This window comes from Xiphophorus maculatus, chromosome 9 (genome assembly GCF_002775205.1).
Source record: "Xiphophorus maculatus strain JP 163 A chromosome 9, X_maculatus-5.0-male, whole genome shotgun sequence".
In the NCBI taxonomy this organism is placed as follows: Eukaryota; Metazoa; Chordata; class Actinopteri; order Cyprinodontiformes; family Poeciliidae; genus Xiphophorus; species Xiphophorus maculatus.
Window position 1 is genome coordinate 25625840 of NC_036451.1, and position 288358 is coordinate 25914197.

A 288358-nucleotide genomic window follows, 5' to 3' on the forward strand; every position below is an offset into this window, starting at 1 on the left:
GAATCAATTTTGAAGTGAGGAGAAGGAATGGCAAGTCTTTACAGTTTGCCCTGCTACATCACAAATGGGTTGCAAATATTCTTCAAAAATCTAAAATGAAGAAACAGGAATTGGCAAATCATTCAAAGCTGCCTTTAAACTCAAACTGGTTGTTCGCTGTCTTGTCAAACGTCAAAGACAATAAGTCAATATAAGAGCATAAATCTGGCTTTCGTGTGATTTTCTGTCATGTGTTCAAACACGACAGCTCTTTTAGCTTTTCTGGACTCTATAGGCTGAAAGGTTCGTCCTGTTCGGCGCCAAAGTTCTTTCAGTAACAGAATTTCTAAAACCTGCTGTTTCTTTGGCAAGTCCTCAAATTATGCAAATACCACATCATTCAAATCAAGTCCTGAGGAACCAGGTAACATGCTAAACAAGCAGGACACCGGCCATTGCAGACAGATTCTAGACCAACTAAATGCGTCTGTCAACATACACAACCAGGTACTAAATATTGGGTACAATGGGACAGATACAAGTAAAAGTAGTTTGGCCTATAAGTACACATTTAGGAATGAGTATGGAGATGTTTCATAAGTGGAACTGATCACTCCTATCGTTTTGTTACCATAAAGACTCCACTAAGATGAACTGTAGGGATTTTTTTTTCCTCTCATTGCACCGCAGTCTCCAGTGATGACGTCAAAGAATGAACAGCTGTCCAGTTCATCAGAGACCATCTTCTACAATCATGAATGGCTCCTTTAATGGTAAAAACACACAGAGCTGGTGGTTAGACAGTGTTTAGGGGCATGGTTAATTTTAAAGGCACATGACACCTAAAATGCGCCACTCGTTAAGGGAATTTCTTGGTGGAAATAGTAACTCTAATTTTAGGGGGAGGAGGGATGTCATTCCTCGGCTCTTGAATTCTTCACTGTTTGTTTATGGACGTCCATCCTGCTGACAGATACCAGCAGGATGAGGATACTCCAGAACAATCAGCTGTGTGAAGAAAACTGAAACAAGGTTAACTGTGAAAATAAGGAGTCAGGCACCAGCAAGAAGCTGGACGGTTTGGAAACAGAGCAGAAGAAACACGTCCATCGTGTCCGCTGAATTTGCGCTAACCACATCCTTTTCGCAATATCAGGGATATGTAATGTCATTTTTTTAAAATGAAAACAAACATTAAGAATTGTATTAATTATGCTAGCTGAGTACAGTTGAAACCAGACATGCATAAATAGACTTCTCAAATTCAACCCAAGTCATGCATTTTAAAAAGATACTGACCAAATCTATGTAAACGTTTGAACTTGAGGAAAGTCACAAATCTCTAAAAAAAAAAAAAAAAAAAAAAAAAAAGTAAATGGTTGAGCCACGTTTTCTGGCATTTAGCAAATAGAAATCATTTTGTGAATTTGTACTACGCTAAAACAAGAAATGTTTGGCCTGATTTTACATCAAGTGGGGAGAGAAAAAAATATGTGCGTCTTTTTATTCAGTGTATGTTAATATCTGGCATCAAGTGTATCTTAATTTTCTTGCCAACATAATTACTTATTTTATGAGCTTAAAGGAAGTAGTGTTAGCAAACCTAGCCCGGCTGTTTAATGCTTCTGGTTAAATTAGCGCTTCATTTGTCTTGTGGTTCGCCGGGCCTCGTCTTTATTTGGCTCAGAACCAACCTGATGGAGTATGTAATGTAGTATGTAATATGTAATATAATATAATATGTAATTCTCAGGAACAACCCAGACACCACAAAAACCCAACCCCGATACAAGCCGAGAAGTCCACTCTGAGAGGTTTTACATCAACGTGGACGGAAACAAAGACGACCTTGTTCCGAAAGACAAAGACGAACCCATTTGGCCGCAATGACCAGAAGTATGTTTAGAGGCTCTCTGAGGTAAGAACATAGTTTTAGCTGTGAGCCATATTTGCACTGAAGGTCTGTTTTATTGCTGCAGATAGACGTATTGTACAGTGGACATGAGGTACGATGAGAAAGTGTTTTGCCTTATTTGACCCTGTCGCATTTAAGTATTTCTAATCAAACAAACTTGAATTCAAAGTTCATTTAAAAAGCAGTTTGCAAACTGTAGGGAGAAGCTGTTCTAACCAACCTGGCTCTACTGTATGTAAAAGCTTAATTCCCCACCTGCTGAATCATGAGTTAAGTGAGATTAACTGTTTGTTTCATTTTCACTTCCCACACACCTACGTTTTATCATAGCCAGGCCTCTAGAATTAAATCACTTAAACTGTCAAACATGAAGCAAGATAAAAGGTAAATCAGCAAAAGGTCCGGCCCTGATTTGAAGACATCAAACTAAATCAAACTCTCAGTCTGGGGAAAACTCTAAAGCAATTTTCACAGTGCAAGACATCTTTCACACAGAGAAAACACAGACAGTGGCTTACCACAATGATCCCAAGAGCCTGTCAATGAGTCATGCATCAACAATATTTGATTTCCCTTTTTGACCAATAAATTTTTTCTAAATCTGTGGAAGGAGTTTAAAAACCAAAAAAACAAGAAATAAAAAATCATTTCCAGCCAAAAAAAAAAAACACCAAAGCCCATCTCAAATTTGACAAAAAAAAAAAAAAAAAAAAAGATTCTCATGACTTCAAGATTCTGTGGCATAAAGCAAAGAGAAAAACTTAGAAAAATAAAAGCCTCGCCAAAGTCAAACCTGGTGATATTACCGTCATGGTGTGGGCTTGTTTTCCTACAGCTTCACCTGGAAAACACACTTTTGTTGATGGAATCATAAGCTGGAAATCCTGAAAGAGATCCTTCATCCTTCAGTTTGTGAACCTGCATTTTGGTTAAGCACAACAGCAGGTTTACCTCTAATCAGTGTTTCTCAATTCCAGTCGTCAGTAACCACCTGATTCTAATGACTGCATGACCTCCTCTGCATGCCATGAAGTGCTGCAGAACCCTGTTAATGACCCACTTATACAAGTCAGAAGGAAAAGAGATTGAGGTCTTAAAACAGACTTATAAGAAATTGTAAAAAAAAAAAAAAAAAAAAGAAAGAAACGACATCCTGAGGTTTTTAATCAGACATATATTAGAATTTTTTTATTTATTTATTATTGTGAAATGTTAAGGCATACATCCAAATGTTTCCTTTACAAAAGTTCACAGCAACATCAAATGGGTTCAACCAGCTGAAGCAAGGCTCTTTACTTGGCCCTTTGTTTTTCTCCCCGTTTTCTTTCCCATTAATTATAACTTAAACACAGAATACATCTTTGGCACCAAGACAGAAAATAGTTACATGTATATTATATATATATATATATATATATATATATATATATATATATATATATATTACGAGGACAAGAAACAGACGTAATATATTAACTCTTCTCACTTCAAATTGCCTTTCGTGTAAACAACTTTCCAAAATAAGAGGACAGCAACAACAACAAACTGAGACATGGCATTGACCTGCAAATGCACCATGATGGGAAATATGAAATTAGCAGAGAGAAAGAGAAAAAGAAAACACATTTAAATGTGAGGTTTTGTTTGCTATTTGTGCTCTTCAGAATATACTTTTAAATCGTTGCTGTTCACACAATAAACATCAGAGATAAAACTGCATAATAAATAGACGATGACTTTTTCATGTGATAAACACCTTAAGTTGGATTTTAGTGGCTCTTAGCACTAAATAGTGAATTGTGGCCCATTTCAGTTACATATATATAAACATAACCCAAAATCCTCGACAACAGTAGTCTTCATACAACAGTGTTCAGTAATCCTACACTAAGCAGGAGAAATAAATAGAAGATTCCTTGTTAAGCATATAAGCAACTCTGTTATGGGAACTGTGGCAAAAACAACAATTTTTTTTAAAATACTGATGTATTTCACACAGTGATGGAGACAGCAAATAGAAGAGCAGATGCAGGACAATTATAGTCGAAAACCTCTTCCAGCACGGCAGGACCGGCCGCCGGCACTGGGAGGAAATAAACGGGCCGAGAAAAGCATGCGTCCAAGCACACAAAAGAATGCGTGCCATTTTAACAAGGCCGAGGGGTCAGACTTTAGATAGCCTTTTTCTTTAACTGGAGCATTCCCTCAGCGAGGAATGCGAGAAGATTAGCTCCAGCGTGTCATTGGACGAGGGGAACGAAACAGTGGCCGGCCGCCATCTGAGGCCCCCCAACCCTGCAAGCCAACGCCGGGGAATCTGGGAAAAAATAAATAAAATTGGACCCCAGTGAAGTGCCGTCAATCCTCGGGAAGCTTTTTTAGGAGCGAAACGAGCGGGCGTCTCATGAGCTCTGGCATTCAGGGGGAAGCTTTTGAATCCTCCACTGAGGGTCCGGGTCGTGGTTTAAAAGAGAGGAAGCATCTGCTCATTTAAAGGTGGAGCCGTTTCTCAAAACACAGCTTCCGAATGGAGGCCATCGTTTTTCTGAGTAGATGTTACTGGCGGAGGGCGTGGTTACAGGGGATGCTACAGTAAAGTCAAGATAAGACCAAAAAACAGAATAATGAAAAAACAACTAAATAACAGTCACATGACAAAAAGGAGCAGCATTTACATATATAAACACAATTCACAACTCATGACAAACACCATGCACTATGAGCAGCCCAGTTCCTTTTGCGTCGCTAAAATACTTTCCAGGTACCTCGTGCAACATCGCCCGTCACCCGTTCACTCGTGAAATGTGCAGAAGCAGCCGAACGGAAAACTCCGCTCTCCTCTTGAATCACACTTCCACGCTCTGGACTGCACACGCTCGGCAGAGCTCACATCCACTGAGAACTTTGTTTCTTTTACCTCATGAAAACGTTTCGGACAGGGTTCGGTCTTGTTGAGAGGCAAGTCGCGGCTCATATGAGGATTTCGATCGCCTCGGCGTCTGAACTCTTGAACATCTTGAGCGGGACCTTCGGCTCCTCTGAGGCGCCTAAAACCAGTAGAAAGCAGGGAGAATTAGAAAATTAAGTTGCCAACAAACCAATAGAGGGTAGTTGAAATTTAAACAGAAGATGGACATGGAACCAGACTGAATAGTGGTCATTAGTTGTCAAAATGTATTAGGGTGATCGGCAATGAATCAATTTTAGCAATAAATCAAATTTTAGTTTTTTGATGATAAAAGTTTTGGAAATTTGGGGTTTTTTTTCCACCATCGCACTCCTTTCAGAGTGATGTCAGCCTGCCTAAGCCCACCATCTTGTTTGACAAGCGTGTTTCACAGCTTCTGTTTGAATTTACGTCAGTTAGGCAACAAAGCATAAGAGCATGGCCAAGACTTGTTTTATTTTAATTACGAGAATAAAGTCATAATATTACAAGAATAAAGTTGTAATTTTGTGAGAACTCCTACACAACTTAAATGAGTAATTTTAGAATCTCGAAAACTTTGGTGGCGGTTTTACGTATAAGAAAAAAACAAATCTTTTAACGCGTCAGCATCAAATTATTATCAGTAGCAGGACTTTTGAAACGACTATGCAAACTATTATGTCTATTATTTAAAAGAAAGAATCACAGACCTGAAAGATGGTCAGGTCAGATCTCAATGATGCTTTTTCCCCCCTCATTTAAATGACTTTTTCTCTTGTAATTTTAAGATGTTCTTCAGGCAAAACTGAATTTTTATTCTGCTGATATGAGTATATTCTTGTAAGAAAAACAAATATTCTCGTATCGTATAGAAGGAATGACTGAAACAAAAGCCACATTTTGAAAATATTTTCTGTCATTTGTAATTTTGTTTTTAGACTGATTCAGATACCGATCTGGTATGATTATATAATTGTACCAAACATTAAAAACTCACCGGTCGTAGCTGCTGGAATCCCTTCATTGACCTGTGACCTGTCCCTCTCTGCTGTGACGTCCAGCCCCGGCGTGACCTCATCACTCTGGGTGCTGGAGTCTTGGGTCGCCGCCTTGCCCACGACGAAGGACAGGGGTTTCAAGATGGCAGCACCTGTCTGGTCATCCGAGAGGCTCTTTCCTGAAAAACGTAGACAAAGAGAAGAGACCGTTTAATCAGCCGCTTCCATCCACAATGACAACCCCCTCCGCCTGGGAACATCTGCCCTCTGCCAGTTCTTCCTATGACTATTCCTGATCGGGCTATTCTGGAGCGAGAGACGATATGCATTCCAGTATTAAAACGTGTCTCCACGAAAAGGTCGCCTCCTCCTCCCTATTTTTATATATTTGTTTTAGCTTGCGTGCATTCTGTCTGGCACCAGCAGCTGCCACATAGAATCTCACTAAAGATTGTCTCGAAGGCGTAAATGGTAGGAACGAGAACTCACCTTTAGTTAAAGCGCCACACGTCAGGGTGTTGATGGAGGGGACGGACCTGGCCTGACGGAGCGCCTGATTCTGTTGCCGGCCTTGTTCCCATCTGGAGCGCTGCTGCAGGACTTTGATCACGGCGTCCTTTTCCAGCAGCCAAGCGTGAAGTTCACGGATCCTGGATGCACGACAAACACAACGTGAGTTTAGGGTTCCCTGGAAACCAACACGGTCAAGTTAGTCGCGGTAGGGTTAGTTACCTGTTCTCCATCTCCTGGTGTCTGTGGCTCGATAAAGTTAGGTCTTCGTTGAAGCTGCTGTTTGGTGAATTCCTGGGCGAATGGTTGATGATCGTTGTATCCCTGGAAGTAATAAAACTCATTGTTGGCGATATGTTGATACACAAACTATTTCTGGTTGATCTGATACATTGTTTTTATATATATATATATATATATATACAGTATTTCCTTATCATCTTAAGTTTTAATCACAACTCATGACAACAAGCTTTTCAGAAACAAGCTTTTGTTTTCAGAAACAAGCTTTTGTGTGATTAGTATGGCATGATCCAACCCAGAAGCTGCTACTGAACCCATGAAGAGTGTCATCATACCTCTGTGCTGCAGCCGTGGCCGCTGCGTCCATGGCAAACTGCCTCATGGTGCTCTCCTCCAGGTACTTCTGCTCCCATTTGGTGATGTCGGCCTCCAGAGCCAGGATGCGCTCCTCTTTTTCCCTCAGCTCCTGCTGCAGCGTGGATGAGCTCAGCTCTGATGCTGTGAGGTTGGTTGTCTGGTTATGGTACAGACGCAAAAGAGACAATAGTCTTTTTAACTAACAGTTACTCCAATATTTGACTTCTCTTTTTTGTTTGTTTCTGATGGTGTTTTCACTCCTGATAGTCTGGTAGACTCTGTTTGTTTGGGAACCACAACTGCAACATTTCAGATGGTGCAGTTTGCTTTCACACTACTCTGTGTCAAACGATACAAACCCTTAGAATAATCTGTTCACCTCCTTGCCTGTGGTGGCGCTGCACCAAAAACTACCAAAGGGAAATTTTTCTTTACAAATTGTAAACAAAAACAGAGTCGTTTCAGATTGTAGCAGTGGTAGGATTTCTCTTTAGTTGCTGTTATAAGACAACAAGCCATTTCTCCAGCTAGCGCTAAATTCACAGGTTTGTTTTGGTTGTATTTACCCAGAATGCCCTGCACTACAGGAGCAGTCTCTGGTCCGTTGCATTCATATGTGAAGTCGAACAGAGCCAGAGTTGATTTTGACTGAACCAAAGCCTAGAGTCCAAGTATGCATTCACACCTCCCCAAATGAACCGAACATTGTAGGCAAATGAACTAAAGTTCGACTAAAGCGGACTAAGCAGCTAAGATGCACATGTTGATGACTTTTTTCTTTGTTTTCGCTAACCTGTTGTGCCCTGAGGCTCTTCAGCTCCTGCTCCAGCCGGGTGCGAAGCCGCAGCTCCAGGACCTCCCTCTTCTCGCATGCCGCCTGCAGCTGAGCGAGGGAGCTCTGCAGCCCCTCCACTTTCTTCATGTAGGCCGTCTTGCGGTGCAGCTCCTCCTCCAGCTGCCGGTTGCGGCTCTGCGCTGAGGTCAGCGCCTGCTCCAGCCGCTCGCTTCTCCGCTGGCACTCTTCGCCAGACACATTCAGGTGCTCAATCTGCTTTTCCAGTTGTTCGCGCTCCCGCTGCTGCTCTTCGTCTGAGATAAAGAGGGATTTAAAAAGAAAACTGGTGATGTGAGGAGAGCGTGTCGGGGAAATTTTCTCTTTAAAAAAAATGCTAAGGTGTCTAGGGTCCACTGTGAACTCCGTCCAATGACTCACTCGAACTCTGAGCTGCATTCTTTGAAATGTGACCCAACGAGACACATTTATACTCACAGATATCAAAGCATGTGGCTCAAAAACATAATTAGCACTTTGTTCTCTAAGCTAGCAGCAAATGGAATTTAGCTTGTGCATGAAAACATGAAATAAGCAATAAAAGAAACAAAACTCTCCTTTATTAATCGTAAACCTTCTTCACATTTTATTGGGTATTTTAGAAAGGAGAGCAAGTTTTATGGCTCCCCTGTGCCACTTTAAAACGGGGGCTGATTACACAACACAAGTGCATGCCTGTGGAGGGAATGCAGACTTCCTCTGATCCACTTACGCACACAAGCATAGCTTTGTACTGGCAAAAGCTCTGGAATGCTTCTAAGGACGAGAAGTAAACAAGCGGCTCAAAATATTCCTCAAACAGTCCTTGTTAAAAAAAATAATAAAAATACATGTACAACACCTCCTATGACCGTGTTTTTATTTGTGGTTAAAGCTGGTGTGGCCCCCGGGGGAAATTTTACGGCGAAAACATTTCAGACTTGATGTCTCAGAACTGGTGAAGGCCTAACTTGGTCCATGAAAATGATGCCAACAATATGCCAGCAAACTCTTAAGGTAGCTCAGTAAATTTGAAGCAAGGTTCTGTTAAAACGTAGCAGTTAATATTTTACTGGCAGTAGATAACTTCTCGTGTCGTCGTTTTAGTATAAGTTTCAGATCAGTTGCTCTTGGCTGCTAACGCTAACGGCTAGTGCAAAACAAGACCAAACACTTGTGCATCATACGAGTTTAGGGGGAATACCTTTTTATTAACCTTTAAACTTAATCACATTTGCTTTGACATAGGAAGATTACAGACACTGCACACCTCCAGCCTCAATTTCCAGTGTGGATAATTGTCAGTTTTCTTTAAAAAAAAAAACAACAAAAAAAACACCCAGTACAAATCGGAAAGTCCTCAAAATAGGATTAGAATAGAATCCTACAACATTTTGAAGATGAAGTTAATTTAAAAGCACAGAAGTCCACTTTGGTCCTGACTCCTCTCTCACTAGCCGTTAGCTTGATAACTGGCTGTTATCAAGCTGGATTGGATTTAAACTGAATGCTCCAAGATAGATATCACTTACAGTTAAAATATTATAACTGTAAGTTAGACTATTACCACTGCTTAATATTTGGAATGGCAGAAGTTTGTTTTAATTTAAACTCCTGTCTCACTAGACGTTAGCTAGTGAGAGCTAATTACGTAGCTATTAGGTAATTACCTAGGTAATTAAAATGACAGAACTGGCTGAAATACTATGAAAGTCCAAGAATTCAGGTCACCTTTATTGCAGCTCTGACAAAAAGGTCAGTGTCTATGCTGACAGCTGAGATGTAGACGTGTGTAAGTAATGGGGAGGACATCAGTTCCTGCTTGGCTAATGTTCCTGCTATTGTTGAATGAATCACAGAGAGGTCCGCTATGACAAATCACATCAATTACCATCTGTCTTGGACAAGCACGTGAAAGGACCAACAAGACTAATGCGATTACTCACTTTGCTCCAGGAGTTTAACGAAGATGTGCTGCCTTGGGTCTGAGCACTCGGCATCACCAGCCGCTCTGTGCTTGTTAGCTGCTCCAAGTTGCTCTGTGCAAAGGAAAACATTAACACACCGGCTATACACATTGTGTCACTTCAACAAGCAGGTGCGTCAACGAATGAACGGACCAAGTACCTCTGAGGTCTCTGTTAAAATCATGCATCCTCTTAATCTCCGCCTCCAGTTTATTCCTCAGAGTTTTCTCCAAGGCTTCCCGCTTAGCAGAGCCTCTCATCAGGGTCTCGTACGCCTCTGATATCTGTTGGATCTCAAGCTCCAACTAGGGAGGAAACACAATGACGATCAGCGTCTGGGCGCATCAGAGAGACTAATGAGTCATTCTCGCAATTTGCATTTACAGACAGACGGCTTTTACACACTATGCTGAGGAAAGCAGTTAAAATTCTTGAATGAACACTTATGGAGCTCCAGGTTAAGCAGTGGCACGCTGTCCTTTTACAAGACAAAAGAGTTTAGATGCTTTGTTGGAATTCCAGAGTCTGGAATGGTGAGAATACACTTCACACTTGCCCCATAACATGAACCATTCACAAAAACCTCTTCAATGGGACCACACGTCCAGAAAATTCAAAATCTGATCAGTGACTACGTATACCTAAGCACTATAACAAGTCTCTTCAGTGTCAAAGTTGTTTTCCATCAGAGGTGAAAAAGTTGTAGGATTGAATATAAATGAAACTTTTGTTGCTCCTTTAGGTTTTGACGGGCCATCTTGTTCCATTTTTACTTGCTTTATACCTCGCTTCTTCCAGGTACAGAAAGGTGTCGTCTGCCACAGGAAGTCATGCATGCCTTGGAGACGTATTACCAAACTGAGGAAGGAGCTAATTAAGCTCTAGATGTCACTAGCAGATAACAGGAAGGCCAACAGTGTACAGCAAAGTTTCTCTTTTCTTTCCTTCACTGATTGCAACCTCTTGATCATGGAACATTCTAGATTTGTAAATACTGGCAGTTTTTTTTAATTTTTTTTTTTAGAAAATGTCCAAGCTTAGGTACGTCTGAGTGTGACATGGTTATAGTTAGAATTGCTGAACAAGTTAAACCCTTACTCTGATTAACTTTTTTCTACATTTATACTCCTAATATGAAGGTTTATTGTAAACTAATGGCTGGGAGGCTATGAAGTATTTTAAATGATAGTATCTATAGTTTTCCAAAAGAAATTGACATCAGCAGATTGGAGTATTACTAAGACCAGAAACTGGAAAAAATAAAATAACAAAAACGGCAATTGTTTGGCAACATTTTGGGTTCAGCAAGGATGTTAGAAGTAAAGTTATTTTAGACTTCGAAACTTATTCACTTGTGCTCATTTGTTCATTAACTCTTAACTAAAAGGACACATTTTCTTCACTTACTTGCAGATGTCTTAGTCCATTAAGTGGCAATAAAAATAAATAGCAAAAACAGTCCGGGGGTCTCAGACCATCAACTAGCTGTGAGGTATTTATGCTGGTTTATTACATTCTTTATTTCCGGGGCACAGTCCTTTTATTGTTATTGAGGTGAACTACTCAATATACTGTATTATGATATTGATTTAAGGCCATGTCACAAAATCCTAATCTCCATGTTAACACCAAAAAGTTTGATCGTCCCTTTAGATTTTCAATGCCGTTCAAAAAGGTTGTCAGAGCACACACCCTACAAAAAGCTGCGTGCGCTTCTGTAGGGAGATGATGATTGCGAGAGCAGAAATAGTGAGTCTGAGAGTTTGGTCTAAGGGGAAACTATTGTCTCCATGGTTCGGGGCGGTCTTGCTCACCTTCTGCAGCCTGGCAGCCTTCTGGATGTACACCTGCAGCTCTCTCCTGAGCTGCTCGTTCTCCCTCGTCAACACGTCATTGCTGTTGGAAGATGCGTGGATGCTGTTCTGAGACACCTGGGCTTGGGCAGACACATACCTGCAAAGGGCAGACATGAGTGATTCACCACAACACACCTGAGAACCACAGAAATTATGAAAGAATGCTTTGTCAGGAGTTCTTCGCTTGCTCCCGTTTCATTGTCGGGTAATCCTCATGGGAGAATGAATCGATTATATAGTTGTGTGGCTTACCTGTGGTGCTGTGAGTAAAATGGGGGAGGAGGGTCTTTGTGGTACTGTACATGCTCCTGTGAGTAGCTGAGCATGTACTCAGGAACTCGGGCACATAGAGGATAGTCTGGAGGAGGGCCGCGCTGGTCCGCGCCCTGTTGGGTCTCCTGTCCGTCATGCACCACGGCATTTAAAACAAGATTCCTATAAAGCTGCGGATAGCTGTGGGAAGAGGTCAGAGCCGAAGCGTCTCTGTGTCCATTCCTCTCCAGAGAGAGCTGCATGAGCCTCTCGCTCAGGGAGCGAGCGTGCTCCCGCTTCAGATCCCACTGTCCCTCACTTTGAACTCCCACCGCATCCGCGCCGGGGCCGTCCTGCTCCAACTTTTCCCTCCGAGAGATCAGGTACTGCGAGTGCGCTTTGGCCTCCTCGTAGGTCGGCAGCTCCTCCCTGTGGAGCTGGTACAGATGACACATGGGGCTCTCGGAGGGCAGGCAGTCCCCTTGGTGCTCCTGTCCTTGGGGCTCCTGCCGCGTCGACATCTGCATGTACTGGGTTTCCTCTTGAGTGAGGCTCTCCAAGGAGGAGCGGGGACTGCCCGTGCCCCCGCCGCTGCTCCCTCCACGTAGGGCCTGCTGCTGGATGGCCAGGAGAGTGCGAGTGTCAGTCAGGTTCCCATAGCGGAGCTGCTCCTGGATGAGGCGGTGCAAGACTGTTCCTGAGGAGTCCTCGGCTGTCCTCATGTCAGTCAATAAGAAATCAGTGCACAACTTAAATAAAAACCAAGCTTGATGTTGACACCTCAACAATCTGAAAAGGAAAACATAAGAGTCTTGATCAGTCTTCAACAAGCAAGAGCTGGCCATTTCATCCTCCGCATTCTGTATTTTTGTAGTTTGGTCTTTTGTTTCCCCCCCCGGAAGACATTTCATATCCACACAAATGACTAATGAATAAAAGTAATTTACTATAGTCTAGTAATTGTCTTCTGTACGTAAAAGTGGTTTTGTTGATGATTGTCGTTTCAGACCTTCGGGTTCAGGTCTGTCTGCATAGGGAGTAATATAGTCTCCTGAAAATAATGAGGTTTTTTTTAAACTTGTGGTGAGATTTGATCATTATATCTACAAAATTCATTTAAAAAATCTATTTCAAAGAGATGCAAAATGATGAACATTGGTAAGTAAATGAGAAGAAAGAAGTTTGGTTTAAGGTGTTAAAGACAGAAGAATGGGGAGAGCAAGGCAAAATTACCAGGTATCATCTGATACAATCCGGACCTGCCAAACAGCATTACTGACAACTACAGTTATACGTTTCATTATTTTAACATGCATCCATTAATCTGTTGTCTATATATCTGCTTAGTTGGGCAACATCGCTGGTGCCTAGTTCAAGTCCATTTCCTATTTCATTGGGTGATAAGAGTGGTACAGCATGGACAGGTCACCAGTGATTAAATATGCTTCTTTTTTTTTCTTTTTTTTTTTTTTTACAATAGTTGCACAATACCTAATGCCGTCTGACATGAACTGTTACTGGAAATACCCTGGAGAGTGATGTCAGTAGTACAAACTGAATTTTCGTGCCCACACACTCCAGATACACGGAAATAAGAATTATATTAAAACAAATGAACACTCGAATAAAAACAACAAACTCTACCTAGAGTTAGCGCTACTAAATAACGCTAGTTATTTAGTAGCGCTACTAAATAAATAGAGTAGAAATATTATGCTGTTTGTATATAATTTAAAACAAATATGGCTAGTTTTACAGGTGCCACATATAGGTGTTTCACCAGGATTCTCCATATGGAGTCTACACATGTAAGGAAGTCCTTTCGCTGGACGAAAACCATAAATTATTAAAAACAAAACAAGCAGCTTACCTCGCCTCATTCCACCGCGAACACCGATAAGAGTATCTCTTTTAATAAATAATCTGCCCCTGGTTTCAAAAACGCCAACTATCGCTGTTTTCCGGGAGCTCGTGGACATGTGCGCGCGCTGACTGGGTAGAAGCACAACTGAGCGCGTGAAGCTTCGAGCTGCGTGGATAAATAACTGAGAGGCGATTGTTCCCTGAGGCTGGAATGGGAGGAATGCAAGCTCCGAGCCCCTGTGGGATCAAAAGCAGGAGCACAGGGAGAGGAGGAGGAGGAGCATGGAGGGAGGCGGGACCCCAGGGGGGTTGAAAATGATTTCAGAGCTGCAGCAGCAGCAGCAGCAGCAGTCCCTCAGCTGGCTGCTGGTGTCATGTAAAAAAAAGTTGGATTTCTTTTTCTTTGTGAGAGTATTTTAAATCCTTGCAACTTTTAAGATTAAAGCATATATAAACCTATACATTTAAGTATATAAAGACAAGCTAACATTTTTTTATGGAAGAGCCTTGGTAGGCATTCACAGAAACATTCGAGGAATGCGACATGCTTAAAGGAAATATGATTCATAAGAAGGTCAAAGACCGTTAAAAAATGTGGGAGTGGAAAATAGGGATGTTTCTTGCAGTTATCGCGACCTGGACCAGCCTCCACCACACCCTCTTTTAAAGGAAAAACAAACACATTGTTACCTTATGTCACACTCACTTACTGACATATTATGGAGAGTATCCTGTAAAATAATGTACTTTAGTGTTTCATATATCTAAAACTAGGTAATGAAGACATCTGGCGTTTCATTTTACGTCCAAATCAACACATAACCACTTCATGCACAACAACGACCTTTAAAAAATAATTATTTTCTTGTAAGTTAGAGGAACCCGCAAGGCCATGCTGCCCTGGGAAGAAGTGGTTTAAATTCACAAAATAATGACATATATGATGTTTTGATGAAAAAATCGGCACTTTTCTCTTCGCCGCTTTGTGTTTGTTCAATGAAATATCTTCAAATCTCGGAAATTGTATGCCTTAAAACCATCTGCTTTTTTGGAATCCAGTATAGATGCAGAGGAAAAGCCCTCTGTGTGCACAACTTAGCTTTATAAAGGCTTCAGTTGATGTAACAATTGACTATGTTTGAACTCATACGATGCACCGTCTGTACGCAGATAATGAAAATCTCATGTTTTCAGATGCTTTAAGCTGCACTGGGTTGCAAGCTGGATTGTACTTCACGACAGAAACCACACACACACTGGGTTATGGTTTGTTTATGGGTTACAGCTGACCATAGCACTGGTAAGTGCTAATATATAATTGAGAATTAATGTTTTTCGTTTCTTGAAAAGTTTTTTTTGTTTTGTTTTGTTTTGTTTGCGTGGGTCTGGTAAACATTTAAGCCGTGGCCCGTGCCAGTTAATTGCAGAGTGTGTGTTCCTGTGTGTGTGAACACGGCGGGACAGGGGAGGTGGGGGTGTGCCGGGAGCGAGGCATGCTGCCTGCCAGCTGTCCGTCGACTCAAATCCCCGTCCCCTGCTTTAATAAGAGCTCTGAGAGATGCATTGTTCTCCCCAAAAAGCAGACATGACGGGGGCAGCCCTGCCATCTGCCGCACCTCGCCGCCCCTCCATCGCCAGCACCGCCAGAGCTTCATTCACAATCACAGCCATGCATGAAGATGGAGACACTGGGATCAGCTGGTGTTGGGGGGTGGGGTGGGGGGGGTGGGGGTCGTTGGGGGTCCAACAATGAGCGGAGGCTTTCTGCAAGAAAACAAAAAAAAAAGCATCGTCCTAATTTACCGGCTGGAGTTTATGGAGGAAGTGAACAGGCCCCTGTTTAATAATGCAGCCCAGGTCGACAAACTGAAGGCTCACTCCTCTCAAACGGAGGCAAGCGTGTTGATTTGCATGGCAGTTGAAGTCCAACAGTTGCTGAAGAATGCTGAGCAAGTGATAACGATCCAGTTCTGCAGTGTTATGATTCAACTGGAAAGACGAGATAAGCCCAGGGCTTAATGCCTCACATTGTGTCGTTTCTCTGAAGAATTTATGGTTTACTGTTCAGTGTCAAACATCCTCATATCTGCAGGTTGAAAATTAATTCCGGGCAATAACGCAGGCAAAAGTATTTATACCCTTTGAACAGTTCCACAATGTGTGACAGACCAACACAAAGCAGCTGCTTATCTGTGAATAATATACGCCAGTGTTATGTAGAATTGACTTTTTTTTAGCTTTACTCCGTGCTATTATGTTATTATCTCATCAAAAACACACCTGGAGTGTTGCCTTCATTCTTTCATGCATGTCTGAGAAATCCTTGAAGCTCCCATGCAAAACGTGGGAACGGACCTAGCAACACCTTAGAGACGAGGCTCCTCCTCTGAGCTGCAGTTTCCAAACTTCTGAGCTTCTGCCTCACAGTGAAGGCCTTAACCAAGACTCCCCAGCTCAGCTCCTTCAGACTAGCCAGTAACAATTAGCAAACATCTGGTGGAACTGTGCATTAGATGAGCTCATTATACGCGCTACTTCTCAGTGCAACACTGGTCAAGATGTTGAAGGGTTAATAGAGGAGCCATGTTGTGATGAGTTCCTGAAGGCGGAGTTTCAGAAAGAGATTTTAAAGAGACAGAGGCCCAATTTCAAGGCATTAAATTGTGAAGTCAAAATTCCTCTAAGTCTTATATTTATACAGAATTTTTTCAACTGAAGTTAACAGTTTCTTGACTGCTGTACAATGGTATCATGCACCTGGAAAACATATGACTGCCCCTTTAATATTTAAATTTCTTTAAATCACCCTTACTCTGACAGCACTAAATAAAACTATTTCTGTGGAACCAAAAGCCTTCAGAATTCACCTAATCATTAAAGACCACCTTTGTTTCTGTGTAAACACAAATGTGATGTGAAAACAGATGTTTGTCAAACATCACTTTAGTTAACAGTTGCTGTTCACGCATGGTCTCCGTCCAGTCTGAATGAGTTTGATCTATTTCGCAAAGAAGAAGGTGGGGGCGGAAATTTTGATTCTAGATGTGCAAATCAATATTTGTAAACATTGTACTTATGCAGACCGAAAACAGTGGACATTTTGCGAAAACTCTAAACAGACCTGGACTTCTAATGTCTCTCGGTTATCCTGCAGTCATTGTGTTTGTTTCGGTCGTGCAAAGTAATAAAACGTCTGAGAGGCTTGGCTGGGAACAATCGCTATATGGAGTCTTGTTTCCGCGGTAAAGGCCAACTAACAGATTCCATGTCGCAGTGCATCGACTCTTTATGAGGACATGGCTTCAAGCTTCTGTCTGCTTTGCAGGCTTTTCTCACATGTTTGCAATAAGTACATGTACTTCGTATTTGTACAACTCAAACATAAATGTCAGCATTTGTTGTGTTAAATCAGATTACAGCTTTTAGCTTTCATCTTCAGTAGCAAATGAAAGCTTTAGAAAAACAAGACTCAAGATAGGAATAGTCAATGAAAAAGCATGGTAGTTTTATTTATATAGCACATTTTCAGCAACAAGGCTGTTCAAAGTGCTTTACATGAATTAGAAGGAAATACAAACAAGACAACAAACCAAAACAAAGACAAAAGGGTAAAAGTATAAAACTACATATTGGTTCCCCATGTTTAATAAGAATAAGTAGTCCATAATTTGTGAACTAGTCGCAGTTTCTCTGGATTCTTGTTCGGATAAAACTACATGTTGGTTCTTCAAGTTTAGTAAGATTAGTGAGGTATAAAACCAGATGTTGGTTTAAAGAAATGTAAAAAACAAAATACATTAGTTTAAAGTAACACACTAAAATATTGTCCACTAAATTCTGTAACTTCCCCGTTACGTCCCATCATGTTTCCAGCAGGTCCATTTCACAATGTCGCTGTGTAGTTGATTACCCTGGTTATCAGCAAATCAGTACAATTTGGTGATTTTCTGACTGGACATGCCAACGACTGTGTACCGTCCTCAGCCGAACGGATGTCTGACTCGCTTTAATGTAGTACTGAACGGACTCTTCAGACAGCACAAGCTACTCAGTAGCCATGGAGAATTGTGGTTATGCTTCATAGCTATCAGGGTATCCGCCGTGCGACAAATGAGAGGCCCTCTTTCAACTTCCTCAGAGGAACGCCAGTGCAGACTAAATTGGATCTACAGAATGACCACATCAGTGCAAATGTTGATAAAATGTCAGCAACTAATGCATACAGTCACACATTCCACCCTGGAAAAGTGAGACACAAACCCCAAAGTGGACAAGAAGACCGTCATGAAATGAGGTCAGAGGTAAAAAATACGCCGTCATGGTAATCTGTGAAACAAAAATGTGAATTTGATTTGAAGCGTTTCATTTCAGTTATGACTGCCATAGTGTTTGAGTCTTAATTACAATCGTTGCCAGTGTTTGCTCCAAACATAACCCAGCAAGAATGAGCAGATATAGACAGAAAATGGACGGATGGAGTGATTTTTTTGTCATTTAATCAAGAAGTTTATTTCTTATAGGAAATACAAGAAGAGTATGAATTTATATCAGTTTTGAAGTATCAGTGTTTATGTAGATTTTAGCAAATAAAACAAAAGCATGTCAAAAACAAATCTGCCTCAGTAATCATTGAGGAAATCTTTATTACAGTCATCAAACTCTTCATATAATTACTGACCAGCCCTCTGTATGCCAATACTGCTATTTTGATGATTTATCTTTCATGATAAGCTGTAAGACTTTGACATTGGAAAGAATCTTTGCTGTCATCCCAATCTTTTTCCGTCTTGACCCTTAATTTTTTGATGTAGGTAAAACTTAAAGGATTTCTTGCAGCCTTACCACGACACACATGAAGAGCGCAGCAGACGACACAGTCGGACAACGGAAAAGCAATGAGGGCGTCCCGTCAGACCGTCAGTTCCCGTAATGACGGTAAAAAAAAAACGTTGTAAAAGCACAAGCGGGGTCAGTGACACTCTGCCTGGACTGTGCACAGGATAAAAGGCTCACGCAGGGTCCATAGGATTTCATGTTAGGACTACAGCAGGGAAAAGGTACATTTTAGCTTCAACTGCACTCAAATATAAAAATATAGCTTGCTGCATTTGATTAGCTACCAGAACACACCACTTTACTGTAAAGATTACGACTCCTCTGTGTCGCAGACAAAAAGCCTTTATATACACACAGTACTTGCTCAACCATCACACCAAGCGCCACACCATCAAGCTGTTTTAACATTTACTCAAAAAAAGCAGCTCATCTCCAATTCCCACTCGATTTGTCGACGTCTAAAATACATTTTTCTTCTAGTAAAAATTCAGGCATCCACAATGTTCATTTGACATAGGACATTGTGGATAGACTCTGCTGAAGCTATACTGATGCAAAATGAAGATTTAAAAGTGTTTAGGTTACAGAAATGTCTGTAAATTTTATGTACAGGAGGCGTCACTTCCTCTCTTTGGTTCCCTGGATAATTTGTTTGCTTTCCCACAGTAAGTGATCAGCATTAGGGATCACTTTTCCCTCAGGCAGACCAGACTTCACTTGTCTGGCTCAAACCGGAGTTCAGATAAGCCGCATTCCCAACTCACCAATTCATTTCTTTCCTCCAAATGGGCGTTTCAAATAGAATCAGATACATCGCTCAGAAGCATCGTTGCAGAAAAAATGTTTCTCTGATCCTTTATTTTCCTCACATTCCAGATGTATCAACCCACAGTTCAGTGAGTAAAGTGGGATAATCTGTCGCTCTATTCACTGAGCGTATATGACGTATTTCATTATGTCTAATGACTGTTAGTGTTACGATACAATTGCTTATTACATAACCATGATTCAAGTTTAATGGAAAGATTCATTTCGCACACCCTTCACTACTACTTATGTCTGCCTTTTGCACACAAAAAAGTAAAGCCGGTATGAATAAGTGTTTGACTTGCTTGAACATGCAGCAATTATTTTTTTCCCCCCACGACTACACCCAACATCAACACGAGCAGCTTCAGAGACAAGCGAGTTATGAGTTATTGTGTCATTCCATTCCTCGGAAATCGTATAAATCTGTCACTCCGTGGATTTACCGTCTCATTTTTTCCAGTGTAAATAGGAGGCAAAAATGCGTAGGTAAACAAAGTAAATGAGATCATATTTATACGTTTCATACAAACCAAAGCCTGCTGATACTGCCCTTTTTTTTAAGGTAAGCTCTGAAGCAGCATTTAGTGTTTTACTTTGTTTCTGTTCAGAAGAAGACGGACAGCTGGTTGGCGTTTCCACTCAATGACCCTCCAATAGCACATTTTCTCTCGTTTATTTAACACTCAGGTACGGTTACTGTCAGGCGGAGCTTTAAAGGCTGGCCTCTTGAAGGCCGTTAATGGCCCGGCTTACTGGGTTAACACAATACAGACACTGATCTGAGAGCAACAGCCTTGTTACGTGAGGTATGAAAGGCTTGGCGCTGGAACAACTCCCTTTGTTTCCTGCAAAAGGAGGAAATGGCCACATTCCTCGCATTACCATGTGCATGGTGTTCTTACCGAGCCTCCCTTGAGTGGGCTTCAAACGGGAGCAGAGTGGCGGCTCTCTAATGACACTCTTGTAACTTCAAACCCTTTTTTTTACTACTAAAAGTGAAGAAAAAAATTAGTGTGTGATGGCTGGTGGTCTTGCTCATTTGCTCATGGCGTTTACTTACGAGTTGGAAATAGGCTAAGTATTTTGTATTTTCTGGGCAAGTAGTGCTATTTTATAGCACAATTATGTAATTATGTTAACTTCAAGTGTTTTATATATATATAAAAACATGACTTAAGAATATTTAACTTCATAATTTAGCACCTTTGAAATTGGGTCTCTGTCGCCTTAAAAACTCCTGCTCTTTCTGAAACTCCGCCAGCAGGAACTCATCACAAATTCTTTTACCAGTGTTCAATTTTAGCTTGTCGCAGGACCAGACATGTTTCCAAAAATAAAGCCTTGGTTTGAGTGAATTTTAGAACTAGAATTTGGGATTTTCTGTTGCTTTTGGAGGAATTACTCCTTCGTCCCTGCGTGGCTCTTCAGCCCATGTTTGTGCAGGACTGGTTTCTGAAAATGACGCTGGACAGCATCTTCTGATTTTATCCTGGTCAGGTCCATGCTCACATTTGGTCCTGAAACATTTCCATGCCACCGTTTAGGAAGTCAAAAATTCTCTTCTGGACATCTTGTCAGATTTCTTTGTTTTTTTCCGCTATTTCACACTATGAAGCAGCATGTTGTCTCCAGTTAACTTAGATGTTGCAAATTAACCAGAAGCTTACAAAACCATGACATCGTGGCATAATTCTCTTAGCTTATGGTAAGATTTGACTCTAAAGAAAGTAATGAAAACCTTTTTTCTTTGCCATTAAGAAAGTGGAAATGATTTTGCTATTGCTAACTGACCTAAAAAAGGAGCCTTTAATTTGATTTAATGTCAGATAGAAAGAACTAAAAAAGAAGCATCCATCTTTTTTTTTTTTTTAAGTGTGAAATGAACTGTAGGCTTGTGCTTTAGTGAAGAATAAAAAGCAGCCAACCAAATGCCAGCAGCCATATTGGAGGGCCGTAAGACAAAAACATTTACACAAGTGTGACTTGTTCCAGGTCCAGCAGTCATTGGGCCTCTTGCACTTGGTGACAAGAAATTTCTCACATTAACAAAAAAGTAAACAAATGACACCGAGCTGGGGAGGAACTGTAAACAGGACTACACCTACGGGAGACGCCTTTTACAGATAAGTCACATATTTTCGTTTGTGTCCCGTGGGCTCATTCCTGCTACGTCTTTCGTTCTGCATAATTTCAGAATAACCGTAACAAGATAAGGACGGCATACATCTGGGTCTCGTTTTATTCAAAGCATCGCATTTGTCCCATCAGGCCGCCAGTCTTTGCATCCCTGTTCCATTCAGCTGCTCTTAAGAAAGAGGGGAAAAAAGAAGGTGAAATCAAGGACACGATGCTTTCTGTTAGTTTTTTCAGGAGTGTTCCTATTTTATACCCAATTTTCTTTTTTTTAAAATCAGGACTGGATTAAATTTCTTCTAGGGTCTTGTTGGTTCCTTTTGGAGCAAAATCACAGCATTAAGTTCAGATTGACGAGATGAAAACAAATGACCCTGAAACAAGAACCATCTACTGAGTCTAGGCTGGAAATCAGATTTGTTTCACTTAGTCGTTTTTAACCACTAATTAAATATGACTGCAATGAGAGACTTCTGTGTGAACGGTTTACGTCCCCAAAGCGACCCGGATGCTAAGAAGGATGCAGACGTCACACAGCAGCGCCCTGTTTACCGAAGTAATAATGGACGGAGGAATTTTAAAGATTATTCAGCAGCAGAAGCTGACAATATCGTCACAACATCATAACAAGGCAGAGGAAGCTGATAAAAAGAAAAGCACAATAAATAGCGATGCTCTTTTGTGAAGCATTGTTTGCAACTTCTGTAATGACGCCTGTTTAGATGTGCAGTCAGAGCTAAGGGAGGAGGGACTGTGATGTGCTTCCAGTACAAAGCTGCACAAAACATTGTCAATGTTCCGCTAATGTCAAAATAAATAAAAAATTCGCAATTGCAGGGTTTTCCATTGAATAAGAAATACAGTTCAAATCACGTGAATAAGTTTGTTCACAAAAGGTAAAAAACATCATCCTCTTACCACTTCGTGTTGTCTTCTTCGTCTGTTTCGCCAGTAGTAACATCCGGCTGTTGATCATGTGACTCGATATGCGTTTCAGCCGTATCAAAATACACTTTTGATACGCCTGAAAGATCACCTCATGATATCTCAAGGACTTTACTGAAAAACTGGAGGGTTTTTTTCCCCCTTAATTTGTGTTTCCATTAAGTAAATTTATCTTCGCACTTTCAATTTGCGGAGTTTTATGGTTAATGAAAACGCAGCTGGTGACACAGACTTCTTTCATACGTTCGTAATCATCATCTTCAGCCTTTTTCGCGTCAGTTTTCTCCTAGCACAGAATTATGTCGCACTACGTCTCACAACGACCACGTAAAGGCCGGATAAAATGATGACCGTTGAGACTGAAGACTCATACGAATTAGTTCAGCATGTTGACTTTTTGTTTTGTTTTGTTGTTTTTTTGGGGTGAAAAGATCGGTATTGGGCCGTTCAGAGTGCCGTGAAAAAGTTGGATGTAGTTCGAATACAGGCAAACGGAGCGGGTTCTGGGTCACGTTTCTTTCTGTGTGAACAGCCGCAACCGTCACTGAGATGGAAATGTATTCACTGGACGTCTGATGCATGGAAACACTCCTCAAAGCAAACCCAGACATCCCTTGTTCCCAGTGTTCCTGAAACCTTTGGAAGACGCTGAGGTAAATCTGACTGCTTCAGGGAAACAAGCCCCGGGTGTTGGTCTCACAACAAGGGCGCTGCTGTGTGTCATAACACAACAGGAGCATTCTCTGGAATGCTTGTGCTGCCAAATACCTTAAAAAAAGAAAAAGAAAAAAAACGGCACCTGAAGGAAGATAAAAATACAATTAGCTAGCATTTTATAGGTATATTGTCCATTCATTGCCTAGATTGAGCAACCGTCAGAAGGACAAAGGTGAGTTTTGTTGAAAGATGAATGACGTACTAGCTTTCTAAAAACAAAGAGGATGGAATTTCATGGGATGTCACAGGGCTGCGGGGCTAAAAGGCAGATGTTTGTGGGGAGACAAAGCGCCGAGTATCTCCTGCCCTCCAGCTCGGAGGCAGAAGCACCTGTCGTCTCCCACCATATGGACACGCAGCCACACACAAACACACCATGCAGTGTGTACCATACACACAGACTGCTCGCACAGCCAACGACGCAAAATATGTAAGGAGACCTCCGTTTAAATTTTACTTAATAATAAGAGTGAAATAATATTAGCACCACTTGAAGTTTTCCTCATTTTCCACATAACAGAATGTGTTTTATAGGGCTTTTACATGACAGACCAACACCAACGACACAAGGTTTACAAGTTTCCAAAAAACTAGTGTAGTTTAATGTAGTCTAGTTGTTTTTTTTTATTATTTTAAAGTAGTAGTTCTACCGGCAGATTATTTCACTTATAACATGGGGAAAATTTCTTTTTTTAAATGAAAATCTACTGGAACTAGTACTTTTTTATGTCACTATTAAGAAACTGACTTACAACAAGCTCCTGAATCTTTCTGAAAATTTTGTAGCAAGTTAGTTTTGTCTTCGTTCAAGTGCCCCAAGATATGTTCACTAGAAACTAGACAGAAATACTCAGTAAGATTGTGTTTTTGCAGCGTAAGCATACACCCAGAGCAACAGTAGAACGGCTTAGAAACAATGTTTTGCATGTGCTTTACTCACTGAGCTTTTCAAAATTTTATACATAAAACATTTGAATAAAAGTATCATTTTCCTTCCACCTCACAGATGTGCACCACGTTACGTCAGTCTGTCAGGTGAAACTCAAATAAAATTCATGAAGGTTTGTGGTTCAGTAGAAATCCTGTTGTAGGGAGTTCTGACGGTGCAAAAAATTCCTACAACAACTGGCTGCACATCTTATTTAGTTGAAGTCAGCTGTTGATAGTGTTTTTTTGTTTTCCATGCTACATTTCTTTCAGTCTTTCTGCTTTGTGCTGAACATGTGTATGGACACGCATACACCTGCCTCCCCAGCCCCCATCTGTGCAGATCCGATCCGTTTGGAAACAGATGGCCGAGCAGAGGCTGGGCTTCCAGGTCAGACCCGGATGAGTGTAGTCCTCCATCGGCCCATTGGCCAGTGTGCAGAGATTGATGGCTCTGTGCTTGAGACCCAGAGAGGGGCTGGTGTCACACAGAGAGCAGGTGGTGGACCTCTGAGACACAAGCTAAACAGCTCACTGCCCCGACACCAACAGAGGGCAAAGGTTAAACACCAGGGGAGAGCGACTAATAATGACTGTCGGGACGACCAGCACAAGAAGAAGACAGAGGGTTCTCAGGGATCATAGTAATGTTACCGTTTCATTTTGTTGAAATTCACCATAGAAGTAAAATACTTTTGTTCAGTTCAAATGTTCCAGCATAAATCGACTCTCAGAAAGTTTTATGCTGAATTTATGTCGCATTCGGACTTGTTATTAATCTATGACAGAAAGTTAGGGTCACTCTAATAAAAAAGAATTACAAGACGTAATAGTAATCACAAGAATAAAATTATGTCATAAAGTCAAAATAACAGGATAAAGTCACTAACTGACAAGAAAAAAAAGTCAAAATTATGACAATAAAGTCAAAATACAACCAGAATAAAGTCGAAATAATACAATAATAGTACTAATATTTTCAGAATAGTCAGAATATTATGAGAAGTCAAAATAAAGTAAAAAATATGACAATAAAGTCATAAAATGAGATTAAAGAAAAAAAGAGATAAGTAAAATTAAAGTCAAACACTAGAATAAAGTCATGTTATTTACAGAATAGTCATAATATTACAAGAATAAAATCAAAATGTAAAAAAAGAGACAGTAAAGTCATGATGACATGATAATCACGTTGAAATAATATGAGAAAAAAGTTGCAAAAGTAATTTTATCATTTTACTCTGATAATATATATATATTTAAATTTCCCTAGCGTGGTTCTTATACGTCGTCATGCTAATGAAACCAAACATTATTAGCAGTCAGGGTTGACCTACTGACAGGCTGCTCTGGGAAAACCTGCCTCCTAGCATTCACATGGATGTTATTTCACCACCTAGCTAAACATCACCCGTCCCCTCTCACCTCCACCTCCTGCATGATGGGAAAAGCTGTCCAGTACGGGGATGGGAAACACTCACCACACACCTGCTGGGTTCATACTGGTACAGCAATTAACAACCAGCAACCAAGATAACTACTGCTAGCCGTACAGGCTAATAACAAAGCATTATGTAGTAGCTCTGGTGCTAATTTCCACCTGCAGCCCCAGATCAGCTGGAAACGTTTAAAAAAGAATGCATAAAAAAATGGATGTATGCTGTTAAATAAATGTAATTCATAACTAAAACACCAGCAGACATACAATTCAACCCAAGAGCTCACTATACACAGGACTCACTCATATTTACTTACATTTAAAATCAAAAGAAACATGAATCAAAACAAAATACACTGTAAATCCAGCTTGTTTTGTTCTCGTTTTTTAAGTTTGTTATTACTAAGTTTTGTAGGCGGCTACATCTGGTTCAGGCTGGTGAAAAAACTTGGGCCCTAACTGTATTTACATTTAGAGATTTGAACTGTCAACTAAAAAAATAAAACTAATTCCATAACATAACTTTAGGGATTTTTTTTTTCTTTTTTACACTTTTTGCTTTCCATACTCGGTGTGTTCCATGTGCATTTTGGTAGCTACTAAAGCTGCACTTTAGTAGCTAGCATGTTCCTGCTTTCTTTATTTCCCTGGTTTGTTGCTGTGTGTTGATTCTGCTAATTGCCACAATCTGCAGATTTCTTTGTGTTCCTGGGTTTTCTACCCGACTAGACAGTGGGTAATTTGATGAAAATGATAATAAAGCAAGAACTTACAAAACAATAAGGCGGCGACAAGAAGCAAGACCGTCGAGATAACAGAGTATATAACCAGAGGAAGCAGCGAGGAGTGAGAGACAGAGAGGCGGTTAAATACTGGCAGGTTGATTTGATTTCTGGACCAATGGAAAGGTACGAAATAGGAAACAAAATGCAGGTGTGAAGAGAGAACAGAAGACAAGCTGTGGGAAACAGAGAGAGAGAGAGAGAGATGAACAGGGGAGCTAGGAAACATAAATCTAAGTGAGACAAACAATAACGAAACACAAGAAATTAATAACATGAACCAACTACAATAACTAAGATCTGAACTAGTAAAACAGTAAACAAGAAAAAACGCTGACCTAAACCCGACAAAACTACAAACCCAGAAAAAGCAACAACTCAAGATCCTGACAAGTAGTTCAATTCTACTTTTTTAAATATAATTCATCAAAAACTACCATCAGAAATGAATGAATATGAAATGGTTATGATGTATATAAGTCCTAAACAGTCATTTACAAGTATAAAATGAAGTGAGGAGGGATGAAATACCAAAACACAAGCATGAAACATCTAACTTGGTGAAAGTCCAAACTGACCTGATGCTATTAGAGCCTTAATCCAGATTTTGGGTTGAAAATCTAACCCAGCTGGTTAAAACTCATACCGCAGCGGTGCTATGTTTAGCTAACTGAGGCTGGGTTTGGTCGGTGTTTGATCCAGGACCTAATTAGTAAAATAACCCAACCACAGTTGTTTTTGACCCTTCAGATTTTCATGTGCAAAGTCTTGCTCCTTCCATTTAAAGCTGCAGAGTGTCACTTTTATCAAAAAAAATATAGATGTTTTTTAAAACTGTCACCAGATAATCTGTGAAAAGATCGTATTGCCATTTAAAGAAACAAAAACAATCAATCAGAGCCAGTAGGAGGGTCTTATCGCTGTCAATCAATTCATGTACTCACTGCTAAATGTGCTAATTGCAAAGAAACATCTTACTGTTCCAGGATTATCTGCAGTCGTCGGTGGCTATGCTAACTAGCCTTAGCATTCACAGCAGGCTCTGTGTGTGCTAAGTGCAGCGCCACACAGAGGGGTGATTAACAGCGCTAAGACCTGACTCCTGGCTCTAATTGGTTGTTTCTAGTTAGCACTGGGAGGACTGGGAGAAGGCGGAGGAGCTGGGTGTTTTCATAGATTATCTGGCCCATATCACATTGTCACAACATAGTGACAGTTTCAACAGATATGTATGTATACGTTAAAAAAAAAAATTTAAGTTACATACTAGAGCTTTGAAGCTCAAAAACTGTTTGCTAACATCAGATGTTGACTGTGTTCAGTGTTGGCCCAATCAGCGTACGACTATTTTAGAAACATATAACCATTTGCTGAAAAACTACAGTTTAAAATAAGAACTTTATTTATTATGCTAAAAAATTATGTCCACTGCACATTTTCATAACTAATTCTCTGCTCAAAGTCGATGGGAATCTGTCGCTACACTTTGTTTAGATTTGGCCCCTCATGGCGCTTTGACCAGTCATTTAACGTCTGACCTGAGAGCTGAGCTGCTTCCGATGGTTTAACCTGTTCATGGAGTCGTTTTGGTTTACCCGTTGATTTATTTGTTGTTGGATTTAAACGGATTGTTGTGTGAAAGCCGACCCAGTTTCCTCCGCCCGCCCCCACCTTGTTTGCAAAAGTTTGACTTTGTGTTTCTGGCAATTTGCTCCTATTGTGAATCGCTTCCTGATAGGAGGCGCTCTGGGAGACCGGCTCAGTCAACTGCAAAGGAATGCGACATTCCACTCTAATCTTACGGATGTTTCTTTGGATTTCAGAGACCGATTTCGGCCATTTTCCCTGTTGTGTCTGGAGAAAGTGTTTCCTGACTGACACCCGCGCCGTGCTCTGCTTTATCCACAACTGACTGTTTTTACACATGGTTTTCTTGTCACTAGTAAACCACTTGTCATTATGTTGGATTTCATCACAAATATTTTGACGTTTTATATTTATATCTTCACTTATTTATGGTTCAAGTTTTCAAGTCTTAATATCTATAAACTTTTATATTTGCTTCTTGTTTCCTGAGTTTTACATCCTCTAAAATTGTTTATTTTCTGAGTTTCAATTGTTTTCTATATCAATCATTTGTGAATTTTCTGTGGTTTTTTTTATCAGTTTGTTCCTGTTTTAAACCCATGGGAAGCAAAGTATGCCACTGATTTGAATGAAAGGCAGTCTGTGTATAATTAATCGTGAACAACATTTGTGTACCTAATATTTCAATTGATTTTCTCTGTTTACAGGATTTTTTCTGTAGAGAGCCTGAAGTCTCGTGATGATGAGGATGAGCTGATTTAAAGGAAATACAGACATTTACCAAAGGACTGAATCAGCACTGAAGGATTCAGTCTCACCAGCAAGAGCTTCACAAGACCCAGCTTTTATTTTGATAGTCCATACAACTTTGATAGTGAATTTGCATAGCAGTTAAACATCTAGCTCTGAGCTAGCTACATATTTAGTTAGCAAGCTAACTATTTAGCTCCAAACTAAATATTTAGTTCTGAGGTAGCTAAATTTTTAGGTTAGCTAGTGCAGAGCTAAATATTTAGTTTGAAGCTAAATAGTTAGCTCGCAACTGTGCTGTTTACAAATGAAGAACATGGTGAAAATATAACTCAGTTTTTTCTCGTGACTTTTTTAAAAATAATCCAAACTACTGCTGTTCATTTTTGACTGTGTAACTTTACCACTGTGCTGTCTTCCATTATTTCCCAACACCGGTGTTATGAAAACAATCCGTGTAGCACGTTCAACGAATATCCTTTATCTTTTTATTTATAGCCTCTTAACGTTTTTATTCCTTTGTATTGAAAAGCTTCCGTTGTGTGTTAGGATTCCTTCTTGTTTGTGTAACTAGCATCTACATGCATGTCTCCAAATAGCAACAGAAACTGTTTATGCTGGCCGAGTTGTACCATGTCAGGGGAAAGCTTCGGTAAATACACAGCTCGCTAAACAAACACTGTCTTGCTGTGATAACCTCTCTGACCAGATGGGAAACGCAGAGTTAAAGGGAAAAGAGGGTCAGGGGAGCAGAGGGGTCAGACACCAGGAATGAGGAAATCCCACCCTCGCCCCAGCACATAGAGGACAGGAAGGAAAGGCCATTTGCATACAAATTGTTCTTCAGTGGTGCAACATATGCATTAGCGTGAGGGTGGGTTGCCAGCAGAGCAATAATGTAAATCACCAGGTGGGTATAGATGGGATCCACATCTCCGCAGTGGAGATGTGGCTCAGAAAAAAAACGAACTCTTAGAATAAGCTAACAAAATATGCATTCTTAAAAGTATTTAATCTATATTATCGATGCAGAGGCTTCTCTATCACAACAGACAGCTGTGACTTTTCACTGTTTCTTTCATGAAGTCATCTGGTTTAGTCATTTAGAAAGCAGAACTGATTTATGGTTAATGCACTGCAAAAACACAAAATCTTACCAAGTATTTTTGGCCTAGTTTCTGGCACAAATATGTTCGTGCATTTGAAATAAGACAAAACTGACTTACAAGTTAACTTTTCATTGGGAGCGTGTTTAAAGTCAAACACTCCTTAATGCTGACGAAAAAGTGCCAGTTCCACTGGCAGATTGTTTTACTTACGTTACAAGCTACTTCTAAGTTAGTTTTGTCTCTTTTCAAATGTACAAAGATATTTGCATGAGAAACTAGAGTACAAGAGCTTTTGTGATTTTGCAGTGTAGATAAAATGTTACTGAACTAGTAATAAACTTTTCAAGTCTGTTGTAGCAAAGCGGGAGTCAAACCTCGTTCCTGAAGCCTGCAGCTGTTCACATCAACGTCCTCAGGGTTAAAGAAGCTCAGCTTGGAAGGAAACAAAAGTAACATTTTGTTACAACCCAGAATGATAAGTTGACAGAAAACAAAAAAATTTATAAGTCTTATTGTAATTCTCAACTTCTAACAAGTGGATACAATAATTGTTAAAACATATTAGCAGGGTTGCACATTCCTGTATGGGATTCTTTTAGTGCCAAACATGTTCTGTGTCTATGTACAGTTACATGTCTGAGCTGCAGCTAACGTGGTGTTCTGACCCGCAGGTTTACACACATGCTCTAAACTTTATAACTTTATGTCAATGTTTAAGAGGAAGTTCAAATGAATCTCTTTGTGCCTATACAACTGATTTTTTTTAACATTTATTTTACTTCCCTCCTATCATCCCTTCCTTCCCTATCTTATTGATCTAGAGGGATCAATAAGATATTTTTGAACTGAATTAAAAGTTGTTTGTTTTTGGCTATGTGGTAAAAAAAACAAACAAACCAAAAAACACCCCTGTACAATATTTATGAATAATCCTCATCTAGAAGCAATATTCACAACCACGTCTAGCACACGGGAAAAACGGGTTCAGGTGAGGCTGCATGGCGGCACAGTTAGTGGCACAACAGCTGCGTTTCCATTACAAATGTGAGCAAAGGATTGTCAATATTTTGTTGATGTTGAAAAAGCACAATTTTGCATTTGCTGTGCTTCCATTAAATAAGAAATGCAATTAAAATCACACATGAATAAGTTTGTTCATGCAATAAGTCATTAAAAAACAAGCCGCACCGTCATCCTCCTACTACTTCCTGTCGTCTTGTTCTTTGTGGTTTGTGCCAGTGGCAACATCCTGCTGTTGATTGCGTAACTAGTGTGATTAAAAATAGAAAAAGTGTGTTCACTTTGGTTTTGCGAAATAAACTAATTTTGATACGGTCAAAACCATCCTAGCACCAAAACTTTTTATCAAAAAAAAGTGTTTTTTGGCTTTTCCCCAAAATTAAGCAATTTTATTTCAAAAATGTCAAATTGCTCAATTACATGATCAGTGGAAACGCAGCTCCTATTGAAATGTTCAGCCGGTAAAAAACGAACACAATTTATTTGAACTTGTCTGAACTGAATTTAAAAGTCTAGTTTGTGTTAAAGGAGACCTTGTGCGACCTGCTCTCTCTTTGGTGAAATTGAAAATGTTCAAATCCGTCACGTTTTGTTAACTTACGTTATAATTGTGAAAAACTACGGAGCAGATTTTAAACCTGTGGAGAAAGCCCTGTGGAAACCTGACGGTCTGTGACGCTGTGGCCCCGTCGGAGCCATCACCCCGGGTGATGACAAGCTTTTCTGTGATCTCCTGAAACACTGACGGGTTTATGGTTCATGTAATTAAAGACATAAACACGCGGAATCAGTCAGGCAGAATGTGGCATGAAAGGGGAGCGAGGTGAAGAAGGTCAATGATGTTTTGATTCTGGTTCAGGAGGCGGTTAGATTCTCAGATTTTAGACAATGAGGAAAGGCGTTCCAGTTGCTGCATGCTCATGTAAACCTTGAATTTTGTAAAATGATGACAAACCTTTGAGTTTCTTGATAAGAACATTTGGTTTTTTTGTGTGTGTTTTTTTTTTAAAAAAGGCCATTAAATAGCTGTAGCATTGAGGGGTAGCATGTTGCGTAATGATTTCAGCGTCCTTCGCGTTCGGAGCTGAACGGGACGGGGAGCAGGGTGTTCCTGGAATGGGAACAAGGTCCGATTCCGAGAACAAATGTTCCTGACAACACCATCACCTACCCCCCGGACTGCAGCGGCCTCAAAGTAACGGAGCGTGGAAAAGAAAAGAGGAAAAAAAGGAAGGAGGGGAAAAAAAGAAGAGTGAACATGGCGTCGGCTTCTAAAGAACTGAGATCTCTGAATCTCAGTGCGATTTTACTGTCAACTGTTCTCAGTTATTGGGAATAAAAACATAAAACATTTCAAGTAATCAGAACTAAACAGGTCTTGGTGGCACATATTATAAGAACATAACAGATATTTACAAAACAAAAGAAGATATAGATCATTTATATGTTCTATATAAAGAAGGATCGTTGATAACGATAACACTTAATTTGATCTTACGCACTTCTATTTCATCGGCATGTATTTCTCAAATTTCCCTCCTAGCATAGACGCACTTTGATTTCACTAACTTTTTAAAATCATACCCTGTTTAACAATGAAGAACTGATTTTTAAAACATTAGTTCACAAGTACAAAGACTGTTTTTACACCCTTAACAAATAACTTGGGTCCCAGTACTAAGCCTTGAGGAACACTTCAAGATATTTTACTCAACTGAGACTGAATTTTTTTTTACTTGCTTTTAAATAATCTGTCAGCTTGTGATCTGTAACATCTCTTGTTCCACATCGTTCCCATTTTTGAAAGAGTAGCGTAACGTCTAAAATCAATAAAATTGCCATAAACATGCCCGCCATAATCATTTTCACCTTCTTTTCCTAAAATGTGTTCTTAAAGTCTGTCGACATGCGACACCCTTTGACTTGCTAGAAAACATTTTGGCTTTCCTTTAGGAAGCTTCTCACAGCGCTTTGCTGCAGTTTTGGTCCATTCCTCCTGACGGAAGAGGTGTAACTGGGTCAGGTTTGAAGGAAATGGAACCCAAGGATGAACCAGACTTTTGGAGGCCAGACGATTCTTTCCTGACCTTTCCGTGAAGTCACTCCATCCACTGACGCGCCTCTAGTTGAGTCAAATGTGGGTTAGCCAATCCCAAGATGAACCATGACACAGTCATTTAGGATTCGCTCCCACACTGCTCACAGACATGGCGATCTTACTACGCAAACGTCTCGGTTAAAAGAACGCAATGAGGAATTCTAGAAAAAAGCCCATCTTGCTCATTATTCTGGAATTTAGCGAGTCATTTTGGTAACCCTAGCTGACCTAAACCAGGAAAGTTTAGTTGGATTTAATGCCAGATGGTGACATTACACCACAAATCTCTAATCTGTACCTTTTCTGCGTACATTTCGTCCGTACAGTACTGGGGAAAGAGGTCAAGTTTCTTTCCAATTAAATTGGAGGAAGGGCGTCATTTCCTCAGGCGTTCCAGTTGAAAAGATGTACAAATCAAAACATACTGAGCTGTTTATGTCACCACGGCTGGAAGAATGTAAACTGGCTCTTCCCCACTCCTATTCATCAATGAATGCCGGGATACTTGAAATGTTTCGGGTTTTTTGTGCCTTTTCCACTTTATTCATTTCTGCAGTCACAGCCCGGCTCTGTCAGACTGACTGGAACCCGTTTGGTACTGTAGATTAGCAAGCTAAGGACTGGAGATGGTCCAAATTGATGGCCCCATTAGCTGTAAATGAACAGGCAATGTCCTGAATAGTTTCTGCATAAGGCAATCCAACATCAAAGCTCACTCTGTAGCCCAGATTCCCAGTTCTGACTGGGCTGAATGTCATGAACAATGTGCTCTAATTTCCAAGAATTCTTATTATTTTTCCTTTAATTAGGGTCTGCATGGGACGGCCGTGGGGGTTTTAGGATTGTTGTGGTTCGTTCCAGTGGAGGATGAGACAGACGAAGATGTTTGCATTCCACCCCCTTTTTTTCATGGAGCGTTCAGGACATTGCTGTGGATAAAGTAAAGACAGAGGTTTTGACTTTACGTGACAGATTTCCCTCGAGTGTTCAAGAATGACTTAAAGTATGTTTGCTACAGCCTCTCTTTTTCCATGAAATGTATGAGGTTTTTTTGGGGGGGTGATTTGTGGATAACAATAGCGTTGGGGTTTTGCTTTGGTTTTGATAGTATTGATATTGATGCAATTATGTTTATATATATTAGTAAACTGTAAGATTTTCATTTAGATTTTTTTTGGTGTTTCAATATCAAAAACCCCTCAAAAACACGAAGAGATTGTTCCTAAAGAGGGCAAATGCTAAAAACATATTGGAAATGTGTTTCATCCGTTAGATAAAAGGGAATATTATGTCTTTTACAGACACATTGTGGCATTTCTTGCACATTCCATTGTTACAAAATGCTATATATGTATCTATATGAAATATGACTTAAAAGAAATCTGAGGCTTTGAAGTTGGGCCTCTGTCTCTTTAAGAAGCTGCTGCTCTTTCCGACACTCCGCCTTCAGGAAGTCACGACAACGGTGTTCGCCCATTATGCCGTTTACAAACGTTCCTCTGAGATTTGGGCTGAGACTCGCAATTCTAATTGTGGCGTTTGCTAATTGCTGCTGTCCCTGCAACATATCCTGTCCCCCATTTACAAAATTTAAAAATCTTCTTAAGGCCCTGCAGACTGCTGGGTTACATGGCAACTTCTGAATGGAGATGTATTGTGGGGGGAAAAGCTCAGGGTTTCCCTCAGAAAACCTGCTAAGCCTGGTGGTAGTAGCAGTCCACCAGCTGCCCAATGTGCTTTGTGTTCGTTTTTTTTTTTAAATTCAGAAGTGCATGAACAGTCATCATAATTTGGAGATATTATCATGCGGCCAACGGGCAGGTGCAGCGACGGCGCAACTGGTGCGCATCCCCTCACTCCCAGTTCAATGTGTCAGCTATAAACCTAGCTTCATTCGTCTTTACTGTCGCTGTTACCCATTTAATAAACAAACATCGCTTAGTCTGGTGGGAGGCAACTAAAGCCTGGTGGCCCGCCAGGCTTATATTACACTGGAGAAAACCCAGAATTTGGCAAATGTAAAAGTTCCAAAAACATGTTTAGGGGGACTATTGTGTTACAGCTGGAAACTCCATCATTTTGTATCAACCAGCAGAGCAGCTGATGGCAAGGCTCACCATTTAACAGTCTCAGGCTGCTTACATGAAACTATCCAACCCATTATTCTCTTTACCTGCACGTCAATAGCCAAAGAAGTGTCAAAGTTGGGTTGTGGCACCATTTCTCTTCCCCTGTACAGGCCAGTACAGTAAAGTGTGTGCTGTAAGTCGGGGGGAAACAACACTGCACATGTAAATGCACTCATTGTGTGCTGGAATGCATTCTTTTCCTGGCTCCTTCGCTCAGCGTTCTCTAGGCACCGAGCGTCGAACGCGCCTTCCAGTCTGCAGAGACTTCAAACGCGACCCGAAGCGACTCGACGTCGCACGAGTCGCGTACATCAGCGACTTGCGCCCACCGCCCGCGACCTCCCACCGTCCCAAAGCGTGCGCGCGGCCCGGAGAACAATGAGACGCTCCCCTCACCATAAAGGACATTGTTGGAGGCAGAAGTAGGACAGACGCACGCGAGGCACGTCGGGCACGTTCTCTGAGGCCCCACCATGGAATGTGCGACAAAGAGTGCATGCAGACCGCAACGATTCTGGGGGGAGGGGGGGGGGGAAATAAGTAAATTGACTTATCTGGTGACAGAAGTTTTAACAACTTGTTTCAGCGCGAACCGTTTGCCCCATGCAACGCTTTTACAGCGACCAGCTCCGGGGCTTAACTCCATCTTTTACGTTATAAAGGCATTTTGAGCATCTGTGAGTTTGACAACTCGTTTCCAGTTATCTCACAGAATCAAGGTTGCGCCTTCATGCTGACTGTTTTCCTGGCAAGCTGACCCGTCTGTTTAGGAAAAGAAAGAAAGAAAAAAAAATCCCCTCCAACCTGCACCAACCTGGAGCGATTCAGCAGAGATAAGTCAACCATTTACACAAACAATCCATCTTCACTTTTTCCCACGACAAGTTATGATCTTTATGAAGATAAGGAAAGTTCCCTAAATACCTCAGACATCTCAATTTATCAAGATGGATTGATAACGTGACCCGATATTTCCACCAACACCCTCCTTTATTGATTTTATGAGAGGGTTGGATGGGACACGCATTCCTGCTTTATAACGGCAACACACCTAAATCCTGATACGAGCCGGGAAAAACAAAAACAAACAAAAGAAAAAAACCCTGCAAACATGACCTGGTTGCTTCATTGCTTTTGGCTGGATGAGAGTAGTTTACAGCTCCCTCTGCTGCTGGAATGTGGCCCTGCATATAAAACCCATATAAAACATTTTCGCCTCATATATCCCATCTTCCATGGCAGAAATAGATATTTTTGCCTCATGCAGTCAACCATTTAAATAAAACATTATGCAACGTGTTATGTTACTTTAAGAAATGGGTTTTCAAACTTCAGTTAAATCGAATCTGGTTCATCGATTTTATCTCGGCATTTTATGGTACTAACAAAGGAATTTATTCTCCTTTCCTAAACTTTTGTCTCTGGATGTTGAATTCTCTGGAAGAAACTGCAGTCAGTCTACATTGGGAAAAAAAAAAACTCTCCACCTACACCACACTGGAGTTCTTCTGGAGTTCCTCAAGGTTGTGTACTCAGTACACTCCTGTTCACACTAACAAATACAAACAAGAAGGGTTGACTGATAAATTCATTTAATCATTTAATCAAATTTCATTGGTTTGATTTGAAGTAGCCTTTATAGAGTATGACATAAACATTAGAACTCGGGGTTCAATGACCCCTTACTGTGAAGCAAAGTCTAATGTTTTTGCTAATTAGCCCACATGCTAGTTAGCATGTAGTGCTCAAGTTCCACATTTAGCACCTCTGAACCAGAGGAATACCTGCATCGCCAGCCTTAGTGCTGTTTGTTGGTGTGTGTGTGTGTGTGTGTGTGTGTGTGTGTGTGTGTGTGTGTGTGTGTGTGTGTGTATGAGACGGGGTGGGGGGGGTGTTCACAGAACAAGCATGACCACATATCAAAGTGAAAAGTCAGAGGTCTGGCAAGCAGCCGACCACCACTTCTCTGTAATACAAAAATGCAAAACACATTTTTTTTTTTCCCTTTCTTTTGTTTGTTTTTTTCCCTCCTCAGTTTATTTCCATTCTTCCAATGTGTCTCTGATTTAAAACAAAGCTATAAAAATGCATCTGGATACGGCTCCGCTGGCCTCTCAGCCGTCCACATGGTCGACATTAACATTCCACCAGGTTTCTAATGATGAGGACGGAGCGGGCTGCAGGGGGAGGCTTTATGTCAGCGCTGGCATGGCGCGCACATTCCTGCGCTGGACGAGCTGCAGAGTGGGCGGCTGTGACGCCGGTTGGACCTGGGGACAGCAACTGTCCTCGAAACACAAGATAGACCTGGCAAAAAGATTGGCTTTTCCCAAAGATGACACCGAACGCGTTCTCAAGAAATCTGATTGACGTACTGTAGAAATCTCGATCGTTTTACACGTGCACAGCGGGATTTTGATTTATGAAAACTTGAACTGATGGTCTGAAATGAAGATCCTGACCAGAGGGATTTCTACAAAGAGGGCAAATCAGGAGAGTTCAAAGTCTCAGAAATGAGAAGCGAGTAAATCCCATCATCTTAGCAACATCGCACATCAATACATCTACGCCAATATTAGCATTTGTCATACTAATATTGAACATTTGCAATACAATATATGATATCCCAGTGCAATGTTTTCACAGTAATATTACTGGTTGATTAAATGCCATTTGATGCCCATATTTACTCACCTCAGCATGCTCAGTGCTTAAAGTGGCTCCAAGTGCCAGCAGCATGGCCTACTTTCTGATTCGTTTAGGTAACAATTATTCAACAACTCGAAGGCTCTCAGAGAGCAGTGAGAGTTCATCACAAGGTGGTCAGCTGATCCTTAAATACGAATTCAAAGAAAAGAGACAGGACGAGAGGACGTCACGGCAACGTATCCTGCCAAGACCACGCCGTTCATCGCAAACAGACAAGCTGTCCAAAGTCAGAAGTGACGCACGCTTCCGTCATGTGACGCAAATGTCAGCAATCTTGTGATTTTCAATACGCCAAAATGTGTAGTAAATTAGGAAACGGTGCGTTCAACACTCGTGAAACCATGAGCAGGTGATGAGTAACGAATCAGCAGAGTCACAAACACCTGTTTGGTACCGTTTATCAGCTATGTTAAGGCAGAAGGGCGGAGTCACGGCGCAGAGCCGGAGCGCGCTCCCGAGCCGCTCGCCAGGAACCTGGACACCGTCCTGAAGTTGTTCTCCTTCATGCCGCGGATGTGGCTGTCTAGTTTCAGTCGCAGCTCGTTGGACCACAGGCTCTCCTCCGCCAGGAAACGAGACACTGCGCTGCGTGTAGGGGACAGCGCCTCCTGGTGGAGAGGAGCACAAACACCTACAGTCATGGTTCAAGTACTTATAGAGCAGTTCAAGGTGAGTTTTCAAACTTTCGGAATCCCACTTTTGGAAACGAAAACAACACAAATGAGCCAAAGAAAGCAAGCTTCAATTCACTATTACATGAGATCACTTATTACAGTTAATAATGTCTCCTGAAAGTAGTCGACATTTTACAGAAGGGTCAAACTAAGCTAAAATTATAACAACTTTTTATTTTGCTTTTTTCCATGTGTTTCTTAACATAACATTACACACACAAAATAAAATAGAATAAAAAATAGGAGGTCTGGCGAACAGATGTCACATTTAAATAACAAATTCCAATAAAACTAGTACAGAGTCACAAATTCTGGACATTTTACCTCAATAAATGTATTTATAATCCATATTTGATCTGCTGCCAGTCATGAAGGGATGGAACGTTTTTGCTTTAACTGCCGTATTTCTTTGTGATGGTTTTTTGGGTCGCTAAACTTAACATACCAAAAAATCGTTTATAGACTCTGAGTCCACTGAATACAGAAGTCCAAATAAAAACTCACCCCACTTAAAAGCAATTTAAAATTAGATTTTGGTGAAAAATGGCCTTTTAATCAGGTGTAGAAAAATATCTGGTTCCAACTGTAAATAACGTTTTCCAAATTTAAGCTTTAATTCAAAAGCTAGATTGCACTTTATTACAAAACTGGGCAGCTTGAATATCAAACACGTTCAAGGACTTTACACAGAAATCAAGAACTTTCCAAACCTTGAAAACATCGAATTGAAATTCAAGTGTTTTCAAGGATTTCAGGCAGACAGACGTACGAACCCTGTGGCCCCTGAGTGCAGCTCGGTCATGGAAGAAAACTCACCTCTGGACCTCTGGACCTGGAGGTCAGACAGTTTTCAGGGCCAGAGTTTTGGCCCTCAGCAGCAAGTCTGTGTGGAGTGAGGGCTGTGGCTGAGCTTCCTCTGCTCAGTCCAGGGCTGCTGGTGGAAGAGGAGGAAGATGAAGAGGAGTGCAGCTGGCTGTCTTTGTGCTCTCTGCCAGGCGGCTCGTTGGAAGACTTTGGAAAGTCCTGAAGCTCTTTAAAGAGCCTCTGAATCTTCTGGATCTTTCTGTCATAGCTAGCGGGCTGAGTCCTGCAACGACAGCCGTTCAGAGCGTTTCGCCGTGGAGGTGCTTCTGTTCCCATGCGGACGCACCACCTACCGTTCCGGACCAGGATCCACCTGCGCCGTCATCGTGGTGTGGCTGAGCTCGACGTGTTGGTTCCTCTCCGGACCCGTTTCATCCTGAGCGTCCAGCTGCACGTGGTGCTTGGCGAGCGCCTGCCTCAGCTGCCGGTTCTCCTCTTCCAGGCTGCTTATGGAGGTCAAGTAGCGCTGCTGCAGTAACGCAGCAGAGGATTCATCCCCCTGGGGAGAGACGGGCGGATCGACGGATGAGCAACACAACCAAGAAAGCGCAGAACTGACTTTAAGGAGAAGGATCTGACAGGTTTTCTGCAGGTTTCACTGACTTAAATTTGAGACTTTTTAAGACCATTAATGAAATTTAATCTCTGCATCGCGACAGAAATGTACAAAAGAAAATCACATATTATATATAATAGTATCTTTTTTTGCACAGAACGCACCAGGCCTCGTATGGGTGGCAACTGAAGATACATTTTCACTTACCAATGAAACTTTCATAGTGTAAGTGTAAATAGTTAGCTAGCTAGCAAGAGTATAATAGCTAAAAGGGTATGATAGCTAGATAGCTAGATAAGTAGGCTAGAATTTTGTCTCGGACATCATGCGCTAAATAAAGGTGCTACCACAATTAAATACATTACAAACAATAAAAACACAATATTAGCAGGTAATTAGCGCTAGCCTCAACGACTTCAAGCCACAAGACGGAATGAAGATGTCTGTGTGCGACTCAAATATTTGCCTGAAAATAAACTACACGGAATATGCAAGAGATAACAGTCCTGCCCCAACAAGATTTAAGACCGCACTTAAACGTATTTAAGGCCAATCAAGATTTTTAAAAGAAATTTAAAAACACTTTCAGATCTTGATTTTAGATGCAGAAATTTAAGACTTTTTAAGGATGTGCGGTCACCCTGTCTTAGTTGCTGTTGGGTGATGAATCCTAAGAGACAAACCTTGGGAGAGTGGGACTGGAGCGTCTGCAGCAGACCTTTCAGCTGCTTGTTCTCGGCCTGCAGAGTCTCCAGCTGCGCCTGAGTCATCTGAGTAACGGGAGAGGAAAGAATCCGGGTGGTTTCACTAAACCCAGCAGAAAGGTTAAACATTTGGTCTTGAAAAACGTGAGAGCCTCTCACATCTGGTCCTCTTTAACAGAAGAAATCTGTAAAGTGTGGCATTCATTTGCATTGAGCCCCATATACTCTGATGCCCATTTAATCCCTCATCTGACCAGTGACGTGCGGTGAGGTTCATAGCTGGTGAGGCACTGATTTAATCATAATCAGATTTTCAAATATAGACCCCCTGCTTGTTATTGTTTACATAAGGAAATTTCGCGCATGCGGTCAACGCTGGAGGGCAAAAACTATTCTGACCGCACGTCACTGCTTCTGACAGCAGGATGAAAATGTCAATAAAGCAAACCTACCAAGACTGGATAATGACTTTTATAGAGAACATTTTCAGACGTAGATAATGAACGATTTTTCAGGTAAGTATTGGCCATTCTCCATTATAGAGATAGCTAGCTAGAATAGATAGACACTCACTGACCGACTGACCTGTCGGTTGGTTGGACAGACAGATAAACTGGTAAAATGAAGGATGGAGTCCTGATAAAAAGCTCCATTATCAGTTGGGTGAAACAGGAGACAAGTAGAAACGTTGTCAAAGAACGTTCTCTGTTCTGGTCGGATGAAGCCAAAATTTTGTGGCCTAGCAGAAAAAGCCTTCGTCACCCTGAACACAACATTCCAAATGTGACACCTGGTGGTGGCAGCATCATGTTGTGGGGATGATTTTCTTCACCAGGCATGAGGAAGCTGGTCAGAGTGGGGAGATGGGTTTAGTTAAAGTTAGAGGCTGCAAAAGACTTGAGACTGGAATGGAGGTTCACCGTCCAGCAGGACAGTGAGAATAAACACCCTGGCCAGATCCAGATCGAACAACACTCATGTATTTCAACGGTCCAGTCAAAGTTGAACTAACTCCTTTTGATAATCGAGGGCATCACTTGAAAACAGTTGCTATCTGGGATTGTGTTTTAAGAGACGAACGAGGAAATATCGTCCATCTACGGGTGTGGAAAGCTGAGGCTGAATACAAAAACCCGCCACACTTTTCAGATATTTGTAACAGAAAAAAAAAAAAAAAAAAAAAAGTTCCTCCAGGTTCTTTTCTTTTCTCTTCACGCACGTTTCCGAACCACATGGTCCCAAACTGACCTTGAGCTGCGTGGCTGCCTCCGCCGCCCGCTGCACCTCGCCGCGAAGCTGCTGCTGGATGCTGGCCGAGGAGCCGCTGAGCGCCGAGATGGACACGTCGCGCTGGTGCAGCTCGCCGGTCAGCTTCGACACCTCCCTCCTCACGCCCTCCACCTCGGCGCTGTGGGTCTGCCGCGCCGTCTCCAGCTCCTCCCGGAGCTGCGGGGGGGGAGGGCGACTCCGGACATGTGAGGGGCGACTCCACACGGAGGCGGTGGGGAAAAAAAGGAAAACAAAGCAGAACGAACGAACGCTCACCTTTTTGCTTTCAGCGACCGAGTTGTCAAAGTCTGCCGCTACGTTTCTCAGCTCTTTCTCCACCTTTGTTTGATCCTTTAGCTGTCGGCTCATGCTCTCCATTCTGCGTTCAGGCGAGAGGAAGCACAGGGAAGTTTAGCTTAATTTGCACAATTATAACACAAATCAAAGATATTAAGAAAATAAATTGATTATAGGGCAGGAAGAGGTAAAAGCCTGATGGATTTATATTAATAGTGGAGAAAAAAACGATAATATGTATACAATACAATCCTTCATCAGCTGATCATAAATTTATGAAATACAGTCATCGCCAAAAGTATTTGTGGGAATTTAAAAAGTGTACATCATAATGAAAAAAGTACGGACGTTGCAGAAGCTCGCTTTTTTCTCTCGATATAGAATAAATCTAGAGACAACCATCGGGAAATTAACTCGTTATCTCAACACAAACCATCGTGAAAGAGCATTGGCGGAAAACCAAAGTTTTATGCAAAGTTGTGGGAAAAACTATAAGTATATATAATAAAGTGTTTGTCCACTTTCAGCTGTAATCAACAACAATTCCAATTGTTGCTGATGATACTTGTCGTACTTATCGTGATGCGTTCTTGTTTTCCTTTAACATGACGCCAGCAGTCACCCACCTCTGTTTCAGACATGTCACCTCCGCCCTGAGGTTCGCCTCGCCGGCCCGAGCACCCTGCAGCTTGTCGGCCATCTTCTCCAGGTCCTTCCTGATGACCTCCACGCCGGTGCAGCCCTGAGCGGCCAGGCAGTCCTCCAGAGAGCTGCAGAACGACAACGACACCAAGCAGCCCACAGTGAGGTCAGAGCGCCCCCTTGTGCGGAAGGCACAGCGTTGCATCCAGCAGAGGAGAGAGCTTTTAAAACGTCCGCCCACCGGATGACTTGGTCTTTAGCGTGGAGCAACTGTCTGAGTCTGACGGCTTCATTTCCACGTCTTTGCTGATCCTGGTCAGGTCCCCTTGAGGCGTCCGGTTCGTCTGACCGCAGCTGCAGGACAGAGAGGTCACGTCTGTTAACACGGGACTTCAATGAGTTCAACTGATGCAACTTTAACAGCAATAAATGAAACACTGACCAACATATTTGATGTTTGTGGATGATGCCACTTGACAAAATGCTATGAAGTGATGTGTTTATGACATAGAGCACTTTGAGCTGCCTTGTTGCTGAAATGTACTACTTAAATAAACTTGACTGGTTGATATAAAATCCCAATAAAACATGATTTTATGTAGGTTTGGGTTTGTGATGTGACGGTCTGACTACTGTTGGCGACGATTATTTTTACTACGCTGCACTTTTTACTTTTTGAACAATTTTATCATGAAGTATTTTTACTCTTTCTTGACTAAAATTTCTGGACTTTCCACAGAATGGAAAACAAAATTTCACCAAAGTTTCATAAGTTTAATAATGAAAGAAACTGATTTGGAAACATTATTTTTTGTTACTAATATGAATTATTGTCATTTTGGTCCTTAAAAAAAACAACTATTTTCCATTTCACTTTATATTTTGGTTCGTCTGATGATGTCATTTGTAAATATTAAACGATGGATAATTTGATCCGTTACTCAATCACTGAGTAAACATTTTACCAATTGCTTGAATAATTTCTTTTTACTTTTACTTGAGTAAAAATATTTAAAAATATTTGAAAGTAGTGCTACTCTTACACGAGTATAATCTTTGGCTCTCTGCCCACCTCTGTGTACAAGCGGCTGAATGTGCCCCCTCTCCCCCCCATGCTGACCTGCTGTGGCTGTGAGGCTCCCAGCAGGGCCTCACAGGGCCTCAGGCGCTCCAGCTCCATCTCCTGGGACAGCAGGCTGCTGCGGGCCTTCTCCAGCAGAGCACCCAGATGCTGCACCTCCGAGCAGCACTCCATGTGCTCCTGCTCCACCCGCCACGGTGCGCTCTGGGAACAAAACGCGGCACGGTGACGAACGACCGCTTCCAGGTTTACGTCTCTCTCTCTCTCTGGTTCGGTTACCTTAATGTGCGAGATCTCCTCAGTCAGGCTCTTATTCTCAGCCTCCAGGGTGGTGAGCTGCTTCTGGTACTGCGCCCGCTGCTGCTCCCACTCCGCAGAGAGCCGCTGGTACTCCTGCAGCAACCAGCAGGGTTATCTACACTGCCACCAGTGCTACTGCTGGGTCCGATGTAAGCAACGCAAATGGAGATGCAGGAATGTTACCTTCAACTGGTCTGACTCTTTTGCTCCTCCGCTTGTCTGCTTGAGCTGTTTGCGCTGGAGTTTTTGGTAACTTCCCTTTAAAAGGTCCAGCTGAAAGAACAACAGCGTGTTACGGTCATTGTTAATAAGAACAATTTTTTGTTTTAGATTGATCTCAGGAATTTTCTAGATAAAATGTGCAAATGTCTGAATCATAAAGGTTAAAAAAGTTCAAACCTTTGAAACGGAGACATTTTTGAGAAAAATAACCGAATTTCAAAATGTGCTCCTCTTTCTTTTTCTATCTTCAGTGGCTCTAACATCCCGTTGTAAGCACGTCTACAATCATTCAGTCGAACTTTTAATGCATCCGAGGAGAAGGAAAAAAAACAAAAAACAGACGGTCTCACAGATGAACACTTGGACTGTTTGCTTCAAGATGTCTCACCTCTTCTCGGAGTTTCTGCAGCTGTTGCTCGTACTTCGCAACTGCCTCTTGGCGACTTCTCAGGATTTCTTCCAGCTGTTTTTGAAGTACTCCAATCTGCAAACGAAACCCCTTGAACAAAACTCCTCATGCAATAATTTGGATACTTTGAGGAAAAAGTTTTCTAGGCCTGTTCACTTCACCTCCAGGTCCCTCCGCTCAATGATGTTTTTGGAGGTTAGAAGGCCCTCCTCTCCATTCTTCACCCTGACCTCCAGGAAATGCTTCTCAACCTGCCACTCCCTCCTCTGGTGGCTGATCATGATGTCGATCTGTTTCATCAGTTCCTGGAGCTCTGGCTCGCATGACGACAGGACAGAACTACAGCACACAGACCAGATGAAAGCACGTCTGTTAGAGCCAGTAAAATACAACATTCACGTTCTAATTCAGTTTGATGTTACCTAAAGTTAGTGTTCCGCGTTGAATCAAGAGAAGCCTCCATCTGGATCAGGTTTTTTTGTGTGTGTGCTTCTTGTGGGTAAAGTCTTCTCTAGAGGTGTTAACCTAAAGGCTCCTCATGTCTTCCACCGGCTGACAACAAAACAGCTTGTGAAATCCTGAACGTTACACCGCCTCTACCGCCACCCAACTGAACGGGGCAACAACGACGCTTCCACACAGCTGCTAAAGAAACGGAAAGGACCGATCTGAGGCCAGGCGCTGCGGGTAAAACACTGAGCTTCATACGGTGATTTACTAGCGGCAGAAGCTAAGTTAGTCCGGCCAAGGATATTTGTTTACATCCGTAACAGCACTTATGCCGCCTTTCACTCCTTTGAGTACAATGAACTTCCTGTGGTAACTCCGCCCCCATACTGTGACCTCAGCACGTTGTACGTCAACCTAACCGAAGCCACTGTTTTCTAGTTTCAGATGGCGCTCATGGCTCGTCTAAATAGGAAGGTACTGTAAATTTAATGATAGGGTATGAGGTATGCAAGGTATTACATAACTATGAATACATATAAGTCATACAACATTACTGTATTTATTGGTATAATTTGCATTGTGCCGGACAGTTGAACACGTGGCTCGTTGGTCTAGGGGTATGATTCTCGCTTCGGGTGCGAGAGGTCCCGGGTTCAAATCCCGGACGAGCCCTTATTTTACAACTAGTTTTATAATTGCTTTTCCGTTTCGTTTATCTCTGCCCCACGTTTCTGTAGATGTAATATGCACCATTTGTTCCTTTGTTGTTAGGCGTTCTTATGACATACGGGTGCACACAGAGGCAAAATACTAAAATCCTGAAAAACATAATCTTTTGAAAGATTTAAAAATTGATACCCTTTATTCTGATCCAATGGGTTGGGGGGCTGCTTCGCCGGCCATTTCGACTTTTCGCCATTGCGTGCCTGTTGGCTCGGTTTTTCATTCGATTCTGAGAATGAAACAGACACAGGCGTCTGCTACTGCTTGCAGCAGTTATGTACGGCACGTTTATTTTTGCTCATCTACTCAGAGATTGCTGTAGGGAGTTGTGGTTTGTTTACGGGTACTCACTAAGTATTTCTACACGACTAAATACTGGTAAATACCGGTAGCCCCACTTGGCGCGTCACCAACCGAAACATGGTCGACAGGAAACGTCCAAGACGGCACCATTTCATTTCTGCTGGTCTTTTCGGGTGAAGAAATTAATTTAAAGAGTGAATCACGGCATTTTGATGTAACCCATCCAGCATAGTTGTTGCATGTCTCCGTCACAGGTACAAAATCGTGATCGGACTTCGTCTTTCCTGTGGCTCGTTGGTCTAGGGGTATGATTCTCGCTTTGGGTGCGAGAGGTCCCGGGTTCAAATCCCGGACGAGCCCAATTTTTTTATTTATTTTTTTCTGGTTTATCTTTAAACAATTCCTTACCATCTGGCTGTATATACACATCTTTTACATAACATGTCATCTATCTATATCTATATAGATATATGTATATATAGCGTTGTTCCTCCCCTTCTATCTACACCCCTCCTATCCTCCATCCTCCCTTCCTTATTCCTCCACCTGCTTTCGGTCAAACGGCGAACAAAGAGCGCCTCCACCTCTCTGCTCCCCCAGCTGTTGTTGGGAGGGCTTTACGGCCGGGTAGAAATAAAGAGAGACGTTCCTGTTCCGCCCCCACAAACGCCGCAGACAGTCCTGACAGGCGGCAGCCGAGCCGGGCTCTTTCTCTGTGTTCACAGCGGCGACACTGAAAAAGAGACGAGACGGATCGGAATCAGCTCAGCTGTAAGTACGGCGACATTACTGTAGCTTTATTCTGTGGAGAGGATAACATGATGCTATCTTGCCTATTACATCCTCTTCTGTTTCCTTAGAGCTCTTTTAAATTCATGTTTTATAATAATGTGTTAACAAAGCAATCTACTTTGCCATAATTGGACCTGCTGCTACTTCTTTGGTGTGGTTGAGTGCCTTTAGTTAATTTAGTTGTATATATTGTTATTATTATTATTGTGTGTTTGTTTATTTATACTGTATATATTTGACCTTTTGCACGGGAGCTGCAATGGAAATTTTGTTGAATTCTGTTCAATGACAATAAATGCTATCTATCTATCTATCTATCTATCTATCTATCTATCTATCTATCTATCTATCTATCTATCTATCTATCTATCTATCTATCTATCTATCTATCTATCTATCTATCTATCTATCTATCTATCTATCTATCTATCTATCTATCTATCTATCTATCTATCTATCTATCTATCTATCTATCTATCTATCTATCTAAACTTTTCATTAATGTTTGACTTATCTGTAGAAATTTGAATATCTGTAGAAATTTGAATGTTATATTTTTCTATTATCTGCTGAAGTTGAATAGAAAATGTGATTTTTTTTTAAAAAAAGGCTTGTAATTTTTGCAGCTTCACTCTAGTAACATATTCATACATAATTTGATTCTCCAGGGAGAGTCAGCGTGGGAATTTGAGATTAACTGCTTTGACACATCGTTGGAAGCCTTTCAGATCACCCTCAGGGATTTACTATTATTATTATTATTATTATTATTATTCACCGCAGCAGCAAAAGGAGGAAAAACTCCCAGTGTGCGCCTGACGATGGTCCTGTGTGAGGATGGCGAGTGCAGCGTCTGCCTCCTGCCGTACTCCCGCATGGACCGGATACCCCGGCTGCTCCACTGCAGGCACACCTTCTGCCAACCGTGCCTGGAGACGATATCCCGGCTGAGGAGCGGGCACCTGGCCGTGTCCTGCCCGCTGTGCCGCCGGGTCACCTGCATAGGGCCGGAGCGCAGCCTGCAGGAGGCCCTGTGGGTCGACCTGGAGCTGTGGGAGCGGATACAAGAGGCCGCAGTGGTGGAAGAGGAGGAGGAGAAGGAGGAGGAGGAGGATGGACAGAAACGAAGAGCGACAGTGCAGAGGATGGAGGCTAAACAGCAGCCCGCATTACAGGCCGAGTGGTGGGTTCATGAAAAGAAACACTAATGTTTAACTGGAAAGCGAGTCTATTTTTACTTCCCGGAAATTAGATTTTCCATAACCGTTTTTGTCCCGACGCCACACAGAGATGGCATAAACATAAATATGGGGGCTTGTTTCTGGGAACAAAACACACTTCAGGCGTTTATCCAGCTGAAGGGCTGGAACAATTAATCGGATTAATCGCGAGGAATCGATTATTGAACTAAACAGCAACTAATTTAGTAGTGATCAATCGTTAACTGGAGCCTCGTTAAAGCGGTCGACTGCAGAAAGAACAACTCAGAGTAATTAAGTAACAACTGTACAAAAAATATACATTTTGAATCTGTGATTAAAAAACAACAACTTTGTAAATATGTTCTAACCACAACTCCTCATATGACATCATTTTATATTTATCTGGTTCAAATTAGGTAAAAAAAAAAACAACAACAACAAAACTATGTTAAGTTGCGTAGAAGGGTTAAAGTTTTCACATGTTGATGTTAGAAGAATGTTTCAGCAGCAGACGCATCGTTTGCTACAAATAATCAAACATACGCTAACGGAATGCTACATTGTTACATTTTAGGCAAGAACATGTTTGTTTTTATTTTAAAATGAACTGAATTGTTTATTTATTTGCATCTTTTAATGTATTTCTACTATTGTTTAAAAAAAAAGAAGGTTGAAGTTGTTTTCTGAAAAATCTGCAGAACGGGCCATTTTTTTTAAAAAATCCAATCGATCGTCAGAATAATCGATTACTGAATCGATCGCTAGCTGCAGGCCTGTGCGAGCGTCTGAGCGCCTTCAGGAATGAACGTAGGAATTCCTCACATACCGAGGCGCTGAGCTGCAGACGTCCCATTAGCGCCTGAGCTCTGCAGCCACAGGAAGCTCAACTCCTGCCCCGTCTTCCCTCTCCTCAGGGTTTCCTGGCGCCCGGCCCCGGCGCGCCTCAGGCTGCCCGCTCTGTTCCGGAGGTTCAGCTGGACCAAGCCGCACCGGGAGACCGTCATCCCCAGCAGCAACAGCGTGTGAGTTTTCACTTCCAGGACGGCCGTTAAGGACTCTGAGAGGAAAGAAAGTGACTGAAGATGTTTGTTTTTGTTGTTTCATTTAGAGAAATGAAATCCTGGCGCCGACTCTCAACGGACGACGTCTTCTAAGAAATGCAACCGGAGGATCCATTTGTCTTCCCGTTGGGAGACGGTTTTGTCCTCAGCTGAAGGTCTTCCCATTATTTCATCCAGGCTTAATTCTCCCAGCTGGTGCAGTGGGATTTAGTTCAGCTGTCCCAGTCCGGCTGACGCCCCCAAACCCCCTCACAGCAGATGGTCCGCTTCTCATCACTCAGCATAACTTATTATTTTCCTTATTTATGACAATTTGTTGACAGAGTTTGTAATTAAACTATTTTTAAAATATTTCTTTTCCACTTTTTTTTTTTTTTTTTGAATTTCTTTCTTTGTGATTTTAAGGAATCATGAGCTCCAGCTTGAAAACTCCACTCTTCCCTCCATCTTTCCTGAAGTATTAAGTCAGAACATGAATATGATAATGTGACTGGAACTTTATGCACAAAAAAAGAAAGGAAAAGCTTTGCATAAAACACCCAGTCAGCCATGAAAGTGGATTATAATCTTCATTCATTGAGCATCTGGCGAATTTTCCACGTTAAATGATATCAGAGAACTGGACCGTCACTTCGAAGGGAACGCCCTTCGCTCCCCCTGCCTGCCTGTGTCTGTGCTGGAGGGTTCTGCTGTCACACATACACACACTCACACTCACACACACACACTCACTCCGGAGTTGTTTTGTTTCAGCACGAATTAGTTTCGCCTCAGTCATATTAAGGTCAGCGCAGTAAGAAATCCGTTAGTCGTCCCACTGGTTTAGCAAACAGCAGGCTGCCTCAGCTGCAGAGCTCTTAAAGAGACAGTCCCGCTTTAACGCCTGTTATTAATCTGACTGAGCCTTTCAATTCCCTTTTTTTTCCCATGTTCTCATGTTAAAGCCGTAAGCCTCAGTGGTGGTGTGATTTATTTGGGATTAAATGTGAGTCAGGTATTCCACAGGTGTCAAACCCAAGGCCCGCGGGCCAAATCCGGCCCACCACAGCTGTTAATGAGGCCCTCTACAATTTAGAGGGCCACATGAATTGAAGTTTTAAGACAACAGCTACACGCTTAAATATTATTTTATCAGTCAAGTCCAACCAGTTTTCAACTGTATAGGACCAAATTACATTATTGTTAAAATATGTTACAGATGGATGCGATTTTATCATTTTCTGACACACAGACACTAATATTTTAACTATTTGCTAACTGGTGATTTTGTTACAAGTGGCCCTTTGAGGATAGTCATGGTCAATGAAGATGAGTTTGGCACCCCTTCTATTGTCCTGATTGTATGTTTAGTGTTAGCACCCTTCTCTACCACACATTTTTCCTTCCACTCAACTTTCTACCAACATGTTTGGATACAGCACTTGGTGCTCGTTCTACCGACCCACAGAGAACATGTTTAGAATTAAATGGGCTCACTAACATTTAACTTTTCCACAATATTCTAATTCTCTGATACACCCAGTTTTGGGTTTTCATTCTCTGTAAGCTACAATAATCAAAACTACAAAAGAAAAGGCTTAAGATATTTTACTCCATGCGCTATCAATGTATCCATATAATGCAGGTATTGCGTGACAAAAAATATTTTTCATCATATAATTTTCTTTAGACATAACTACCTAGACTAATGTTCTCCAACATCTTCACAGAGCAGCGTTGTGTGGTTTAAATACTTTTACAAAGCCACGTATATCCCTGTAAAACGAGTGTTATCATAGCACTAACATTATTTTATCGATTATTTCTATTAAAAAGCTGAATGTATAACCTGAACCGGAATGAGCATCGTTGGAGATAATCTCCAGGAGGCGAACCTGCAGGGACAAGCAAGAGTTTCAGTTTCACAACACATTTCCTGACTCATTATGTGTTACTTATTGTGTTTATAATTAGGATTAAAGTTGAACTGGGAAGGAAGGAAGGAAGGAAGGAATATTTGTAACATCCTGTTACAAATATTCTGCCATTTAGCATCAGACTTATTCAAAGTATGTCTAATTTAATTATTGGTATCCATAAAATAAAACAGTCCACTGTAAGCAAACTCCAGATACACATAAATAAAAGTAAATGAAAGTTTAATGATCTACACACACACAGCAGTGGCTGCCTGACATATTCAGGTAGTGGTGAGGCAAAACAGGAATTCCAGCAATGCAATCTTTGAAACAACATTGAGTAAACACTTACCGGGGTTTGCTAAGTATATTAGGTAAGATACATTCCTGTGCAGGGATACTTAATCCACACAAACAGTTACAATGTCTGTGACTGTACAATACAGGTGAGCAGCAGCTGATGGCAAACAAACTGAGCTTCTCACTGCAAGGCAACAGAGCTAACAAGTTAGCTGACCTTATAACCCAGGTTCTAAAAAGTAACTGGAAAATAAAGAAACAATAAGAAAATAACAATACTCACGTCAAACTAGCTTATTTCCTTATTAGACCTGGAGGAGGAAAGTTATTTCAGATGTATGTTTTCCAGATCTAGTTAATTAAGAAGAAAACATTTCTATCTCCTCTCTTGTATTAAAAAGTCACTTACAAAATGTATGTTATAATCAATACAGTTCCTGAAATTTTTGAATACGGCAATCTTCACACACCGCAGCAACTCCAAAGATTCTTCTAAGAGGACTTTCAGTCACTCCTCTTTCTTCTAATGAGACACATTTCATTTTAAAGTAGTGTTTACCATTAGTTCATGGACGGCATGTGCAGCAGACATCAGACAATATTCAGAAATCAAATTAAACTCAAGGACAAATAATTGTTGCAGGAGTTAACAATAGCTGTCATACATGAATAGGATGCTGGTTTAGTTTATCTTGTCAGTGTATTCTGGTTCACGTGGTTTATTAGTAAGAATGTGTTCATAAGGCAGCCGCAGCTTCAGCCACAAGATTGTTCTGGGTTGGAAACTGAAAAGATTTGGAATAGGCAGCAGCTGTTTGGGAATCATCCTTTTGTTAGTTCTGATGTTAGATTTACTGTTTGTCATCCTTGGTAAAAAAAAAAAAAAAATTTAATAGCTTTAACTAAAGAAACATGATTAAACTGTATTGGTGACAGGTGACTGATAATACGCCTTTTTAAAAATGCGGGCGTTGATAATAAACACAAAACGCACATTTATGTTACGCTTTCTCCCAAATATCCTCTTAAGTAGTTACACCCCATATCTGTCTCATTTTTTGTCTTTCAGGTGGATTAACTATAGATTTTTTTGGCGACTAACTTCTTCCAATTGAATAATTAATATTGTAATTCTGAAAATATATTTTTATAATATTCCATAACCTCCTGAGGATTCTCCACACATTTTACTGTCCTTGTTAAAATGTGTCCTCACTAGTATTGAACATTTTTACTTCTGAGGAATTAACTTTATGAGCTAACAAGAGCAAGTCATCAGAAACTATACAGAGCAAGGTCTACCTGCTAGCTTGCTAACTAGCCGTGCATTAAAGTTTTCAGTGGCTGAACTGCTCTTTCCGGTATCTGCATTTCTAGAAAAAAAAACAACACACTTCCAACAAGTTAAGTAAATTTTGTTTTTTTACTGTGTTGGAAATGACAAACAGTAGTGCACTGAATTACATTTCAGTAAATAAAACAAAAGATACAAGAAACTGGAAGACCCAGTTGGACTATTTAGAAAGATATCTTGTGACAAAGAATCAAATGTTAATGCATTTTAAATTAAGCTATTCATATTTGGATTTTATACATTAGTCTTAATCGTTCTAATATTTTTTAATGAATCAAAGTTAAAGATTCTTATGTCACAATTGATACCTAAAATCAGCAAGCAAAGAATATAAGAGCATCAGTGTTATTGTACGTTGGTGGACATGTAAACCTAATTTTCCATTTTTATGCTGTGACTGCTCTATGTGTTACTCTGGTGTTGGCCAACAGGGAAGCTGAATATCTGGTTATATTACTCTCATTGGAACTTGAAGGTAGTTTTACTGAGTCAGGACAGAAACTACGGTTCCTCTGCATGTTTACACGTGCAGGTTGTTGGTTCCCATTGTAAGAATGCATATTCCTCTAAGTAATGACAGTAATATTTAGTACAAGGTTATTTAGTACAAGGTTAGGTTTTTAATTTGAGAAACAAACATTTTATCAAATCAAATGATGAGCAAAGGAAAAAGTACAAAAGACACTCATGCAGAAGGTTGGTAATAAGACATCTTTATTAACCATTTGGAGAGACATGCTAGATCTCTGTACAGTGTGAATGAGAACCAGGTCAGCAATAATCAGGTTTGATGCACCGATCTGTGATAGTACAATCACAAAAATCAGCAGGGCGACCACCCCGGCCCCTGCTCCAACACGCAAAGATCCCATTTACGTCCCTCAGTCCATCTCTGTGGAATGTTGAAATGGGCCGTCAACAAATAAAGGTGGACTCTGCCATATTCAGGATTTAAATACAATGGAGTATCTCCAAACTTCAATCTGAAAAACAAATACTCTAGAGTTATTTGTTAGAGTGCTTTTCTTACCAGGAACCAAGAACATTTTGTTGCAAAATGGACCCACACAGAGCTCCCTCTGAGCATGTCGAGGGAAGTCCAATGGCACTTTATTTTGGTATGTTTGTATTCTGGTGAACATTTCCTGTGATATTTTAACCAGCTGTTTTACTATTTGGTTCATTATGTTGGTTAGAGTCTGTTTTAGAAGTGTGCTCCATATATAGATGTGTGAAAACAATTCCCAAACCAACGCTTCTACTCTAGGACACACTACTCCAAATTGTATGGAAATTAACAATGAACATTTCCTTTTAACGGTTTACATTTTCACTCTATATCTAAAACACATTCTGCAAAAGTGCTGTAAAGACTTCACATCGAAGACACATCAAATCGAAGTAGTGTTCTTAGCACTGGCCGACTTCACCACCAGAACGTTATGATAAGTGGCCCTGAAGGCGGAAAGAAATAGTCCATAATGTCAACATTTTCATTCAGCTCAAACACAAGCAGAAAAAAACAAACAGACATGGAAACAAGTTATGCGACAGTTTCTTTAACGATCAGACACGTCTTTGAATTAAGCGACTGTACAATTAGAATGAAGCATCCCCCAACTTCATAATAACCTGAAAGGTCTACATGTGCAAATTAGTTTTTAGTCGGTGAGGAAACAGAAGAACGACGTTTTAAGGGTGTAGTTGGTCCGCCTGCTCAAAGGGCTCATGGCAGAGGGTTGGACTCTTCGCTGCTTGTTCACAGCAATCTGCATACACAGATCATCATTAAACACATAATGCTCCCACAGTGTGACAGCAGCTGGACGGACACAGTCCGTGACGTACAGACCGAAGGTGTCCTTAAAGAGAGCTGGAATGTGGCGGGAGTGAAGTGACGTGGCAGTGGCCCTCAGTGGAACTGCGTTCTAATGCCGTCCATACAGAAAGCACAAATTTACACACACACATGGCAAAAAAAACTTAAAATCAAAAGGTCGTCAGAAGTGAAGTATACAAACCCAGCTCTTAGAACGCTGTGCAATCAAGTCACTGGAGGAATATTACATTTTTCAAACTCGTGTACACAGGTAGACAGTACCTATGCTTTACAACTAGGCATGCATTACATACTCTGGACTTTACAGCTCGGATTGATCCGTAACGTCTGAAATACAAATATGAGGATAACAGCAGGGCTACAGGCAGGAAGGCTGTGATTGGCTGTTCTGTACTTAGTTCTGAGATACTGAAGAATAGTCGATGATAACAAAGCTGAAAACGTTTTTTTTTTGCGATTGCCCACAATCGTCACACACAATACGGTCTGGTCTGTTCTTCAGGCTCTCAGACATGTTGTTTTCCTAAAGTAGATAAAGAAAAAACACTTCCAGAGGGATCCACCTTGCAATACAAAAATATGGAAAAAACAAAAGCTTTTCACTTTTCCATATGGGAGAACAAAATCTACTCCCAGAGTAGATTTTGTTCTCCCATAGGAGTAAGGGGGAAGTTTTACCAAGTCGTACAACTTTTTCTTTACTTTTTTGTGTGGGTTTTTTGTTAAAGTAGACCCAATTTCACATATTGCTAGTTCCAACCGATGATCAGTGGTCAGGTGAGGAAACCGGGATCTCAACGTGCAAAGTCAACAGCGGGGTTAACCAATGGGAAGCAACGTAACAAAGCTTCGATGATGGAGATCCATGGAGGAACCATGAGCACTAACAGGAGCAGCCGCTTTCAGTGGTCTGGGGCTCCTGGGGTTTGTCCAACTTTATGTCGATCACTGAAAAATATTATTAAGGAAGCCAAGCAAGAAGGTCGACAGGACATTGTATGTATCATTAAAACTCAGATACGTTAAACAGGGTGTCTTTTCAATTTATAGTTGCTTATCAGCATTTCTCAAACTGGAGCCAACAGTGCAGATGAACTGCAGGCCCTGAACTCCTCAGTGGTCCCACAGGTTGATCAACTCCATAACCAGACACAGTGATGCTGCAACCAGGTATTGTATACAGTACCATACATGGACATACATTTTAGTAAACACAAAGTTCTGTTTTACAAAAATCTTTTTAATAGCTCTTATGCAGTGTTCTAATTTTCTAAGAAACTGAAATTTTGGGTTTTGAGGTGTCAAACTCCAGTCCTGAAGGGCCACTGCCCTGCAACATTTAGATGTGCCTCTGCTGCACCACACCTGAATAGAATAATTAGGTCATTAGCAGGACTCTGGAGAACTGAGCTACACAATAAGGAGGCAATTAAGCCATTTGATTCCGGTGTTTTGTACTTGTGGCACATCTAAAAACTGCAGGACAGTGGCCTTTGAGGACTGGAGTTTGACACCCTGTCAACAAAATCACCACAATTATCAGAAGCACTTTAAGAAAATCATTTTGTATGCAACAAATCTATATGGAGTGTGTTTTACTCTTTGAATTGAATGAAATAAATTCACTTTTTGACAATAGGCAGCTTGAAAAAGAATACACTAAGACACTAGCTGCAGTGCACGTTTCCAACCACTAGATGGCGCCTTTTCCTAACATTCCAATAATTCACCAATGAGATTCAGCATGAATCTGTGCAGTCACAGCGGGGTTTGTGCCCATCTGCAGCGACCAATAGGAGAGAGGTGGGCTACAACACGGAGGGTCGTCAGTCCGTCACAGAGGCAGACTGGAACAACAACCATGCGTGTGCCCGCGCGCGCGCGTGCGTACACACACACACGCACACGCACACACGCACACACACACACACATTTGCGTGGCTATCTTTGTGGCTTGTGGGGACTTTCCATAGACTTCCATTCATTTCTACAGCCTAAACCTTATCCTAATCCTAACCATTACATCCCTAACCAAAACTCAACTCACACCTTAGTCCTAAATCTAACACCTGACCCAAAAACAGCGTTTCCCCTTGTGGGGACCAGGCTCTGTTCCCCACAAGGAGCAGTGTGTCCCCACAATGTAGTATGTGTCAAGAAAAATACCACAAGGTATTACAAACACACACACACTGAAGGGAAAATTAGAGAAAGCAATTAAATGAACAGTTCTGTTTGTGAGCTGTGGGAGGAAGCTGGAGTACTCAGAGAGAACATGCTAACTCTATACAGAAAGACCCCAGGTTGAGGTTTGAACCCTGGAACTTTCTTTCTGCAAAGCAACAATATTACACTGCAAAAAACACAAAGTATTAAGTATTTAGTTTCTAATGTTTCTAGAAAAAAGACAGAAAAAAGATACAGGAGCTTGATTTAAGTCAAAATTCCTTAACTGATGAAAACATGCTGGTCCACCAGCAGATTATTTCACTTATAACCAGACATTTTGCCCCATGGTAAAAGTGAAATCACCTCCAGTGAAACTAGCACTTTGTCATCAATATTAAGGAATCATTGGCTTGTGAAACAAGCTCCTATATTTCTCTGAAACATTACTTCTAGGTTAGTTTAGTCTTGTTTCCATCGTGTTAAGATATTTGCACAAGGAACTAGACTACAAATACTTGGTAGGATCTTTTTCAATTAAAACAGTCATGTTAAGTGAAAACAATCGGCCAGTGGAATCAGTACTTTTTCATTAATATTAAGGAATTATTAACTTAAAACAATCTCCTATATCTTGCTGAAAAGTTACTTCTAGGTTGGTTTTGTCTTATCTCATGTTCACCAAGATATTTTCACTAAAAACTAGTAAGATTTTGTGTTTTTGCAGTGTAGTAACCGCCCCACACTTATAAATAGGGTTCTATTTTTATTCTTTCCTCACAATAGTGTTTTGGACAAAGAGGAAGCGTCCAAGTGATGCAGCCCAGTCCGTCTGCTGTATTATGATGGAGACATTAACTTTGAATGAATCCTGGCTTAAATCACAGTGGAACAATTGCCTAGCTAATGAGCCACAGCTGTAAAAAATAATAATAATAATAATAATAAAAAAAAGCACAGTGCTATTCCAACTTCATCTTAGAGACACAAAAAGCACATCGTGGCTAAACCAGACCTTCTAGCAAACATGAAGGTGCAGCAGCAGCAACAAACACTTTTGGCCTACATGTTGTCTGCAAACTACTGTAGATCCCAACAGTCCCAGCGTGGCTCTCAAGCGGCTCCGGGAGCGGCGGGGCTCGTTCCCGCTGTTTTACAGTGGAGCGCGCGGCTGTATGATGTCATTTGAAGGACAGCGGTTTAACGCGGCGCGTGCCGGAGCGTTCCCGCGTGGACCGGCTCGCCCCAGCTGGAGGATGGGAGCGCGTGTGTCAGCTGCCAACATCACCAAACCAAATGGGCCTCGTCAGCCATGAATATTTTAGCGGTCGGCATAACTCAGTGATGGCTGTGGCTCCGGCTCAAGACGATTTGAAATTTCTCAAGAGTAGTTGTCAAGAGAGTGGAAGAGAGGCTCGGGTTGAGCCCGAAGCTGGTTTTTACATGATTAAAAATACAAAACAAAGCGATAGGAATCTGAATTTATACAAAATATACAGTGATGGATATGTTTATTATGAAGTAGCTACAGTGTATCATCCTAATCCTTGAAGGGAAGAGGGGAAGCTGCAACCTTATTGAAAAAATGAGCAGGGCAGCTTCAAATGAAATGAAATATGTACATTTGTGTTTTGTGTTTTTGCTCCTCTTGCTTTCAGGCCTTGATTTGATTTCTTTCCTCTGTTTGCCTGAGTAAAGCTGCAGGTGTTTGCGGCATGCTGGAGTAGACTGGTTCATAGTGAAATCCCAGATGGGATCTTCTTGTCAAATTAAAGCACTTTCCCCAGATCAGAACCTGACGAAGGGTAACCAGCGTGACTGAAAGGTAAACTGAATGTAAATAATGCTGCTTTGCAGTGAAACGGCAGGTACACGACATGACTTATTCTGCTTAACCTTATTCCACAATCCTCATTCTGTTTCATTGGGATTTTTTTCTTGTGATAAACTAACAAAAAGTAGAGCTTAATTGTTCAGAGGGACGTGAATTACACATGAGCTTGGCTTGTGGCAAACTGCAAAAGAGATTTCTCACCAATTCCTTTCAACCGGAGATGTTCACAGATAATTTCTTCCAAGTAAAGTCTCAAGTCTTTGGTCCACAACTGAGATAAAACTTCTTATTAAAACCATAACACCTGGGAGCATCTGACCCTGCATGACCATAGTCAGGAATCCAAACCTGTACCCTGCAAAAACACTAAAACTTACACATTATTCTATCTCAGTATCCTTCAAATAAGACAAACATAAACTTATAAGTTACTTTTCAGCAAGATATGAGCTTATTTTAAGTCAATAACTGTGACTAATATTCATAAAACGTACTAGTTTCATTGGTAGATCATTTCACTTATAACAAGACCTTTTTCCCGTGTTATTAGTGAAATAATCTGCCAATAACCAAGTTATTCATAAATATTAAGGATTTATTGATTTTAAACAATCTCCTTTATTTTGCTAAAACATTGCTTATAAGTTAGTTTTGTCTCATTTCAAAGAAATTTACACTAGAAAGTAGAACAAAAATACTTGGTAAGATTTAGTGTATTTGTAGTGTACTGTTTCGCTCGATAATTATTTAGCAACCTTTTAGTTATCTTTAATATTTAAATTGGTATCTAAAAATGTAGCTAAAGATTGTTGTATGTTATTTGAAAATCGTTAAAATGTAATCTTTACCTTAACAGTAATAGCAGGCATTTATGCTCCAAAAAGGAAAAAAGAAATTAAATTTTAATATTTCTTTTAGATTTTTTATTTATAATGGCTAGGCTAGCTCCTGTTTATCCCTGCCTTCCTTCATATTTTAAAACACCATTATATTTTGCACTAAGTTTAAATGGTTTTCTCCTCACTATGAGCTGGGTAAGTTTTAATATTTGGAAATTCACATTAAAACCTCTGTTTTCAATCTTAATAGCAAAGATGATCAAATATAAGGCATAAATTACCACCACAAAAGAAATAAACAGGAAGGAAGTGCTTTTATTTTGACAGTTTTAGTTGGAAGTATCTTTGCAAAGTTGCAACTAGTTTAGCAGCGAGAGAAATGTCAGGGGTAAGTTCTGTTTATTATGATTTCTAAATGATCCAAAGCCATTTAACACAGCATTCATTTGGAGAGACATTAATGTAGCCATTATTATGAAGCTACAGCGAACACGAACAGATTGTTATGAGGCATTAACATCCCATAATCCACCAATGTCACGGCTCCTAATCAAGCTCATCCTTTCACAATAAAACAGCTGCAATCTGTCATTCACATACCGACTTCCATTCACTCTATTAAAAACGGTTTAAGACTCGAGTCTCCGAACGGGAGTCCAAGTCTAGTCTAGTTTAAAATAGTTGCAGTCAAAATTGCACATTTTTATAACAGTTTTTAATTTGCCATAATATCAGCTTACAAAAAAGTTGCAATTACTTCATCTTTCCAGAAAATACAGGATTTTAAAGTAGTTAATATTAGAGACGCAGTAATCAGATATTACTGTCTGTGCAAGTACTGATATTGAAAAAAAAAATCTACATTAGGTAGAGGTGGCAGTGTGCCTGATCCACAAAGGCAGATGCATTCAGTCTCACTTTATACTTTATGATCTGAGCGACATCATACTTTATAATTTATTTTATATTACATTTAGAATTCCCATTTACATTTTAAAACATTAAGGTGATCGGTCAGAATTGAGGAACAAGTTTGAAAACTGGTGAAAATCGCAATGCCGCACAAAATTAGTAAATGAGTGAATTTGGATTGGAGTGACTGATTCAGGTTTGTGGTTGTGACTAAAATGTGGAAAACTTTTAAACACACTGGACACTGTTGGTGCAGCCAGTTCCTTTGTTTTTGTCAGTGTTTTCCTGGTAGCCCTGATGACCCCTGCACTGATCTGGGTCAGGCGCTATGTTTAAACCCTGGAGGGGTTAATGACACAACCATTAGGTAGGAAATTGTTTTCAGAAGCAGAGAGCAGAAACCAGAAACCTTCAGGCCTGCACATCCATCATGACGCGCTCCCTTCCCACCTCCAGTTTAAATGCACTAATTAGTTTCCTAAACTCTTCGTGTGCTAACTGGCGTCTGATTTGGAGCCCTCCGCTCTCTGCTTCAAACATCAAATCTCATCCTTTTGAATCCGGAGCCTCCCTGCCTTCGTGTGTGTTTGTGTTTGGTGCGTGGAGCTGCTCCACTGAGCGACCATGTCAGCAGAGACACATCGCTGCTGAGGAACTGTCATCACCAGCCATCCATCACCGCTCCTCCACCTCTCACACCGGGAAAGAAGAAAACAACAATAGAAGAAAACAACTAAAGAAGAGATGGAGCTAAAACAACTGGCTGTGACTAATGAAAGGTGGACCTCAGTGGATGGAAAAGTCTGATAGGTTACCAAGTTCATTCCTGCAGGAGCTGAGTTCACAAGGAAATCACAGGAACGCTGCAGCGGGATATGCGGGAGCAAGCGTTCCCGTGCTGCGCTGCGGTCTGCCTGATTTAGGCAGATAAATGCTGCCGTGTTCGTCGGGACAACAGGAGACCCCTTAAAAGTGAAGGAGTAATGACGTGCGGCGCGACCGCAAGCAATTTTCTAGCTCATCTACAGTTTCCATAGAGATGCAACTCTGCGGTTGTGGAGTGGAGGAGGATGTGGAGGGCTGCTGCACCCAGGGGAGGAACGGTCACAGAAACAAATGGCCGGCGCTCACAGACAGAACAAGAAGACAAAAACATACAGAATTATTGATGATTTATTAATACTACTCAAGTATTGATATGAGACAGTGCCAGAATAATGGCACATTAATCTGGTTCTTGAGCAACACATATTTCTCTTGTAGTTTAACATACGTTTTGTTTGTTTATTCCTAGGCCTGCTGCAATAAGCAATAACTCAATGATAAATTAAAATGAGCTCAATAATTTCCATTTGAATGATTTATTATTTCTCTTTTCTCACTTTCTACCAAAAACTGGATGATAAAACTCTTCAATCTGGTGCTTTGGTCTCAACTGGCACATTTTTAGGACAGTTTTGTTTACGGAGACTTCATAACTCATTTTATTTGTTGCTTCTGTTTTAGTTATTTATTTTGGATATTTAAAATGTCTTCCAGTTCCAGTGTTAAATGTTCTTGCATTATTATGCCATTGCTGTTATTCTACTACTGTTAAGACAACAGTATTATCATTCATCACAATAACTTCTGGGATAATTGATTGCCTAGCAGAAGTTATCGTGACAGACCCATTTATGTCAAACCTTGATACAAATTCAAATAGGATGATATATAATTAATTTGCTTGAAAAGAATGCAAGGAAAAGTATAAACACATTTTACCCTCACCCCTTTCTTTTATATGTGTTACTTTATATATTTACTCAGATTATCAAAGTCAGATTCCAAACGATCTGAAACGTTAAAAGTGTGACAAGAAAGGCAAAATCAGGATCAATCTGTAAGACACCAAATCCAGTCTCACAGCATCACAAATACACTATAAACCCTGGAGATTGATGCCGTGTTTCACACCTGATGCTTAGGATGGAGATATTTATTAAAATGCAGCATTGACCGTATTACTAAACCAAATAAGCAGCATAAAAATCAGACGGAGTAGCACGGATGGAGCCCAGAGCCTCGGGGTTCTTTTAGTTACTGATGGAAATTAAAGCAGAAAACGTCTCAGCTGCTCCATTTATCTCCAATAACATGTTGAAAAATGTCTCTCTTTGGCATATATTATTCCACTAAGAGCATATTTTGCATATCACCTCCACTTATTCTTCCCTTCCAACCACAGCTGGTTTAACTTTGGGTGTGTTCTGCCGCTCCAACAGAACATTTCACGCTCCGGTCCCTTCAGTGTGACCTGGGGGCTTGTTCTGAGGCGGTCTCTGGTTGTAACGGACAGACATGGCGGCCCGACCTAACACGAGCTGACGGTTACCAAGACGATTTTCCCTAACAACCTATTTAATTAGACAGGTAGCTGACGTGTATTTAAATAGATTGCAAATGTAATTCTGTCAGGTCGTTCACAGTGCCGTGCTGCTGCAATCAGACGTCAACATTTTTCCCACGTACAAAATACAGGGGAAAAACCCCGTACTGGGATAATATGTGACAGACCAGCACAAATCAGGGAATAATTGTGAGATAGAAACGAAGTGATTCGAGGGCTTAATGCCAACAAAAATGAGAAAATGTTCTCAAATAACCTGAAATTAAATATGTAAGAATCGATGCAAAAATGCATAAAATCCTTGAATGCATTTTGCAATATTTTCTCCCTTTATTACTAAAGGGAGGTTTAATAATAAACCTTATTACGTTTTAAGCCCATTATTACAAAATGCAGAGGTGGATCTTTTTAAAGAATGATATAATAATAATAATAATGTGGCACATTACGTAATAAACGTTCACAAACTGTTTGTGTTCAATCAATCAGCAATCATTATAGTCCTAATAATAGTCATATTGTAGATTCTATATGCTTTTAAATTGAAACTTTGGTCAACAAATTCCAAACTTTTGGTAACAGACTCTGTATGAACCTACAACACAAAATGCGTTCAAGGATTTTATTACATTTTGTGTCATTATTACATAATGCAGCTTTAAAGACATTTGATCACATCTTAAAGTTTGATTTGATCACATTATTGCATATTGTTATGTTATACAGCCTTAAACACAGTCAGGGATGACTGATATCAAAGCATATTTATATGATGCACTGGCCTAGTCAAAGTCCAGACCGAAATGCATTTGAGAATCTTTGGCAAAACTTAACATTTGATGTCAACAAATGCTCTTCAAGCATTCTGGCTGAGATTTGGCAATTCCCCAATGAACAGGCAAAAATATACAACAAAATATTCTAATTTTTATGTTAAAAAAACTTTTTTTTCCCATTTTACTTCACAATTATGTGCTGCTTTGTGTTGGTCTATCACATAAAATACTTTAGTGTTTGTAATGTGAGAAGGTGTGGCAGAGTTCAAGGGGCTGTGAACACTTAAACTAAAAAAATGTTTTCTGTTCACTGTTTGTAACTGTGCTATAACTTATTCATGGTTTTTTTTTTCAAAGGATACTCCCCTCTTTGCTGGTTTCCTGCATACTTTCCATCCCTGGGAGAGCAGCCGCCACGCGCCGGAACAGCTGGAAGACAGCAAAACAAACAGAGACACTGTTGTTCCAGATACTGTATATTTACTTAGAATAAAAAGAAACATTTAGGATTTTTAATGTTCCAGCTGGAAGAACGGCTGTGTTTTTATGTTATGAGTCTGCTGGCACGATGTCAGTCTGCTGAATGATGACACAGCCAAACAAACACTGAGACACTGCAGCCTTTGGAGGCTGCACTGTGACCTTTGTTTCGGCTGCACAGTGTGACCCTCGGTGTTTTAGGTGAAGAATGGCTTCCTCTGTCTGCAAGAGCTGCTGCAGGATGAGCGAGGTGCCTTCCATCAACACCGTCCACAGACTGACAACACAGCCCGCCTTACACTTGTTTGTTCTTTATTCTGCAGACAACAGCTGCTTTAAACAAAACAACAAAACAATCAGCTGATTAGAAACAGACTTGAACCAGAGGAGCCTTCTGCTTCTGTGTCTGTCTGGAATAATGGAAACCTTGGCGTTAGGTAACGAATGCAGTTCAGTTTGCAGAAATGGGCTTAGCGGAGAGAAGGGCGTTGTGATTGGTGGGCTGTCCGACCAAATCAGGGAGCAGCAAACGCTCAAAGGTAGCGAGATGAAACTGGAAGTTAAAACTTCAGTTACTTTCACTGGAATGGCCGACCCTGCTGGAAGAAAAGTAGAACAGAAGTATCCTTTAGTGTCACACAAAAGTATTAAAAATATATTTTAAAATAAACTAAGAATAATATACTGCAGCCGAACAGTAAAATAACATAATATACAATTCAGTTATCAAAAATAGTGTACTCCAATCCAAGGTAATGTGCAACTGAAAGGAATACATTTCTACAACAAGAACAAAATGTGTTTAAAAAAACAAAGGTACAATAAAGGGAATATAAAACTGTGCAGCATAGCTGCAGAAATGATTTTTAGAAAATCTCTTTTTGCAAATACCAGCAGGGATGTAAACACATTGAGTTCTGTTAGGTTACTCAATAAGCAAGAAGTAAGAAGGATCTACGATAATGCTTTTTTGTGCATTTGGGATGTCTATTACTGAAGGAGCTGTCCGGATCAGTAACAGCTTCATGCAAGGAGTGGTAGGGTTAACAAATGAATTGTTCACAACATCAGAGATTTGAGGGGGATGTGGTTTCATGGTATTTAACCGTCCAGGAAGCACAGTGGTTCAAGAACATCTAGATATAAGAAAAAAAGGAATGAAAGCTGAAGGTGTTAAGTCAAATTTAAATCAACTCAACCCCTCCTTCAGTAATTTCCGGTATTTGTTAAAGGATCGAAACACCACATTGAGTTTTTGTAAGGCGAGATTTTAGCCAGATTTTTGTTAAAATGGAAAAAATCTCATATTTTTGTTTACCACAAATTGAAGAAAGGTTTCACAAATCCCAAACTGTCATCTAGAGAATATATGAACAGTGGAAAAGAAAAATTAGTATAAGGTTTGACTCGTCCATCTACAATTCAGTCAAATTAAAAAAACACCTTGTTGCTATGGCTGCCACATCATAGTGATCTAAAATTAAAAAATTACAAGTGAAAATCCCTTCAGCTGCACAGCAAAGAAAATCAGAGGGGGGAAAAAAACTCCAAAAAAGCAAAGTCCTCTCAACCAAAAACGTCTGAAAAAAGAAACCAGTACTAATGTAACTACTCCACCACGAGGGAAGTGATAGGTATTTTTCCTTTCGAACCTATATAAAACAAAGAACCACAGACAACGTATTATGAATTTTATAGCCAAGCTTTTGCAAAAGGCGAAAACACAGAGAACTGCTCCTCTGACCAGTTCACCATGTGTTCTGAAACTCTGCAGTAGAGCTTGTCTTTTTATTAACACAAAACAAAAGCAAAGGGGGCTGGTGCTGATAAGATTAGGAGCCCCCGAAACGAACACAATCAAACACAGTTTTACGACTAAGGAATTTCTACCTAGGGGACAGTCAGGAAAAACAACAAAGGTCGTAAAACTTCTGATACAATCAACTAGCAACCCAGTTCCTAGGTGTGATAACTAATCAAAGGTCTGAGAAACACATTGTTAACTGTTTCACATGAAGATAAACAGACAGTAGTGACTTCCAGGTCATTTAAAGAAGAGAACTTTTTAAACAGAAAATCACTTTAAACAGAAGATCACTTTAAACAGAAAATCACTAAGATCTATAGACTTAAGGTGAACCAGAGTAAGAATGAAATGATAATACCAAAAAATCTCTAACAGAAGCATTTGTAAATATGCTGCAGTTTCCTGTACAAAAGGTTTATTTCCATTGCAGGTTGTGGGGGAGGTAATTTGTTATACTTTCCCCAACTTTCCTCCATTTTTATGACGTAGTAATGCATAAATAGCCATGACAACAGCTTCAGTCCACCAATCTACAGTATTAGGTACCACTTTGTGACACAAACTTCATTTTGTTTTCGTGATTTGTGGCCTTTTAATATGACTCAGTCTTGTTAATATTTACACTGAAACAATATTATCATTCCAAAAAAACTGTCATTGATTTAAAATAGGGGTGCACCGATTGCAGTTTTCTGGCCGATCGGCGATTACTCATCTTTAAAAAGCCCGACTTCCTGATTCCGATTCTAGCTGATACCAATTATTTTCGGTCAGAAAAAAATAGCTAAATATAGCAAAAAAGTAGGTGAGTTGGCAACAGTGGGGTGACGATTAACATTTTAATGAAGCAAATAATTGCTTGACCATGATGACCTGAGAAAGATTAGTACTATGTAAGCATATTCCGGGTTTTATTTGTTGGAAAATTCTCACCTGTTTGACATTGTAGCCCGTCTTGGCGCTGGTCTCGATGAACATGACGCTCAGCTCTTTAGCCCTCTGCTCGCCTTCCTCGATTGTAATTTGCCTGCAAATAAAAAGCAGGCATCATCAGCATCTGAATCTAGACACAAAACGGCGGTCGTTACTCTCACATAAACGACAAGCGAAAAGAAGCCGTACGAGGAGAATAAAGCTCATTGTCATTTTAGGCAGGGTGGGAAACAACAGGCGTATTTGGCTAACTGGGCGATGGTGATTAATTACACCGTGTGAAGAGTTAATGACGGAAAATTTGCATTATGTTCAAATGAATGGGGCGGTGATTGCTTGGTTCTCGCCGACACCATCAGGTTTCCTGTGAGCACAGACAGAGACCTTTGGCTGAGAAAGCAACAGATCCAGAGAGAGGAAAGGCTAAATTAATTAGCCACTGCTCTTCTGGAAAAACCCTCATGTAGCCATTTCGTTCTCGTTATTCTTCAAATCAGAAAGTATACACTGTGTGTACAATTTAGTAGGCATATTTTCTAACTCCAAGTTAGATAAACTTGAATAATAGTGGATTTAGGAACAGCAGGTGATGTGTGTCTGTAATGAGGCGGGGTGTGGCCTAAGGCGGTCAACGCACCACGTCAGGTTGTACATAACTATTAGTCAGCTTCTGTCTTCACTCAAAATGAGCCAAAAAAAGAGAGATGTAACTAACTGCGAAAAGGCAAACATTACCAGAAGTCTGAGGGATGACGCACTATTGAGATTGCCAAGACATTGAGGCATAATCACAGAACAATTAAACGTTTTGTTGCAAATAGTCAACAGGGTCAGAAGAAAAAAAAGAAAGATGCAAATGAACCGTCAACGGATTAGAGAAAAATCAAGTGTGAAGCAACCAGGAAGCCATTGTCTTCCAGTTCTGTTATATTCAACCACAGCAGGTCCAACAACTAGCTGGCTATTGGACCTGCTGTGGTTGCTGCTACACAAAACGTTGACCGTCAACAGATTGAGTTATTGAAAAGAATCGAGAGGGCTACATTGGTCACTGTTTTTTTTTTTAAAGTCAGAAATGCTTACTTAAACAGATTAAAATAAAAAACTGAGATGGAAAAATGTGAGTTTTTTTTCAATTTAGTTACATAAGAATTCTTCCCCAATAATTGAGTGCATAGTGAGGTTTTGGCTTTCTTCTCTTTAAAAAGCCAAAATCTCCCTTTTACTGAGGTTCTGCTAACATTTTGAATGAAGGGAACTGTATTTGACGATTAATAAAAAATAATCCTCAAAAATAAGGCCTGCCTAATAACTGTGCACACGGTGAACACGTCTAATTAACAGGCTGCTTTCAACCCTTAAACACAGCAGCGCTACATCAAGCGGATGCTTCCCTCGTTCCCCAACACCTCTTTTGCAGCTCAGAGCGGAGTAATTCAGCGCAAATGAGATAGTAAAAGACGTCTGCAGCACACACAGGAAACGTTGCACCCGAGTTGCGTTTCCATAATAACGCCACCTGACAGAGTTGCACCATTTCTTCTGCGACTATTTCTGGATGCTTCGGTCTGGATCGCAATTTAAACAGCTCTGCAGCTTATTTATCATCAGAGAGGTGGCTCTAGGGAAGCCGCAGGATGAATGTGCTGTCCTGGCAACATTCATGCCTTGCAAAGCAGCACTATGATTAAAATAGTAGAAATATGTGACGCCGCCCTTATGTGTGTCACACTAATGATCCCATGCAAATAACAGTGAAGAAACAAAGTAACGGGACATAATTACTATGGATTATGATTAAAATGTTTTAATTCTGCGGCACATCCTTCTATTTTTTAAAATGTTGACTCCCTGTTATCGGTTGATCTTCAAACTCATGTCATTGTTGATCATCTAGAATAATATGATGAACTTAATCAAACGTGACAATGAGTCTGAAAGAGTTTTCACGTTCAGACAGGAGAGGCTCGCCCCCCTGAGAGGACAGAATATGCAAAGATGAAACTCCAGATTGCAGTCAGCTGTTAATTAATTTTAAACCCAATATATTTATAGCTCTGCAATGGGAACATTATGAGTTATTAAAGGCGACCTATTATGCTTCCTTGAAGAGGTTAGGATAGGCCTAAGCATGTTAATTACATTTCGAATCATTCTTAGAACTTATTCTGCTCAGTTCTGCATATTTTGAGCTCCTTTCAGAATGAGCTGATTAAGCTCATTCTGTCACTTTAAAATCCAAATAAACTGCTGCTGGCCACGCCCCCCCACTCTATGTTTACACTGGCAAGTGAAAATAGCTGCGAAGAGATGCGCAATTATACAACTATACACTTTTGAAAAGCAGACGTGGAGCCTCCTGCACAATCAACAAGAATGCAGAAACAAAACACAAAACACTTGTCTTTTCCAGCAGCCGTTGAACAACACATGCAGCAGTAAAACCAGCTGACCAAACATGCTAGAGCTCTGCTCTGGTTGCTGGATAATAGGTTGCAATTCGCTGAGGTTGCTAGGTGAGGGATAGTGCCTGCTGACTTGTGATGTCACATTCTAGAGGTTTTTGAAACGGGTCATTTTCCACACACCAAATAAACGTATTGCCAAAAAACGTAGTTTATTTTTGTTGTGGTTTTTTAAGCGTTTGGGCTATTTTTAGAAGCAGCAGAAACCCAAATGGAGGAACAAAAACACGCAAAAGGTGAATTTTGTACAACACGTCCCCTTAAAAGCTATTCTGGCACCGTCTTAAAAATTTTCGATTGATCAATTTTCAACCTGATCAGTAAATCGGAAAAATGCAAACATCCTACGTTTTCCTGATGTGTGAACACTCCATGCCAAGCGCCATTAGGGTAGGATTAGGATGGAATGCTGTTCAAGAGGAAGGAAGCCTGCATATTAACAGTTTTCAGTATCAGTGAGGTATTTAAAATGAAGTTGAAGGTCAGTACAGTTATGTAAGAAATTTTCTAAAAGGACACATTTTCTATTACTTCACCAGATATTTTAGGCAAGAGAGATTTTGAGCAGATAACACAAAGGTTTCCCAAATTACAACAAAGTTACTGTTTTATCATTTTGGGTTAGAAGCAGCAGTGTTACTGGACTTGATGACCTTTTGCAGATTTCTAAGTAAAGGTCAGGATCAACATTTTCTAAATAAAATCATGGAGATTGTCAGCTCCTTAAGCTTGCTTACATTTCAAGCTGAACCTTACTACTACGAACTTCCTGACATGAATGCAAAACTCTGACCATGACCCTAATCACACCATCTCAGCAGTGAAACATGGTGGTGGCAGAATCGTGCAGTAGAGACGTATACCTTAAGACTTGCTGCTGTAATTGCAGCTAACAGTGGTAATGCCAACTTTTAGGACTGGACAATAAGTCAATAACAATATACACTGCTCAAAAAAATAAAGGGAACACTTAAACAACACATATAACTCCAAGTAAATCAAACTTCTGTGAAATCAAACTGTCCACTTAGGAAGCAACACTGATTGACAATCAATTTCACCTGCTGTTGTGCAAATGGAACTTTGTACGGAACAAAGTATTCAATGAGAATATTTCTTTCATTCAGATCTAGGATGTGTTATTTGAGTATTGAGTTTTGACTAAAGAGGGTAAAATATAAACTGGCACCACACTTTTTATTCATCAAAGATTTCGGAAACCAGGCATTAATTTTCCCCCTCGTTCACATGTATCTGCTACCTCATGTTGTACATTAAAACCTTGTGGTAGTAATGTGAAAATCATGGCATAGCAGCTGTACAATTCGTGCTTCTTCCGCTTAACAGTACATTTGTTCATGAGAAGAAGAAACTCTTCTACTAGCTAATCATCCAAAATGTTGTGGTAGTCGTTCAGGAGCAAGTATAGAAAAGAAAACCGCAAAATGCAATGAGCTGGATACCGTGGGGCTTCTCCTTGTCGGTGTGCAGCTCACCAGTCTTTGCTTGGCTGCTGCCTCCCGCTGCATGGTGCACACAAGATTTCCCACATGCTGAGCTCCAGCAGATCTGCAGCTCCTACACTGTGCATACTCCCCTAAGCACTGAGCATTGTGAAAAGCTCCACCACACCCCAGTGAGCAAAACCAAAACCAAAACAAAAGGAAAAAACTCTCTGAAATGCTTTGTTCCCAAGTGATTTATACATACAGTATGTGTAAATTCTACAATACTGCAACAGGGAAACAAAAAATTAAAAAGGCGCTACATACAGATGGTGTGAAAGGAAACTGAGCATAATTTGATAATTTATAATGCAGAAATCTGACCGTCTCTCACTCTTTGACTGACATTTTGAAAAATTGTTAATTTGATGTGACTCAAGAGCCTGAACACACCTTCTAAACATTTGCACGAATGTTCCTATCAGCACTGTTTCCTGATACTAATGAGGCCTTCCTCTGCAGAAAGCTGAATAATAAGCTCGTTATTAAGATTTAGAATAATTGGTTAAGAAAACATTTGCTTCAGCTGGAGCACTGATGGACCATTATAATTTTTCTGCGCTGATTTAGCTAAACATCTGTCAGTTTGTCCGGTCAACACAGCAACAAGGCTCATTTCCCCTCTCAAAGAGGGAGATTAAAGGAGGACGCTGATGTGATCTTAATGCAGTAAACAGAATTTATTTCTTTGCTGCAGCTTTAATATTCAGGCCACATTAAGAGCAAACCAAATTAACCGTGAAAAACTGGAAAAAGTCCAACAAGAAACTCTGATTAAAATCAAACAGCTCACTTTCTAAATGTTATTCAACCCAAATACGTGGTGTGTAATCATAACAATGAGTGGTCCTCTCCTACCAACACCTCCTATAAAACCAAAGCTTTTCATTCATCTTTTGCTATAGAAACGGTGAACTTTTATTGGCAGCTCCGGTGAGACGCATTCAAGAAACTGCCGCCATCAGCATTTTTCCTGATTCCCTTTCAGTTCTTGACATACTCTGAAGTAAAGCTCCAGGGGAATTTCTCTGCAGCTCCGAGCTGTTGACCCTCGCCAGGGAAATTAATGCATTTTGTACCAATGAGATTACTTACCTCGCAAGGATGGATTTTTCTGTAGCGAACGTGACATTCAGTAAAGCTCCACAGTTCAGAGGAAGAATGCAATAATGGAAGCACTTTCCAGCATCCATATAATACTAATGAGACAATATGGAGATACATGGAGAATGTAAAGGATGAATCTAATAAAAGTTTTGTGTACGATGAAGATCCATCACGTATAAACTACCTTTCTGTTAAATCCGTTTTCTTGCTGATGGCACATCAATGCATAGTTTGCCAGTACATGTTGGTGTCCTCATCTTGTCCTTTTTTTGTTTTTGTCTTCAAACAGGATTTAATAAAAAATGTCTACCCTTGCATTTTCTACTCTTCCTTTTTCCTAAAATGGCAAACCCCAAGGCCCTGTGCTCAGTTTTCTCAATGTCTTATTCCTTATGTTCTTCTTTTTAGCCACTTCCCCACCAGATCCACAACCCACTCTATTCTCACCGACTGACGTAAAACGACGGATGAGGCCAATTTTCTCTAAGTCAACTGCAAGAAATCCAATATGTTAATGATTGGACCAAAATATGTCACAGAGTCTTCATGCAACTTCTGTCCCACCCTGAACCAGTCCAGAACTATTTGTACTCAAATCATTTGTCAAAACAAACCTGTTTCAAAAGTGTTTTTAGGGCATCATTGATTTGTGTGTCATGTTTATTAACTTTATTTTAGGATTTTATGTTACTCAATACCCTGTAAAGCCCACTATAAATATAAATAAGATAATTACTACCATCACAGCCCAAAGAAACAATAAGGGCGTCAAAGTATGAAACCTCGACCAATTTTCTTGACAGGTTGTATTGTGAGGTTCTGTAGGTTTTAGCAGATTTCAGGCAAAGAAACAATGTCACCACTGAACTAAAAAGGATTATTTCCATCTTTCTTTGCATTGATTCCTTTGTGTATGAAGTCTGTCTGTAGCCTACATTTTGTACACATGCACCATCAATACATTTAGCCAGCACAACCTATTTTATGGTTCAGTTCCTGCTATATTGTATTGTTCCTAATAATGTAAGTTTCCGTTTTCCATCATTCCTTAGTTTATTTTCCCTTCAGTATATTTAAACAGACTTCTTTTCTCCCCCTATTTTGGCTTCATTATGAATCTTGTATCATCAGCATTTCCATTTTTTTCTTTTTTGATGACTATACAAATCACATGGTCATAAATAGGATGTGCTGAGGGATAAAACATTTCATAATCATGATTTACTTATTTCAAAGCAGGTGGTCTGACCCAAGTCGCTCCAATGAGAATCGACTGAGTTCCAAACATCACAACAATGAAACTAGATTTAATTCATCCCATAAAGCTAATGACTGTGTTCATTACAGAATGTGATTATGTAGCGACAGTAAGTGCTCGCATATCTTCCTGCATTGCTTGGACTGTAACATTAAATTCATATGCATCCACATCATTTCTCATTAATACACAGATGTACACCCCAGCGAAGCATCTAGACCCTGTGTTGTGTGAATGCAGGCAGTGGTGTCAGCCTGCTTTGTTCTTGCTGTTCAGCTGAATGTGCCTTCAGACAGTCGCTGCACCTCATAGTTGCCATGGCGTCGGGGCACGAAACGAGATGCTGGAGTTAGCTGGCAGGAGGGGATGGAACTACATACCTCTTGTCTGCCAAGTCTGTTTTATTGCCAACAAGCATGATGATGACATCACTTCCTCTTTCTGTTCTCACGTCGTCGATCCATTTCGATGTCTGCTGGAAGGAATTGACATCTGTGGGGAGAAAGAGGAGTGAGATGACACTGAATAGCTGAGGTGATAAACGATGCAGCAGCACCAGTCCTCCCACTGCTGTAAACTAACATGGAAAGTATAGAAAATGGTGGGGGGGAACGCTACTGTTGAAACCTTGGTAACAAATGTTCCTCATCATGTTCCCTCATCTTAGTGTGTCATTCCAGAACATTCACATCACAGTAAAGCTGCAGTATCTAACTTTTATAAAAAATATGGGTTTTTTTCTTTACATATTTGTTAAAATTGTCATTATGTCGTGACAACGTAGTATGAGACAGATAATCAGTGAGAAAAATAAATAAATACAACCTCCTCTCCCGTCTCCCTGTGGCCAACTGCGGAAATACACCACTTCTGGTCAAAACCAACCAGAGCCAGGAGGAGGTTCTTAGTGCCGTCGATCATCCACATGTGCAAGCTACTCACACCCTCCACCTGCTCTCTGCTACGCTACTGCTGGTTCACCACAACATAGCATGCCATAAATGCTAAGGATAGTTAGCATGGCAATGACGGCAGATAAATAATTTACTAATATGTTACTGTAAGTTGTTTCTCCACATTTAGCACAGTGAGCAGTGCATACATGAGCATGATTGACCTTCTGGCTTTGATTGGTTGTTTCTGACTAGTAGTGGTGCATTTTTTCTGACGGCAATAATAGCACTGGGAGGGGGTGGAGAAGCTCAATCTTTTTGCCAACTAAAAAGTTAGTTTGGCTAAAGCTAAAGAACTTAACCAACACAGTATTTAGTGGAAGCTAAAGATAAAGATGCTAACTTAATTTCAAATTAAAACACTTTCAAGGGTTGTAGTCTTCAAATTCTGTGACTCCTGTACTTATCAAATGTTAGGGTATGCTCTGCTTTATGCAGAGTCTTTAAACCTACGTACCTTTAATTTATTTTGTTTGAAGAAATTTAACAAACACCAGTTTTTAAAGTTGAAGTTGTTTATAAAATTAAGTGAAATGGTGTGACAAAGCAAATCAAACATAAAAAAACTCATTTACGTTTAAAGAGGCAGTATTATGCTTTTTACAGCCACATAGAATTATTTTATAACAATTAACTATATTACCTTCAGTTGTTATAAAAATGCTGCATATATCAAATATGACTGAAACGAAATTTTACGTTCTAATTTAAATTGAGCCTCTTGAAATTGGGCCTCTGTCTCTTTAAAAACTCCTGCTCTTTCTGCAACTCCACCTTCAGGACGTCATCACATCTGTTCTCTAGTTACCTTTTCATCTCGTTTTTAGCAGGGTTACACTGAGAATTAGCTTCTATAATGAACTCAGCTGATGTGCAGTTCCACCAGATGTTTACTAATTGCTGCTTTGAGGAGGAGCTACATCTTTGTAGGAGGAGCTAGGTCCAACCAGGTGTTTGTCACAGCTGAATGGTTGCCATGAGATTCAAGGATTTCTCAAACATGCATGAAAGAATCAAAGCAACACTCCAGGCATGTTTTTGATGAAAGAATGACATATCATGACATAAAGCTTAAAAAATGGAGGTTTATTAAAATACTGCCCATTTAAATCCAAACTTAAATGAGTTATTTGTCTTTCACAATATGAAAAGTCTGGCAAATCAAACTGTTCTCTGTACACATTTTTCTTTTTTCGCCACCTTACCCAAACCTTGGAAACACTTTTCATACATTTCCTATGTAGTAATCCTGTCGTTCTGTCTGTAACAACAATCTCCAGAGTCAATCTCCTTCAGTTTTAGTGAGCACAATGTGACTCTTCTGTAAAACTCATCATGTGCGACAGAAACACACAGCCATAAAAAGACTCCACTAAGGAGCACAGAGTGAAATGGAAAAGCTGTCATCTGGGACACTGACTTGTAATGTCGTAGACCACCACGGCCACGGTGGAGTCCCGTATATAACTGGGGATGAGGCTTCTGAAGCGCTCTTGTCCTGCTGTGTCCCAAAGCTGCAACCTCACCTGGGGTTCAGAGAGAGAACGCTGAGGAGGGGAAGATTATTGAGACAGTCAGAGAGCCTGGAATCAGCTGGCTCCCTCCGCACACACACACTCAGTCACTGATAACAACAAAAGCAAGATTAACAACAGGGCATTATTCAGACAAACAGATCAGTCATTTCCAAGGCTGTACTGCTTTTTTGTGCTTTTTTGCAGACAGCAAAACGGCAGATTTCATTGTATCCACCTACGCAGCACAGAAAGATGACATGCTGTTCCCTCAGCGCTGCTCAACAGTCTGAATGCATATACATTATTGTTAACTAACGCCACAAAACCATCAACGGAGAAAGCCGCTGCTACTGGGAAACAACGTTTTCACATCTTTTCATGACATTAATCAGACGTAACGAAGGTCCTTACCGTTCGATCTTCCAAGTACATTGTTTTGGACAGGAAGTCGATTCCAATTGTGGCCTGGAAAGGAAAGAAGATATCAACAAACCAACATTGCTGAACTCAACTTTAAAGATTATCATCATTATGGTACGTGTAATAAATATGATCAAATCTGCAGTGGAATCCAGGCAGTCGTTAGACACATTAGCATTAATATACAACTAAAATACATCAAGTAGTTTGTTGATTTTAAATGCTTTTTACACTCAGTAGGGCTGTTTACAATCATGACTCACATCTTCCTCATCATCCACTTATGTACAGCAATAGCAATTTAATCATTCCTTTTATTGTGTCATAATGCAGATGGCAGTGTTCTTCTTCAAGGCGTGTTTACTTTCCGCTTCCAAGCCCACGGCTTCTTTGCTTTGCTGCCTGTCATGATCTCATCAGCTGCTCCGGCTCTGATGAGCCCAAACTGAGAAATCAATGTTAAGCTGCAGATCTGCATTTTGCTTCACCGTGCCGCTTGTCGGAGCTATTCATTTACAAAGATGTGGAAATATTGCCCGCGTCCTTTTGTGATGCAGATCTTTCTTTTTAAAGGGAGAATTAAAAACTGTTCTGCTTTTTGCATATGCGGTATTCTTTGCCAAACCCTGAGGTAAGTGTAAATATTCTGTTAAGCAGCAAAGCTAAACGTATGAAAATAGAAACAGCTGGCCACGGCAGATGTGATCGGTGTGTTTTTCATGTAGAACTCTGAGATGTACAGGTGTGGCGCCGAGGGTGACTCGGACCTGCCCGGCCGGCTCCAGCTGCTTCTTTAAAGTCTGTGTGACCTGTGAGACTGCAGCATAATCCAGGTGGAGTCTGAGTTATAGATGGTCAGCAGGTCCAGTAACACTGCAGGACTCTCAAGTAAAGATGGATATGATTTTCAGTACTTCTCCTGAAATACTTTTCACAGTATTTGTACACTTTATCCACGATAAAATTCAAAGCACCAGACTTTGGAGATAAGAACAATATAAATGAATTAACGCAAAAAAAAGAAAAGAAAATAAAGAAAAGTTTTAATTCACTATTGCGCATCATTTCATACCATTTTTAATAGTGTGTGATGTTATTCTAGATTTAGGGTAAACTAAAATATGGCATTTTATGTTCTGAAATGTCCCTCTAACATACACACTCTATACAACTGACTGGTCCAAGAACAAGATACTAATTTAACTAAATATTTCACAATTTTAATAAAGTTGTTTAACGTACAAGTCTTTGAGCCATTAGGAATAATAAATATTCATTACATTGAAACAATCCAAACAACTTGTGGTTAGGTAAATGAGCTTCATGCTCAGAATTAAATGCTAAAATACAAAGAAAGTTACAAAAAAATGTCTAAAAAAATTTCTTGCAAATTTTTACGACCATTATTAGTTTAACACCAACAAGTATTTTTGGTTGCATAATTAACCGTTTTTTGATAAATTTTTGCATTTTTTGTGGTGTACAAAAAGAAAAGTCCTGAAATATTTTTCCACCTTTGTTGATCTGTTCTTGGTCTTGGAAAGTCTGGTCTTGGTTTTGGTCTCGAGCAGTCTGGTCTTATCCTTGGTCTTAGAAGATCTGTTTTGGACTTGACCTTGGAATGTCTGGTCTTGGCCTGTCTAGACCAAAATCAGACCAGACCAAGGTCTTGGACCTGGAGGGTCTGGTCTTGGTCTTGGAAGAACCGGTCTTGACACCATCCCTGGTTTTCTGTTTTTTAGCAAATAGAAACAATTTTGGTGATTCTAATTGACCTAAAACAGGAAAAGTTGAGTCTGATTTAACTTCAGACAGTGAGTAAAAAAATATAATCTATCTACATCTTTTAATTAGATGTGTGGAAAATATCTGATTGCCGTATTTTCCGCACTATAAGGCGCACCTAAAAACCTTCAATTTTCTCAAAAGCCGAGAGTGCGCCTTATAATCCGGTGCGCCTTATATATGGACCAATATTGAGCCACAACAGGACTCGCAACTACGGTAAGCAGCCACCGACTTCATTTTCCCCCGTAGAAGAAGAAGCGCGCGGCGGTGCACGCTGGGTTTTGTGTAAAGACCCCAAAATGGCTCCTATTAAGAGACACGCTTACAACGCAGTTTAAGCTCAAGGCGATCAGTCACGCAGTAGAACATGGGAATAGAGCAGCAGCAAGAGAATTTAACATGAACCAATCAATGGTTATAGCAGAAGTGGATATATATTGTGATTTGATTTACCGTAACAGTATCAGACTGTTTTTTACGTGTTTATTGAATCGAGGGAAAGTTCCCCTCCACTATATGTTATACCTTGCTGTTGTTAAAAGATAAACTGTGTCACAAAAATACCACGTCACTTACTTTACCTCGGGAAAAATAATAAAACAGCTGTTTATTCATTTTGGGAATGAACGGAGTTGTCAGAACGCTGGTTTGTAATCTATTAATAAAGTTTGACTGACCTATCTGACTATTTTGTTGACATTCCCTTTAGCGCAGCTTCATCTAATGGATGCATAACGTAACCTCAGCATCTACTGTAGCGTCTATTCTATGCGCCTTATAATGCGGTGCGCCTTATATATGAAAAACGTTTTAAAATAGGCCATTCATTGAAGGTGCGCCTTATAGTGCGGAAAATACGGTAAAACTCTAAATTTGAAAAACTATTTGCAGTTGAAACCAAACATTAGATTTTACTTTACTACCAAACTGTGAAGTTTGAATATCAAGCACTGTCGAGGACTTAATACAGAAATCAAGCACTTGAAAACACCCAATTGAAATTCAAGCATGTTCAAAGATTTCTAGGGCCTACACAAACCCAGTTTCCTAAAAAAGGGAGAAGATCAGTGCTGCACTTAAGTTCAGTGCTGCATCTATTCACCAATGCCTAGACAGGTGAATAGATGTATATGCCATGTTCCTCTTTGTTGTGCAATTCTGCAGGGTGCCCACTGCCCACTTTGACAGAACTGAGCATCAACAGCTCGATCACGCACTTGTTTCCTTGGTGATGCCAGCAGCCACACTGGACTGATTCAGAGTCTGGCAAGGAGACAGGATGTCATTTATACTCTTCCATTAGACTCAGTCACATCAAGCACTGCTGGGGTCAAACTACACAGACTTAAAACACAAGAACTGGGGACATGACACAAAAAGGAACAAATCTGAAAAAAAAGGACTGAAAAATTAAATCAGGATATTAATACAAACTGCAAATAGCTGCAAAATAGACTGCATTTTCACTATGCAAGCATAACAGACAATTAAGGAATAGTCTTCTTTGTATTGCTCTTAAAAAAGAAAAACAAAACAAATCAAGAATATATTCAGTATTTAACAGCGTATTAAATATAGATATTTATTACTGCTAAACCAGATTGAAGATAAACATAGTAGGTTGTTGTTTTAGGAGAATAATAGAGATCTTCTAGGTTCTGTACTGCTTCCGTTTTGAATATAGAATCCCTCAGGCAGCTATACATGCAGAAATAAGATCATGGGAAATTATTAATGCTCCTCCTGTTTAATTTTTAACAGGCACATAATGTCAGGAGACTGGTCATACATGCCCCACCCATTCTGCTGCCAACTAGGGCTAAACCTGCCTTCAGTAGACAGGAGTGGTTCTAATAATACCCCCCCACCCCCATCTTAAAATATCAAGTATAAACTTTGTTGGAAGTGAAACAGATATTAATCATCATTTAGTTACTTCTTGTACTCCATGATAACAGAGGTTTGGAAAACAAAATACATTCAGAGGAATGCCATTAAAATTAGGGCTGCAATATGTAAAAAAAATATATATATTGCTATGATACTGGCAAATATTGTGATAGGATATTGTTTAAGTCTCTTAAACCCTCAGCATTTTGAAGGTTTCCTGCATAGCCTTTTATTTTGGTGGGCTCCAGACTATTGAAAAAACAATGAACAACATGTTTCATGTTTCAGACATTCACAAAGACGACTGAACCAGCTTTTGAGTCTGGTAATAGTTTTAGAGAGACTTCAGAAGAATTTGAAATCAGTCAGTCCAGATGGAGGTCATAGAAAACACCTGTTGACACGGGAGCTCTTGAAACCTGAGATACAAAGTGCATGTTGGCACAGTCAGAAAGAGACCACACACAGACCAGAGCTTGAATATCTAATATGTTGCCCAAATTTTCTCTGCAGAAAACCTTCTTCTTAATTCTGCTTTTAAGAGAGAAGGAAAAGAAAAATCTTCTGACAGCTCTGGACAGCAGGACTTTCAAGGTCCTCCATCTAGCAGGAGCGCTGACAAACCGAGTGACCCTGAGTCACAGAGAGCCCAGAGGCATCTGCTCACAGAGCTGCCTTCAACAGCTTATTAAGAACACACAACGTGGTTCATCTGAGGTTTGCTGCCAGCACTGTTCAGAGGAGTAAATCTGTCCATGAACAAGTCTCCTTTCACAGACAGCGGGCTGAAACAAATCAAAGTCCCCGAGACCCTGAACAGCACTGAAGACAGACAGAACAGGTTTTTTAAGACTACATTTCTCGAGTCAAGGCAAACATGGATGCTTCAACTCTGATCATCATTGTGGTGTTGTGGTTAGAAGAAAAAGAAAGGCCAGTTTATTATTATGACAATGGTCCATGCTTGATATGGTGGGTAACACAGTCACTTGGCATACGCGCAAAGAACGAAGCATGGATAGGGTTAGGGTTATGTCAGGGTGTGTTGATCTGGAGTCATTTGTTCTTTAAATCTGTCTGCTAGTTATTTTTTCTATGTGTTGATTTTGGAAGGAGTTTATTGAGGAAAAACTACTCCTTGGAAATATTTCAAAAGTAGCACCTTTTCTATCAAAATCACTCCTTTTGAGAGCAAATATCCATCCATCCATCCATCTTCTTCCGCTTATCCGAGGTCGGGTCGCGGGGGTAGCAGCTTCAGAAGGGAGGCCCAGACTTCCCTCTCCCCAGCCACTTCTTCTAGCTCCTCCGGGGGAATCCCGAGGCGTTCCCAGGCCAGCCGAGAGACATAGTCCCTCCAGCGTGTCCTGGGTCTTCCCCGGGGCCTCCTCCCGGTGGGACGTGCCCGGAACACCTCACCAGGGAGGCGTCCAGGAGGCATCCTGACCAGATGCCCGAGCCACCTCAACTGGCTCCTCTCGATGTGAAGGAGCAGCGGCTCTACTCTGAGTCCCTCCCGGATGACTGAGCTTCTCACCCTATCTCTAAGGGAGAGCCCAGCCACCCTACGGAGAAAACCCATTTCGGCCGCTTGTATCCGCGATCTCGTTCTTTCGGTCATGACCCAAAGCTCATGACCATAGATGAGGGTGGGAACGTAGATCGACCGGTAAATCGAGAGCTTCGCTTTTTGGCTCAGCTCTCTCTTCACCACGACGGACCGGTACAGCGCCCGCTTGACAGCAGACGCTGCGCCAATCCGCCTGTCGATCTCCCGCTCCCTTCTTCCCCCATTCGTGAACAAGATCCCGAGATACTTAAACTCCTCCACTTGGGGCAGGACACCCCCCCTGACCCGGAGAAGGCACTCTACCCTTTTCCGGCTCAAGACCATGGCCTCGGATTTGGAGGCACTGATCCCCATCCCGGCCGCTTCACACTCGGCTGCGAACCGCTCCAGCGAGAGCTGCAGATCACGATCTGATGAAGCCAAAAGGACCACATCGTCTGCGAAAAGCAGAGATGAGATCCTAAGGCCACCAAATCGGACCCCCTCAACACCTTGGCTGCGCCTAGAAATTCTGTCCATGAAAGTGATGAACAGAATCGGTGACAAAGGGCAGCCCTGGCGGAGTCCAACTCTCACCGGAAACGAGCCCGACTTACTGCCGGCAATGCGGACCAGACTCTGACACCGGTCATACAGGGACCTGACAGCCCGTATCAAAGGGCCCGGTACCCCATACTCCCGGAGAACCCCCCACAGGGCTCCCCGAGGGACACGGTCGAACGCCTTCTCCAAGTCCACAAAACACATGTAGACTGGTTGGGCGAACTCCCATGCACCCTCCAGGACCCTGCCGAGGGTGTAGAGCTGGTCCAGTGTTCCACGACCAGGACGAAAACCACACTGCTCTTCCTGGATCCGAGGTTCGACTATCCGACGGACCCTCCTCTCCAGGACCCCTGAATAGACCTTGCCAGGGAGGCTTAAGAGTGTGACCCCTCTATAATTGGAGCACACCCTCCGGTCCCCCTTTTTGAACAGGGGGACCACCACCCCAGTCTGCCAATCCAGGGGAACTGCCCCCGATGTCCATGCGACATTGCAGAGTCGCGTCAACCAACACAACCCCACAACATCCAGAGCCTTAAGGAACTCCGGGCGGATCTCATCCACCCCCGGGGCCTTGCCACCGAGGAGCTTTTTAACCACCTCGGTGACCTCGTCCCCAGAGATTGGAGAGCCCAACCCAGAGTCCCCAGGCTCCGCTTCCTCAGTGGAAGGCATGTTGGTGGGATTGAGGAGGTCTTCGAAGTACTCCGCCCACCGGCCCACAACGTCCCGAGTAGAGGTCAGCAGCACACCATCCCCACTATAAACAGTGTTGGTGCTGCACCGCTTCCCCCCCCTGAGACGCCGGATGGTGGACCAGAATCGCCTCAAAGCCGTATGGAAGTCTTTCTCCATGGCCTCTCCAAACTCCTCCCACGCCCGAGTTTTTGCCTCAGCAACCGCCCGAGCCGCATGCCGCTTCGCCCGCCGGTACCCATCAGCTGCTTCCGGAGTCCCACAGGCCAAAAAGGCCCGATAGGACTCCTTCTTCAGCCTGACGGCATCCCTCACCGAAGGTGTCCACCAGCGGGTTCGAGGGTTGCCGCCGCGACAGGCACCGACAACCTTGCGGCCACAGCTCCGATCGGCCGCCTCGACGATGGAGGCACGGAACACGGTCCACTCGGACTCCATGTCCCCCACCTCCCCCGGGACGTGTTCGAAGTTTTGCCGGAGATGGGAGTTAAAGCTCCGTCTCACAGGGGATTCCGCCAGACGTTCCCAGCAGACCCTCACAACACGTTTGGGCCTGCCAGGTCTGACCGGCTTTCGCCCCCACCACCGGAGCCAACTCACCACCAGGTAGTGGTCAGTGGACAGCTCCGCACCTCTCTTCACCCGAGTGTCCAAGACATACGGCCGCAGATCCGATGAAACGATGACAAAGTCGATCATCGAACTGCGGCCTAGGGTGTCCTGGTGCCAAGTGCACATATGGACACCCTTATGCTTGAACATGGTGTTCGTTATGGACAATCCATGGCGAGCACAGAAGTCCAGCAACAGAACACCGCTCGAGTTCAGGTCGGGCGGGCCGTTCCTCCCAACCACGCCCCTCCAGGTCTCACTGTCACTGAGAGCAAATAATCATAAATAAATGCAAAATCCTGGAGGGACTCCTTAAACACACAGTGGAAGCCATCTTAGCACAACAGCAGAAGCTAACATCTACAGACTTCTTTATCTCCTCTCTTGGGGGTACAGCAAATCAGCACCAAGGATAATGCATGGTGCTCCAGGATTGGCTGCATTTATGCTTTGCAAAGTACCGTAGCACATAGGCATTTCAGCTTCCTAAGTTGCATTTTCTTCTGAGTATTTTAGACCTGCTCTATCTAATAGGCAGCAGTCCATTGTAATAGATATTATTCCAAATTTTAAAAAGATCAAAATTTCATTAATTGCTGCTTTTCTGCTTTAAATTAAAATAAATTAAGTCATGTTCTACATTTTTGTTATAAATTTCTGTGTTAGCACTATAAAACTGTTGAAGCGTTAACACTCGGCCCACGCCGGGCTTATTCTTTATATCGGTTAAGATTCCAACATTAAGAACATGTAAACAGAACATCCAAAGTTAGATTTCATAGCTGCAATAAGTTTATTGAGACAGTTAACCTGGAGCTCAAGATCAGGTTGACATAGAATAATGTTTACCCTAAACAAGTTGGAAAAAATGAGGAAGGCTTTTTTTCTTTTCTTTTTTCCCCCCATAGACGGCGCTAAAATTTCTGCCTTCGAGTCTGTGTATGAAAACGGGCAGAAAAGAGCAGCTGATTCTGATTATTTGGGGAGAACAGACAGATGAAATCACAGCCTGGTGGCCAGGCTTGACTGACAGCTCCGACGCAACTGACAAAAGCGTGGAGCCTCCAGGGACCCCGGAGCCCTTTAACATGTGCTGCCAGGCAGCAAGGACGCCTGTCTCCGTCTCCCTCGGCTGAATGGCTGCTTGATAGGAGACTGCTGCTTTAAAAAAGGAGCAAATGCGGCTTGCCTCACTGACATCCTCCCGCTGCCGAGCTGCTGCAACGCTCAGTTTCATCTTTCTGACGGCCGTCGGTCACTAAACACACCGCTGCTCCTCTTTCAAATGACTCGGCCGCATCTGCTCGACTGTCCGAAACTTGACGAACGATTGATCAAAAATGCCAGCCGACAATCCCGGATGTAGAAGCTGGAAACCATGACGGTATAAATCTGCACGTCAGGACAGGTGTCTCCTGTGGGCTCTATTCAAATCAATTTTCAACTCTCATTGGACTAATATATCCTCCCCCCTCTGAGCAGCAGCACAAACACTCACTGATCTGATGCCTGCTGCATTTTAATTAAAACGTAAAGGTCTCTGGAGTTGAGCCAGAAAAAAAACAGCAAAATCACTCTCAGCTCTACCTGCTACTGAGAAATAGGATCATTGTGCATATATAACTAAGATTAGGGAAAACTGAGTTACAGTTTTGATCCATGTCAATTAATCTATGACTAGCATCACTATAGATGGGAAAAAAAGCAGGAGCAAATTTTTCCCAAAGAATTTAGGGGTTTTTTCTAGAAAGATTTGGAAATGTCTGAGTTCCAAAAGTCAATATTCTAGAAAAAACTAAGAAAATATTAGATTAATTGCAGAAATTTTCTTGGAAAAAACAAACAAAAAAGAAGGATATTTTTGAGTTTGAAAAGCCCCAAAATTGCTAAAAATAAATCTCAGAAATTTTGAGGTGAATTTTAGAAATGTTTTAGAAAAAAAACGTAGAAATTTTCAGAGATTCAAAAGTCAGAGATATCCAGAAAAAGATATCTAAAAAAATGTACCACTTTTTTCCCCCCCCATCTACAAAGGGCCTAATATACCATCGTAATTAAATAGAGGTAATGAAGCCTTTTCTTTAAAACATACCTTTCCTTAAACAAGCAAACAGAAAACCAACCCGCTTGCCGCATTCCTCCCAGCTGTTGCAGCCACAGCTGTGTCGGCATAAAGACTGACATTAAACACAATACGAGCGCTTCATTCAGTAAGCAGATGCTTTCTATTCAGTGCCAGCCTGCTGCCTGTCCCTTCAGGTCTCATTACTTCCAGACTTCTGCAGAACGCCATTTATGTGTGAAACCAAGTCCCCACATACTTCTTATGATGATTACATTAAATGTTGGCTTGGATGGCTAATAGATATCCAGACTGGAGTTTATCCAGCACCACTTAGCCTGGGAATTACAGCAGCAGCCTTGGGGTAAGATCGACTACAGACAAGCCACACTGCCCCAGATGTATTGATAGAGCGTCTGCCACCTCTGAAAATGATGCAGACATAGTCATTCATAAATTATCATCATAAATTCTAGATAATAACAAATAAATGAACAAACGTGCACCAACATATTAATTGGTGCACATGCAGATCAGCAACAAACATGTACCACTTCTGTAGCAGAAGGCAAAAGTGGCAGCAGCTGCGAGGAACGATGCTGCTCCACTCGTGTTGCCAAGTGTCCAACAGCTGGACAGCGCAGCGGCGAAAGTCACCAGACAGAGAAAATGACCCCTGGAGGCATTAAATATCTTTACGTCCACTTGACATAGTTTAAAGTTACAGGATGACAGAGTTTCAGTTAATTATCTGGAGGGAACAGTAGCTGTTCTGCTTCAGATTAGCATCAGGAACAAGAATAAACCCTCTCACTTTGAGCGCTATTGTGAATAACCTACAGATTTTCTGTGCAAATTAGTGTATAAGCTAAAATTAGCCTAAATGTGGCAGAGGGCTATAACTAGCATGTTGTCTTACATTGACTTCCTCAATTCGGTGTGCTAAACATAGCTAATAAATAAATAAAAAAAATAGCTAAAAAGCTTATTTTAGGGAAAAGGCTATTGCTAATGTGGGCAGTGCACTGCTAATGTTTGTACTAATGTCAATGTACTGCCTTCTGATTTTTACTTTTGCAAGACTAAAACTCAGATGTTTACTTCGTGGCACATGGTTACTAGAAAACCCGCTCATCTCTTAGCAACAAATAACAAGTGTTATCGTTCAAAAAACATAAGATTTCTTCTGCTCTTTTGAAATACTACTTAACTTACACTACTACAAGAATTGTGCAGATAGAAAAGTTAACATGTTGTTGTTTTTTTTGACCATTGGTGAAAAATATGTTATAGAACAGACATTCAACACAAAAGTAAAATCTGATTTATACTTCGTGGCAGTTCATTACCAGAAAAAAAACTTTCATCTCTTAACACCAAATTAAGTATTGTTTATAAAACATAAGTTATTTATAAATTCTGCTTAGACACAAGAAATTTACAATTGGTCAATTTTGCAAAAGTAAAAATCAGATGTTTACTTCATGGCACTTGGTTACCAGAAAACGCGCTCACCTGATTTGAATTTGGCTATATATATATATATATATATATATATATATATATATATACATACATATATATACATATATATATATGTATATATATACACACACACATAGTGGGTGGTGAAAGGAAGCGGCAGTTATTTTGAGGTGTAGAGTAATAGGTGCCTTCCATACATTGCATGGAGGCATTGAAATGCCTTGCTTCAATGCCTCCAAGGCATAGCTATGCAGGCAATGCATACGGCCTGCACCAATAAGATTACCTTATTGTTATTTATCCATCAACACACTGAAGTGCTGTCCTATAATGGTTAGAATTAGAGAGAAGCTCTGTAATTGTGCCACTTCTATCAACAGTCACATCATCAATAATCAGCAGTGACCCCAATTTACTGGCAGCAATGCATGTCCATGTCTAATAAATGAGTTTATTATGCTTTGGACAATCAGCTCTTCCATTCCCCCTGAATGCAGATATCATTCCATTAATCAGCTTCGGGTAAAACATGTTGTATTCAAAAATCTTGTACGGGTTACATCAAGTATGAATTTCACATAAAGAAACTCTCATACTTATTTTATATAAATATAGTACTGTCAATCGATTTGTTTTCCAGGTTTTAATACTCAGGAAGGTTTAAAAGAAGTAATTTTGTCTCAAACGTCAATTTAGAAATGTTAATTTATAAACGGCTTGTGCTTCGGTGGAAGGATAATTAATAGTTGGAATATGTACAGTACATACTACCTTGGTTTTATCCAAAGATCCTTCAGAGTGTTATTTTAAAGTTCAATGTGCCGCTGAGCACACCACTTTGACTCTCCTTACTTTTTAGGTCAAAATAGGTAATGCAAATCTGCACTATGTAATATTAATGTGTTATGCTTTTGAGATCAATCGCATGAGTTAACTTTGTAAAAATGTAAAGTTAATTTTATTTCCTACTATTCATCAGCTCAGGTTACAAGCTATTTGAGGTCAACTTCCTTTTATAGACGGTGCATGCCTCCTCTTTTTATTCGACAAAACTAAACAGCCTTATGTTATACACAGGAACCTCTCATCCTAAAGGCCCCCAAATGTGAGTTTTCTTCTAAATACACATATGTAGGATGTATTTGGAAGGCTAGCGATGTAGCAGGAGGCCCCCTGCTGCTACCATCATGCTACCGCTCTGCTGCTGCTACATGCACACGGTTTTCTCCTGGGCCTGTCACGACGACAAGCAGATGGCAAAACAGCTCACTTCCAGAGCCATCAAGAGGTGTGTGCAACGTTGGCAAAAGTGCGATGTGTCTGGGTGAGAGCGTCACTCTGACAAAGCTGTTGTCTCGAGTATCATAACTCCGTACAATAACAATGTTATGGCACTTTAACATTTTTGAAGCGCGAGTGGAAGAAAGTGCCTGTGAACTGGTTGCTTTTTAACTGCGAGCTACTAACAGAGATGTGAATGCAGCTAGAGCTTCAGGGTAGTGAAATATGAAATACTGAAATTTACATGGGTGGGTTATGAGTCCAGTGCAAAGCGGCCGAGGGTGAGTAAGTCATATTGCAGGTTGTTCCTGATTCCTAAATAAAATGATGTGATTCATAAGAAAAAAAAACAAAAAACTGGGTGTCCTAGAAAAAATAATTGTGTTCATTAGTATTTATGACGATGAGAAATACTCTGCATTCTGATGCACTTTAAGATTCACACATTAGACTTTCTCTTAGCGCTAAAACAATAAGCACAATATTTCTCTTTTATTAAAATTGAACACTTTCAATAATTATCACAATACAGTTTGAGAATAAAAGTCTAGTTTGCAGGATTGAATCTGTTTCCATATGTAAAAAAGAGATTAAAAATGTATTCAGAAAATATAATAAAATTGCTAGTGGGTGATATGAACTTAAACGATATTTTGTGATAATGAAAGCATCATTAAGTTCTTTTGGTTGTGACTATATTCCTCTTAACAAAATGTGTAATCCACTTCTGTAGGATATCACTCAGTTTAGTGATTTGTATCACTAAACTGCACACAGCAATTGCATTTAAACATATTTTCAAATTTATTGATGTTTATTCATACTCAGTGAAAAAACAGCAGAGATAATAGTAAAACTATCAATCCCAGAAATATCACAGTTTTGAGAGATTTTAAACAATCAAAATCTATTGCAACAACAATAAATCAAAACTCATAAGAAATACATTGTGATAAATGATGAACAATATGATAAATGCCCGCCCCTAAATAAAACACTGAAAGATTTCTGAAAGTGGCCAATTTTGAGACGGTGGTTCAAATCCAACAGCTGTGGGTCCGATTTCATCTTCCTCCTGCCACATGCTAATATGCCTCGGTGTATAAAAGTGTGTAGTTTGTGAGCACAAATCACTATGTCTATCAAAGCGCTCTATGAATTCAGTCCATTTACCCTTCACTAGATTCTCTGCAGGACTGCAGGACGCTATGGATTAACAATGGCACTTTCTCAACTGTACTAATCCCATTTGCAAAATATGTAAATATGTTTCAGTACGACCAGGAAAATAATGTAAATTAAGTTCAACATAGTATTTGTAGTCTCTTCTCTATTTTGAAAGAACCTCAGCCATATTGTCTATTAGGTCTGTTGTATTGCATTTTAAAGTATACAGTTATCATTATTGACATTTCCTCTTTGCCCTTTTTTATTGTTTAATGTTTCAGTTCTTACTATATAGCTTGCTGTTTTTCCAGCGATTAACCACAAAAACCATGACTGGTGTCCATCATTTATCCACCAGCTGTTCTGGTTTAGTGTAGTTTGTGGTTAAACCGTCCTCATCTTCATGTGGCTCACATGCTGACATCTTGGGACCAAGATGACGCCAAACAATCGATCAGTACTGCCCAGCTTGTGAAGCTACAAACAGGATGTTCTCAGAGGGGAGCTTCACAGAGTGTGATCAGCAGGTTGCAACAGCAACATAAACTCAGAGTCTATCATAGGAAGATCTAGTCGGTTAGAAATGGACCTCTAGGGGCGTGCTGTGGTGGCGTAGGGGATAGCGCGACCCGCGTTTGGAGGCCTTGAGTCCTCGATGCGGCCGTCGCGGCTTTGATTCCTGGACCCGGCAATATGTGCCGCATGTCTTCCCCTCTCTTCTTCCCCCTTTCCTATCAGTCTACTTTCATATAAGGGACACTAGAGCCCACAAAAAGACCCCCTGGAGGGGAGAAAAAAAAGAAAAAGAAAAGAAATGGACCTCTGTTTTTTGTATCACCCACTGGTGTATTGCTACCCGTCCACGCCCGCCGCCTCCCACTTCAAAACAGCATTGATCTGGTTACTGATGTTGAAATGCCATAATTTGGAGTATAACTGCATGTACACAAAAAGATAAATCAATTTCTTTTTTTTATTTATTTCAAGTTCAGCTCAAACTTATTTGCTTTCCTCGCTTTGCCTGCTCTAATAACCACAATGCGACGCTGCAGTTCTTAACGTAACCTCTTTACATATATTAGATCGTGAACTAAATTAGCTAAAAGACACGGAAATTCTCATTCTACGCTATCCATAAGGGTGAAAGATTTATGTGTAATTCCAGTTTTATAACTGCGTAAGTAGATCCTTTATTTTTTTTTTTGCTTTTAAAGCAATAAACCCGCAGGCGCTTATTAAAGCGTCTGCAGGCCTGCAGATGCTCACGAAGATCTCCAGAAGTGCTGGAGCTGCAGAAGCAATATTCTGTTTTCAGGATTGCGAGTGAGGTTCAGCTGCTCTGCAAAACAGACTTAAAACAAAACAACAACAAAAAAACACTAATCATCATGGGAAAATAGGTACTTTTGAAGCTTTTCGACTCAAAAGTCGAAAAGCTGTTTTAACAAGTTCTGTCATTTTACACATGGCGGATATTTCTGTTAAAGCTGGTTTTTCTGGAGTACATGTGTTTGATTCATAAAGAATATCAAAAGAAAGGCTTACAACCCTTGTGACTGATTGAAACACATAAGTTGTAACATTACAGACTAAATAACCAGCTACATAAACAACCACTTACCTGATATGTGTTGTCAAAGCTGTCATACATGAACCGTGTGATCAGAGATGTCTTTCCAACTGCAAGACAAGAAAAGAAAACGATAGTTTCCATTAGAGGATGAACGAGACATTCAGGAAGTAGACTTTTTGTCATGGTTGTCAAGCCTGGTGAGGGAGCTCATTAGAGCGAAGAGGTGACTGAGGAGGGTCAGGTGTGGCATCTGGTCCACATGTAATTGGAGTCAATCTGTTGCTGCAAATCATTTGGATTTCCTAAAAGCTGGGAACTTTTAATAGCTTTTAATATAAAAAAACATGGAGGTGAAATCCAAGAAAGCAGAGTTTGTTTACTTTAAAGCAAATGGTAAATAAAGTAAATATTTCCAATGTCGGATGATATATAAACAGTTGGAAGGATGGGCAGATTGATAGGACGGACAGGTAAAGGGATGGAGGAACAGACGGACAGATGGCTGGATAAATAATGAAGGGATGGATGGACAGAGAAAGGATGGATGGCTGTACAATGCCTGTAAAAATATTTACTCCTTTGGATGCATTACCCTTTTTATTGATTTTACAAATCAATCATGATCAACAAAATCTGGCTTTACCGGCATAACTACAAAAAACCGTTTGATGTCAACGTGAAAACTAATGTCTACTATATAAAGACAATTAAATAAAAAAATAAAACCAACCCAAAATAAGTGACTGCATAAATATTCACCTCATTTGAAGTGACTGACCTAATTCAACAGAGGTCCAGCTATGTGGTGCTAAAAGATGAAAGGTTGCTGAAAAGTATAAGTCATACAAGTACAAATCTAAGGCCCTGAATATCCCCTGGAGTTTAGTTGAATCCATTATCAAGAAATGGGAAGAATATGGCGCATGTGTAAATCTGCCCCTATCAGGTTGTCTATTATTCTCCAGACCTGAAATATACTTAAAAATGAAATCCTAGACTTTTCCAAACTGCACAACACTTTTACATAAAAACACCATCAGATAATGAAGGTTTTTTTTACATGGTTTTCTTCCTACATTCACTTATTCCTGTTCACAAACAGAGCAGACAGTAGTTATATGAAGCCTGAGAGCGAGCCACTGAACGCTTTGATTAGAATATACAATGATTGCTGTGATGATTGCGTTTCCAAGTAGGCCTGAAACGTGTCAAGGAAGCAAAACATTGCTGAATGTCGCAATTATAAGACTTGCGTTAAATAACTAAACAAACACTTTAGTGTTATTGTCTTTGTGCTTCGGTTCACTACCTGTGAACTGAGAACTTAAATATTCTGGATTAAAATAACTACATTATTTCCAGCAACATTGTTTCACTGAAAAGCTTGAATCAAGCAAATGAGCATCCTAAGTGCAGGAGAAAATAGCTTCTTAATGAATCTAGAAGCGCAACTACCGTCGTACATTTACACTGCTGAAAGCAAACACATTTTCCACATTTTGGCCATTCTAATCAAAAACTTTTATAGTGTTTTACAGCATTAGAAAACAAACAGCAGAATGATCAGTTTACGAAAAATGCTGTGGACAAGCTTAAAGTCAAAATCTTTCGAGCTTTGACTATCCCACTGAGCAACTCCAAAGTTTAAAGGTAACCATTACAAATAACAGCTTAGTCAAAGTCCAAATTAAACTGCAATTCAGAATCTGTCGGAAAGACTCAAAACTCTGAAATGCAAACTGAATACAAAGGCAAAACAACATATCAAAATTATGCATGTTTATTTTCTTTTGCTTCCCAATTATACCCCACTCTGTGTTATTCTATGATAAAATCCCAAAAAAACATTCAGAATGTGTTGTAACATGAAACACAACACATGGTTTAAGGTGCGACATTGGACAAAGTGACATTAAGTTAAATATTCAACAAAATGCACAGCCTTTCAAAACATGTGCTCAGAATATGATATGAATTCACAGTGCAAACAGTAAATGAGAATAATCTTAAACTACATGGCTTTTCTCCGCTTAGGTCCGATGGTCATGACTCGAACATAATCATCTAGGAGATAGAAATTTAGCTTTTTATTTATTTTAGAGATACTAATAGCATGCTACGTCATCATTAATCATTTACAGAAACCGGTTGGATGCAAGTGTCCAGGTGATAGATAGTTCTTAATTATGTTTATTTCATAAATTTTATTAATGAAAGGTACTGAAGCAGGAAAAATACAGAAGCCAACGGGATTCGACTCAAAACTCTGCTTGTGTCTTTTCTACAGAAGGGAAGATAATTGATGATAAAATAGTTGTATCTGTGACTTCTATGTCTTTCACTCCAGAGTAATAATTTCTCAGTGCAACAGTATAGTCCGCCTCCCCGCCCAAAACGTCAACATGTACAGCCTGGAGAGTAGTCACTCAGGGGTTTTATTGCTCTTAAAAGTTGGTGAAACTGAACTCATTATTTATGCAACAGAAACCAACCGCAAGTGAACACTTCAAATACACAGCGACAGCCTCCCTCAGCAAACATAATCTGTGCTATATTCACAGTTCATCAAATGGGCGGCCCAGTTGCAATTGTTTACAGGAAGATTTTATCAGCCAGACTAATTACATGCGGCTGTGCCTTCACTTAGTTTCCATAGCTGCGAGGCACAGACTGATGTGCAGCCACTGATTATTTACACTGATTTATTAATACATCATCTGAATAACGTTGCTCCAAAGCTCTTATTTTGGGCACAAGCCATCTGACTTTAAGGTAACCTAGTAGCTCATCATTCTAGTGTGCATAGACCTAAAAAGTTAATAAATTATATATACTGCTCAAAAAAATAAAGGGAACACTTAAACAACACAATATAACTCCAAGTAAATCAAACTTCTGTGAAATCAAACTGTCCACTTAGGAAGCAACACTGATTGACAATCAATTTCACCTGCTGTTGTGCAAACGGAACTTTGTACAGAACAAAGTATTCAATGAGAATATTTCTTTCATTCAGATCTAGGATGTGTTATTTGAGTGTTCCCTTTATTTTTTTGAGCAGTGTATATAATATTAAATCCAAACTGCCTTGACCAGCAGGTGGCAGTAAAGCCCATAAAGTTAGCTTGATTGCAAACAAAGTAGATGCATGGGACTCATTGGCACATGTTCAGAGTTTATAAGTCATAAATATATAAAACTATATGATTCGTCAGAAACAACCAATCAGAACCAGGAGGAGGGGTTTAGCGCTGTCAGTCATGCTCACACCCTCCCCCTTGCTCTCTGTTATGTTACAGCTACAAAATCTGCAACAAAACAAACAAAACCTGCTATGAATGCTAAGGCTAGTTAGCATGACCTCGGATGTCGGCGGATAAACAGTTCCACCATCAACACTTTTACCAGTGCATACATGAGAATGATTGTCAGCCCTAAGACCCTCCTCCTGGTTTTGATTGACTGTTTTTGATCGAGAGCAGCACATTTTTGCAGATGGTAATAGTAGTGGAGGAAGTTGATTTTTTCTTTAGATTATCTGTCTCATATCACACTGTTATGATATGTTTTTTTCTTTCTTTTTTTTTTTTTTTTTTTAGAAAAGTTGCATACTGGAGCTTTAATGTTGGAGCTGTGAACATAGTTCAGAATTTTGAACACTTAATAAATAAGTGTTAAATTTTGAGCCAGGAGCTTTCACAAACACTAGTCAGCAGGTTCTGTTTCTTCACAATCTGATACAATCACATTATCAGATTGTATCAGATAATGTGATTGTCTGATTATTGATTTGATTCCAAATAAATAATTCCAAATAACTTATTTGGAATCATTTGCTGATAATTTCAAATAAAAGATGCAAAACTTTCCTCATTCAAGTGTCTTTGAAATGCAAACTGAACATCTGCTTGAATGTTTAAACATTTGAGGTTCTGCTGCTTGATGAACAAAAATAGTTCAAGGGACATATTTCTGAGTTTCAATAACACCATGGACGTTTTAAATTGATTCTTTTGTGAGCAACATGTTCATCCCTTAGCGGAATTTAAATATCACTTCATTATGGACAGCGAGTTTTATCCAATGTTACATTGTTGCAGCTGAGTCATCCTTCTCCTGCTCAGGGAACATGAGACAGCCCTGCCTCGCCTCTCAGTCACAGCTGAAAGCTTCAGAAACTCAGGGATGGGCACAACGACCCTTTTCCTTCCTCTAACAGAGCATCGCACACAAAGTCTGAAGAGACTAATTTCCTCCACCGCAGGGAGGACCAGTTTACCTCGGCAAACCTTATTTATTACCAGTAAACCATATCAAGCATATTGCAGATGAATTCTGCTTTTATATATTTCTTTATGTTATATAAAGAAATCTTGGATGCAAAAGATGTTTTCAGATTTTTTGCTGTAATTGAAAACTTGGACCAGCTCAAAATATTATGGGAGGAATCAAAACACCGAGCAGGTTAGGTGGAAACAGAAGTACGGTCTAAAGCAGCGCGGGAGATAAAAGCACCAATATTCATTTTATGGGACAGGAGAAATGAACCACAATCATCTTATTGCATTTCAAAAGAAAATAATGAAACAGGAGAACTATGAAGTTCAACTATAATCTGGATGGGTTCAATAAATTAAAAATATAGTAGAGCAAATAGTTTGGGTTCAGTGGAGTCTGAGATTTTAGAGTGGGTTGAGTGTTGTAGAATATTTTATATTTTAATATTCTGGCCTTCAGGCATTTAAAATTCCCTTCAGACCTGGAACTCTGGCTTTGCTCTAGAAGTGTTGATCACAGGAGGGCTGGGCACTTTTCAATGAGTTCATTTGAATTTGCATTACAGGCTAGCTATTTGTTTATTTCAGTTAAAAAACATGCCAGCAAGCCGGGTTTGTTGTATGTCGTGATTTGATTTAGTCTTTCTAAAGAATACGTACAAACTCCAGTCCAGCAGCACAGCTGAAATAAACCACTTTAATTCATTGTTAGTTTTTGGAATGGAAATTAGGTCCTTGGAAAATTGAAAATAGTTTTAAGTTTGTGAAATTTTTGTTTTCAGAGTTGTTATACACCTAGACATATTTAGGATGTTAGGCTTGTGTTTAATGTTTTTTTTTTTAAACAATTCTCATCATTTTTTATTTTTATTTTTTACCCCTCCAAGGGGTCTTTTGTGGGCTCTAGTGTCCCTTATATGATAGTAGGCTGACAGGAAACGGGGAAGGAGAGGGGGGAAGACATGCGGCAAATGTCGTCGGGTCCGGGAGTCGAACCCGCGACGGCCGCGTTGAGGACTCAAGGCCTCCAAATACGGGTCGCGCTAACCACTACACTTCTCATCATTTTTGTTGCACTTCAAAAAAAAAGCACCACAGAGATCATTACTTGGAACACCTCATCTTTAGTCTTTCAATGGCCGACTTCACAAACTCTCTGTTAGATGTTTGTTATTCTCTTCCATTCAAGGCCCCAAACAAACTTCACCCTACATGAATCTCACACTTATTGACTATTAATGCCATAAATATTGTTCCTCTACCATCTAGCGATATTATTCTGCTTAGCACCACCAAGTCAAACTCTGAGTCTTTCCCATCAGATCCACTATTTAAGTGATGCCCCACCCAGAGTTCAGTCACAATAAGGATACATTCAAGCCTTTAGAAATAACAGGAAATGAAAAACTATATTTTACTTACCTAGTAACATTGTAAGTATTTCTAATAAATAAAATGTCATGAAGCAACTCTTGCATAAGCTGTAAAGTTTTTTAAATTTGGAAAAACAAAAATCTTGGAAGCATAGATATTTTGAGGATAAAATATGAGCTTTACTTGAATAAAAGTAGGAGGAAATTGTCAAATTAAGTCTACATGTCATCTTACTCCTTCACATATTGTCACGCTGACCCTCTATTCAGTTTGAGCTGCGAACAAAACTGGCTTTCTGTGCAAATGACAAATACAGAGGCAGTTTTCCTTCAGCTGTAGAGCTTCAGCAGGGTTAGAGAGGACAAATCATCGGTTTACATAAGGCATTTAAATGTTTAATGCTGTTTGTGCAGCTCTGAGTGTGAACCTGATGACATTGTCTTCTATTTAAGCCTGGCTGCAGATGATGTTGTCATGCAAGATCATTGTGCAAGTTAAGTTGCTGGAATCTCCTCCGATTTGAGGCCTATAGCGCATTTTCTTTATTTCTTCTTAAGGATATAAAAAGTAGCATAGTGGTTGTGCAGCATCTTGTAAAGGTAGAAGGTCAAATGAACATAAAAACAGTTACTAATTCAGCAGCATATTTATTGTTTCTTACAACGCCCCATGTTTGCTAAATCTGCTCAAATGTCATCAGGTGACTGAAGAAATTATTAGGGAAGAATCGAGATCATCAATCTTGAAAGTCATCCAATGTTCAGATGACTAATGACACTGAATTTTTTTTTCCTGATAAATGAAAGTTTTACTAAGTCACGACCACAACATTTATTAGCATGGATGCTGCAAATCAAAAGCTAGGACTCAAATTGATGCTGTTTTAGTGTTTTTGTTTTGAGCTACAACCTCTGTTGTGGGTGGGATTCTTAAACATTTGCAAGCTTTTGTAAATGTCAGAGTTAAAGTAAGGGTCAACTATACTGGACAGATGTTTACAATCATCAACGCTGCCCATGTTAACTGCTTATACATTTTTACTTTGTAATCACCTTGTTTTCGCATAAAAGTACAATCTTGTAAATACTCTGGACACAGGACACAATGTCCACTTCACTCCTAATAGAAATGTTTTGTCTCTTAAGATTATAGTTTTCATTTTTTTAAAAGGACAATATTATGTATTTTGCATACAGATAGTGGCATTTCACTTCTTAATTTAAACACCTTGATATTGGGCTTCTGTCTCTTTAAAAACTCCTGCTTTTTCTGAAACTCCACCCTCAGAAAGTCATCACAACATGGCTCCTCTATTAACCCTTTAACAACTTTTTTCCCTTTGTTTCACTGAGATGTAGCTCCTATAATGAGCTCAGTAAATGCACAGTCCCACTAGATATTTGCTAATTGCTACTGGCTAGTCTGAAGGAGCTGAGTGGGGGAGTTACAAGGGAGAGCTGCTCTGTGAGGCAGAAGCTTGAAAACTGCAACTCAGAGGAGGAGCTTTGTCTTCGAAGGCGGGGCTAGGTCCTCCCAGGTATTTTGCACAGCTGAATGGTTGCCATGGGGATTAAAGAATTTCTCAAACATGCAAGAAAAAAACAAAACAACACTCCAGGTTTGTTTTTTATGGGGGAATAACATTATAACATGATGCACATCAATAAATAAATGGATTATACTACCCCTCAAAGAGAAATGAGCTAAAATCATTATTGGCAGGTCAAAGTTTTCCAAAAAAAAAATGAATTAGAAAAAAATCAGCCACAAAACTTATCTACTCATTTCTAGTCAAAACATCTTTTCAGTACCTTTGATGTGCATGTCCCTTAACAGCACAGAAAAACATAAGAACCACATCTGCTCACCCTCCTCATTTAGAATTAAAACACAGAGTAAAACTGATAACTATGCAGACATCCTAATAATTGGCAAACCAGATACAGCAGATTCCTGAGCAGAGTGTTTCCAGTTACATCTTTAGTTCTAATAAAGTCTCGTCTTGGTGCGATCCTTCAAAGACTTTTCAGATCGAGTTGGCAACATGAGGGCCAATTACCAGAGAAAACTGGGGCCCCGCTGTGGGACAACCTGCTTTTATAAACCAGGAGTCCGCCAAGTCAGCAGACACCTCATCAAGACATCTTCTAAGAGCTCAAAATGCAATTTTACGGCACATTACAGTCCCTGCACAGTTCAGCTTGCTTTAGGTTATTGCACTTACTGCCATTTGTGAACAATGAAAGCACAAAATGAGATAGTTTAGGGCTCTTATCTCAACAGCTAGAGTACAAGGAAGAAAAATTGTTTTTTTCCAAATATGCGGCTGAGAAAAGAAGAAATCCCTTTTAGATATTATCAGAGGGGGTAATGGGTGTATTTAATGGAGGTCACTTTAATTATTTAACACTTTGTGGCCTATTAAGTCAATACTACAAATTACGTATTTAGACTGCAGCACTGGTAAACCTTTCTTTTTGGAATTAGGATAAAGAAGTGCCTCTTAAATGACAAAAAAGTGCTTGAAGTTAAAGCTGACCAGAGCTTCAATAAACAACAACAGCAAATGAATTCCACTATCAAAGCAGGACTTTGGCTTCCTTTCATTATGAAAATAATTTAGGAATAATGCAATTAAGGAGGAATAAACACTGATTGTGCTGCACAGCGTGTTGACTCCATTTAATTATGTGCAGAGGTGCCCAGTGTGACTCACCGGTTCAGTAGATGGAGGACCAGCCTGCTCTGCGGGGGTTGGCTGCATTCAATTTAGTTTCAATTTAGACACTTTTGGAGACCGAACAGCGAATTTCAACTTTAACAATGTTGCAGCCAGACGAACCTCGTCAGTGAGACTGCAGACAGCATTCAGAGTCTTTCATATTTAAAGATGAGGGATATTCAATCAACTGCAGTACTGTGAAAAACCTATTGCACCTCACTGATTTCTTCTGCTTTTGATTCTACACTTAAAACAGCAGTATGTAACTATTATAAAAAAATAGTTTTATTTATTAGAAATGTTACAGTGAAATATAACATAGATAATCTGTGGGAAAAAAAGGTCAAGCTCCTCTGCCTTCTCCCTATGGTGCTGCTGTCATCTGAACAAACACCACTCAGTCAGAAACAACCAATCAGTTCCAGGAAGAGGGTCTTAGCGCCGTCAATCACCGTTGTGCACGCGCTCCTCACAATATCCCTTTTTCTCTCCGCTACGCTATAGCTAGTTCACCTGCCTTGAATGCTAAGGCTAGATAGCATAGCTACTGCAGATGAACGTTTTTCCTGGAACGCTAAGTTGTTTCTCCGTTACCACATTTACCAGCAAGTAGACAAAGTTGATTGTCAGCTTTAAGACCCTCCTCCTGGCTCTGATCTGTTCATTTTGATTTTGAGTGCAGTGCGTTTCTTCACAGATTAACCGTCTCATATGGTGACAGTTTTACCAAAATATAAAATACAAAACATACTTTTGCAAAAGTTACATACTGTACCTTTAAATGCGTCACTTAAACAAACTGAAAGTTAATCAAAGAAAATATTCTGGTTAACATTTGTTTATTCTTTTTAAACAAATTAGGTTTTCATTTATGAAGTGAAAAAGGCTCCCTAAACTCAGTTGGTCGAGTTCAATTTGACTAGCCACACCTGAGCCTCATTAGGCTCAGTCCTGTAGTATTCCAGCAGTGACCAGCAGTCTACCAAACTTACTCCAAGAGAACACCATGACTCATCCAGGAGGTCAAAAAATAACCCAGACCATCTCTCAGCTAAGGTCAGGGTTCACGAACAACAAAAGGTAGATAGTGGACAAAAATGGCCTCTGAAAGAACACAAAGACCCACATTTGCCAAAAAAAATCCATCTAGAACATCCCTTAACATTTTAGGAAAATATGTGACCTAATAAGGCAAAAGCAGAACTTTTACAAAGTAAACAGTAAAACATGGTGGTGGTAGTGTGATGGTTTGGGGCAGCTTTGCTTCTTCAGGTCCCGGATCACTTACAGTAATCTAGAACAGTGAATCCTGTTCTTCACCAGAAAAAATTCTGGCAAGCAGTTCACAATCTTAACTAATCAAAAGTGAGTCCACCTTTACATGAGTTCAAAAGATGAAACCATGATGAAGGTTTTGGAGTGAAGTCAAGTCAAAGGCCTAAAATCCACTGATTGGTCTTGCACAAACACTCTCCCATGTGGTTGAACAGCAGGCCAAAATTCCTCCATAGTAGCCTGGTAAAAACCAGCCCCTTGTTCTACGCTTTGCTTTGTTCAGAGGATCTGAGCTTTCGGCTATTGAGATACAATTTCTTCCTGAAGGCATGGACTCTGATGAAGTTTAATTTAACTCAGTTCAAGCTTACAAGAAATCACCTGAGTTTAAAACAACCATCCTCCACTGCGAAGAGAGAAGTGCCGATCCAAACAACGTTAGTGTTAATTCAATATTTGGAACCCACCTGTTTAGAGCCGTCTTTGATTAGCAGTAACTGGAATATTAATCAATACGTCATGTCAATCTGCTTGACGATGGAATCTGGCAAAATGTAAAGTTTATTGCTTATTTCATAACTGATGACTGTATGATGTCTTTATGATGTGAAGCACTTTGAACTGCCTCATCACTGAAATGTGCAACACAATTAAGTTTTGAAAAAAAAAAAAAAAGCAAAAGCAGTAAAGCATTAAGGATTGTAATCTTTTTCCTGTTTTTAACACTGGGAGCAGTGGGCTCAATTAAAATCAATACCATCTGATTTTTTATTAACTAAACGCCCATATCCATATGCATTTTTCCCATCCAAGGTAATATTAGAACATAGCAGCTTACAAATTGTTGGTTATGAGGATGACATCCTTCATACTCGCCATATTTGCTGAATAATACATGGAATTATCCATTCAGCCCTCAAGCTGTGTTCCCAATTGCCAGGTAAATCCACTGCTGGTCACTTGGCAGGTGAAATCCTGGAATCCCCTTGAGTGCCTGGCAGCCAATCAGAGCATGGCAGGGCTTTTTGCCTGGGCCGAGCTCCCACTCACAAGGAGATGTATAAAAATACCGGAGCATGGCATTCTTGGCATGACAACAGGATGAGAGCTAGCACAGTGCAGGCAGGCAGGCAGCTAATATTTATCAATGAAGGAGAGGACAGAGAAAACTAAGTGGCTTCAGCAGTTATTCACAGTGACAAGAGAGCGCAAAAACCAGTGAACGATGAGGATTTATTAAATCTCACTTCTCTGGACTTGTTTATGCCCACTAGCAGCTGCTGGCACACGGTAACCTAACAGAACGGTGCCAAGAGCAGATGGCATCCAAGTAAGTTTAATTCCACCTCAACAAATTATACACACATTTAAAAAGATAGAATGAAATGCTTCTGTGCTTGTAAGCACATTTACTGGGTATGCTCTGAGTTTTAAGATCACTCGGTGATCCAATCAGACAGGAGGAGGATAATAACACAAACTGTTAACATAAATTGTATTTTTCTGATATTTGCAGTGCCTTCAATGGAACTCTATATCCAATTTAGGATTTAAAATCAAGACCTGATTTAGTTTGAGAGGATAAAAAGAGAAATCTCCAGAATAACAGGACAAATATTTAGTCTGCTATATATCTCCAACACGTTTTTGGTTATTTAAATACTGATGTAATTTTGAGGCCATAATACTGCCCCCCCCTGCTGCCTGGAGATGTCACTAACTAAAATGCAGCATTAAGACTTCTCAAACACCAAAAAGCAAACAGAAAGATTCCTTTTCTTTTTATACCTTTAAAGGAAATAAAGGAAATACCTTTATTCAATCAGGTATTTCCACACTGACCAATCAGAACAGCATCACTTAAAACTTCACCAATAGAAAAGATGCGATGTGAAACCTTAACAGGATGCATCCATTTACCAATACTTCTGAATTATGGATGAGCATGCTTTCATACTCAACACAGGCTGGGTTCCCTGGGCACACACACGCGCACACACACGAGGACGTGAGAAAGCTAATTCAGCTCTTATGCAGCCTAACAAGCAAAGTGACTTCACTAAAATTAGCAGCACAAAGACACACCTGGAGTAGAGCAACATACCAGCAGTTCCAGTGACAAACAGGTGATACATGGCGTTTGTGCCTGCCTTGGGAGGAGAGATGGAAGTCATAAGTCTGCTGTTTCACCGCGGAGACACCAATGTGCCTTTTAATGTTTGGATTAATTTCATTCTGACGAGGGAGCGGCCATCTGGACGGGTGGAGAAATGAAAATGGCATCTTCTCAGAGAATAGGCCGCTTATTCCAGTTCTACTCTTGCAGGTCCCTGTTCTATTACTTCCACTGACTGACTGGTCTCAGATGCATTTTTGTCCTCAGTTAAAAATATAGTAGATATAAAAATATAATTACTTTGTACAATGTGTTTAAACCTGCAATTATGGGATGAAGAAAGAAGATTACAGATATTGTTTTGCCCCATTAGTAGGGCAAGACAATGTAATTAATACTTCAAATTATCTCTCAGCTTAAAGATTAAATATAATCTATGTGCTTTAAATAAATTAAGAATTGCATCTAGCAATATACATATACATACAGTACAGACCAAAGGTTTGGACACACCTTTCTAATTCAATGGGTTTTCTTTGTTTTCATGACTATTTATAAGGCAAGAAATCCCACTTATTAACCTGACAGGGCAGGTTGACCTATGAAGTGAAAACCATTTCAGGTGACGACCTCTTGAAGCTCATCAAGAAAATGCAGAGTGTGTGCAAAGCAGTAATCACAGCAAAAGGTTGCTACTTTGAAGAAACTAGAATATAAGGGGTATTTTCAGTTGTTTTACACTTTTTTGTTTAGTGCATATTTCCACATGTGTTATTCATAGTTTTGATGCCTTCAGTGTGAAGCTACAATGTCAATAGTCATGAAAATAAAGGAAACTCATTGAATAAAAAGGTGTGTCCAAACTTTTGGTCTGTACTGTATATAAAATAAATAAAATAAAATAAATAGGTCTGCCAGATTTTAAGTTTGGTAATTACAACCTTGGAAACATCTGCACAGGCATGATGCATTGTGCCTTCATTTTAGCTAAAGTTAATCCAGTTTGAAAGTTAGGGTGGCAAGTAGACGGCCTGCATTGAATTGCATTTAATTGATGCCAGTTAAATGCATCAAATCATAAGTCATCATCTGCTGTTGTTAAGAAGCAATAATATTTTCTGTAACATTTAAATTCTAGAATGTGTATGTGATCCTTTTGTTTGTGAAATGTTTGTTACCTTTTGGGTGTGTCCTTGTAGCGGCCATCTTGGAACCTACCAAAGAGGAGGCCCGCCTCAAACCCAGCTCTTTTATAGAAAGGCCCATGTTTGCCGGACTTTGATTGGCTGGGCAGTTAATGGAGAAGGTGGGGACAACAGTATATAAGAGGACTGTTGGCTGAGCCAAAAGGGGGGAAGAAAGCTTGAGAAGATGTCATTTTGTCTTGTCTGTGAGCCATGCTGTGCTGAAGGAGGCCTAATAAACCACCTTTGTTTATGCTACAGCCAACTTTGAGGAGTTTTTTTTCTTCCACACCACCCCTCTCAGTGTAACAGCTGTATTATTTTTATTGCTTACACCTATAGATCTATCTCTAACTAGAGATATTTTACATGTTCTGTTCTCAAGGCATGTTTCACATAGGAAGATTTTTGATGGTGCGCCGCCTTTATTTAATCTTTTTCTTAAACATGCAAGTTGTAAGTACCATCCTGGGTACATATTAATACTCCTTTTGTATTGTTTTATCTTTTTGAGAAGCGTCAGCCTCATTTTTTAAAGAAAGAAACGTGGCTGAATGATGGATGGCTGGAGATGAATCATTTTGGGCTCGACTGTAATAGTTTAGGTAACAGAGGAAGTGGAGGAGCGGTATCGATGCAATATTCAGCAGAAATGCACTGATTTCATTTGTTTTGTGGCTGGTTTCTGATTTTTAAACAGCTTTGACCTGTACTAACAGTTTTAAGCCAATTAAGAACCATAATATAAAATGATACAAGATCAGCGCTGAAAGCATTTCTGCGAATCCTTTCCTGAGCGGTCGTTTACCATCTATGTTTGGACAAGAGGTGCCATCACTGCGGGCGCTCACTGTAAAACGTTCTAACATTTTCAAAACAGAATTCATTTGTAAGTCAGCATTGTTTGGTTTGCTTTAGTGGATCTCCTAGTTCAAGTCAGAAAGAGTCAAAGTGCAAATAAATAATAACCAATGTGTTACAATAAATGACATATTGGTTAAGATTTTCACACTTCCTCCACTCTTTTCTCATACTGGGGCAGCGAGAAAACCAGCAGCAACCTCAATGTCATTCAATCCTAGTAGTTACTGGAATCAAGGCAAGTCAGGTGTCCCAACGGAGACTTCCAGGTCCTTTCACTTGACCCGACTACAGAGCCAGAATCAATATATAGAGCCTATGAGTGTTTGGGTCAGAATGGCCTGACCTCTCTTTTTTCTCCTTTTGCATGGACAACACAACTTATAACAACAATTTCTATTTCAAAAATCATCAAAGAAATTCTTGTTTAAACTTGTTTGTGATTTCAATTAGCAAAGATGATGAGTTGCTACCGTCTTTCTCTGTCAAACAGGGAACAGAAGAAAAAAAAAAGTAAATAAATCCTCAAGAGCGTCAGACTGACAGATCCGTGTGTTATACAATAGGATCAACGGACAGACAGGAATGCAGAACAAAGTGGATAATTTAAACTTTCAAATACGCACGGCAGACCTGGCTGAGAGTAAAAACATTCAAAATGCTGACTCAAGGCAGACTGTGCCCAGTCAACCCCAGCTTTCCTTCTGCAGATCTGCAAGAACACAAAAGGCAGCGATGTAGCCGCTGCATATGAAATGACGAATTGCTACAAGGTTCAACTCCCAGAGCTGAAGGAACGTCCAGGACAGGAACTGTACGGGATTATGGATGATTCAAAAACACAGCAGATGTAAAAACACATTTAAAAAAAAAACAGAGGACAAAGGACTTCCTGTTTGTTGGGGGCGGGGGAAAACAACAAAAAAACATGATGAGCTTTAAACAGGGGTGGGGGCGCAGAAAGACAGAAATATTTCTAAAAATATCCATCTCTGATCAATTTGGACATCACTTTTGAGCACACGCAGCATCAGACCGCTCCCACAGCATCTCCACCACCTGTTTCTCTGCAAGTCATCAGCTGGTGATTCATTTCTTTGCCCACAGAGTGAGATAAAACACTCCCCTCTATGCGAAGCTCAAAAGATGAATGTTCAGCCCAATGACTCCTCGTTTCAGTGAGACAAATGTATTTTACAGTCATCCGTTTTAGCAAACATTCACAAAGAGCTCTAATTTAACACAAAAGAAGGAGAGCAACGCGAGTGTTGCAAAGGTTGGGTTGAGGCTGGAGGGCTCATCTGGGGAAAGGGTAAACACCGATGGAGACCTGCTGAACTCAGTCAAGTGTCAGCTCTCATGCTGGGTAAATGACAGCCGTCTTCCACAGCGGGGATTTGATTCACTGAGCTGTTCTGTTTGCGCAACTGGCATTGTGCTTAAATAGGATTTGCCGTCTCTCTACTTTTGAAACATGTCGTGTTATGCAAGAAACGCATCCTCTTCTACAGCTCGTAGTTTAGACAGCTGAACACCAGGGCTAGCGATTTAAAAGTGTTGCAACACTTAAGTATCAACAGCTGAAAATTAAAAGATTCAGGAATTTTAAGATAGAACAAACATTGTGATGTATAGAATATATAGTTTCATGAGTTAATACAAATGTATTGCTTTTGTTTGTTTCGGGGGGGGGGGGTTTCAAATTAGTTTTCTTCAGAAAAAATATAACATATGTGAAGGCATGCATTTTCAAAAGCCAGAAATGAATTGTTTGTTTTTTGGTGAAAATTTGTAAAACTTTAATGTATGAATTCTCAAAATGTTCCTGACACGAATAAAATTCTGTTTTTCAATTAGACTTTATGTGTAAGAAAATGACCATTACAAAGATGACTTAACTTAGAAATGAGTCAAGTTATAAAAATATTATGTTAAGTCAACTTCATGTAATTATGTAAAAACTTAAATAAGATGAGGCAAGTTTTTTTTCTTTTCAAATTTCTCTTAACTGATCATTTGTAGTTTGATATACTTGCTAGTCACGGTCAACTTAAATGAAGTTGTAGCAATACCTATTACTATATGTTTGACAAAGTTGATGCACCTTAACTGAGTCAGGAAGAGTGAGCAACTGTTTTTTTACAGTGTGCTTGTTACAAACCTGTGTTGTTATTTCCTGCCTATAGAGTCTTTTCTGATTGGATAACAGGAAGGCAGAACTGAATCTACGTTTCTACACATCTCTGCTTGGGCAGCAGCCACATTTTCTTCATTACGGGCGGAGCTCGACAGTGAAGACATAGTCACTCCGATTGTACCACATAAATATAGCACAACCACTGCTCGGTTGAAATGTGGTTTTTAATGTGTTGCAGGTTAGCGTTCAAGCCCTACTAAAAATAAAGTGAGACTATAGCGTACTTCATGGTAATTTGAGTTAGAAAGTTTGTAAAAACAGCCAGGGAATGTGCAGCATGTCTTCAAATATTCAGACAGTCAATGAAATATACTAATTTCAATTGTTTATGTAATTATTACTTGTAGATAAAAGTTGCAAACATTACCTGAAGTTGTTTCTTGGTCAGCACAGTGTTGTTCAAAGCACTGCTGCTTTTTTTTGGCTTTGTGTATTTGCTCCCGTGTGGATTTTCAAGCCAAATGTAACTTTTAAAGGGGCAGTACTTATGTATTATCCAGGCGTATAGTGGCATTTTACAGCACAATCAATAACTATGTAACCTATTACCATTGTTATAAAAATGCTGTATATGACAGAAGAAAATTGACTCCATAATTTAACACCTTGAGATTGGGCCCGTCTCTTTAAAAACTCCTGCTCTTTCTGAAACTCCTCCTTCAGGAAGTTGCCACAACATCACTCCTCTATTAACCCTTTAACAACATTTTTACCAGCGTTGCTCTGAGAAGTAGCTCCTATAATGAGCTGAGCCAATGTGCAGGTCCACCAGGTGATTGCTAATTGCTACTTGCTAGTCTGAAGGAGCTGAGTGGGGGAGATGTTGGGGAGGGTTGCTCCAAGAGGAGGAGCTTCGTCCTCAAAGGCGGTGCTAGGTTCACCCAGGCGTTTTGCACAGCTGAATGGTTGCCATGGGAGTTTAAAGGATTTCTCAGACATGCATGTGTGTTTTTGATGAGGGAATGACAATATAACACCATGTAATGCTAAAAAAGGCTGATTTTATTTAATACTGCCCATTTAAAATGAACAGAAAAAATTTGTACACCTGTACACATTGTTTATCTAGTGGTGTTTGTTAACAAATCTTTTAAACCACAACTTCACAACATGTGAACCATTCATGAAGCATATCCGTTTTATTTGTAGAGCTTGTATGTTGGGATGAAGGGTGTAAAATTCACAGAAATCTACTGTATTACAACAGGATGGGGTATGTTACGCTAATTTCGCTGTTATTTTTTCCTGCTATAGTGAGCGTTGTGTGCTATGTTGTGTACAATTATAGCTCTTTAAGGGGCAAGTTAAGTCTGTTCTTAAATATCAATGACATTTGAAACAATGACAATCATTTTCTCAACAAATGTATGCAATACAGTCTGCTTATGAAACTGCATGGCGAGATAGGAATTCATTTTGTACAGTTTGTTCTTTAACACATTAATTATTAAATCTTTTTATATGCATCAACAACAAACGTTTTTTTGTAGTATTTAATTCAGCAAGAAAAGATACTGTTCTAGGCTGCTTTATATTGCTTTGAAAATTGAAAGTGTAATATTTATCCCATTATGTGATGCATTTGTGATATATTGTGCAGCTCCATTTATAATGTCATTTGCAGATCTTGGTTCTAACCTTTGGGGGACATGAAATGCATTGTGTGCACCGATCCTCAAAGGTCATAAAAAATGACATATAGTGTCCTCTGCCTGGCACATAATAAACAGGGCAGATTAAAGTGATAACTTGATAAATCTGATACAGCTGGCAGAAGATCAACAACTGTATTTAATCAGGATTTGAAAGTTTATGCTGAGGCATTTCTTTTCAGAGGTGCGTCCTTAACGATACTCTCAAAGTAGTGATGCAAACATTCAATCAGCGGCCTAGCTCTGCCTGTCACTGCTATAAAACAAGATATCTCTAGCTGCACGGTGTGAAAACATGTCCCATTTGCCAGGTTACTGGAAACTGGATATTCATACTACAAAAAACACACAGACACAAGATGGGAAGTTGCATTTAGGCGTAAAGTGAAAGATTCCCAGTTATCTTTTGACAACTAAATGATGGTTGAGGAAAGTTACTGAGATAAAGGCTGAACTTTGTCAAGGTAAGGTTCACAAATAATTTTAAACAGAATACATGCAAGAGCTTGCTTTAGCAATAGCTTTCAGTCTTCAAACAAATGAAACACCAAAGTTTTGATCTTTCAGGAGTAGCTCACAAGGCACGTTTCCAATGCAAATGTGCGCAAAAATTTGTCAATATTCCACTGTCAAAAGAACACAATTCTGCAATTGCAGAGCATCTTTAAATAAAAATACAAATAAAATCACACATGAATAAGTTTGTTCAGGGGATAAATCATTAAAAAACATGCTGCACTGTCATCCTCCAACTACGTCCTGTTGTCTTCTTCGTGTTTTGCTCCAGTGGCAACATCCAGTTGTTGATCAAGTGACTCGTCTGATGCGTAAAAAGTATTTCCAATGCAGTTTTGACAAAAAGAAAAACTAATTTCAATGTGGCCAAATAAAAAAAAACCTCATTCTAGTGCCAAAATATTTTATCAAAAAATATGAGTTTTTTCAGAATTGGCACGTTTCCATTAAGCAAATTTATATTTGAAAGGTCAAACTGCGCAATTACACGGTCAATGGAAACGCAGCCACTGTTGTGATAGTGAGCTGTGTCTGCTCAGAGCCTCTGCAGAGAGAAGAGGCTGGATATCTGTGTTTCTACAGTGCCAATTATAAAGCTGTGCAACAACTTGAGGAAATAAAAATCAGTCCGTTTGTATTGATTTTGATCCAAATAAAATTCCTTTTGTTAAAACAGATTATATTGACTTTTAAAAACTGTACTAAACCACTTTTCAGAAATGTTTTGCGTTAAACAACAAGTCGTTGCCTACAACAAGCTAACATTACAGCTAGCCTACGTTTTAGTATATTTAGATACACAAGTACTTTATTTATTTTTTTGCATTTTCTGTGCATGTAGATGAGCGCTGCTGATATGCATTGATTGTATTTGCAATTGTGGTTTTTAGAGCCTTAGTAGGGGAAATGGGTTTGCAGCTCCCTGGCCAGGAAAACCAAAACTCAGTTTCATTTTGCTCAGAAATGCTGCTTCCTGCAGTCTAAGTGATTGATGCCTTAGCAGCAAGCAGCTAAAGCCTGCTATGAAGCTTACAGATCTGGTGAGTCAGCACTATTTTGAAACCAGCACTTTGTGTTTGTGCGATGGCAATCTTTGTGCAGTCAAAGATGGTAGATGGCATTTTGATTCAAGCAGCAGAAGCTCACAACAGCAATATATCCACCGCACCACACATTTATTTTCCATCTGTTTATCTGAAGGGAGATGAAGCTTGAAGGCAGGGGGATTACATCCAAACAACCGGCCGGTGTTTCTGCTGGGGGGGGGACGGCCAATATCAACTACCCAGAAAGCTCTGATCAGTAATCGGAGGTGTGCTAACAATGACTTAGTTGCTTGCATTCAGGGTGGAGAAATAGCCGACTAGCTTGTTTAAAGCCTCTTTAGCCGTGTTGAGGAAAATCTTTAGCCTAAAGTCTTTGTAGAGGGAGAGTAGGAAACAAGAGGAGAAGTAGGCAGGAGTTAGGACTTCCTGACAGCTCATTTAACACTCTGCCTGCTTCCACCTACTTACTCCGGAGCCCCTCTCTTTCTGACGTTAGCTCATTCTTTTATGGAGGAAAAGAAAAAAAAAAGCAGGACATCGTGCTAGCTTTCCCTTTATAGATGCTCCGTTCAGAGACTTCAGCATCGCTGAACCAGAACCCTTCACAGGGGAAAAAACTGGAGGCCTTTTCTTCAATCCGCTCTCACACATCCGTTCCTAACACACACTCCAGTCCAGGCGTGCGCGTGTTAATAAATGACACCAGCAGAGCTGACTGGATTCACGCCCGCCAGCTGCAGACATGTCGGAGACACACAGAGACGCGGCGCTGTCTGGACGGTTGACAAACAGTCTCCACAAGCCGATAACACCGGTGGCTGGGAGGGAGATTTCAGTGCACACACTGGATGAGCCTCTGGAGTTCAACAGCTCAAACCATTTTTAGACCATATAGAATGAGGCCAACCTAATGAAGCCAAGCAAACCTCCAAAAGGTTCAACTAGCTTAAAAAATTTAAATACAAAATCTTCCCAGTACATTTTCTTAACTACCTGGCAATGGAGTAAGTAGTTTAAAAGATAAGTTTAAAATACTTTCCCTTATGGATCCAAAATTACAATACTCTAACGGAGTATCAGGGCCATACAGAAAAAATAAAATAAAATTCAGACAATGAAGTCATAATATTATGAGAAGAAACTCGTTTCTAGGTTTTCCCTAGAAAACTTGCTAAGCCCGGTGGTTGGGCAGTTATTCATCCAGCGCCCCGTCGTGTTTATGAGTTAAAAAATGTTTAAAGTTGACAGGAAATTTTAAAATATCGCTTGATAATTATGTGTTGTTGAAAGATTGGAATATTAATACCTGAACACCAACTATAAAGTCTTAAAAAATCGAAACATTTAAAAAAGACTTAAATAAATAAGTAATGTTATTACTTATTTACATGTGCCTGGTGGCCCACCAGGCTTATAATACACTGGGGGAAAAGCTGTCATACGAGAATAAAGTCATAATATTACAGGAATAAAGTAATATTATTCCTGTAATATTATGGAATACAAGAACAAAGTCCATATTACAAGCATAAAGTCATATTATGAGAATAAAATTGAAATAATCCAAGAAATCATAATAATACAAGAATAAAGTCATAATACTTTGTTCCCAAAGTATTATGACTTAAGAACAAAAATCATAATTTATTAGAATAAAGTCATAATACCATAACTTTATTGTTATAATTTTATTGTATTTATTTATATTTATTTTATTTTATTTATCATTTCTGCCTGTAGCCATCAGGCTTTACAATGCCCAAGTCTGTGCTAATTGATTACATTTTTTTCTTCGCTCATTTATAGGTTATTTATTTATTAATATAATGCATGCGATTCCTTGTCATTTCTTTGTTTACATCTAGTCATTTTCAACTTGTCACTCTTAGGTACATATATATTTTACAAACTTTGTATTTATTACCTAAGATGGAGTAGCTTTCATCAAATAAGCAATTTCCCCTTGGGATCAATAAAGTACATGGTATTCTATTTTCTTAGTACACATAGGGTGTGAGATAGAACACAGTTCATTGCAGAGTCTCAGAGGCTGAGCCTTTCACAATAAATGTACTAGTGAGGAAACAGCGCCTTGCGGCCGCATCTTCTGCTACCAGTTGCTTAAGTGAGTTGAGTTCAAGTTGTAACATTAAAAATAAAAAATAAAACAAACACCTTTCCTTCTGTGTGCCTTTAGCCAGGAAGTGTTCGTGCAGAACTTCCGGATGGAGAAATTTCTCATGACAACACTTTTCACATCATTACAGCATCGTCTGTGCAAAGTTAATTTAACACGATTACTTAAATTATTAGGGTCAAAATAATAGCAGATGTAGGTGGTGGAAGTCCATACAGTTTACAACAAATGGAACCCAGTTATTTTATTATTTCACACACATACTTAATTATAATTATAATTTTATAATTCCAGTCATCCTGAAAGCTGGTAATAAGTTGGTCCAAGTTGGTAATAAGCTGAAAGTAAACATTCGTTTACAACAGGGACGCACGATATATCACCATCAAAACCGATATAGATGTTAGTCATTTTTTGAACATATCAGTATCAGTCCGATAAGTATGGATTATAAAATTCCTTTCACTACTCTATGTTGGTCTATGATTCCAATGAAATATCGCATACTGAAGTCTGCGCTTGTAGCAAGACAAGATGTGAAAAAGTTCAACCACCTCCAATATTTGGAGAAATAAACTGTAGTAGAATTATTGATTCCAATAAAAGTTGGTCTTATCCATCAAAAGAAAACTCTTTAAACTGAAGAACCCTGGGAACGTTTTACTTGTACTTTTCTTCTACGGATTCCAAATTCAAAAATTGTTTTGTGGTATTTTTATTTAATTTACTAAACGGGAGAAAAGTGTTGCAGATAAATAAGCATCTATGTGCAACACATAAGAGACTGACTGACATCCAGTCTCCTATGTAGCCAATTTGCAACAGGAAAAACATAAATTGCATCTCTATAAATACTGACACTCCACATTAGAGGTGTCCAACTTCAGTTCTCAAGAGCCAGGGTCCTGAAAATGTCATATTCCCCTAGTTCAACACACCAGAAACAAATAATTGCTTCATTACTCAGCCTCTGCAGAACTTTATCACATACTGAGGAGGTAGTTCAGTCAATAATTCAGCTCTGGTGGAGAAGGAACAAATCTAAGATGTCTCTGGAGAACCAGGGTTTTATAGTCCTAGTCCAGATTATAACTAATTTTGCCAGCCTTGCATTAATTAAACAAATAATTACCTAATTCTCTCTGGTACCAACAGCCTGACTATTCCATGCGGAGAGGTTAAGAAATGTTCACTGTTCTGTAATAATTAATCTGCCTGACAAATTTACCACTCTTCAGATAATATACAATCCACAGATTGAACACTTATTTAATAAAAATGCATGGCCCCCTGTAATGTACGATCAATGGAAAAGACTTGAGCACTGAGCCATGACTAATGGGGTTCAATTAGCTGCTTAAGACCTCAGAAATAGACCATATTAAAAAAGAAAAAAAGAAACAGACGTGCCCTGCTAAGGCTGAATTAAAACCTGGAGATTTGGATTTTGGCGTTCCTGCCCAGCTCAAGTGTAATCTTGTGGAAAACAATTTCGTTGCCTTAGAAAATGAGACGCTGTTGGTTGTCTGAGGGTGTGGGCATGTAAAGCTCAGGATGGAGTGCAGAGCTCAGAAAAAGACACGGATGAATCAGAGAGAGAGAGAAAGAGAGAGAGAGTTGCAAAAGGTGTGACTGTTCTGCTCATCATTCAGTGCTATGCGCTTCATGCACCAACATGTACATCAGAAAGCGGGTCAGCGTTCAAAAACATAGTTACTTGGTCAGTCTGGAACAATACCAAGGACAAAGGTTGCAGCCATACAAGTTATCTCACCGCCGCTGACAACCTGGGTGTGTCTCCACACAGGAATATCGGAATCAGTAAAAAAAAAGAAAAAGAAACAAACAACTTGTATCATCCACAGCAGCGTCACACCTCACGCTGTTTTCAGCCTCCCTTCACTCTACAAGCCATGACTAGTGATGGTGCTCCGGGTTGTTATTTAACTGATATATCACCGCATCTCCAGTCCTTTATAAACTTCAACCAAGCAGGCAACGCTGCGCTTCAGACCGCTGCGTGTTTCCATTAAAGTGACGCCCTGATTCCCACACACTCACTCTCTAACAAACTGGGAAGCACGTATTTCACCGCTGAAGTCCGTCTCCTGCTCTGGCTCCCATCCCTTAACCCCGCGGCCACGGCAGCTAGCTAAATGTCCGTGAACTTGCCGTCTGGCCAGCAGGTGCAGCGAGTTCACTTGACAAACAACCGAGCACGAACTTCTTCTGGCGTGAATAAAAGCCTTTCTTACCGCTCTGCTCCCCGAGGAAGACGAGTTTGAATTTTCTTAGAGGGTTCCCAAAGTCATTACCCACGGACATTTTGAGGAGGAGGACGAGGGGGGCCGACCACGGACGCCGGAGGACAGAATGACAGGACTTCGGTGCTCGGTTGGTGAAGATGCTCGACGGAATGGAGTCTTCGTGATGGGCACGAGCCGCTGATGCTGCACCGCCCGCTCCGTGACGCTAGGGGGGAGTGTTTAGGCGGGCCCACGCGCATGCGCATTTTCACACGACTGACAGCCCTGAAAATAAAATGACGTCATGTGTAATGGAGAGTAGAGAGATGGCGATTTGATGTAGATAAAACGAACTTTTATGGATGTAACAGGAGGGAAACGAAATAAATACTAGGAAACAAGAACAAACCATTTTGAGAATCGGAAAGTTGGCACCCCAAGATACATTTCGAGCGCTCTCAAAGTTTACACACCCGTGTTAAAATGTCGGGTTCTTCTGAATCTAATTCAACTTAAATAGAGTTAAGTTGTTTAAGATTGGCTCATTTGATTTGCTTGGTAAAAGCATAACCTACAGGGATGTTTCCAGTAATAAAAGTATTTGCCCTCTCACAAATGTATAATCTTTTAATCCAATGACTCACAACATAAAATAAATTTCCATACCAGACAAAGGTAACCTTACTAAATAAAAATGCAGTTTTACATATGATTTTCATTCATTATAGGGAAGAAACTATCCAACCTTTGCTCCATTAATATGTTCTGATGATTGCTTAGAGCCAGGGGAATGGAAGTATCACATTAAAGGCTATTAAATACAATTATTTGTTGCATTCACTGATCCTTGTATATAGAGAACAGGAAAAAAATAGAGGAAAAAGTACTTTACACAAACAATTTTTCACAAACAAGATCTTCACTTCTACAGTTCAGAGCTATTTGAATGGGCGGGGTCTCATCAAAGGCCCCTTTTTTAGATATTTTTGTCACAATGTAAGCTGGCACTTTTTGAAAAAAGTGTCAGGATAAACTTGTGTTTATTTGCATGGGAATTTTCTTTTCCCATGCAAAAGAAAATTTGCATGGGATAAATATTTCCTTATTTTGAACAGTTATCTTCATGTCTCTGACCAGCTTTCCTGTTGAAGAAACTCATTCCCACAGCATGATGCAGCCACCACCATGTTCCAGCAACCTTCTGCTAACGAAGACAGATGCTGCTAGCTGATCTTAAGAGACGAATAGTTTCACAAAATCTCAAAGCAGCTTTTAAACGGACAAACAGCAAAGCACAGAACATGTTCAATGACCAGATCTGTATACAGCATGATTTAGGTGCATAATTTATTTTATTTAAAAATATAAAAGGTAGGTGTAGGTGCTTAATATCTGAAAATTCATCAAAAAGTTACATATGATTATACATGAAACCATTCTTGGTGCTGTTAATGATGTCTCAGGGTATGAGACAAATATGTAGAAAATAACTTAAATATTAAGCTATATAGTTCATTAGTTATAGAGTATGTTCCCAAAGCAAACAGAAACCCAAGTCCATTCCAACCTAACACGAACACGTAATGTTCAAAGATATTTAACAGTTTTTAATCGTGATTTCATCCTTTATTGCAGATGCAGCCTTTCAAGGAACATTCTTCCTCAAAATGTTCTAACTTCACAGCGACGCTACGAGACGAGTCTCAGCCGGATCACACTCAGAATTTGGGCTTCTTCTCCAGACTGTACTCCTGGGTCCGTGTTGCCTTCCAACCCAGGATGATCAGCAGGAAGATGCCCATGATCTTATAACCCACCTGTAAACCCAAGTATCTGTAGGGGTAAGGTAATTGATCATTAGTGAATACAATGAATACATTCAAAGTGCAGGCATACATTTCTTCAGAGTTGTAAATGTTCCCACCGGCTCCTGAAGAGGCCGTTGTCATAGTATCCGCAGCTGAACTTCGATCCGCACACGTTTTTCCACCAGATGCAAGACATATCAATGGCCATCCCAAAGAACGCTGGAGCCGGAAGCCAGGCTAACAGAGACGGAGGCAGCGTGAGTTTTGGAGGACAGCACTCAAATGGTTTGTGTTCCTGTTGCCTAAGATCAGCTAACGCACTGGGATTTAATCTGAACCCAACTCGTCTGGCCTGCAAGAACTGATGCTGCAAAATCCAACATTGACAATCAAGAAAGTACTTCAATAAATATGTTTGGGTGAGCAGCTGTGCAAAAAAACAAAAAACAAAACAAAACAACAATACATCTGACTGAAAAAGACTGAAAGGAAACCCAAACTGAGAAATATCCAAGTTTATCCAAATATACATGCAGTTGAAACCAAATATTTACACACACTGAATAAAAAGACACAAACACAATTTTCTCTCACAAACAAAAGAAAAAAACAACATATTTCGTGCCCAAAATACTAGATCCAAAGTGATATACAGTTTTAAAAGACAGTTTATGTCTTTGAGTTCAAGGATAGTAACCAAATAAAAGTCTAAAATAAAACATCCTCACCAAGTTTTCTGGCATTTAGCAAACAGAAATAATTCTGGTAATTCGAAGTAATCTAAAACAATAAACCTTGGTCTGATTTAACTTCAGAAAGTGAGAAAAAACATCTTTCTTCAGTGTATGTAAATATCGGGTTTCACCTCTATACAGTACCTTTTCTAATTCGTTGGTTATTGATATTTTAAATCAGATTATCCTAATTTATTCAGCAGCAGAAATCTGTCTTCCTCTAGCCTACATACTGACAAAATCTTATATTGATATTAAGATGAACTAGAAGCAGACTCTTACTGGGGTTTGCTTCAGCACTTAATGTCTTAAAGATCCTTTTAAATATAAAAAAAAACCCTTTTCTATCTAGTATGTAATTAGGAAAAGTAAAACTTACCTAATATTCTCATTAGTAAGAACTGAAGTCCTATAGCGAATGATTTCTCGTCAAAGGAAACACATCTGAAATGAAGAAAAAACAACTTTTAGTCAGGACAGGCCTTTTCAAGAATATATCTGTGCAACTGCAGATTTTAACTCACAGATACCAACAGATCTGTCTCTGTATGTGCCCACATCGACATATTTCTTTACCTGAGCACCATCATGTACAGTGGGTTGTGAGTGAGGCAGGCAATCAGCGAAGCTAGAGAGATGAGCAGTATGACTGGGTGGAGATAATGAAAGCAGCTGTTTGGACAAGGACCTGGCTTGGCTTGGCGCTCAGCCCCGGATACACACTTGCAGTTGGTAAATGCCTGTATTCAAAGAGAAAGTAACATTACTGTTACTAGCATTAGCTACACAGCTTTGTGTCCAAATCACTTTTATTATTAATCAAAGGCTATTTTAAATAGGTGGGTCTGTAGCCTTGATTTAAAGAAACTCAGTGTTTCAGCTGTTTTACAGTTTTGTGGAAGTTTGTTCCAGATTTGTGATGCACAGAAACTGAATGCTGCTTCTCCATGTTTGGTCCTGGTTCTGGGAATGCAGAGCAGAACCAGAACCGGAACCAGAAGACCTGAGAGGTCTGGAAGGTTACTACAACAACAGCAGATCTTTGTTGTATCTTAGTGCTAAGTCATTTAATGATTTATAAACTAATAGCAGTATTTTGAAGTCTATTCTCTGAGCTACAGGAAGCCAGTGTAAAGACTTTAGAACTGGAGTGATGTGCTCTCCGTCTTCCTGGTTTTAGTCAGAAAACCAGCAGCAGTGTTCTGGTTCAGAACACTGAACCAGATCTAGCTGGAGGATGGATTTTTTTTTTAGAAAGACTTGTGAAGACACTGTTGCAGCAATTAATCCAGCTAAACACAAATGCATAAATGAGTTTCTCTAGATCTTTTTGGAACATTAGTCCTTTGACCCTAAAAATATTCTTCAGCTGATAGAAGGCTAACTTTGTGATTGTCTTTATGTGTTGCTGAAGGTTCTGTGCCTGGAATTATGATGATTTTTGTCCCGTGTATTTAATAAGACTATCAAGAGGCAATATGAAAATGTTCAACGTTACTAAAACTTTAACTGCCAACTTATTCTGTTTTTACAGGTTCTCTCTAAGCTAAAGTATCTATGAGTGGCAGCCATGAACAAGGCAGAATGAATTCCTCAAATTCCTAGTTTCTGGACTTATGTACTTCTATTTTTCTAAGCTGAATGGTTGAATGAACTTTTTAAAAAAATTAATAATTGATCTTACATCAAAGTGTTTTGTTATTTTCTTAGAGTCAGCGGCATGTAGCTTATGGAGCAACATTTGACCAGCTTATCTGTGACTCTTTGGAGAGATTTAGAGATAAGCGTGTGTTACAAATAGTCGAGCACAAAGCTTTTCTCTTGTGCAAAACCTGATCTGAAAACAAAGGTTTTCAGATCAGGTTCTGCTTTCAAAACATGACATCAAAGACTCTGTTTGATGGAAGAATTAAGTAACATTATTGGTGTAATGTGTAATGCATTGAATTGCGCCCTTGCCTGTTTTTTGTGTTGAAAATAACTCAAACCTTTGGAGGGGAAAAAAAGTCTACAGACTTATATTTTCTCCTCCTCTTCACTAATTCACAAATTCACTTTCTATGTTGTTTTCCTGTTCAGAATTGGGGAAGGAGCCTGGATAATTTAGAGCCACCAGTTCATCTTTTCCTTTTTTTTTAATTTTTTTAGGAAGATTCAAGCATCTACAACCTGTATGATGATGCTGCATCAACAGATTTTCTTTTTGTTTGTACAACCGATTTCTTAAAAACAAAGTGTTTTGTTTTTTTTCCCCATTAGAAGAGTCGACATTTTAAATCCGTATTTTCTCACCACGTGTTTAACAGCAGCATGTTTCTATGTATAGAGATTCACAAAGAGCAGCTGAGAGAGGGTGGTGACTGACCAGGACTCTGAAGGTGTTGTTGGGGTTTATGGTGAAGTTAGTGCAGCCAGCATGGCAGGGAGAAATGTACTCAATCCCATTGGAGTCACAGACAGGTTGGAAGGCGTTCTCAGGGCAGGAGCAGCTGGCGGAGCACTTGGGCAATGACCTGTAGGGGGCAGCACAGTTCAACCAATGCACTTTAAAACAACCTAAGGTATCAGTCTTAGTAAAATGCAACACAGATATGCGTTATGGGAACAGAAATCTTGGGATTTCTTTGTCTTAATCTTATTTTCCAGTTGAAGGAAGTCTGAAAAATAAGATCACTCTGCTTTATTCAAGTACTTGTGGGTCTTTTATTTCAAGTTAAAAGCCTAGTCTGTTTCCTGCAGGATGGAATTGAGGGTATCTATATTTTTAGAATGGTTGTAAAATATGCTACTAAATTTTGTCATGCTTTTGAGATAATAAAAAAAAAATCTGATATATACAGTTGAAACCAGAAGTCTACATACAGTACAGACCAAAAGTTTGGACACACCCTTTAATTCAATGAGTTTCCTTTATTTTCATGACTATTGACATTGTAGCTTCACACTGAAGGCATCAAAACTATGAATAACACATGTGGAAATATGCACTAAACAAAAAAGTGTAAAACAACTGAAAATAGCCCTTATATTCTAGTTTCTTCAAAGTAGCAACCTTTTGCTGTGATTACTGCTTTGCACACACTCTGCATTTTCTTGATGAGCTTCAAGAGGTCGTCACCTGAAATGGTTTTCACTTCATAGGTCAACCTGCCCTGTCAGGTTAATAAGTGGGATTTATTGCCTTATAAATAGTCATGAAAATAAAGAAAACCCATTGAATTAGAAGGTGTGTCCAAACTTTTGGTCTGTACTGTACACCAAATAAAATTAGCCATTTTATTCTTTATTCTGAAGTTAAATCAGAGTAAATTTCTCCTGTTTTAGATTAGTTAGAATTATCAAAATGATTTCTATTTGCTAAATTTATCATCTCCATCAATGCCACAATAATGACAGAGTGAATAAATAAGATATTTATTTATTAATGCCTTCAACATGAGAAGTTTACACACAGAATGACTGCTGTCTCTTGAAACAATGATGATGATGTGATGGCAAGGGACATGACCCCCTGTTTCATAGAGAGGGCTCCACCCAAAAATCATTGCAAACACAAATAATGTCATTAATTAATAACATATTATTGCTAAATAGAATCACATCTCAAAAATGCTAATTATAAATGTAATAAGTGTAAATTATTCAAAGATGATCTTAAGACTTATTTGGTCTGATTTAAATTCAAACAGTGAGGAAAAAACATGTATGTGTCTTTTTATTTGAAGTATTTAAATTTCTGGTTTCAACTCTGGACCAGGTTGATATGAGCAGTCATTTAAAAAAAAAAAAAAAAGCTTGTAAAACCTGAAAGAAACACCATGTGAGGGATGTTCTGCTTCTCTTAGGTCTCCACAAACCAAAACACAATAAAGTTTTTAAATTAATGCAAACAAAAGAGCTAAGAATTCAAGATAGGCCTACATGAAATTGCAAAAAAAACCAAACTTGTAACAGTGTTAAAGATCTATCAACAAAAAAAAAATAGGATGCTGGATTTTTACAGTTTGAACTTTATATCCTTTGGTTGAGGATATTTTAATATATCAATATCAAATAATTATCTGAGCTCATAATATTTATCATAGACATTCTCCATCTTACATTTTGTGAAATCAAAAGTTTCCTAAATCTTTCAAGTGTTAACTGTACTGGCTTCGAGACATCAGACATTCGAGACATTCTGCACTCACCCGGGAGGTGCAACTGGGTAATTGACCTCAGAGACTTTCTGCGTGTCGCAGCCCATGAAGAAGAGAGGGATGGAGAGGAGCGTGGAAATGATTAGCATGATGACTGAGAAACGAGGGATGCTCTTCATGGTGAGTCCCGTCCTCCTCATGATGAAGCCACCGATGAGCATCCCCACCGCTGCAGCTGGTAGATTCAAAGACCCTGAAAAACACGAACCACTGGGTTGTTACACACGGCATAACCTTAAAATAACAGCTTTCAGTGAAATTTTAGAACTTTTGATTTGCTATTTACTTGAATCTCATAATTTTAAGTCTGTGGACATTTTCTGGATATTTCACCACTCTTTTTGGTAGAACTGGCAGACCAAGAAAGCCGTATCTGCTTCAAAATGAACATTTTCATTGAGCTATCTGGCCACAACCACAGTATGTGTGGAGAGTCAAGGTGAGACGTTCAATCTAAGAGAAATGTTCCAACTGCAGAGAGCCTTCAGCACAACTTATTAAAATATTTATGATATTATGTGGTAAAAGAAAATCCACAATAAATCCAAATTTGTGCATCTAAACCTAGTTTTAAAAAAAAATTTACGCTGTATGTTTTAATTTGATTCCTTCCTGAAAAAAATTATTTATGTGTATCAAATGATCCACATAAATAATAAAAACATTCAAATTAAAGAGTAACTATATAAATTGTATAAAATGGGCCTTAACCTAGTCTTCACGTTTTAGTGCAAATGGCGGCGCTTTCATGCAAACTTGTTTAATTCTCCAATATTTGTCTTATAACAGCATCAATGATGCCCTCCTTCAGTTTAATTTTGCTATTGGTTCCAGCGGCACAGCTTGGTTGATATCTACGTTACACCCCCGTTCAGGTATAAAATTATATCAAATTCTCCAATAACACAGAAAAAGTTGCTACAAATTTCACTAGTTGCTGTTTTGAAAAAAAAGTTGCTTGCAGGGTTTGAAAAGTCACCAAACAAAGCAACAAAGTCGGTAAGCTGGCAACAGTCCTGACCACACCCTCACCTCTCTTTGCCGCATTAGGCCAAATATTATCGGGGGCGGGATTATGCTTTCACAGGATCATTAGTTCCACTTTAACAACATTCTTACACATCAATGTACAATTCTGACTGAAACATACTTACCTACTAGCAGAGCGCCGTAGGTAACTGAAGCCCCATATTGTCTCTCCAGGAACTTGCTAAGGAAGCTAGCTAGGCCTGCTATGACTGAGGAAAAGCAGCACTGGGACAGGACCAGCAAGAGGAAGAGAGGACCCGACAGCAGGCGGAAGAACATTCTAGGAAACACTGGCCACAACACATACAGGAACACTGATTAGTAAAATGCAGCTTGGGCAGTCAGGATATGTGTCTAATATCTGGTTTATTGTGCGCTCACATTTAAGGAACTCAAGCAAAGACCCATCCTTCTCATGAAAGTTATAGTTTGAGTCAGCCTCAGTCTCCGCCATCTACAAAAGAGCAAACATAGAGGTTATGTCGGCTTTCCTTTCCCAAAGAAAGGTTATGATTATATGACCACGTTGTAATCAGTAGGTGCATCAGATGATCCGGTCTGAAACACCAGAAAACGTTAAAAAGCTGCTTTGTTTGGAGCTATTGTCTTGCAGTATGCTGACAACAGCTACAGACAGGATCTCCAGACCCAAAATTGCCTCATGTTTTCCTCAATAAGTTTTGGAAATTTTAACTTTAATTTTGGCCAGTAACAAGCACTGTAGATGGATACCCACTCATAAGTATAGTGGAGGATCAGTGATGCTGTGGGTCTGTTAAAGAAGGCCATTGGAACATAATTGGGTCAATGTTATAATAAAACCTTTTAGATAAAAATGTGTGGTACAATGTAGTTAAGTGAAAATGGCTCATGACTTTTCAGTAGAATAGTGAACCAACATCATTTTTCCTCGTAGGTATGTATTTTTCTGTGTATGTCAGATTTTCTTCATTTATTCTGTTCAACAATTGTAATAATAAAATAGTTTTGGAGTAGAATCAACTTGTAATGTCAACATACGTCCAGCAGAGGTCAGTAAGAGAACACAGACAAACTTTGACAATTTTCTAAAAAAAACCTTTTTTCCACAGCTACAGACTGTAAGATCATCACTTATATCCTTTCATTTTTAACAGAAAGATGCTTGTAAACTTCTGGCCAAATCTATATCCATCATAGCAATGCTGTAGGCACAACCTGTCTTGTCATAGTCACTTACGTTTACTTCAAAGTTCATTTGACGGGGGAAGAAAAAGTAAGGAATGGAGGAGAGGGTCAGGAAGACGGTGATGATAAGCAGACCCATCCACCAAGCCCCCACCCATTCGGGGTCGACGGGGCTCAACACCGGAAATGCATCTGAAACAAACAGAACCGACCTCTGAGTCGCTACAAAATGCAACAACGCCTTGATGAACACCCAGCCTGAATCTACATGAACTATAGGTTGTGTTTAAAAGACTTTGTCGTTACCGGAGCCGCTTCTGTTCACGTCCACGTAGAACCGAAGCATGATCGAGCCCAGCAGGTAGCCAATGGAAGGTCCAAACACAGACACTGCAAACAGGATGGCTGTGAACGAGAGGGCAGAGGTTAGAGAAAATACATTCCTCACAGGAAAGACTTTCATGCAACAAATCGGATTAAAGAAACAACATATCCTCTACAGGGCGTAGTAAGGAAAATATGTGAAAGCAATAATTCACTGCTTTGGAAAAAAGAAAGCAGTGAATTATTGTGAAGTGGAAGGAAAATTTTACATGGTTTTCAAAATTGAATGTCTTCAGTCTATGTTGAATGGATGTAGGCGTGGACACTATGGACTTAAAAATTAACAGATAACAATAAAGGTGACGATACAAACCATTTATTACTTCTTTTTTAGAGAACCGTATGGCTGCAACTGTGTGTCACAGCAATTATAGTCCCACAAACACAAATACTGCTCTTGAAAAACATTCCTTCTTTAGGACACCTGTTACATAAAGACGTGCGATTTATTTAATTAAACTGCAAATTCTAACCGCATTTAATCATATTTTCAAATTTATGGATTTCTATTGATGGTCTCATTGAACAAATAATGGAGAAAAATAGTAAAACAATTGGTCTCAACAATACTGACAGTTTTGGGGGAGTTAAATGTCACTAACAGGAATTTATTATGACAACGACAAATCAACCTGATAATTGTTGGAAATTTGTCACAATAAATGTTAATGCAATAAATGCTCAACACTAAATGGATACCTATAACTAAAATATCAACAAAAGAGACAAGATAAGAACAAGAACACTGATAATACAGCCAGAGCTAGAATGACGTTATCTAAATCAAAGCATAGTGATTGTTAGAATGACCCAGTTAAAGTTTAGACCTTTGAATGAAAAAGTGAAGAGTCATTTTAGTCTCTAGATGTGCAAAGCTAGTAAAGACATACCCCAAAAAGACTTGCAACTATAAATGCAGAGAAACATGGTTACATCAATTATTAGCTCAAATTATTTAGCTTATCATTTTTAAGAATAAACGACAAATCAATTTTCTTCCACTTCACAATTATGCACTAGTAAGTGTTGGCTTGTGGTTGTAACATCAGAAAATAGGAGGAAGTTGAAGGAGAATACATTTACAGAGCGCTGTATCAACAACATGACCCTTGGACTCATCTCCATTTACACACACTGGTCTCCTGTATATCTGAACTGCAGGTTATTCACCTATGTAGAGAGGGGAATTTTTACTTCCTGCATAATCGTCAATGTAGGAAATGCCGAAGGGCTGGATGGGCACCGACCCCACGCCGAACAGCAGCTGAGCGATGGCCATAAGTATCCACACCTGGGTGGTGTCGGCCAGGCGCCTGGTATCTTCTTGATCACATGACTCCGGGCTGGTGGCGTTGCCATGTGGTTTGCAAAGGACGTGGAACTCTGAATTGCAGTAGGCAGACACACATGGTCAAATATTGGAAGAAAGATGTAAAGAAAGAAAAATAAAAATACAAGAAGTGGTGTTTGATGACAGGAAACTGCACATTTTTAATATCCTGAATCCTCTCTGGCCCTCTGCTGAATCCAACATAATTAGTCTGAGGTAAAAATGAAAAATCAGAAAGAGGCTTCCATTACTGCTATTGAAATACCCTGAGGGTAACTTTCATCTCTGTAGCTTTTCGCATAGAGATTATGAATCTTTCTTCAGTTCATGTTAAAGTTCAACTGAAGAGGGTGAGTGAACCTTGTAGACTCTTGGCGAGTCCACTTAAAAAGCTGGTGGTGCTGTAGGCAAACCCAAAGTTGCTCTGACATGTTTGTACACTTGCGAGCTCCCTGGTCTGGACCCACTCGGCACCGACAGACGTCATGCGGCTTTGTGTTTGTTTACGCGTGCAGCTTGCTCTTACTCTGCGAAGACAAGTCGCGTGTGTAGGGCTGCGACAGAAAGTGAGGTAAGGTGAGGATCATGGCGCTGATGGCCATCAGCAGTCCACCGAAGCCAATCACACGAGGACGGTGGACCCGGCTGCCGAAGTAGCTCACAAACACAATCAGGATGCAGTTGCTGATCTTTGAAGCACAAACCAGAGAAGCAAAGCAGTCAGATCTACAACCCACACAACACAGAAAATGCAGACGTGATGAATGAAGTCTCTCTTCGAGTACACATAATCATTTGATCCATTATCGCAATGAAAACATTATTAAGGTGGCTTTGCGTAATCAAAGCATCAACTGAGCTGGAATGTTCCGGCCCTGTTTGGTCTGGTTTCATAACACAATGCTGAAAGCAAACACTCAGATAACGTCAACATGGCAAAGTGGTTTGTAACTCCTGACCGCAGGTCATTTATCGAAGACAAATTAAAAGCATATTTGAGGGATTCGTACGGAGAACATTCAGATTCTCTCATTACCCCTGACATGTGTGTCTCTCAAATACAATCTCGCCACCTGAAATATCAGGGAATGTGACGTTGTGTTGCTTGCTTGCACTTCAGTTCCTCTTTTGTCGTCAGTATCCCTGAAAGATCGCACTATCTCAGTCGTACAGCTCATGAGGAGATGCTGCTTTTGGCTCCTACCTCGTTGAGAGAGGAAATGGTTCCTGAGGAGAAGCTGCTGAGGCCGTAGCGCCTCTCGATAGTGGAGATGGTGCTCCTGAAATAGGCGCTGTAGAGCAGCTGCGAGAGCTGCAGGAAGCTGTGGCACAGGACGAACAGCTAGGACAGAGAGAGAGACAGACAGGATGTTGCTAGAGTCTCTATATTGTGGTTAAAAAATTAGTAATGCTGTCATAGTCAGAGAGACAGGAAGAGAAGACCTCTGTCTGTCTGGAACCTGGAGCTATCAAAAACAGCTTAGTGCACAAAGAAGTTCAGTGACTACAAAGTGTTGAGGTTCTGCTGCTTCAAAGGAGGCTCAAATAATCAGAGAGTTGTGTAAGGATCCCAGTCGCCCGCTGGTTGGACTCGCAGGGATTTGGAAAAGGAGCCACGATCTGCTCTGAGGGCTTCAGAGCACCGTCTCAGTGACGCTCAAGATATGTGAGGAGATTTAGAGGAGAATTTGCAATGAAAACAGGGATAAATCTCAGATTTCATCTTTGTTTAGCAAACTGCCAGGTGGACAATGGGAGAATAAACTAGGCAGCTCCTGCAGAACAGTTAATTCCCCCATTAAAACTCGTCTTTCTGGTTTGTGAGCACGCACAATACATGCTTGTACAGTGTTGCCAATATTTCATCCTCGTTTCCTATCAAGCAGCCTTCGCTTGTCTGAGTGTTTCAACAGGACCTAGTTGCTGGTTGAGGCAAAGACTGTCTTTTGTTCGAGATCGAGATCATGACAAAAAGTTCAAATCCGACCTCAAACCCACTTCAGTCTTTGCTGTCTCAGTTTCACACATATTCCATGAAACATCTCTTTTGCCACTGAGAAATTACCTAGTGCTTAATAAAACAACAAACAAAAAGGCTATTATACTTCATGTCACAATGTTAGATTGATATGAGATATTATTTGCACTTCCTGATGAAGAAACTTAAAGCAACAAGTTAAGCAAACAGAGGAAATGGTCAGCTTTCCACATAATTTGGTACACACACACACACACACACACAGTCTGGCACAGAACACATGCAGGATGTGCTGCCTATAGGGAGGATCCAAAAGAAGAAAACCAGACTACATGCCAATAAATTAGGAATATTTTCATCAAAGGCAATTAATCAGCAATTTAATCCAAAAAGAAAACAAACCCTTCACATTTGAAGTGTTAGTTGTCTTTGCTGATTATGGGTTGAAGTTTATAAGAAGATTAGACTGCTACATCAGACCAAATAAAAATGGACAGAAGACCACTATCAGATCCACAGGCTGTTAGCCTCCATGCTACGCCGCATTGATGCAGTTTTTCATCCAAAAGCAGCCCTGACCAAGAACTCAGTGGAAACATTTCTGTACCATATCTAACATTTTGTCATCAAATCTGGCAGAAATAAATTCTAGAAATGGTTTTACTCTGTATGCGATTAATCTATTTAATAGGGCTGTGACAATTAACAATTATTTTAGTAAATGATTAGTCAATTATTCTGACAATTAATCAAATTTAAAAATGCCACAGATTTGCAGATTTTTAAAAAACTGCTTAAGCCTTTTGGATATATTAGAAACATAAAAATTGGCAAATAAATAATTCAATTCCTTTCATAAATAAGAAAAGAAACATTTTATTGCCTGGAATAGCAACAACATCACAGTAAAACTGAACTCTACCACCTGAGGAGTTTGGTTAAAACATATTTACAGACAACAGTAGTTTTATCCTAATTACAAAATGTATCTATTTTTTTGGAGAGTTTTGACTTAATTACTGCTTTGAATGTGTTTTTTTCTTTTACTAAAGGACAATTAATTGATTACTAATTAAGTTGACAATTATTTAAATAATCGATTAATCGCGATGAATCATTTCAGTCCAACTGAAACTTTCATGTAAAACTGAAAAACAGGAACAATTGAACTTTTTACTCATGTTCTTATTTGTTGAGATGTACTTGCATAAATACAGCGAACTCAGTGCATTTTGTCGACAGTCGTCCTTCTTGAACACACTGTCAGGATGACATTGTCCTCGACTTCAACCTGCTGAGAAGGGAAGAATCGCAGGAAGTTCCCAGGACGTTTTCTATCACTTTGATTTAAGAGAGCGAGCTGATGTCACAGATTTATATTTATTGTTGTTTTGTTCTTTTTTTTTTTTCGTAACAAAAAACCTTGAGCTACTTCTTTAAAAACTGCAACAAAGACAAAGCAGCATGTGAGGTGAGGATCGCCTCCCTTTTATTGTGAGCAAACGGGTTGGCCGCACAAAGGCCTGCTGAACACAACAAAGCAGCAGCATCTCAGATTCAAAGGTAACAGTTACGTTAGCAACAATAGCTCGGCTCCATATCAGAAGCTCCCGTTTTAAACTGGGGAATGTAACATGTTGACTCTGCGATAGTCATCACAAAATTTGAGACGGATGAAATCTCTTTTGACATTTATCGTTTGAGATTTCATCTGATGGCACATTGACGGTGCATCTGGGTGGGTACTGGTGTCTTTGATTCAACTACATCAGCCCTCATATCATCACACTGTTTCTGACCGAGCCGGCGATAAGAAAGCAATCCAAATGATATTTGCAAACCCGTGTGCTGTCCTTCACCGTAACTCCTCCTAAAGGATGTTCCCGAAGATTCTGCTGCACTTCTGCGTCTTCTACATGTTTTAAGGGAAGTGCTTCTTTCGCTAGTTATGCGCTACTCAGAGGAAACTACAGAATCTCAGAAAATTTCATAAGTGTTGAACCGCCTGCTTATTGAGAGATTGGTGATCAGTCAATGGATACATGTGAAGCTGATTTTATCCACTGACCTTAGCTACCTTTACAAATCCCTGAAGGTCTTTTATTCTTTTTGTTCTCACTTCCACATATGTGCAGTTAACAACAGTCACCCCACTGTTGCCAACTTGGCAACTTTGTTGGTACATTTAGCGACTTCTCAGACAAAAAAGATCAGCATCGACCAAAATTAGAATCAGCAGGTCAGACTTTTTAAAGATTGGCCAGAAAACATCAATTGCAGCGTTTTGCAAATAAATTTTGCAAAAAACTCAATTCTGATCTCATGCAAGCAGAGTCCCTTCAGGTTTGCTGTGTACTACCAACGAGACGTCTAACGCCGTTCTTTCAATTTCTCGTCAGTCTTCCATTAAAGATTTGTGGCTGGGTTTCCTGCCATCAAGTTCTCCTACATGAGCTGTGGAAATAGACTGAAGCCTGTACTTGCAGCTTGACAAAACGTAAACAAGGCATTGTAGTTGAGCGTGACATCAACACAAAACGTTTCGGTTAAATTGTTGCCTTTCCACAGTGCTAGCAGTTCGTACAATGAACCACTGCATTCTGCTTTTATTTACATTTACACAGGTGTATCGATTTCTTTGGAAACACTTTTTAAAGGTTGCCAAGTGTGAGATATTTGATGATGAGGTCACCACCCATCACGATTTACATGAACGCAAAAGTTGCTACGCTTCAGAACAATTGCGTCAAATCTGACTGAATTTCCCTCTCAGTTAGCCAGAAGGGGGGAAAAAACCACACATAAGAAGGCTTACAAGATGGCCTATGTTGCTCAAGAGCAGGAGTGGAGTTGTCCAGGTGGAAATTTTTAAAGACTAGCCTCCAGCTTCAGGGGTTAAAGGCTCCGACTTGAGTGCAGACAAGGTGTAGCCAGCAGAAATAGTTCAAAGAGGAGAAGAGTACATAAACAAACCAGGTGCTCTCACGAACCTGAGCAAAAAGAAAGTAAAGGCTTTTACAGTTCTGCTTGGACATGCGCCAAGAGAAAGATGAATGGATACGAGTAGTTTGTGTCACCTTTGTTGTCCGATTGTACAGTATTTGCATTCAACGTCTTGTTTGCTGCAATAGGAGTTCTGTCGTTCAAGCGGCTGATGCCATCTCATCACTTAAATGAGACAAATCGCCTGCTATTTGGTCTGGTTGTTTTGAACTACTCCCATTATCTAAATACACCACCACAGGGCTTGGAAGGGGATGCATGCCAAGTGTGTAAAAGCAAAAGTTCAGAAGGAACACCCAACATGACTGACAAGATCATGACCCTCTGCTGACCCTCGCTGTTTCACTGACTTCCCATCCACCCACGTGTATACATCACTGCTTCAACAGAGGGTTCCTTCGAGCACAGAACCTGATACGGCAGGAGGGATAACCAAACATGAAAAACTGTCAGATGTAGTCAAAGACTTCAGCTTTAAATGGTCTCTTCTTCTGGAGATAGAACTGTTTCTATTGTCTAAAAAAGCCTCAAATCAAAGGTGTTGCTTGGAGATGAGTCATTTCTTTATCACGTTTTGAAAGTAAGAAGCAGTGTGCAAAACAAACCTTTGCCTCATTACCCAGAGTCCTGGAACGCAGGGTTTCTCATCCATTGTTGCAATACAATGACCAAAAAAAAAAAAGAAACTCCTTTGGGCACATAATGGATGTAGATACATGTCTCCCTCCGGTTAGTTCTCAAAGACTGTAGTAATACAAACGGAGGCGCACAAAATTTCCCCAAAATGGACATGGATGCTCCTGTTGAACACAGAAACATATTTGTCTTGACTGAGGAGATTCGGTTCTTATTGGAATTAGATAAAACAAAGCTGTCAACATTTCCCTTTGGTTAAAGCTATTAGAAGACGACTGAAATTCCACAGATACAAAAGCTACTTCTCCTGGTTTTGTACAGCTGGATCTTATGGAGGCCCATTTCTGCCACTTTGACGGACATAAAGAAAAATCTTGCCTCGTGTTTACGCGATTTAATGAAACCTTTTTTTTTTTTTTTACAACCACAACTCATAATTACTAGACATAAAAATCATAATTATGAGCTGTATCCACAATTATCAAGATCACTAATTTTTTAGTGACTTTGGGCTTTTTATGGTCTGGAAAGAAAACCCTGCTCACTAACTGGTGAGCTTCAGGCCGTGGTCTTGTTGAAACACCCATTCAAGGGAATTTCCTGTTTGACAGATAGCAACATGATGTTTTCAAGCATTTTAATACAGTCATTCTGATGTGCAATGACTATAACATAACTAATAAACATCTCCACAGCCTGATTCCTGAGTATCATGCTTCACATTGAACCTTGACTGGCAATCTTTCTGCAGCCATCTAGAGCTAAAAAGAACTGTTTTGGATTTCTCCAAACAACAAAACAAGTTGTTCTGATTTTAACTTCTTCGTGTATTTTTCGTCACCACTAGGACATCACGAGAGCATGTCGCCAATGATGCGCCTTCACATTGGCGTCATATAATTGGTTCGCAAGTAATTATGGGCGTTTCTTGATCAGCCCGTGTCGATCCAATATTTACATTAGATATTGGTGCGATATCAACCAAAAAAGAAGTATCAGATTACATCGGTCTGCATCTAAGAGTTAGCATTTAGTCTGCCTGGAGCGCGCGAAGATCAATTGGTTAATGATAAACGGTGAGTTGTTCTCATGCCGATTATCGTTGACTGTTGTAATATTACATGATCAAGCATTTTCTAACATTCCACTCTTCAAAATAAGTAATGAAAGTATGTATGATTTGTGCTGATACATCAGGTCAATATTGACATCGGCCATTACTCAAAGATAGGTATTGGTATGATTGTTGGCTGTATATTTTGTTCCATTGGGATGGTTTTCCATTATATTTCATATTTCTGGTTTTGACTTTCTTTTAAAGATACGTTTACTTAAGCAGCCAATCATTTTTCGGCACTTGTTTTTATGTTCCCCACTCTCCAATAAACTTTTTTTGACAACAGTTTTTTCACACAATGAACTTCACTTATCCAACTCTGCACTGCTATCACTTGAACAATCCCTCTTTCAAATAATGACTCGATAAATCACAGATTAGCAGCATAGAGGGTATGGCTGTCAGTTTGTTTAGTTTTCTGTTACTCTGTTACACCTGCTATTTTCTTTTTTTTCTCTCTCTCTCTTGCTCTCGGTGAAGGCGGATGCTTTTTTCCTCTGCTCCCTCCCTGCCCATGCCTGACCTGCTTGCTCTGCTTTTGTCCTGTCTTTTTTTGGAGCCTTTCTTTGCACATCCTCCAAATCTACAAATTATGGATCTGGTCAACCGGTCTCTCAATGCAATTGATCACATTTTCTCGACGAGAAGACTGGGCACAGGAGGTCCCTCTTGTCCTGCGGGGACACACCTGGCGGGATACACCCTGGATTTATTCATGATAACAGGATTTTTGCTGTTTGGTGCTTGCGGATACCTGGCTTATTCACAAATTTGTGATGGACTTGGCCGAACTAGCGAACACTCAGACTGTTGGTGTGGACAGAGACGCAAGCTGGATGCGAGTCTTGCTGAGACTCGCAGCCCAGCTGAGGACTCAAAACTCACTAACGGGATGGAATCGATCTTGGAGAAGTTGTTAGTTTTGGTTGAGTGAAACGACTTTGGACGATTGGGAACTGAGATGTATCGGTGAGACTTTAGGGAAGATTGAAATTTATAATCTACCCGACCTAAAACATTCTATATCTGAATTGGCTTTCCCCGTGTTGCCTTGGAAGGGCTGCATATTTCCAATCTCCTTGAAGATATGTAAACATATCGCTCCTTCCCACCTCACCCCCTCCTGTTATCCATGCAGCTGTGGAGCCAAGCGCTCCCAAGGCCACACCTTGATAACATCTTATCGGACTTCTGCTGGGAGGCTGAGCAACGTGGTTTCATGGCCCTGTGATGTCACTGCCTTCATTCATGTCTTTGTTTTGCCCTTTGTTTTGTCTGAATGTTGCCATGTGCCCTAATGTGTCCTTTCCTCTTTTTTTATCTCATGTTTTTAGAAACTGTGGAGTTTTTAACCCAGAAAAGGAATTAGAACAAACTTGGAATCCAGAGACTCTAGTTTATTAGTCACCCTTTAGCTTATTTTTAGAAACTGTACTCACTATTTAGATGCAGAGAGATTCCTAGTATTGCAACCCAGAAAGGGAATTAGAACGAACTTAGAATCCAGAAGAAAATTCTTCCAGAGCAGGAACATTTAGTTTTTATTATTACTTAGAAACTGTGGAGTATTCATTACTTTTACAAATTTAAAGCACACTTAGAAAGTCCAGAGAATACTTATACTTATCTAGCATCCCAGATGTCCAGAAGACACTAACTTACACTTATTTAGCAACCAGAACAGGGATTAGAACTTGGAATCCAGAAAAAACTACCTTAGCAACTACTTTTGAGAATCCTATTCTTCCAAACCAGAAAAGGAATTAGGCCAGATGATACTTATACTTACCTACCAACCCTGACTAGGAGTATCTAGTTTATTTACTTTGGATCAACATTATTAGCTTTTTCTTCTCTTGCTCTTTCCTTTGGTTTGTTATTTTATTTGTATTTCCTTTTAATTCCTGTAAAGCACTTTGTATTGACTTGCTGCTGAAAATGTGCTGCATAAATAAAATTACCTTTACTTTTTACCTTTACCTTCAGAGATCACTGGGCGTGGTGGTTGCCAGGCCAGCAGGGTAGAAATATTAATCTGTTTCAAGATACTGGACCCTAATTATTTTGAGCACAAATGTAATTTACTAAGATAATATATCATACATAGGAGATAACATCGTCATATTTTCGAGATATGGAAGTCAGAATTATGGCCAATGCAACTTCTAATAAGGGTCAGAATTATGATTGAGCTCTCTCATTGTTACTCTTTTTTTTTAGCCCAGTGGAGTAAATGTAGTCTTTTTTTAAAGTAACATTTATTTTAAAACCCAGGTCTTTGTGACAGACAAATTCAAAAGATAAACTGGATTTAAACAACTTTCTATGAGATCGTTGTTGAGGAAAAAACACAACATTGCTCTTGTTACCGAGTGTCAGAGACGCTCAGGTCGGTCTCAAAAGGTTTATGAAGGGAAACGTGAGCCGATAAGCCTATCGGCTGCAGTATAGACTTTGCCTCTGTTGAATTGTGCAATTCTCATACGAAATAAAAATGCTCAACAATTACATAAACAACGAGCGCGAGGCGACTTTTTAACGGCAACCTCGACTCTTACCTTTATACTGCAGCATGGCGTCCTGTTGGTCTTTCTGGTGTTTATGGGGAAATTTATCTCCATTGTGTCCCCGCGCCGTCAGAGTAGGAAGCAGAGGTGCGTGTCCCTCGTTGCTGGCTGACTTCTACCTCCACCGGTGAGCTGGGAGGCTTCTTAAAGGCTGCTGGTGATGTAACTGGACTCACGCCGAAGCTCCACGCCAGTTGTTTTTTTTTTTCTCCCCCCCCCCAACAAAGTGATGATCAGGGAACAGACCGTCTCGCGCGCACTTCCCTTGGCTTACTCACGCGCGCTCACCTGGGTAAACCTGAGGCGCCTGAAGGCGTTTTTATCAGACGGTCACCGTTACTCACCCGGCGGATAACGGTTGTTATTTGAACGAAAACAGAGAGAAAACGAGGAGCGCTTTTTAATTTAAAGCGAGGTTTGGTCCTCTGACTGAACCCCTGCTTTGGTCCCCCTCTCCCTGGCAGCTAAAACGGGCTTAATGCTTCATTAATTGCGGTATGCGGCTCCCTTGGCCGTTTCGGTCTGGAGCTAATGAGAACAAACAATTCAGAGAGAAGCTCAGAAACACTTATGAAGTGTCAGATTAGCTGGGAAACTCTTAATGTTACCTCAAACGAACGCTTCAGTATATGTGAGCGCAGACAATTATCTCTTGTAAAAACTGTTTATCTGAAGTTCAAACTCACTTTGGTTCCTGTTTGTGCCTCATGTAGAGATAATGGTTTAGCTTTTGGTAGGAGGCTTTTCCCATCAGAAATCATGCGGAGAGAAAAGAAGTGATTTTGATCGTTTTAAAATATTAAATGGAAACTAAAAGTTGTTCATCTTTTCAGTTTTCATAAACAATTGAGCAAAAAAAAATTGCAATGGGTTTAATTTTTTAGTACCTTTTCTGGGCTCTATATCCACGCTCAACGATTTAAAAAAAAAGCAACAATATAATTGTTTTTACATCCAATTTATCAGTGTTCACACGCCTCATAATTGTAGATGGTTAAAATGGACGGGTGAGATTTGTGTACGATGGTTAATCTATTCTGTGGTTAAACATGCCATAAAGTACGTTATACAGATTATTCTAGTTTGTCAGATTAAAAGTACCTTTTGAAAACTGAAGTCGGTGTTAAAACATATTTTTTCATGAAGTGCATTTTTGAATGTAAAATGCTTCAAATGTTTTTCTATTGGTGTTTCTAATCGTAAATGTCCTGCTTCCATTAGCTGAAAATCATTTGAACAGAAAATCAAACAGAAATGAAGACTTGAAAAAGTCCGTTTGTTTTGAATTAATTTATAGGCTATAATGTTTAATGAATTTAAACATTATAGCCGACCTACTTACAGAAATAAATTAACTTTTCAATGATTTTATAGAATATGATTACACCTTACAACAGCGCCTCCTGTAGTACAATAGTTCCAAACTCACCTATCTGTGAAGTGATATTAAGACACGCACTTTCCAAAAATAGTAAAACAGTGTCAAAGGAGCATAAAAAATTTTTCTATTTATTTTTAAAAAGGGTAAAGCATCAACCAAACCCTCATGAATTACTAACCAGCTTATTGGATGTTTTCCACGTGTATTTTAATGATTCTCTTTGATCCCGACCTCCTGCTCTTTGAAGTTGGAAGCTAATCTTTAGCTTGTCTCACAGATTCTCTATCAGATTTAAGGTAGGACTCCAATTAGAAGAAAGAACATGGCAAAATGAAAAGATAACTTTAAACAAATCTGTCAGGGGTATGAATGATTTAGGGCTTAACTATATACATGAGGGTACAAAAAGGCTCTACTGAAATAGGCTTTGCTAAATGTGCAAGCAATGACACAAGGGCAATGTCACAAAATGATGTTGAAGCTGTGGTGGTTAAGGTAAATGCAACTTTTTCTCAAGGCTTCCTCTAACCAATAGTGAACAGATTTTTACCTTGGGCCAATGAAAATGCCTCTGTCTGTCTGTCTGTCTGTCCCTTCCATCAACAAATCTCAGTGTTTCAAAATACTGAGATTTTCTGATTTCATCCTTTCAATCAGCTCTTCCAAAACATCTTGCAGTTGTGCTGGTAAGGAGTCCTGAGCACAAAAGAAATCAGTCATGTTTGGTCTGGTTTCAGGTTTTCCTCTAAAGAAAACTGTTCTTTGTAGGCAAAAAGCACACATCTTAATGTCTTTGTAAAATGGTAGTTGTGTTTTTAAGCCTCTCATTGCTCAACATCTTCATTGTTCGTTGTAATTTACCCTACCTTCTGGAACCATCAAATTATTATGTATAAAAATGTATTCATCTACATGTCGATACCCAGTAATCGTTGCAGGGTCGCGGTTACTGGACGAGGTCCAACCAGGACAGGACTCCGGTTCATCATGGGACAACGCTGAGAGACACACACAAACGCACACACCCACACCCACACACACACACACACAGAAACTGAAGGGGAATTTAGAGAGCAGGTAAACCAGCAGGCATGTTTTTGGACAGATGAACCCCTGGAATATCTTGCTAGCAGCTGTGCACCCCATTTATAAAAAACACAAATATAATAAATATTTCAGATTTTAACACTTATTGACCTGAATCAAAACAATCACAGAATAAGGAATAAGAGGATTAACAATAACATTTCTCATCATACACATCATCATCACTTCATCACTAACCAAATCCTTTTGATAGAATTTTGGTTTCTACTTGGTGAAAGTAATGTAGCTGTAAAGCGCTTTACACCTTGTTCCAAATTATTATGCAAGTGATATTTTCTCAGATTTTCTAAAATGGTCAATACAAATGATGGTCAGTATAATTTTCAAGTCATGAACTATTACAGTATAAATCTAATTTTACTGAACAAAACAGTATTTTTTTTTTCAAAAATAGAAAACTCAAAACTGTTGCAATTTATTTTGCACAGCAGATTTTCTAAACATTTTATGGCTTATAAAGAACTGCAAACAGTCATTCTTTGAATGTGCAGCATTAAGTGGTCACATGTACTAAACTCAAAAGCTGTTTCAATCAAAAACATCTCAACAGACCAAGTTATATGTTAACATAGGACCTTCTTTGATATCACAGCACAATTCTAGATCCATTGAACTTGTGAGTTTGTGGAAAGTTTCTGCTTGAATTTCTCTGCAGGATGTCAGAAAACCTTCCCAGAGCTGCTGGTTTGATATGAACTGGATTCAGATCTTCTGCTTGAGGAAACTCCAAAGGTTCTCAAGAGGGTTGAAGTCAGAGGTCAGAGGAGGATGGTGACCACACCATGAGTTTCTCCCCTTTTATGCCCATAGCAGCCAATGACACAGTGGTATTGCTTACAGCATTCATTGTCATGCATGAAAATGATTTTGCTACTGATTTGGCTCTTTTTTGGGAAGAAGGAAAGTGATCAGTCAGAAAGTCCATCTACTTTGCTGAGGTCATTTTCATACCTTCAGGGACTCTGAAGGGCCGACCAATGATTCTCTCCCCATGATTTCAGCCCAAAGCATGACTCCACCACCTCCTTGCTGACATCACAGCCGTGTTGGGACGTGGTGGCCGTCCACCACCAATCCACTACTGCGTCTATCTGGACCATCCAGGGCTGCACAGCAGTCATCAGTGAACAAGTCTGTTTGAAAATTAATCTTCATGTACGGCTGGGCCCACTGGGACCGGTTCTGCTTGTCAGCTCTGGTCAGGGGTGGCCGAATAAATTCAGTGACTCTCTCTCTGGAGTTTGTGAAGAAAATGCTGACACTAGACCGGTCACGATAAATTCAGCTGGACGACAAATCGTTCTCGAAATTATTGTGATAAACGATAATATTGTTGTTTGGAGACCGTTTAAAGTAATATATTGATTACGGCATAATAATGCAAGTTTGCTCTCTTAATAGACAAATGAAGCATAATTTTGTACAGAACACTTAACACTGGAAATGGACGACATGTTAAATATCCCAAAAAAACAAATGAACAAAAACAAAAAAAGAAAAAAAGGGAAATAAAAACCACACACAACCAAAACCACTAATTAAATGGATTATGTAATCTCCGTAAACAAAATTGCCCTTCAAAAAATATTAAATAATTCTGACGTTTAAATTTTGCCCAAATAGATACATAATCAAGAAAAAAAGAAAACAGAAATTTCAAGCTGGTGAAATGTTGTGATCATAACTATTGACTGTATTCTTTTCCATTATTTAAGCAGACACTTTCCATTATAAAGAAGATAATTGTCTTGTAGGATTAAATTTGATGCGTTAGTCTGTGACTCATCAGCATCTGATACGATAAAGACGTTATGTCCATGTTGGTGAATACAGTAAGTAAAGCTTAACATGGATTTAGATCCAACAGCGTTTATTTCTTTAAGGCGAATTGAGTCCGGAAATGCAGAATGTTCAGACAGTTCTCCATCAATAAACATGAAAACACATCCCTGGGTGGACATAGTCAGAAGAGAGATTTAGTGAGAAAAGAGAGACTTACTGAGAAAAACCTCAAACCTTTAAAGATTTTTCGAAACCAAAGCTGTGCAAAGTCTCCAGCGGTGTGATGACACAGCCGTCTGGTGCAGACAACTTCCAGTTACCCAACGCAGGTTGTGGGTTTTTTTCTTTCTTTTTTTTTTTCTTGGCTTATCTTGACTGGTGCTGTTGGGGAAACTGTAAGAAAAAAAGAAAAAAGGTGACCAAAGCTGACAAAACTGAAACTCGAATATGACAGGAACACTCAGCTGGAGGTCGGGGCTGCTTTTCAATTTGATGACCGCAGTAGATTCTCTTCCACAAACTGAGCAGTTTCAAAGTTATTTTGTTCTAATTGGACACAAAACAGCTGAAAGGTTTATCCTTTCATGTGGACGAGTGCAGAGAAATAATCCTCTGTTAATAAACAAATGTTTTTTGCAAAATCAGTGGTGCAAAAACTACCGATTCCCATAATTACTGGAAAAATACAATTTTATTAGTTTATACTTTTCTTCTTCAGATTATTCAGTCTAGCAGGTTTTATTTGAAATCAACGGTTTCCTGTTTTCTATATGATGTGAAACTATGGCAAAATTTTCCCTACTGCTCTTTAAGACTGGAAAAACAAGAGAACATTTTAGTAAGGCAGATGTGTCAAAACAACAGACTATCTGCCATTAAAACCAGATTAAATCAGACAATATCATCCCCGGCATCAGTCTAAATGATTTCTGTTAGATAAATGCCACAAAAATGAGAGATTACATTCACTTTTTTAAAATTGTTACTTTCTTCATATTCATAAGTTTGCATCCAGTCAGATTACTCTGCCTTTAGACAATCTGGGAAAGCCCATATGATGATGTCAAAACTTTGGAAGCTTCTGATAGATCTTTTTTTTTTTCCTGATAGGTTAACACAAAACTTACGTTTATAGGAGGAACACCTTAGACACACTGCTTCCTTTTGTGAAATCACGGGGAAATCTAAAGAAATATCAGCAAGAGAACTGAACTGCTGACCTCCACAAGTCAAGGCTCGTCCTTTTCTAGACTTTGGAAGGCGCTACGTTCATCTGTTATTGGTTATTCGAGACCCAATAAACCAGTAACAACAAAAAGCCAGCTTATAGGCTGAGTGTACACACATGGATAAAGAGCTCAACTTTTGAAGACAAGTCCTGTTTGTTCCAAGACAATTTCTAATTATTTAGCCAACATGACCGTGATTACATTTGGGGGGAAAAGGAAGAAGCACGCAAGCTCAAAATACGGGGGTGGCAGCGTCATGTTGCGGGGCCGTGTTGCTGCAGGAGGAACTGCTGCACTTCATGAAATAGGTGACATCACAAAGAAGGAACTTTTATGTGGAAATATTGAAGCAGCATCTACAGACAGGAAGCACAAATGATTCTTCAAATGGACAGTGACCCTGAGCATGCAGTCGTTACTAAGTGGCTTAAAGACACAGTCAGTGTTTTGGTGTGGCCATCGCAAACTCCTGATCTGTTTGAGAGAGATTTTATGGGCAGATCTGAAGGTGTGTGTGTGTGCGTGTGTGAGCAAGGCGGCCTACCAACCTGACCGAGTTCCACCGGTTCCGTCAGGGAGAATGGACCAGAACTCCAGTCAGCTGCTGGGAGAAACTTGAGGAAAGAAATACAAAGCATTTGACCAAAGTCATAAAGTTTAAAAGGCGAGCTCTGATTCTGAAGGCATTAATAAATAAATCTGATATGTTCGCTCTCTCATTAGTTGTGATGTTTAGCAAATAGAAATTCTGGGGATTCTAACAACAAAAACCAGAGAAGTTTGGCCCAACTTAACTTCAGAGAGAGAAGCTAGCTTTGACCGCCTCATTTACTCTCAACCGAGCAACAGTAAGCGAAATGGTACGGTTCCCAAATAGTAAGGAAATTAATAAAAACTTCTAATAAATCTCACTATTCTGCCATTTAGCAGATCAAAATAACGTCTGCAATGTTGACGTAAAACAGGAAAACCTCAGTGGCTTAATGCTAAACAGTGCGATTCTTCAGAGTGTGTATGAACATCTGGTTTCAGATTTAAATGCCAACTGGCAGAAAATTAATTTTTCTGTTTTTACATGCTCACGCAAACGTGGCTGAACTCCATTCGCGTATGCTTGTGTCCAGATGAGACCAAAATTAGGGACACACTGGTCCCTAATTTTGGGGTGGGAGGTTTAGTATCGGCCAAAACTGATCCGATACAGAAAAACAGCTGAATTTATTTAAAACTTTCTTCTTTAAACAGAGATAAATGCCCTGAATTACAAATGCAGTTGACAACTCTGCACCAGTACAGCACACTGACGTACACCAGCAGCTTCACCAGCTTGGTCAAACATGTAAAAACAACCTTCATTTGTTCAGTCAGTGCAATTAGGCCTTTGAAGGAGTATGAACGGTGTGTTTGAAAAATAAAAAAAATAAAAAGAGGAACAAACTGAACAATCACACTGTTTTTAAAAGATCCCATTTTATTTGTGGATATGAATTTGGGAAGCAGTTTACAACCTTATCTCGACATGCAGTGACCATAAAAACACATCAAAAAGATGCTAAAGGGTGGAAGAATACAACGAGAGCACGCTGGTTGGCAGTCGTGTGTTTTTTCACAGTGATTGATAGCACAAACGTTTCGACAAATCACTCAGAAAATTCTGGCTGGGGCTGGTTCTGACACAGAACAATCAAGCTTATACAAAAAAACAACAACAAAAAAAAAACCAAAACCATAAATCAAAAGTACAAATAAAGAAAGGAGAGGGGGATCCAATCCAAGCCGAGGAGGATTCTGTGTGTAGCTTCGCTGCGGTTCCGTCCACAGAGCAGCCGTAAAAATTAGAGCGTTGGCACGGTTACGCGGCAGGAAGCTCATCCAGAGGAAGCGCTGTACCATTTGAAGAGCTCTCACAAATATCACAACACACACACAAGTAAGTGTGTGTGCCGTTTCCAGGTCGCCTCTCGTACCGAGCCGGAGCAAATCCAAACGTCTGGGTCGACACCAGCTGTAACGGCCGGGCGGTTAAAGTCTACTATTCAGAACAAATTCACCACTTTCACCATTTTGCTCAGTTACAATTCATCACTGCCCCGTCGCCAGAAAATGTTGATGAGTCACACAGGAGGAGGACATGCTTCCATTGTTCCAGTCCTCTGGGGGGGAAGAAGGAGATGCTTTGAAAGCGACCGCAACAGAAAACCAAGAATCTTATTTTATTTATTTTTTTACTCCTCTATGCCGTAAAAAGGTAATTAAACAAATAAAAAAAAACTGTACAAAGTCAAAGAATCTCTGATAAGGCACATTTTACACGAGTCCAAAAGCCTTTAGAGTTTTGTTTTTTTTCTTTCTCCTTCCAGCTTTCGTTTACACGAACATGCCCGTTTTTACACGTAGGCACCCAGCGCGGCGTGAAACTCTGTGAGGCACTGAACGAGCTGCTGAAACTTTGGCCGCTCCTCTGGATCCAGAGCCCAGCAACAAGCCATGACGGCAAACCTGCCAAACGAGAGAGAGGAGGGGAAAAAGGAAAAAAAAAAAAAGCACACAGTTCAGGCAAACACATACACACAACATCGCTAAGGACAACGCTTCCTGTGAGTAGAGGTTGGTAGTAGCCAAGCCATTGTTTTTGGAAGAAATGGCGTCTAAGAAATGTTGATTATGAGCGCTAATAATCTTGGAAATAAAGTTACAACAAGTGGAAGTCGTGACACTGGACAGAGTTTTGCTGGATCAAACCAAAGTGTGGGAGTTCTCCTACGACAAAAGGTGCATTTGCATTGTAAACATGCGCAACACTTTTGTCGGAATTTTTTTTTTTTTTTTTTACAATTGCAGTGTTTCCATTAAATAAAAACAATTAAAATCACAAATCAAGTTTATTCTGAACTGTCACTGTGACAACACTAATATTTTTGCCTAAAAAAGCTTCAGGTCCAAGACTGTTGGGCTGTTCGTCTTTCTGCAAGGCGCATTTAGAGACTGATATTGTTGCCCAGTTTTGCTCTGCAGATTCTCATGTGGATTTAAATCTGGACCATTCTTTGACTGCATGTTTAAAATGTATCCGCTAGAAGATAAACCTCTGCCTCGGTTTCAAGTTTTTGCAGCTTCTAGCAGTTTTTCCCCTCAGTGTTTCTTCTCTGTATTCAACTCCATCCATCTTGGAGTCAGCTTCCCTGTAACTTTCAGAAGAAGAAGAAAAAAAGCAAAAAACAAAACAAGTCGCGACAGCATGATGCTGACACCACCAAGTTTTGTTGCAGATTGAGAAGTCAGGATGATGTGAGGTGAATTTAGTTTCTTTAATTTACATTTACGTCTTCATTGAAGACTATGACATGGACACGATTGTCTGGTGGGGCCAAAGTGGTGGTCAGCATATTTTGAAGAGGGGCCATGGCCCCTCCCTGTCCACCTCTTAAGGACGCCACTGCTTGGACCTGCTGCCACATGTTTGCTGTTACCCTGTGCTTCTTAGCTGCTTTGCTAGATTAGCAGCAATTAAAAAAAAAAAAAATCTTTAAGATAATTTATTAATAGTTTTTGAAACGTACCCCTGCTCCTCCAGGATTTCACAATTGCTTCTGAAATTTTTTGCAGTCAAAATGACAGATTTTGTGGCGCTACTCTAGAAACATTCGCAAGGAATTTTGCAATAATTTCAGAATCTACATATGGAAAAAAAAGCATAGATTTTACAAACATTTTTATTCTTTAAAAAACCTAAGTAACTCAAATTTTGCCACTCGTGTAATGAACACGGGCCATAACTTGACATCAAAAAAATCTCTAAACATATATATTTTCCTTCCAGCTCACAATTGTGCACGATTTTGTGTTTGTCTACCCAGTAAAATCCAAATCACATCCATTGAGACTTGCTGTTGTGACACGACAACTGTGAAAAGGCTGCAGGGGTGTGAACGCTCATCAAGGCACTGAGTTTGAGCGCTTCCTTGTTCTAGCCAATCATCAAGCTTGTCTTTCCTGAGTGCTTAGCGACTGGGCACCAGATTTTCAGCTGAGAAAAACTCTCGTTCTCATCCATCAGTGTGAAGCCGGTGACCTCGCCGCGGTCTCAGTATTGAGGAAACAGCCCATAAATAACAATGCAGCGTTGGGCACCGGCTGCACCCTGTGCTCGACAGTTGCAGGATGTTGATAAGTTTCGCATCGCCCTGCGCTGGCAGCGGCTGAGCGTCTCGGTTTAATTCGGCCCCGCTGTGACATAAACACCGTTTGATCAGCAGCACGCTTCTTTTGTCGAAAGCTTGTAAGAACAAGCCCGGCTGCAGCTGAACACACACACGCTTCGCTGCGGGTGTCAGCTAACTGATGGTTATGAGTTTATGGAGATTCCTCATCCTGAAGGAACCCAACGGTAGCTTCATGTCGCTCTTGGGCTGAAACTTGTTTTTGTGACTGGGTGGCATGTTTCACAAAGTATGGTACATTTGGCAACAGTTCGTGGAACTATTTATTGCCTAAGACATGTTTGACGTTGCTGATATGACAATAAGACAGGTCATTGCCGAGGAGCCGGTGTATCATGACGATCTGCGTAATAATTCGCCTGAGACGGCCCGGGCCTGCTGAGATACGGCATGCAGCAGGCCTCTGAACGTTTCCCGGGGAATCTGGCACCATGATGTCAATCCTTTGAGATTTAAACTGGAACCTGCATGAATCAGAGCCGTTTGTCCAGAACATCACATATATGCTCAACTGGACAGAGACGGAGGGCTAACGGGGCAGTATTTATGTGTTTTCCAGGCACATAGTGCCCTTTTATGACACAATAAAATGTTCTAAAATTTTAACTATGTTAACTTCAGTTGTTAAAAAGTGCTATATATGTCAAATATTAAATAAAGGAAGAATAAAGAGTGAAAAACTAAAAAGGTGTGTGTGTGGTTGGGGGGTTAATTGATTATTTTCATGATATCCATTCATTCAGATGGTCATTTTGAGCAAACGATATGACCAGTTAAAAGTAGCAGCACAAGCGAGTGAGTTGTATTAGCAGAGATAACCAACAACTGATGACCTCATCTGGGACACTGTGGAATATTATATTGAGTTGTTAGCATGTCATAAAATCATGAAGCTGTCGTAAAGCCAATGTCTTTAGTCAGAGGCTTCTACAGAGTAGTTGCAATACTGACTGCTAGAGAGATACTTTCATCACCATCCACAGCAACCGTTTGAAGATAATTTGAGTTCAGACATTTAATTTCCCTTTGGGATAAATAAAGAATTTCTGAATTTTACTGAATATTGTGAATATATGAATGAATCAGTTTTATACCAGAAAAAGTCCTAAATAATAGATTGTTACATAAACAGTACTTTTAAAGCTGCTACTGCATTTTGACTTACAGCTGCATCAGAAACAGGTTATTTCTGCCTTTTGGAGTTTGATTGTGATTAAATGGAGGTGCTTTTAGTTTTTAAGTTTCCTGTCTCAGATTTTCTATTTCTAAATATTTAACAATATTAATATTAAGAGCTTCATCTTAATTATTTGTGTCATGCTGGAGAGGGTACTTTAAACATACTTTGCATGTTGGTTAAGGTATGATACATAAAAGATTTTCTAGGTGAACTCTCAAAACAGACTTTCAAACAACCAAGTACACTCCCCAGATTTAAAATGGATTCAGAGCTACTTTCACCTTTCACATGACGTAAATCCTGCTCAGTTAAAGTTTGAGTAAAAAAAAACAAACAAATCTGTCAGGAGGACAAAGCAAAGTGAAATCAAGTCCATTAAACAAATATATTTTTTGTTGAACTAGCTTTTGATTCAACATTTAGTTCCATTAGCTTTCTAGAAATTGACTTGACATTGTTTGGAAAAGTTCTCCAAACCAATCAGATTATCCACACACTTGGAAAATTTATCTACAGATTTAGTTCTGGATTGTCCCAAAGCCCTCATTCTCCTCCCATGAATTCATTATTTTGTTGATTTTCTAATAACACAGATGTAGTTTGAGGTGCAGAGTTCCCTATAAATCCTCACAGTTAACGAATCGACCCTTCAGTTTATCAACTCACAGTTCATCTGGACAGTTGATGGGCTGTGCTATTCTGTAGCCGTCCTTTAGGTAGGCCGACATCTCGAAAGGGTCGATGTCGACGTAGGGGGTCTGGCCCAACGTCATGAGCTCCCACAGCGTCACTCCGAAGGCCCACTGCAGACACACAGAACATGATTGCATAACCGCTAAGCTCCAGTCAACACAAGCTGTCGGCCTCCATATGTTTTCACTTTACAGGATAAACATCATCGCCGTTTGTTTAACGGACGCGGAAAACCGGCGGTGCCCTCTTGTGTTTTTAAATAAGAGGGCATGAACAATACGAGGAAATTATGTCAAAAATGTCCTTGGAATATAAATCGCCACAGCGAGTTTTTGTTGAGGGATAGAAAGTTTAAACTGCAGGGCGGCTGTTGTGAGAAGGGACACGGAGTGATGGGGCTACTGTTGCTTCTCGTGCTGAGCTTTTCAGAGACTAAAAGTACAAAATGTCCATCAAAACAAAACTAAATTCACTTCACTAGTCATTGCTGGTTATTTTTGAACATAGTTAATGATTCTTTTCAGGACCAGAAGCCCAGATCTAACTGGTTTGCTTTAATTAGGCTGATTCAGTTAGCTCAATAAAACTAATTAGATTGTAGCTCCTGGAAGTGAGAAAATGCTCTTTTCAGTTGTTTTTTTCTTTTTTTCGTTAACATGGCCTTTATGGCTCACACCCAGAGTGGTATGGGCTACAGGAGCGGCACAAAAACTGAATCATTTTCTTTCAATGTGTCGAAAAATATTGCTGTACACTTACTAATGAACACGTCCTTTTCCTAAACTAGTCGTTGTTAACAATGAGACTTTGTTCTCAACCAACTTCAAATATTGCCTTTTTCATACTTTTGCAGTTAGGAGCGGTTCACCACAGGATACCAATTTCTACTGAATACAACTGAGAGTTATTCTTATTGTTAGGGCTGCATGGTGATACCAGCTGCCATGTATGCTTATTGTCTTCTTTCCTCTCTTGTCTATGCTTCCATCACTCTGTGACTTTTAGCTTTTTAGGAAATGATGCTGGTGTGAGACTCTGTCCAACTACAACGTGTTTAAACTGCAAGTTCATAACACTTCATGGTAGGGGTGCACCGATCACCCTCCCGATATTCTGTAATTGGCCGATTTTCACATGTGAAGCTGATCTTCTTTACCTCGGCAAAGATCTAAAAATCAACCACTGTCCTCTTCTGCTCTCCCGTGAGAAAGGTTTAACTGGCAGACCGGCCCACCGGGTCATGTCTACACTTTTACAGTTAACAATCGTGACCCCACTGTTGCCAACTCAGCAACTTTCTTGCTATATTGAGCAAAATTTCAGAGAAAAATAATTGGCATCGGCCAAAGTCGGAATCGGCAGATTAGGCTTTTTAAAGATTGGTAATCGGCCAGAAAACTGCAGTCGGTGCCCCCCTACTTCATGACATATATTAGACCACAACTACTGAACTCTAAACAGTCCTTAGCAACATCAGGGTTTATGTAGGTTTCACCAACTCAAATGTAAGACTTTTTAAGGCCATTATGGATGGAACCATGATAAACGCAAAAAAAGCTAGCTAGCAGTAGATCTGTGGATGAAGCAAATTGTAGAACCACGACCCGTTTGTTCTTTAAGAAGAGTTGGAATTAGATATAAATTGTAACTAAAAATATAAAATATAAACATAAAATCTACACCAAAAAAGTCAAGTTGTACAAGATGGTTTAGAATGCTCCTTGAGAGCGCGGTGATGATGTACTCTATAAAGCCTGCTCTTACATCACTGCTTACGGCCACTGCAAACATTTCCAGCAAGTTCTTAACACTATGGCAGTAACTCTCTCATCACATCCATCTTCCAATGTGGTGTGTGAAACCCAGTGGTGTAAAGGTACAGAGTATGTACTGGATATGTGTAACGGTGATGCACAGGGACTTGTAAGGACTTCCTCAGAAGCTCAGCTGCTTGGTAATGCCGGGCCTCTATAAACTGTAAGTGCCATGGAGCAGCATGACCATAAGAGGAATGTTGAAGGATGGAAGTGAGCATCTGGCTGAAGTGAAAGTCTCTGTGGATCTGCTAAGTGTTGCTACTTGCCATCTTTAAACAGGAAGGAGGGGAGCACCAGAAATACATGGTGGGCTCTTTCTGCGCCTCCCTACCCCTTTTTAAAGCCATGAGCAACTATCAAAAGAATGCCCAGAACACAATTGATCCCGTTTCCTGGATGGGCCCTTTCAACCTTGCGCTTCTTGAAAATAAACTAAAACCCTCGAGACAGGAAACGCCGTACCTGCCAGTGGATTTCTTACCACGTCACTGGCGCTGGAGAAGTCGTTGTTGAGCAGGCTTTCCAGGGCCATCCAGCGGACGGGACGGTTCTCATTATCCCCCAGGCAGTGGTAATCCATCGGAAATAGATCCCGAGCGAGGGCGTTGTCCGTGATCTTCACCTGCATGTTGTCGTCAATGCTGTCAGGGGTAGAAAGGGAGGGCTTAGGCATTCCCCGACCAAAAAAAGACCAAACAAAAAAAAAACCTGGAGCATAATGGGACTCAGCGAGGACAATTGTTGCCACTTACACGCAGTTCCGAGCAGCGAGGTCTTTGTGGATGACCTCCCTGCGAGCAAGGTAGCTCATTCCGCACGTGATCTGGATGGCCATGTAAACCAGGTCCTGCTGAGAGATGGCCTGACGGGCAATGGGAGAAGCGCAGAGTGAAAACGAGCAGTTGAGAGGGTGATGAAGGAACACAAGAGGGAGAACGGAGCACAGCTGATGGGACTTTAAGGTGGTGGAACATATGACGTGTACTGAACTTCCTGTGTTTCTTTTGTAATGGGTCAAAGATGAGCGCCACAGGCATGCTGACTGCTACAGTTAATAGCTCAAAATGTTTCAAAAGCATGCCTCAGCACATAATTATTACAATTGTGTATGTGTTTTTTAATTCAGATTCCCTAAAATGAGCATTTCCCTTAATAATCTGCAACCTTAGTAGGGAGGTCTATGAGACTTGGGACACATGTAGTGTCCCAGTCTCATTTCTGCAGACAGCTCTTTCAGAACTCATTAAGCTTCAGAAATGAACAAGTTCTTGCATATTCTGCTTTAAAATCTAACTTTGGGTCACTGTAATATCTCAGATGAATATCTCCCTGAAAGGTAAATAATTGTTTGAAAAAAAACCCAAACTAGCACAACCTATTTTTCTTAAAGGCCAACAAACGTGACATGGCACGCTTTCCTAAATTCCTACAGTCAAATTAAGAAAGACAGAACGAGAAGAGACCCTGCATGGAATAAGAGTAAAAACAAAACATGTGATCGACTCATTATTCTGTTGCAAAGTTAATGGACCTTTTTTGATACTTAAAGACTTTTTACTTTTTTTGGTTTCATGAAATTGCAGAGCTACAAACCAGCAACTTTTTACTGAAAAACACATTTGGAACACACATTCATTAAGCTAAAGAAAGTGTTTTCAAACATTTTATAAATGGACAAAAAAGGTTAGAAAATGGCACACCGTTCTTTTATTTAGGCAAACACCTGACATCCTTTTACAGGCATACAATAATGTTCTTTTCTACTTTGTCTCATTCTGATAGGGCACGTTTAATTATTATTTTTTTGTTAAACACATGAAAAGAAAAGAATTCACCATAATATTACCTAACGTTTTCAGTCAGAAAAGAAAAATTTACTTGGTGATTTTGAGGAATATTGCAAAACATTTCAACACCACTGACTTGAGAACCCAGCTGGATTGTTCGTCAAATCTTGCTGTTTTTACTTCTGTTTCTGAAGTAGCAGAAAATGTTTTTGTTCTGTTTTTTGTTTTTTTTTGCACTATGCTACTTGTGAAGTGCATGGGTGTGTTAGGTTGTGTGTTCCTTTAACATGCATGACTGTCCACCACAGCTGAGAAGATAACGACGCCTTCAAAGAAACTCAGTAATGACAACACCTCATGTCCAAGTGTGCAGTTTTATTTTCATATAGTGCAATTAAATGAATCCTTGGCTCAGAAATACATATACACACACACAGTGCATTTTCCTTGGTGTCCTATCAGAAGACACAAGGGAGTGTGAGATGAAACCAAAATAAACCATACCTCACCACAAAAAAAAAGAAAACTCAAACAGCGCACGAAGACGAGTTAAATATCAGCTACTAAGGGTGAAAAACAACCAACCAACACTTAGTTTAAATAGCTGCTTTAGCTAAATAGTTTAAAAGTTACCAGTTTGCTTTAAACTGTTTTAAAATGTAACAAGTTAAATTAGAAACTTGCAAGTCCTTACTATTATCAAACAGGGTTTCTTAAACGGTTCAAAGGCACAGTAATCTTAATCTTCTGCATTTTGTTACAGTAAAAATCTCAACGAAATCATAATTCTGTCACTGAGCAAATATTAGTTAGTTTGGCTATTTAATCTGGTCTTAAACAGGAAGGTTTATTGTGACTTTATGTCTGATAGTGAAAATAAAAATGTTATATGTTACACGTAACATTTAGGTTCAACGATAAGTGGCATAGGGTGAAAACAGGGTCACCTGCCAAACTAGTAAAAGTTTATCGTTTTAAATGGCAGGGGGGAAAAAACTACAGAAAACTGTATCTGTCTCCTTTTGGTGCCAAAAGCACACAGCGAAATGAGAGGTGGCTGATGTGTTGCTTGAACCTTCACAAAGGGCTTTTGATTAATGCAAACAGATGGCAAGCTTCATCTTGTGATTGCGAAATGTTTGCTAAATCTGTATTATGGAGCTGATTGAGCGCTTGGATCTGAGCTGGACATTTGCCAACTGGATTAAAGAGTTGCAGGTTTGGCTACACAAAAGCCTGACTGTCTGTACGAACGCGGTGAAAATCTCTGCCCCCGAGGACCGGCTTTATGGCTATATAAACAGTGTTTGTGATAACGGTGTGAACGGTAGTTCCTGTCGCTGCTACTTTTGTGGTGATTGCTGCTGAAACACAAAAATGCTTTTCAGTCTTGACAGTTTGATGGAGCCTGAAACGTCTAATTGAGGAGCTTTTATCATATCAGATGTCTCAGTGTGCTGTAGGATTATTATAGTTCTGGATTTTTCATTATAATTTAGTTCTAACTGTTTTTTTTTTTGACTAATGCAGTTGGTTTTATTTAGTTTTTATAGTTAGTTTGCTAGTTTTTATTGCTTAAATATTGTTTAGTTTCAGTTTAGTTTTTATTACATCTACAGGAGCAGATTTAGATTTTTCATACTTTCAATCCAATTCAATTCTACAAAAAATGCTTAAATTACATGTTGTTGTAACTAATATTCTTCAGAGTTATTGAAGAATTTCAATAACTGGATTAATACAGACAGCAAATTTGAAGAAGCCTCTGACTGAAAGCACACTGTTTTTACTTTTGCTTTAAGTTTTTTGGTGGAGAATACAAAGATTGGTTAATGAATACTCAACAGAAGATATACATTATAAGAAATGTATTCAATTATTGTTGAACAACCACTGACTGGCGTTTTATTTTGACTTTTGCTGTTGCCATTTTATGGAGCAGCGTAAGTGCTGTCAGGAGCATGGAGTGCCGTAATTTGCCAATAGCTGATGTCAAGTGGCTGTGACAGATCAGAAGGCTGATAAATAGATGTTTCAGTATGTTTTAGTTTTACAAATGCACGATATAGTTCCAGTCATAGTTTTTCTCCATTAATAGCCATTTTTATTCATTTCAGTTAGAAATGTTTCCTCAGTTTCAGTTTGTTATTTTTAGGGGTGTTTCAGTCCGATACTGATATCGGAAATTGGCCTGATATCAGCCAAAAAATGAGTATCTGCTTATATCGGCTATTGTTGTTGTTGACTATTGTTCTCTGTTAGCATAATATCACTTGGTAACGCCTTTTCTAGCATTCTAGTCAACAAAATAAGTAACAAAAGTATGGACAAATCAAGCTGGTATCGTGTCGAGCCAATATCTGTATCAGCCATCATCCAAATCTGAGATTTATGTATCATACTGTGAGGTGAAAAGGTCGTATTGCGACATCCCTATGTATTTTGTTCAGTTTGGCTAAGAATAATAACCTTGGTGTGGTGTCATACATGACTTGTACTTACTTGAACATATCATCGTCCTTATTTCGAGGGGCTTAAAGCTACTGTGAACAAACGTCTCACCTGAGGATTGTTAGCCTCGGCTAGCTTGCACTGGCGCAGGAAGAGCTTGAGGTTGCCCCAGGCCATGAAGGGCAGCAGCACCATGGGCTTCTCTCCGTCCTCTGTACACACGTGGCATATTGGGAGCAAGTTTCTAAAGAAAGGCAGAACAATGGAGACAGTGAATAACTCAGCAGATTTACTGCGAGTGTGGAGGAGCGATAGATAAAAAAACAACACTGCCAACTGAGGTCAACTAAACCATTAAAGGGGGTGGATGTGTTGGGAAACTTATGAATGTGCTGACCGCTAATGCAACAAAGAGGAAGCACAGAAGGAACATGAAAGCATCTTAGTGAGAAACACGTAAGCTTGTAAAGGATTGACGCTGCTGTAAAGCAGAGTCAGTGGAGAAGGAAACGAGAAAACGACCAGCAGGAATAAAATCTCCAACTCCTCATTTTATGAGTTTTGTGTTATGCTTTTCTTGCCGTTAGATTTTTCTCTTTATCATTTATTCTCAAATATTGTGGCAAAGTATGAGGAAAGGATCAAGGGTCACTCCACACCCTTGTGACACCATCAGAAGGGTGTGGAGTGTACGAACAGCGGTGTTCCTCCACCAGCTTTAAAACAAACAGATGACCACAGGAAGTGAACTGAAATCGTTTTGCTAGAAAATGTTTTACTGATAAGAATACATACAGTTTAACACTGGGTTTTCTGTAGGTTTCACCAATTCAGATTTAAGACTTCTTAAAGACTGTTGTGAATGAAATTTAAGACCTATAGAGGGTATGTTTAAATCTAACATGGTTGATGTCTGCAGAGCCAAAGAAAGAGCTCTTGGCTTTTTTTTTTTTTTAATATATACCATTTCTAAAAACTTTGCAGTCATTATCTGATCTTCAGGGGAGGATTTACTGGGATGTCAACTCACTGGCAGAATAGCAGCTGTCTTCAATGTTTTCTCCTTTTGAATAATCGTTCTACTTACTTTATTGTTATTGCACAAAGACACGACATTTGGCAATGAAATGTCATAGCTTGGCTGCCTGACTACACAGAAGAAAATACTGAGAATCTGTAAGTGCCACTATAATACATATAGATGTGTAAATGATTTCAGGTGCAAGTAAGCAAAAAAAAAAAATGATGCAAACGTCGTATGTTCTTGCCTTTTCCACACAACTGTAAAAAACGACAATATCAAAAGCAAAGTTTTTTTTTTTACAAGCACAAAGTGAAATTGGATTCGCTTCATATTTTTGCAAATATATGGTGACATTATAATTTTTTATTTTTTTACTTCAGCAAAAACATAAAAATGCCTTCTGGCTGCTCCTACCTACCTATGATGAAGTCCTCTAAGTTTGCAACTTTCTGTGAGCATCATGGTCACCTGCACCTCTGAGGCATGATCTAAGAAAAAAATCAGACAAAGAAAATAAGGAAACATGAAGTCATGTGTAAAGAGAATTACAGCAGTGAAAAACCTTTATTTTTATAAACGTATCCTTTCTGTTGCAGAACTCCTCTCTTGTAGTGGGAAACTTCATTGGGAAGCTGACCTGTGCCAGGTTTTAATCAGTGTCTGCAGCTTTGGCTTCGCCTGGTACTTATTGTTCCCTTCCCAACGGGTACATGAGACGGAAGCAAGGATTTTTTAACAATGCCATAACTGGTAGTGGGGATATTGTTCACAGAGTGGTATCCACCCCACTCTGAGTAAACACCAGAGAACGGAGAGGTCAAGAGGAAGCTGGCAGAGAAAGCTGACACATGCCGCTGACAAAGAAGCTGGCCGGAGCACCAGCCCTCTTTCAGTCATGCAAACCTGCAGCGTGGAAATGACTTCAGAGTTCATTACTGTCCAGCCTGACTGTTCATTTATTGGACTGGAACCAGATCTGGTTTCCTGCTGAACCCGTTAGGTTAGCAGCAGCTAATTCTGTCCGACACCGCGTCGGGTGTGCAGCAGATCCCCAGGATTTGCTCATAAAAAAAACATGATGTTAAAAGCATCAATTACTTGTCAAAATTACGGCTGAAACGATTAATCGGATTAATGGTGGTGAATCGATTACTGAAATAATTGTCAGCTGATTTAGTTACAGATTAATTGTTAACTGGGAGCTCCAGTTAACAATTATATATGTTGAATATGTTGCTTAAAGAACAACATATTCAGAGCAGAGTAATTAAGTCAAAACTATACAAAAAATTAAGATGAAAAGCCTTTTTCTTTAACCCACAACTCCTTAAATAGCAGCTTTAGATTTAGCCCTCCTTATTAATTGGTTAACTGAAAGCCTAAACACATCAGCCCAAAGCTGCATTGATGAGTCGAGCAGAAAAAGCTAAACTTTTTACATGTTGATGTTTAAAGTTTTTGAGCTGCAGATGCAACCTTTGCTACAATCAAGCGTTCACTAAAGGAATGCTCTTATTGCATTTTAAGAAGTAAAATATTTATTTTCAAACAAAAAAACGGAATTATTTATGTGTGCTTTCTATTGTATTTCTAACATTGCATAAAATAAGCTTCAGAGGTTAAATTCAAAATCTGCAAAATGTGGGATTTTTAATCAAACATTTAATCAACCGTGATCAGAGTTTTTCCTTTTCTCTCACCCAAAAAAAATGCATTTAATCAGCAATTTGTGTTTTATTCTGGTTATACGGTGATTGCCAGGTTTACAACCAGGATGCAACTCCAGTGAAACCATCTTTACCCCACATCATGATGCTACCACTACTGTGCTTTATAGTGAAGATGGTGTCTCTAGATGATGTGTGTATATTGAGAGATGCTCATACAGATGTCCTTGCTCTAAGTTTTCATGGCAGAAAATGTTATTCAAAATCTCCCAACAGCACGTGTTTGACTCATTTCTTGCCCACTTTGTTTGTAGAAAACGGCATTAGTCAGCACATACCTTTCACCGTCTTCACAAAGACCTGCTTCTCCTTGGTGGGGTCCTTTTCATCCAGCAGCACTCCGTGGAAGATGCGGCCAAAAGTGCCTGACAGAGACAAACCACGGGGGTTTCAATGGGAGCAAGGAGGCCAGAGGCGTCGCATTCATCGACTGAAAGGTCACCTCGCTCACCGGCTGATCTGTAGACAGAGTGTGGACGCGTCCCTGCCCAAGACGCTTTGTCTCTACCTAGGGATTAAGGGGCTTTGGCTCGAGTTAAGCTGAAAACTGAAAAACTGGATCTTTCATCGCTTGGGACGGTGCAGAAAGCGCACACCGTGGCGAGAAGAAACAACGGTGGAAAGGCGGGGGGGTGTGGGGATTAGCTTTCATTATCTTAATGTTACATCGCTGCCCGGAGACATTTCGGATTCCACTTTAGAACATAAACCATCTACATAAACTTGGAAAACAAATGGCAGCCTGGGGGCAAACTGAGCCTTAGTCTCAACAGGGAAAAGAGACGGAGCTGGAGAAGAGGGTTAGAGTTTAAGTGTCTCCCTCCCCTCTGCACCGTCTTCATCAAGCCTGTCTGGACCTGCAGGCTCCTTCACCCTTCAGCCCTGCATGTCACGTATTTGGAGTCTCGTGTTTTGACTGCCAGTAACTGATTTCTACGGTGCATTGCTAAATTATTCAAGACTTCTCAAACCTCCCCCTACCCCCACCCCCCATTTTGTCATGTGGCAGCTCAAATTTTCAGGAGTTTTATGTGGTTTTAGTAAGGGGTCTGTGGTTGTTATATTCCAAAATGTAACAGGAAGTTAAGGGAAAAACAAAGCACCCAGATCACATGTATGTCAGAGCAAATTGATGAGAAGCTTTATTTACGTGTGGAAATCTGTGAAGCCATTTCCAAGTAACAGTTCTGGGATATTTAACATGTTGCTACACGATGAGAAATCTGTGTTTACAATGAAAAGCATTGACTGAAGTATATTTATGAAGAAAAAAAGTGAAAAGTTGTGTTAAACAATTTTTTTTTATGGTAATGATGCTTCCCAGTATTGGAAAGTCTGTTTATTTGTAAAATGAAAGCAAAATGTAAAAAAGTAAATAATTTGCCATCCACAAAATGTTGATAAAGAAGATAAGGAATCCAGAGGTTGAAAAGAGGTAATGCCTTCGGCCAAAAATGCTGCGGAATTTAGAAATGTTTCACAATGTAAACATAGAAAAATAAATGCTAGCTTTAGCTTTTTTGGGGGGAAGGGTGGATTTTTTTCTGGGTGTTTTCATGCAAAGAACCACAAAGAATGACAATTAGTTTAATAAATATTCTCTCTTTCTAAAGTTGTCCTTTTTTGTTCTTCAGCTACAAATTGAGTGATTTTTTTTTTGTTTTTTTTACAAAACATTGTTTAGCTGGATTGAGGGAAAAATGGTGCCTAGAAAGGTTCCAAAAGTCCCCTGTGTCAGCGAATGAATTAAAATTAAAATGAAAATTATTAACGAGTTTGGCTCAAAATGTTTTGATGCAGCAAACCATCGCAAAAACACAAAATCTTACCAAGTATTTTTGGCATTGTTTCTAGTGCAAGTATTTAAATACACTTGAAATAAGACCAAACTAACTCATAAGTAACTTTTAATCTAAAAGAAATTAATAAAAGAAAATGTTTTTGCAAAATGTCACCCTTGTCTACATTCCAGAGCATTTTAAAGTGTTCAAAATCAAAATGCAAAACTCAGATTTGAAACTCTGTCTTTTCATTTTGTGAGCATTTCATTTCATTTTCAGCCTTGATTACAGAAAAGTGCACACAGATACGCATCACACACAGACGCACGAGATTACACTCAGAAACTGGGTGCCAATATTCTCTGTTTAGTGTCAATTTCAGAATTAAAAAGCATGTAAAAGATTTCTTATTTGGGGGCCAGGGGAAACATCAGTATATTTCAGAGTTAAGTCAAATTCGCCACATAATTCCGCTGAAAAGAAAATGACTGGAAATGAATTTCATATTTAAAACTTTTTTTGTTGTTGCTGTACATTTACAGGAAAGCCAAAAGCTGATCTGAACACTGCCTACTTCCCACATTACATTTAAAAACAGAAGTGATGAAAGAAACAAGAAAAAAAACACACAACTCCCACAGACTTGCAATGGATTGACTTGTATACGTTCCTGGTGATTCATGCGTCGTAACTGCGGCCCAGTGTAGGGCTGATGTCCAGAAAGGGAAGTTCACCATAATAACCATCCCATGAACACGCTGTAAACAGAGTGACTGCAGCGATGTAATGAAACTGAAGCCAAAAGCAGCTGTGATTGCATTTCTGCTGAGCTGAAGAAAGTCGTTTGGAAGCTTGAACGTCAATACCGCCCCCCTTCAATGTGTTACATGCTGTTCCTGGCAAGTATTCACCAACACTGACCTGATGAGGCACGCTCGTCCCCTGCAGAGAACGTCAACAACTTTCATACTAATGTCAACTCTGGCAGGGGTTATTAAAAGGAAATAATAAGCCTGAGTGGATTCTGTGATAATCCACACATAAAATTCATTCATTTCAACATTTTAACATCTGAAAATGTGTTTATAGAGCAGAGTTGTGTTGGTTTAGTTTGTGTTAGAAAGCTCAAGTCACCCTCACGTCCATGTTAGTTCATGTGCTACGGATTTCTAAGTATTCCACCTCTTAAGAGTTTTGTTTTTGGTTTGTCTCACTTTTTGAAAAGAATCTACCCAAACCAATCCAGCCCTATGTGTACAGAGGATGCGCTACCTTGTTATAAACCATTAGTTACATGTCACCGTCTGATTTCCGCCTGCACTTTAACCTCTATGGTTAAAGTACATAACCATAGAGGTTATGGTAAAAGTAACCATTAAGGTTACTTTAACCTCTATGGTTAACGTACGAGTCATGCTTTATTTAAATGTTTAAAATTGAGTTAATTGCAGGGCCTGTAATTAATTAATCACAATTAATTGCATTTTAATCTAACATTTTAGACAAGATAAGAAATATTTTCAGTTCAAAACCAACTTCTGCTGATAATTATTGAATAAATAGACATATGAGCTCAACAACAGATAGATTTTGTTTTCAATCTGTTATTTAGGTTATTCAACTTTCAGATTGGTGCAGTGTTATTGCACTCATTCAGCTTCCAGGTGTTTCAGAAAAAAAGTGTTTTAGAAATGTGGACTGGCTGACATCATCACTGGAGACGTCTGTACTGCAGCTTCCTGTTTAGCACTTAGATGCTTTTTAAGGCTTGAATAGCTTCACTGATAGGCTAACTCCTTTTAGCACGACTGGAACACAATTATAGTCTTTTCCAGTCTTTTCAATCAGATCATGTTTAGTAGGCCAAGAGAAGCACATTTGTCGTCCATTGGTGTTGTTTGCGGATGTGCGTCAGATTTACAGGTGTACCAGAGAAGGATTAGGAACCTTTGTATATTGGGGAACAAACATGCAATTAATTGCATCAAAATTTTTAACGCGTTAAAGTCTGTGTAATTAATGAATCAGAATTAACGCGCTAAACTCTCGGTCCTAACTTCTTGTAATTATGAGACGGATACCTTCTTGTAAGACGTCTCGCAGCGTGACTCTGTCCCTTGAGATGGCGATGTCCTTCACTTTCGCCTTGGCCTCCATTAACGTCACACTCCTCAGGTCATTCTTCTCTATTCGGAGCGAAGGGTAACCTGTGAAAGGAAAAAGAAATATTCTTATTGCACAAACATTACAGCGTTCTCTGAGCTTGGTGGACTTTTCTCTTGGATCGCTGAAGCAGTTGCTATATTTCAAATAAATCCCAGCGATTACAAGAAACAGACTCAGGAAGATGTGCTGTACCTTACATGCATATTGCATATAAGCCAGCTCATGCAAAGTCCTGTATTACAGCACCGTTGTTGCATAACCTTCCCCAATGTCTGCACAGTCATTAGCTGCAGGCCTACACGGTTCCCCACACCGTTTACACGTCAAGGAAAATGGCAAACGTTTCATCTTCAGGATGCCGATGATGAGTGACGGCTTACTTTCACGTCTTTGCATCTGCAGCCTGAAACTATTAAATCTGCTCCACCAGCCTGAACGACAGAGATTTGAAAAACTAGACTTGAATTATTTTTGCCTTTTCAAGTGGTACGAAAACTGGATTTTATTTGAAGGGGGTTGAAAACACACTGACCATAATATACAAATCTTACATTAATAAAACTTTTCTATTCCTTGGCATTACTTTGCATAAATCTATCATATTGCATTCCCAAAAAAAAATACTTTAAAGTGTGTCATTGTTCAAAAAAAGTTGAAGGGATTCACAAAAGACTGTATTTTAGATGAACACTTTACAGAAAACTGACCAGAACAAAAGTGGACTAAAATAATTCAACAACAACAGATGATTTATGTAGACATATCATCTGAAAGCTGATATAAGAAAGTCTGACAGTAAGACATTGCTTAATACTGAGAAGAATATTTAAGAAAACTCACATTTTACTTCATAAAAACAGGTTGTTGCTGCCCCCTAAAGGTCAATTGCATTGATGCAATGAGGAGTAAACAAATGTGGAGTCAAATCGAGGCACAAGACAGAAAACAAACCAACACTGGACAGGAGGGTTGGAGTTGAGGCAGCTGTATAAACGATTGGAAGAGGACAATAAAGTACGTCAGAGATGGATTTCTGTTTTCTGTTCGCTCCATCAACATTTTGAGGTTTTCCCCTGAAAAATGTATGATTTATGCAGAAAAAAACAAGAAAACACTGTTGGTTTCTCAGATAAACAGGTTCTGAGGTCTGACAAAAACTACATTATGACAGAGGAACAGGGCTGCAGACGTAATGCTAAATCTGTTCTTATACATTAACCCCTTACAGTGAGTGTGGGGCTGCAACTGAACATTATTTTAGTGATCAATTATTTTGATGACGCCACATACTGAAGATTTTTCATTTAACCTCAAGGCTTGTTTTTTTTTTTTAAATACAATTTTAGAAACACATTAAAAGATGCAAATAAATAATTATGGGTAAAACAGATTCACAGAAAAATGTGAATGTATCTTAAATAAAATGTTTTTTCATGAATACATTTTGGACAGTTTTGGCTTAATTGCTGCTCTTAATGTGTTTTCTCAGCAAATGGTCTCTTTTTGAGTTTGTATTGTCCAATTATCAATTACTAAATTACTCAACGGTTATTTCAATAATTGATTAATCATAATTAATCACTTCAGACATAACTAAGTGTGTTCTTTCCACGTGTGTTAAATTACAGGCAGCAAATTAGTAGTAGCTAATTCTGGATTTTTTTTTATAAAGTTATTTTTCCCAGGTGTTCAAATCTAATAATATCTGATTTACTTTAAAAATGAAGTCAGAGGAAGGGCAAATGGCATCAAAGCATATGCATTAGTCAGGAATGTCAGCTGCAGCATAGTGTGACACTGCAGCAGGTAATAGGAAGGATGAAAAAGGTGCAGCAAAGGTGATCCGTTTTCTCCTTTTGAGCTTTAGATCTCAGTTATGGAAAACGCAGGATTTAGAAATGGTGGCGGCATTTTGGAAATCTTGGAGTGAAGATAAGAGTCTACTTGGTCTATAAAGGGGAAACGTCACTCAAACAGCACCTCTAAAATCATCTCGTCTTTGTTTACAACTACTAGTAAACCTGTCCTAGTTTAGACACACACACACAGTGTGGCATCTCCTTTGCAATTACAGATGCTTTATACAACTGAGGACTGTTCAGTACTAAACGCTTGTTATGTGGTCATAACTACATGGTAGAATAAGCCAACAGAAGAGTGCAGCTATTTAAAAAAATGAAATTTTAATCAGACACAGTGATATTTTTAAAGGATTTCATAAAGATAAAACATGAATGTGTTGGTGTAAAACATTTACAACAGTTACAGGTCTTACATCCAGGACGTTTTCATTGCGTTGGCATATTTTCAACAATGCAGCAGGAGACAACCCTGTGACCTGGGTCAGTTTTTTAAGAAAATAAACGTTTTTGGCCTAAAAATTATTTGAATCTTGTTAATACTAAGCAGCAGCAGGTCAGAGCTTTATGAAATTCAGACATTGGTTTCAAAAGTCTGATTAGTGAATCCTTAAATTAAACGAACAGATCTTTATTCTTTGATGTCCATTGGTGCCCTGATATCAGAATTTTCTCACGTTATTAAAAACTAAAACACACAAAAAAGTTAAGACTCAGAGGTTTTTCTATCCAAGCCAAGCTGAGTACCTGAAGCCCTGAGGGAGCATTTGTTGGAGCTGGTAAAGTGTGGCAATAGCGTAGCGTGTGCTGTGGCATTGCGTTTATGATTCCTCTTCCTAATGAACTTACTTTTGGTTTCATGAGGGGGGGCACCTGGGTTTTGGAAGGAGGAGGCGGCAAGCTGGAGAATGGGTGCAGAGCCAGGGTGATTGTCTAATGACAGGAGGGGAAAGCAGGGAGTGGAAGGAGAGAGAAAGAAAGGGAGAAATAAGCAATTACAAGGTTTGCTCACACAAATTACAACGGCACCTGAACGGACAAATGGATGTAAATGCATCTGATTTTCAGTTTCCTTACACGTCCGTTAAACTGGGCTTGCTGGGGTGAATTTCACAATATAGCTCTGGGTTAATGTATTGGTATAAGACAGAGAGAAAAGGCAAAAAGATGAAATGCAGATTTAATCCACAAGAGGGCAGTGATGGATCAATGATTGACATTTTATCACTGGTTCTCAACATAACAAACTAAAGCATTCCAGTTAATCTAACAGGTGATTTACCTCTGCAGAGCTGAATCAACTCATGTGTAACAAACAAGAAGAGGATAAAAGAGTCACTTTTCATCTTATTTAAGATTCACTAATGTTCTCTAACAAACCAAGGCCTTCATTGAACAGCTGCATTTATAGAGAGAATAAATCCCAACATGCAATTGAATATTTCCTAGCTAAAGCTACAATCATGCAGCAGGCAAATGTGACCCAAATCTGTTTTCTTCCCCAGATGTGACTTGACGTGAGACTTGCGTCAGAATTCTACACCAGAAGAAGCAAAACGCGGTAAAATTAGGACAACGGCTGAAAATTATATTTACCAACTTTTGAAAGGCATCTGTGTCATTGAAGCGCATCACAATCCCACCCCTCTTAGTTCTGACTACACATTGATACAGAGTTTTCTACAGAAGTTGCAGTCGATGCACCACAAAAGACCATTGATTTTGGTTTTTCACCAACTTCCTTCCATACCGTCGGCCGCCATTGCTGAATAATCCTTAAAACCTAATCCATAAACATTATTACTTCTGTAAACAATGCACTGTTGTGTGACGTCTACACTGTTTTTCTGTGCATGCCGGTCGCTTTGTTGTAGCAAACTGTTCACATACAAGTCACATTGTGGTCGGATTTAGTTATTGCAATCAACGACATCGCAAAATAAAAAAATTAAAAAAAATAAATCAAAACCAGAAATCCTCTCTGACTTCTGAAGGTCCTAAGTTGTGCTGGACTTTATTAAGGGGCATCAGAATAACTTCCCAGCTGTATGTTACTAAATTCCAGCTAAATATGTTGAAAGGTATGGTTGCAAAATTAGAAAAAAAAGAAAAGTTCAAGGAGAGTGGAAACTTTGGCGCTGCACAGTATCTGGTGTGATCCACAATGGAAAATCAAATAATTCTGACCTTAAGAGCACTGAGGCACCTGCAGCAAATTACCTATCCGGAAAACATCCAAAACCAGAAAGAAAAAAAAAGAAAAAATACGACTGCTGTCATGCATCTAGCGGCCAAAAACGCTGACATGTTGTTTTCAGTGAATGCTAAAACCTCCTTATTCTAACAGTTTTATTACTAGTGATGGTCAATAGATAAATAAATCAAACAAATCAGAGGAAACATTAATGTGGCGAGGGTCAATTCCTAAATCCAGTTTAGAACCCTGTTTCTAATGAGTGGGGAAAGAAAACGCTTAGCAGATGAAAGAGACTAGAAGTTATGAAACGGAACAACAAAAAAAACCTGCAAGAGTTCACCAGTTCAACTTTGACCTCATTAAGAACCGCCTAATGAATTAAAGGTGTCAAGAGCCAAGTCTTTAGTTAATGCCCCCCCCAATACGATGAACTTCAGAGTGGTTTGTAATAGCGGAGGGACTGAACAGCTCCAGACATCCTCAGGCAGAACCAGCGAGAGCTCATCACATCTGCGCTCAAATCCGACGCTTCAGAAAGGTTCAGGGTTGTTTTGTTTATATGTAGCATTGAAGTTTGTTAGCACAGGTCTACCTTTCCCAGCAGGTTCTGTAATCGCATCAATTAGTGGTTTGATCACTTCCTGCCAGGTCCGGCATGAAAAGGTTGCCTTTTCTACCCCCCCCGGCAACCGCTGCCTGATGCGAAGCACATGGTGCTGATATTTACACGCTGCGCAGAGCAGAGGAGGTCACAGGGCTGACAGCCATAAAAAGACAGACAAACACCTCAGCAGTGGCTGCATTTGTCATCATATGATACCGAGTGAGGCTAATTGTGTTATTCAGCCGACTATTAGATTTGGAAAAGCATCTGCAGTTTGCCGATGCCGGCAGGGCGACAGTATAAAAAAAATAAATAAATAGCACGCCGGACGGAGTTATGGATCTAATCTAATCTAATGTGGAGGATAACGGTGTGAACGCCGAATGCACACGCACACACACACACAGTGCAGATGGAGCAAGAACACCTTACTGGTGACGGAAGCGGCGTTGTTTGGCGTGTCGGCCCTCAGGTACTGAGTGGTCTGGGTGGACGGCTGAGAGAGACCCTGTGAGCTTCCGCTGTCACTCACACTGACACAGAGGAAAGAAAACATGATGCAGGTGATCAAACAGCAGAGATCAAATGAAAAAAACAAAAACAAACACTAATTTGGTTTTTGTTATCTAGTTTCAATCCAATTCAGTTCCGTCTTATTTCTAGAGCGCCAATTTACAGCAAATGTTGCCTCGAGGCACTTTCCAAAAAAAAAACATTTCACAAAAAAAAATAATATATATATATATATTCGGAACACAATAAGAACATGTATGGTTTTTCAAGCTCGAATACTTCAACTGCATATTAAAATAGGGACGAAGCTAACTTTTATCCCTGCTTTTTTCTCTGTGATAGCAGGGAAAAGTGGACTCCAGTATTTTCAATCCCTCCAGGATGCTGCCATCTTTCTTTGTGGTTGTTGCGCCCTAAAGTTACTGATTTTGAGGCAACTTTTTGAAAATGTTGTGGTCAAAGTTGCAAGTTTTTAGTTAAGCTATATTTCTTTCAAAAAAGTTGAAATTGCTGCACATAACCTTCCCAAAAAAGACAGGATTTTAACAAGGTTAATATTTAAAGTGAAAATGACGTTTTCATGTACCTTATAGAGACAGAAGCCTTAATACAAAGGAAATCATATCCTGAGTAGTTGACGGAGTGCAAAAGAAGAATTTCATATTGGTCATTCAAGTTAACATGAAACATTTACAAAGTAGGAGCAAATCCTTCAGAACAGCTCAAAGTGGTTTTTGTAAAGCAGAAAACGGTAAAGGCTAACGCTTAGCGTCACACATACCTTCATCTTCCAGGTTCGGCTTTCAAGAGAAAAGGAAGTTAAATTTGAAAAGGGCCAAAGGAATTGGTAAAATTCAGCCGAGTTGCAGTGGTTGGTCAGAAACGAAAGAAATACAGAAAATCTTAAGGTGATTGGTCAGATTTATCCGTAATGTAGCGATGACTGCTAAAACTTGTAACTACACATAAAGTTTGCGAATGAGTGAATTTGCATTAATAGTTGCGATCGCGACATCCTGGAGGGACTGGAATAGAAATGGTACAAGAAAGTAATGTCACAAACGTTTCTCTATTGAGAATCTATGCTAATTTTTAGAGCCTAACAATGTGCAGAGCTGTACATGCTTAGCTAAGGCATGTACAGCTTCTGAACCATTTCAGAATTTGCCAGATTTCAAAAAGCAAGCAGGGTCGTTATTTTACTGGGATTTTATGAGAAGACAAACCACATCATGCTGCTTAACCGCAAAGTGGAAGAAAAAGGAAACATATTTTTTACATATGAGCTCTTTGTTATTTTTTTTTCTCAAATAAAAGCACAAGTGTGGTACGAGTCGGCACAATATTCTACGGTCCAGCTCAATACAAAAAAAAAAGGTAATACGCAGTTTTTTTTCAGGAAAGCAATGGCATCAGACATTTACCTGTGAAACAAATGGCAATCATGCGTCATTATTGTTCTACTTTTCTTTCCTTTTTGACTTTGGGGTGTTCTAGCAAATAAAAGACCTTGAATCTTGTGGATGTGGTGGGGAAAAAACAGAAAAAGTTTATGGTTCTTGAATACTTTCAGCAACAACAGATAGGAAAGGTTATCAAGTCAACAATAGGTAGGCTACCTTCTCCTGTTAGTCTTGAAGAATACAAGGAATTACTAAACTATCATGAAACTTCAATTAGGGGCCAAGAAGAAATTAGGAAAGCATAATTCAATAGAGGAATATTTATTAAAAGATTTTAAATCAAATGAGACTTTCTGAGTTGTGAGTAGAGTTTAACTCCAGGCAAAACAGGTGAAGTGTTTTAACAAAAAAGAAGAAGCAATTTTTAGTCGGAAAAGTCAATAAAGGTTCAGATTAAACTGATTTTCTTCCTCCTTTGAACTCAGGTTGCTTCAAAGAGAAAAGTAATTTGCACCACAGCTTTAAATGAACAAACCTAACATATCTAAGCTAAAACTGAAAGTTTTAGCTTTTTATTTGGGACCAAACTTAATTGCATTCGGCAGAAAATGCATTTCAGGTGAGTGCCTGTCAGAGCTCTAACTGCTACAAACAGGACATTAATGAGCACAACTGGATGAAAACTCCAACCTGTCCTCCATCTCCACCCTCTTGACGCTGTGCAGGTGGAGGATGGCCAGGATGATGGCCACCAGAAATATAACGATGCAGCAGACGCTCACGCTGATGTAGAACACCTGGGTGGAGGTGGTGGGCGTGGCCACACCGTCAACTGTTAAGAAAAAAAACCCAAAAGGATGACGGTAAATAGAGAAAACCTGGGTGAGGATTAAACAGTGTTTACACTGCAAGACAGGAAGAGATAAAAAAAAAATTAAGCTGTTGTTAAAAAAAATACAAACTTGAATAAGAAAGGAGAGCTTTAAGTGCCCCTAAGGTTTCACTTTAAAGTCACTACTTTAAAAACGCTCCGATGGCCTTGTGTTTCTCCATCCTAACCCAGCAAAAGGAAGACAAACCCACTAACGGTGCTTTCTTACTCTCACAAAGAGTCTGTATGGACGCCCACGGAGAAGAAAAGCCGTTCAAAGAGTTCGCTCTGATAGTTTGGACCTGACGGAGGTATGGTTACTTACAGCCCACTGTGGTCGCGCTGTTATTGTTGACAGTAACGGGAATGTTCGAGTTGGAGTCCATTCCTGTTCAGAGAAGAAGAAAGATTAGAAAAGATGATTTGATTAAACCTGAGGAACACATGAATGTGGTCAATTAAATGGTAGTTAAGATGCAGAATGCTGACAAGAAATACAGCGAATGTATTTCATGGAACCAAATTATTAAAAAGTGAAGAAAAACTAAATTATCTGCTCCACATATAATGCCATGCTAAAGTATTCATACCCCTCGAACATTTTCACTATGGATGCACTGATATGACAATTTGGACCCAAATCACATACAGCAACAAGTCAGAAAAAACATTGATTAAGCTTATCAACACAATTTTACATGCTTTTCATTATTTAGATTTTTATTGTACAAATAAAAATCTGAATCGTAGGACGCATTTGTACACTGACGATCTACATTCTGACATTCCAAAACAAAATCCAGGCAACCTTCACAAACAACCTAGTTGTTGACTGTATGTAATTAGAGCTTTGAAAGCAAAGAAAAACTGCAAAGGTATGGCTGTCATTCTGCTAATGTTCATCAGGGAGGAGGGAAGCATGGTGGAGGTAGAGTCATGCTGTGGGGACAAAATGCTGACGCGTTGGAAACCATATATCTTTCATTTGCTATAAATGCTGTATATGTCAAATATGACTAAAAAGGAATTTGACTTTGTAATTCAAAGCCTTGGAATTGGGCCTCTGTTTCTTTAAAAACTTGTGAAGTTTCTGAAACTCCGCCTTCAGGAAGTCATCACAACATGGCTCCTCCATTAACCGTTTAACAACATCTTTACCAGGGTTTCACTGAGAAGCAGCTTCTGTAATCAGCTCAGCAGATATGCAGTTCCATCAGGTGTTTCCTAATTGTTACTGTTAGTCTGAAGGAGCTGAGTGGGGGAGTTGCGGGGAAGAGCTGCTCTGAAGCTGCAACTCCGAGGAAGAGCTTCGTCTTGAAGGTGGGGATAGCTCTAGCTACGCGTTTTGGACAGATTAAAGGATATTAAAGGACTTCTCAAACATGCACTGTTTTTGATGAAGGCAGAACGTTAAAGTAACATGATAAAAAGCTCAAAACATTTTATTTTTCGTAACACTGCTCCTTTAAAACCTTTGGTTTGACGTGTAAAACCAGAGGGAAATATCCCTAAACAATAAGCAGCTGGAATCATCAATCCTTAATAAACCACTTCAATGAGTATATTTTGAAAACCAAGCATAGTGTTGGATCATGTAAAATCCCTGTGAAACACATTACAGTTTGTGTTTATTTTGTAAACACATCATAAAGCGTTCAAGAGGTGTGAGTACGTTAACAGGGTACCGTTCCCACATGCACACTATGATCCGACATAATGATAGATCATAAGTGTTTGCAGTTCATTCATGCAACCACAGCTGTCCTGCCATACAATGGGAACAATATTGCTTGTTTGTTTGAAATGGGGGAAAAAACAACTCATCCAGACAACAGACTCAGCTCCACTGTCTCAGTTTTGTTGCAATAAGCAACTCTAACCAGAACCAGAATTCGTACTTTTGAAGCACATTTTCCTCCTCTTGAAGTTGAGCAATGTGAAGTTGGGGTGGCTGGTCAGGTTGAGCTGCATGGTGACAAACGCCTCTTCATCCACGTTTTCTGAACAGATGATGTCCACCCTGAAGACTGTAGAGGAAGCACAGACATGAGCCAAAGATATACACAACGTCTGTGGATAAGAGAAATGAATACATATGATGGAGTACTAAACTCTACAAAACTTTTCTCTTTTTTGAGTCAAAATTATTAGGAGCCATTGTGGAAGAACCTCTTGCGGTTCAGGAGCCTCAGGCTGCAGATCCCTTGAATTTTCTAGTTTTTTAAAAATTGGTTTGAGCTCTAAATCGTTTGGAGAAAAACGATTCACCAGACAAAAATCAACCTTGCTCCATAGCTGTCTCAGTCATGGAGCATTTCTACACCGTACGACCGGCGGGACAAATCTTGAGTGACGATGTCGACCTTCTGTTTCCTGAAGCTGCTTGGAGTTGATTACAGTTTATCCACTGGCTTGTTGACAACTGATTACAGGGTTTCAGCAGAGCTTCATGACTCCAAGTCAAACATCTTAATGTTGTGATTCTGAACCATATCCCACTCTTTAGTCATGGCAGTGCTCTTAGACAAACCTCTGAGGAAGCCAACTCCCTTACCCCACACAGGGACTGCATCAGGATGAAAGGCTGTTGGCACGGAGCTGGACTCACTGCAGCCTTCAGCTTTTCTTCTTGCAACAAATGATTTTCCAGATGACTCAAATAATGGCAAGGAATTTTGCTTAATCTTTGTCCTTCCTGTAGCATTTCAGTCTGTCATTTCTGAGATACAGTAACAAACTGATGACCTGTTCACAGAGAACCAGACACCACCAAGCTCTGCACTGGTGGCAACAAGAGTTTGGTGTTTCAGTTTTCAGTGATCTCTCCATCATGAATACTTCTTCACTGAACCTTCTTCTTCCTCACCTGGTAATCTGCTCTTCCAGCTGAAATATTCTTAGCAGCAGTTTCCTAGACGTTTTCACCTGTGCTTTAATCCGCCTGAAATATTTCTCTTTGATCAATAGAAAAAGGTTAAAAGCTCAATATTTTTTCTACTAAAAGTAATATTTATCAGCCCCTTCAGGTTTTCACAATTCCACAATTGCAGAAATTTACCCAAAAATCAACAGATTCCCAAATTTCTTTTGTGCAAATGGTTAAAAGACATTGAGTTTAAGTAACTGCTAACTCCAACCTGCAGGTGGCAGTATTAGTTACTTCTGCTACACCAAGCCTTACTTGATGTCTAGTTAAATGCACTGTGGCAGGTTACAAAGATCAAACTATTCAAGTTCTTTAAAGAATAAAAATGTTTTGTGTGTGTGGAACTTGTCAGCTTATTCCCCCCGCCCCCCACGTTTTATTTCTTTTTGAAAATATAGCAAAGTTTCTTACAAGTATCTCTAAATAAACACCACAAAGTGAGTGATTTTGATTAAAAAAAAACACAAAACAATCCAATTCCTTAATTTTATAAATTTCTATTAAATAAATCTGTATTCATATAATAAATCAGAACAATTCTACAAAGTGCAAATTTTCATTATACAAACTGGAGCTGCAATGGTTTCAAAACAACATGAAATTGTTAAACTAAGTGAACAATGAGCATCCTGGTCATTCTTTTAAATTACGCAATTTCAAAGTGTTTTAAATGTGACAAACGCGGTGAGCAATACAACTAAAGATGGAACGTTTTATAGACCTGAGGGAACGCGGGGAACCTCCCCCTGACTGGAGATGTTGCTCCCTGGAGTCTTCAGGACAGAAGGGTTCTCCACGAAGAATCCAAGCTTGTAGTCGACCTTTAAATGACAAATTAATATCAACAAACATACTAATATTTAATGTGTATAGAGGTAGTTAGGGACATACGGATCTGAATCCTTACCTTTGACCTGGAATACCATGTGAAATAAAGGCTGTTAGTCTCAGTGGGCACAGGCATGTTGAAGGAGAGAGCGTAAAAATTCACCACGTCGTCTCGGACGTAGTAGAGCTCTGCATCCAGACCTGTGGACCAAACAAGTTACAGATGATTTAAACAGAGTGAAAGATAATATAAAAGATAGCTAGCAATCAAATTTTATTATTCTACATCAGGAGAGAGCAAGACCTCCAGCAGATAACAGGAAGGCTAAACAGATTCCAGTTTCACCCTTTTGCACTGTTGGCCTTCTGATGCTGAACCTGGATATGGAAATGTTTGCATCCTTTTCAAAAATCTGCCAAAATTATCTGTAAACTAATTTGTTTTTAGTCAAATATTGTGCATTTACTATATCATTAAACAGAACTAAAAAATAAAGTAGTTTTAATTTTTTTAATCCACTAAAAAATTATGTAATTTTTGTGGCCCACATCTACTTTGAACTTGACAGCTTCAACCCACTGTGACGAAAAGTTTGAACATGTCTGCTCTAGGAAACACACACACACACACAAACGCAAGCACGCGCGCACACGTCCCCCCGGCCCCCCCCCCCCACACACACACAGTAAACCTGTATTTAGAAATACATGTACAACTTTGTTCTAAAGAATGCTCTCTTCTTCATCTCTCCATTTGTCACAAAAAACGAAATGCTGAACATTTCTTATTTAGGATTTGCGACTACTATTTAAAAGTACAGTACAAAAAAAAAAAACTTCAACATGTGAGAGAAAGAAAGCAGTTTCTTTACTCATAAGAAGCAGGGCTAGTATAAAGCACAAGAAAGGAGACCATAGGTTAGGAAGGCAAACAAATCGGTATGATGCTGCTTTGTAATCAACATGAAAAGAGCCTTAAAGTGATTCATCTGAGGGTTTTTTTCCCTCTGCATCAAAGTCTAATGCGTAGTGATGAAATCCCCAATTCTGACCCGAGGCGGCAGCAGCAGCCGCAGCAGCAGCAGCAGCAGCAGCACTACGGCTCTTTGATGGTGACTTTCAGAACACGGACTTTAAAGAGAAGAATCAAAAACGGGCCAGGCCTCTCGCAGTCCCCTCTAGGCTTTCTCTGAGCGCCTGCTTCAAACCCATGTTTTCTCCTGGTGAAGACAAAGACATTTTTACAAATTTACTAAACTAAAGAGGAGACACGTGTTACATTAACCAGCACCTGACAAGCAAACACAGACACTTTGTTTCACTTAAATCATATTTTTTTCTGCTCGTTAGCGTTGTTTTTTTTTTAACAAAAATAGAAAGCTTAAATTTAATAAACAAGGACACTCGTTATTATTTAACGAGTTTAAAAAAAAACAACATTTCCTCCATCATCAGCACTAAATTAATATTAAAAACAAATTTACTTAAGTTATAGGGATTCAGGGGAGGAATAATTGCTGGGAGGAGTTCAAACTGTGTGTTTCACTCTTTAAATTTAAGAAAACGTATGAAAATCATTTGCTAAACAAGTACCGTAAGGTTTGATTACATTTTCTTTTACAGATTTGTCTTAGCTGGAAATCGTTAGACATGTTTCAGAAAAATATTCAGGAAAGATTCTTGCTTTTTTGATTTTGATGAGGCTGTTTGTATAAAAAGAAAGCTTAAACTTTTTTGTGTTCTTGCCATTGACAGGAATTTAAATATTTTCTATTTCTGTACTAGTTTTGTCTTTTTTTCCCCCTTTTTGCTTTTTCATGCCCTTTTCTTTTTCAGTATTGTGTGATTTTTCTTTTTTTTCTGATGAATATGAAAAGGTTAAAATTGATCTAAATAAATATTGATAATATTTTAGGACGATGGGTTAAAGATTGACATGCTGGTTTCGTGTCCGTCTTGCTCAAAACGTTCTCAACCAGGAAGCTGGACAGCACAACTTCAAACAGAGAAGGATGTTTCCCCCCCCGCACAGAAAATATCAATCTACATCCAAGTTTATATCTGAGCAGTTTTATCAATTATGGCAAGCTGACGAGTTTGAAAACAGGAATGAAAGGTGACGGACACAGCAGCAGGTCAGTGTGCACACAGGCTGAGAGCTGGGAATAAGAGGTTCCTGAGCTAAAGGAAGTGTAACCACTGCCGTCTGATCCCTGACTCACACGCACTGCTTTCTGCAATGACTGAATGAATATACAAAATGAATCTGTGACAGACCCGCTGTTTGATTACAGAGTTTGGTCAAAGCATCACAGCATTTATAAGAGCATCTTTGATCCTGACCGGCTTCTAAAATGGCCCGTGGGAAATGAGGTTTTGGATTCCAGGACATGTCATGCTTACAGTTCGTTTCAAGCCGGACATTTCCATTTCTCTCTGCAAGTGTCAAGTGATTTACAGCGGCAGCAAAGGATGAGGCCAAAAGAGAAGAAATGATGGGAAACTCCCCTCCTGACACACCTGGGTAACACTCAGGCTACCGAGGTGGAGGAATACAATCATTGTTTCAGCACCAGCGGTCCTTGAACCAACAAAAAAAAAAACCCAGCTGTTGTTGAAATTAGACAGTTCACAGCTAATTTAACACGTGAATCAAACACCGACCTGGAGACATACGGGTGAGAGAATTTCTCTCTGACATGATTTCTTTATATTATCATATTTTAGAGCTAACTGAACCCATAGCAGCTTTTCAAATTACACAAAATCTCCAGAAATTACATTTATGCAGCACAAGGACGTGCAAGCAAGCCGTCTGCTGTTTTATAGACATGTTGAAACATGACGTCATGCATGCAAGAGCCCGCGCCCCAACTCCCTGCTGGAGGGGGAAAAAAACAGCTAGACAACAATTACTACCATTGAGTTTAGCTGTGAAGTTATCAGCATAAACCTTAAATGTATGTATGATATATATAAAAAAGGAATGTATCACTTTGCTACTAATTGTCAACACTAAGACAAAGAAATAACAAGGTCCAAGGGTATCTCATTTCACAGTTAAATAAAAATATATATTTTTTAAATAGCAAGGGAAGTAGGTCAGTGGTGCTAGCTTGACTTTGACAACCTTAACATGTAGCTGCGCTGTGGAATTCAGTGGTTTGGTTCAAATAAAAAACAAAACAAAAGGCGACCCAAATTAGCTAATCAATCATCGCTGTGTTCAGATGATTACTTATTAATCGACTGATTACAGGCGATTATTAATAGTCAATAAATATCAAGCCTGAAAACCTAATGCTGTAATGGACTGACTGTTCTTTGTGTGGAAAATGTCTGCTTGTTTTTTGATGATGATTCCTGTCAGATTTGTAATCTTTGCTCTGTCAGCTAATGGACCTGTTGTCAACAGCATAGAGAAAGCCAAACAAAAATGCATAATATAAAGTTTTGTTAATCTAATTATTACAAATAGACTAGCAGGCAGATTACCCTGTTCAGGAAGGAAAGAAAGCAAGGTGCAGATGTTCACAAGACTGAAACAAGCGCAGCGCAATGCATGTCCACCTGGCTCCGCCCTGCTCTGCTCCTCTCAATCACACATCCCTGATAATTTACACCTTTGGTTACAGCAAGTGCCAAAATGGAGCTTGAAGACGTTAAACAAAAGCTAAGAACAGGAGAAGTCACACTCAAATTATGGCGGGTTTACTTCGAGCTTAGCCCTATAATTTATGTTGCATCAGGCTTGGTTGGATTTGTTAGCTCTCAGTATTAAAGTGGGTAACAGAGATCTTATTGTCATAGTTAGACTGGTCTACTTGTATCCTGATCAGACTAACCATGCCACATTAGATCTAAGTATAACTAGGTACTGGGTTTAACTTCAGACAATATATTTGAAAACTGCCAAGTGTAATCAGACTTATGCTTTCAACCACTATCCAGCTTCACAGCAGTTTGCTAAAGGGCACATCAACTTCTCTTTCAAGTGTTGGCAAGGAGAAATAATGACTCATTTCTCTTTCAGGTTCAGAAATTAAAAGCTGAACTTGATACCCCGGTGGTGAACCTCGTCACGAGTAAAAAATGGAGTGAAGCAAACAGGGATGCCTTATAAAGACGGCTTTAGAACCCAACAAGAGACCAATCAGTGCTAGGAAACACAGCTTTCTGTGGCATTTCGGTCTGCATGTTCTGCTGCCTGACAGGCTGTGGATGATGTTGAAAGGGGAGAACAAAAGACGGCAGTGGTCAGGTGGTCAGGTCCGGGACAGATACAACAAAGAGCTAGTTGTGCGCAGAGCCGACACGCCACCTCTAAAAGCCTCCGTCGCTCAGTGTTCGGGAGGTTTCCATCAGGCTAGAAAGCCACAATAACTGGGGAGGCAGAAAACGATCCGCCTGAGGCTCAAACAAACCTATAGCAGCAGTCGGCAGGAGGAAAGGAAGCCAAAGATACAAGTTTGAGAGAGTGAAGAGAGTGAATGCATGAAAACTATCCTGATATGACAATGGAACAAGACGGATGTCCTCACTGTTGCATTTCTACCCTAATCCCAATGAAGGGTTATATGGATCCTAGATAGGATGCATTTGATGAGAAAGTGGTGATCTTAGAAACTTTGACAAGAACATCTCTGTGATTCAGTCAGCATCACTAACGGTGCAACATCCGGCTGTAAATATCATGGACTACTTTGTTAGGTTCACATTTTACAACCTAATGAATAAATTTTTTATTTTTGTAAACAATTCTAGTATTTTTCACGTAACAATGATGTTCACAGCAGGGTCTGACGATATGTCTGCAAAACCTACCACAATATAAGCATCTCATACCAGTCGATCATCCCACCCGTACTTTCAACTTGGCATCTCTTGCCTGCATTGGAAAACGTCTGGACATCACCGCTTTGTGGCAAACCAGATGCAACCATCTAAATCAACAAGCAGAACCGAGTCCAGTCCCCTCTGACCAAAGCCTAATGCTAAGTATTTACAGAAACCCTGCAACAGCAGCACCAGATGCTACCAAAAGGGTCCCATTTAAAAGCATCTTACTGCCAGAGGAAACACACACATTCAGTCCCAATCTCTGTGGTTTCCTTTGAGTCACTTCAAAGAGGCCGTGCATCAATTTTCTTCTCTTGTTCGTCACGCGCCTCAAGGGAATAAAACAAGAGAGCCTGAGTGCCGCAGTTCGCCGATGTCCCACTACAGCGGCCGCATTCGTGTTCACACGTTTCTCGAGGGAGCGCCCCAGTTCATTACATAAATATGAACTGGTTTCCTATAAAAAAAATTTATTTAAAAAACTCTTGTTGCCCGTTTGTGTCAACACGGATGTATCTTTAGGCGACGTCTCAAATACACCAACCCTGCTCGGGTATTTTTGGAACAGGTTTCTCGTTTTGAAACGGTGGAGTGTTCGCTGAAGAACAAACACACTCTGTTTGATTTTTTTTATAGTTTAAAAGGAAATGCATTTCCTTATAAAATGTACTGTCTATTAAATAAAAGCTACAAAAATAAGTTTCTTGTATCTCGTTTAACTGCTTAGACAGTATTTCCACAGCCTAAACTTGAACAGGAGAAACATTTCAAGATAATTTGACGTGAAAAATGGAGAAAGGACAACATGGTTGGGATCCAGAATGCCAACAACACACACACACACACACTCACGCACACAAAAAGGGTTTCAGTTTTACAGAACCTCATGTAAGCGGGAGCAGCTCAGACAAAAGATGTGAAAGCAGGAGCTCCTCCGATCGGCCAGAGGATTCTTGAAGAGTGGCATGAAGGAAATGAATGCTGCTGCCAATCATGCCTCTTTTTCAAAGCCTGGGCTTTGCCTTTCAGCCTCTGGAGGAGGGGAGAGAGAGAGAAAGAAAGAAAGAGAGAGAGAGAGGACCCAACATGCCCTGAGTTGTTCAAAATGCGGACAGTTTGATTCAGAGTATTTCTGAATCTGAGAACTAAACCAAAAGGCTCAAGCATGAAGCACATGGTGCAACACACGATGGTAAGAAACAGCATTCCGATGATTAAACACACTGTTTAGTCACCATTAAAGGGGCAGTATTATGTAAAATCAACTTTTTGATTACATCATTTGTAATGTTATTCTCTCATCAAAAACATACATGGAGTGTTGCTTTGATTATTTCATTCATGTTTGAGAAATCCTTTAATCTCCCATTGCAACCATCCAGCTGTCCAAAACATCTGGTTGGACCTTCGAGGACAAAGCTTCCCCTGCAGTTTCCAGGCTTCCGCCTCACAGAGCAGCCCTCCCCTGCGACTCAACCACTCAGCTTCTTCAGACTAGCCAGTTGCAAGTAGCAAACACCTGGTGGAACTGCTGAGCTCATTACAGCAGCTACTTCTCAGTGCAATCCTGATTAAAAACACAGTTAAAGAGTTAGTAGAGGAGCCAAGTTGTGATGCCTTCCTCATGGCTGGGTTTCAAAAAGAGCAAGAGCTTATTAAAGAGACAGAGGCCCAATTTCAAGGCATTAAACACAGTCATATAGATCAATGGATCATGATGTCTCTTTGAACAAAATGACCCTTAAAAAAACATATTAATCATCAGCATGGAAATTATCAAGCTCATTTTATTTTATCATGTGATTAGTTGATTCATTACTTATTGAGACAGGCTGAGCTGCAGGCTTAACTTCTAAAGAAGAGAGAAGTTAAACCAAACCTGGGGGGGGGGAAAATCCCCAATCTTTGACTTCAAAAATAAATTTGTACAAAATCACGATAAACTATGTCAGTGCAATCTCAGAAACGCCATTAAAATCCTAACAGTCTGAGTGAGTTAAGACAAGAACTGATGTGGGAGATGAAGAGTAGAAAAGAACGTGAATCCAACACGAGCTTCAGGTTCATTACACGTTAGTCACATGGAAAAGCTATTAAGGGATGCCGCCGGTCCGTCAGCCCCGGACCAGGGCTCAGCTGAGGTAGGATGTTTTCCTTACCGAACCCTGGGGAGTCGGGCTGTTTGGGAAAGTTATCATCTGCTCCAAAAGCAGAAAATTTATGCGAAGACTGCATCAACCAGAGATGCTTAGAGAAGTGCCTCAGTGTTTCGCTCTCTGCACAGAGAAAATATGAACGAGCAGGAGGGGAGTAAATGTAAAACTGACTCAAAGTTTCACCAGTCAGTAAAACATAAAAAAATGTAGAGAAACATAAATGTTCTTCTGGACTGTAGCTACAATGGAGAGGAGAGCTGAAACCCAATGTTAAACAGGAGTGAGATCCAACACTAATGATTCTGATTTAAGCAACAGAAAACTAATAAATTGTATATGCTGATCACCAAAATACATTATAGACCTGCTGTTGTTGTTGTATCAACCTTCCAGACCTCTCAGGTCTTCTGGTTCTGCTCTCCATCCACAGAACCAGAACCAAACATGGAGAAGCAGCATTCAGTTTTTTATGCACCACAAATCTGGAACAAACCTCCAGAAAACTGCAAAACTGCTGAAACACTGAGTTCCTTTAAATCAAGGCTAAAAACAAAATCAGTTTAGAGTTGATACTGGAATACTGATCAATATATTTGATGTGTATTCACTTGATGATGGCATTTTACAAAATGTAATGTTTGTGGCTTGTTTGATAATTGGTGGCTGTATGATGTTTTTATGGTGGAAAGCACTTTGAACTGCCTTGTTGCTGAAATGTGTGACAGACAACCAAGAAAACAGGTTTGAATTGATGCTTTAACCAATGTAATCATGTTTATTTAGTATCTGCAGACTGTTAGATTCTAACAGTGAGTTTCAACCTCTCCATCACTTTCATGGTGTTGATCGCTACAGTGGAACCCCAAGCTGCTTTGGACCAGGTCAGATTTCCATCAGTTACCATAGAAACAGATATGTAATATCCTGAGCTGAATCTGAAGTCCCTGAAATCAGTGCACTGTTTTCATATGACTGTCTGAAATATTTCAGGAAAACTCAATTGTTTTACAGTTGCACCAATCAGGCGTTGTCGTGGCTGACACCGGCTTCTTGTTTGCTTTCAAGTCTGACCTGCCAAATTCAAATTTGCGTCATTTCAGTGTTCTATCCTAGCTAAATAATGCATAGTATATTTTCTGTAACATTTCATTTAACTAATAAAAGTAATAAAACAAGTTTCTGTTCAGATAGAATTCCATCTCCACACATTACACCTTACCAAAAAGAATCAATTTTGACTTAGTTTGTTGAGGTTTTGAGCAGGGTTGAAATGATTATTGAAATTAATAGTGATTAATTGATAACAGAAACAGCCACCAACTACTTTAGTCATCAATTAACTGTTATGTGGAGCATACAGACTCAAAAATATACATTTGTTGATAGAATAACACACTCAGGTGAGTAATTAAGCCAAAACTGGACAAAAAAATATATACACTTTAAATAAAAATAAATAAATCAATTAAGCACCTTTTGCTATGCATTAATTAATCCAAAAAATAAACAGATTAGTAAACAGTATTTTTCTTTTAGCTGTAGATGCATCCTTTGCTGCAAATGATCAAGCGTTCACTAAAAGGAATGTTATGTAATTCCATTTTAGGCAATAACATACATTTTTGACTTCTTATTTATAAAAGTAATTGAATTATTGGCTTATTTGCATCTTTTAATGCATCTCTAATATTGTGTAAAAAAAAGGCTTAAGCGTTTAACTGAAAAAGCTACACAATGTGCCAATTTTTTAGCAGCTCAATTGATAGAATGATGTTTGTGCTGATATTCTGTTCACTGTAGCCAAACTTTCTGGCCGTATTTTCAAATGACATAATTTAAGACGTCGTTTGGTTTCATATGTAACTTTGCAAACCTGAACTGAGGTAGAGTATCATTTTTAGAAAGAGTATGCTCCTTGCATCTTATAACGGCCACGATTTACTCAGTCTTTTCCTAGTTGGAGTATCAAAGTTTGATGCAGTATTGACTTGAGTCACCAGATGTTCCTTTTATTACATCTGAATATGTTAAAGCATAAATACTGGATGATGGCGCATTTCCCTTTCACAATGGCTGTTCAGTCTGGTGTTGAATGAGTTGAAGCATCAAAGCAAATTAAATATAGTCACAAGCAAACCAGTCCTTCTGTTTGATGCTTAGCAGCTCTGAATAACTGCTGCTATTCAGAAAGCTGCTATTCAGATTACTGAATAACACAAGACTATTGTCTTGTAACTATTGTGTCACAAGACTATGGGAACACCATAGTCTTGTGACACCATGTACTTTCACTTGCTGATAAATCCATTAAATAGAAGAAGGTATCGCTGTTGACCCACGAACAAATGCTAACGCGGTTATAGGTTGATGACAAAACTCATTTTTGACGGAACTCTGGCAAAAGTAGAAAGCCTTCTTCTGATTTCGCTGCTTCAGTTTCTGTGTTAATGTGTAAGGAGCCACTCCCACACAGTTTAAACCCTATAACAACAGCTAAGGAGCAATGCATACACAGACTTAGACTTGGCCTCCAAGAAGAGAAAAACCTCATGCCATTACATGCAAAGAAGATAAATAAAAAAAAACAAAAAAACAATCAAACATCCAGAGTAATTCACAGCTTTGGCACTTTTTGTCTTTTTGAAACCATAGATGGCTGAAATGATCGATATGGCCGATGATTATACACACTGCACCACAGATATGAATAACAGCGTACACAGCTGTGCTAAAACAGACGACCACGTCATAAACTATTTTGTTCCTGAGGCTTCAAAGTGTAGGATTTGGAGGTTGTATGTTGTTTGTGTTGTGTATGGTTTTTCCCCCTGCTATTTTTACGCAAACATCAAACAAGCCTCAAAGCCATTTTGTTCCTTCTCTTTAGTGGAAATTTAAAAACCTTTTTAATGAAGTGTGAATTACTCTGCTACATATAGTCGTCTGGTAATCGGGGTGAGTTTATAGCCAGCAAAAATGCCTGAAGAGAAGAGCAGGAAGAAATAATAAATAAAAAAAACTTGCACAAAGATGATTTCATTTCAGACTGAAAAGTCACTGAACTGACTGGACTTACACAGAAGGCTGAAAATGACCCTTATCTCTTTGTATTTTTATGCATAAAATAAGCTTAAGCGGTTAAATGAAAAATTTGCGTTGATTTTTTTCTATCCGATTATCGATTACTAAAATAATCCTTGGTTGCAGACGTAGATTAGAATGATCTTTTCAGAAACCACAATCTGTAGAATGTGATAATAGGGGCCTGCCCATAGCATTGCATAGGGATAGAATCCCTATGCAATGCTATGGGCAGGCCCCTATTGTTCTACACCTCAAAATAACTGCCCCTTCCTACTACCGTTAATGCGGCTCGTACCGCTGCGTGGCCCCTCACAATATATATATCAAAACGTGAGGCTCAATCCTGTGAGGGGAGCTATTACTTTTGTTGGCATTTCGAGTAACTGTGGCGACATAATTAACAAAAAACGAGCCAAATTTAACTCAAAACAAAAGTCTAACTGACACAAAACAGTGTCAGTTAGACTCAAAATAGACAGAATTTAGTCTGCCTCTCTGAGCTGCTCTTTAGAACCACAGTGATGGCAGAACGTCAGAACTACAGACATGGTGGAACAGCTGCTATAAACTCATTGCATCTCTGAATGGTGCTGTTTATGTTATATCTTATATGCATATCATCTAGTGGTGGCAAAAGCAACAAAATGCTACTATGCTCTGGACATGATGACATGCTTTGATTAAATTAATAAATGTGATTCCAGTACCAAAAAATTAACTTTATACCAGATGAGTCTCTCTAACATGAGAATGTGAACCTGTACTGGGCTGATTCTGTGCCTTCAAATAATTTTAACAATACTCCTGGAAAAGATTCATAACTTATAACTCTGAAACAGGAACAGGTCTGAAAAACAGCCTGTGTGCTACACTCAAGAGAGAGATTCATTTGATGCATCAAAGAGTGATGTCATCACTGCTGATGTCATTGTTACCAGTAGAACTGAACATTCTACTGATGCATTAACATCAAACATGTTTTGAGCGTCAGGCGAGTCTGGTTTATATTCAAAGTCTATGTGAAGCGTTGGATGCGCTAGATTTGTCAAACACTCCAAACGGTTCAAATCGCGCCGCGCTAGAGGCTTGAAGCACGACGCAACGGCCCTCGATGAGCCTCCACATAGACTTTGAATGCAAACCAGCTGCGCCTGATGCTCAAAACGTATTTGGTGTGAACGCACCATTATATGTCCAGTGTCATATTAGGTTAGTGCTTCTCAATTCCAGTCCTTAAACCCCCTGCTCTGCATGTTTTAGGTGTGTCTCTGTTTCAGAACAGCTGTTCCAGAACAGCATGACCTCTTCTGCAGTCATCAAGTACTGCAGTAGCATGTTAATCACCCACAGATTCAATCCAGGTGTGTGGCAGAAGGGGAACACCTAAAACATGAAGGGCAGGGGGGCCTGAGGACCAGAATTGAGAAACACTGCATTAGTTCCATCATATTAGGACCAGGCTTTGGTCCTAATATGATGGACTCATTGTTTTGGGTCAGGGGTAACATTTAGAGGTAAGATGCTAATTAAGTTTTAGTTAGGGTTAGGAATAGACTAATATTGTTTGGGGTTAGGGAAAATGTGTGGATTAGGCAAAATCGCAGCTACTAAAATGAAGGAAATCAATGCAAAGTTCTAATATGGGTCGAAATAGTTTTGACAAACCTGTACAGCATTTTGTTTTCTAAATCAGTATAAACAATGATGATATAATATTAGGGTGTTTTTCTGCCAATTGTGTAGCTGCAGTGTACTAGTAGTCTAATGCGTTGAATGTGCTGAGACACATTCAACGCATTAGAAACCAATCAGAACCAAAGGTTTGCCTTTTGATTCTGATTGGATGTTTCTGGATAGTAGCAGAGCTAGATGCATTTTCGCAGATTCTCTGTTTCATATTCTACTGTCAGACACTTTTAACAAATATTCATCCATCCATCATCTAACACACTTATCCTTGCGCACACACATTCACACCTTAGGACAATTTAGAGAGATCAATTAATCAAGCAATTAATGCCGAGTGTTAGCAAAACCTAGGTTTGGATAGTGACCTAGGTTAGTGCCACTAGGTTAGTGCCACCTGGGTGTGGGTCGGCGTAAAGGCCGAGCCGGGCATAGATTGGCCTTCATGCCAACGCCAACATGAAGCCCCTTCATGCAACCAGTGGAGGTTGGTCGCATGGACGTCTCTCTTTCCTCTGACCTCCATGTTTGTGTGGAGGTTTGGCTTTGTGTGGACTCCTCTGATTGCAACCTGGGTGTGGGTCGGTGCAAAGGCCGAGCCACGCTATGCACGGAGACCCCTGGTTGATTGGAGGTCTGTATTTCGTTAGACCTCCCTGATAGATTGGAGGTCTGTCTTTCCTCGTACCTCCCTGGTTGATGGGAGGTCTGTATTTCGTTAGACCTCCCTGATAGATTGGAGGTCTGTCTTTCCTCGTACCTCCCTGGTTGATGGGAGGTCTGTCTTTCGTTAGACCTCCCTGATAGATTGGAGGTCTGTCTTTCCTCGTACCTCCCTGGTTGATGGGAGGTCTGTCTTTCCTTGAACTCCTCTGTTCGTAGGGAGCCTTCTATTTTCAGGGGAGCCTCTGGTTGGGTGGAGACTCTAGGATGGTTGTTTTCCAGAGCAAGTTTTAACTTCACCTTCAGGTCTGCAACCTGACCCTGCAGAGATTTCACTGTTTCCTCCTGTTCTTTGAATTTGGAAGCTTGCTCTGTGTGACTTTTGAGCTGCTCCTCATATTTAAGTCTCACTCTATATTCTTCAACCATGACTTCTATCAGACCTTTATTGCGGGAGGCGTATTTTTCAGCCTCCCTCTTGAAGTAGTCCAACTGTTGAAGAATGCTCTTGTCGGCTGTAACTTTGGTAGAGCAAGAAACCTTTGATACGTGGATCTCTGGCACGTTTCTTTCATGTTCGCGTTTGACTCGCAGGTGATGTTCTTTTACTACCATTTTTTGCAGTTTTTGAATCTCCTCCTGCTGTGATTTGACTTCAGCCTGGCATGCAATCCTTCGTTCTCTTTCCTCATGGAGATCAAAAATCTTACCCTGCAGTTGTTTTTTAAGATCGTCTACCTGCTTTGTGAGATCGATGACGTGTTGGCTTTTCTCTTCCACGACTTCCACTGAGGGGGTAATCTCGAAGCCAGCAGAGGGAGTTGTTTCCTGCTCGACTTCCAATGATGTTGGATTCTCTAAGTCGCCGGAAGGACTTGATTCCCCCTGGATCTCTGTTGATCCGTCTTCCGGCTCAATGGGGCTGTCTGTGTCTTCCTCGAAAGGGAAAATGACAGCGTCGTAGTCGACTTGGATGTTCAGGTCCATAATGTCGACCCATGAAAGCTCAGGTGGAAAAGCTTCATGTTCACAAGCAATCTGTTGTTGCTTCATGTCGATGTTCTGGTAAATTCTTGCTTCTCTGAAAGGCGTGTAATATCTGGAATCGATATCCCGCTTGCTTCGATTAATTTCGAACTTGCTCTGAAGAGTGATCTGTCGCGATAGAACTGAGGAACAGGTCTGAGAAAACGCTGTCTGCGAGCTACATTCAAGAGAGAGATTCCTTTGTGGTATCATAGAGTGTCGTCATAACCGCTGATGTCATTGATACCATTGGAACTGAACATTCTATCAACCTTATTCCTGGGAGGTTTACTGGGGAAACGATTAAGGGTCTTACTTCCGTCGCCCACCAGAAGTAAAAGTATTTCATTGTAATTTGGAGGGTTTATGGCTAATCTATATTCATGATAGAAGTTACATCTCTGTTTTCAGTTATTGTACAATATTTAGTAAACTTGTTTATGGACACCGTCTGCTATCAGAGAGCTATTCAGTACAGAGGATTGTAATTATGAGCTTAATCACGGGGAGCAACAGTGACACCGCGTTAAGTTTTGTAACGGAATTTCAAAATAAAAGCCTAAATATTCCTCTCAGGGTAGTGCTAACTAATATTAGCATTTACTATCTTTTTTCTCTCAGGTTATTGCACTGCCCTGCTGCACAAGACAGTAAATTAACCTTAGCACAAACCTTTGCATTTCACTGCCCCCATTAGCATTAGCCTTTTCCCTAAAAGAAGCTTTTAGCTATTTTTCTTATTTATTAGCCATGCTTAGTACATTGAATGGAGTGATGCTCCACATGCTACTGACAGCATTTTGGCTAATGTTAGCAGTTTGGCTCATTTTAACTTGTACACTAATTTCAACATACTGAATGGCATAAGTCCATGTTACTCAACATGCTTGTCAATCTCCACATGCTATTGAGTACATTGTAGCTTACTTTAGCATTGATGCTAATTTGTAGCATCAGAACGCCCACGAAGTGTGCCAACCGACAGGCACACTTTGGCAGGCCTCGTTTAAATTTCTTCAGAAATTTTCTAGTTATTCAATTAATCATCAGAATAATCTACAGAACAATCAACTACTGAAATAATAGTTCCGTTCAGGCTTGTATTTAAGGAGCAAATCTTGATTTCTACGGGCAAAAGACTAAACCATAATTACATTACATTTCTTTCTAATTATTATCACGTATGACTTCATAAGAAAATAAGATATTGTCATACAAGCACAAATTCAACGCATTTTATTCCAATTATATGTCAAACAAACCACAAGGTTGCGCAAAACTGAGAAGAAGGTAGGACAAGTACACAGTTTTAACAAATAATCAGAGAAGTGTAGCTCTGTACTTAGCCAAGCTGAGCCAATATTTTGAATAAAACAATTACAGCCGAAAGTCTCGGGGGTTCTTTTTTCTGCCAGCTTATATGCCATAGAGTCTGAAGTTTTTGCTGATTCTTCCAGCTGAAGCTCAGTCGTTCTGGATGAAAAGACTTGCCCAAGAGTCCCAACTGGATTTAGGACTTTGAGAGGGTAATCGCTAATACGTGATTATGCTTTGATCTAAAGAAAAATGGGATTGTAGCTTCGGCTGTAGTGCTGGAAGGTGAACTTCTCCCACTTTCTCAAGTTCTGTGCTTTACTCTGTATTTAGCTCTATTAAGTCTGACCCAGCTGGAGAACAACAACCCCACAGCATGACACAGCCATCACTATGCTTCACCGTGTGGATGCTATGTGTTGTGTTATTTGGGCAATTGCTCGCAATGTGTTTTATTCATTGGTATCAAAATAAAATGTTATTTTTCTCATTTCCCCCTCACCTTAGTTACCTGCAGTTTTTGCTGTGTTTATCTGATCACATCCCAATAAGAGGCGCCAACGTCTAAGTATGAATACCTTAAACAGAAACACAGGCAGACTGGGATACATTCACAGCTGACTTTATACCAAGGCCTACTTACCTAGAAACTTCTTCACCTCCTCCACGCTCATGTAAATGTTGACACGAGGGTTGTTGTTGTTGATGTGGACGCCAGAGGGAATGCTGTGGCTGGCGAGGCAGCCGGCGCCTTCCAGCAGCAGCAGGAAGAAGAAGCCCCCGAGCCTCCACGGCACCGAGTGAGGCCAGCCCCGGCTCTCAGACGGGCTGCCAGCGCTCACAGTCAACCCCAACATAGCAGTGGTCGTCTGGCTCGCTGTTGTGTTCCCTCCTCCACCGTCGATAGTTTCTTTCTCATCCGTCCGTGAAGTTAATCCGTGGAGGAAACATTACGAGTTAAACTACGCCGCAGCGTCACTAATTACTGTAGCTATTTTAACCACAAATCTGTTGTTTTTTGTTTTTTTTTTTAAGTCTTTTCTTTCGTGCTGAAACAGGCTAAGTTAGCCAGAGGAAGCTAACTTGAGTTCAGTTGTGCTAACCCTCGGCGGTCAGACTGTCGTTCACCGTGCTCGCGCTCAGATTTACGACGTTTTCCAGCCGAATCAGAGAAGTGCTGGATATCGTCACATTGATGCACATGGATTTGTGCGGTTAAAAACGAAACAAGGGTGGAAAAAAAGTACCCGAAAGCAGTAGAGTCGCTAATACATGAAACCTTCTCCCTCCTTGGTATGTCCTCCCGTTGCTTTTTCCTCACTGTCTCAGTTTTCACTCGGAGCAGGGAGGAGGGGGGCCGCGGAGAGCTCGCTGCTCCCACCGCAGGAGCTGAGTGCTGCCTTCAGGTGCTGTGGGAAATATTTCTGAAGCACGTCCGATTCAGGTACGTTCGAGTTAAAACGAAGAGCCATAAATGCTCTGACTATTCTGTAAATGTTGGAGTATGCGTTCCAATGAGGCGCATTTGTAAGATTAAAAGTATCGTTTTAGACAACTTTTAAGTAGTTATTGTAGATACTTTTTAGTAAATCACATTATTAGATATACTCGACTTATGGTATTTTACACTAAACACTCGTACATATATATATATATATATATATATATATATATATATATATATATATATATATATATGCATTAACTGAATTATGAAGAGATTAGGTTTTAGAGTGCGAACGCAGGACCTCACCTCGACTTGTGCTTTAGAAAAATAGGATCCTTTAAGCCACATAAGCGAGAACTCAAATTTCCTATAATAATTACGGCAAGTCTGAAATAGGAGGTGGGCTGTGTAGGTTACTACATATAAAAAGAAAAATAAATGCAAAATTCACATTTTATCCCAAAATGACAATAACCCTTTCCATATTTTGTTTGTTGAGGGTACCGTAGAAAATGAAACGACTACAGAGAGTGGTGCCCCTGGAAAAGATTTCTCTCAAGCCTTAAAAAAATAAATAAAATTCTATAACATTGTCTCACACAATGTTTTTTTTTTTTTTTTTAAATAAATCTAACTTTGAATTTAACAAATGAACATTTATATACAGATTAATATCCAATGGCACAATTACTGCCAACAATCTCTTTGAAATAAATCTAAGACTGGTGTCACCAAGTTTTCACAAAGGTCAGATGCTATCAATATGCTGACTAGACAATTCAGTAGATAAAAACCTACTTGCCCCTGCTAAAAAAACTGAAAATGGTTCACGATTGCATGTTTTTATTGGAATAATGAACCGAAGCATATTGCCAAGTAAACACACAAATGGTTCACCAGACTTAAAATGAACCATCTTCAGTGGCTTGACTTAAAAATATAGGACTTTATTCAAAGATATAATTAAAAAAGCCACTTATTTTTGGACATTCAGAAAGGACAAAGACATCTCAAACCATTTTTACCATTTTTATTAATAAAATATCCACCTACAAAATGATCTATAAACACTATTTACAGAGTAGCAAGCAGCGATGCCCGCTAAGACAGAGTAAGATATTTTACATAGAAAACACAGGGCAGAGGAGATCAATTCATGGGCCGTGGTGACAATGTATTGTACATTTTCTATTATTTCATAAGGACACATGAGGAAAATGTAGGGACTCTGGGCATTCTGTGATTATTTCCCTGAGGGACAAACCTGCAGCTGGAGCACAAATCAAACCCTCTCCTTGTGTCTCTGCATGGAAATGAGGTATATATGGTCTCTTATCCAAATTTGCTTAAAAAGTGTGAAAATAGTATCTGCCAGCAAACGTCATAAATAACGTGGGGGTCAGTCGTCCGTCAATCCCTTCCTTTTCCTACAAACGAAACTTCGAGGATGGAAGTTCTGTATCCGGATGAGCGAACGGTTGTGAAATGGTTACGGTGGGTCTTGACAGGGGTTCTCAGGACAAAAAAAAAAAAAATCACCATAATCAGACAATTCAAGTAGATTATATACACCAAAAATGTAGCTAGGAGGTTCTCCACATGACAGTGATGACTTTCATCAGCATCCAGCTTGCTCTAGAGGAAAGAATGAGAAACTTTAGTTTGTTTTGTTGAAAATAATGTGCCGTTCTGCTGAGGCATGCAGAAAGGATGTTAAAACCTACTTTGATTTTTCTTGTGAAAAAAACAAACAAACACTATTACTGGTGTCTGCTTGCTCTTCCGGCTGTTAGGAAAGAAAATACAAGCGTTTCAATTTAGTTAGACGACTATAGACTTACTTGTGAGCAGACAGCTTGTTATGCTTACTTTGACTTTTCACTGGCTCACAAATCTCCTGATAGCACACGTCCTGCTGTACCTTATATGTCCTTTTGTACCTGCGAGGAAGAAAAGCACATATACACTGGATCTGCTGGGAAATGAAAAGCCCCCCATATTCCTCATAATCCTGAATCTGCATAAGTAGACAAAGTAGCAGGACTCACTGATAGTGGCACACTCCACCCTCCCAGACAGGTATGCTTTTAGTCTCAGAGAAGAGCCGGGTGCATGGGTGGGGCACTCGCTGGCACACTGAAACACAGCGGACACACGAATGCCGTAAGAGCTGCCAGGAGGGGATAAAGCCTGCAAGATGGCTGAAGGGTCTTGCGGGATGGAACCGGGCCCTTCTCGCTGGCTGACGGATGGGTTTTAGGACAGGAATGTTTAAACAACCCTGACACTGGATATTTGGGTGTAGAGCAAGATTTAAGGGGAGCAAGGGGTATGTCCAGTGTCTCCTTCATCAACGTGTTCTTCAAACTCGTAAATCCTCCTCTGTTTTGGCAGAGCTGGGTTTTTAGTAAAGGGCTAAGAAAGTGAATTTCCCTCACTTGAGCGTTTTCTGGTCGGCAGCTGTTTTCTTTTTTTTAACACTTTTCGGTACTTTTCATTTTGCCTTTTTGGCTCCAAGAAGTTGTAAAGAACACATATGTTCTATGTTTGTCTTAACAACAAACAGTTGTAAACGGAGATCAATAGAGATCATTTTCACAAGAAAATGGAGATGTAAAAGGCTTTTTGCCCAACAGCGATGAAATCTTTTGTCCTAAGGTACGTTTTGGAACATTATTCTTCAGCGGGTTTATTAATAAATTGTCTCATTAATTAGAGGAAGCGGTTTATAATCTTTAGTCATTGCTGATTCTTAGGTGTCATACTGCTTTAACATTTTTTCAATCTTTCATTGCCTCAACATTCTTAATGACGCTTGAACAACAAGTGTACAGTGTGCAAAAGTATTTGCACCCATTAAACATTCACACTTTGTCACGTTGCAACCACGAGAAATAATGAATTTTGTTGTGACACTTTGTTTTAGATCAACAAAAAGAAGTGAATAACTGCAGAGTGGAAGGAAAAAGATGTTTGGTTTTGTGGCGTGTATTTACAGCTGATCACACTAGATCATCTACTTCCTTATTAAATTGGTTGGACTGGATTTGTCTTTGGGATTCTCTCCCTAAATCCCTGCACAAATAAAGTTTGTGATTGTGACAGGACAAAACGCAAAAAGGTTAAAGGGGTTTGAATTCTCTGACTACTGAAAATGTATCCAAATCGATAATCCTACTGGATGTAAACAAATGAGTTTCTGTAATTCTTACACACGGAAAGGTAAAAATCAGTTATAAATGAACCGTTGTTCATGACTTTTGTAGCATTCACGAATCACTTTACCATATAAAATGGCAAATTCCTGTTAAAACTGATCGGAAACTGGGACTCGTGGTCTAAAAATTACCCAATGAAAACTGACTACGTCTTTAGAATATAATATTTCAGATGCTGAACAATGGAAAGTATTAAATAAGAAATAAATTATTTGTTTTATAGTTCGTATAGAAAAATGCTTAATTTTGAAGCATAATTATATGTTAGATTGTGACACCACAGTGTCGCTTAAAGTTGTACACACCACTGTCTACCAGCTCTATTAAAAATATATATCTACAGTTTAACAGTTTTCCTGCATAAATCAACATATAAATGAACACATCTGAGGGCAAAATAGAATTGGAAGGTATAACAACTTGGCTGCAAAAGTCAGATTTACTTCTGAGGCCTGTGCTGGCTGTTCCAAAACTTTAACTTTCCTCTCATTAAGCCATTCTTATGTGGATTTGGACTCGCTGTGATGCTGACTTTTAAAAATTTCTCTTTGACACCTGAAGGTTTGGGGATGAAAACCGAAATTCAAAAAATGGGATTTAATTACAAAAACCTCTATTCTATTAAGTACCAGTTTCACAGTGTGCATGACTGAAGACTGAGAATAAACACAAGACGTAAAAACCAATGTCAATTGGGATCAGAGTCTGAATCACACGGTTTGTATGTGGAGTATAAGAAGACAAACACATACTTACACAGTTCACACTGTCTGCCCTTGAAACCCGTTGCACAGCTGCACACGACGGAGCCCCTTTCGTTCACACACGTCCCTCCGTTCTGGCAGGGCAGACTGCGGCAGTCCTGGGGCGACTCTAAAGACAGCAGCTGCCATTAAAACCCTCAGAGCAGAATCAGTTTCAGTCTCATGTTTCAGGCCCACTAGTTCACATCTTCCACAGCTGATACCGTCCGCTGACAGATTCCAGCTCTACTCCAGTGCACCAGAAGAGGAATCTTGTGCTTTATTTTTTGCTAAAGTATTTAAATTAAAAAAGAGAAAGAGAGAGGGAGAGTGTACAATGAAATACCTACCAGGCTGTGTTCTCAAAGCTTTTTCCTCCATCTCTAATGCAAGGCTAAGTTTGTTTGTTGTTTCTTCCATCTTTTCTAATCTGATAGGTGGAGGTCCTGCAAGGCAAAAAGAAAAAAAAAAGAGAGAAACATTTCCTGTCATGTATCTTTGCGAAACGAGGAAATGAACGAATTACTCCATGATGACTCTGACAGAGTTTAGATGTGGCACTGGCAGGGACTGTATACATTCCTTGTCCTGAAAACGATGTTTTGTCGAAACGCCATTACAAGGTGGAGGAGAATCTTAAAGAGGAAATGTATTCTCAAGAGCAAACGATAACATCTGGAAAAAGGTTTAGCCTATATGCTACAGCAAGTGAAAAAAAAAAAGTCCAAAATCCTCCATAGAAAATTAACTAATGGAAGAAAAAAAGCTGCCAGAAAACGTTAGCATGGTTTTCAGACATATTTACAGATAAAAACCTAAAATGTGTGACATTCATTTGTCATCCCTCACACTTATAATCTGACACCCCTGAATAAATTTATGTGCAACCAATTGTCTTTAAAAACATTAAAAACTATTTTTCTCCTTCCACTTTACAATTGTGCAATTCCCTGTGTTGGTGCGTCACATAAAACCCCACCGGTTTGTGGTTTTAACATTAAATTCTAAATTTTATTTTGTTAAAATAAAAAAAAAAATTCCAGTTGTTCTAGTTTAGAGTTCCTCTAAATCAAGGCTAAATCCCCACCTTGCTTAGAGCCTTGATTCATAACAACTGGAACATTGATCAACATATTTGATTCATATTTGCTTGATTATTTTGATGATGGCCTCTGACAAAATGTAATGTTTATTGCTTGTTTCATAATTGGTTACTGAATTATGTTTTTAAGGTGTGAAGCACTTTGAACTGCCTTGTTGCTGCAATGCAAATAAAATTGACCGACTAACATAATAAATTGTACAAAGCATACTGAGTAGACTGGAAACTATCGTCTTAAAGTAAAACTTCTTCAATCTCTTAAATATTTACACGATAGTTTAAACTTACTGGTACGATGTCGGATCACTTTTGGCGTTAAGTGGGAAAACCTAGCCGTTATCTTCCCCCTCCGGTCAACCAGCTCAGTGTATCTGCAACACAGGAACAAACACTGCTTAGCTTTTACAGTGGACCTGCTGCTGATGTTTGTGTTTTAGGGTCGAGTGGACTGTAATCAGACGCCTGCTAATACCTGAACAGCTCTTCTGAGTTCTTTATTTCCGTGTTGCCGCCCAGGTCTTGAGGGTGAGATGTGGGAAATATGCGCACGGTCTGGATCCCAAGTCCCGTTACCGTGGGCCGCTCCCTCCTCCCAGGTCTGACCTGTGTTGGCACTAGGTTAGCGGAAGGAAACAGCAGCAGAGTAATTCAAATGTAACCCATTAACATTTGTGGAGAGACAGACCAGTAGGCATGATAACTCACAGGTGGTAAAAGATAAGTGCTGCGGTATGCTGTGGATCTGTTCCTGTCCCGTGTTTTTGACAGACATGAGAGCGACGTAGTAGTGATGTCCTGGTGTCAGCTCACGGAGTGTGTACGAACCTAACTTCCCATTAGGCAGGAAGCGACTCCTGGTATTCAGACCACGGGTTACGTTGATCACAAAACCATCTGGGACGTGTCTCGGATGGCGGCTCCAGGTGATCAACGCTGAATTGGGGGTCACATGCGACAGGGAAAGATTCTGTGGGGGATAAGGCCCTGGGGGTAAAACGTTTAAATGGTCAGATTCTGAATTTTTTTTGGACTTGTGTTTTTTGCCTCAGTAAATCATATAAATCTCTGATAGCACAAGGGAAAGGTCATCCACAGATGTCTTCACAAAAAAATCAGAACTAGGGATGCAAACAATTAATCGACTTCAGATTAATTGTCGATTAATGGTTTATTAGATTAAATTAGTTCCAATCAATTAACTAGTAATGACCACTTAGACCTTCTTTTAGTGTTGTAGTTTGGCAGCTATCCAGCAGATAGCAGATAGTTGCCAAACCAGTGGTGCCCTGCTATTCAGGGCACCACTGGTCATCCCTCAGCGGAGCGAGTTGATACAGAAACAAAGATGGTGGAGATATCACAAAATGGAAAAGAAAAACGGTCCAAACAGTCCAGTACAAATTGCACTTTATATGGTTTTGTTTTGAAATATAAACACTCAACAAGCTGCTTACGTCTCACCATAATAGTGCTGATGTGCTTCAAAAATGAGGATGTGATGATACATTAATGCGATGGATGCCCATAAGCCATAAGAAAAGTGCAATTTTGTATTTATTCAGTCAGTATTTAACATAGCAGATACAAAATGCTGAAACCTTTTTGAAATTCAGCATATTCTAAAAAATGTAGCAGATGTTATGAAAAGAGGGTCTGCCCTCTTTATGCAAGAGAACACTCAGGTTTTTGAGAAAATGGCTGCTTATTAATTAATCACTAGAAAATTTCGGAAGAAATTTAGCCGGGGCCTGCCAAGGCGCGCCCGTCGGGCATGGGCCCGGCGTCGTCGCGCCACAAATCGGCGTCGACGCCAAAGGACGCCGCGACGTGATCAGTGGCACGCGGAGAACCGCAAGAACGTTAAGCGAGGCGGACGTGCACCGTTCGGTACGATTTAAAATGTTGTCAAGGCTTTTATTTTGGAAGTTTTGTTAACCTTCATTTCAAAGGGCCAAACTAATCCCATGCGTAATAGTCCTTGGGTTAAAATAGTTATATAATGCTCAAAACACAAGTAGCTGATGTAAAAATATTCAAGGCTTTTATTTTGAAATTTTCAGTATGCTTCATTTCAAAGGGCCAAACTAATACCACGTGTAACAGTGCTTTGGATGAAAAAGTCAAATAAAGCCAAAAAGAGCAATTACGTCATGTAAAATTATTCAAGGCTTTTATTTTGAAATTTTCAGAATGCTTCATTTCAAAGGGCCAAACTAATACCACGTGTAACAGTGCTTTGGATGAAAAAGTCAAATAAAGCCAAAAAGAGCAATTACCTGATGTAAAAATATTCAAGGCTTTTATTTTGAAATTATTATTATGCTCCATTTTAAAGTTCCAAACTAATCCCATGTGTAACAGTGCTTTGGATGAAAAAGTCATATAAAGCCAAAAACAGCAATTACCTGATGTAAAAATATTCAAGGCTTTTATTTTGAAATTTTCAGTATGCTTCATTTCAAAGTTCCAAAGTAATCCCATGTGTAACAGTGCTTTGGATGAAAACGTCAAATAAAGCCAAAAACAGCAATTACCTGATGTAAAAATATTCAAGGCTTTTATTTTGAAATTATTATTATGCTCCATTTTAAAGTTCCGAACTAATCCCATGTGTAACATTGCTTTGGATGAAAAAGTCATATACGGCCAAAAAGAGCAATTACTTCATGTAAAATATTCAAGGCTTTTATTTTGAAATTTTCAGTATGCTTCATTTTAAAGTTCTGAACTAATACCACGTGTAAGAGTGCTTTGGATGAAAAAGTCAAATAAAGCCAAAAAGAGCAATTACGTCATGTAAAAATATTCAAGGCTTTTATTTTGAAACTTTTGTTAAGCTTCATTTCAAAGGGCCAAACTAATACCACGTGTAACAGTGCTTTGGATGAAAAAGTCAAATAAAGCCAAAAAGAGCAATTACATGATGTAAAAATATTCAAGGCTTTAATTTTGAAATTTTTGTTAATATTCATTTCAAAGGGCCAAACTAATACCATGTGTAACAGTGCTTTGGATGAAAAAGTCAAATAAAGCCAAAAAGAGCAATTACGTCATGTAAAAATATTCAAGGCTTTTATTTTGAAATTTGCAGGATGCTTCATTTCAAAGGGCCAAACTAATCCCATGCGTAATAGTCCTTCGGTTAAAATAGTTATATAATGCTCAAAACACAAGTAGCTGATGTAAAAATATTCAAGGCTTTTATTTTGAAATTTTTGTTAAGCTTCATTTTAAAGGGCCAAACTAATACCATGTGTAACAGTGCTTTGGATGAAAAAGTCAAATAAAGCCAAAAAAGAGCAATTACGTCATGTAAAAATATTCAGGGCTTTTATTGTGAAATTTTCAATATGCTTAATTTTAAAGTGTAAAACTAATCCCATGTGTAACAGTTACTGAGTTAAATCAGTTATATACAGCCCAAAGCAGCAAGTAGTTGTAAAGGCCAGTTCTCAGTCCTGATCTGTTTCAACTGAGGATAGATAGAACTACAACGATGCGTATTCGTAGTCCTAACCAGCAGCCAATAGCCTCTTGAGTTCCGTTGCTATGGCAAATAATGGTCTCAGCAGGTGTGAGCTCTGAGCTGTGAGCTCTCAAACACACAAGTGTGTTTGAGCAAACACACTTTACTGAAAAAAAGCATTGGAAACAAATCCTTCTTGTTCGGGAACCGTAATACATATTCGAAAAGCGTTTTAAGCGTATGACAGTTCAATGTGTCTTCTGCGATAGTCCCGAGATTCATATCTGTACCTCACTCAGAGCATTTACAGTGATGAGAGAAAGAAATGTTGTGCCCAGATATGAACCGAGGTCGGCTGTCACTCTAATATGAGCAAAAATGAGAAACTTTGGGTCGCTTAGAGGCAAATTGTGGACAAACCATAACTGGTATCGACGAGCCGTCTTCACTTTCGAAGAGATCACAGACGTATCTACAAAATGAAATTTGAATGGCATTTCTAGGTGAATTTGTGACGACACAGCAAATCCTCAAAAATAGGGTATTTCTAGGATTTTTCCCATTGAGTTATAATGGGGTTTTTTTCGTAGTTTTTTGCGAATTATGTCGCCATGTTAATCCCGAATCCCACCAAAAGTAATAGCTGGAATGGCGTGAATTTTCTGCACGTTTTGATACCTCTTTTGTAGGTGTGCACGCAGCGGTATGAGCCGCATTAACGGTTACGGATGAAAAATAAAGAATAACTAGAAAATTTCGGAAGAAATTTAGCCGGGGCCTGCCAAGGCGCGCCCGTCGGGCATGGGCCCGGCGTCGTCGCGCCACAAATCGGCGTCGACGCCAAAGGACGCCGCGACGTGATCAGTGGCACGCGGAGAACCGCAAGAACGTTAAGCGAGGCGGACGTGCACCGTTCGGTACGATTTAAAATGTTGTCGAGGCTTTTATTTTGGAAGTTTTGTTAACCTTCATTTCAAAGGGCCAAACTAATCCCATGCGTAATAGTCCTTGGGTTAAAATAGTTATATAATGCTCAAAACACAAGTAGCTGATGTAAAAATATTCAAGGCTTTTATTTTGAAATTTTCAGTATGCTTCATTTCAAAGGGCCAAACTAATACCACGTGTAACAGTGCTTTGGATGAAAAAGTCAAATAAAGCCAAAAAGAGCAATTACGTCATGTAAATTATTCAAGGCTTTTATTTTGAAATTTTCAGAATGCTTCATTTCAAAGGGCCAAACTAATACCACGTGTAACAGTGCTTTGGATGAAAAAGTCAAATAAAGCCAAAAAGAGCAATTACCTGATGTAAAAATATTCAAGGCTTTTATTTTGAAATTATTATTATGCTCCATTTTAAAGTTCCAAACTAATCCCATGTGTAACAGTGCTTTGGATGAAAAGTCATATAAAGCCAAAAACAGCAATTACCTGATGTAAAAATATTCAAGGCTTTTATTTTGAAATTATTATTATTCTCCATTTTAAAGTTCCAAAGTAATCCCATGTGTAACAGTGCTTTGGATGAAAACGTCAAATAAAGCCAAAAACAGCAATTACCTGATGTAAAAATATTCAAGGCTTTTATTTTGAAATTATTATTATGCTCCATTTTAAAGTTCCGAACTAATCCCATGTGTAACATTGCTTTGGATGAAAAAGTCATATACGGCCAAAAAGAGCAATTACTTCATGTAAAATATTCAAGGCTTTTATTTTGAAATTTTCAGTATGCTTCATTTTAAAGTTCTGAACTAATACCACGTGTAAGAGTGCTTTGGATGAAAAAGTCAAATAAAGCCAAAAAGAGCAATTACGTCATGTAAAAATATTCAAGGCTTTTATTTTGAAACTTTTGTTAAGCTTCATTTCAAAGGGCCAAACTAATACCACGTGTAACAGTGCTTTGGATGAAAAAGTCAAATAAAGCCAAAAAGAGCAATTACATGATGTAAAAATATTCAAGGCTTTAATTTTGAAATTTTTGTTAATATTCATTTCAAAGGGCCAAACTAATACCATGTGTAACAGTGCTTTGGATGAAAAAGTCAAATAAAGCCAAAAAGAGCAATTACGTCATGTAAAAATATTCAAGGCTTTTATTTTGAAATTTGCAGGATGCTTCATTTCAAAGGGCCAAACTAATCCCATGCGTAATAGTCCTTCGGTTAAAATAGTTATATAATGCTCAAAACACAAGTAGCTGATGTAAAAATATTCAAGGCTTTTATTTTGAAATTTTTGTTAAGCTTCATTTTAAAGGGCCAAACTAATACCATGTGTAACAGTGCTTTGGATGAAAAAGTCAAATAAAGCCAAAAAAGAGCAATTACGTCATGTAAAAATATTCAGGGCTTTTATTGTGAAATTTTCAATATGCTTAATTTTAAAGTGTAAAACTAATCCCATGTGTAACAGTTACTGAGTTAAATCAGTTATATACAGCCCAAAGCAGCAAGTAGTTGTAAAGGCCAGTTCTCAGTCCTGATCTGTTTCAACTGAGGATAGATAGAACTACAACGATGCGTATTCGTAGTCCTAACCAGCAGCCAATAGCCTCTTGAGTTCCGTTGCTATGGCAAATAATGGTCTCAGCAGGTGTGAGCTCTGAGCTGTGAGCTCTCAAACACACAAGTGTGTTTGAGCAAACACACTTTACTGAAAAAAAGCATTGGAAACAAATCCTTCTTGTTCGGGAACCGTAATACATATTCGAAAAGCGTTTTAAGCGTATGACAGTTCAATGTGTCTTCTGCGATAGTCCCGAGATTCATATCTGTACCTCACTCAGAGCATTTACAGTGATGAGAGAAAGAAATGTTGTGCCCAGATATGAACCGAGGTCGGCTGTCACTCTAATATGAGCAAAAATGAGAAACTTTGGGTCGCTTAGAGGCAAATTGTGGACAAACCATAACTGGTATCGACGAGCCGTCTTCACTTTCGAAGAGATCACAGACGTATCTACAAAATGAAATTTGAATGGCATTTCTAGGTGAATTTGTGACGACACAGCAAATCCTCAAAAATAGGGTATTTCTAGGATTTTTCCCATTGAGTTATAATGGGGTTTTTTTCGTAGTTTTTTGCGAATTATGTCGCCATGTTAATCCCGAATCCCACCAAAAGTAATAGCTGGAATGGCGTGAATTTTCTGCACGTTTTGATACCTCTTTTGTAGGTGTGCACGCAGCGGTATGAGCCGCATTAACGGTTACGGATGAAAAATAAAGAATAACTAGAAAAACAAAATTTCTGAAGAAATTTAGCCGGGGCCTGCCAAGGCGTGCCCGTCGGGCTTGGGCCCGGCGTCGTCACGCCACAAATTGGCGTCGACGCTAAAGAACGCCGCGACGTAATCAGTGGCACGTGGAGAACCGCAAGAACGTTAAGCGAGGCGGACGTGCACCATTCGGTACGATTTAAAATGTTGTCAAGGCTTTTATTTTGGAAGTTTTGTTAAACTTCATTTCAAAGGGCCAAACTAATCCCATGCGTAATAGTCCTTGGGTTAAAATAGTTATATAATGCTCAAAACACAAGTAGCTGATGTAAAAATATTCAAGGCTTTTATTTTGAAATTTTCAGTATGCTCCATTTTAAATTTCCGAACTAATCCCATGTGTAACAGTGCTTTGGATGAAAAAGTCATATACGGCCAAAAAAAGCAATTACGTCATGTAAAATATTCAAGGCTTTTATTTTGAAATTTTTAGTATGCTTAATTTTAAAGTTCCAAACTAATCCCATGTGTAACATTGCTTTGGATGAAAAAGTCATATACGGCCAATAAGAGCAATTACGTCATGTAAAATATTCAAGGCTTTTATTTTGTTATTATTATTATGCTCCATTTTAAAGTTCCGAACTAATCCCATGTGTAACATTGCTTTGGATGAAAAAGTCATATACGGCCAATAAGAGCAATTACGTCATGTAAAATATTCAAGGCTTTTATTTTGAAATTATTATTATGCTCCATTTTAAAGTTCCAAACTAATCCCATGTGTAACATTGCTTTGGATGAAAAAGTCATATACGGCCAAAAAGAGCAATTACGTCATGTAAAATATTCAAGGCTTTTATTTTGAAATTTTCAGTATGCTTAATTTTAAAGTTCCAAACTAATCCCATGTGTAACAGTTACTGAGTTAAATCAGTTATATACAGCCCATAGCAGCAGGTAGTTCTAAAGGCCAGTTCTCAGTCCTGATCTGTTTCAACTGAGGATAGATAGAACTACAGCGATGCGTATCTGTAGTCCAAATCAGCAGCCAATAGCCTCTTGAGTTCCGTTGCTATGGTAAATAATGGTCTCAGCAGGGTGTGAGCTCTGAGCGCTGAGCTCTCAAACACACAATTGTGTGTTTGAGCAAACACATTTTACTGACAAAAAAGCATTGGAAACAAATCCTTCTTGTTCGGGAACCGTAATACATATTCGAAAAGCGTTTGCAGCGTATGACAGTTCAATGTGTCTTCTGCGATAGTCCCGAGATTCATATCTGTACCTCACTCAGAACATTTACAGCGATGAGAGAAAGAAATGTTGTGCCCAGATCTGAAATTCTATTCAAATACATGGGAGAGAGCCTCAGACAGCCTCAGAAAATCCTGTCGCATGACTTTGCTCTGAAGCACCGTGACAGAAAACCGTACGGTCTAGATAAATTTCGAAAACATTTTACCGGAGCAGACAGGCGTATCAATGTCAGGACCGATTTTGATACTAATCGTGCGATATTTGTGGGCGTGATGGCGATTTCAAAAATGATTTGGGTTGAAAAAGTTGTCTTCATCTCTCACTCTAAGCAGCCAGAAACGCACTCTAACTTGAGCAAAAATGAGAAACTTTGGGTCGCTTAGAGGCAAATTGTGGACAAACCGTAACTGGTATCGACGAGCCGTCTTCACTTTCGAAGAGATCACAGACGTATCTACAAAATGAAATTTGAATGGCATTTCTAGGTGAATTTGTGACGACACAGCAAATCCTCAAAAATAGGGTATTTCTAGGATTTTTCCCATTGAGTTATAATGGGGTTTTTTTCGCAGTTTTTTGCGAATTATGTCGCCACGTTAAGCCCAAATCCCACCAAAAATAATAGCTCCAATGGCGTGAATTTTCTGCACGTTTTGATACCTCATTTGTAGGTGTGCACCCAGCGGTATGAGCCGCATTAACGGTGACGGAAGAAAAATAAAGAATTATAATAAAGAGACACTTTGTTGGGTGTAGAGTAATAGGTTCCTGCCATTGCTTTGCATGGCAGGCCCCAATAATAATAAAGAAACTTTTCTTGGGAGAATAGCAATAGGTTCCTGCCATTGCTTTGCATGGCAGGCCCCAACTAGAAAATTTCGGAAGAAATTTAGCCGGGGCCTGCCAAGGCGCGCCCGTCGGGCATGGGCCCGGCGTCGTCGCGCCACAAATCGGCGTCGACGCCAAAGGACGCCGCGACGTGATCAGTGGCACGCGGAGAACCGCAAGAACGTTAAGCGAGGCGGACGTGCACCGTTCGGTACGATTTAAAATGTTGTCAAGGCTTTTATTTTGGAAGTTTTGTTAACCTTCATTTCAAAGGGCCAAACTAATCCCATGCGTAATAGTCCTTGGGTTAAAATAGTTATATAATGCTCAAAACACAAGTAGCTGATGTAAAAATATTCAAGGCTTTTATTTTGAAATTTTCAGTATGCTTCATTTCAAAGGGCCAAACTAATACCACGTGTAACAGTGCTTTGGATGAAAAAGTCAAATAAAGCCAAAAAGAGCAATTACGTCATGTAAAATTATTCAAGGCTTTTATTTTGAAATTTTCAGAATGCTTCATTTCAAAGGGCCAAACTAATACCACGTGTAACAGTGCTTTGGATGAAAAAGTCAAATAAAGCCAAAAAGAGCAATTACCTGATGTAAAAATATTCAAGGCTTTTATTTTGAAATTATTATTATGCTCCATTTTAAAGTTCCAAACTAATCCCATGTGTAACAGTGCTTTGGATGAAAAAGTCATATAAAGCCAAAAACAGCAATTACCTGATGTAAAAATATTCAAGGCTTTTATTTTGAAATTTTCAGTATGCTTCATTTCAAAGTTCCAAAGTAATCCCATGTGTAACAGTGCTTTGGATGAAAACGTCAAATAAAGCCAAAAACAGCAATTACCTGATGTAAAAATATTCAAGGCTTTTATTTTGAAATTATTATTATGCTCCATTTTAAAGTTCCGAACTAATCCCATGTGTAACATTGCTTTGGATGAAAAAGTCATATACGGCCAAAAAGAGCAATTACTTCATGTAAAATATTCAAGGCTTTTATTTTGAAATTTTCAGTATGCTTCATTTTAAAGTTCTGAACTAATACCACGTGTAAGAGTGCTTTGGATGAAAAAGTCAAATAAAGCCAAAAAGAGCAATTACGTCATGTAAAAATATTCAAGGCTTTTATTTTGAAACTTTTGTTAAGCTTCATTTCAAAGGGCCAAACTAATACCACGTGTAACAGTGCTTTGGATGAAAAAGTCAAATAAAGCCAAAAAGAGCAATTACATGATGTAAAAATATTCAAGGCTTTAATTTTGAAATTTTTGTTAATATTCATTTCAAAGGGCCAAACTAATACCATGTGTAACAGTGCTTTGGATGAAAAAGTCAAATAAAGCCAAAAAGAGCAATTACGTCATGTAAAAATATTCAAGGCTTTTATTTTGAAATTTGCAGGATGCTTCATTTCAAAGGGCCAAACTAATCCCATGCGTAATAGTCCTTCGGTTAAAATAGTTATATAATGCTCAAAACACAAGTAGCTGATGTAAAAATATTCAAGGCTTTTATTTTGAAATTTTTGTTAAGCTTCATTTTAAAGGGCCAAACTAATACCATGTGTAACAGTGCTTTGGATGAAAAAGTCAAATAAAGCCAAAAAAGAGCAATTACGTCATGTAAAAATATTCAGGGCTTTTATTGTGAAATTTTCAATATGCTTAATTTTAAAGTGTAAAACTAATCCCATGTGTAACAGTTACTGAGTTAAATCAGTTATATACAGCCCAAAGCAGCAAGTAGTTGTAAAGGCCAGTTCTCAGTCCTGATCTGTTTCAACTGAGGATAGATAGAACTACAACGATGCGTATTCGTAGTCCTAACCAGCAGCCAATAGCCTCTTGAGTTCCGTTGCTATGGCAAATAATGGTCTCAGCAGGTGTGAGCTCTGAGCTGTGAGCTCTCAAACACACAAGTGTGTTTGAGCAAACACACTTTACTGAAAAAAAGCATTGGAAACAAATCCTTCTTGTTCGGGAACCGTAATACATATTCGAAAAGCGTTTTAAGCGTATGACAGTTCAATGTGTCTTCTGCGATAGTCCCGAGATTCATATCTGTACCTCACTCAGAGCATTTACAGTGATGAGAGAAAGAAATGTTGTGCCCAGATATGAACCGAGGTCGGCTGTCACTCTAATATGAGCAAAAATGAGAAACTTTGGGTCGCTTAGAGGCAAATTGTGGACAAACCATAACTGGTATCGACGAGCCGTCTTCACTTTCGAAGAGATCACAGACGTATCTACAAAATGAAATTTGAATGGCATTTCTAGGTGAATTTGTGACGACACAGCAAATCCTCAAAAATAGGGTATTTCTAGGATTTTTCCCATTGAGTTATAATGGGGTTTTTTTCGTAGTTTTTTGCGAATTATGTCGCCATGTTAATCCCGAATCCCACCAAAAGTAATAGCTGGAATGGCGTGAATTTTCTGCACGTTTTGATACCTCTTTTGTAGGTGTGCACGCAGCGGTATGAGCCGCATTAACGGTTACGGATGAAAAATAAAGAATAACTAGAAAATTTCGGAAGAAATTTAGACGGGGCCTGCCAAGGCGCGCCCGTGGGGTTCGGGCCCGGCGTCGTCGCGCCACAAATCGGCGTCGACGCCAAAGAACGCCGCGACGTCACCAGTGGCACGCGGAGAACCGCAAGAACGTTAAGCGAGGCGGACGTGCACCATTCGGTACGATTTAAAATGTTGTCAAGGCTTTTATTTTGGAAGTTTCAGTATGCTTCATTTCAAAGGGCCAAACTAATCCCATGCGTAATAGTCCTTGGGTTAAAATAGTTATATAATGCTCAAAACACAAGTAGCTGATGTAAAAGTATTCAAGGCTTTTATTTTGAAATTTTCAGTATGCTTCATTTTAAAGTTCTGAACTAATACCACGTGTAAGAGTGCTTTGGATGAAAAAGTCAAATAAAGCCAAAAAGAGCAATTACGTCATGTAAAAATATTCAAGGCTTTTATTTTGAAATTTTCAGTATGCTTCATTTCAAAGGGCCAAACTAATACCATGTGTAACAGTGCTTTGGATGAAAAAGTCAAATAAAGCCAAAAAGAGCAATTACGTCATGTAAAACTATTCAAGGCTTTTATTTTGAAATTTTCAGAATGCTTCATTTCAAAGGGCCAAACTAATACCACGTGTAACAGTGCTTTGGATGAAAAAGTCAAATAAAGCCAAAAAGAGCAATTACCTGATGTAAAAATATTCAAGGCTTTTATTTTGAAATTTTCAGTATGCTTCATTTTAAAGTTCTGAACTAATACCATGTGTAACAGTGCTTTGGATGAAAAAGTCAAATAAAGCCAAAAAGAGCAATTACATGATGTAAAAATATTCAAGGCTTTTATTTTGAAATTATTATTATGCTCCATTTTAAAGTTCCAAACTAATCCCATGTGTAATAGTCATTGGGTTAAATCAGTTATTTATTGCTCAAAAGAGCAATTATCTGATGTAAAATATGTCAAGGCTTTTGTTTTGGAATTTTTGTTAAACTTCAATTCAAAGGTCCAAACTAATTCCATGTATAACAGTCATTGGGTTAAATCAGTTATATAATGCTGAAAACGCAAGTAGTTAGCAAAATGCTAATGTTAGCATCATTGCTGTCACTAGCATGTGGGACATCACTAGGATGTTCTCTATAATGGACTTACTCCATTCAGTATACTAAACATGGCTAATAAGTCCAATAAATAGCTAATAGCTTATTTAAGCTAAAATGCTAATGCTAATGAACTGCCTTGCTGTGCAAGGCAGTTCCCTAACCTGAGAGAAACAGATAATGCAGAATAATATTATTGCACTGCCTGCGGCGGTGCACTAACCTCAGGGGCATGTTGAGGCTTTTATTTTGAAATTTTTGTTAAGCTTAATTTCAAAGGTCCAAACTAATCCCATGTGTAATAGTCATTGGGTTAAATCAGTTATTTATTGCTCAAAAGAGCAATTATCTGATCTAAAATATGTCAAGGCTTTTATTTTGAAATTTTCAGTATGCTTCATTTTAAAGTTCTGAACTAATACCACGTGTAAGAGTGCTTTGGATGGAAAAGTCAAATAAAGCCAAAAAGAGCAATTACGTCATGTAAAAATATTCAAGGCTTTTATTTTGAAATTTTTGTTAAGCTTCATTTTAAAGGGCCAAACTAATACCACGTGTAACAGTGCTTTGGATGATAAAGTCATACAAAGCCAAAAAGAGCAATTGCATGATGTAAAAATATTCAAGGCTTTTATTTTGTAATTATTATTATGCTCCATTTTAAAGTTCCGAACTAATACCATGTGTAACAGTGCTTTGGATGAAAAAGTCATACGGCCAAAAAGAGCAATGACGTCATGTAAAATATTCAAGGCTTTTATTTTGAAATTTTTGTTAAGCTTCATTTTAAAGGGCCAAACTAATACCATGTGTAACAGTGCTTTGGATGAAAAAGTCAAATAAAGCCAAAAAAGAGCAATTACGTCATGTAAAAATATTCAGGGCTTTTATTGTGAAATTTTCAATATGCTTAATTTTAAAGTTCCAAACTAATCCCATGTGTAACAGTTACTGAGTTAAATCAGTTATATACAGCCCAAAGCAGCAAGTAGTTGTAAAGGCCAGTTCTCAGTCCTGATCTGTTTCAACTGAGGATAGATAGAACTACAGTGATGCGTTTTTGTAGTCCAAATCACCAGCCAATAGCCTCTTGAGTTCCGTTGCTATGGCAAATAATGGTCTCAGCAGGTGTGAGCTCTGAGCTGTGAGCTCTCAAACACACAAGTGTGTTTGAGCAAACACACTTTACTGAAAAAAAGCATTGGAAACAAATCCTTCTTGTTCGGGAACCGTAATACATATTCGAAAAGCGTTTTAAGCGTATGACAGTTCAATGTGTCTTCTGCGATAGTCCCGAGATTCATATCTGTACCTCACTCAGAGCATTTACAGTGATGAGAGAAAGAAATGTTGTGCCCATATCTGATCCGAGGTCGGCTGTCACTCTAATATGACCAAAAATGAGAAACTTTGGGTCGCTTAGAGGCAAATTGTGGACAAACCGTAACTGGTATCGACGAGCCGTCTTCACTTTCGAAGAGATCACAGACGTATCTACAAAATGAAATTTGAATGGCATTTCTAGGTGAATTTGTGACGACACAGCAAATCCTCAAAAATAGGGTATTTCTAGGATTTTTCCCATTGACTTATAATGGGATTTTTTTCGTAGTTTTTTGCGAATTATGTCGCCACGTTAAGCCCAAATCCCACCAAAAGTAATAGCAATCATGGCGTGAATTTTCTGCACGTTTTGATACCTCATTTGTAGGTGTGCACCCAGCGGTATGAGCCGCATTAACGGTTACGGAAGAAAAATAAATAAAGAGACACTTCTCTCCGACAATAGTAATAGGTTCCTGCCATTTGCATGGCAGGCCCCAATAATAAAGAAACTTTTCTTGGGAGAATAGCAATAGGTTCCTGCCATTGCTTTGCATGGCAGGCCCCAACTAGAAAATTTCGGAAGAAATTTAGCCGGGGCCTGCCAAGGCGCGCCCGTCGGGCATGGGCCCGGCGTCGTCACGCTACAAATCGGCATCGACGCTAAAGAACGCCGCAACGTAATCAGTGGCACGCGGAGAACCACAAGAACGTTAAGTAAGGCGGATGTGCACCATTCAGTATTATAAAGTAAGTATATCAGCTAAAATCAGCAGAAACGCTAATGTTAGCGTCATTGCTTTCATCAGTATGTGGGAAATCACTAGGATATTTTCTGTAATTGATTTACTCCATTCAGTATACTAAACATTGCTAAAAAGTAAAATAAATAGCTAATAGCTTATTGAAGCTAAAATGCTAACGCTAATGAACCTTGCATTGAACTGTTTAGTAACAGTTCAATGCTCATAAACTGCAGGAAGGCAGTTCATTAGCATTTACCTAATGATTGTCACAAATATAAATTTTCAATAACGCACACACACACAACATATTACAGTTTAAAAATATATATTGACCTTATGTTAAAGATTTCTACAAACTTTTTACAGGTAAAGTTTACAATGAACCAAAATTACAACATTTAAAGAATACCATAAATTTAAGAATCTAATGTCTCTGCAATAAAAAGAAATTGCTATCTTTTTTATTTTTAAACAACACCTCATATTGTTAAATAACTGATTTTATGTATTCAAGTTTTAAATATTACATTTGAGTTTGCATGGATGTAAAATTACTGCTCAGTTTAAAAATTGCGTTGTGTTCTGTAAATAAACAAAACACAAGCAAAATCAATAAACTATATGCATATTCCAGTATACTGCGTTTTGGTTTTACATTCATTCTATTTAAATGTAGTTTGTTTGTGCTTACCAATGTTTTCTGGCCGGATGTCTGGCACCGTTTTCCCCTGGTCAGTTCGTCGATGTCTGGTTTTAGTTCTATTCTGTGGCAATCCGCAAAACGGCGTGTAGGTTTTCGTCAGTAATGCGCGATCTGTGCTTGGTCTTGTTTAAAGTCATTATTGAAAACATCTGTTCGCACAGATAGGTGCTTCCAAACGTGGACAAAACACGAGCTGCGTGGAGTCGAAGCTGTGGCATCAAATCAGGGGGCAGTAGACGGTAAAAGTCCTCGATTGAAACATCACGGGACTTCGCTCTTTAGCTTGTCGATCTTTCAGTTTTATTCGCTGGGAAAATTAATGATCAGCTTGAGGTGACTCTGCTGCACTCTAGTGGCGAGAAGCCGTAATGTTGGTTGGTAAGAATCGGAAGGCATTATGGGATATGTAGTTTGTAGTCAATTCGTGCTCAAAAACTATTTTAAGTCAATCAATGGGGCTGTAAAACGGTGGTAGGGGGGAGAGGGCGACATAAAATGACGTAGCCGGCCACATGTGGCCCGCGGGCCTTGCTAAACTTCGCTCTTTAGCTCGTTAGCTTGTCGATGTTTCAGTTTTATTCGCTGGGAAAATTATTCTTTGTCTGCTTTTTAGATAAGCAGACAAATAATAAAAAACAAGTTTTGATATTAACTCTCAACTTCATTCACAAAAGTTTTTCGTTATTTATTACGCAACGAACATGCATTTCACTTAAGAACAAAACAATGAGGTGACGTTGCCTGTCCTTGAACACAACGCTGATCCCTCTTCACCCTGTCACCAACTCACACACATCCTCATTGCGTTGTGTTCTGTAAATAAACACAACACAAGCAAAATCAATAAACTATATGCATATTCCAGTATACTGCGTTTTGGTTTTACATTCATTCTATTTAAATGTAGTTTGTTCGTGCTTACCAATGTTTTTTGGCCGGATGTCTGGCACCGTTTTCCCCTGGTCAGTTCGTCGATGTCTGGTTTTAGTTCTATTCTGTGGCAATCCGCAAAACGGCGTGTAGGTTTTCGTCAGTAATGCGCGATCTGTGCTTGGTCTTGTTTAAAGTCATTATTGAAAACATCTGTTCGCACAGATAGGTGCTTCCAAACGTGGACAAAACACGAGCTGCATGGAGTCGAAGCTGTGGCATCAAATCAGGGGGCAGTAGACGGTAAAAGTCCTCGATTGAAACATCACGGGACTTCGCTCTTTAGCTTGTTAGCTTGTCGATCTTTCAGTTTTATTCGCTGGGAAAATTAATCATCAGCTTGAGGTGACTCTGCTGCACTCTAGTGGCGAGAAGCCGTAATGTTGGCTGGTAAGAATCGGAAGGCATTATGGGATATGTAGTTTGTAGTCAATTCGTGCTCAAAACCTATTTTAAGTCAATCAATGGGGCTGTAAAACGGTGGTAGGGGGGAGAGGGCGACATAAAATGACGTAGCCGGCCACATGTGGCCCGCGGGCCTTGAGTTTGACACATGTGCAATAGAGGATCTATCTGCTGCTCATGCAAAACAGTCTATTTTAATCCCATGTGTAATAGTCATTGGGTTAAATCAGTTATATAATGCTGAAAAAGCAAGTAGTTGATGTAAAAATATTCAAGGCTTTTATTTTGAAATTATTATTATGCTCCATTTTAAAGTTCCAAACTAATCCCATGTGTAACAGTGCTTTGGATGAAAAAGTCATATACGGCCAAAAACAGCAATTACCTGATGTAAAAATATTCAAGGCTTTTATTTTGAAATTTTCATCAAGCTTAATTTTAAATTGCCACACTAATCACATGTGTAACAATTGCTGGGTTAAATCAGTTATATAAAGCTCAAAAGAGCAATTTCCTGATGTAAAAATATTCAAGGCTTTTATTTTGAAATTTTTGTTAAGCTTCATTTCAAAGGGCCAAACTAATACCATGTGTAACAGTGCTTTGGATGAAAAAGTCAAATAAAGCCAAAAAGAGCAATTACATGATGTAAAAATATTCAAGGCTTTTATTGTGAAATTTTTGTTAAGCTTCATTTTAAAGTTCAAAACTAATCCCATGTGTAACAGTTACTGAGTTAAATCAGTTATATACAGCCCATAGCAGCAGGTAGTTCTAAAGGCCAGTTCAGTCCTGATCTGTTTCAACTGAGGATAGATAGAACTACAATGATGCGTATTCGTAGTCCAAATCAGCAGCCAATAGCCTCTTGAGATCCGTTGCTATGTTAAATAAGTTTCACACCAAGGTGTGAAGTGTTAGTGAAAGAGCCTGAGAGCCTCAGAAAATCCTGTCGCATGACTTTGCTCTGAAGCACCGTGACAGAAAACCGTACGGTCTAGATAAATTTCGAAAAGATTTTACCGGAGCAGACAGGCGTATCAATGTCAGGACCGATTTTGATACTAATCGTGCGATATTTGTGGCCGTGATGGCGATTTCAAAAATGATTTGGGCTGAAAAAGTTGTCTTGATCTCTCACTCTAATCAGCACTCTAACTTTAGGAAAAATGAGAAACTTTGGGTCGCTTAGAGGCAAATTGTGGACAAACCATAACTGGTATCGACGAGCCGTCTTCACTTTCGAAGAGATCACAGACGTATCTACAAAATGAAATTTGAATGGCATTTCTAGGTGAATTTGTGACGACACAGAAAATCCTCAAAAATAGGGTATTTCTAGGATTTTTCCCATTGAGTTATAATGGGGTTTTTTTCGTAGTTTTTTGCGAATTATGTCGCCACGTTAAGCCCAAATCCCACCACAAGTAATAGCTCCAATGGCGTGAATTTTCTGCACGTTTTGATACCTCATTTGTAGGTGTGCACCCAGCGGTACGAGCCGCATTAACGGTTACGGAAGAAAAATAAAGAATTATAAAGAGACACTTTGTTGGGTGTAGAGTAATAGGTTCCTGCCATTGCTTTGCATGGCAGGCCCCAACTAGAAAAACAAAATTTCTGAAGAAATTTAGCCGGGGCCTGCCAAGGCGCGCCCGTCGGGCTTGGGCCCGGCGTCGTCACGCCACAAATCGGCGTCGACGCTAAAGAACGCCGCAACGTAATCAGTGGCACGCGGAGAACCACAAGAACGTTAAGCGAGGCGGACGTGCACCATTCAGTACGATTTAAAATGTTGTCAAGGCTTTTATTTTGGAAGTTTTGTTAAACTTCATTTCAAAGGGCCAAACTAATCCCATGCGTAATAGTCCTTGGGTTAAAATAGTTATATAATGCTGAAAACACAAGTAGCTGATGTAAAAATATTCAAGGCTTTTATTTTGAAATTTTCAGTATGCTCCATTTTAAAGTTCCGAACTAATCCCATGTGTAACAGTGCTTTGCATGAAAAAGTCATATACGGCCAAAAAAAGCAATTACGTCATGTAAAATCTTCAAGGCTTTTATTTTGAAATTTTCAGTATGCTTAATTTTAAAGTTCCAAACTAATCCCATGTGTAACAGTGCTTTGGATGAAAAAGTCACATAAAGCCACAAACAGCAATTACGTCATGTAAAAATATTCAAGGCTTTTATTTTAAAATTTTCAGTATGCTTCATTTCAAAGGGCCAAACTAATCCCATGTGTAACAGTGCTTTGGATGAAAAAGTCAAATAAAGCCAAAAACAGCAATTACATGATGTAAAAATATTCAAGGCTTTTATTTTGAAATTATTATTATGCTCCATTTTAAAGTTCCAAACTAATACCATGTGTAACAGTGCTTTGGATGAAAAAGTCAAATAAAGCCAAAAAGAGCAATTACATGATGTAAAAATATTCAAGGCTTTTATTTTGAAATTTTCAGTATGCTTCATTTTAAAGTTCTGAACTAATACCATGTGTAACAGTGCTTTGGATGAAAAAGTCAAATAAAGCCAAAAAGAGCAATTATGTCATGTAAAAATATTCAAGGCTTTTATTTTGAAATTTTTGTTAAGCTTCATTTTAAAGGGCCAAACTAATACCATGTGTAACAGTGCTTTGGATGAAAAAGTCAAATGAAGCCAAAAAAGAGCAATTACGTCATGTAAAAATATTCAGGGCTTTTATTGTGAAATTTTCAATATGCTTAATTTTAAAGTGTAAAACTAATCCCATGTGTAACAGTTACTGAGTTAAATCAGTTATATACAGCCCAAAGCAGCAATTAGTTGTAAAGGCCAGTTCAGTCCTGATCTGTTTCAACTGAGTCTTCCACTATAGATAGAACTACAGCGATGCGTATTCGTAGTCCAAATCAGCAGCCAATAGCCTCTTGAGTTCCGTTGCTATGGCAAATAATGGTCTCAGCAGGTGTGAGCTGTGAGCTCTGAGCTCTCAAACACACAAGTGTGTTTGAGCAAACACACTTTACTGAAAAAAAGCATTGGAAACAAATCCTTCTTGTTCGGGAACCGTAATACATATTCGAAAAGCGTTTCGAGCGTATGACAGTTCAATGTGTCTTCTGCGATAGTCCCGAGATTCATATCTGTACCTCACTCAGAGCATTTACAGTGATGAGAGAAAGAAATGTTGTGCCCATATCTGATCCGAGGTCTGCTGTCACTCTAATTTGAGCAAAAATGAGAAACTTTGGGTCGCTTAGAGGCAAATTGTGGACAAACCGTAACTGGTATCGACGAGCCGTCTTCACTTTCGAAGAGATCACAGACGTATCTACAAAATGAAATTTGAATGGCATTTCTAGGTGAATTTGTGACGACACAGCAAATCCTCAAAAATAGGGTATTTCTAGGATTTTTCCCATTGACTTATAATGGGGGTTTTTTCGTAGTTTTTTGCGAATTATGTCGCCACGTTAAGCCCAAATCCCACCAGAAGTAATAGCTGGAATGGCGTGAATTTTCTGCAGGTTTTGATACCTCATTTGTAGGTGTGCACCAAGCGGTATGAGCCGCATTAACGGTTACGGAAGAAAAATAAAGAAGAATAAAGAAACACTTTCTCCGACAATAGCAATAGGTTCCTGCCATTGCTTTGCATGGCAGGCCCCAACTAGAAAATTTCGGAAGAAATTTAGCCGGGGCCTGCCAAGGCGCGCCCGTGGGGTTCGGGCCCGGCGTCGTCACGCCACAAATCGGCATCGACGCTAAAGAACGCCGCAACGTAATCAATGGCACGCGGAGAACCGCAAGAACGTTAAGCGAGGCGGACGTGCACCATTCAGTACGATTTAAAATTTTTGTCAAGGCTTTTATTTTGGAAGTTTTGTTAAACTTCATTTTAAAGTTCCGAACTAATCCCATGTGTAACAGTGCTTTGGATGAAAAAGTCATACAAAGCCAAAAACAGCAATTGCATGATGTAAAAATATTCAAGGCTTTTATTTTGAAATTTTCAGTATGCTCCATTTTAAAGTTCTGAACGAATCCCATGTGTAACAGTGCTTTGGATAAAAAAGTCACATAAAGCCAAAAAGCGCAATTACCTGATGTAAAAATATGCAAGGCTTTTATTTTGAAATTATTATTATGCTCCATTTTAAAGTTCCGAACTAATCCCATGTGTAACAGTGCTTCGGATGAAAAAGTCACATAAAGCCAAAAAGCGCAATTACCTGATGTAAAAATATTCAAGGCTTTTATTTTGAAATTATTATTATGCTCCATTTTAAAGTTCCGAACAAATCCCATGTGTAACAGTGCTTTGGATGAAAAAGTCATATACGGCCAAAAAAAGCAATTACATGATGTAAAAATATTCAAGGCTTTTATTTTGAAATTTTCAGTATGCTTAATTTTAAAGTTCCAAACTAATCCCATGTGTAACAGTTACTGAGTTCAATCAGTTATATACAGCCCATAGCAGCAGGTAGTTCTAAAGGCCAGTTCTCAGTCCTGATCTGTTTCAACTGAGGATAGATAGAACTACAGCGATGCGTATCTGTAGTCCAAATCAGCAGCCAATAGCCTCTTGAGTTCCGTTGCTATGGTAAATAATGGTCTCAGCAGGTGTGAGCTCTGAGCGCTGAGCTCTCAAACACACAATTGTGTGTTTGAGCAAACACATTTTACTGACAAAAAAGCATTGGAAACAAATCCTTCTTGTTCGGGAACCGTAATACATATTCGAAAAGCGTTTGCAGCGTATGACAGTTCAATGTGTCTTCTGCGATAGTCCCGAGATTCATATCTGTACCTCACTCAGAACATTTACAGCGATGAGAGAAAGAAATGTTGTGCCCAGATCTGAAATTCTATTCAAATACATGGGAGAGAGCCTCAGACAGCCTCAGAAAATCCTGTCGCATGACTTTGCTCTGAAGCACCGTGACAGAAAACCGTACGGTCTAGATAAATTTCGAAAACATTTTACCGGAGCAGACAGGCGTATCAATGTCAGGACCGATTTTGATACTAATCGTGCGATATTTGTGGGCGTGATGGCGATTTCAAAAATGATTTGGGTTGAAAAAGTTGTCTTCATCTCTCACTCTAAGCAGCCAGAAACGCACTCTAACTTGAGCAAAAATGAGAAACTTTGGGTCGCTTAGAGGCAAATTGTGGACAAACCGTAACTGGTATCGACGAGCCGTCTTCACTTTCGAAGAGATCACAGACGTATCTACAAAATGAAATTTGAATGGCATTTCTAGGTGAATTTGTGACGACACAGCAAATCCTCAAAAATAGGGTATTTCTAGGATTTTTCCCATTGAGTTATAATGGGGTTTTTTTCGCAGTTTTTTGCGAATTATGTCGCCACGTTAAGCCCAAATCCCACCAAAAATAATAGCTCCAATGGCGTGAATTTTCTGCACGTTTTGATACCTCATTTGTAGGTGTGCACCCAGCGGTACGAGCCGCATTAACGGTTACGGAAGAAAAATAAAGAATTATAATAATATTAAAGAGACGCTTGTTGGGTGTAGAGTAATAGGTTCCTGCCATTGCTTTGCATGGCAGGCCCCAACTAGAAAAACAAAATTTCTGAAGAAATTTAGCCGGGGCCTGCCAAGGCGCGCCCGTCGGGCTTGGGCCCGGCGTCGTCACGCCACAAATCGGCGTCGACGCTAAAGAACGCCGCAACGTAATCAGTGGCACGCGGAGAACCACAAGAACGTTAAGCGAGGCGGACGTGCACCATTCAGTACGATTTAAAATGTTGTCAAGGCTTTTATTTTGGAAGTTTTGTTAAACTTCATTTCAAAGGGCCAAACTAATCCCATGCGTAATAGTCCTTGGGTTAAAATAGTTATATAATGCTCAAAACACAAGTAGCTGATGTAAAAATATTCAAGGCTTTTATTTTGAAATTTTCAGTATGCTCCATTTTAAAGTTCCGAACTAATCCCATGTGTAACAGTGCTTTGCATGAAAAAGTCATATACGGCCAAAAAAAGCAATTACGTCATGTAAAATCTTCAAGGCTTTTATTTTGAAATTTTCAGTATGCTTAATTTTAAAGTTCCAAACTAATCCCATGTGTAACAGTGCTTTGGATGAAAAAGTCACATAAAGCCACAAACAGCAATTACGTCATGTAAAAATATTCAAGGCTTTTATTTTAAAATTTTCAGTATGCTTCATTTCAAAGGGCCAAACTAATCCCATGTGTAACAGTGCTTTGGATGAAAAAGTCAAATAAAGCCAAAAAGAGCAATTACATGATGTAAAAATATTCAAGGCTTTTATTTTGAAATTTTCAGTATGTTTCATTTTAAAGTTCCGAACTAATCCCATGTGTAACAGTGCTTTGGATGAAAAAGTCATACAAAGCCAAAAACAGCAATTACATGATGTAAAAATATTCAAGGCTTTTATTTTGAAATTATTATTATGCTCCATTTTAAAGTTCCAAACTAATACCATGTGTAACAGTGCTTTGGATGAAAAAGTCAAATAAAGCCAAAAAGAGCAATTACATCATGTAAAAATATTCAAGGCTTTTATTTTGAAATTTTCAGTATGCTTCATTTTAAAGTTCTGAACTAATACCATGTGTAACAGTGCTTTGGATGAAAAAGTCAAATAAAGCCAAAAAGAGCAATTATGTCATGTAAAAATATTCAAGGCTTTTATTTTGAAATTTTTGTTAAGCTTCATTTTAAAGGGCCAAACTAATACCATGTGTAACAGTGCTTTGGATGAAAAAGTCAAATGAAGCCAAAAAAGAGCAATTACGTCATGTAAAAATATTCAGGGCTTTTATTGTGAAATTTTCAATATGCTTAATTTTAAAGTGTAAAACTAATCCCATGTGTAACAGTTACTGAGTTAAATCAGTTATATACAGCCCAAAGCAGCAATTAGTTGTAAAGGCCAGTTCAGTCCTGATCTGTTTCAACTGAGTATTCCACTATAGATAGAACTACAGCGATGCGTATTCGTAGTCCAAATCAGCAGCCAATAGCCTCTTGAGTTCCGTTGCTATGGCAAATAATGGTCTCAGCAGGTGTGAGCTGTGAGCTCTGAGCTCTCAAACACACAAGTGTGTTTGAGCAAACACACTTTACTGAAAAAAAGCATTGGAAACAAATCCTTCTTGTTCGGGAACCGTAATACATATTCGAAAAGCGTTTCGAGCGTATGACAGTTCAATGTGTCTTCTGCGATAGTCCCGAGATTCATATCTGTACCTCACTCAGAGCATTTACAGTGATGAGAGAAAGAAATGTTGTGCCCATATCTGATCCGAGGTCTGCTGTCACTCTAATTTGAGCAAAAATGAGAAACTTTGGGTCGCTTAGAGGCAAATTGTGGACAAACCGTAACTGGTATCGACGAGCCGTCTTCACTTTCGAAGAGATCACAGACGTATCTACAAAATGAAATTTGAATGGCATTTCTAGGTGAATTTGTGACGACACAGCAAATCCTCAAAAATAGGGTATTTCTAGGATTTTTCCCATTGACTTATAATGGGGGTTTTTTCGTAGTTTTTTGCGAATTATGTCGCCACGTTAAGCCCAAATCCCACCAGAAGTAATAGCTGGAATGGCGTGAATTTTCTGCAGGTTTTGATACCTCATTTGTAGGTGTGCACCAAGCGGTATGAGCCGCATTAACGGTTACGGAAGAAAAATAAAGAAGAACTAGAAAATTTCGGAAGAAATTTAGCCGGGGCCTGCCAAGGCGCGCCCGTGGGGTTCGGGCCCGGCGTCGTCACGCCACAAATCGGCATCGACGCTAAAGAACGCCGCAACGTAATCAATGGCACGCGGAGAACCGCAAGAACGTTAAGCGAGGCGGACGTGCACCATTCAGTACGATTTAAAATTTTTGTCAAGGCTTTTATTTTGGAAGTTTTGTTAAACTTCATTTTAAAGTTCCGAACTAATCCCATGTGTAACAGTGCTTTGGATGAAAAAGTCATACAAAGCCAAAAACAGCAATTGCATGATGTAAAAATATTCAAGGCTTTTATTTTGAAATTTTCAGTATGCTCCATTTTAAAGTTCTGAACGAATCCCATGTGTAACAGTGCTTTGGATAAAAAAGTCACATAAAGCCAAAAAGCGCAATTACCTGATGTAAAAATATGCAAGGCTTTTATTTTGAAATTATTATTATGCTCCATTTTAAAGTTCCGAACTAATCCCATGTGTAACAGTGCTTTGGATGAAAAAGTCACATAAAGCCAAAAAGCGCAATTACCTGATGTAAAAATATTCAAGGCTTTTATTTTGAAATTATTATTATGCTCCATTTTAAAGTTCCGAACAAATCCCATGTGTAACAGTGCTTTGGATGAAAAAGTCATATACGGCCAAAAAGAGCAATTACATGACGTAAAAATATTCAAGGCTTTTATTTTGAAATTTTCAGTATGCTTCATTTCAGAGGGCCAAACTATTCCATTGTGTAACAGTGCTTTGGATAAAAAAGTCACATAAAGCCAAAAAGCGCAATTACCTGATGTAAAAATATTCAAGGCTTTTATTTTGAAATTATTATTATGCTCCATTTTAAAGTTCCGAACTAATCCCATGTGTAACAGTGCTTTGGATGAAAAAGTCACATAAAGCCAAAAAGCGCAATTACCTGATGTAAAAATATTCAAGGCTTTTATTTTGAAATTATTATTATGCTCCATTTTAAAGTTCCGAACAAATCCCATGTGTAACAGTGCTTTGGATGAAAAAGTCATATACGGCCAAAAAGAGCAATTACATGACGTAAAAATATTCAAGGCTTTTATTTTGAAATTTTCAGTATGCTTCATTTCAGAGGGCCAAACTATTCCATTGTGTAACAGTGCTTTGGATAAAAAAGTCACATAAAGCCAAAAAGCGCAATTACCTGATGTAAAAATATGCAAGGCTTTTATTTTGAAATTATTATTATGCTCCATTTTAAAGTTCCGAACTAATCCCATGTGTAACAGTGCTTTGGATGAAAAAGTCACATAAAGCCAAAAAGCGCAATTACCTGATGTAAAAATATTCAAGGCTTTTATTTTGAAATTATTATTATGCTCCATTTTAAAGTTCCGAACAAATCCCATGTGTAACAGTGCTTTGGATGAAAAAGTCATATACGGCCAAAAAGAGCAATTACATGACGTAAAAATATTCAAGGCTTTTATTTTGAAATTTTCAGTATGCTTCATTTCAGAGGGCCAAACTATTCCATTGTGTAACAGTGCTTTGGATAAAAAAGTCACATAAAGCCAAAAAGCGCAATTACCTGATGTAAAAATATGCAAGGCTTTTATTTTGAAATTATTATTATGCTCCATTTTAAAGTTCCGAACTAATCCCATGTGTAACAGTGCTTTGGATGAAAAAGTCACATAAAGCCAAAAAGCGCAATTACCTGATGTAAAAATATTCAAGGCTTTTATTTTGAAATTATTATTATGCTCCATTTTAAAGTTCCGAACAAATCCCATGTGTAACAGTGCTTTGGATGAAAAAGTCATATACGGCCAAAAAGAGCAATTACATGACGTAAAAATATTCAAGGCTTTTATTTTGAAATTTTCAGTATGCTTCATTTCAGAGGGCCAAACTATTCCATTGTGTAACAGTGCTTTGGATAAAAAAGTCACATAAAGCCAAAAAGCGCAATTACGTCATGTAAAATATTCAAGGCTTTTATTTTGAAATTATTATTATGCTCCATTTTAAAGTTCCAAACTAATCCCATGTGTAACATTGCTTTGGATGAAAAAGTCATATACGGCCAATAAGAGCAATTACGTCATGTAAAATATTCAAGGCTTTTATTTTGAAATTATTATTATGCTCCATTTTAAAGTTCCGAACTAATCCCATGTGTAACAGTGCTTTGGATGAAAAAGTCACATAAAGCCAAAAAGCGCAATTACCTGATGTAAAAATATTCAAGGCTTTTATTTTGAAATTATTATTATGCTCCATTTTAAAGTTCCGAACAAATCCCATGTGTAACAGTGCTTTGGATGAAAAAGTCATATACGGCCAAAAAGAGCAATTACATGACGTAAAAATATTCAAGGCTTTTATTTTGAAATTTTCAGTATGCTTCATTTCAGAGGGCCAAACTATTCCATTGTGTAACAGTGCTTTGGATAAAAAAGTCACATAAAGCCAAAAAGCGCAATTACGTCATGTAAAATATTCAAGGCTTTTATTTTGAAATTATTATTATGCTCCATTTTAAAGTTCCAAACTAATCCCATGTGTAACATTGCTTTGGATGAAAAAGTCATATACGGCCAATAAGAGCAATTACGTCATGTAAAATATTCAAGGCTTTTATTTTGAAATTATTATTATGCTCCATTTTAAAGTTCCAAACTAATCCCATGTGTAACATTGCTTTGGATGAAAAAGTCATATACGGCCAAAAAGAGCAATTACGTCATGTAAAATATTCAAGGCTTTTATTTTGAAATTTTCAGTATGCTTAATTTTAAAGTTCCAAACTAATCCCATGTGTAACAGTTACTGAGTTCAATCAGTTATATACAGCCCATAGCAGCAGGTAGTTCTAAAGGCCAGTTCTCAGTCCTGATCTGTTTCAACTGAGGATAGATAGAACTACAGCGATGCGTATCTGTAGTCCAAATCAGCAGCCAATAGCCTCTTGAGTTCCGTTGCTATGGTAAATAATGGTCTCAGCAGGTGTGAGCTCTGAGCGCTGAGCTCTCAAACACACAATTGTGTGTTTGAGCAAACACATTTTACTGACAAAAAAGCATTGGAAACAAATCCTTCTTGTTCGGGAACCGTAATACATATTCGAAAAGCGTTTGCAGCGTATGACAGTTCAATGTGTCTTCTGCGATAGTCCCGAGATTCATATCTGTACCTCACTCAGAACATTTACAGCGATGAGAGAAAGAAATGTTGTGCCCAGATCTGAAATTCTATTCAAATACATGGGAGAGAGCCTCAGACAGCCTCAGAAAATCCTGTCGCATGACTTTGCTCTGAAGCACCGTGACAGAAAACCGTACGGTCTAGATAAATTTCGAAAACATTTTACCGGAGCAGACAGGCGTATCAATGTCAGGACCGATTTTGATACTAATCGTGCGATATTTGTGGGCGTGATGGCGATTTCAAAAATGATTTGGGTTGAAAAAGTTGTCTTCATCTCTCACTCTAAGCAGCCAGAAACGCACTCTAACTTGAGCAAAAATGAGAAACTTTGGGTCGCTTAGAGGCAAATTGTGGACAAACCGTAACTGGTATCGACGAGCCGTCTTCACTTTCGAAGAGATCACAGACGTATCTACAAAATGAAATTTGAATGGCATTTCTAGGTGAATTTGTGACGACACAGCAAATCCTCAAAAATAGGGTATTTCTAGGATTTTTCCCATTGAGTTATAATGGGGTTTTTTTCGCAGTTTTTTGCGAATTATGTCGCCACGTTAAGCCCAAATCCCACCAAAAATAATAGCTCCAATGGCGTGAATTTTCTGCACGTTTTGATACCTCATTTGTAGGTGTGCACCCAGCGGTACGAGCCGCATTAACGGTTACGGAAGAAAAATAAAGAATTATAATAATATTAAAGAGACGCTTGTTGGGTGTAGAGTAATAGGTTCCTGCCATTGCTTTGCATGGCAGGCCCCAATAAAGAAACACTTTCTCCGACAATAGCAATAGGTTCCTGCCATTGCTTTGCATGGCAGGCCCCAACTAGAAAATTTCGGAAGAAATTTAGCCGGGGCCTGCCAAGGCGCGGCCGTGGGGTTCGGGCCCGGCGTCGTCGCGCCACAAATCGGCGTCGACGCCAAAGAACGCCGCGACGTAAGCAGTGGCACACGGAGAACCGCAAGAACGTTAAGCGAGGCGGACGTGCACCGTTCGGTACGATTTAAAATGTTGTCGAGGCTTTTATTTTGGAAGTTTTGTTAAACTTCATTTCAAAGGGCCAAACTAATCCCATGCGTAATAGTCCTTGGGTTAAAATAGTTATATAATGCTCAAAACACAAGTAGCTGATGTAAAAATATTCAAGGCTTTTATTTTGAAATTTTCAGTATGCTTCATTTCAAAGGGCCAAACTAATACCACGTGTAACAGTGCTTTGGATGAAAAAGTCAAATAAAGCCAAAAAGAGCAATTACGTCATGTAAAATTATTCAAGGCTTTTATTTTGAAATTTTCAGAATGCTTCATTTCAAAGGGCCAAACTAATACCACGTGTAACAGTGCTTTGGATGAAAAAGTCAAATAAAGCCAAAAAGAGCAATTACCTGATGTAAAAATATTCAAGGCTTTTATTTTGAAATTATTATTATGCTCCATTTTAAAGTTCCAAACTAATCCCATGTGTAACAGTGCTTTGGATGAAAAAGTCATATAAAGCCAAAAACAGCAATTACCTGATGTAAAAATATTCAAGGCTTTTATTTTGAAATTATTATTATTCTCCATTTTAAAGTTCCAAAGTAATCCCATGTGTAACAGTGCTTTGGATAAAAACGTCAAATAAAGCCAAAAACAGCAATTACCTGATGTAAAAATATTCAAGGCTTTTATTTTGAAATTATTATTCTCCATTTTAAAGTTCCAAACTAATCCCATGTGTAACATTGCTTTGGATGAAAAAGTCATATACGGCCAAAAAAAGCAATCACCTGATGTAAAAATATTCAAGGCTTTTATTTTGAAATTATTATTATTCTCCATTTTAAAGTTCCAAAGTAATCCCATGTGTAACAGTGCTTTGGATGAAAACGTCAAATAAAGCCAAAAACAGCAATTACCTGATGTAAAACTATTCAAGGCTTTTATTTTGAAATTATTATTATGCTCCATTTTAAAGTTCCAAACTAATCCCATGTGTAACAGTGCTTTGGATGAAAAAGTCATATAAAGCCAAAAACAGCAATTACCTGATGTAAAAATATTCAAGGCTTTTATTTTGAAATTATTATTATTCTCCATTTTAAAGTTCCAAAGTAATCCCATGTGTAACAGTGCTTTGGATGAAAACGTCAAATAAAGCCAAAAACAGCAATTACCTGATGTAAAAATATTCAAGGCTTTTATTTTGAAATTATTATTCTCCATTTTAAAGTTCCAAACTAATCCCATGTGTAACATTGCTTTGGATGAAAAAGTCATATACGGCCAAAAAAAGCAATTACCTGATGTAAAAATATTCAAGGCTTTTATTTTGAAATTATTATTATTCTCCATTTTAAAGTTCCAAAGTAATCCCATGTGTAACAGTGCTTTGGATGAAAACGTCAAATAAAGCCAAAAACAGCAATTACCTGATGTAAAACTATTCAAGGCTTTTATTTTGAAATTATTATTATGCTCCATTTTAAAGTTCCAAACTAATCCCATGTGTAACAGTTACTGAGTTAAATCAGTTATATACAGCCCAAAGCAGCAAGTAGTTGTAAAGGCCAGTTCTCAGTCCTGATCTGTTTCAACTGAGGATAGATAGAACTACAGCGATGCGTATTCGTAGTCCAAATCAGCAGCCAATAGCCTCTTGAGTTCCGTTGCTATGGCAAATAATGGTCTCAGCAGGTGTGAGCTCTGAGCTGTGAGCTCTCAAACACACAAGTGTGTTTGAGCAAACACACTTTACTGAAAAAAAGCATTGGAAACAAATCCTTCTTGTTCGGGAACCGTAATACATATTCGAAAAGCGTTTCGAGCGTATGACAGTTCAATGTGTCTTCTGCGATAGTCCCGAGATTCATATCTGTACCTCACTCAGAGCATTTACAGTGATGAGAGAAAGAAATGTTGTGCCCAGATATGAACCGAGATCGGCTGTCACTGTAATTTCAGCAAAAATGAGAAAGTTTGGGTCGCTTAGAGGCAAATTGTGGACAAACCGTAACTGGTATCGACGAGCCGTCTTCACTTTCGAAGAGATCACAGACGTATCTACAAAATGAAATTTGAATGGCATTTCTAGGTGAATTTGTGACGACACAGCAAATCCTCAAAAATAGGGTATTTCTAGGATTTTTCCCATTGAGTTATAATGGGGTTTTTTTCGTAGTTTTTTGCGAATTATGTCGCCACGTTAAGCCCAAATCCCACCAGAAGTAATAGCTCCAATGGCGTGAATTTTCTGCACGTTTTGATACCTCATTTGTAGGTGTGCACCCAGCGGTACGAGCCGCATTAACGGTTACGGAAGAAAAATAAAGAATTATAATAATATTAAAGAGACGCTTGTTGGGTGTAGAGTAATAGGTTCCTGCCATTGCTTTGCATGGCAGGCCCCAACTAGAAAATTTCGGAAGAAATTTAGACGGGGCCTGCCAAGGCGCGCCCGTGGGGTTCGGGCCCGGCGTCGTCGCGCCACAAATCGGCGTCGACGCCAAAGAACGCCGCGACGTCACCAGTGGCACGCGGAGAACCGCAAGAACGTTAAGCGAGGCGGACGTGCACCGTTCGGTACGATTTAAAATGTTGTCAAGGCTTTTATTTTGGAAGTTTCAGTATGCTTCATTTCAAAGGGCCAAACTAATCCCATGCGTAATAGTCCTTGGGTTAAAATAGTTATATAATGCTCAAAACACAAGTAGCTGATGTAAAAGTATTCAAGGCTTTTATTTTGAAATTTTCAGTATGCTTCATTTTAAAGTTCTGAACTAATACCACGTGTAAGAGTGCTTTGGATGAAAAAGTCAAATAAAGCCAAAAAGAGCAATTACGTCATGTAAAAATATTCAAGGCTTTTATTTTGAAATTTTCAGTATGCTTCATTTCAAAGGGCCAAACTAATACCATGTGTAACAGTGCTTTGGATGAAAAAGTCAAATAAAGCCAAAAAGAGCAATTACATGATGTCAAAATATTCAAGGCTTTTATTTTGAAATTTTTGTTAATCTTCATTTCAAAGGGCCAAACTAATACCATGTGTAACAGTGCTTTGGATGAAAAAGTCATACAAAGCCAAAAACAGCAATTGCATGATGTAAAAATATTCAAGGCTTTTATTTTGAAATTATTACTTTGCTCCATTTTAAAGTTCCAAACTAATCCCATGTGTAACAGTGCTGTGGATGAAAAAGTCATATACGGCCAAAAAAAGCAATTACATGATGTAAAAATATTCAAGGCTTTTATTTTGAAATTTTCAGTATGCTTCATTTCAGAGGGCCAAACTAATACCACGTGTAACAGTGCTTTGGATGAAAAAGTCACATAAAGCCAAAAACAGCAATTACCTGATGTAAAAATATTCAAGGCTTTTATTTTGAAATTATTATTATGCTCCATTTTAAAGTTCCGAACTAATCCCATGTGTAAGAGTGCTTTGGATGAAAAAGTCAAATAAAGCCAAAAAGAGCAATTACGTCATGTAAAAATATTCAAGGCTTTTATTTTGAAACTTTTGTTAAGCTTCATTTCAAAGGGCCAAACTAATACCACGTGTAACAGTGCTTTGGATGAAAAAGTCAAATAAAGCCAAAAAGAGCAATTACATGATGTAAAAATATTCAAGGCTTTTATTTTGAAATTTTTGTTAATATTCATTTCAAAGGGCCAAACTAATACCATGTGTAACAGTGCTTTGGATGAAAAAGTCACATAAAGCCAAAAACAGCAATTACCTGATGTAAAAATATTCAAGGCTTTTATTTTGAAATTATTATTATGCTCCATTTTAAAGTTCCGAACTAATCCCATGTGTAACATTGCTTCGGATGAAAAAGTCATATACGGCCAAAAAGAGCAATTACGTCATGTAAAATATTCAAGGCTTTTATTTTGAAATTATTATTCTCCATTTTAAAGTTCCAAACTAATCCCATGTGTAACATTGCTTTGGATGAAAAAGTCATATACGGCCAAAAAAAGCAATTACCTGATGTAAAAATATTCAAGGCTTTTATTTTGAAATTATTATTATTCTCCATTTTAAAGTTCCAAAGTAATCCCATGTGTAACAGTGCTTTGGATGAAAACGTCAAATAAAGCCAAAAACAGCAATTACCTGATGTAAAACTATTCAAGGCTTTTATTTTGAAATTATTATTATTCTCCATTTTAAAGTTCCAAAGTAATCCCATGTGTAACAGTGCTTTGGATGAAAACGTCAAATAAAGCCAAAAACAGCAATTACCTGATGTAAAAATATTCAAGGCTTTTATTTTGAAATTATTATTCTCCATTTTAAAGTTCCAAACTAATCCCATGTGTAACATTGCTTTGGATGAAAAAGTCATATACGGCCAAAAAAAGCAATTACCTGATGTAAAAATATTCAAGGCTTTTATTTTGAAATTATTATTATTCTCCATTTTAAAGTTCCAAAGTAATCCCATGTGTAACAGTGCTTTGGATGAAAACGTCAAATAAAGCCAAAAACAGCAATTACCTGATGTAAAACTATTCAAGGCTTTTATTTTGAAATTATTATTATGCTCCATTTTAAAGTTCCAAACTAATCCCATGTGTAACAGTTACTGAGTTAAATCAGTTATATACAGCCCATAGCAGCAGTAGTTCTAAAGGCCAGTTCTCAGTCCTGATCTGTTTCAACTGAGGATAGATAGAACTACAGCGATGCGTATTCGTAGTCCAAATCAGCAGCCAATAGCCTCTTGAGTTCCGTTGCTATGGCAAATAATGGTCTCAGCAGGTGTGAGCTCTGAGCTGTGAGCTCTCAAACACACAAGTGTGTTTGAGCAAACACACTTTACTGAAAAAAAGCATTGGAAACAAATCCTTCTTGTTCGGGAACCGTAATACATATTCGAAAAGCGTTTCGAGCGTATGACAGTTCAATGTGTCTTCTGCGATAGTCCCGAGATTCATATCTGTACCTCACTCAGAGCATTTACAGTGATGAGAGAAAGAAATGTTGTGCCCAGATCTGAACCGAGATCGGCTGTCACTGTAATTTCAGCAAAAATGAGAAAGTTTGGGTCGCTTAGAGGCAAATTGTGGACAAACCGTAACTGGTATCGACGAGCCGTCTTCACTTTCGAAGAGATCACAGACGTATCTACAAAATGAAATTTGAATGGCATTTCTAGGTGAATTTGTGACGACACAGCAAATCCTCAAAAATAGGGTATTTCTAGGATTTTTCCCATTGAGTTATAATGGGGTTTTTTTCGTAGTTTTTTGCGAATTATGTCGCCACGTTAAGCCCAAATCCCACCACAAGTAATAGCTCCAATGGCGTGAATTTTCTGCACGTTTTGATACCTCATTTGTAGGTGTGCACCCAGCGGTACGAGCCGCATTAACGGTTACGGAAGAAAAATAAAGAATTATAATAATATTAAAGAGACACTTTGTTGGGTGTAGAGTAATAGGTTCCTGCCATTGCTTTGCATGGCAGGCCCCAACTAGAAAAACAAAATTTCTGAAGAAATTTAGCCGGGGCCTGCCAAGGCGCGCCCGTGGGGTTTGGGCCCGGCGTCGTCACGCCACAAATTTGCATCGACGCTAAAGAACGCCGCTACGTAATCAGTGGCATGCGGAGAACCGCAAGAACGTTAAGTGAGGTGGACGTGCACCATTCGGTACGATTTAAAATTTTCTCAAGGCTTTTATTTTGGAAGTTTTGTTAAACTTCATTTCAAAGGGCCAAACTAATCCCATGCGTAATAGTCCTTGGGTTAAAATAGTTATATAATGCTCAAAACACAAGTAGCTGATGTAAAAATATTCAAGGCTTTTATTTTGAAATTTTCAGTATGCTTCATTTTAAAGTTCCGAACTAATACCACGTGTAAGAGTGCTTTGGATGAAAAAGTCAAATAAAGCCAAAAAGAGCAATTACGTCATGTAAAAATATTCAAGGCTTTTATTTTGAAATTTTCAGTATGCTTCATTTCAAAGGGCCAAACTAATACCATGTGTAACAGTGCTTTGGATGAAAAAGTCAAATAAAGCCAAAAAGAGCAATTACATGATGTAAAAATATTCAAGGCTTTTATTTTGAAATTTTCAGTATGCTTCATTTTAAAGTTCTGAACTAATACCACGTGTAAGAGTGCTTTGGATGAAAAAGTCAAATAAAGCCAAAAAGAGCAATTACGTCATGTAAAAATATTCAAGGCTTTTATTTTGAAATTTTCAGTATGCTTCATTTTAAAGTTCTGAACTAATACCACGTGTAAGAGTGGTTTGGATGAAAAAGTCAAATAAAGCCAAAAAGAGCAATTACCTGATGTAAAAATATTCAAGGCTTTTATTTTGAAATTTTCAGTATGCTTAATTTTAAAGTTCCAAAATAATCCCATGTGTAACAGTTACTGAGTTAAATCAGTTATATACAGCCCAAAGCAGCAAGTAGTTCTAAAGGCCAGTTCTCAGTCCTGATCTGTTTCAACTGAGGATAGATAGAACTACAGCGATGCGAATTTGTAGTCCAAATCAGCAGCCAACAGCCTCTTGAGTTCCGTTGCCATGGTAAATAATGGTCTCAGCAGGTGTGAGCTGTGAGTCATACATGCTCAAACACACAATTGTGTGTTTGAGCCAACACGGTTTACTGAAAAAAACCATTGGAAACAAATCCTTCTTGTTCGGGAACCGTAATACATATTCGAAAAGCGTTTCGAGCGTATGAGAGGCCTATGTGTCGTCTGCGATAGTCCCGAGATTCATATCTGTACCTCACTCAGAGCATTTACAGTGATGAGAGAAAGAAATGTTGTGCCCAGATCTGAAATTCTATTCAAATACATGGGAGAGAGCCTCAGACAGCCTCAGAAAATCCTGTCGCATGACTTTGCTCTGAAGCACCGTGACAGAAAACCGTACGGTCTAGATAAATTTCGAAAACATTTTACCGGAGCAGACAGGCGTATCAATGTCAGGACCGATTTTGATACTAATCGTGCGATATTTGTGGGCGTGATGGCGATTTCAAAAATGATTTGGGCTGAAAAAGTTGTCTTCATCTCTCACTCTAAGCAGCCAGAGACGCACTCTAACTTTAGGAAAAATGAGAAACTTTGGGTCGCTTAGAGGCAAATTGTGGACAAACCGTAACTGGTATCGACGAGCCGTCTTCACTTTCGAAGAGATCACAGACGTATCTACAAAATGAAATTTGAATGGCATTTCTAGGTGAATTTGTGACGACACAGCAAATCCTCAAAAATAGGGTATTTCTAGGATTTTTCCCATTGAGTTATAATGGGGTTTTTTTCGTAGTTTTTTGCGAATTATGTCGCCACGTTAAGGCCAAATCCCACCAGAAGTAATAGCTGGAATGGCGTGAATTTTCTGCAGGTTTTGATACCTCATTTGTAGGTGTGCACCAAGCGGTATGAGCCGCATTAACGGTTACGGAAGAAAAATAAAGAAGAAAAAATTTCGGAAGAAATTTAGCCGGGGCCTGCCAAGGCGCGCCCGTCGGGCATGGGCCCGGCGTCGTCGCGCCACAAATCGGCGTCGACGCCAAAGGACGCCGCGACGTGATCAGTGGCACGCGGAGAACCGCAAGAACGTTAAGCGAGGCGGACGTGCACCGTTCGGTACGATTTAAAATGTTGTCAAGGCTTTTATTTTGGAAGTTTTGTTAACCTTCATTTCAAAGGGCCAAACTAATCCCATGCGTAATAGTCCTTGGGTTAAAATAGTTATATAATGCTCAAAACACAAGTAGCTGATGTAAAAATATTCAAGGCTTTTATTTTGAAATTTTCAGTATGCTTCATTTTAAAGTTCTGAACTAATACCACGTGTAAGAGTGCTTTGGATGAAAAAGTCAAATAAAGCCAAAAAGAGCAATTACGTCATGTAAAAATATTCAAGGCTTTTATTTTGAAATTTTCAGTATGCTTCATTTCAAAGGGCCAAAGTAATACCATGTGTAACAGTGCTTTGGATGAAAAAGTCAAATAAAGCCAAAAAGAGCAATTACGTCATGTAAAAATATTCAAGGCTTTTATTTTGAAATTTTCAGTATGCTTCATTTCAAAGGGCCAAAGTAATACCATGTGTAACAGTGCTTTGGATGAAAAAGTCAAATAAAGCCAAAAAGAGCAATTACGTCATGTAAAAATATTCAAGGCTTTTATTTTAAAATTTTCAGTATGCTTCATTTCAAAGGGCCAAACTAATCCCATGTGTAACAGTGCTTTGGATGAAAAAGTCAAATAAAGCCAAAAAGAGCAATTACGTCATGTAAAAATATTCAAGGCTTTTATTTTGAAATTTTTGTTAAGCTTCATTTCAAAGGGCCAAACTAATACCATGTGTAACAGTGCTTTGGATGAAAAAGTCATACAAAGTCAAAAAGAGCAATTACATGATGTAAAAATATTCAAGGCTTTTATTTTGAAATTATTATTATGCTTAATTTTAAAGTTCCGAACTAATCACATGTGTAACAGTGCTTTGGATGAAAAAGTCATACAAAGCCAAAAAGAGCAATGACCTGATGTAAAAATATTCAAGGCTTTTATTTTGAAATTATTATTATGCTTAATTTTAAAGTTCCGAACTAATCACATGTGTAACAGTGCTTTGGATGAAAAAGTCATACAAAGCCAAAAACAGCAATTGCATGATGTAAAAATATTCAAGGCTTTTATTTTGAAATTATTATTATGCTCCATTTTAAAGTTCCGAACGAATCCCATGTGTAACAGTGCTTTGGATGAAAAAGTCACATAAAGCCAAAAACAGTAATTACCTGATGTAACAACATTCAAGGCTTTTATTTTGAAATTATTATTATGCTCCATTTTAAAGTTCCGAACTAATCCCATGTGTAACAGTGCTTTGGATGAAAAAGTCAAATAAAGCCAAAAAGAGCAATTACGTCATGTAAAAATATTCAAGGCTTTTATTTTGAAATTATTATTATGCTTAATTTTAAAGTTCCGAACTAATCACATGTGTAACAGTGCTTTGGATGAAAAAGTCATACAAAGCCAAAAACAGCAATTGCATGATGTAAAAATATTCAAGGCTTTTATTTTGAAATTATTATTATGCTCCATTTTAAAGTTCCGAACGAATCCCATGTGTAACAGTGCTTTGGATGAAAAAGTCACATAAAGCCAAAAACAGTAATTACCTGATGTAACAACATTCAAGGCTTTTATTTTGAAATTATTATTATGCTCCATTTTAAAGTTCCGAACTAATCCCATGTGTAACAGTGCTTTGGATGAAAAAGTCAAATAAAGCCAAAAAGAGCAATTACGTCATGTAAAAATATTCAAGGCTTTTATTTTGAAATTATTATTATGCTTAATTTTAAAGTTCCGAACTAATCACATGTGTAACAGTGCTTTGGATGAAAAAGTCATACAAAGCCAAAAACAGCAATTGCATGATGTAAAAATATTCAAGGCTTTTATTTTGAAATTATTATTATGCTCCATTTTAAAGTTCCGAACTAATCCCATGTGTAACAGTGCTTTGGATGAAAAAGTCAAATAAAGCCAAAAAGAGCAATTACCTGATGTAAAAATATTCAAGGCTTTTATTTTGAAATTATTATTCTCCATTTTAAAGTTCCAAACTAATCCCATGTGTAACATTGCTTTGGATGAAAAAGTCATATACGGCCAAAAAAAGCAATTACCTGATGTAAAAATATTCAAGGCTTTTATTTTGAAATTATTATTATTCTCCATTTTAAAGTTCCAAAGTAATCCCATGTGTAACAGTGCTTTGGATGAAAACGTCAAATAAAGCCAAAAACAGCAATTACCTGATGTAAAACTATTCAAGGCTTTTATTTTGAAATTATTATTATGCTCCATTTTAAAGTTCCAAACTAATCCCATGTGTAACAGTTACTGAGTTAAATCAGTTATATACAGCCCATAGCAGCAGTAGTTCTAAAGGCCAGTTCTCAGTCCTGATCTGTTTCAACTGAGGATAGATAGAACTACAGTGATGCGTATTCGTAGTCCAAATCAGCAGCCAATAGCCTCTTGAGTTCCGTTGCTATGGCAAATAATGGTCTCAGCAGGTGTGAGCTCTGAGCTGTGAGCTCTCAAACACACAAGTGTGTTTGAGCAAACACACTTTACTGAAAAAAAGCATTGGAAACAAATCCTTCTTGTTCGGGAACCGTAATACATATTCGAAAAGCGTTTCGAGCGTATGACAGTTCAATGTGTCTTCTGCGATAGTCCCGAGATTCATATCTGTACCTCACTCAGAGCATTTACAGTGATGAGAGAAAGAAATGTTGTGCCCAGATATGAACCGAGATCGGCTGTCACTGTAATTTCAGCAAAAATGAGAAAGTTTGGGTCGCTTAGAGGCAAATTGTGGACAAACCGTAACTGGTATCGACGAGCCGTCTTCACTTTCGAAGAGATCACAGACGTATCTACAAAATGAAATTTGAATGGCATTTCTAGGTGAATTTGTGACGACACAGCAAATCCTCAAAAATAGGGTATTTCTAGGATTTTTCCCATTGAGTTATAATGGGGTTTTTTTCGTAGTTTTTTGCGAATTATGTCGCCACGTTTACCCCAAATCCCACCACAAGTAATAGCTCCAATGGCGTGAATTTTCTGCACGTTTTGATACCTCATTTGTAGGTGTGCACCCAGCGGTATGAGCCGCATTAACGGTTACGGAAGAAAAATAAAGAATTATAATAAAGAGACGCTTCTCTCCGACAATAGTAATAGGTTCCTGCCATTGCTTTGCATGGCAGGCCCCAACTAGAAAATTTCGGAAGAAATTTAGCCGGGTCCTGCCAAGGCGCGCCCGTCGGGCATGGTCCCGGCGTCGTCGCGCCACAAATCGGCGTCGACGCCAAAGGACGCCGCGACGTGATCAGTGGCACGCGGAGAACCGCAAGAACGTTAAGCGAGGCGGACGTGCACCGTTCGGTACGATTTAAAATGTTGTCAAGGCTTTTATTTTGGAAGTTTTCTTAACCTTCATTTCAAAGGGCCAAACTAATCCCATGCGTAATAGTCCTTGGGTTAAAATAGTTATATAATGCTCAAAACACAAGTAGCTGATGTAAAAATATTCAAGGCTTTTATTTTGAAATTTTCAGTATGCTTCATTTCAAAGGGCCAAACTAATACCACGTGTAACAGTGCTTTGGATGAAAAAGTCAAATAAAGCCAAAAAGAGCAATTACGTCATGTAAAATTATTCAAGGCTTTTATTTTGAAATTTTCAGAATGCTTCATTTCAAAGGGCCAAACTAATACCACGTGTAACAGTGCTTTGGATGAAAAAGTCAAATAAAGCCAAAAAGAGCAATTACCTGATGTAAAAATATTCAAGGCTTTTATTTTGAAATTATTATTATGCTCCATTTTAAAGTTCCAAACTAATCCCATGTGTAACAGTGCTTTGGATGAAAAAGTCATATAAAGCCAAAAACAGCAATTACCTGATGTAAAAATATTCAAGGCTTTTATTTTGAAATTATTATTATTCTCCATTTTAAAGTTCCAAAGTAATCCCATGTGTAACAGTGCTTTGGATGAAAACGTCAAATAAAGCCAAAAACAGCAATTACCTGATGTAAAAATATTCAAGGCTTTTATTTTGAAATTATTATTATGCTCCATTTTAAAGTTCCGAACTAATCCCATGTGTAACATTGCTTTGGATGAAAAAGTCATATACGGCCAAAAAGAGCAATTACTTCATGTAAAATATTCAAGGCTTTTATTTTGAAATTTTCAGTATGCTTCATTTTAAAGTTCTGAACTAATACCACGTGTAAGAGTGCTTTGGATGAAAAAGTCAAATAAAGCCAAAAAGAGCAATTACGTCATGTAAAAATATTCAAGGCTTTTATTTTGAAACTTTTGTTAAGCTTCATTTCAAAGGGCCAAACTAATACCACGTGTAACAGTGCTTTGGATGAAAAAGTCAAATAAAGCCAAAAAGAGCAATTACATGATGTAAAAATATTCAAGGCTTTTATTTTGAAATTTTTGTTAATATTCATTTCAAAGGGCCAAACTAATACCATGTGTAACAGTGCTTTGGATGAAAAAGTCAAATAAAGCCAAAAAGAGCAATTACGTCATGTAAAATTATTCAAGGCTTTTATTTTGAAATTTTCAGTATGCTTCATTTCAAAGGGCCAAACTAATACCACGTGTAACAGTGCTTTGGATGAAAAAGTCAAATAAAGCCAAAAAGAGCAATTACCTGATGTAAAAATATTCAAGGCTTTTATTTTGAAATTATTATTATGCTCCATTTTAAAGTTCCAAACTAATCCCATGTGTAACAGTGCTTTGGATGAAAAAGTCATATAAAGCCAAAAACAGCAATTACCTGATGTAAAAATATTCAAGGCTTTTATTTTGAAATTATTATTATTCTCCATTTTAAAGTTCCAAACTAATCCCATGTGTAACATTGCTTTGGATGAAAAAGTCATATACGGCCAAAAAAAGCAATTACCTGATGTAAAAATATTCAAGGCTTTTATTTTGAAATTATTATTATTCTCCATTTTAAAGTTCCAAAGTAATCCCATGTGTAACAGTGATTTGGATGAAAACATCAAATAAAGCCAAAAACAGCAATTACCTGATGTAAAAATATTCAAGGCTTTTATTTTGAAATTATTATTCTCCATTTTAAAGTTCCAAACTAATCCCATGTGTAACATTGCTTTGGATGAAAAAGTCATATACGGCCAAAAAAAGCAATTACCTGATGTGAAAATATTCAAGGCTTTTATTTTGAAATTATTATTCTCCATTTTAAAGTTCCAAAGTAATCCCATGTGTAACAGTGCTTTGGATGAAAACGTCAAATAAAGCCAAAAACAGCAATTACCTGATGTAAAAATATTCAAGGCTTTTATTTTGAAATTATTATTATGCTCCATTTTAAAGTTCCAAACTAATCCCATGTGTAACAGTTACTGAGTTAAATCAGTTATATACAGCCCATAGCAGCAGTAGTTCTAAAGGCCAGTTCTCAGTCCTGATCTGTTTCAACTGAGGATAGATAGAACTACAGTGATGCGTATTCGTAGTCCTAACCAGCAGCCAATAGCCTCTTGAGTTCCGTTGCTATGGCAAATAATGGTCTCAGCAGGTGTGAGCTCTGAGCTGTGAGCTCTCAAACACACAAGTGTGTTTGAGCAAACACACTTTACTGAAAAAAACCATTGGAAACAAATCCTTCTTGTTCGGGAACCGTAATACATATTCGAAAAGCGTTTCGAGCGTATGACAGTTCAATGTGTCTTCTGCGATAGTCCCGAGATTCATATCTGTACCTCACTCAGAGCATTTACAGCGATGAGAGAAAGAAATGTTGTGCCCATATCTGATCCGAGGTCGGCTGTCACTCTAATATGAGCAAAAATGAGAAACTTTGGGTCGCTTAGAGGCAAATTGTGGACAAACCATAACTGGTATCGACGAGCCGTCTTCACTTTCGAAGAGATCACAGACGTATCTACAAAATGAAATTTGAATGGCATTTCTAGGTGAATTTGTGACGACACAGCAAATCCTCAAAAATAGGGTATTTCTAGGATTTTTCCCATTGAGTTATAATGGGGTTTTTTTCGTAGTTTTTTGCGAATTATGTCGCCACGTTAAGCCCAAATCCCACCAGAAGTAATAGCTCCAATGGCGTGAATTTTCTGCACGTTTTGATACCTCATTTGTAGGTGTGCACCCAGCGGTATGAGCCGCATTAACGGTTACGGAAGAAAAATAAAGTTCTATAATAATAATAATAATAATAATATTAAAGAGACGCTTCTCTCCGACAATAGTAATAGGTTCCTGCCATTGCTTTGCATGGCAGGCCCCAATAATAATAAAGAAACTTTTCTTGGGAGAATAGCAATAGGTTCCTGCCATTGCTTTGCATGGCAGGCCCCAATTAGTCGACTGATAAAATCAATCAACTCAACGGATAACTGGCATCCCTATTTAGAATACACATTTTATCTCTGGCCAGATCCTGGGTGGAATGATGTTTAAGATAAGGATTCAAAGTGCTTACATAATTTGTTTTCTGTACAACAACTCTGAGCTGGTAATCTTTGGGAACGGAAAGATTGTTGAAACAATGTTGAAACCTAGTAGTGTTTGAGAAACTGTCTACTTACTTGTCCAGAATTGCAGAGGTCCTGCTGAGTGACTGGTGGAAGGAAATTCATCGGGCCTGATCCCACTTTGAGTCAAAACATCCACTGTATACATGTGACCAGCCTGTAATGAACTGTGAAACACGAGGAGGGACACAGGTTGCGTTTACTCATCCTTAGTTTTGTCCAGAGCTGTTTGAAACTTTACATTTGTGGAAAAAGTTCCTCCTTCTGCCTGCTAAAAGGGACTCTCTGTCTTGTACAATACATCAACACCTCCATCTAGTGGACGAAAATGGAGCTGCGGCAGTGCCACTGGAATATTTAGTGCAAAGTCTTACCTGAAAGTGTGCTCAGTGACGCTCGAGTTGAGTGCAACAGTGAGAGGCTCGGTCCCATCTGCAGGCATTAAAGAGACATGCACCCTGCTGACGGCTGCATGATGAGCAGCCTCAACCAGCCAGCTCAGCCAGGCCTGCGAGGACGACACATTGAGCAGCTGCAGCTTTTCCACCCGCTGCGGTCCTGGCACAGAAAGTTTGATTGTTGAAACTCAAATTATTACATTTAAAAAAAAACACACAAAGAAAACAAAACAAAAAAAAAATCATAAGGAGATGCTCACTTGTGCGAATTAGCGCAGTGGCAGGCTGGCTCGTGTCGTTGCCGTAAGCTTTGAGTTTGATGGAGACGGTGGAAATGTTGTACAGCATGCCGGGATCCAGGTCCCGCAGAACGTAAGTGGAGCGCTGCTTGTCCAGGTAGTCCGTTTTGGGGGTGCTGTTGCCCAGGGGGGCGTAGGTCACAGCGAACATGCTGAGCACTCGGTGGGAGTGGTCTGGCTGATCCCAGCGCAGTTCCACCTCGTTCTCCTCCACGCGCAGTACATGGAGACCAGACGGGGGTAACAGGTCTGGGAACAGCAGCAACCGTGGATTTTTATTCTACACACTGCGGTGCTTTGAAAAAGTATTTCAAATGGAAAAATACAGTACTTTATTGATCCTAAAGGGAAATTAAATGTAATTCATTAATTCAATATTCTTCAAAGAGTAAAGTTATTTAACTTATTAGTTGACTAAATTATGAATTTAATTTGTTTGTCACATTCTGCAATTTAAAACCCCCAAATTGTCAGTGTGTTTTGTTGGGATTGAATGTGACAGAGCAATACAAAGTAGCCTGTAATTGTGAAGTGGAAGAAATATTATCTGTGGTTTAAATATTTCACAATAAACAATGTGAGAAGTATGGGTATGCATATGTATTCACCCCCCTACTGGAATTACAGGTGCAGCTGTGTTTGAGTTTTGCACATCTAGAGAACCAAACACAGTTGGTATGGATTTGAAGATTGACTTCCACGCCTTGGCACAGATTCTCAATTGGATTTAGATCTACACTTTGGAGATAGAAAACCTTTTTGCACGTGGGGCTAAAAGTAAAATTTTACCTGATCACCTTGTTGACCTTGATTATTTACTAATGTTCTCTGAATCCTTCATAGAATAGCTGGATTTATGCTGAAATTAAATGAAAAACAGATGAACTGTGTTTACCAACTTGGCCACCTCTGAAGATAACTGGCTGCACTAGGGGTATCAGATTACGCAAGTTTAATAAGATTTTTATTCCTAAAATCCCCATGTCATATTGGTTCATCACACAAAATCTAAATAAAATACATCAAAGTTTGTGGTTTTAGCTGACAAAATGTGAAAAAGTTGAAAGGGTTACAAATCCGTTATGATGCTCCGTAACCACATTGTTGTCTTTATAAATTTGTGAGTGCAGTCTGATTGTTGACCTTACTGACCTTTCTCACAGTCTTTGCCTGTGAGGCCCACTTTGCAGACACAGTTGTAGTTTCCTCTCCTGTCACTCCAGCAGCTGCCTCGAGTTCCACAAGGTTTCAGCACACATGGGTCCTCCACTTGGTGGTGACAAAGACAAACAGTGGCAATAAGAGTAACAACTAAAAGTTATGTTAATCCCATTTAATGCTAACCATTAAATGGAAATAGATATGTGTTGTGTGTATAACCACAAAAAAATAAGACGAGGAACGTATGGAATTGCAAGAAACCAAAAAGAACAGGTTTTTGTCTGTTTCGCTTTTACAATTAATTGACTTCATGGAATTAAAGACCACATGGACTTAAAATATTCTGTTTTGCTTTGTCACAATTACTCCACTTGCTACTATGTATCAAAAATATTTTTGTAGAGTATTTTCACACCTGATAGACTCTGTTTGATTGTGACCAAAATTGCAAAACTTGTTACATCTTCCGCTAGTAAGGTTTGCTTTCACGCTGCACTGTGTCAAACAATGCAAACCAATTGAAAAACTGCTGTTCACACCCTCGCCTGTGGTGGCGCTGCACCAAGAACCACTGAAGGAAGGGACACAGAAACCTCCAAAGAAGTCGAGTGCAAATTCCTTCTTCACAAAATGTAAACAAAAATGGAGTAGCCTCAAACTGTAGCAGTTGCAGGATTTATTTTTGATTTTGGTAAAATACTATAAGCCTTTTCTCTAACATTACACTCTTGCGTTTGTGTTGGTTGCATTTACTCAGAATGCCCTGCGCTATAGTCCTCTTCCTGTTTTTGGAGCGGTCTCTGACCAGAGGCAGCATATGCATTGGATACGTTCATTTCAGCTGAACTGAAACGTAGGCTTTTTGGCGGACCGGATTTCGCTTTTTTGGTCCCCATCAGAGTTCGATTATGTATTCACACCCCAAACGAACTAAACTTTCTAGGCAAACAGACTAGAGTTTGATTAAAGCGGACTAAAAAGGGGCTGGTGTGAATACACACTTTATGTACCTCACTTACCGGTAAACATACTATCACTATATCCAACTCTAACAATTAAGAAGATATGCTGGCGTGCACAACAGTTCAAGGAGGTTTTATTTCTGTCCTTCTTAACCACTTTTGGATTCACAGTGTGAAATTAATTTGCGCATTGCATTTAAAAACAACAGTGACCTTAGTGGGTGTTCTGTCCATCAGCAATACAGAGACAGTCAGATGCTTTTATTACCCATCGCCTTGATTATTGCAGTGCTCACTTTTTGCCATCAGCCAGGCTTACATTGCTCGCCCACAACTCAAAATGTAACCACTTGATTTATAACTAGGACTTGCAAACATGGCTACATTCCACAAAGTTTGGCCTGAGCAGTGTGGACACAGAGAGGTAAGCTATTCCACAATTTCGAAGCAGCTGCAGCAAACGCTTGATCTACTTTGCATTTTAGTTGGGGTTGTGAAACACCCAGGAGAAACTTTGACCAGAATGCTCCTTAGGGCGTGTGGATGGTTGAGGAGAGGACGTTAAATTCAACCCGAATGCCAGATAGGGTCTTTAAATTTGAACACAATAAAAACTCAAAGACGTTCAAATCACAAGAGGCAATATGTTATTCACAACAGGACATAATGTAATGAATGTTTAAAATGAGAAATTGTACATCTTTATTCACTAAATGCTGCAGGCACCAAAAAAGTTTGGATAGCAACCATATTTACCATGGTGTAACATCTCTTTAAAAAAAACAGTTTGAAGATATATGGGCGATCAATATTTTTGATTGATAAATGGCAGTTCTTGATGCAGTGCAATCTGGAATTTTTTTTTACTGATTATAGGCCCAAAAATTACTCTTGCAATCTTATTTTTAACCACAAGACCTAAATTCCAGAATTAGATATTGGATACAGGACTAAAAACAAAAGGGAAGAACTCCTTTGCAATTTTAACACTGTTTCTGACAGAGTTAAGAGATAAACGTGAGAATCTCAAGGTAAATATCAGAAACTCTTCAAAGTTTACTTACACATCTGGCAGCGTTCCCCAAAGAAACCGTCTTTACACGTACACACGTAGTACTGTCTGTAACCCCGACACACGCCTCCGTTCAGACAGGGGCTGGACTCACAACCATCTTGCTCTGCACACAGATATTTGCAAATCAGTAGAATTCGTCCTTTTATATTGTTGGCTAAATGTACAATATTTGTGGTTGAAAAGCCACTGCACCTATTTCACAGTTCTGGCCTTTGAAGCCTTGTGGACAGCGACACAAGTAGGAACCAGGCTGATCCTCACATGTCCCCTTGTTCATGCAGGGCTCAGACAGGCATTCATTTGTGTCTTAGAGGAAATGATACATTCACATGTAGGAGCCATATCCGTGTGAATATTCTTTTGTGTTTCTGTGAATGTCATGGATCTACGGAAAGCCTTACCAATCTGACAGCTTTTTCCCCTAAAGCCGTCCTTGCAGACACACTTATAGGACCCAATCTTGTTCTGACAAGAACCGCCGTTGAGACAAGGCTGTGATAAGCACTCGTTAATCTCTGTCAAAAAAAGAAACAATTAAGTTAAGGTACATGTAAAGTAAAGCATTACTCCGAACCACTGAAGGATGTTTAACTTTAATTAACAACGTTTCCATTGACCATAAAATTGCACAAACTGGAATTGTGCAAAATTAGTTTGTGTAATGGAAACACGCCAATTTTGAAAAAACTCAAATTTTTGCATAGAAATTTTCATGTCGAGATGAGGTGGCTTTTCAGCCATATCAAATTTTGTGAATTTCACAAAAATGCAATGGAAACACTATTTTTCCCCACATCAAGCCAGTTTGTATACAGCAGTGTGCACTTATTTGTAGACACTGGCCTTCTGTGACAATGCGCAGCTGGCTCCACGAAAGCTCTCACAGCATCTCAAAGTTCATCAAATGTTGAGTTTGTTACTCAAAAGTGTTCGCTTTTTTTGCCGATTACAATTTCCCTAAAACACATAGCTGCTCCCCAGCATAGGTTTGTCTCTCCAACACCTGAATAGCGTCTCCTCTCCTGGCTGTTGATGAGCGCTAGCATTGCGGCTTAAATATGAATACATCTCCTGTAACTGTTTACATCAATCGCCACCTTGACTTTTAAATGACTTATCGCGTACACAGACGTATTCACATGTGATTTTAATTCTGTTTCTTATTCAGTAGAAACATCGCAATTGCTGTTCTTCAATATTAGCAGAATATCGAGAAGGTTTTGCACACATTTAGAAACGCAGCTACTGTAAGAACAAAACTGTTTTTCACATGGGCTTGTTTTTGGGGGTTGGAGAGGGTGCATTTGTTGTTGTGTTCTACAGACTCTTACAAACGGGCGGCTGGGTCCAGTCTCCCTGAGTGCCGCAGATGCTCTGCGTGGCTCTGGGCACAGACGTGAACCCTGAATGGCAAACATACGCAGCGACGGAGCCTGGTGTTGTCGAGGAGAACTGGACCTCAGCATGTTTGACATGGGGGGGCGGCCCAGCTCTAAAACGAACGCAAACACGCCGATAAATACAAGCATGGCTGCATAGTAACAGGATGCTCACAGTGGCCCCCCACCAAAGCACACCAAAGGTTATGGAGGTGCTTTCCATCAAGAACCGTCTGTATTTGTCCTGCTAAAATTACCTCCAGCACGTTGTTAAGAGTGTGTAGACATGAATCACCGTGTCTAATCACGTCTTACTTTATATAGCCTACACAGCCATCTATATTTGTAAATGCGGGGCCTCTAGTGCAGCAACACCGCTAAGATTATCTTTAGATGGAAAGCTAATATCTACGCACTTTAACAACTCAGGATATCCTCCGGCCTCGTTTAATCTGTCCAGGGCAACATCTTGCAAATGTCAACATCAGAGGGAGATTAAGACATTGTTGCCCGGTGACACAAAGTCTGCTTACCTGCAGAGGGACGTAGTGAGCTCCGGCTTATTTGACAGTCTTTTCCGCTGTATTCGACAGTGCATTCACATTTATACTTTCCTAGGTAGTGAAAACACGTTCCACCGTTTTGGCAGGGAGTGGAGGAACAGGGGTCTGGCTTTCCTGAAAACCAAAAAAAGGACTATAATGAAATTCTTTCTTTTAATTACTGAGGTAGTTTACTTCAGTACTTCCCAACCCTTGTCCTCAAGGCACACTGCCCTGCATGTTTTAGGTATTTCCTTGCTTCAGTCCAGCTGATTTCAATTGATCACTGATTAACAGCCGTTTGTTGAACTACAATCAATTGAATCAGGCACATTACAGCAGGGACACCTCTAAAACATGTAGGACAGTGTGCCTTGAGGACCAGGGTTGGGAAACACTGGTTTACTTTTCTGGCATTCAGGACAAGGCTAGCAGTTTGAATATTAAAGATAAACTATGAATCGTACAAGTAAGGAGCATTACAAGAATAACACACTCACCCTCCACTTTATTAGGTACACCTTGCTAGTGTAACTTATAAGTTTACACTAGCAAAGGGTGGAACGCCATTTTGCCTACAAACCGCCTTAATTCTACATGGCAAAGACTCAAAAAGGTACTATTAACATTCCCTAAAGATTTTGGTCCACATGAACATGGCAACATCACTGAGTTTCTGCAGTTTTGGTGCTCTACTGATAGAGATCAGCTGACTGGAAAGGCTGTTAGAGTACAGCAATGCCATAATGTTCTAGAAACCAGTTTGAGGCAATGTATTATCTTGCTAAAATCAGCCAAAAGAAGTAAGAAATTACTGACAGGAATTGTGAACCTTCCATCTGAATATTGCAGTTGAAATTAAGATCTGCCCAGGCAATGTATTTCAGGCCAGTTATTGCACATATTTACCAACTATGAGTAAATCGTGGGACTGGGCTTCAAAATAAAATCTCGGATTGTTTTCATACCAGATCTGATTTTAATTAAAAACATTTTTTTCTCAATTTCTTTTTTTAAAAAAAGAAATTACAAATGACTTGTAAAAGTGAATTTTATTTCAAATACCCTCTACTGCGTGTTGTACAGTACTATGGGAGTATCAGAGCCAGGCGATGAGAATATTTTTAATTAAAATAATGAAATAATAATATTAGGAGATCAAAGAGGAAATTTTACTGGAAAAAAAATCTTACAATTACGAGAAAACAGTCTTTATTGAGAAAAAAGCTTGGATAAAATTACCAAAATATGATGTGTCTACCTCAGTCTATGTAGTTCTTTTTTCAAAATAGATGCAGTTGTTTGCATGGATGTTTCAAAGTCCTGCTACTGATAACTATTTGACGCAAACGTGTTAAAAGGAATTTCTATTAAGTGTTATCTGTAAAACTTGTAACAAAAAACTTAAAATGAGGAATGTTAAGCAATTTGTGATCTTATGCTTTGGTATTTTTGTGTTGAGTTCTCATTAAACAGCTACTTTATTCTCCTAATATTACAAATATCTTATTGGAATATTATTGTCATATTAAAACAAATACACAAATCTTAGCTTGGCCCTAATATTTTGTCGTAGAGTTGTCCTGAATTTAAAGTCCAAATGAATAGAAGCTGTAAAATACGCTTCTGCTGACATCACCCCCAAAATATGGAAACCCAAGGAGTGCAACAAAATAACAAAATTTAAATTTTCCAAAAATTAACCTAAAAATTCAATTGAAGTAAATTGTGACATAAGCTTCCTGTTAACTGACAGGAGTGGCATATCGTGTGGTCTGGTGCTGCTTCAAGGCTCAAGGGGTTGTGTGTTACATATTGTATTCTGCATGTCGGCTGTAATGAGAGGTTCTATGGGCTATTGCTGGCTTGCTGTCATCTTGAACCACGCTGCCCATTCTCCACACAGCAGATACTTCATGGATAGTTTCTTTATTTCTGACCATTCTCTGCAAACCTGAAAAATTGCTGTGTGTGAAAACTTCCACAGATCAGCAGGTTTCTGAAATATCTTACAGTTATGAGAAAACAGTATTTTTATTGAGAAAAAGAAAAGAAAAGAGAGGCTTCTTGTTGGAGTCAGCTTCTCTGGCACCAACAACCATACAACGTTCAAAATATTTCAAATCCCCTTGTTTTCACATTCTTGGTTGGAACATTAGCAAGTCATCTTCACCATATCTAGATGCCTGAATGCACTGAGTTGCTGCCCTATATTTGGTTGGTTTACTCTGTGAGCAGACAGCAAAAAGAACAGTACGTTATGAAGTGGACGGTGTTTGTTTATATACCTGAAACCAGAAGTTTACGTACACCAAATAAAAATTCATACATGTTTTTTTTCTCAATGTCTGAAGATACAACAGAACAAACTTCTTTTATTTTAGTTCAGCAAGAGTTACCAACATAAGATATCTACATCATTCTGTATGCACATGTTTGATTCTGACAACATTAATAAATAACTATATTGACATATTATTTCTCTAAATATCATTGCATTCAGCAACAAACTGATGTTTGGTCTGATTTGTGCATAATTAGCTTAGACACACTGAAAGCACTGGAGTTGTCTGAGTAGTTATTGACTTATTTCCACACATTTACTTTAATACTTTCACACAAACCTGCAACCAAATATTAGACATAATAACAGTAGAGTGGTACTCACCCACTTCGCAGTGTTTTCCAGTAAATCTGTAAGGACATACACATCTGTAGCTCCCTCCCTCTTCCTTACAGGAGCCTCCATTACGACAGGGGCTCGACGCACATGTATTAAGTCTAACTGGAAAGAGACAGTCAAAGAGAGGAATCATTGAAGAAGAGAGCACTCGAGCTTTTAATCGCACAAAATACATCTCTTCCACTCCGTTGAGATTTGAGTCATAATTTGGGGAAATAGCCCATAACTCCGTCATACATACAAATTATCATAAGCCTCTCAGCATTGCAATTTTTCAAGGAGCATTACGAATGATGGCATGTTTCCTAGGGCATGAAAAGCTGCTGTTGGACTTGAGCCCAGGTAATAACACACAACACAGAGGGATGTTTTATGGATGCTGCTTAATAGGCAAGGCGATTCATATGCAAGCACAGCTGAATGTTTTAATCAATTATTCTACCTTTTTCACAATGTTTGCCAGAGTATCCATATCTGCACTCGCAGGTGTAGCCTCCGTCTCGTTCGTAGCAGTACCCGCCGTTCAGACAAGGCGAGGAGTCGCAGACCGACTGGGGCTGTACTGAAAAACACATAACAAGACTTGATTGTGTTCCACTGCAGTGGGGGACAGAAAAGCTCCAAAGTTTTGCTCAAGTACATGGAGATTTGGTTCAACTTCAAAAAAAAAAAAAAAAAAAACACAAAAAAATAAAGTTTGTTTTTTATTCAGTTGATTACAGAACAATCAACAACATCAAAGATGTCAATTTCGCCCAGTATTCACGATTTGAACTGCGAATGTTAGATGTTCAGTTATGAAGCTCAAGTGTTTGTGACTACAGGAAACAAATATACATGCAGTAATAAATATAGTGTAGCCAGAAGTTTACATGCACTGATTGTGGGCATGACTGTCACATTCATTTTGGGTTTTTAAGGATTTTTCAAAGCTGTTCTTTTTCCGAATGTGGTAATACAGACTGAAAAATATGCATATATTTAACTAAGTCTTTTAATTAGAAGCTCAGAGGTTTTGAGTAAACCTTTATCTTACCATCAGTGATTATGTTTGATTGCAGCAGGAAGTTTCTCTTTGCCAGCATAAACAAGGACTTGCTTGACAGCACTCGTCGGACTGACCAATACTCAGAACAATCGAAATGTCCAAGGAATTCGGTCAAAATTTAATGGGAACTGTACAATTTACAACCTTAAAAAGTACCTTTAGTCACTTCTGAACAACTGCAGATTCCAACATTGCCAGTTCAGTAGCACATATAAGTTTGTTAGGATTTTAACATTTTCCCAAGGTCTGGAATAAGGCCCAAACTGTCACCCTTAGATATAAGGAACGAACCAGAAGCAGCTAGCAGAGTCTCCAATCTGCCATAAACTGCTCACAGCAAAGTAAGGGTTACATTGCCATGGACTGGGAAGGAGAACACCAAACAAAAAGCCTAAGCTCCAAAATTGACACCAATGAAATCTACCAAAAACTGGAACTACCTACATGGATGAGCCAATTGAGAAAGTTTGTTATGTTTAGATAGCACAACTATTCAGATTTTGGGGCCACTGAATGGAGGAAAGAGTGAGGGAATCAAGGTGTGGTTTTCATACTTAATACCACTGTAACTGTCAAGCATGGTGCTGGTTGCACAACGCTAAGAGTCTGTTTACTGTTGGCTTGAAGGGTATAACAGCACAAACATCTAACATTAACTTCACATAAAATCAACAGCTTAACCGATGCAATTTGAAGACAGCGCCGTGTTTCAACAAACCAAAGAAACGCCGGTTTTAAATTATGCCAAAACAGGGAAAGCTTTCGGAATGGCTATGACCTGAAGCCCAGAGAAAAATTGTGGACTACAGCCAAGAAGCAAAGTCCATGTCAGAAAGCCAACCTAGTAAAGGTTTGAACCAAATATTAGTAGGAGTAAATGTGCAACATTGACTTTTTTGATGACTGGAGAAAATCAACAATCCCACCACACCCATGACAAGGGTATGAAAACTTCTGACTGAATGCAGCTGCCAAAGTGTTTGTTCACCATGCTGGTGCCTCAGGGTCTTACCAGGGTAAAAGTCCATATGATCAGGCTCTACTCCAATGTGACACGTACAAAGATAAGCTCCTCCATACTCCAAACAGGGACTTCCATCAGGACATGTTCTGCTGTTACTGCACAGGGTCTGAGTTATTCCTGAGTTAGGGGAATTGAGAAAAGCAAGTACATAAATTCTGGAGGAAAATGTCTCAGTCACAGCGTGACCCATTCATCAAGGGATTATTCAGCTCATACCCACCAAGCTGACAGTAGGCTCCGGTGTAGCCTGGAGGGCATTCACAGGTTCCATTGATGCCCACGCAGACGCCTCCATTCTGGCAAAGGCATTCTACTGCAGACACAAACACACAGGCACGCACGCACGCACGCACGCACGCACGCACGCACGCACGCACGCACGCACGCACGCACGCACGCACGCACGCACGCACACACACACACACACACACACACACACACACACACACACACACACACACAGATTGAGATGGGCTGTGTGAAAGATTCAGTACTAATAACCATCATCAATGCCACATGTTGAGTGTCTTTCATCTGATATATTGCAAACGCAAGGTTCTCAAACTAGCACTGCTTGAGTTTCAAAAGGGAAAACAAGCGAGAAATGCTGATTTCTGTGCCGAGTGTCCATCTAATGAAAGTTAGCAATGTGAGCTAATAACGATGTATTTTTTTTACAGTTTGTGTATCCCAGCAAAATGGACAATGTTCAATACCAAAAATTGTACAGTACTTCCTTGTTAGATATTTAGCAAGAAGTACAAAAAAAGACAAAAAAAACATTACTATTTGGAAATGTTGACTCCTGAAATAAAATGGAAAGCAAAATTAAACCACATATTTCAACAAAACATGCAGTGCCAATCTAGAGAAACGCTTCCATGTGTTTATCATTGGTCGCATTTATTACTACAACAGTGTCTTCACAGGTCTGCCTTAAAAATTAATGAGACAACTGCAGCTGATCCAGAACGCTGCTGCTGGTGTTCTGACTAAAACCAGGAAGATGGAGCACATCATTCAGTTCTAAAGTCCTGCCATTGGATCTCTGTAGTTCAGAGAATAGACTTTAAAATACTGTTGTTGGTTGATAAATCACTGAATGGCTCGGCACCACAATACATTAAAGATCTGCTGTTGTCATAGCAACCTTCCAGACTTCTCAGGGCTTCTGGTTCTGCTCTGCATCCCCAGAACCAGAACCAAACATGGAGACACAGCATTCAGCTTCTATGCACCACAAATCTGGAACACACTTCCAGGAAACTGCAAAACTGCAATTTTAGTTCCTTTAAATCAAGGCTATATACTTACCTGTTTAGAGTTGCCTTTGAACCATAATAAATCTAACATTGACCAAAATATTTGATGTGTATGATGATTTTAATGACAGCATTCGTCAAAATGTAATGTTTGTTACTGGTTCCTCAATTGTTGATTCTATGGCGTTTTTATGATGCCTTGTTGCTGTAATGTGCTCCACATTAAAAAAACTTGATTGACTTAACATCTTTCTCCGTTTTATTTGCCGTTGATTATGGTGGTATTGGAAAACCATAGCCCTTACTAACGTGGTTATTTGTTTTAAGAAAACCACTGCTGCAAACTATCAATTTGCTGCCATTTTTCTTTTCCGACAACTTCAGAGGATAAAAAAAAAATTAAAATGAAAAATGAAAAAATTACCCTTCTGCACAATGCACATCCGCTCCTCACGAACCGTACGAATGTTTTTGTTTTCCTCCCTGCTTAATTGCAGCAGCGGATCAAAGGACACGGCTGTGTCGTGGCTTAATGGCTCCACCTTTGAAGTCACTGGGAGCTCTGGTGGAGGGCATTCATTTTCTGGTGATATGGGGCATATTTTGTGACCAAAAAATGCAATTCCCCGAGGGCAATTAATGGACTGTTAATTCGAGAGAGCCACTTTGACTGGCCACCTGCGCCGCCCGGACCCTTTGATCTGAGAGCGTGATTAGGCACGCCTGAGTCCGGCTACTTTCTCTTCCTTGGAGAATCCTGCTCTTTTTTTCCCCTGCTGTGCCTTCCAAGTGAGCCAGGCAGGAAAGTATTTGGGAGATTTAAGAGAGCCTATATAAGCACTGATAGTTATTTCAGCTCAGGGGTGAAAAGCAACATGCATTTGCAGGAGCTCAAACCTTATTACAGGGCACTTTTAGCAGAGGGAACAAACACTTGCAGCAACTGCTCTGAGTTGGTTAAGTGCAATCTCTTTTGAAAGATGAAAGTTAATCTCTGGAACAGGAATAGCATGACACAAACTCTACATGCTGTGAAACTGGGAATGAAATTTTTGAGTGCAAATGGCTACAAACGATAATTCACGGAGCGATGCTATGGCTATGTTTCAAAGAGCAGCAGTTTTGAAAGCGTGCATTCTTCAGCAGCACGGGCTGATGAAATGACTCGAATACCACCGCACTGCTTCAGCTCATAAACTGGCACTTTTTAGGTCTAGACGAAACGCCTCCTCTTGTTTGTAAACTAATAAAAAGGCACTACAAAGCAATTATTCGCAGGATCAAGCAACCGGTTCCTGTAGTAAACTGGGCAAGGCCGTGTCAGTTTTGATAATTACGATAATCCATCACTACAGCCGAGTCTTCCAGGGCAGACTTCCACATTCCTGTGGGATAGCACAGCTCTTCTTCAAAATACCTCAGTCTGCCTCTCTACCTGCCCAGCCGCCTGCAGTTAGCAGCAGAGAACAAAACCTGCACACTTTGACACCATTCAGACGAGAGCACAGGAACAGATCCAAAGGAAAAAATAACTTCAACCCAGTGTATTCTTAATCTCCCCAAAATGCAGATGTAAAACAGCAAAATGTGAACTATTTTTGGCGAAGCTTCTTGGTTACCTGTTTGGTTGTGTGGCTCAGTGGAGTTCATCAGCTCTGAGGAAAGGAAACAACAATAGAGGGTTATTTTATTAAAATAATACAATACAGAAGATGAAACCTCTTTCGTATTGAGAAATTTACTGGTTTCCAAAAAAACTATGGAAATAAAGGGTTTCAGAAATGAAGAATGAGAATGAAAACATTCTTAGAGAAAAGTACATCTTATTCCATAAATATGAAACAATCACCATAAACTGTGGTGTCCAATTTTCTTTCCCCACGCGGGCCAAAATTGTCAAAGCACACAGAAGATTATTTTGTTTTTCAATTAAAAACACACAAATGATAATTATTTTTACAATGTAGACAGTAATTGAAGCGTACAATATTTTAAGAAAAAGAACATAGCATTCTGACTGTAGTAGAAAAATCATAGTTATACATTACAGAGATAAAAAAAATAAGGCAGATAACTACAGTAAATCAGACAACATAAATCTAAGCTTATTACATAATTCTGTATTTGCAGAAACTAGATCAGAAAGTATGGGGGGGAATCAGAGACTTAACTATTTTGAACTAAAAAGTATCTACAATATTCATTTTTATTTTTTTTCTAATAAGATTTTAATCGCTTATGTTGGCCCTAAAAGAACTTTTGAAAAGTTGGGATGTTGGCGCGTTAGGTCTACAAATAATGATGACTCTTGAATTTCATAAAGAAAAGATTAAAAAAGCTCCAGCTTTTCAGCAAAAGGTGGAGAAAATAACTGAACTGTTTAAAAACAATGTGAACTCTGCAAATTAGAAGTAATTTTCATATTTTTCCCCACCAAAGCGTCTGACAATATTAAATTCATAAAAACTTTGGCTGGAAATGACTTAAACCGAGAAATGTTTTTGAACATAAAAGTTTAAAAAAGCTAATTTTAGCAAGTTTCCTATGTATTTTTATGTAAAATTACAGATAAATTCCACAATAGAATGACAATAGAAGAAGGCATCAATTTCTTCAGTCATGTCTTCGTTTCATTTGATAAAATAAATTTCTCTCTTTGTAAGTAACTTTCTTTTTCTTAAAACCTAAACACAGAGGTAAAAATTATATTCCTCTGGCAGTAAAATAAGCAAATGTTAGAATACAGGAAAAAAAAACAACTTGATAAGCTAAATTTAATCAAAGGACCAAGGATATTTTTGCAGCTCTAGACAAATTTCATTTCCTGGACAAAAATGAGTCCTTGTATTGTAAAGGTGTTGAATCCGTATTTTCTGACCTACTCTAATCTAATGGGTTCTTTTTCTTTTTTTGATATTACAACACCTTGAAAAGTAATCACATTTTATATTTTGTCACATTACGTCCACAGACTACAAAAGAATATGTTGCTTTCAATAAGTAAAATATGCTGTGCATTTGTATTCTGCTCCACTGAGTCAATATTTCTGCTACAATCACAGCTGAAAGTCTATTGTTGCATTTCTCTACCAGCTTTAAACATAGAGACAAGACTTTGTCTTGTTCTTCTCTGTGAAATAGCTTATGCTCAGTCAGATATGAAGGGGATAATCTGTAAACATCAGCCTTCAGTCCTTATAAAATGCTTAAGGATTTAAGTTTGGAGCTCTACTGAACCATTGTAACACAGGAATATTAATTTGTTGGTGTCAGAATAAATCCAGAATCCTTTTCTCACCCCTTGCATGACTTCATGTCGATCTGTGAGATAAAATCCTGCAGAAGTTCATTGAAGGCTTTTCTGTACACAGTTTCTGTCCACACAGCTGCAGAAATCCTCTCTGAATTCATAATTCTTTCCACTTTTCCAAAGTTGATTATTTTAAAGGCACATTAATTTGGCTAAGAGCATGCCGAAGTATGCTAAAAATGTTTTCAGTGGCAGTACATCCACAAATCCCTGCAACTGAACAGGATCAAGAAACAGAAAAGCCCTCTTCCAGCCAACAGGCCTGAGAAGCGAATGCTGCAATTAGTTATTATAAACTGTCTGCAGAGCAGCTTGCGTTGCTCTGCAAAGGCAACCAGGATACAGTTGATGCAGCCAAAACAACAAAAAACAAATGTTTTCTACAAGTTTCTCTTGCTGAATCCCACCTGTTTCGCAGAAAATCCCAGTGAACGCAGCGAGACACGCGCAGGTGAAGCCGGTCACCTGATCCACGCATTCTCCTCCATTCAGACACGGCTGGGATTCACATTCGTTTATGTCTGAGGAACACACCGATATCGAACAATCAAAGGTGAGTCAAGAGGTGGATGTGTTCAACAGTAAGCTGGATTAGCGGGATTGGCCTCGCGTGGTGCAGGCATAAAGTTTCATTGACCAGGTGTCTGGCATTAGGATTGTTTTCATGTAGAAACAGGGATTTGTGAACTCTGGAGGGCCTGATCATTTCATTTCCTCCCGGATTTAAGTTACAAAACTAAACATCTGCATGGTACTTAAATGAGAAAATGACTTTTTGCATACTGACTTCACTGAAGGTGGCTGTTTGAATATAAGGCCAGTTTGTCTACCAATACCAATTTGTCCAGACTGATAAAGTTTTTGACACAAACATCTGCTGAAAGAATGGACTGTAGAACGAAGTGAAAATGAGTCCACCGAGACAAACCCCTCTCACCTGTCTCACAACGCACCCCGGTGAAACCCGGCTCACACACACAGGTGAAATTGCCATTGCCTTGTATGCACGACGCGTTGTTAAGGCATGGTCTGTCTTCGCACTCGTCAATGTCTGCAACACACGCACACAGAAAGAAACACTCGGAATATTTTCTCAGCTGATTAATATATCCACCACAAGGCTCCCCTCATTCTGCAAAAATGTGCCGCTGGCTGCGAAGGTATTAGAAGAGGCTTTGATACTTTTTTGCAGGCTGATCGTCTTTGTGTTTGTGTGGTAAGATGCTTAATGAGAGCTTAGGTTCCAGGTAGGAAGGAAATTTGTTCAGCACGGTCAGAAACTACATCTCCATTTTAAGTAAACATAGCTTTTTCTCATATCATATTGTCACCTCCTTAAAATACTGACCTAAGTCTTTTTTTTTTTTTGCCAACAGTGTTTTTTGTAAACAAAAAGAAAAAAAAGACCACCTTTTTCTTTTAAATTGATGTTTCAGGCATGCGACTAGAGAACTACAAGACAAACGCATCTTAAGCTTTATAGATTTTTATTTTCAGTGACATGTATTTTTGTCACCACTTTACAATTATTTTCTACGTTGTGTTTCTCTAATACATTAAATCGGTTCAGATCTTGTCGACTCCCGTTAGCAGGTTCTAGAAAATGACTTGAAGTCATTGGTTGTCAAAGAGGAGAACAATACCTCAAGAATATAAAAGTGTAGAAATGATGGGCTAAGATGCAAAATGACTGCCGCTTACGGTAACAAAACGTTAACTGGTTGCGTTTGTCAAAAAATAGTCAGTCACGTGACTCTCTTCACTTTTTACAGATTAGTGATTGGCCAGAAAACTCCCGTTCTCGCCTTCATAAAAATCGCACAAAAATTCATTAAAAGTAAATGTAAAATAAAAGGCTTATATAAAATATCACTCACTGCTTGAAGTTATTCTGTCTGTTCATTAACATTGTGTTGCATCAGGATTGAAAGGGGAGAAGCATGCAGTTATCACACCCAATCCCAATAGAATGGAAACACAAATGCTGTATAAATGGAGGATTATAAATGGGAAAGTGACTTAGAGTCACGACGGCCTGAGGAAATGGGTGGAATGTACCTGTTTGACAGTGAACCCCCATGTATCCGGGAGGACACTCGCAGATGAAACCATTAATCCGATCTTTACAACTCCCACCATTCTGGCACGGATTGGAAACACACTCGTTGACATCTGCAAAAACAGGAGGAAACACAAGGGAGGCACTATGATGTTTTTAATTAAAAGGAAACATCTGGTAAACGATTGAGACGACTTCCAAGGATAACACATCTGATTGGCGCAGAGCTGATACAGGTATTAAGGAAATCTCAGGTGTCCCTCTGGAAAGTCTGCTGAAATCTAGCTATTTTCTTTACAAGCCGACATTATTTTTCCTGGCCGTTCTCGAGTAGACAAGTAGTCGCTCGCAGCATGCACCGTGTGTCAAGCTAAACACAGCAGGAAGCGGTGTCAACCATAACTCACTGATTTGGCACCGGCGCCCGGTGAAGCCAGCCAAGCAGGAGCAAGTGAAGGAGGGGTTGCCTGTAATACAGTCATCGATGCACTGGCCTCCGTTCAGGCACGGACGCAGGTGCGGACACACCGAGGCTGGAAGACAACGGGAACAGGAAGCGGAGTAATGTCAAAAGGTGCGATTTTAAAATAAATGTTCTTCTTTTAAGGAGCGCTGCTCTCACCAGAGCTGCAGCCTCCCACTTCCACGTTTGCGTCGTCTATTCTGAAGACCCATCTGCCCGGGTAGCCGACGTTGGTCGTTTCCTCTAAGCCGACCACATCGGCGGTGCGAGAGCCCGGGATGTTGAAGTAGCGCCTGCCGTCGCCAGCGTTAAAGCCTGCCTAGGAAGACAGTAACAAGCGGGACGGATGTGTCAAAGGACTGATAATAGAGAGATACTGAACCGCTCCCGACAGATGGGCACTTTGTATCCATAAGCAAGATAAGAAAGTGATCTTACCTGTGCCGCAATCCCCCCTAACCCCACAAGGTTTCCTCCACTGCTGGCATGCCTCCCTGTTGTCCAAGTGATGTTATTGTACTGGAATATGGTAAAGGAAAGCTCTCCGTCTGTAATCAGCACCACCTGGAAAGTATTAACCTGCACAGAAGGAAAAAACAGTTTTGGGTAAAATAATGACTCAGTGATTCTTGAGAAGTGGGACAAAATGGGTTTAAATTTTCCCCAACATTTTTTTTATTATTCCTCAAGCTTATGTATAGAAATATGACAAATGATGTTTTGGAAATGTAAAAATGCTAAGGTGCAGGCTCCCAGTTGCAATTTTTTTTTTTTTTTGAAAATTACATTTTTAATGGACCTGACCCAGAATTTTGTCATCACCATTTGACAAAAATAAATATGAAATTATTTTTTAATGACCCTATTAGTGATATTTTTACTAAGTTTTACAGACAAATGCTTCTCAAGAAACAAAATAAATATTATTTAAAACAAAAAACAACATAAAGTCCATCTGACAGAGTTGACAGTGGATGACGGAGTTGACGCAGAACTGAAGGTGGTGACAAACTAGTGAGTAAAAAGAAAAACTTGATACATGTGAAGTAATGCCATTAATGTAAAATACATTAAAATGAATCAACTGCACATTTAAGTGAGATTTGTCAACACTATCACTGAAGGAGTCAGACTGCCAGTTAAAAACTGACAGAGTTGTCGAAATGCCAAACTACCTCAATTTATATGATGTTATTCTGAAGGAGGCCATATTGTAGCTCAATCTTTACAGTTTACTAAAATTAAGCATTTATTTCACAAAATGTCATCAAAGTTTTGTAAATAGTCAGTTGTGGTGTTGACACATCATGGTTGTGATGAGCAACGTAGGAATAAAACAGAAGAAAAAACTAAAGTACAACATAAGCTAACTAGAGCTGCTCAGCCCTTTTAGCACAGGAAGAGAAAGGAAGAGGTCATGGGGTCCTCAGAAGTTCTGATGCCCCCCAATAATGCCTGATTTTTTTTTTTTTACATTCTTTTTGTCTGACGGTGTTGACAAAAACTTGGGACAAATTTCAATTGAGTTGGAAAATATATAAAAAATTATTTTTAATTCAATTTATTGATACTTTTATAATAATTTATTTAAATACTCGTACTTAATTGTCATAAAATATTATCTTAGTATTTCTTTAATTGTTTTAAACTTTTATAATGTATTGAGTTCTGCTCCAGGACAAGGGATTTTACAGACACCATCCACCTACTACAATGTTTAAAATAAAAAATATTCGGCGAACACCAGGAAAACATACATTTTTGTGCTCACATGGCCCAGGTTAGTTTAGTCAGATATTTGAAAAAATATATTTTGTGTATATTTTATTCAAATGTTGTGCTTTATCCATAGGACCTGTTTTGTCCCTCTTCTCAAGAATCACTGGACTTCATTAGTTGTTGATGCAAGAAAAAACCTTGAACACCAAAGAAAAATTTCTACTTGGATAACAAAAGGGGAGTAAAATGTCAAGAACTGAGCAAAGATATCAAATACAAGACCTTGAATATACTTGACTAAAGGTTTACCTTAATTGGAGCCTGCCCATAGCAATGCATATGGTTTTTGATTATTTTCCACCAAGGTTCTGCTTCCTTAAAACTCACTCCAGTAGGTAACTCTTATTTTTATATTTTTTAATGTTTTTTGCATACTTGTTAAATATGTCATTATGTCCTGACACCATGGAGACAGATAATATGTGAAGAAAATTAACTTCTCTGCCTCCTTCTTGTGATCCTACAGCCATCTGCAGCTCCCGGGCCAGAAACAACCAATCAGAGCCAGGAGGAGGGTCTTAGCGCTGTTAATCAAGCTCATGTTTCCCTGCTCCTACCCTGTCCTTTGCTCCGTACTCCACTACAGCTAGTTCTGCAAAGCAGAGCCTGCCTTAAATGCACAGGCTAGTTAACATGGCAACCAGTGACGACGGATAACCAGTGTTCCAGTAATTGGGGCCTGCCATGCAAAGCAATGGCAGGAACCTATTGCTATTCTCCCAAGAAAAGTTTCTTTATTATTATTGGGGCCTGCCATGCAAAGCAATGGCAGGAACCTATTACTCTACACCCAACAAAGTGTCTCTTTAATATTATTATAATTCTTTATTTTTCTTCCGTAACCGTTAATGCGGCTCGTACCGCTGGGTGCACACCTACAAATGAGGTATCAAAACGTGCAGAAAATTCACGCCATTGGAGCTATTACTTCTGGTGGGATTTGGGCTTAACGTGGCGACATAATTCGCAAAAAACTACGAAAAAACCCCCATTATAACTCAATGGGAAAAATCCTAGAAATACCCTATTTTTGAGGATTTGCTGTGTCGTCACAAATTCACCTAGAAATGCCATTCAAATTTCATTTTGTAGATACGTCTGTGATCTCTTCGAAAGTGAAGACGGCTCGTCGATACCAGTTACGGTTTGTCCACAATTTGCCTCTAAGCGACCCAAACTTTCTCATTTTTGCTGAAATTACAGTGACAGCCGATCTCGGTTCAGATCTGGGCATAACATTTCTTTCTCTCATCACTGTAAATGCTCTGAGTGAGGTACAGATATGAATCTCGGGACTATCGCAGAAGACACATTGAACTGTCATACGCTCGAAACGCTTTTCGAATATGTATTACGGTTCCCGAACAAGAAGGATTTGTTTCCAATGCTTTTTTTCAGTAAAGTGTGTTTGCTCAAACACACTTGTGTGTTTGAGAGCTCACAGCTCACAGCTCACACCTGCTGAGACCATTATTTGCCATAGCAACGGAACTCAAGAGGCTATTGGCTGCTGATTTGGACTACGAATACGCATCGCTGTAGTTCTATCTATCCTCAGTTGAAACAGATCAGGACTGAGAACTGGCCTTTAGAACTACTGCTGCTATGGGCTGTATATAACTGATTTAACTCAGTAACTGTTACACATGGGATTAGTTTGGAACTTTAAAATGGAGCATAATAATAATTTCAAAATAAAAGCCTTGAATAGTTTTACATCAGGTAATTGCTGTTTTTGGCTTTATTTGACGTTTTCATCCAAAGCACTGTTACACATGGGATTACTTTGGAACTTTAAAATGGAGAATAATAATAATTTCAAAATAAAAGCCTTGAATATTTTTACATCAGGTAATTGCTTTTTTTGGCCGTATATGACTTTTTCATCACAAGCAATGTTACACATGGGATTAGTTTGGAACTTTAAAATGGAGAATAATAATTTCAAAATAAAAGCCTTGAATATTTTTACATCAGGTAATTGCTGTTTTTGGCTTTATTTGACGTTTTCATCCAAAGCACTGTTACACATGGGATTACTTTGGAACTTTAAAATGGAGAATAATAATAATTTCAAAATAAAAGCCTTGAATATTTTTACATCAGGTAATTGCTGTTTTTGGCTTTATATGACTTTTTCATCCAAAGCACTGTTACACATGGGATTAGTTTGGAACTTTAAAATGGAGCATAATAATAATTTCAAAATAAAAGCCTTGAATATTTTTACATCAGGTAATTGCTCTTTTTGGCTTTATTTGACTTTTTCATCCAAAGCACTGTTACACGTGGTATTAGTTTGGCCCTTTGAAATGAAGCATTCTGAAAATTTCAAAATAAAAGCCTTGAATAATTTTACATGACGTAATTGCTCTTTTTGGCTTTATTTGACTTTTTCATCCAAAGCACTGTTACACGTGGTATTAGTTTGGCCCTTTGAAATGAAGCATACTGAAAATTTCAAAATAAAAGCCTTGAATATTTTTTACATCAGCTACTTGTGTTTTGAGCATTATATAACTATTTTAACCCAAGGACTATTACGCATGGGATTAGTTTGGCCCTTTGAAATGAAGTTTAACAAAACTTCCAAAATAAAAGCCTTGACAACATTTTAAATCGTACCGAACGGTGCACGTCCGCCTCGCTTAACGTTCTTGCGGTTCTCCGCGTGCCACTGCTTACGTCGCGGCGTTCTTTGGCGTCGACGCCGATTTGTGGCGCGACGACGCCGGGCCCGAACCCCACGGCCGCGCCTTGGCAGGCCCCGGCTAAATTTCTTCCGAAATTTTCTAGTTGGGGCCTGCCATGCAAAGCAATGGCAGGAACCTATTACTCTACACCCAACAAGCGTCTCTTTAATATTATTATAATTCTTTATTTTTCTTCCGTAACCGTTAATGCGGCTCGTACCGCTGGGTGCACACCTACAAATGAGGTATCAAAACGTGCAGAAAATTCACGCCATTGGAGCTATTACTTCTGGTGGGATTTGGGCTTAACGTGGCGACATAATTCGCAAAAAACTACGAAAAAAACCCCATTATAACTCAATGGGAAAAATCCTAGAAATACCCTATTTTTGAGGATTTGCTGTGTCGTCACAAATTCACCTAGAAATGCCATTCAAATTTCATTTTGTAGATACGTCTGTGATCTCTTCGAAAGTGAAGACGGCTCGTCGATACCAGTTACGGTTTGTCCACAATTTGCCTCTAAGCGACCCAAAGTTTCTCATTTTTCTTCAAATTAGAGTGACAGCCCATCTCGGTTCATATCTGGGCACAACATTTCTTTCTCTCATCACTGTAAATGCTCTGAGTGAGGTACAGATATGAATCTCGGGACTATCGCAGAAGACACATTGAACTGTCATACGCTCGAAACGCTTTTCGAATATGTATTACGGTTCCCGAACAAGAAGGATTTGTTTCCAATGCTTTTTTTCAGTAAAGTGTGTTTGCTCAAACACACTTGTGTGTTTGAGAGCTCACAGCTCAGAGCTCACACCTGCTGAGACCATTATTTGCCATAGCAACGGAACTCAAGAGGCTATTGGCTGCTGATTTGGACTACGAATACGCATCACTGTAGTTCTATCTATCCTCAGTTGAAACAGATCAGGACTGAGAACTGGCCTTTAGAACTACTGCTGCTATGGGCTGTATATAACTGATTTAACTCAGTAACTGTTACACATGGGATTACTTTGGAACTTTAAAATGGAGCATAATAATAATTTCAAAATAAAAGCCTTGAATAGTTTTACATCAGGTAATTGCTGTTTTTGGCTTTATTTGACGTTTTCATCCAAAGCACTGTTACACATGGGATTACTTTGGAACTTTAAAATGGAGAATAATAATAATTTCAAAATAAAAGCCTTGAATATTTTTACATCAGGTAATTGCTTTTTTTGGCCGCATATGACTTTTTCATCCAAAGCAATGTTACACATGGGATTAGTTTGGAACTTTAAAATGGAGAATAATAATTTCAAAATAAAAGCCTTGAATATTTTTACATCAGGTAATTGCTGTTTTTGGCTTTATTTGACGTTTTCATCCAAAGCACTGTTACACATGGGATTACTTTGGAACTTTAAAATGGAGAATAATAATAATTTCAAAATAAAAGCCTTGAATATTTTTACATCAGGTAATTGCTGTTTTTGGCTTTATATGACTTTTTCATCCAAAGCACTGTTACAAATGGGATTAGTTTGGAACTTTAAAATGGAGCATAATAATAATTTCAAAATAAAAGCCTTGAATATTTTTACATCAGGTAATTGCTCTTTTTGGCTTTATTTCACTTTTTCATCCAAAGCACTGTTACACGTGGTATTAGTTTGGCCCTTTGAAATGAAGCATTCTGAAAATTTCAAAATAAAAGCCTTGAATAATTTTACATGACGTAATTGCTCTTTTTGGCTTTATTTGACTTTTTCATCCAAAGCACTGTTACACGTGGTATTAGTTTGGCCCTTTGAAATGAAGCATACTGAAAATTTCAAAATAAAAGCCTTGAATATTTTTACATCAGCTACTTGTGTTTTGAGCATTATATAACTATTTTAACCCAAGGACTATTACGCATGGGATTAGTTTGGCCCTTTGAAATGAAGGTTAACAAAACTTCCAAAATAAAAGCCTCGACAACATTTTAAATCGTACCGAACGGTGCACGTCCGCCTCGCTTAACGTTCTTGCGGTTCTCCGCGTGCCACTGATCACGTCGCGGCGTCCTTTGGCGTCGACGCCGATTTGTGGCGCGACGACGCCGGGCCCATGCCCGACGGGCGCGCCTTGGCAGGCCCCGGCTAAATTTCTTCCGAAATTTTCTAGTTATTCTTTATTTTTCATCCGTAACCGTTAATGCGGCTCATACCGCTGCGTGCACACCTACAAAAGAGGTATCAAAACGTGCAGAAAATTCACGCCATTCCAGCTATTACTTTTGGTGGGATTCGGGATTAACATGGCGACATAATTCGCAAAAAACTACGAAAAAAACCCCATTATAACTCAATGGGAAAAATCCTAGAAATACCCTATTTTTGAGGATTTGCTGTGTCGTCACAAATTCACCTAGAAATGCCATTCAAATTTCATTTTGTAGATACGTCTGTGATCTCTTCGAAAGTGAAGACGGCTCGTCGATACCAGTTATGGTTTGTCCACAATTTGCCTCTAAGCGACCCAAAGTTTCTCATTTTTGCTCATATTAGAGTGACAGCCGACCTCGGTTCATATCTGGGCACAACATTTCTTTCTCTCATCACTGTAAATGCTCTGAGTGAGGTACAGATATGAATCTCGGGACTATCGCAGAAGACACATTGAACTGTCATACGCTTAAAACGCTTTTCGAATATGTATTACGGTTCCCGAACAAGAAGGATTTGTTTCCAATGCTTTTTTTCAGTAAAGTGTGTTTGCTCAAACACACTTGTGTGTTTGAGAGCTCACAGCTCAGAGCTCACACCTGCTGAGACCATTATTTGCCATAGCAACGGAACTCAAGAGGCTATTGGCTGCTGGTTAGGACTACGAATACGCATCGTTGTAGTTCTATCTATCCTCAGTTGAAACAGATCAGGACTGAGAACTGGCCTTTACAACTACTTGCTGCTTTGGGCTGTATATAACTGATTTAACTCAGTAACTGTTACACATGGGATTAGTTTTACACTTTAAAATTAAGCATATTGAAAATTTCACAATAAAAGCCCTGAATATTTTTACATGACGTAATTGCTCTTTTTTGGCTTTATTTGACTTTTTCATCCAAAGCACTGTTACACATGGTATTAGTTTGGCCCTTTAAAATGAAGCTTAACAAAAATTTCAAAATAAAAGCCTTGAATATTTTTACATCAGCTACTTGTGTTTTGAGCATTATATAACTATTTTAACCGAAGGACTATTACGCATGGGATTAGTTTGGCCCTTTGAAATGAAGCATCCTGCAAATTTCAAAATAAAAGCCTTGAATATTTTTACATGACGTAATTGCTCTTTTTGGCTTTATTTGACTTTTTCATCCAAAGCACTGTTACACATGGTATTAGTTTGGCCCTTTGAAATGAATATTAACAAAAATTTCAAAATTAAAGCCTTGAATATTTTTACATCATGTAATTGCTCTTTTTGGCTTTATTTGACTTTTTCATCCAAAGCACTGTTACACGTGGTATTAGTTTGGCCCTTTGAAATGAAGCTTAACAAAAGTTTCAAAATAAAAGCCTTGAATATTTTTACATGACGTAATTGCTCTTTTTGGCTTTATTTGACTTTTTCATCCAAAGCACTCTTACACGTGGTATTAGTTCAGAACTTTAAAATGAAGCATACTGAAAATTTCAAAATAAAAGCCTTGAATATTTTACATGAAGTAATTGCTCTTTTTGGCCGTATATGACTTTTTCATCCAAAGCAATGTTACACATGGGATTAGTTCGGAACTTTAAAATGGAGCATAATAATAATTTCAAAATAAAAGCCTTGAATATTTTTACATCAGGTAATTGCTGTTTTTGGCTTTATTTGACGTTTTCATCCAAAGCACTGTTACACATGGGATTACTTTGGAACTTTGAAATGAAGCATACTGAAAATTTCAAAATAAAAGCCTTGAATATTTTTACATCAGGTAATTGCTGTTTTTGGCTTTATATGACTTTTTCATCCAAAGCACTGTTACACATGGGATTAGTTTGGAACTTTAAAATGGAGCATAATAATAATTTCAAAATAAAAGCCTTGAATATTTTTACATCAGGTAATTGCTCTTTTTGGCTTTATTTGACTTTTTCATCCAAAGCACTGTTACACGTGGTATTAGTTTGGCCCTTTGAAATGAAGCATTCTGAAAATTTCAAAATAAAAGCCTTGAATAATTTTACATGACGTAATTGCTCTTTTTGGCTTTATTTGACTTTTTCATCCAAAGCACTGTTACACGTGGTATTAGTTTGGCCCTTTGAAATGAAGCATACTGAAAATTTCAAAATAAAAGCCTTGAATATTTTTACATCAGCTACTTGTGTTTTGAGCATTATATAACTATTTTAACCCAAGGACTATTACGCATGGGATTAGTTTGGCCCTTTGAAATGAAGGTTAACAAAACTTCCAAAATAAAAGCCTTGACAACATTTTAAATCGTACCGAACGGTGCACGTCCGCCTCGCTTAACGTTCTTGCGGTTCTCCGCGTGCCACTGATCACGTCGCGGCGTCCTTTGGCGTCGACGCCGATTTGTGGCGCGACGACGCCGGGCCCATGCCCGACGGGCGCGCCTTGGCAGGCCCCGGCTAAATTTCTTCCGAAATTTTCTAGTGTTACATATACGATTGTGACTGACAGCGCTAACCCTCTCCTGGCTCTGATTGGTTGCTTCTACCCAGGACCAGTGTATTTCTACTGTATTATATGTTGAGATCAGATTTTGAAAACACCCAAAGTTACGCTACTACTTAACTTGATGTTTACAGAACAGATTCGGGTAAATTTGTACCGGCGTTTGGGAGTTTCCTCCAAAGAAAGTGACTTGGTGCCAAGTAGAAATGAGCACCCATGTTGCGTTGAAGTCAGGGAACTCTGCGAAGTACGTCCTGACGTCACCTGAAGCCCTCCTCAAGACGGAAGCGTCCTGGCTCTGCCTGTAGAAGACGCTCCCTGCCAGACGGTTGTCCACATCGGCCCAGAACGGCGCCACCACCCTTCTGTCGCCAGCAATTGGAAAAGCCACCGGTGTAAACTGAGAGACCTCCCTCAGGAAAGACACAAGACCGTTGTTGTTAACCTGAGGAAAGGGACCAACAAAGCCACATGAATAAAACACCCCACATGTCAGCCTGAAGTTGCTCTGACTTGTTTATAGGATTAGGTGGAGTTAGATGAAAAGTGCTGAATGGGAAAACATAAACTTGGCTGAACTGCGCCGACGTCACTGGGTAAACTCTGGAAATGAGCAGTGAAAGCTGCTTTCGTGGAAGTTGGCACTTCCTACTTAGCAAACAGACGCTTCCTTTAATGACAGCAATTGAGAGAACTTGCTTGCTGCTGCTCACACCTGCAAAGTCAGCACACCTGGAAGAGCATTTGTGGTCTTTAAATCTGCAGACTTCCACCAGCAGTAAAGTAACCAAAAACCTTCAGACAAGCGAAAGGTAATGCAGCGATGTAAGTCCAGGAAAATGGTGTTTCCACATGCTGTATGTGAAGGTTTGCTGCTTGATTTGCCCATAACTGGTATGACTGGCATAACTGGGAAGTTATTTTAAAGATGTGAATGTGGACTTAGAAGTAGCAGCTAAAACATCCAATATACTGTATGTATATATATGTACACACACACATAACTGGTAGATTTCGATGTCAAATCATTTACTTTCAACATTTTTTTCTGATTAGAAGTGAAAGAGGCATTTCCGAAAAGAGAATAAATCAACAGAAAATGAGTATAAATAATATATCTTTTTTATTAAAAATGGCAAATGATTTATACTCATCTCAATAATCAAAGGAAGAATCTTTACTGATCTTACTGAATTACAGCAGACCCTGAGCAGTATTCTGCATGGTTCAGTCTTAAATTTATCTTTAAGACTGACTGGCCTCCTTTCCATCACCCTAATCCTTCACTGATTCTCTGTCAGATTCAAATCAGGAGTTTAGACTGGGCCACTCCAAAAACTTGCAAAAAAGAACAAAACAAAAAACATCCAGTGAGAAGAAACGCGTTGGTAAAAAAACCCCAAAAGATTACCTTAAGACTTAATCTGGGAGTGGTGCGAATAATTTTGTGCTTATCTGTATTAGCACCTTAACTACTAATAAGCATTTATGTCATGCTTATGACTAAATGTTATCTTTTTAGCTTTTAGTCATCCTACAGAAAGCAAAAGGTTCACATGACATTCATTTACTCACTTAATTCTCTTTATCTGGCTAAATTCCACAATACACATTTAGTCCCCACTGAGACTCCAATAAAAGCAGACAAATCTGAGCATTTCTGACTCTTTGTGATTAATACTGTTTTAACATGCAATTAGGGAAAAATATCTAAAATTGCGCCGAGCATCATTAGGAGTTGCAAATGCAAGTTAAGACGAAACAGAATCTGCAAGAGGAAGTCTGAGAAACATATAAGGAGCGAGTTGTTTACATAGGTCTGTAAAAGGCATAGGTCACCAGCTAGACCAGAGGTTGGCAGAGTACGCAAAAATTGTACTCAAGCAAGAGTAGTACTAGTTCAACATATTTTCACACAAGTAGAAAGTAGTATTTCAAGAAATTTTTCAAGAGTGAAAAAGTACTTGGTAAAATGGTTCCTCTAGTGCAGTGTAACCGATCAAACTTCTGAATATTTAAAAATGATGTCATCAGACAGACAAAATTGTAGTCGTGCAAATTCTAGGATCTTAAAGATTAAAATAAAAAGATTTGTTTGCAGAGCTTGCGTAGAAACAAGAAGTGTCGCTACAACATGGACGTCAAGTTAGAGTCTGTGTCTGGTGCATTTTGGGTAAATCAAGTTTTTTTTTCTCATTCTGTGAAGTGATAGTAGTGATGCTTCATAATAATATTACTCAAATAAAAGGTGCAGTGAAGCGAAATTACTCCTAAAAGTTTTGTTTTTTTTTTCCCAAAAAGTTACTCAAGTAAATTTAACTCGTTACATCCAACATCTAGTTTCAAGATATGCCAAGATTTCAAAAAGCTACACTTTAAAATTGCTAAAACATTTTTTGCATTCTTATCACAGCATGAGAATCTAGTTTGCAAACGCCCAGTTAGGGAACTTTCCTGATGCAAAGTGATATAAGAAGTGATTTATGTTATAGTGATTCCTCAATTTCAACATGGGGACAGATTCTGAATCATTGCTCTAATAAAGTTAGAACCAGATACAGCACAACAGACTATCTGTCCCATCAAACAACTTGTGTGGAAAGGTTCATCCTGCAGACAGAGGGGGTGAATCCCAATGAAAGGCTTTCATTCATGCATTGTGCCGGAGTATTATTAGCATGGGAAGAGTCTGTCCGTCCTGGCTGGCACCTTTCCTTTCTGTCCTAAAACCCCGGTGTGAACTATCTTCGCTTTCATGCTGAGTGGCATGTGACAGTGACAAAGCAACGTCAGACGGCTGAACTCGGCTCCGCGGATGCATGAAAACCATAATTTGAAGAACTTTGCTGTAAAAACAGCAGAGGAAGTTTTGTTTGGCACAGCGCAGCAGTTCAGTTAATTGCCCAACCACAGTCTTCCCCTCTGAATCAGCGTGATGTGGTGAGAATGTGGCCGGTGCAGGGAGACAGAGAGACAGAGAGAAGGAAAGAGAGAGCGTGGACGAACTGCTGAGGCAGAGTTCAGGGGTCAGCCGGAGCGCCATCTGATACCAGGAAAAAAATAAAATAAAATAATAATAATAATACTAATAATAATAATACAAGAGAATAATACAATTATTGCATAGGGAAGGATCGGCAGAATTTCCACACCCGCATGCCCACTAATGAGAGACCTGTGCTGAGAGCAGCCTGAAAGTGACCCATCCTTAAACCAGAATTAGTGTAGAAAATCCCCAAAAATAAACAACATTTTATATTGTAACATTAGAATATTTTAGTTTTTACATCTAATCCAGTGTAGTATCACCTGGAACTGCTTAAACAAGTGCATTTCCACCTTGTAGAGAGTCTCTAAAGATGGCTTTCACAAGGAAATAACATTTGAGGAAAAAAACATCTTCTCTTATTCTAACTGATCTGTGACATTCAGGTAGGGAAGGTTCTGTATCACATTGATATGAGAAAGTAAAGGGGTTCAGAGCTGCCTTGAGTTGTGCTGTAGCATGACTTAGGTTGGAAACACCAGTAGAAGAGAGGTGCAACGAGTAGGGGCTGGGCAATATGGACTTAAAGGGGCAGTATTATGTATTTTCCAGCCACATAGTGCAATTTATTAGCACTATTAAATAACTATGTTGACCTCAGTTGTTTTAAAAATGCTCTACATATTGAATATGACTTAAAAGAGCTTTGCCTTTGTAATATAGTGGCTTAAAATTTGCCTTCTGTCTCTTTAATAAACTCCTGCTCTTTCTAAAACTCTGGAAGTCATCTCTGAAGAATCGGAATTATTGAGTACAACAACATTTAATTTATCTTTGGGATCAATAAAGTATGTTTGAATTGGAATTTGAACATTCCTCCTCTATTAGCCCTTTATTACTAGCATTGCACTGAGAAATAGCTCCTATAATGAGCTTAGCAGATGCTCACTTCCACCAGGTGTTTGCTAATTGCTGCTGGCTAGTCTGAAGGAGCTGAGTGGGGTAGTTGTGGAGGAGAGCTGCTCTGTGAGGCTGGGAGCTCAGAGGAGGAGCTATGTCCTCAAAGGCGGAGCTAGGTCCACCCTGGCGTTTTGCACAGCTGATGGGTTGCCATGGAGATGAAAGAATTTCTCAAACATGCATAAAAGGTATGTTTTTGATCAGGGGATAACATTACAACAAGTGTTATTTTACATAACATTGCCCCTTTAAAGTTTTATCACGATATTTTGTGGGACTATTGTGATAACAATAAACATGACGATGGGAACTATTCATTACTTCTATTTAATGTGACTATGTCTGACTGCATGACACAACAGTCATAGCTCCACAAACGCAAATGCTACCCTTGAAAAACATGGCCATTTGTAATACACTTCTTTATAACAGCAGCCACATAAAGAAATATGATTTGTGACACTGAGCTGCACACAGTGGCTGCATTTAATTATATTTTCATATTTATTGACACTCTCATTGAACAAAGAGTGGAGAAAATAGTAAAAATAACAATCCCGACTATACAGACACCATTATTTGGAATCTATCATGACAACGATAAATCAAAATTCACATCATGGCAAGAAATTTATTACAATAAACTATTAGCAATACGATAAATTCCCATTCGTAGCAATGAGTCAGTCATAGAAGATGTATCCCTCACTTTAAGTACTACCACTTCACACTGCAACAAACTTTTTCTTTACATTTTTTTTTGGGGAGGAAGGGATTTCTTTGCCAGATATATTCAGGATTTTGCTTGGGTGGTTTTCTTTAGAGCCAAGCAGTTTTATAGGTTAAAATAAACTTTTTTCTGGCTTAAGCTTAGCCAAAGCAAAGCTCTAAATGAAAAAGAGGGCCATAGATCAGGTTGGGAAAACATTAGTTTTTCTTGTCCAAAAGTGAGCTTCCACAGCTACAACCTTGTCCAGGTAGCTGACAGGACCAGAGAAGGCGAATGCACTTGCACCTTCTCGGCCGTGGCTCAGAAAGAGTTGTTGACTTACAACAGACAACATATTTCTTTAATATATATCCAGTATATAGGTAATATTTCAAATAGATTGCATGTTTAATTCGACTGTCTTGTATTTTAAATGATGAAAAACTGTTGGAGTCACTTACATTTTCCTTCTGCCTTTGGGATTGGTCTGCTCTTATAAAATTCAGTCTTTCAAAATAAAAAGACAAGAAGAACTGCAGTTTACAACGATTTGTGTGCCAAGCAATTTAGTTCTAATAAATTCTAAAAAAGTGCACATTTATATAACTTAATTCAATCATTTTAATTCTTCCCAAAAATAGTCAATTTCAGCTTATTGTTAAAATGTTTTCTGTCTACAGAAACTCTGAAACTTTTGTCGAATCACAGAGTTGCATCATTCACTCCACCTGGATGAGCATCAAGGGACAAGGAACAGTTTCATTTTGTTGTTTACTTATCAGCAATCCCTCATGCTGAGCATTCATTTATAAAGAAATTCAACCCTGTCAACATTCCTCTGTTATACCTTTAATCTTACACATACCTTAAAAAAAACATATAGATGCAACTCGTATAGTTTGCCTGCAGAGAGATTTCTCTTAACTGGCTCTTTTTTCTATCAACTAGTTGAATCAATACTAAAACATCTCACCATTTTCAGTCCAGAAACACATCATCAACCATGATGTGATGCGTTTTTTCAAGTTGAATGAATAGCACAGTAGAGGTAAATGCTGAATGTGAATGCATGAATTTAGGAAATCTTGTCATTCCTGCATTTTGTGTTGGGTTTTACAACTTCTGCCTCAAAAAAAAAACCAACAAAAAAACAGCAGGAAATTTTTTGTGTTTTAGTCCTAAATTTGAACTAATGGACTCGGGAGCCTGAGTTTTGCATCTCTATGAAAAAGTATCCCTGATGAGGATAAAGACTTGACACATGGAGCAGCAAATAAAACAGCAGAGCGTCTTATTGCTCTGCAAGTTCCTTATAGTCAGGCAGAAAGAGAAAAAATTTCAGTACTGCATGCTTTAACAACCTTCACCTGCTGCTTTATATTATTTGGAACTACTCGTTTACAATAGCCCACTGTTACAACCTGTGTTTTCCATTTGGGATAAGCTTCTGAAAGTTACATGATTGAGAGCTGCTGCTCAGCTTCCTGAAACATCATCCCTTGTTTTTCATTGCAGCTGCTGTCCATTAAGAGCACATTGCTCTTAATTGGCCACAATCACTAATTCTTACATTTGTAGTTGCGCTGTAGATCATAGGATAATTAACCTTTTTTTGGTGTTTTTTTGCTTTGTTTTGGTCCCATTTAAAAAGGAATAATAGCATTTCTTTTGCTGATCATGTGGGATGAAGTTAGGTTTAGTACTTTGAACACTCTGCCACTCCCACCTGTCAGCTGCTATTTTCAAACTTCGAGGTTCCACTTGCTTTTGTAATTCCATTTGAGTTAAAGGGTGAAATTTTTTTTTTCTTTCTTTATCTTGTTATACTTCTATGTTAAAGTCTTTTTTTTTGGTTGGGTTTGAGTAGATCTGCAACAATTTCGTGAATTATTTGATTTATAAAAAATCTCTTGCCTAAATTCCTGTTGTATTTCATATAGCTTCATACTGTTCAACCGCCTAATGTTTTTCTCAGCACAGTAATGTGTTTCGTGTTTCACAGGGTACAGTTATTGTGGTTGCGCAACATTCTTCTGTTTACATTAACTGTGATGGCGCAAGATGGGAGAAAAAGACCCCAAACATTATATATTTAGGTTTGTATTAAAAAAAGATAGAAGCAAACATCTTCTACAGTAAATCAAGTTAGCTAAGCGTAACAGTGAAACGTCAACAATACCTGATAAATCTATTTCTGAAATCTATGTCTACAGGGATCTGAAACAGCAGACCCCTGTAGACATAATCAAACTGTTATTGGGATCACAACTTACACCAAATATACTGTAAGTAAAAAGAGCCCAAAATGATGAGATGTAATGAAGCACTCCACAGATCAGCTCTCAGTGAGGAAAATAAGTTTGATTTCAACAATGGCTATTTCAAAGAGCCATCTGTTTAAAGAGGCAGTATTATATTTTCCAGGCATATAATGCCATTTTATAGCATTATGAAGTAACTAAGTTACTTGCTACTTGAAGTTAATTTCAGTTGTCATAAAAATGCTGCATATATCAAATATGACTTAAAAGAAATCTAACTTAGTGATATACCGCGTTGAAATTGGGCCTCCGTCTCTTTAAGAAACTCCTGCTCTTTCTAAAAATCTGCTTTCAGGAAGTCATCACAACATGACTCCTCTATTAACCCTTTAGCAACATTTTTACTGAGAAGTAGCTCGTATAATGAGCTCAGAAGATGTGCAGTTTCACCAGGTGTTTGCTAATTGCTGCTGGCTAGTCTGAAGGGGCTGAGTGGGGGAGTCATGTGGGAGGGTGTCCCTGTTAGGCGGAAGCTAAATAGCTTGGAAACTGCATCTCCAAGGAGGAGGTGCATCTTGAAGGCATTACGAGGTCCACCCAGATGTTTGGCACATCTGAATGGTTGCCATGGGTCACCAGGTTGATCATGTGACACCAGTGCATTGGACCGGGCCAGAGGTGCATCTCTTAATGGTTATCTCGTTAGTGTGGCTTAAGACCGTTCTGCGGTCTTAAGAAAGGGGGTCCATTGGACCCGCAGACTCTTTACTCTGTGCGCAGTCTGATGGGGTCACATTGATACCAGGTGCGCTTTTGCAAGGTTGTTTTTCTGAGGTTTTGGGAACTGACGGTCTGACTGGGTGTCACACTAAGACTGCGGGAGGAAGATGAGTGAGGAGTTTTTCTCTTAAACAGATTACAACAGAACACCAGGTACCTTCTCCCAGCTATTTTTTTCATTCTCTCAAATTGGGGGAAATGTTTGACTGATTTGATGACAATAACTGCAGAGGCTCTTGTTCTGAGACACCAACCAGCCAATTAAGAGAAACACCTCTGCCCCGTCCAAGTGTACTGCTGTCATGTGAGCAAAAGAGTGTAATTTGATTGGTTAAAAGCTGATCAAGTTGATCTACCGCTCATTGCTTTAGCTTTCGTCACAAAATTTTCACAGAAAATATTTTCAAAGTGAATTTTTAGTTAATTTTTGTATTTGTAGGTAAATTTTCTGAAGGTGAATTTCTCCAGGGGAAATAAAGTAAAAAAAAAATCATTCATAATTGCACAGAAATAAACTTTCTGTTATATTTGACTTAGACTTACTTTATTGTCATTGCACAGAGACACTATGTGTGAATATATATACACACATATATATGTATACATATACATGCATACAAGTGTTACTGTTACAGGAAAGAAAAAATATATGTAGGATAAATGTACAAATGATAATATAGTGCTAAAAGCAATATTGAACTTTTAAGACATTCAGTAAAGATATTTGACTTAGTATTTTCAAATAAAGTGTGTGAATATATAAAAAATTCAATATCTAATAAAGTCTGGTTCTAATGATATTACCGTATATTCCTGCCATAGTTTTCAGTCTCCACTGGAGGATTCACGTGAAAACTGCAATTTTTAATCATGCTAGTAATGCTGTACACTCTAATTTCTCCTGTAAAATTCTGAAGAGTTCAATATGTCAACTCTGTAATGATTTGCATTACAATTTTATTAAAAACTTTGCTCTCCCAAACATGTGCCAACTCATTGCTTCTGCTCCAAAAATCAATAATTAATGAGCAGCTGAAAGCTTGGTGAAAACTGAGTTTGGAAATAAGCTGCAAAACAAATTGAATAGGTTATGTATATTTATACTTTCCAAACAAGAAGTGGATTTGATCAGAGAGGGATATTCACACATCTGCTCATAAACTTGTGTGGTTTCTCTGATCCCGGATGTCCTCCTTCGTGTTTCTTATGCTCAACTTCAATGGGAATGGTTAGTCTGAGTACAATAATTATTCAGAACCTCCTAATGGGGTTACGCATACACATCTGTGCTCTGTTAAAGTGATTGGTCGTTTCTCAGATACAAGCAGCCGGACAGTTCCAGAGGAGGAAGACCCCTGCCATGTTATCGGAGGTGTGGGAGGAGAGGGAGGGGAGGATGTGGAGGAGGAGTAGAAGAAGAGATCCCAGCAACATGAGAAAACTCCCAGATACAAAACCATAACAGTGGGACAAGCCTGGTTACTATGTGGCAGAAATAGGAGTGGAAGTTGGGAAAGACCCTGGGTTCAATAAAAGAAGCTTAAAGTGACATTTAGAGATCGCGGTAACTAAAGGTTGAATTCCTTCTGTGTCTGGAAATAGCACATATTAGGGATCATATAGTTCTAAAAAGGATCTGCTGCGAAAGGTTTCAAGGGCTCAAAAGCTTCAGTAATGCTAATGAAGTAAGACAGCACCCACACAGCGTCTAAAATCGGTCTGCTTCCACGGCTTCTTTGTGGCAGTAGCCCAGAGGCTTGGAGCGAGCTCCTGGGAGAAATGTAGAAATTTATTCCTGAGAGCTGAGTGAAATACTATCTGCCTCCAGACGGCAGATATCGCCCCGCGGCCCGCACGCCTTGCAGCAGATGTTTAATGGATTCAGGTGAGCCGCTGAAAAGAGCGAGCGTCATTTTAGGATGATCCATTCATGGCGTTTTCCACGACTTCAGAATTACAATCGACTGAAAATGCTGAGCAATATAACATCATACACAACAGGGCACGTTTGCCCTGATTTTCACGACCGGCGTGATGTTAATTTGATCTGAGATCAACCAGTCAAGCACCCTGCAGCTTGTCTTATCTTGTCTAATTTGACAGGTGGAGATTAGTGTTATTGCAGAAGGCTGTGAGAGAAATGGTGTTTTGGAAGACGACCTTTTGACCTTGCTAATTGTCGTCATGGTTCCTCAGTCTTTTTAATGCCAGAGATCCCAATGGGAGGGGCGCTAAGGGGGCTGGGGGGGACAGGCACGGCTCCAGGCGAGGAGGGGCAGATTTGGAGAGAAAGTGTGGATGCATAACCACAACAGGTGGTGTTGATTTAAGAGAGTTCTGCCTTTTCCTTTTCCATTTGCTGGAGCCGAACCCAATATATGACAAAGGCAGATCAAAGGATGCTTCACTTGCGCTGCGCGAAAATCCTTGTCAAACCTTTCAGCTTCCTCCCAGGAGCACTGTTTTTGCTCTTTCTGGCGCGAGCATTTCCTCCCCTTCTTCCCAGCTTCTTGTGTAGAAGAATTACTCACAGATGCTGAACACAAACTGTCATTTCCCTCAGAAGGCTCTTTCGCAGATTTACTTTTAACGGCGGGTTACCACTGTTCTGCTAATAGTTTGGTCTCCCACGTGTGCTCGGGAGCAAGCAGAGTGCAGGAACGGAGCAGATGTAAGGAGGAAGGGAGAGCCGGCATTTTTTTTCTTTTTAAACAAATGAGATTATTACACAGCGGACTCAGCGAAAACTCTGAACGGGCTTTGCAGTGTAGGATTTGGCTGTGCACCAGATCTCATCTACCCCCACCCAGCACAAATCACACCTTGTCAGCTTCAACTGCTACCTGCCCTTTACCCACACACATATACCCCCACACGCCCACACTTGTGATGACATACCAAAACACATCCAACTCAGACAGAAAACACACAGTTCTTTTCATCTACTCACGTAGAGTCCCGAGTGTCTGTCACCAAAGAACGGGAAGGCGACAGAGATTTCCCGGAGCCCGGAGCCTCCATCGTCCTGGGCGGTGGTCTGGGCGTCCCCCTGGTCAGGACCGAAGGGGTAGAAGTCCTCCAGGGACACGGCGGGTTCCACCCCGGGCAGCAGGGTGCAGAAGCAGGGCAGGAGGGCTTGCAGCACCAGCAGCAGCATGGCCTCGGCCGCCCAGGGATGGAGCTGACAGCAGGCACCGTGGAAGGGAGGGAGGAGCTCACGCACCTCAGGCAACAAGTGCAGAGTGGAGCAGAACAGGACAAGACCGGACGCTTTTTCCTCCTCTGAGCCGCAGCGAAGCCGGAGTCCTCCCCGACCGCTGCCCCCTCCTCGGATCTGCCTCTGCCTCCCTCTCACTCGTCCTTTCAGCAGCAAGCTGGGCTTCTTGCGCGAGACGGGGGAATACAGCAGATTCCTTGCATTCTGCTTGCTGCCGGCCGCCGCGTGAGCTTACAGTCTGTCTCCCTGAAATTAAACAGGGAAAGAAATGAAAGAAGAGGGGTGTGGGGGGAGAGCAGCGTGATTCAGCTGAGATGTTTTTCTTTTTTTTTTTTTCCTTTTTTAAAAACAATCCAGTGATTTGGTCCCTGAAGGTCAGCTTAGAAATATCCTCAATAAAAGCTCTATTCTGCTTGCCAAAAGAGTTCTTTCAGCTTTTGGCCCCACCTCCCCCACAGGGGATTCACTACCTTGCATAATTAACTCTGTCCGGCCAATAGTCAGAGAGAGGTCGGTAACAGGATAACCACTGGGTGGATCTATGTTAATCAAAGGGCTGCTTTAAAGAAACTCTGACAGATTTTTCCCCCCGCACAGTTAACCTCTCTCTATGTGCAGTTACTAACATGTTGGCTTTGAGATGAAAAAAAAAAACAACTGAAAAAAAGCTCACACAGTATACAAAAAAGAAATCAAGAGAATACTAAGCTTGATTAAAGGATGAATATGTGGAAAAACAATATAAACACTTTCTCATGCATATTTGTAAATGTATGGATGTTTTTATTTGAAACAAATGAGCAGAGATGCTCGATGTGGCTGTGAAAGTTTACAATCTTTTTGACTGAAAATGATGGTAACTTCTTAACATTGCAGCACATTTCGTAATATGACATGATGCAAAACTTTCAGACAATTCCACTTCATATTTGCATTCAATGATGATTAAACTTAGTTATTCTCATTTAGATCAATTAAACAATGAATTTGATCGTGTCAGAAAACGGCCACATAACCATGATAACAAATGAGTATGCAGATCAATCAAAACCCAAATTAACGAAAGGTTTTCATCACGGGATAATTGGACAGATAAAGTCCTCCGAGCCACAAAGCAATCCCACAAAACAATGTGGCACATCCAGTTCACTTCCGAACAATCCGCTTATTGTTTGTTGTAGTTGAGCTTTCTCGCAGATTAGCATAATCCCGCGCGCATGTGTGTCTGCGGGGCGGCTGCGAACACCTCAGCAGCGCGTTTGTGCGCTTCCAAGTATGGCTGTGGCTTGACACATGCAGATGTTGGAAAGCTTCCAGGAGGACAGCGGAGGAAGAACACAGAGGCGCCACATACTTCACTGCCTACACACCGGGTTGTAGCATCTGAATGAAATATTCCTGACGCCTTCTCATCTCTCGATCGAGCTGTTCTTTGAGAGCCAGCACCTGGGGGGACCAGGAAGGAGGAAGAATGTAGATTATAATAAGAGAGTAAGAGTAGGTGGATATTTTTGCAGCTGCAGGTATAATACCTGTTCCTCGAGGTGTCTGACCCTCTGGCAGTGAGTCATCTCTCTGGTCTCTAAGGACAGTTCTGCCTGGAGCCGACTGTCCCTCAGGCGCTCCGTCTCTAAATCGAGTTCCCTGTGATGATGAGCTGTCACCTCCAGGAGGTGCTGTGCATGAGTACGCTCCATCTCTGGGATTTGGATCTATCAGCAGTTTGTTCAGTTTTGAAGGATTGAAAACAGAGAGTAGAAAGAAAAAAATAAATCGGGGAAGGGGTAAAAGTTGTTGTTCACTTTTTTTTTTGTAATCAGGAAACTGAAGGGACTTTTAAACTGACAGTTGTTTTTTCAAACCACAAGTTAAAAATCATTTTTAGTACAAAAATAATCAGTAACACTTTATTTGAAGGGGTGTGCATAAGACTGACATTGTAATGTCATATATATGACATAAAACTTGTCACGAACATGAAGGAGTCTTTATGAAGACTCCTTCATGTTCAGGTGTTATGTCATGTTTATGACAGTACCATGTCAGTCTTATGCACACCCCTTCAAATAAAGTATTACCAAAAAATCTATAGAATTATATTTTTATTCATTGCCCATTTATTTAAGAAATCAAAAACAATTAAGTGTAGTACAATGTCTTGCAAAAGTATTTATATTAGTTGAATATTTTCACATTTTGCTACAGTCCTGCTACAGTCCTGCAACTGATTTTTTTTAGTGTTTTATTAGGATTACATGTTGCATGCCAAGAGAAGAAACAGAAGAAGAAAAAACGTATTTTAATATATATATTTTTTACAAATCTAATTCAGATAAGCAAACACATCGGGAGTAAGTCGAACATTGATCAACATATCTCATGTGTATTTGCTTGATGATTTTGATGGCAGCATTTGACAAAATGTAATGTGTATTGCATGTTTCATAAATGGTCTCATGATGTTTTTATGATGTAAAGCACTTTGAACTGCCTTGTTGCTGAAAATGTGTTACACAAATAAACTTGACTTGACTTAAACCTGACCTTTACTTTGGTACCCCCTAAATAAATACAGCAACTCTTGGATGTGCACTCCACAAAAATGACCTATGGGAAGTTCTTTGTAAAGTCTGCTGTAAGGGACACAGCAAACATGTGGCAGTGCTCTGGTCTGATGAGACCACAATAAAGTCTTTTTAGCAACCTTAAATTTTTATGTGTAGTGAAAAAACAACACTGGCTATTGACTAAATAGACCATCATTAGGTGAAACATGCTGGTGACAACATCATGCAGAGAGGATGGAGCTTTTTTTCCAGCAAGGATGCTGGTCAACAGTTATGGAGGATGACTAACTAAATACAGGGCAATCTTGAAAGAAAGGCTGTTATATGCTGGCAGAGACATAACTGGGACAGAGCTTCAAGCTTCACCTGACCCTGATGTTTAATGTTTCAATTGCTGATATTTGTGTTTTTATCATGCAAAACACTTTGAACTGCCTTGTTGCTGAAATGTGCTACACAAGTAAACTTGATTAGTTGACTGATTGACAGCCAGAAATGAAAATCGAAAGGTTTAGATCAAACCATATGTTAGAATTAAAGATGCACCGATCCGATACCAATACTTCTATCGGTCCTGACACAGGTATTGGTATCATGACAATGGGCCCAATACCTAAGGGTAGATCTATTCAGTCTAATTCTATGCTTTGTGCTCTAAAAGACGTCATGTTTTATTATATATTTTACATTATATTTAGAATTCCTAATTGCATTTCTGAACCATTTGAAAGAAGGTTTGTTGCAGTTTTTTTTTACGTTTGACCAAACTAGTCAACCTATTGTTTTCAGTTTCTTTATGTTTTATTTCCCATTGGGCGTTATAATTCTAATTGCACTGACTAAACAAATCAGAGTTTGACCAAGCTTGTGGAGCTACTGTTGTATTTAAGTGTGCTGCACTGGTGCAGAGTTATAAAATAAATGCAGAATTCAGTACATTTGTGTCTGTGTTTAAACAAAACGAAACATTTTAAGTTAATTCAGCACTGTTGTTCTGCATCGGATTGGCTGATGTTAACCTCAGATATCGGGATCGATATCGGAAGAGAATAAAGTGGATCGGTAGTTAATATTGCCAAAAATCCCAATGAAATACGAGAAAGTGAGAAAAAGATCAAAAGACATAAATATTTTTGACAAGTCACTATAACACATGAGAGCTAGAATTGATTGAAATTTCCCATTTCATTTTTTTCACCTCATTTAGAGCACGTCTTTCCTCATGGTTCATGTTGCAAGGATCTTCTTACCTTGAGAGTCTGAACTACTCTCTGCTCTTCAGTCAGCTCTTTCTCCAGGCTTTGCAGTGTCTGCTCCAGCTGGGCTTTCTCCCTGGCAACAGATACTACCTCCTCTTCTTTTCTGAGTCTCTCCATCTCCACCTGACAACAGAGAAAAGGTAACAAATTCACCATAACTCTTCCGACACTCAAGTTCTAGCATGTTTGTAGCACGAATCAGCAAAATTTTGCTTGTTTTGTGGATTTTTAAAGACAACTTTATACCAAAAAACATAGCTAATATGTAGCAAAAATGATTAAATTACAAAAATAATTTGTTCCTGCAAGACTCAGTGCCTGCTCATTTATGTGTCTCATGGCCTCAGCATCTGCATGTATTCATAGAGTCCAGAGTGTGGCAGCAAGGTCTCTGAGCAACACTAAACACATACTACTTCAGTTCTGGCTTCCAGCAGTTGCAGAATTGAATTGAAGATACTTTAATTACATTTAAAGCCAATTGTGGCTTGGCTTGCTCATATAATTCAGATGTTTCAGATTTTTATTTTTTTTTAACCAAAAATAAACCTTCCAAGGCTTTACGGTAGAAAGTGTTTATATATACTATATATATATATATATATATATATATATATATATATATATATATATATATATACTCCTCCATGGGCTGCCACCTTATCGTGGTGGAGGGGTTTGAGTGTCCCAATGATCCTAGGAGCTATGCTGTCTGGGGCTTCATGCCCCTGGTAGGGTCACCCAAGGCAGACAGGTCCTAGGTGAGGGACCAGACAAAGAGCAGCCCGAAGACCCCTTATGATGGACAAGAACTTTGGACTTGGTGTTCCCTCGCCCGGACGCGGGTCACCGGGGCCCCACTCTGGAGCCAGGCCTGGAGGGGGGGCACGATGGCGAGCGTCTGGTGGCCGGGCTTTTACCCATGGAGCCCGGCCGGGCTCAGCCCGAAGAGGAAACATGGGCCCCCCCCTCCCATGGGCCCACCACCCGTGGGAGGGGCCAAAGGGGTCGGGTGCAGTGTGGGATGGGTGCCAGCAGAGGGAGGGGACCCTGGCGGTCCGATCCTCGGTTGCAGAAACTGGCTCTTGGGACGTGGAATGTCACCTCTCTGGTGGGGAAGGAGCCGGAGCTAGTGCGTGAGGTCGAGAGGTTCCGGCTAGAAATAGTCGGTCTCACCTCGACGCACGGCTCTGGTTCTGGAACCAGTCTCCTTGAGAGGGGCTGGACATACTTCCACTCTGGAGTTGCCCAAGGTGAGAGGCGTCGGGCAGGAGTGGGCATACTTGTTGCTCCCCATCTCGGCGCCTGTACGTTGGGGTTTACCCCGGTGAACGAGAGGGTAGCATCCCTCCGCCTACGGGTGGGGGGACGGGTTCTGACTGTCGTTTGTGCTTACGGGCCGAACGACAGTTCAGATTACCCACCCTTTTTGGAGTCCTTAGAGGGGGTACTGGAGAGTGCTCCTCCTGGGGACTCCCTTGTTCTGCTGGGGGACTTCAACGCTCACGTGGGCAATGACAGTGAGACCTGGAGGGGCGTGGTTGGGAGGAACGGCCCGCCCGACCTGAACTCGAGCGGTGTTCTGTTGCTGGACTTCTGTGCTCGCCATGGATTGTCCATAACGAACACCATGTTCAAGCATAAGGGTGTCCATATGTGCACTTGGCACCAGGACACCCTAGGCCGCAGTTCGATGATCGACTTTGTCATCGTTTCATCGGATCTGCGGCCGTATGTCTTGGACACTCGGGTGAAGAGAGGTGCGGAGCTGTCCACTGACCACTACCTGGTGGTGAGTTGGCTCCGGTGGTGGGGGCGAAAGCCGGTCAGACCTGGCAGGCCCAAACGTGTTGTGAGGGTCTGCTGGGAACGTCTGGCGGAATCCCCTGTGAGACGGAGCTTTAACTCCCATCTCCGGCAAAACTTCGAACACGTCCCGGGGGAGGTGGGGGACATGGAGTCCGAGTGGACCGTGTTCCGTGCCTCCATCGTCGAGGCGGCCGATCGGAGCTGTGGCCGCAAGGTTGTCGGTGCCTGTCGCGGCGGCAACCCTCGAACCCGCTGGTGGACACCTTCGGTGAGGGATGCCGTCAGGCTGAAGAAGGAGTCCTATCGGGCCTTTTTGGCCTGTGGGACTCCGGAAGCAGCGGATGGGTACCGGCGGGCGAAGCGGCATGCGGCTCGGGCGGTTGCTGAGGCAAAAACTCGGGCGTGGGAGGAGTTTGGAGAGGCCATGGAGAAAGACTTCCATACGGCTTCGAGGCGATTCTGGTCCACCATCCGGCGTCTCAGGGGGGGGAAGCGGTGCAGCACCAACACTGTTTATAGTGGGGATGGTGTGCTGCTGACCTCTACTCGGGACGTTGTGGGCCGGTGGGCGGAGTACTTCGAAGACCTCCTCAATCCCACCAACATGCCTTCCACTGAAGAAGCGGAGCCTGGGGACTCTGGGTTGGGCTCTCCAATCTCTGGGGACGAGGTCACCGAGGTGGTTAAAAAGCTCCTCGGTGGCAGGGCCCCGGGGGTGGATGAGATCCGCCCGGAGTTCCTTAAGGCTCTGGATGTTGTGGGGTTGTGTTGGTTGACGCGACTCTGCAATGTCGCATGGACATCGGGGGCAGTTCCCCTGGATTGGCAGACTGGGGTGGTGGTCCCCCTGTTCAAAAAGGGGGACCGGAGGGTGTGCTCCAATTATAGAGGGGTCACACTCTTAAGCCTCCCTGGCAAGGTCTATTCAGGGGTCCTGGAGAGGAGGGTCCGTCGGATAGTCGAACCTCGGATCCAGGAAGAGCAGTGTGGTTTTCGTCCTGGTCGTGGAACACTGGACCAGCTCTACACCCTCGGCAGGGTCCTGGAGGGTGCATGGGAGTTCGCCCAACCAGTCTACATGTGTTTTGTGGACTTGGAGAAGGCGTTCGACCGTGTCCCTCGGGGAGCCCTGTGGGGGGTTCTCCGGGAGTATGGGGTACCGGGCCCTTTGATACGGGCTGTCAGGTCCCTGTATGACCGGTGTCAGAGTCTGGTCCGCATTGCCGGCAGTAAGTCGGGCTCGTTTCCGGTGAGAGTTGGACTCCGCCAGGGCTGCCCTTTGTCACCGATTCTGTTCATCACTTTCATGGACAGAATTTCTAGGCGCAGCCAAGGTGTTGAGGGGGTCCGATTTGGTGGCCTTAGGATCTCATCTCTGCTTTTCGCAGACGATGTGGTCCTTTTGGCTTCATCAGATCGTGATCTGCAGCTCTCGCTGGAGCGGTTCGCAGCCGAGTGTGAAGCGGCCAGGATGGGGATCAGTGCCTCCAAATCCGAGGCCATGGTCTTGAGCCGGAAAAGGGTAGAGTGCCTTCTCCGGGTCAGGGGGGGTGTCCTGCCCCAAGTGGAGGAGTTTAAGTATCTCGGGATCTTGTTCACGAATGGGGGAAGAAGGGAGCGGGAGATCGACAGGCGGATTGGCGCAGCGTCTGCTGTCAAGCGGGCGCTGTACCGGTCCGTCGTGGTGAAGAGAGAGCTGAGCCAAAAAGCGAAGCTCTCGATTTACCGGTCGATCTACGTTCCCACCCTCATCTATGGTCATGAGCTTTGGGTCATGACCGAAAGAACGAGATCGCGGATACAAGCGGCCGAAATGGGTTTTCTCCGTAGGGTGGCTGGGCTCTCCCTTAGAGATAGGGTGAGAAGCTCAGTCATCCGGGAGGGACTCAGAGTAGAGCCGCTGCTCCTTCACATCGAGAGGAGCCAGTTGAGGTGGCTCGGGCATCTGGTCAGGATGCCTCCTGGACGCCTCCCTGGTGAGGTGTTCCGGGCACGTCCCACCGGGAGGAGGCCCCGGGGAAGACCCAGGACACGCTGGAGGGACTATGTCTCTCGGCTGGCCTGGGAACGCCTCGGGATTCCCCCGGAGGAGCTAGAAGAAGTGGCTGGGGAGAGGGAAGTCTGGGCCTCCCTTCTGAAGCTGCTACCCCCGCGACCCGACCTCGGATAAGCGGAAGAAGATGGATGGATGGATGGATGGATATATATATATATATATATATATATATATATATATATATATATATATATATATATATATATATATATATATATATATAAATGTAGCGTTCTTTAAAGAGTACTTTCAAGGGCGTGCCGTGGTGGCGGAGGGGTTAGCGCGACCCACATTCAGGCAAACGTAGCCTCGACGCAGCTGTCGCGGGTTCGACTCCCGGACCCGACGACGTTTACCGCATGTCTTCCCCCCTCTCCTAACCCCCTTTCCTGTCAGCCTACTTTGAAAAAAAAAAAAATAAGGGACACTAGAGCCCACAAAAAGACCCCTTGCGGGGCGATAAAATTTTTTTTTTTAAAAGTACTTTCAAAATGAGGCTTTTAAAATGAGCAGACTCACTTTCTCTAATGTCTTTCTAAGTGCAGACTTGTCTTTGCTGAGGTGTGTCAATGTCTTCTCCATCTTTGCTTTCTCGTTCTGAAGCTTTTGCAAAGAGCTCTGCATGCTGGCAAGCTTTTCCTGCAGTTCCTTCTTCTCTCTGTCGATGTGCTTGGACGTTTGTAGTTGAGCCTCCTCCTGTTGCTTCTGACTCTGTGACAGAGTTTATCAATTCATACTTCAGAAAAGAACCTCGACCTTAGCAGCATCACTCACAGGAGTACAGTGTGGCTCACCTCCTTCAGCGTCCGGTTACTTTTCTCCAGCTCAGATATTCTAACATATAAATCTTGTTGTGCTGAGTTAAGGTTTTGGGTTTGCTCAGTGAGTGAGTAGTTCAGCCTCTTACTCTCTGAAAGTGCGTCCCGGGTTTTATCCAAACTCTCCTACGGATATACAGATGTTAAAATATACTTTTCAGAATCACACAATTTCATGAAAACATTGCGAGTTTGTACAATAGCCAAAGGCTTTTATTAGTTCTTTATGTTATAATGAGATTTCTCTTCAGCAAATCAAGAGAGTTATCAGCTGGTCACGCTTCATGTGGTTCCTAATGTTTTTTATTTTATTTCATTGTCTTGATAGTTCAGAACTATACGCAGGGTTCCCTCAACTTTACCTTCTGAAAAATCTACACTTGTCCAGACAATCAGACTATTGAACTCCGATTGATCCTCAACTTCTGCAGTAACCAATAGCAACAACAACAAGGTACTGTGTAACATATTAATAGATATAATGCAACAGTGGTGAGAGTAGTCAATGCTCAATGCTCATCCTCGAAGGCGGAACTAGGTCCACCCAGTCGTTTTGCACAGCTGAATGGTTACCATGGGAGATTAAAGGATTTCTCAAAAATACATGGAATAATCACGGCAACACTCCAGATATGTTTAAGGTGATGAATAACATTATAACATGATGTAGAGCTCAAAAAAGTCGATTTCACATAGTACTGCTCCTTTAATTCATATTATGAGAAACTGTTCAACACACTGTACCTGCAGCAGTCTTCGGTCCTTCTCGCTAGCAGTCAGAACCCTTTGCAGCTCGGTTACTTGATCCTGCAAACCTTCAGTGTTCTTCCCGGTCCGACTTATGGTATTTGAAAGCTTACGAACCTGCTCCCTCAGCTCGTTCTCATGCTGCTCAGCTCGAGTCAGCGACACCGCCAACCTCTCCTCGCTGGCCCTAAGCGTTGCGCATTGATCTTCACTCTCGCACAGTTTTCGTCTTGTTTCTGTAAGTCTTTCCCGAAGAGCCGCAGCTTCCGCATTCAGCTCTGCTGTTCTGAGGTGGGCCCTCTGTAGCTCACCTTGAAGGGTGCACTGAGAAAGCTCCATGTGGTTCGCTCTGCTTTGCGCTGTTTCCAGAGACTTTTTCAGTTTCTGGTTTTCAGCATTTGCACCCGTTTCTAACTCCTGCAAGACCTCCAACTTGTCCTAAAGAAGATATTTCACACGCTTGTTTAGCAGACCTTCACATAGGTAGCACAGTGTGTGTGTTGCACATCGTCGCATTCCTATAAAAATGTCCTAAGTCGTTTTTTGCCAAAAGATAATTTATGCCAAATAAATAAATAAATCACTTTTGGCAAAAAAAATGACTTAGGCCATTATTTTAGGCAGGCGATGATATGCAGAACATGATGATTTGGCTTCCATGGCAATAGTTTTGGTGGTAACATCGGCTGCTGTTTTTTAAAAGTCAGAGCATGTGAAGAACTTTGTGTTGATGTGTTATTCTCTGTATAATTTGAATGACACATTAGATAGCAGCATGTCATACACATTCAGTGAATGTCTGTGGGTTGCTACGGCTATTAAAAAAACATCACCAGATAATTAAACAGAAAGGATGGAGATGTGAGTAAACACATGCAGACAGGGACACAGCAGGTCCACAATGACAGTAAAACTTTTAGGGGGGTACGGCTATAAAAAAAAAGTGTAATTTATTTATTATTTTGTATTAATTTGCTTATTGGGTTCTACATTTATGCCTTCATTGGAGAGAATGACTGTATGCTTTTCTATGACATGAAAATGACTTTCAGGTTTATTTTTAAGGGGCAATGGCCCCCCTGCTCCCTTCTTGGAGACGCCACTGAACAATGCAACATAAACATTAATGTGCATGTTTGAAGTCAATCTTAGTCTCTTGGAAAATCACTATCCATATGTCTTTAACATACCTGCAAGGACCTGCATTTCATCTGAGAGGCTTGAAGAGAAGTCTTGAGTTGAGCCAACTGACCCTCAAGGTTTCTGCTTTCCTTCTCTTTACAGTGTGCAACATCCTGCTGCAGGGTGAGGGACGTTTGCACCTTATGCAACTGTCGTGCCATTTCTTGTTTTCCTATAGCAGTAAGCACATTGTATATGTCTGTCAATAAGCAACTGATATTTTCTGATTGTTGGTGGGATTCCTTACCCTCCTCTGATAGCCTGAGGGAGCGCTGTACCTCCAGCAGCTGGTTGAGCAACTTCTCCTGAGAGACTTTCAACTCAGTCACATGTTGACTCAGACTGACTATCTGAGCCTGAGCTTCATCCTAAATCAAAAAGATGATTCACGGTTAAGATTTTGTTAAAAATGTTAAGAATAGGATTACAATATGTTAGTGTGTAACATATTGTAAGACTTTGATTTATACCTTTTCTCTTCGGGCATCCTTGAGTTCCCTCATGAACTCCTGCAGAGTTGCTTGCACAGATTTCACATTTAATTCTTCATCTTCAGAATTAAGCAAGGGTAGTCCAGATTTTTCTGGTCCATACTCTCCCTCTGATCAGAAAAAGCATGTCTTAGTTTGCATACTTTCAAAAGAAACAAAGACAGCTGCAGGGTATCTTCACTCGAAAAACACAAAATCTTACCAAGTATTTTTCTAGCACAAATATCTTAGTACACTTGAAATAAGACAAAGCTAACTCATAATTAACTTTTCAGCTAGATATAAGAGCTTGTTTTAAGTCAGTAATTCCTTAATATTGATGAAAAAGTACTAGTTCCACTGGCAGATTATTTCACTTATAACATTGGAAAAATGTCTTGTTGTAGTTTAGATAAACTGACAATAGAACCAGTACTTTTTCATCAATCTTAAGGAATTACTGACTTAAAACAAGCTCCTATATCTTGTCCAAAAGTTACTTGCAGGTTAGTTTAGTCTTAACTGTACTAAGATATATGCACTAGGAGAATGTTTCACAAGATTTTGTTTTTTGTAGCGTTGCAGCATGATACAATGTCATCTTTACCTGTCACATGGAAGTGTCTCCTTGAGGGAGAGGAAGATCTTGTTTGTGATCCACGTTTGTGCCACAGCGTCACATGGTTGACACCAACAGTGCAGTGCAGAGCTGCATTCAACCCTGCCAGCTGGTGCTCCAAGTCCCGACATATAGCTTTGCTCAGAGTTAGCTGCTCCTCCAGGCTTTGGGCCCTGTTTTCAGCCAGACTGAGTGTGATAGAAAGTTTGTTGATTTGCGTCTTGGAGTCCTCCAGCACTTCTTCTAGCTGAGCTGTGGTTTCTCTGTGCCTCTGGTCGCTCTGCTGCTGATTGGCTTCTCTTTCGTGCAGCAGCTCTCGGCTTTGCCGCTCAGCTGTTTCCAGTTCCATCACATGACACTGCAGACCTGCAACCTGTGAACAAAGCCACAGTCCTGTCTGTGTGCACTGTGCAGCTGATGTGTTGTGTGGTGACTTACATATCTTAATGTCCTTTATAATATTTTACTTTTAAAGACAGGACATTGTTGTCAAACACATTTGTTGAGTTCTGTAAACTAGCAGGACTTTACTGCTTACATCTTTAAGTACATGAATGTAAAAAAAAATCTGATTTAGCAAAACTATGAAAGCATAATATGGAAACTTTTATTTACAAAGTCATTTGACCTTTGTTATTTCTATTGGAATTAGATAAACTAAAAGATTTGCTTAAGTGATTTTGAAAAAATAGCTTAAGCAATTTTAAGCTAAAATGGCTAAAAAAATGGCCATTTTTTTAGCCATTTTTTTAGCCAATGTTTTTTTAGCCATTTTCTCTGCTTTTTGAGAGAGTGGAAAAAACATTTGTGTAAATTCAAAATTAAGGTTTGAATGAAGTTACTGTGTCCTGCTTAATGATATAAATCACACTTTTTAAAATAACTGGCCTCCTGAAGAAGCCTATTGGAAACTGGAATGTTTTTCTAGAACAATATTTGTGCTTGCGGCTCTATGAATGCTGTGCCATGCACTCACAGTCATACAGTTACCTAAAATATAAGCAAAATGTTGTTTTTTAGTCATAATCTTTGTTGCTTCCACAACACTACCAGAAAATATCACAATAAAATTCTCCATAATTAGCTGTTCCTATTAAGCAAATTTATTTTTGTTATTCCAATTTGTGCAGTTATATAGCCAAAGGAAACGCAGCTACAGAAAACATAAAGGGAGCTGAACTAAAGGAGAACAAGGATAACAGAATGAACTAAAATGCAAAATGAGAACACAACAATAAGTAAGAAGTTAAGCACAAGGAATTAATTAAATAAAACATGACCTAATTCATCTGTGTTCCCATAAGGAACACAGATGAATAAACGGATTCAATTCAAAAATACTTTATTGATCCCAAAAGGAAATTAAATGTTGTAGCTGATATTAATTCCATATGATGAAGGGAAAAAAAAATCCAAAAGCCATTAATGAAGAACTCAGAAACAATCAGAAAAGAAAACACAAATTAAAAGCAAAACACCAACACCAGTAGATCATTTACCACTTACCTCACTGAGCGCTGCTTCCTTGGCAGCCTCGCTCTCCAGCACTCTCTGACTGAGAACAAAAGCCTCCCGCTGTGCTTCCTCTGCCCTCTGTTCCTCCTGACATACTTGGCTCTGCAGCTCCACCAGTTCCTGCTTCTGAAGTCTGTTCTTGCTTTCAAGGACCTTTATCTGATAGCATAAAGATTCCACAAACTGATTCAAGCAAAACATGTGAGAAAAGATATTACAATTCAAAGTAATCCTACCACCTGTCTGCGTAGTTCTTGCAGCTCTCTGCGGGCCTCCAGATGAGACTTCTCCAGCTCCCTCATAGAGCTCCTCAGAGTGGTTGCTTCTTTGTATGTTGAGCTGCTACTTTCTTCTAAGATGGACTCGTTACGTTGCTTCTCCTCCAAAGCTCGTCTGAGGCTGGTCGTCATAAGATTAAAAGGGGTGCAACATTGAAATCGAGCATTTTCTTGCTACAAAAATAGACCTTGAACATATCCAAACTTGTGGGATGGCTGCACCTGTTATTTTCACTCTCCGCTCTTTTGATGGAAGCTCTGAGCTCCTGATTAGAAACCTGGATGGCTTCTCTCTCTCTGGTCTCATCAGCCAGTTCTCTCCTCAGCTCTAGTGCTTCTTTTCGTAACTTGTCTCGCTCCTGCACACAGCCTTGAAGCTCTCTGTGAGCCTCAGTCAGATCTTTTTTCCCTTCGAGCCGACTGTCTTCTGCCTCTTGCAGCCGACGACGAAGATCCTCTAACTTGATGTCCAAATAAAACAAAAACACAAAGTGCAATTTAATTGAGGATTGATCTGATGATTACTTATGAAAGCAGTACATTTTGATACAATAGTACACTGCCTGCAAAAACAAAATCTTACCAAGTATTTTTGGTCTAGTTTTTACTGCAAATATCTCAGTACATTTGAAATATGACAAAACTCACCTTTCAGCAAAATATTGGAGCATGTTTAGAGTAAATAATTCCTGGTGAACAGGTTCTAGTTCTGTTGGCGGATTATTTCACTCAACGTGAGAAAAATGTCTTGTCCTTATGGAATTCTTTTTGTCACTTTCAAGTTTATTAGCTCAAACAAGTTTCATAAACAGATAATCCTGGTAAATTCAAAACACATTTTTTTAAAACTAGAAGAAAGTCTGCGACTTCACTGTGGATTAATTTGTGCAAACTCCTTCTTTGCACATTTGTTTTAAATCTGTCATAATGGAGGATTTTCGACCATGGTCATTTTAAGCTCATACTGACAGAATTCATCGTCTCATCAGTTACGGCTCATCTGCTAGCAGCAGTTCCATCCCATCCCACCACTGAGCTTGAATTTCTTTTTCTGAAATACCGCGTTAGCCTTAAAAGTGGTGCATCAGGAAGCACGCCTTCTATATAGTAGTTTTTCTGTCTCATCAGTCCACAAAATATTTTACAGAAAGTCTCAGTTTCTGGAAAATGTGAAATGTGCCTTAGTGGGATTTTTTTTTTGTCCAACAGTGGTTTTGGACTTTCTCATGAAGTAAATGCCATTGTTTCCCAGTTCCTCTCCTTATTGTGAAATCATAAACACTGAGCCAAGCGAGGATTGTGTTGCTTTAGATGTTCTGGGTTGTTTTGAAATTTGCTGGATAAATTAAAGATGCGCTTTTGTAATAATTTTGGTAGGCCTACTGGGAAGGTTGTGAATGATGGCTCTCACTTTGGTTTGCTGGAGTCCCAAAGTCTTGGAAATGGCTTTGTACCCTTTCCCCATTGGACAGACAAAAATGACTTTGTTTCAGATTTGTTCTTGAATTTATTTAGATCCATGCATAATGTGATGGTTGTTGAAATCTTTTAGCTTGCTTTCTGTTATTCGATAGGTTCTGTTTTTTATAACACAGGTTTAGAGGTCCTAAAAAACACCTGGCTAATCACTGAATTCATTGGTTACCAGAGAGGGCCAATATTTTTTCATACATAGCCAGGCTGAGTTGAGTTCTTCTTTCCATTTTGAATCGTCCTATTCTTTTTGAATCTTCGCCTACAGAAAGCCATCACATCACTCTTTTATAATATTTTTATCAGTGTTTTGCTGAGTAGTAGCTCGTATGATGAGCTCAGCAGTTCCACCAGGGATTTGCTAATTGCTGCTGGCTAGTCTGAGGGAGCTGGGCGGCGAGTCACAAGCAAGGGCTGCTCTGTGAGGCAGAAGCTCAACCTGGAGACTGCAACTCAGAGGAGGAGCTGCATCTCAAAGGCGTTGCTTGTTCCTACCAGAAGTTTTGCACAGCTGAATGGTTGCCATGGGAGATCAAAGGATTTCTCAAACATGCATGAAAGAAACAAGGCAACGCACCAAGTATGTTTTTGATGAAAGGAATAACATTATACCATGATGTAAAGCTCAAAAAAGTCAATTTAATCTAATCATGCCCATTTAATAAATTAAATCATCATTTAAAAAACAGCATTTTGTATTCAGTCAGGTGAACTTTGCTTTTAAAATCAGTTTGATGATCTTAGACTTTCATGTGTAAGAAATATATCCTTTATAACATTTAAAATATCCTATTTTAAAGGATGTGTACAGAATTGTTAGAAACTCTGTGACCTATATTTTGTTTTATAGCAACGTGTTGTCGTTGGTAGTCGGAGAGGCAGAGGCCTACACTTATCCAAGCACAGATAAGAGGCTTTTGGGCCTGTAGCCAGATTCTGTCTCTCCTTATCTTCTTTTGCAGCTCAGAGTGTAAAAAATCCACACAGAACAGCATGATAAATTACAGCCTACCAAGAACTGGTGGAGGGAAAGGAGTGAAAGGAGGGGGAAAGGGAGGAAGAGTGTTATGTTTAGAGCCCACACAAGATGGTTCTTTCTCATAAACGCTAATGTGAGAAGAAACAAACTAGGGCCGATCAGGCCAATTATCCTTTATTTTATCTGATTTTGGAGGAGAGCAGGGGATGGGAGGAGTGGAGAATACGAGACACCAGTATGTGGTCGGGAGAGGGGGACTTGGAGTCCCAGTGGAGCCAGCCTCCTGGTGTTGCGAGGGAGAAAATAAACACTCCCCCGCTGGCTTATTTACACAAGGGGTTAAGTCAAAGTTTTATTTCATATCATGGTACCAGGGACTGCGTCCTCCCCTTGTTTTTCCTCTCTCTGCAGTCCGTCTTCGCTGCTCACGCCCTGCCTGTCCTAGTGAGCCAAATTACGGTCTCTAATTGCATTTTTATGTTAATATTAGAGTCAACATGGCAGCAGTTCCCTCTTGTGGATTTGACAAACTAAATTAAAACTGAGTAGGAGCCTTAGGGGAGGGAACCACAACACTTCTCCTACAGCTCAATTCTGCACCTGATGGCACCTCACTGCTAGTAGGCTTTTGTAACAGCTAAAGTCAACATCTTCGTATTTTAAATGCCTCTTCCTACACCAGCTCTAATTAATGCAAACTCTTGGAGATGATAGAGGAGGATCAGAGTTTTTCAATGCTAGCCAAGCCAATCAAGTTTCTTCTTTACCTCACTCTATATAATTCCTAATTTGTCCAGGGGGCGGGGGGTGACTGGGATACCATTGTTTTTTTATATGAGGGGTGTTCACACTTTTTCAGCATGCAAGCTACGGTACTTATAAAATGACCAAGTAAAAATCATCTACTTACTACAAAAATGCAAAACATATATTTATCTATAAATATATTGAAAATTCTTTATTGGTTTCGTACCAAATGAAGGTGATACATTTGTTATCTTCTTACTTGGTCCACCTTCCTCACTTATTTTTATACTGTTAAGTGGTAACTTGCTTTCTAGCTAGTTTAGCTGCACTTAGCACCATTGTTTATGCAAGCACAGTGACCTAAGCGTGAGAAAAAGTCTGTTCTTGTTATTCTTTGTTATAATAGCGGTTAGCAAACAGGTAGAAGAAGCATTACCGCCACCATCTCTGTATATTAAACAAGTGACGGGATGAACGATAGGCTGACATCTTCTTTTTTGAATGTCATGCAATCTGACCACACTAGATTTGCGATCGA

General features: G+C 39.6%; 8 protein-coding genes and 2 non-coding genes across 20 annotated transcripts in view; 3 read left to right on the top strand and 7 right to left on the bottom strand.

Moving 5' to 3' along the window:
* Positions 1–3338: 3338 nt before the first annotated feature.
* amotl2 (angiomotin like 2) lies at positions 3339–13903 on the bottom strand. The gene is made up of 11 exons (XM_014470781.2): positions 13688–13903; positions 11818–12606; positions 11524–11662; positions 9870–10014; positions 9689–9781; positions 7725–8020; positions 6910–7088; positions 6554–6655; positions 6311–6471; positions 5821–6000; positions 3339–4941 (listed from the first exon to the last, which is right to left on the bottom strand). The coding sequence occupies exons 2-11, from the start codon at positions 12537–12539 to the stop codon at positions 4865–4867; spliced, it is 2094 nt and encodes a 697-aa protein (XP_014326267.1). The 5' UTR covers positions 12540–12606; positions 13688–13903; the 3' UTR covers positions 3339–4864.
* A 22643-nt stretch (positions 13904–36546) lies between these two features.
* cep63 (centrosomal protein 63) lies at positions 36547–45535 on the bottom strand. Of its 2 annotated transcripts, XM_005804466.2 has the most exons (14): positions 45111–45533; positions 44850–45027; positions 44668–44763; positions 44241–44330; positions 44037–44150; positions 43797–43961; positions 42918–43030; positions 42661–42804; positions 42014–42116; positions 41717–41914; positions 40448–40534; positions 39502–39707; positions 39161–39431; positions 36547–38278 (listed from the first exon to the last, which is right to left on the bottom strand). In XM_005804466.2, the coding sequence occupies exons 1-14, from the start codon at positions 45149–45151 to the stop codon at positions 38099–38101; spliced, it is 1986 nt and encodes a 661-aa protein (XP_005804523.1). In that variant the 5' UTR covers positions 45152–45533; the 3' UTR covers positions 36547–38098. The 2 variants fall into 2 exon arrangements, with proteins under 2 accessions (XP_005804523.1, XP_023196020.1); XM_023340252.1 differs by having other exon boundaries at positions 41717–42116; positions 45111–45535.
* Positions 45536–45738: 203 nt separating this feature from the next.
* Positions 45739–45810, top strand: trnap-cgg. The gene has a single exon. It is a non-coding gene; the product is annotated as a tRNA-Pro (tRNA).
* A 642-nt stretch (positions 45811–46452) lies between these two features.
* Positions 46453–46524, top strand: trnap-ugg. The gene has a single exon. It is a non-coding gene; the product is annotated as a tRNA-Pro (tRNA).
* On the top strand, positions 46519–49568 carry LOC111609787 (RING finger protein 186-like). Of its 2 annotated transcripts, none has more exons than XM_023340253.1 (4): positions 46519–46935; positions 47625–48139; positions 49073–49180; positions 49267–49568. In XM_023340253.1, the coding sequence occupies exons 1-4, from the start codon at positions 46606–46608 to the stop codon at positions 49310–49312; spliced, it is 999 nt and encodes a 332-aa protein (XP_023196021.1). In that variant the 5' UTR covers positions 46519–46605; the 3' UTR covers positions 49313–49568. The 2 variants fall into 2 exon arrangements, with proteins under 2 accessions (XP_023196021.1, XP_023196022.1); XM_023340254.1 differs by having other exon boundaries at positions 46725–46935; positions 47740–48139.
* A 3899-nt stretch (positions 49569–53467) lies between these two features.
* On the bottom strand, positions 53468–114460 carry LOC102223209 (ras-related protein Rab-6B). 2 transcript variants are annotated; one of them, XM_023339143.1, is made up of 8 exons: positions 114255–114460; positions 90691–90749; positions 75964–76017; positions 75456–75582; positions 73463–73574; positions 66748–66841; positions 63890–63956; positions 53468–55559 (listed from the first exon to the last, which is right to left on the bottom strand). In XM_023339143.1, exons 1-8 carry the CDS (start codon positions 114322–114324, stop codon positions 55495–55497), a joined length of 648 nt encoding a protein of 215 aa, XP_023194911.1. In that variant the 5' UTR covers positions 114325–114460; the 3' UTR covers positions 53468–55494. The 2 variants fall into 2 exon arrangements, with proteins under 2 accessions (XP_023194911.1, XP_023194912.1); XM_023339144.1 differs by having other exon boundaries at positions 75456–75561; positions 114255–114458.
* A 1086-nt stretch (positions 114461–115546) lies between these two features.
* slco2a1 (solute carrier organic anion transporter family member 2A1) lies at positions 115547–134634 on the bottom strand. The gene is made up of 14 exons (XM_023339142.1): positions 134189–134634; positions 126101–126238; positions 125423–125585; positions 124737–124949; positions 123489–123587; positions 123235–123374; positions 122397–122469; positions 122141–122305; positions 120978–121179; positions 119153–119300; positions 117364–117527; positions 117167–117231; positions 116170–116290; positions 115547–116078 (listed from the first exon to the last, which is right to left on the bottom strand). Exons 1-14 carry the CDS (start codon positions 134249–134251, stop codon positions 115964–115966), a joined length of 1869 nt encoding a protein of 622 aa, XP_023194910.1. The 5' UTR covers positions 134252–134634; the 3' UTR covers positions 115547–115963.
* Positions 134635–141146: 6512 nt separating this feature from the next.
* Positions 141147–185888, bottom strand: ryk (receptor-like tyrosine kinase). Of its 2 annotated transcripts, XM_023339744.1 has the most exons (16): positions 185155–185887; positions 169823–169944; positions 169637–169736; positions 167888–168016; positions 166315–166377; positions 165809–165950; positions 163635–163735; positions 161251–161334; positions 158458–158583; positions 154874–154960; positions 153287–153356; positions 151956–152088; positions 148359–148468; positions 148088–148247; positions 145763–145899; positions 141147–142195 (listed from the first exon to the last, which is right to left on the bottom strand). In XM_023339744.1, exons 1-16 carry the CDS (start codon positions 185366–185368, stop codon positions 142084–142086), a joined length of 1890 nt encoding a protein of 629 aa, XP_023195512.1. In that variant the 5' UTR covers positions 185369–185887; the 3' UTR covers positions 141147–142083. The 2 variants fall into 2 exon arrangements, with proteins under 2 accessions (XP_023195512.1, XP_023195513.1); XM_023339745.1 differs by lacking the exon at positions 161251–161334 and having other exon boundaries at positions 185155–185888.
* A 1085-nt stretch (positions 185889–186973) lies between these two features.
* sned1 (sushi, nidogen and EGF like domains 1) lies at positions 186974–271564 on the bottom strand. Of its 7 annotated transcripts, none has more exons than XM_023340261.1 (30): positions 271035–271557; positions 260546–260833; positions 251684–251824; positions 251405–251564; positions 251190–251315; positions 250782–250895; positions 249661–249774; positions 249131–249244; positions 247033–247068; positions 244372–244464; positions 244140–244268; positions 242522–242641; positions 242065–242181; positions 239388–239531; positions 237877–237990; positions 237668–237781; positions 237465–237578; positions 235430–235546; positions 234239–234526; positions 233955–234138; positions 233635–233747; positions 191727–192005; positions 191494–191624; positions 191310–191412; positions 190270–190365; positions 189933–190049; positions 188007–188094; positions 187828–187898; positions 187683–187744; positions 186974–187593 (listed from the first exon to the last, which is right to left on the bottom strand). In XM_023340261.1, exons 1-29 carry the CDS (start codon positions 271239–271241, stop codon positions 187719–187721), a joined length of 3858 nt encoding a protein of 1285 aa, XP_023196029.1. In that variant the 5' UTR covers positions 271242–271557; the 3' UTR covers positions 186974–187593; positions 187683–187718. The 7 variants fall into 7 exon arrangements, 6 of the variants coding, with proteins under 6 accessions (XP_023196029.1, XP_023196030.1, XP_023196027.1 ...); XM_023340262.1 differs by having other exon boundaries at positions 191310–191392; positions 191494–191635; positions 271035–271550; XM_023340259.1 differs by lacking the exon at positions 187683–187744 and having other exon boundaries at positions 187800–187898; positions 271035–271559.
* Positions 271565–271609: 45 nt separating this feature from the next.
* LOC102229182 (rootletin-like) overlaps positions 271610–288358 on the bottom strand; it is a 32275-nt gene continuing 15526 nt past the window's right edge. Inside the window, 13 exon segments of the mRNA XM_023340258.1 lie at positions 271610–272747; positions 272834–273013; positions 275119–275250; positions 279512–279703; positions 279787–279936; positions 280555–280995; positions 281748–281911; positions 281987–282107; positions 282210–282340; positions 282817–283201; positions 284335–284502; positions 284583–284742; positions 284844–285082. Coding sequence (XP_023196026.1) covers positions 272664–272747; positions 272834–273013; positions 275119–275250; positions 279512–279703; positions 279787–279936; positions 280555–280995; positions 281748–281911; positions 281987–282107; positions 282210–282340; positions 282817–283201; positions 284335–284502; positions 284583–284742; positions 284844–285082 — 2547 coding nt within the window. The 3' untranslated portion in view covers positions 271610–272663.

Coding starts and splice junctions, on each gene's coding strand:
- amotl2 (XM_014470781.2), bottom strand. CDS start 12,539: ATGAGGACAGCCGAGGACTCCTCAGGAACAGTCTTGCACCGCCTCATC. Junction 10,015..11,523: donor AGGCTGCCAGGCTGCAGAAG/GTGAGCAAGACC, acceptor TTTCCTCCCTAG/TTGGAGCTTGAGATCCAACA. Junction 8,021..9,688: donor CGTTAAACTCCTGGAGCAAA/GTGAGTAATCGC, acceptor TCTTTATCTCAG/ACGAAGAGCAGCAGCGGGAG.
- cep63 (XM_023340252.1), bottom strand. CDS start 45,151: ATGGAGGCTTCTCTTGATTCAACGCGGAACACTAACTTTAG. Junction 43,962..44,036: donor AGGAGATCTCGCACATTAAG/GTAACCGAACCA, acceptor TTTTGTTCCCAG/AGCGCACCGTGGCGGGTGGA. Junction 42,117..42,660: donor GTGACATGTCTGAAACAGAG/GTGGGTGACTGC, acceptor GCCTGAACGCAG/AATGGAGAGCATGAGCCGAC.
- LOC111609787 (XM_023340253.1), top strand. CDS start 46,606: ATGTCATCTATCTATATCTATATAGATATATGTATATATAGCGTTGTT. Junction 48,140..49,072: donor CCCGCATTACAGGCCGAGTG/GTGGGTTCATGA, acceptor CCCTCTCCTCAG/GGTTTCCTGGCGCCCGGCCC. Junction 49,181..49,266: donor ATCCCCAGCAGCAACAGCGT/GTGAGTTTTCAC, acceptor TGTTTCATTTAG/AGAAATGAAATCCTGGCGCC.
- LOC102223209 (XM_023339143.1), bottom strand. CDS start 114,324: ATGTCCGTGGGTAATGACTTTGGGAACCCTCTAAGAAAATTCAAACTC. Junction 90,750..114,254: donor CTTCCTCGGGGAGCAGAGCG/GTAAGAAAGGCT, acceptor CTTGTCTTGCAG/TTGGAAAGACATCTCTGATC. Junction 73,575..75,455: donor GGTGGTCTACGACATTACAA/GTCAGTGTCCCA, acceptor TTCTCCCCACAG/ATGTCAATTCCTTCCAGCAG.
- slco2a1 (XM_023339142.1), bottom strand. CDS start 134,251: ATGGAGATAAATTTCCCCATAAACACCAGAAAGACCAACAGGACGCCA. Junction 126,239..134,188: donor CGCCATGCTGCAGTATAAAG/GTAAGAGTCGAG, acceptor TCTCTGTCCTAG/CTGTTCGTCCTGTGCCACAG. Junction 123,588..124,736: donor AAATTCCCCTCTCTACATAG/GTGAATAACCTG, acceptor TCTCGTTCACAG/CCATCCTGTTTGCAGTGTCT.
- ryk (XM_023339744.1), bottom strand. CDS start 185,368: ATGTTGGGGTTGACTGTGAGCGCTGGCAGCCCGTCTGAGAGCCGGGGC. Junction 169,945..185,154: donor GGAGGTGAAGAAGTTTCTAG/GTAAGTAGGCCT, acceptor TTTGGTCCACAG/GTCTGGATGCAGAGCTCTAC. Junction 152,089..153,286: donor CTTAGAGGACTTCATCATAG/GTAGGTAGGAGC, acceptor GCCTTTCTTTAG/AAACTTGCTCCCAATATGCC.
- sned1 (XM_023340259.1), bottom strand. CDS start 271,241: ATGCTGCTGCTGGTGCTGCAAGCCCTCCTGCCCTGCTTCTGCACCCTG. Junction 191,413..191,493: donor AACTCAGAAGAGCTGTTCAG/GTATTAGCAGGC, acceptor AAAGCTAAGCAG/TGTTTGTTCCTGTGTTGCAG. Junction 190,366..191,309: donor AGTGATCCGACATCGTACCA/GTAAGTTTAAAC, acceptor TTTGCCTTGCAG/GACCTCCACCTATCAGATTA.